This window comes from Megascapheus bottae, chromosome 5, assembly GCF_031878675.1.
Source record: "Megascapheus bottae isolate mThoBot1 chromosome 5, mThoBot2.hap1, whole genome shotgun sequence".
Classification (NCBI taxonomy): Eukaryota; Metazoa; Chordata; class Mammalia; order Rodentia; family Geomyidae; genus Megascapheus; species Megascapheus bottae.
The window spans coordinates 49,436,021-49,699,013 of NC_143513.1; the positions used below are offsets into that span (position 1 = coordinate 49,436,021).

Genomic DNA, 262,993 nt, shown 5'->3' on the forward strand with positions numbered 1-262,993 from the left:
CCCTAGAAAACGGGAAGTGGGGCTTGGCTCAGTGTAGGTGGTAGCCTTCAGCTGAAGAGCTTAGGGACAGTGCCCAGGCCAAGTTCAAGCCCCATGAATCCCCCCCCCCAAAAAAAAAGAGTCGCAGACTTTAGTGCCAGGGCTGGCTTTGAACCGCGATCCTGAGATCTCAGCCTTCTGAGTAGTTAGGATTACAGGCTTGAGCCAGCGCGCCCGGCAAAAAAAGAACATCTTGAAATGTTTAGAGTCGGTTTGAAGTGGCTAACACCTGTAATTCTGGATACTTGAGGGTTAGAAATGAGGGGAGATAGTATGATTTGAGAGCAGCCTAGTGGGCTGGTAAAGCTCCATCTCAACTAATGGCTGGGAGCCATGGCACAAGCCTGCATCTCTGGCACAAGAAGGTTGGTTAGACATCAAGTTGGTCTGAGCATAAAGTGAGACCCTGCTTTGAAAATAACACAAAAAGGGGCTGGAGATGTGGCTCAGGTCTAGTGAGATCAAGCCCCTGAATTCAAGCCCCAGTACACTTGCCACCACCCAAGGGTCAGTTTTACTAAGGTACACCTTATTAAAATGCATATACATAAAATAAAATTCGCCATTTACAATGATTTGTTTGATGAGCATGACAAATGTTATGGGACATTTCAGTCTCTAAAACATTCCTATAAGCCCTTTTGTAGTTCATCTACTTTCCTGTATCCTAGACCTAGAGACTAGAGATCTGTTTTCTGTCACTGAAGTTTTTTTCCTAGAATTTCGCCTAGGTGGATTTACATAGATACACAACACTTGGGCACCCATAGTTCTTCCTTTTTATTGTTGAGTAGTGAGTTCCATCATATTTCTATACAGGAGGTATTGTATCAATTTCATCTTTTTATTGACTTGAATTATTTCTAGTTTTACTTATTATGAAAAAAACTGCTGCAAACATTTACATATAAGTGTTAGTTGACACATAGTTCCCATTTCTTTTTAGTAAATACTTAGAAGTGAGATAATCAGGTTGAAATTATAAGTGTATTAGTTTTAATTTTGGTTGTGCTAGGGATTGAATCTAGGGTCTTGGGCAAAGTAGGCAAGATCTCTACCACTTTGGCTATGCCCCAGTTCTTCTGTTATTTTATGTCTCAATCATGGTAGCAGCTACCTTCGCCCAGGCTGGCGTGGCATAATGATGATCTTCCTGCTTCCCACCCCCTAAGAACACCTAGCTTCTAAGTTAGGCTTGATTCCTCAACTCTTGCTAAGGTGAGTCTCTCATTTTGCTTTCCTGCGGTCAATGGTGAGGGTTCTTTATTTTACATCTTTACCAACATTTCAAGTTGTCAATTAGACAATTTTAGTTAGCTTTTGTTCCATGTGGTTTTGATTTTCATGAAAATCTACTACTTAATTCACAGCCCCACTTCCAGTCTCATGGACTTTTCTGTCTCATTCCAGCTTCAAATCACCATCTTCAAATTTCAGCCTCCTGATAAGCTAGGTTTATAGGTGTGAGCTACCAGAGAGCCTGGCATCTAAGAAAGCTTCGCATAACCCAAAGTTACAGATGTTCTAGGCTTTCTTCTCCAAGTCTTATACCTGTAAGCTCTTTTGTTTACATTCTTGATCCATGAGGAGAAGAAATTAAGCAGAATGAAATCAAAACAACCCTAAGATTCCACCTCAGTCGAATGTTAGAATGGCCAGGATCAAGAAATCTAATAACAGATGCTGGAGGGGATGTGGCCAGGAGGGATCACTACTACACTGTTGGTGGGAGTGCAAACTTGTTCAACCACTCTGGAAAGCAGTATGGCAGTTCCTCAAAAGACTAAACATAGAGCTCCCCTTTGACCCAGCAATTCCACTACTTGGCATTTACCCAATCGTCCAGAAACAAGGACAGACTAAATCCACTAGCACAACAATGTTCATTGCAGCACTATTTACCATGGCAAAGATATGGAACCAACCCAGATGCCCTTCAGTTGATGAGTGGATCAACAAGATGTGGTATTTATATACAATGGAATTCTATGCTGCTGTCAGAAAGAATGACATTGCCCCATTTGTAAGGAAATGGACAGACTTAGAAAAAAATCTTATTAAGTGAAATAAGCCAGACTCAAAGGAACATAGGTTCAATGGTTTCCCTCATTTGTCATAATCAGTAGAAACCTTGGGCTCTCCTTGCAGAGATTTACAGTAGAACAAAACCTAGATACATAAGGCCTAGGTACATGATGCTAAATGAAAGGACCTCCAGAATATAGGAACAAAAAACATATATTATCTCTCATCTCTTTTGCTGTCCTTTGGTTATCTCATGTTGATACAGTATTTCACCTGGTTATCTGATATGTTGTATGTATGCATATTTGGTTATTTGAAGTTGGATGAAGAAGGGAGGAAAATAAGATGAGGGGTGGAGGTGAGGGGAGGAAAATGGGGATCAAGACATGAGAAAGGGTATCAATGTATATGAAGTAATGCACCCTCTATCTGGTGAATATAATGTAACCCTTCTACTAATTACAATAAAAATATATGATAAAAAGAAATTAAGCAGAAGGATCTGTATTGGCAGCATTTATTGATTAGTAACTTCTTTACTGAGCATACAGTATACATTAATTACTGATGTAGACACTGGGCCAGTAAACAAAATACACATTTCTTGTCCATATACAGCTTTCTAGTGAGAGACAAAAACTCACTATCATCAATTGCTTTCCTCTTTACTTTGAGTTAAAGAAGAATTAAACTGCTGCCTAGGGAAGATAGTATTGTTATCTGCAGCTCTGTGTTCCCCTCTTGTGTAACTTAGATTTCTGGGAGTCTCCATTTACAACATGTGAGCCCTATTACTTTAGTTTTTATACACTTAAATAAGGAGACCACACTTCAACTTAGCTTTTCAAGGGAATGAATTACAATATTAAGCAAGGACTCCAAACAGCCTAACTAATTTTATTTGTTTTTTTTGGTGGAATGAAATTCAGTTAAATTGCATTCATTAATCAAAATCATAATTCCCAAGTAATGTTCAATAGCCTGATAAAGATCAAGTTCTCAAATTTAGATTGTGTTGAATATTTCTTCTAGATTTTTAAATTTTCATTGTGATTTTGGGCTTATAAAAATGAAGGTGAGTTGGATGTTGGTGGTTTATGCCTGTAATCCTAGCTACAGAGAGAAGGCTGAGATCTAGGATCATGGTTCAAAACCAGCATGGGCAGAAAACTCCCCCAGCAACTCTTATCTCCAATTTACCATTCCAAAGCTGGAAGTGGTGCTGTGGTGCTAGTGATAAAGCACAGCGTACAACACAAAGAGGCTCAGGGAAGAGACAGGGCCCAAGCCCTGCGTTCAAGAGCAACAAAACAGAACAACAAAAAAGGTGAGTTTTTTTAGACTTTATGCTGTTTAGCCCACAGAAATGGAGATAAGAATTGAGTTGCAAGAAAAAAAAGGTCAATCTTTTTTTTTTCTTTTCCTTTTTTTTTTGAGTCATGGAGCTTGAACTCAGCCAGGGCACTGTCCTTGAGCTCTTCAGCTCAAGCATACCGCCCTACCCTTGAGCCAAGCCCCAATTCCCATTTTCTAGAGGTTCATTGGGGATAGGAGTCTCAGGTCCTTTTGTGCCTCAGCTGGCTTTGAACCTTGATCTTCAGATCTCAGCCTCCTGAGTAACTAGGATTACAGGCGTGAGCCACCGTGCCTGCAAAAAGGTGAATCTTATCAGGTGAATTCTTTGGAAGAATTCTGGGGGTCAGTTTAAACATATTTGGTATTTTATGCAGAGGGGACTACATCCATCAAACAGCAATGCAGAGCTATTTTGTAATCTCAGAAGCTTCTTTATTAGTTATACTGCCTCTTGTGCATATATGGCTGAGCAGAATAGGCTACCATGAGCAGAAATGATTTTCCTGTAAAATCTTTCAATGTTTCCTACGGTGTAAAATCCTTTACATGGTATACAATGTTATCTCCTAACTTTACTTATCAGAGCTATCTCCTTGTTAATTATTTTCAAACTACAAGCTATTAGTGAGGTTGTAAAATCAACTTTAGCTACCAATAGTCTTTTTTTTTTTTGCTAGTCTTGGGGCTTGAACTCAGGGCCTGGGCACTGTCCTTGGGCTTTCACAAGGCTAGAACTCTACTACTTGAGCCATAGCACCACTTCCAGTTTTTTCTGTGTATGTGATTCTGAGGAATTGAAACCAGGGCTTCCTGCATGATAGGCAAGCACTCTACCACTAGGCCACGGTCCCAGCCCAACTACCAATAATCTTAAGGAATGAATAAAAAATGTGTGATAAACATAGCATTATTTTGTTAGCATTTAAGTTTGTAATACATGGACTTGAGTCCCATCCAAATAGTGTTTCCTTAGAGAACAAGGAAGTTAAAACTGGGCTGAATTCCAGAGTAAAATTAATGACCAGTAGCTACCAAGTAGGCTTTTAATGGAATGTGACTTTGCATACAGTAGAGATTCCAAAGGATATGTTTGGACACAGCTTAGAGGAAAATGGCCCAGAATGTACACATGTACACACATGCATGTGCTGGATCATGAACTCTTTTTTGTAGGGTGTGACCTAAATGTTTGGAAGCCACTTTCAAATCAAGCCTATCTTCCTGCTCTCATCTGCCTACTCTTTCATAATCACGCCAGCAAAGTACTCCTCCTTTTGCCATTGATAAGCACTGACCTTTATTTCTGAGTTCCCTCAGTCCTTATTTCTGATGTGAAATCCTGGCTCTTCTCCAAGTTAGGAGCCATCAGCCCCTTTTCTCATTTGTAAGTTTTTTTCTATCTGGGGGCTTGAACTCAGGGCTTGTCTTTGGACTTTCTCAAAGCTAGAGCTCTACCACTTAAGCCACAGCACCACTTCTAGCTTTTTCTATGTATGTGGTACAGAGGTCTTTGTGCATGGTAGGCAAGCACTCTATCACCAGGCCAAATTCCTGGCCTCATCTGTAAGTTCTTGAAAGGACAGCCCACATTTTTGGCTCTTCAGGTTTTCCATCTAATAATAAGTAGCCCAGAAAGTATTTGTAGAATAAGCTGTAAGTTCAGGTTGCTCCTATGTATGCTTTTAGACACTGAAAACCAACAGGGAGTCTCTTAAAAGTGTAAAGTATCCTGCTAATACATACACAGATGCTAGAACTGGAGCTTGAACTCAGGGACGGGGTGCTATCCCTTAGCAATTTTCACTCAAGGCTGATGCTCAACCACATGAGTTACTTCACTTTTGGTCTTTTGAGGATTAATTGAAGATTAGAATCTCAGGGACTTTCTCCTCAGCTTCCTGAGTAGCTCGGATTATAGGCATAAGCCACTGGCCTTGGGAGTGGTAACTCATTCTGAAATGAGTATGTTAGTGCAATTTAATCCATTTCACATTAAAGTAAAAAAAAAAACCCAAATACCCAACCAGTAAAGCAATTCATCTCCAAGACAGCAGTTTAAAATTGCCATTTTATTTGCTACCAATGTTTTATTGTAAGAAATATAAAAGATATGACAAATGTACAAACCATTTTTGTTTTGCTTTCATCAATCTTGCTTGCACATAAGTGAACACAATGGACAGTGACATTTCAACATCAATTTTGAAAAAAAACAATTGCATTATCTGATAATAAATACCTAAATTTGCATTCTAGCACCCAGTAAGACATCCAGTTTTGAAAGGATGATTGCTCTATAACCCTCTGAATTTCCTGACCTGTCACCTTTGCCACTGCAACAGAATCACTGCTACAGTTCCTCCTCTTCAACTATTAAGAGGAAGATGCCTGAAGGGACAGCCATCTCTGACCTCAGAAGCTTGGGGTAAGATGATTTTGGATTTTTTTACTGCCCCCCAAATAATTTCTAGTGATGGGAAGTTTAATGGAAATTGTGGTGGTCCTTGAATAAGACGTATTTTTGCAAAATATGAATGCTTATGTTTCTATCCTTCTGTCCAAGTGCACAAAAATTGGGTACACTGACCAGTATTTTCATCTGACTCAAGGAAAGAAAGGGAGAGCATTCATTCAGCTCAGGGCTGGATGAGGGTAACCTTAGAGACAAGCTGTTTCCTTTTTCCTTGTCCCCTAGGAAGGCTGTGTGAAATGGGATATAGCCATTGAAATGGCATGACCTCTCAGCCCTTCTCATTCTCTTGCTGTCTGTACCCAAGGTCATTTTTTCATGGAGGGTTAATAATCTGGCCACATAGGAAAGTCCTTACTTTTCAAGGAATTTCCTATACCCGACCTTGAGCAGAGCACAGGCCAGTGTGAAAACTCTGTTTCATGTACAGAGAAAAGAGCAGGAGCAATATCCTTAACACCAAGTCATCTGCCAACATTTTTGTAAGACTGTGCTCCAGACAGTGATTTTCCACACTGCTTCTTTGACCTGCTGAACCCAAAGCACCAAAACAAGAACTCTGTAGCAATATGAGCAATTGGAATGAGAGGAATTATGCACCATGAAGGAACATGCACCCTGATGTCTGTACCCTGATATTAAAACAGCAGAATGAGGTTCAAGTATGAAGAAACACAAGTCTAAGTATAGTTGGTAGATGGATGGAAAACAGTCTGGAATGTGATGTTTATTCTTGGTTAGTTGTTGAATGCACTGTTTAAGAATGACTTGGTTTAAGCAGCATAAGATGCACATGAAGATGCTAGAGAGCCTGTCTGATTGGCTGACGTCATAAGCACATCCTGTGCCCACTATCAAGAACCACTTCTTGATGACGATGGCCATTTAAGGTCAGGTTGGGCCTAGGGTGGGACTCTGGTGTCTCAAATATTGCTTATCACATTCTTGATGCCCCAAAATCAGCAGAGAAAGAAGGAAGCACCAAGTGGACAGCTCAGGGTGGTGGCAGGGAGCCCCTGCAGCAGGAGGGAGAAAGAAATGCTAGGGACTGATGTGAGGGATGTGAGAGATACTGGCTATCCTGGGCTGATTCACACAGCCTACATTAGCATCTGAAGTGCACAGGCTACAGCTCTAGAACCATGATTTCCAACACAGAAACCAACAAGCCTAATGTTCCAATTGACATTTTTTTTAACTTTAAAAATATTTTCTACTATAAGTCAGACAAAAAGCTTACAGTGTATGATAGCCTAAAAGAAAACATGAAGTATGCCCTACAAAAATGCAGAAACACTAATACATTTCCTGGTGAAAATGCATTTCTATTCATCTCAGAAATGAGATTCTCACAATAAAACGCCCTCATCTGCACTCGCTGGGAACTGGTTATTGTGCTTTTCTTAACACATACTTTCTCTTCTATACAAAAACACATGCCCTTGAACCTTCAGATCAAACAAAAACTGCCAGAAATGCAACCAGCTTTTGAGGTATTGAAGGCTGTTGGTTAAAAATCCTTGCTTTTTTAAATTTTTTATTACCAGGCTGGATTGCTTCTGTACACAGCGAAGTTTCCTAAAGCCTGGAAACTTGGACTTCTCCATCTGACATGTTCTAGAAGCCTAGGCATATGCTGCCAGTTCTGCTTCTACAGAACTACTGTCTGCTTCTCTCTTAATAGTACACTTGTTCCCACCATGGCACAGCACACCTACCAGGGCAATAGACTGCACAGGGAAGCATTTTACTAGGCCAGACAAGTGGCGCCACCTAGAGGCCTGACTCCACCTGGCAGCTGCTTCACTGGCCACATGGTCCAGTTCCTTAATTAAAGCAGCCTCTAAAATGTTTTCTTACATTTAGCTTAAAAAACAAAAAAGAAAAACAAACTTTATTTTAATTCCATACTACATTCTATGCTTATTTGGCAAAATTACCAACTACAAGGTCCTTTGCTCTAATTCTTTTACATAGTAAGACACAGATTCTCCAAGCACTACACCTATAGACTTAAATCTGAGTCATGTTAAAAATGCATGCAGCTTATTTTGGGGTGTAGTCTAATTTTTATTTTCTTAGGTCCATCAAAACCATAATAATGTAGGTCAACATTTTCTACCTTCAGATCCACTTTCACAGGACTAGTGTGATTCAAGAAATAAATAACATACATGAATAATAATAGAAATAATTTATGCAAATGTAGAACAACTTGAAAAAAATTCTTCACCTGCTAAGTGCTGTTTCTAGGATGCTATTAAATCCATGTACTAATAATACATTTATTACTGGTCATAGGAAAATAAATCAATAAGAAGTAAGGAGTTATCTTTTACATGTGTATATTTGCAAACAGGACCAGAGTGAAAAGATGTATCACACCTGGGGGGTGCAAGAACTGTATTATACTGGAATCTACTTCAGTTAATTCAAAGGCTTCAAGGTCAAACTCAGAATTGCTGGTGACCACAGAAATATTGCTAGCTAATAAATGTCATTGCTTCATAAAGTTTAAGATTAGAAAACATCAAGTAACCAAAGCACATCAACGGATTTTGGCTAGAAACCACAAACGTTAGAAATTACATAATTATGTGGTTGTTTGCTGTTTAGTGCTAGTCACTGTTCTTGGCAAGCTATTTGTAGCCATGTTATTTTCTTTAAGAAAAACTAAGTTTGATAGTCCAAACTCCTGAAATAGAGAAGGGATCAAATATTTATGTGAGCAAACAATTCACACAAGAGTTTTCTAAACAGGAAAATTCCCTAATACAGGAGATAACAAACTTACATATAATTACTTGACAAAAAAAAGAAACTGGAAACTAACATATCAGTTTCTGTCAACTGAAGATGAAGCAGAAAATAAGCAATTTCTCAAAGCTAAATTTCCCAAGAATGTATTTCCTGCCATCATCTATCTAGAATGATAAAAAATAAAAAAATAAAAAAAATTCTTCCTTGTAATTACACGTCTTCCCTTTAAAAAAAAAAAAGCTGAGCTTAAGAGTTTGAGATGCCTGGCAGGGCTGGCAGAGCAGAGCCTACCACCATCTCTCTATACCCGGATGTGCGAACTGTGTTGTACTTATTGAGACGCAGAAGACACTGTTTGCTTCTAGGATGATCTACATCTCCAGTGCACAACAGATGCTTCTGAGAAGCAGCAGGGCCCAGGCCCACAGACTGCATCAGGCAGGACAGGGAAGCCACACTCCCTGTCACTCAGCTGCCAGGGGCGGGGCCTGGGAGGAAGGCTGTCAGGTGTGTGTGTTGGGGGGTGTCCAGTTTGGAAAGCAAGTGAGAAGTATTTCAGACCATCCAGGTAACTAACCAGAAGCTTGATTCACTCTTCCACTGAGGGACTTAACATGGAATGTTAAGTGGGATGAACGGGGTTGATATCTCAGAGCCTGCCTGACAGTTCCCAGTGTGTTGCATGGTTTGCTTCTAGGTCAAACACCCTGTCAACAACCTTTGTTGGGTTGTGTTAGGGAACGGTTGGTATTTTGGAGGGTCTCTTTCAAGACTGCAGTTCTTTAGGAAAAAAATGAAAAAGTTTTGTCTCTTTTGTTACTATTGTACCACTTCCTTTGCTCATCTGACTCTTAGCTAGGAATTTTAAAATGGAGTCTGTCAAAAAGTAGGAAAGGGATGTGAAAGCAGACAGAGTGGTTGTTTTAACTGCAGCCACTAGAGTTTTAAATATCTAACTACCTTGTTCACAGATGAAAGTTGCTTTTTCAGTACGCATCTTGCAAAAAATCAGAAAAGTGAGGTAACCTAGATACCTCCAAAATGGCTTTCTGTATAAATGAGGAAGCTTTTTTTATGCATGTAAATGATCAAAAGAGGCGTAAAAGCCACCCTCAAGCATACTTTATTTGCCGGCATTCAGAACCTAACTGAAAAGTAAAATATCGAAATTACAGAACATAATAAAGACTATAAACTACCATAAAAAATAAGCATTATGTAAGAGTTAAAAAAAGAAGTGCAGGAAAATAAAGGTGGAATGAAGTCTTTAGAAGTACCTCCTTAGCCTTGGTCATATTTTTTTTCTTTCAGAGCACCACCTTGTGGAATTTGCTAAAATAAAACAAGCAGACAACCCAGCTCTTAGGACTGTGGATTTTTAAAATAGAATTTTGCATGGAAACTTCCTTTCACTCCTACTCTATTAACTTTAAGTTTCTGTAACAGTATTTCAACAAAGGCTTGAGGAAAAGCCTGTATTTTTCAGGTGGTCCCCATTTTTCATCTTGAAGGTCAGAGCATCAGAATCAAGGAAATGTAAATATCCTAACTGCAGTCCATTCATCACTCTAAATGGACTCCCTGGAGAATGCTAACAGAAAATATTGGAAAGACATTTGGTGTTTCATTTAAAAAGCCCAGAAAAAGAGAAAAGAAACATTTAAAAAGGGATTCTGTTTCTACAGTTCTTTTGTTTACAGAGGTCAGAACATAAAGAAGGATGAAGATACTGTTTTGGCTTATGTCCTAAAAACGTACAAACAAGTTGAGATGCTTGAGACATAAAGTACGTATAACTGTATTTCAAAATTGGGTTGAAAAATATAATATGATATGAAAGGAAGCCTTAGGGTCTGAAGGAACACTACAAATGACCCCAGGATTTACAATGCTTGCCAGCCTTTGGTAAACTCAAGTTTTTCCACTGTGAAGGCAACATAGGATTTTTGGATAAGGCTTGTAATTTTTTCCAAAGTCCAACTGTCATAGGAAACACATGCCTTTTAAACACTAGTATTTTTTTTTTTGGAACAGCGAATAATCTTAGGCATATAGTTAAGTGTAGTTGTTTCTTTCTCTGAAAGGATGAATACAAATGTCTGAGTTTGTGCAACTCAATCTTGAAAATGATTATCTGTGCTTGGGATAACTTCTCTGTAAAATTTATTTTTTGGATAAATTTGTAGTTGTCAAATGACATTAATATATTTAAAGATGTATTTAAACAAAAATGTATCTTTCAAACTATATGCAACATTGAAATCATCCTCTGAACATCTCCATTGTCAAGATTTAACTCCATTCTCTGCTGTTTTATAAATAAAATTTTAAAGATCTAGAAGCCATTTATTTTTATGTGACAAAGTAAATAATGTATTCTTTTGGGTTCTACTAATACTACTAATAAAAGTAATTATTGTGGCATATTAACTTTTAAAATTATTCTCTCCTAGAATCAACTATGCAACAAAAACATGTGTTTGGAAAATAAAATGAAAGCCACTCTTACATGCTTATCATAAAAAGTCAAGTTGTCACTTAAAAGCAATTCTTTGGACAGAGGAATTTCAGTATGCGTTTATGATAGTAGGAAGTTTACATGACTTAATTTCCATATTGGAATGAGAGTGGTCATTACTGGCTTTAAAAGATATTTTTAAAAGAAGCAACTATGACTAAAAATCAACTCACATGAAATTTAAAGTTCAAAAATGTTTGAGTACTTTGGTTTTCTCAACAAGATGGATTGTACCACATTTTAGGCTCAAACTATATATTTATTAGGAGGAACATTTTAAAAGTTATCTATATCCTGTGCATTCTGAAATTTTCACTTGTATTTAGAATTAGCATGCTGAGATTCTATTCTTAGGTAAGTAATTTTAAACTATTTTTAGTAAGTCACCCAGGGCTAACTGAAAATTCTGCCATTCACAGTGTGTACTTCCTGAGAGAAAATCCGTGCGAATACAGGGGGGTGAAATGGCTCCAAGCTAATCCAAACAAGTTCTTTGCTCTTTGAGTTCTCATCCTCTTCTAAAAGGGACAAGTGGGAGGCTCTGACCCACTGGGTTTCTTACAAGCTCTCAGGAATTGTGTTCTAAAGGTTAGGCCTTTAGAAGGTTAGTTTACCATGCAAATAGCTTATGATAACTTAATGGATACATTTCCTTTTATACAATAGCTGTAACAACTTCACTTTTCACAATGCCTGCCTGTCTTGAGTAGAATCACTAAACTGGTATGCTATCAGGCACATTCCTGCACACTAGTCCTAAATTTTGGACTGGTTGCAATGATTTTACTTGCTTTTTGTTACTTCTGTAGAACCTGGGAGAGTGTGACTTTTTCAATGCCCCTATTGCCTAGCTAGTGACAAAGATGGTTGAAAAGTCCCAGAAAAGTAGTCCCATTCTCTAAGCTATGGTTATTCTAGGTGCTGTTACATTACAGGAGTCCTTAGAGCCATACTGCTTGCATGGGATGTGGCTTTCAGAAGTGGTAAGGCTATGTGGAAGGATGTATATCCAGAGAGTAACTGCTCAAGCACAACTGGGAAGAGAAGTTTGCATCAGAGAAGGTGCAATGTTCTTGCACTCTGGGCCGTCGAAGTATCTAATGCCAAAAGGTACTCTCATTTTTCTTTATACACACTACTTAGAAATAAGCCTGAAGCAGATGATAAGAGTAAAAATTGGACTACATCTTTAAAATGCTAAAGAATGCTGAAAAAAATTCCAGTTCAGAAAAGCTGTATTCTCCTGGAGCAAAGATATGAACATATTTTTGAAAAAGCAAAAAAGAACTCAAAAGTTATGGATTGCTAACCAAAAGATCATGATAAGTCAGTGCAGTGAGTTTTTAAGTGCAATTTCTAGGCCCCAGCAAAAATGTCTTTCTTTGTATTTTGAACCTGAATCAAATGAAAGGCTGAACTTTTTCCAGGTGAGACATGGAGCACCCCTTGTCTTGGAGGCTCCAGACTCATCATCTTAGTCATTTAGTGTTGACAGCACACCCAGTGCTGTCACAGTGAAAGAAGTATAAAATTCTGCTAAGGACTATCTGTTAAGTCTTTTAAAAAAATCCTGTTCTTTTACTGAATTAGAATAAGGTTAAAAAGCGTAAGTATTTAAAAAAATGGTTCCTAAAAACTCTCAAGGAAAGGCATTTCCTATTTTCTCCCTTTAAGATAGTCATATGCAATAAGAAGTTGTGAAAAGTTCAGTAAAGGCTTGTGAATGCATAAATATGATCTGAAATAGTTTCTTCTGGCTGAAGCAAAGGCCATTCTTTGAAAGGTCTAAACATGATCTACCTTTCTTCAGCATACATTTAAAATACTATTCAGAAAAGGCACAGGCAGCTTAAGTTGACAAAATACACTTTTTTGTGTCTTTTGCTTACTAGTGCCAGCTCAGCACTAAAGTCAGTATAAGGCAGAGGGGTGGTATGGAAGAGAAAAAGGCTGAAAAACAGCAAGAGAAGTAATCCAGCTGTTTACAATGCCCAGGCTGGCTCTGCAGAGAGCACGAGTGAGCACAAGGCACTAGAAACACACACAGCTTTAGAGTTGGAGGAAGGGAATGGAGAAAAGATCATTTTAGAGAGTAAATAGCTATTGCAAAAAAAAAAAAAGTTAAAGGTCATTCCCTCAGCAACTATGCTGACAATCTATACTATCACAATTTAAAACACTCAGTAACATTTTCTAGCAATCTAGGCTGCTGATAGAGCAGAACAAGTACCCTACCCATTGCCAAGGTAACGTAAGTGAATATCAGGTGGGAAGATTTTGTGACGAGTGAGAACCCTGTTAGGACTACAGAACTAGGGTTGCAAACCACAATGTGAAATTGCCTATTTATGAAAGGCTCACAGAAAGAAAGTGAACAAGCAAGTGGGTGCACAAACCAGCTCAGGCAATGTGTTATTACATATATAAAGGGTAGCAATATATATGACAGATGCTGAGGGATAAAGTGGACACTTCACCACAAGGCAGTGCGTGGTAGAAGGGTATAGATTTAAATGGCATTATTATCAAAGAACTAGCTTAGCAAATTGCTAAAACAAAAATAAAAACAACAACAACAACAAAGGATATAATGACATTTCAACCCCACAAAATAAAGGCTTTCCCTACTTTTTTTTTAAAACTTATTTGAGGTATATTTCCTAAATCTACAGCAAGTAATACAAAGCTTATAGGGTTTATAGGGTTATTTTCCAAAAGAATCAATAAAGTATGATACTATATAGAAGGACTTACAATGAGTGAACTTGGCTTTCAAAGAGTAAATAAGAATGCATGCTTAAAAAACAAAACAGGTGTCATAAAAGACATACAATTTTTTTTTCATTTCTTTTTTTTTCCTTTTGACTTGTGCCTAGAACATCATCAATTTTTTTTTTCTGCAAGCAAAAGCTTTTGGCCAGAAAAGAAATGCTGAGGACACAGGCTCAACTAATTTGAGAAGATTGCTCTGGCGAATCACCTTCTATGAAACAAGCACAAGTTACTAAACAGTCACCTGGAATCTTTGAAACACAATTATTTTTGTTGTTTACAAAAAGTAACACTTTAAGAGATTGCAGAATCTCCTTCTCCCTCCCTCTCTTTCTCTCTGTCATACACATACACACAAATAACACACACACACACACACACACACACACACACACACACACACACACACTTCAAAAGTACCAAATCAGGCCTGGCAGCTGCAGAGAGATTACATGAGTCAGCTGTGCCTGGATTCCCCACTCCACACTGGCAGCATTTAAAGTTAGAAAAAAAAATGAAATGGCAGCACAATTGGTCAGCAGCTTCTCTTCTGGAGTTTTTTTCCAGGTTTTTTGAAACAGACAGATAGACAGACAGACAGATAGACAGATAAACAAACATAAAGCTGCAATCACTCTTGCATTGATTTCAAAACAGTAAACTAGGTGGTTTCCTTGGAGAAAGAATTGCCTAGCCAGAAGACAGCATCTGGAAGGCCTCCAGACAGTGATCCTCAACCGCTCTGCAGGGCTTGCTCAGGGGGTCCCATCAGCCACTAAGGGTGATCTCCAGATGCTCAGCTTGAGGCAGCCAGGGGGCCTCAGGCTGTATTCAGCTCTGAGGTGTTCTGGCTAGGTGGCAGGTGGGAATCTGGGTTCTCCCTGCGCCTCTCCACATCTTGGAAGTATGGGTGAGACAAGGCACCATAGGCAGATATTCTTTTGGCTGGGTTGAACATCAAGCACTTCTGTAATAAAGGAATAAAGAAAACCACAACTGAGCCAAAGAACATGTCAATGTGCTTACACTGTTACTCACCTATTTACTACATGTGGCTGTAATGAGCATGAATGCATACTTTGAGTCATACTAAATCATATGTTGACAGTATTCATCTTGTACATGTCCCTGAGGTTTAAATGGTTCCTCAGAAAAAGGCCAAACAAAGATGCCCAGTGAGGTGAGAAAGTAACTGAAACCTAGGAGGGTAGGCAACAAGTCACTGAGGGCTGCAGTCCCCGCTCTAGAAGGGACAGTTCCTTCAAACTCTCAGGAAGGAGCCATGGGGGTGGGCTAGCAGCAGCCCTCCAATGAGTCCCTCAGGTTCACTTTAGTCACCAAAGTTTGTTAAAAGCTAACAGTTCAGCTGTTCTGGCTTCTGTCTGGTTCTCTATCAAGTGATCTGGTCATTCTGGCTAGGGCTATTGAGGTAGCAGGTTAAAGTAGGGAGAGGTGAGTTTATGGAGTAGCAGAAATCTCTGTGGCTCCCAACTGTCAACCACATCCCTTATGTCAAGTACATTTCGAATGCAACCTCTCCTTTTCTCCTATTCCTCCACCAAAACCTCCTGCTGGGAGCCCACCTGGAGAGAAGCACTCCTAGCCAATAAACACGATTTCCCATGGCCTCTAGAACTCCCAGGCAGCAGAAAATCTATTCAAGAAAAGGCGTCCAGTGACTAAACATCTTCTGAAGGGAGCATCTTTGTAATATCAAGGGCTCTTAATGAAGGAGGTAAAGGATATGCTCATTATTCAGTGGGTTCTAACAGCAAAAACAGCAGGAACACTCTTCTGTACCTATTGTTCTGGCCCAACAAGTATAGGAAATTATGTATAAGGGCAGGTATTATGAATGTGAGCCTCAGAGTTCAATAGGTCTATCTTTTGGGGTATTACTTTTTGTGCTGGTCCTGGGGATTGAACTCAGGATCTGGGTGCTGTCCTCAAGCTTTTGTGCTTAAAGCTAGCACCCTACTACCTAAGCCACACACAGCCTCACTTCCAGCTGTTTTGGTGGTTAACTGAAGCTAAGTGTCCCACAGGCTTTCATGCCTGGCCTGGTTGTGAACTGTGATCCTCAGATTATAGCTTCCTATATACATTAAACAGTTATTAAAATGATCAGTAACTAGGGTGTTGGTATTTGATTCCTTAGGGGGAAAAAATCTCATTGTAAAGAAGTAACTGTTAAACCCAGTATTTATTTCTACAAAGCTTATGTTCAAGCAAATCCAAAGTCCTCTAAGACAGCATTCAAACGCATATTCAAAGAGGGTGCATTTACAGTGGGGATCAGAAAGACATTTCAGAAGCAAATATCATCTGCTAGAAAGGAAACCACAGAGGCAGTGGCATGTGATGCATGGAGCTAAGACTGAACTTGGCATTTGTGCCCATCCTCCATCTTGCAGTGCAAGAACTTACCAGAAGTAGGTCTTTGCCTAGTTCATCAATATCTGTTACAAACTTCTCAATGGGCTGGGCAGACTTGGAATGAAAAGCCTGTCTGGGAAGGGCAACATCTCTAGGCCAGTCTTCTTCTCCTGGCAGTCCAATCACACTACAAAAGAACAACACAGGAATGAGACTTAGCTTTATGCAGTGTTTTCTCACTGTGTCCTAAAGAAAGCAAAGTTGCAAGAGGGGGAAGGGATGGAGGGAGGGGCAGACAGGAAACCCCAGGACAACTTCACTCTCCAGGGAAGAGTCCCATGTACTGAAAAAGGAAAACCTACCATATTGAAAGACATACATCTTTATTTTAATGCCCAACAATGTTTTGCTTTTTTGGGTTCTGACAGAACACTTCTGCAAGGCATGCAGAACCAGCATGGCTCATTAACACATCACTTTGGTTATATTTTTGGTTAAAGAGTAATGCCCCAGACAGCGATTACATACAAGTTATATACGCTAACATCAGACAAAAATAATACTAAAAAGCATGTTATTCTTTCCTATGCACGCTCTGTTCTGTAAAGGAGATCTACAGTATTGCAAGTAAACAATAGTTAAAAGAGTATGACTTACGTTTCCCCTGAAAAGCATTCTGGGAGCAGAAATGTGGAGAGAATAGCAAGGGATAAAAAGAGACAGTATAGACATTGAAAACAGGCAGATCTGAGTTCAAATTCAAGACCTGCTACTTATTGGAAGGCAAGGAAGAATTACTTCATACCTATAGGCCTTAGTGTCTTTATGTATATAAAATGACACTAATTTATAGTTGTAATGAGGATTAGTAATGATTTATATAAAAACATAGCATAGTATCTGAGATAACAGCATATACTGTCAATATCATTACTCACTTTATTATCTAATTTAAAATATCATTAATCCAAAATGCATAGAAAACTCATCACCACTACACTAAAAATATGAACTGCTTGATTCTGATATAGTGTAAGTCAAAGTTCTTTGGAAGTATCATTAAGTCGGTGGCCTGACATATTTTATACATTATACACAGTCTTTATAAAAGTGTTGTATACATGCTAAGTAGGCTAGAACAAGGGAAAATCAGAGGATTAATCTAAGGCCTGGGAAGAGATGACCTCATGAATCTATTTCAGAAAAGATGTGCTTCAGAAAAGATGTGGGGGTAAATGTCATGTGATCTATAGGGTTCTGTTCCCCTTTCTCTTTCCTAAACAGAGTCCAGGTTACAGACTTGCTGGAGAGGAGCAGATTCTTGTCATCATTGCACCTGTGGCTAGATATCTGGGTCATTACACTAATTCTGACCATTAGACATGTGGAGAGTGCTGTAGTACTGAGTTATACCAAGACATATTTATTGGCATCAAAAATCAAAATGGCAAGTTGGATAATATATAAATATGCTCAATAACAAGGTTTGTTTTTTTTCCCCCAATAACAAGGTTTTTATTAGGAGTAATCACAAGCTATCTTGAACTATGTACACCTAGCTGGTCTTGAACCCATGAATCTCTAACTTCTGCCTTCCAACTATTATTGGCAGCTTTGAGTATATATATACTATGAAGAAAGAAAATGGGGAATGATGAGAATGACTGCCAGAGTCACATACAGCGATGTGTCATGGAGCCCACAGTGAGTCTGTTTTCCATATTTTAAATCTAATATTTTATTTCCATTTAGCTGGGACGCTACTCTTAAAAATGCTCTAAAATGTCACAGGCTAAAAGCACTGTTCCATGTTCAAGGTACTTTCTGTTCTTTGAAAGTGCAAATCCTACTAAGGGTTTGCCTGAAGAGCTGTGGAATATAGCTTTCCTTTAAAGAAAACCAGTTTCATGTCCTGCATGAACTTTCATAACCCATATAAAAACATTGAGAAATTCTGACAAGCTCATTAAAAATGCTTATTATTTAGACAGCTGAAAACAAGCCTTAAAAGTTGACATTTAACTTGAAAGACTGACAGGGCACAAAATCCATCATGGCTGTAATGACGGGAACAGAAATCATTTTAAGCATCTCGGCAGTGACACTAGGGTGCAGCATTGTCCTTCTTCTCGGGTACTTAAGTAATGCACTCAGAGAAAATTAAACAAAAACAGAAACAAAAAAGTTCAGTGAAGCAATGCCCGAAACCAAGAACTAAAATCCAAAGGTACAAAACATAGAACTTAATAGCTTCTCCTCTGCTGACAACATAGGAATTCCAGGCCTCTGCCAAAGTGGAATTGATTTCCCTTGGAAGCCAGTCAGACATGCTGGTCCTCTGCCCTGGCTTCCTGTACCAAGGGGTGCTGACAATGCTACAGGGCCACAGGTGCTAGAGATATACAGAAGTTCCAGCAGGTGTAGGCGCAGTGGCTCATACCTGTAATCTTAGCTATTCAGGAGGCTGAGATCTGAGGATTGTGGTTCAAAGCTAGCCTGGGCACTAAAGAACATGAGACTCTTATCTTCAAATAATCACTAGAAAACAGGAAGTAGGGCTGTGGCTAAGGGGTAGGATGGTAGCTGAGGAGATCAGGGACAACACCCAGGCTTCAGAGGTAGGGCGGTAGACTTGAGCTAAAGCTCAGGGACAGCACTCAGGCCAAGAGTTCGAGCCCCAAGACCCACAAAAAAAAAAAAAGTTCCAGGAGGTATGAGCAAGGGAAAGCAGGTGATGGCTGTCAGTGCCTGGCAAGCAAGCTGCAGTGAAGATCATCCTTCTTTCCCAGAGGCTCATTAGAAGCCTAACTTGCATTCTGCAAGTTAAGATCACATGCACAGAAAATATATTCATGGATCATGAGGAAAAATAGGTGAGAGTTCAGCAGTGAATGATGGAAAGAAACACTTGACTTTCAGAAGCAGGGGTGACAGAAGGCTTTGTGTATAATTGACCCATCTTCCAGAATGCTCAGGAGAAACAGTATTACCAGCTTCTCTGGATCAGGGAGGCCCCCAGACTAATGGAGAAACAAAACAAAATAAACAAAAATGGTAAGGAGGGAGAATGGGAAGGAGGGAAAGAGAGAGGGAAAGAGAGAGGAAGGGAGGGATCAGTGGGAGGGAAGGAGCAGGAACCCAAACAACAAAATAAAACAAAAGCCAAAACAAAATTAGCAAATGTTCTTCAGGCCTTACCACCACTGGGTTCAGACCCAGTGACAGCGCTAGCATTGACCACAGCCTACAGAGCTGCTTCCAGTCACCAAAAGAACAAAGTCAGATTCCAGGGTTTGTTCTGCTTTAAGCAGCCATGCTCTGAATAGAGAGTCTAAGTTCAATTTCTGTTATGTGGGGATAATTCTGCTGTCTTGCAGACTTCAAATTTACTAATAGGCATAACTATTTTTTTTAAAGTCAATTCCCACTTTCTCACTCAGGCCCACAGTTCAAGCCCCATGACTGACAAAAAAAAAAATCCCACTATCTACTCCACTCCAGTTCTCATGGGGCCTGACAAAAGCACAAATCCAGAAAGGATGCCATACTGCATGCTTTATGAGAAGAAATGAAGCTACATTCTACAAGTATGAAAGCATACAATCTCACATGCAAAAACACATCAGCATGAATGGAACTCTGCAAACTATCAAGAAGCCAGGTAACAAATAAGTAGGACCAGAGAATTTGAGCCCCAAAAAAAGTTGCATGGAGAACGTAAGTCAGTTTCATTTCTCAGATCACACAGTTAATGAAAAAAAAAGGTTAAATAATTCATGGTGAATTATAATAATAACCACAACATCCGTTAACTTCTGAAAAATACCTGCTAGGTGTGAGGCATATGTAAGCTCTTTATAGGGTATCTTACATGCCTTTGTTGAGTTTGTAAAGTCATTTAGCCATAAGCTTAGAAAGACGGTCTATGATTCCAATTTCTTATTTTGGAGCAATAAAGAGAACTGAACTGTGCAACAGTCTCTCCTTGGTCCAGAAAAACAAACCGATATACACTATCTCTATATCAATATAAGACTAACCTGCTTAATCAAGGATATCTGATTAACCCACTGGACAAAGATGGGCTAGTCGTTAGTAGACCTAAGTGCCCAACTTCAGATTGGGGGAAAGGGGTGCATTTGAAATGACCATAAGCAGACAAAATATCTGCACTAAAGGCTGAAATTGAGATAAGCAAAAAAAAAAAAAAAAAAAAAAAGAACGGCAGGCAGCACACAGCTTCCACAGCACAGCACAATAGCCCACACATCATGATGAGGACAGCCCTTCTCCCCTGTCCCACTCACCACACACAGTAACAATGCGGCAGCAGCTTGGGTAGGAAAAGACGAGAGATAGATGTCATAAGAAGATCAGGGGAAAGTCATTGTGAATGTTTCGGTGCTATGGCCCATGACATGAAAGTATAGTCATTACTTACTCCAAGATTTTCCCTAGTTGATCCACATCAGAGCTTCCGCGAAAAAGAGGCCTAAAAAAAGAGATATATTTTAGACAAGGAATTTTATGCTATTATTTCAATCACATTATTGTGATAATTGTCATTATCTTTGGTTAATAAGAATCAAAACAATTCTCTGTGGATAGGAAAGGAAGAAGGAAATAATGGGAATTTTTCTGCTGGTCAATGAAGTCAGGCTCACACTCCCCCCCCTCCCCTACAGATTTCTCACAAGTAACTGGTGGGCCAGTGAAAACTCTGGATCTCTTTTCTTGGTTATTCTCCTTTTCTTTCTCTTGCTATATGATTACTAACCACTTTAAGCTTACAACCTTAACTATGAATTTCAGAGGCAACCATGTCCTCTTTCTGACCACATAGCCCTATTTGTCTATATTAAACACTTAACTAGAAATTCAATAAGCCCCCTTTGTGATCCCAAGTAGATCGGGTAGTTTTTTTGGGAGGACATTTCTCTAGATTTCGCCATAATCCTTGTCACTCATGCTTTACATAAATTGGTATACGGGGGACAGGAGCGTAGCCTAATGGTAGGGTGCTTGCCTAGCATGCATGAAGCCCTGGGTTCGATTCTTCAGTATCACATACTCAGAAAAAGCTGGAAGTGGTGCTGTGGTTCAAGTGGCAGAACACGGGCCTTGAGCAAAAAGTGTCCTGAATTCAAGCCCCAGGACTGGCAAAAAAAAACTTGATACACAGTTATAGTTTTTGTCTGATTTTGTATACATGTATAGTATACAAATAAGCATTTTCAACACTAATGTATCAAAATATTTATAGCTTATATTAAGAACATTTTTTCTCTCCTTTTACTCTAGCTATCAATTTATAAAGCCTCAAATCTGACCTATTAAATATTTTTTAATAACTTACATTAATGACTTTTTAATGATTTATTTAATAATAAAAAAATATGGTACTGAAGAATTGAACCCAGGGACTCATGCATGCTAGCCAAGCCACTAAGCCACATTCCAAGCCAACTCCTATTAAATATTCTTAGTAAACATAATTGTTATAGGTCAAATACAGAGCATTCTGCAAGATCATGGGTAAAATTTCAGTAGTTGGAAAATTAGAACTCCTCACTCATGCTTTTTTTTCTTGTCATTACCCTGAAAATGATTATTTCCATGCTTTGGAAAACCATATACTTAAAGCAATGATATGGACTGAACTGTGTCTCCTTCAAATTCATATGCTGAATGAAGCCCAACTTCTAGTATCTGGGAGACTGAGAATTGAGGATCCAGGTTCCAAGTTATAGCCCAAGCAAACAAATCAGAGAGACATTTTTCTCTAGTTGACAATCAAACACACAGGCAAAACAAAAAAACAAAACTGGAAGTGGAGGCATAGCTCAAGTGGTAGAGTGCTAGCCTTAAGCTGATAGAGGAAGCTAAAGCAGAATAGAAGGCTCTAAGTTCAATCCCCACCAGCATACACTCAAAAAAAGCTTCATGGATTCTAAAAGACATCTGTGTGCTGGTGACCACACCTGAGTCCCTCAATTGCTTGGGCAAGCAATCTACCATTGAGATATATCAGAGAGAGTTCTTACAAAATAGCAAAATAAGAACTGGAGTCTTTTTTAAAACTCCAAAAAATCAAAAAAATTATCCTTAAAAATTGTACAAGGAAGTTGTCATTCAACAAAGCAGTTGATAAACACAATGGGTCTTGATTAACTTCACTCCTTTCAGCATTTCTAAACATCCCACTTTTCTTAACTTTTACGGTACACATTCAAGTTTTCACTGCTTTCTCTTCTTTCTTCATTCATCTACCCCGCCCCTTTGACCCAATCCCACTTTCTTCAAATATCCATGACTCTCTCTCTCTCTCTCTCCTTCTTTTCTTCCCTTCCCTCCCTCCCCCACCTCTCTCTTTCTTTTGCTGGTCCTGGGGCTTGAATTTAGGGCCTGGGCACTGAGCCTCTTTGTGTTGAAGGCTCTACCAGTTGAACAACAATGTCACTTCTGGCTTTTTTGAGTAGCTTATTGGAGGTAAGAGTCTCACAGGTACTTTGAATCCTGATCCTCAGATCCCAGCCTCTTGAGTAGTTAGGATTACAGGTGTGAGCCAACCCTGGCTCTAATTTTGTCTTTCTAATGAGTTAGAATCTATTGTATTTCAGTTAACACATTAAAAAGGACAAAAATATGCAATATTTGAAAGCTATTTTTTATCCAGTGTGAGTTTTGTATATGGCATGGTATCATGTGCTTCCCAAACATGATCTCACTGAAGTTTTACAAAAATTCCAATAGGATATATTATTATTGTTGTTGTTATTTTCAGCTAAGAAGAGGGAATTGGCTTAACTTAGATAAAACAAATTGTAGACTTAAAATTAAATCCAGGTCTTCCTGGTCCCAAAGTGTATATACTTCAATTATTATGTTGTAATACTTTCATTTTGGTAACTAATTTTCTCTTAGCTCAAATCTCTGCAGCTTCAGCCTCTGGGGGAGAAACATCATGGGACTGTGAGGAGGAAAATTGTGTTTCACAAACAACTGCCAGTGGGACTAAGTACTCAGATTGATTTGCAAGTGTCTTTAAATTCTTGCTTGACTTTTAACAAGGAATGAAGCAATCTACCAGATTAATGAATGCTCTATTTTCACAGTAACTTTACTGACTGATTGCTGCTATGAACTGAATGTTGATGTCTTTCCTAAATTCACAAAATGAAACTTAATAGCAAAGTCAATAGTACTAAGAGATGGGACCTTTGGGGTCTCTGTTTTCACAAATGGGATTCTGCCATGTCTGGAAGCAGCAAGAAGCTGCCATTTTTGAAGAAGAGAATCCTGTTTCCAGACATTGAATCTGTTGGCATCTTCATTTGGGATGGCTCAGACTCTAAAACTGTGAGCAATTCATTTCCATTGCTTATATTATATATTACCCAGGTATTTTGTTACTACAGCTGAGCATACTTAAAGTAGTCCATCTAGATACATTTTTAACTCATTCATTACTAGTACTTATATATATATATTCTAATAGTTGTTTGCCTACCCTTAATACACACTTTTAATTCTTTCTAAAGTATTAAACTTGCATTTCATACAAACAATAGTTCTCTTTTCAGATTCATCTGTTTCCTTAATGTGAAAGAGCAAAAAACAAAAACAAAAACTAGGTATAATTGGCATTATAAGGTTTAGGAACAAACAAAATTGACTGCTCCTCGATAAGCATTGATTTTAAAATGGCTTGAGCACTGGGCAGCAGTGCCAGGTCAGTAAGTTTATATACTGAATGGAGCATGAGTTAACTTGTTGAGCGGATTCGGTGGCTATGTGAACATGACAACCCTATCCCTTATCACGAAGACACAGATAGATTTGGGTGTGAAACCACCTTTGAGTATCATGACATGACTTAGCATAAATTCGTTGGCCTTGGCTACAGGGAAACAAAGCAAGCAGATTATCTTGAATTATTCTTTTGGGGTGTGTGTCTTATGCTGTTTGGGCTATTAGACAGAGCACCATAAACTAGCGAGTTAAAATAAGAACATATATCATATTCCTCATGGTTTTGCAAGATGGGAGGTCCATGTGAGGGATCATAGAAGGCTGCCTTCGTGCTCCCTCACATGGAAGAAGATGAAGGACAAGAGACTTCTCTGACTCCTTTATATGAGGACTAAGCTCATTTGTGGGGGTTCCACCTCATTACCCTGTCACCTATCAACGCCCCCATCTCTTAATAACTTTAGGATAAGGATTCCTAAATAGAGGTTTTGGGGAAGCATGAATATTCAGTCTGTAGTAGTGGGTGATGAAACCCAGCCAAAAGCTTAGCTACAGCAGTGGCTCATGTCCTTACTGTTAGGGTTTTTAACTCCCTTGTCATTTCTACCTCCAAGTAGTATGCCTGCTTTCTTGCTTGACTACACCTTTAAGAAATGCTTGCTATACTTTACCTATAATTTGCTAAGTTTATTTTAGCTGGGGAAATTGGGATGATCTCTTCTCTTACATAACCAAGACCCGGAGTCTTCTCTCTACTTAATAGCTAGACTGGCCTACAGAATAAATGTGCTTGTGAAAGAGTTAGCTCTGGCCCACTCTTTTAGAGTCTGAATCATAACCACCATTTTGTGAACATTCAGCAAAATCTGCCATGGGGAATACTAGACTCTGTGGGGCAGAATTTGATGTAGATGTCAGAATGACTTTTGGCACCTGAGGGAGTGAAAACTTGTGTGATTGAGCTCTTTTACTTGGCTTTGTAGCAGATGTGGGTTGGCTGTGTTAAGCAAAACCACTGAGTCCTGATGGCATGCACTCAGATCCAATTAAAATGGATCTTTGGACACAAATGCAGTGGAAATGTTTCACATGAAAGAGGGGTGATGGTCAAAGAGGTAGATAACATGTATCAAACTTTGAGAACAGTCTGTTCACAGTTTTGGGCTGAAAATTCTCAGTTTGTATGAGCTGGTTTTATGATACAGGTGTTATCTATGTACATCAAGAGCAGGAGAAGATGAAACCTTAATATGCCATGGTAGACTATGCAGATGAAAGACTAATACCTCTAGCAGGGATCTCTTACGATATAATCTGTCTTTAAATAAAAGCTTTCTGGATTAAAAAAAAATCCTGAAAATACAGTCTGTGTTTTTGCACAAAAAAATCCACACCTGTGTCTTCACTAAGGTCAGTTTGAGTAACTATTCCCTCTTCAGGTTAGCAGAGCAAATATCCTTAAGTGTGTGTGACTTATAGTATATTTTAGGCAAATATAAACTAAAGCCTTTGATTATATTCTTTTGGTTTGTGGTGAGAAAAGAGTTTAATTCTATTGTCTTGGATGATTCAGCACACACACACACACACACACACACACACACACACACACACACACACACAGAGCTAGATTTGGCTAGATGTTTATCACCAGGACATAGAGCTGACCTGGAAGGAAACAGAGAAAACTTAAAAAGATAGCGATGTCAAGACTAAGAGAACCTGAATATGCCCGGTATAACTTGGACCTCTGTTTCATTTCACAATCTGAAGATAACTGTTCTAGGATTTTGAACTCAGGGCCTCATACATGCTAAGCACACATTCTTTTACTGAGCTGTACCCCTAGCCTTACTGCCATGATTTTTTATAAAAGAGGATTTTAGGTCATTTCCATTTTTTCCCTTCAAATATACTCCTTTGTCACGTTTCATAAGTTAATACTAAGATAAAAATTCCTTCTGAAAGAAATGTATTTTCATTTACATTGCTAAGCATTTTCCCTACTAATTGGAGAATATTGCAAAATACAGTGGCAAAATTGCGTTCCTTTCAAACCATAGCAAAGCCATTTATCTTCTCAGTATCACCTAAGGCGTTGTCATGCCAAAACAAGTATTCCTGTTGTCTTTTTTTTTCTCCTTTTGGCAAGGATCTTCCTGAAGGCTTTCTTGAATTTGTAAGAGGTTAAGTCTTCATTTCTCCCCTAATTTCTTACTTTTTCATTAATATTCTGTTTCCAAAGGTATTTGCTGTCTGAGAAAGACTCTAGAGATGGTCTATTCTGCAAATGAAGCACCCCCCCACACTATTTCTTCCAGAAGGACTTTAGGAAAGTCCCTTGATTTCCTTCATCTATAAAGTAGAGGTAACGATCTCTACCTTCAAGGATCCACTAATCCACTAACTCCAATAACGAATGTATACTGCCCATTAGAATGTCCAGCTTCAAAACAGACATATAAGAATTAACAAAATGCATGCACATTCTTACTTCTTCCCGGTTCAATATTATACACAGGTGATAGGATGTTTCAGATAGTAAACAAGAAAGAAAGCGGTGGTTTGTCATGGTGATATCTCCAAAGTAAGCCTAATAGAGTCCTTTTTCAGGGCTGTTACACGTCACAGCTGTTACAATTTTACCAAGGAGAGAATACGTTTTGTAAAAGGTGAATGTTAAATTTTCCAGTGAGGATGAAATCTGAATTGGTAATATCATTTGGTTGTGTGTGTAGTTTTGCAAAAACCCTCCATCACCATGCATTAAAAAGCTTGTTTTCAAGCCAGGTGGGCACTGGTGGCTGATGTCTACAATCCTTGCTACTTAAAAGGCTGAGATCTGAGGATTTCGGTTCAAAGCCAGCAAGGGCAGGGAAGTCCAAAAGACTCTTATCTCCATTAAACTACTCGGAAAAAGCCAGAAGTGGTGCGCTGGCTCCAGTGGTTGAGGGCTAGTCTTGACCATACAGATGCTTGGGAACAGTGCCTAGGCCCTGAGTTCACGCCCCAGAATTGGCAAAAACAAAACAAAACAAACAAAAGCCCTCCTGTTTTCAAGATTTTCTCAGATTAAATTTCAAAAAAGGATAAAGTTTCAGGTTATGTGTATTTTAAAGAAAATAACTAGGAGAACATATAAGTACTCATAATCTCAGTGAACAATGAACCACATTTAGAGGTGGGGTATGATGTGTTCTAGTAAATGAAAAGTGTATAGAGATACATCTGTTAGAGTAAACAAGTAATTCATACATAATGGAAGAAAAAAGACTTCATTAACAGATGCTCTCCTTGTATTAAAAAGACAAGGAAATTATGGGTCACCCTACAGAACACCTTTTGAACCTGTATTTGACCAGTGGTTATACTTCAGCTGCTATCTTTTTGGGTTAGTAGAAAACTTTTCCACGTACATATGACCTTTCAAAAAAAAGAAAAAACAAAACTCTAAAATGACTAACTTACTATTTACTTAGTTCTCTGTTCCATTCTATAGTTATTATCTGTTAAAAAGTCGACTTATCATCTTACAATGACCAGCTATTAAAATAACCAGATCAAGCAGAAAAGTCAATTAATTGATTTACTTAGTAAACACTAATCGAGTGATAATTAAAAAGTACATAAGGCATAAGTTGGAAGATAGATAACCAAAAATATGCATACAAAAGGTAAATTATATTATATGTTTAAATTTATACATACAAATGGATTGCCTAAGACCAGACTGCTCATAGTTTGGAGTTTCTTTTTAGGCTATGCAAACGTAAAATTCAATGCCTTGGTAGGTATACACCTCTGGATGTATTAAATTAAAAATTATTGACTTACAGTACTTAATACTGGGTCACTGTATGATATGTGAATCATATTTCAAAACAGCCAGTTAAAAAACAGTAGTTAAAAAGTTATATTCCAGTGGTGAGTATGTAACTTAGTGATAAAGTATGGCCTAGTTTGAGTAAAGTCCTTGGCTCAGTACACACACACACACACACACACACACACACACACACACACACACACTCATATTCTTAAGCAAACATTAGATCCAGGACACTTAAAACTGTTAAGAAAATTGCTTTAGGGCTAAATATATGAAAGGCTTAAGTACATGTGAGGCTCAGTGACAAACCTATTTCAGTCAACTCAGTACTCATCCGAAGATGTGTGTTCTACAAGTTCTGGAGAACCTATTAATCTGAGCTAAATCTCTCTTAACATCTGATTTTCTAAATTATGATTTAATAATAAAACCAACTGCCTATGTCTAAAAAAAAAGCACGATTTTGCTTATTTCTGGTATTGAGGTTGAGTGACTTACTGCTTTCTTCTATTTCCCTCTACTCAGTCTTTTATGATGCTAATTACCTTTTTTCACAATGTATATTTACATTTTAATAATAATAATCCCCTCTACTGCTCTGAGTCCAAATTACTCTTCAAATTAGAAAGGAAAAATCCAAATAAATTGCCACCTTGCCATAGATTGTATTTCTTACTTCTATACTATTTATTCATTGACTTCTGGTTTCTACAGAAATGGAATATTCTCTCTCTCTCTCTCTCTCTCTCTCTCTCTCTCTCTCTCTCTCTCTCTCTCTCTCTCTCTCTCTCCCCACTGGGCTTCAACTAGGGGCCTGGGCCTTGTCCCTGAGCCTCCTCTTTGTGCTCAAGACTAGTCTTCAACTTGAGCCACAACACTAGCACCACTCCTGGCTATTTCTGAGTAGTTTATCACAAACTTTCTTGCTCTGTGGTAGTGCTCTAGCCTAGAGAAAGCCCACGGTCAGTGCTCAGACCTTGAGTTCAAGCTACAGGACTAGCAAAAATATGTTATGTACAAAACACGAATAATTTAGAATAAAAGAATATGTATAATATTCTTTAATATGGATTATAAAGTTATATCTGCTTTTAATTGCTATAAAGTAAAACTATGATATTATTTTAGTTGAATGTTTACAAATTAAAATACTGACTCATGAAAAAAAAAACTTTCTTGCCTGGGCTGGCTTCAAACCATGATCCTCAGATCTCAGCCTCTAGAGTAGCTAGGATTAGAGGCATGAGCCACCATTTGAAAATGTGCTAAGGGCAAGGGCAACCTTTCCTCTCTCCTGTACTCAGAACACATGATTTACCCAGTCTGTCCAGGTCTGGTAATCAATGAATATATACTGAATAATTATTGCTTTCCTTCCCCTTTCCATAACCTTCAGTTCCTACTTTAAATTTAAATTTTTCTTTCATAGTCCATCTCTAGGTAATTCAAGTATGAGCATACGTATTCGTACAAATATGTACAATGAGTACAGTAGGTAAACCTCAGAGGCCAACTGGATTTGTTTTGTTGTATCTACGCTTTAGTCAGCTTACACTAGATACTAGATAAGATCTGACTAGGAATGGTGGGTATTAAAAACTGGGGTTCATGGACAATTACTCTTCTAAATCCCAAGTCTTGCCAAACCCATCAGAGAAGAAGCAAGAGGTGTTTCGGATGGGAATTTTGCCCCCAGGAGCTGACTTTGTCCAGGTATGCAGGCAGGGATGGGCTCCTTGGAAATCAAAGAAAGAAAAATGTAGCAATGGGAAAAATGAAGAGCAAAGGATTAGTGAGGGTGTGGAAGGGAGGTACTTGAAGCAAAACAGTCCCAAAAAGGAGAAAGACCAAAGAGAAACAGCATAGTAGGAAAGGACGAAAAGCTCAGCACTAAATTACAGCAAGGGCTGGGCAGAAAGAAGAATCTGACATGAAGTCTGTTACTAGGCAGATGAAAAGAAGAAAGTTCTCTACCAGGGAAGGGAAGTGCCCGTTACAAGAAAGACTGTCTCCAACAAGTTAGAATGCTGGCATCTCTTGAGATTTCTTACCAGACTAAGAGTCTAGTAATTTCCTTAAAAATAAATAGCTGAATTAATTTTCTCCTTGTTACCAGATGTGAATAATTTATTTCCCCACAGAGGGCTCACATTTACTAGACTCCTGAGTGAGGGATGGAAAGAAGAAAAGGGGAGAAGAGAGACAGAGCTGAAGGGGAGACCATCATTTTTTAATTCAAAATTTAAAATTAAAATTAAGCATACCTAGGCAAAGTCAGTCCCTGAAGGGGACTCTTGCTTCTCTTATAGTTCTGGCAAGACTTGGGGTTTAGGTGAGTAATTGTCCATGAGCCCCAGTTTTTTGCTTTGCTTCTGCTCCCCCTAATCCCCCCACCAGTCCTTGGGCTTGACCTCTGGGCCTGGGCACTGTCCTTGAGCTTTCTCAAGGTTAGCCCTCTACCACTTGAGCACCACTTCCAGCTTTTTCTATGTATATGGTACTGAGGGATCGAACAGACTTCATGCATGCTAGGCAAGCACTCTACCACCAGGCCACACTCCAGGCCCTTCTAATCTCTAGTGTGGATGTGATCATGTCTATGCTCATCGATGTGTGCTTTTGTCTGCAAAAACTCTAGTGCTGGCAACAGCGAGTTGTCATGGAAACAGTATCTTTCTTTTTTGCTGGTCCTGGGCTTGAGCTCCTGGGCGCTGTCCACGAGCCACTTTGTGCTCAAGGCTATCATTCTACTATCTGAGCCACAGTACCACTTCCGGATTTTTCTGAGTATTTTTTTGGTGACAAGAATCTCACAGACTTTCCTGCACATGCTGGCTTTGAACTGAGATCCTCAGACCTCAGCCTTCTGAGTAGCCAGAATTATAGGCCTGAACCACCATCACCCAGCTTTCTTAATTTTTTTTTTAACTGTTAGGTAAAAAAAGTCAGGTAAAACAATCTCTAATACAAAAGGTTTTAATATTGATTTGAGGGAAAATACAAATTTTTCTGAGTAAAGGCATCTGTTGACTGGAATAACATTAAAAAAGAAGCTATCAGGGGCCAGGAGTTTGGTTTAGTGGTTAAAGTGCTTGCCTAGCATGCATGAAAACCCGGGTTCAATTCCTTGGTACCACATACATAGAAAAAAGCCGGAAGTGGTGCTGAGGCTCAAGTGGTAAAGCTCTAGCCTTGAGAAAGTCAAAGGACAGTGCTCAGGCCCTGAGCTCAAGCCCAGGACTGGCAAAATAAAAAAAAAAAGAAGCTATCAGGGGCTGGGAGTTTGGCCTAGTGATAGAGTGCTTGCATAGCATGCACAAAGACCTGGGTTCAATTCCTCGGTACCACATACATAGAAAAAAGCTGGAAATGGTGTCGAGGCTCAAGTAGTAGAGCTTTAGCCTTGAAAAAGGCCAAGGACAGTGCTCAGGCCCTGAGTTCAAGCCCAGGACTGGCAAAAAAAAGAAGCAATTGCTGGGTGCAGTGGCTCATGCCTATAATCCTAGCTACTCAGGAGGCTGAGATCTGAGGATTGTAGTTCAAACCCAACCCAGGCACTAAAGACAGTGAGACTCTCATCTCCAGTTAACCACTAAAAAATAATTAGTGGCACTGTGGCTCAAGGCGTAGGGCAGTAGCCTTGAGCTGAAGAGCTCAGGGACAGCATCCAGGCCCAGAATTTAAGCAGCTATTCTGAAAAGGGAAGCAAAAGTATCAGAGTATTATAGATGATGTAAAAACATCCTGTTTGGTTATAAATATTATAAACAGCAGAAGCCTGATTTCGTTCTGCCAAGGAGGTAGAGATGGACTCTGGTCTTAGACAATCATTAGTGTGCTCTACTCGCCTCTAGCCTTGAGAGATTTGGGTGACGTTCAGTCAAAGAAGGTTACCATGAACAAAGAGCTGGTGGCACATGCCTGTAATCTTGGCTACTCAAGGGGCTGAGATTCGATGATCACAGCCTGGGCAGGAAAGTCTGTGGCTCAACTGTGGTAGAACACTAGCATGGAGCAAAAAAGCTCAGGGGCAGTGCCCAGGCTCTGAGTTCAAATCCCACAACTGACCAAAAAAAAAAAAAACCCAACAACTTACCATGAGTTTATTAGTATAAAATTTGCTGACTCAGGAGCCAGTTTAAGTTCTCCAAAACCTGATTTGCCCTATTTGTATTTTTAATTATGGGCTGGAACTTAATCTGACTGTAAATACTACATGGGTATATGACAGTGCAGAAACCCTGAGAGACCAAAGTATATGAAGAGAAGTCACAGCATCTTTCTCAAACAAGTGAAGCTTTAACCATATCCCTAGCAGAATGTGAATCCAGAGTATACAGTCCTTCATTTGAAAAGTACAAAAAGACAAGAAAGTGTTTACAGTCATAACAAAGCTGAAGAAAAAAATCAAGGACATATTGAAAAAAAACAAACCCAAGTTACACACATACTTTTTCCTGTTCTGTAAGACTAAATATCCCATGACAGGGAGCTCCTATGATATGAAGCATATTTTCTTTCTTTTTAACAATCATAAAGGTAACTAGTATCCTGTAGGAATAGAATATTCCTGAACATTTTAGGTGGAGTCCAATCATGGATGATAACTTAACAATGTAGTACAGGAAACTTACCCCATAACATTCCTCAGGAATTTCACCAACAATCTACATGGGACAGATTCAATTTGAATGGGATTTCTTTTTTTATTCAGTAGTATCTGAAGAATGCAGCTTTTCATGGAGGACACATTGGGTTTATGACAGATGCAAATTCAGATATGAATATAACACAATCAAATGATTCAGAATTTGTGCTGTGCTTCTACAGGACTGATTTCTGCCTAGGTCAAACAAAGGAAAGTTGGTGTTTGACAACTGTGTATGACTCATGAGAGGAAGTTCTAACATATGGATGTACTTGTTGGAGGAAAGCTGGTGAACAAAGCCAGCCTTTCTTCTCTCTGTGGGCCAAGTGAGGGTTTCATTTTAGGAAATGGAAGTGTCAATGTGGACAAACTGTCTTGAGGTATTTATAGCACCATGTGTAGTTCCCTTAAACTACCTCTTCACAAAGAAAATGTGAATGGCAAGTAAGAACTGAAATTTCTTCCAGTCTCCTGTATCACTGAGACTGCATTCTGTTTATAAAGCTTGGTTAGCCTTCTGACACTGACATAATGTGGCCATGACATCAGTGTCACACACTGCAGTGTGACAGTTGTTTCTCAATTAACTTGAAAAACTCTTTATATAGTAAGGATGGTATACTTTGTATTGTAAAGAGAGTATATACATATATAAAATTGTATTTTATTGTTGGGGTGATGTTACATTGGGCTTACAGTTACACTTGTCAGGTAGTGGGTACATTACTTCTTGGACACTGGTACCAGGAGGGATATTTTTTATTATATACATTGTGAACATATTCTCCAAGACATATAATTATTTTGCAGTGTGTGCATATTTATTCATCTATTTATTTTTTGCCTGTCCTGGGGCTTAAACTCAGGGCCTGACCACTGTCCTTGCACTTTCTCAAGGCTAGAGCTCTACCACTTGAGCCACAGCACCATTTCTGGCTCTTTTCTATGCATGTGGTACTGAGAAATTAAATCCAGGTTTTTGTGTAAGCACTCTATTACAAGACCAAACTCTGGGCCATAGTATTCTTTTGCATGAACAAAAACGTTGCATTTTTACATAATGAAATACATCAGTATTTTTGTTTGTAACTTGTTTTTCATTTCCTAGAACTCATTTTGATAAATATATTTCTATGGAGACACAAAGACATTTGTGTTCCTCTCTCAAGAGAAACCTACTTTGCTCTCATATTGTGTGAATGCCTGGAGTCCTGCATAATTTATGTCTTGGTGTTTTGTGCCTCTATAATATAGTCCATCCATGTTGGTTGTTTCTTAGTGTGGTTCTACATCATTTTGGTTATCACAGTTGCATAATAAATTTGGAGCTTGGTAATAGAAATGTCTCTTTATAACTTCTTGCTACTCAAAAAATTTTCTGGTTAATCCCACTAATTTCACACTTCCAAATATTTAAGAAAAATCCCACAGTGATTCTGATTGTAGTTGTGAAACAATTTAGAAAGATTTTTATAAAATCTTTTTATTCAGAAAATTTTTCCCTAATATTTAACTATTCTTTATGTCTATTTATATCTTTCATATTTCTCAAGAAGATTTTTGGTACAGGTCTCACACATTTATATACTGTCTGTATTTTATTATTATTATTATTTTGTAATGCAGGGAATGAGAAAGGCTGTTACCAATGCTAAAGAATATTAAATGCCGTTTTTTTGTTTGTATTTTTTTTAGGGGGGGGGGAGTCAGTTCTGGGCCTTAAACTAAGGGCCTAGGCACTGTCCTTGGGCTTTCTCAAGGCTAGACTTCTATCACTTGAGCCACAGCACCATTTCTGGCTTTTTTTCTATGTATGTGGTACTGAGGAATTGAACCCCGGTCTTCATGCATGCTAGGCAAGCACTCTACCACTAGGTTAAACTCCCGGCCCAGTAATGCTGTTTTTATATGAGGTCTCACTCATCCTGCTTTTCTCTCTATCTTTTTCTCCTTTTCCTTCTCCTTCTTCTTCGCCAGTCCTGGGGCTTGAACTCAGGGCCCGAGTTTCTGAGCTTCCTGAGTTCCCCTGTTCCTGGACTTTTTTTTTTTTTTTTTTTGCTAGTCCTGGGCTTGAGCTCTACCACTTGAGCCTCAGCACCACTTCCAGCTTTTTTTTTCTATGTATGTGGTACCGAGGAATTGAACCCGGGTCTTCATGCGTGCTAGGCAAGCACTCTACCATTAGGCCAAACTTCCGGCTCATTGGACTTTTTTTTGAGCAAGGCTACCATTCTACCACTTAAGCCATAGCACCATTTCTCCCTTTTTTCTGTTATGTGGTACTGAGGAATGGAACACAGGGCTTCATGCATGTTAACAAGCACTGTACCACTAAGCCACACTGCCAGCTCCTCTTGCTTTTCTCTTAAATTCATAGGATATTATAGATTTAGAAAGTGGAAGCAAAAGGAAAAAGGATATTTGAGGGACAATAGAGTCTGCTTTATATTCATTGTGAGAAGCCTCTGAACCTCCCAGGAGGGCTCAAAAGGTTAAACAAGCAACCAAAAGCACTAAGGGTAGTAAAAAAGAGAAAAAAAATGTACTAATAAGTACTTAGAGTGGTGACTCACTGCATTGGATCATCCTTGAGAAACCAGCTACTAAGCAAAATCTAGTGGCTAAAGCATTATTTTTGGTGCATGATTTATTGTACTTCCCTTTAAGAGGGAAAAGATTAATCCTAGCTTCCTAAAAACAAATGAAATTGATCATCCTGGCAGACCAGCCTGTCAGGTAGCAATGCTATTTCTAGAACAGGACAGGGTTGTGTCCACCAAAGAGACTTCTTTAGAACAAGACAGAAGCAGTCAGTCATGTGTAATGGAAAGGAGTACAAAATCAGGAGATGGAGACCAAACTCTTAATGCTGGTTCTGTCACTGATTAACAAATCACTGAATGCAGTGATGACCTCTGGTCATCTGTAAAAATCAGGTATCCAAGCTTCTGGCTGTATTACAGATGAAAATACTATAAAAATAGCATATCATGTGAATGAAGCACTCAGAACTACTGAGGAGTAAATTATCCTAGCTCAATAAAAAAACAAAAATAGAATGAGAATGTAAATATAATGGAAGGCTCACTCATCCCAAAGTTATTCATTTAGTTAATATTGTGTTGTCCTTTTTCTTGTTTTTTTTTTTTTTTTCTCTCTGTCATTTCTTTTCCTTGTCATGATAGTAGATGCAATGGAAATTCTATGCTGTTGTATTTTAGTCCTTTCATAAGACCAAGTATGTGGACTTAATTCAGCCAAGGTATTTTGCTGAGCTCATTACAAAGACCATTAGAAATCTTAGGAGATGATAAAGTTTAAGACAATGATAAATACCAAGTTTCCTTGTTCCTGAATGTGGTCTTTTCTTTATGCTGATAAAACCTCATAGGTTCAGATGGGTATAATGAATAACTGGAGGTTTGATCCTTTTCTTCCTGTATCCATTTCTTCAGAGAATTTTTGCTGCGTATTGGAGATTGGTCTGGGTACCAGAAATATATAAGTGTGTATACTACAGTATACTAATTTTTATTTTTTAATCTTCACAAACAACTATGAAATAAGGGCATTACAATTCTCTTGTGAAAAACACAGGGCTGGAAAGACAACTTAAGACATAGTGTGCTAGATCTGGGAGCTCAAAATAATATTACATATTATGATTTTCCAATTAACATTACTTTTCTGAAATGCTGAAATGTGACTTATGGAAGCACAGTAATATATGTTGCAAAATAAATGTTAAGGCCAATGTTTATACTATGTAGTTTATTTATGAAACAAATAATGTATGTGTGCGGGCACGCCAATCCTAGGGCTTAAACTTGGTCTAGGCACTGTCTCTGAGTATCTTTGCTCAAGGCTAGTACCACTTGCACCACAGCTCTACTTCTGGGTTTTTGGTGGTTAACTGGAGATAAGAGTCTCATGGACTTTCCTGCCTGGGTTGGCTTCAAACTACTATCTTTAGATCTCAGCTTCCTAAGTGGCTAGGATTAGAAGTATAAGCCACTGGTGCACAGTTAGAAATGATTTTTTTTTAAAAATCAAGAACCTGCCAGGTACAAAAAAAAAACCCAAACAAATCCCAAAATGAAGAGGCTGGGAGTTATTGCATATATGATCTTTGTGCATTACATTCACTAGGAGATGTGACTATTTGCTATATTTTCTTTTTGTTTTACAACAAAAGATTTCATGTCACATAAAATTAAGTATTATATATGTCGTGAAATACTGTAAATACATTAAAGCAATATAAAATGTATTATCTATTAGTATATTTTAACATTATATAATATATAACAAAATAGAATATCTATCTATCTATCTATCTATCTATCTATCTATCTATCTATCTATCTATTGACCAGAAAGGAAGATACAATGGGAATGTGAAGGTACATATTAATCTATGGATTACAGGTAATTTTCATCCTCCCTTATCCTTTCAAATCTCTTCCCCAAACTGCTGGAGACTTCACTTTTCAGTATGAGAAATGCAATAAAATTTATTAAAAATAAAAGAGAAAATGTAGTCCTGTGTACCTGTCTTTATCCCTTTGGTATTAGAAGAAGATAAATAAGCATCTATTTAAAGAAAAGCTTTGGGAGTAATTATCCAGACAGAGGGGGCTGTCAGGTGATGTGAGGTTTTGTAAGCTAATAACAAAACTGAAGATTTTAGTGGAGCAAATCTTACCAGAGTGAAAGAGGTATTGTATCCAAAACTGCTTTTGGATTTTGAAAATAATTTGGTTATATTTTAGATATTGAACAAGTAAAAACTTGCAGTGGAAAGTTTATTTATTGGACAGTTTGACTTCTTGATCATCCTTAGTAGTATTGAAATTGTAATGAAGGACCCACTGAAAACTACATTTAGATTCTTTTAACTTATAAAAGATCCCTTTGGCTAGCTTAAAATCCTGACAGGGCTTGTAAGTCTAGCTGCTACTACAGATGAGCTTAAGAACACTAGGCTTGGAAGCCCGGGCAGAAAATTCTGTGAAACTCTACCTCCAATTGACCAGAAAAATGGCACACTTGAGAAATAGCTCAGGTGGGAGTGCCAGTTGTAAGCAAGAGAGCTGAGTAAAAGTGCAAGGCCCTGAGTTCAAGAACAAGTACCAGCACATACAAGCTTAGAAGGAATTTTAAGGAAAGGTACTAGAATCTATAATCTCAAGGTCATTATTGTCAAGGAGTTATATAGATAAACACTTCAATCTAAAAAGAGAAGAGAAGATAACTTTTCTTCACTATCCACAACTAGAACTAAAGTGTAAGTTATCAAGTGCCTATTATAGGAAAGGACTGGCTTAGTCTATTTTACATTTAGTACCTAAATTAATTCTAACAACACTTTGCTAGGTAAAGAGTATTCTCGTTCTAAAGTGAATTTGAGCTGTAGGGAGGGCAAGTCAAGATTAAATATTAAACAGAAAAACTCTAACTTTGTAATGATAAGCCACAAGTAAATCCAAAGGCATACACACATATTTTGGGAAAGTAAATACTGAGGGTCAAGGTAAAATTAAAAAATTGAAAAGTTTATGATGCATTCATTTATCTCAGCTAATTAATTAGAGTGATATAAACTTACAAAGGCATTATGGGTAAATGAATTTAACACCTTATGGGTAACGTGGTATAATTTGATAATAAACCCTGTATTTACCATTCTTAAAATGCTCTTCAGGGCTGGGAATGCAGCCTACTGGTAGAGTGCTTACCTGGCATGCATGAAACCAGGGACTCCATTCCCCAGTACCATATAAACTGAAAAGGCCAGACAGAAGTGGTGCTGTGGCTCAAAAGCAGCCCAGTGACAGTGCTCATGCCTTGAGTTCAAGGTCCCAAGACTGGGAAAAAAATACCCCAATAAACAAAAACAAAAAAAAGCTCTTCAAAGTTGTATAATTCTGGCTTGCAGTAATTTTACTACACTGTTTTTGTTTTGAAATGTTCAAGATATCCAAACGACATTCTAATTTTCTTTGTATAGCAATCTCTCTAGTTATTCTTTATTAATTGACCAAAATATATCAAACCAAATTTTAGCATATCCTTGGCATTAATTACCACTTATACATTTCAAGTAAATTATTGCAAAAGATGAGTCTAACACCAGAAAGTAAGGAGGGAGCTGTAGCCTGAGCACAAAGCAGCTGAGTGACAGCACTACTGGATCCCATGTTCTACCACGGAACAAAGTTCCCCTGTCTCCCTTCTTACTGACCCACTTATTTGAGGTGAGCCTTCCTGGTACCTTTGCGTATTCATTTGGGAATTCTGCCTGTTTTCAGATAGAAGGATGCTTCATAGAAGATGTAGTGTCAGCGTCACTGAGTCCTGCTCTGTGTCTGTTCTGCCATCCTTAGGACAACACACTCTGTGTGACTCTCCAGGCTATACAGAAACCCCAGTTCTGCTCTGCCAATGACCAGATAGGACCTATGAGCTATAGTAACTCTGTAGGTCAGATTCTACAGCCTAACCATATTTAAGGTTCTTTGTATGCTTCAAAAAAAAAATCTGTGCGCCAGTATCGGAATTTGAACTCAATGCTAGTAAGCTCTCCCCTTAGGTTTTTTACTTGCGACTGGTATTCTTTTTTTTTTTTTTTTTTTTTGCCAGTCCTGGGCTTGAGCTCAGGGCCTGAGCACTGTCCTTGGGTTTTTCTCAAGGCTAGAGCTCTACCACTTGAGCCTCAGCACCACTTCCGGCTTTTTTTTTCTATGTATGTGGTACCGAGGAATCGAAACCGGGTCTTCATGCATGCTAGGCAAGCACTTTAACCACTAGGCCAAACTCCTGGCCCTTGAGACTGGTATTCTATCACTGAGCCTCACACCCCTACTTCCTTTTTTTTTTTTTTTTGCTTGTCTAATTGGAGATAAAGAGCTTTACAGACTTCTCTGCCTAGGCTGCCTTCAAATTTAAATTCTCAGATCTTAACCTCCTAAGTAACACATTTGCTGGGAGCATGGCTCTCATGGTAGAAAACCTGCAGAGCAAGCCTGAAGCCCTGAGTACAAACCCCAGTATGGCCAAATTAAATGTTTGTCCTTACCAATATTTGAAAATGGCTTTGGAACTCAAAGTTAGTTCCTGAAATCTAAGATGCCACCAACAGATTACAACTTAAATTTTATTTTAGAAATAATCAATTGGGAATAAACAGAACATCTTATAAATGCTGACAATGGGTAGAACAGCCTTTCTGTGTTGGGAAATATACTGCATTCAGATAGTCTTCCATTATTACTCTCATGTTTATATTCCTTTATAGAATCATTTAATCTTTCAGTTCACTAGATCACATTTAATAAAAGTTGTTTTTTTTTTTTTTCCTAAAGAACAGCTCAGAGCTTTGGTAAACACCTATGGACAGCTGCCAGCCTGAAGTTCTTGAAATAAAAGAAACAGGAGGTAGAGACTTTGCATACTTCTCTGTTACAGAATGTATTTCTTGATAACTGGTGAATGGTGGCAACATTACTGAACATTTGTTCTGGAAAATTCAGCAGAAAGTGCTACAGGCCCCCTCTAACATCTTCCTTGATGACCAAATCCCCTCAGATTCCTTTGTGTATTAGTAGTGTGAGGAGTAATGTCAGGAAATGGACAGAAATAGTCTCAATTAAAGGCCAGTCATTCACTTCCTTCAAGAAAAGCTTTCTTGCTCTGCAGCATTACTGGGGAGCGTGGTTTGGTGCTTACAGCCTTGCTGTTCTCACTGGAAAATTAGAGTCAGTGCCTCAGGCACCACAGCCATGTCAGCCTCTTGCCTCATGAGCACAACAGACTGTGCAGGCTTAGACCAAATTGTACAATTTCCTTTGTCATCTCCCTCCTTTTCTGTAATTTTTTTCTTTTGTTGTTGTGGGCAGTGACAGTTTCTGGTTTCTTTCGTTTATCAACGGTTTCCTCTACCACAGCCTCTATTCCTCCCACTGGAAGCCTGGCACAATTGGAAGCTGGAAGAAAAACCACAACTGAATAGCCTGGCACTTACTTTAACAGTCATTTCCAACCACAGATTAATACTGTTCTTGGATTTGACTAACGGCTCTCAATCAGCCCAACTGTCATCGCTTGAGAACATGCAAGCCAGGTTAAGACCAAAGGGTAAACATAAGCCAATACAAAGCATGGTACCAACTGCTCATCTTCTTAAACAACAGGCCTCCCTCCCTCCCTCCCTCCCCCCTCGCGCGCGCGCGCTCGCGCGCGCGCGCTCGCGCGCTCTCTCTCTCTCTCTCTCTCTCTCTCTCTCTCTCTCTCTCTCTCTCTCTCTCTCTCTCTCTCATCCTTTTCCTGATACACTTTTTTAATCTGCATAACTCATGGATAGGGAGATAATATGCCCCCTGCTCCCACTTGCTGGAGGCTTAAGTCAGCTGGTCAGGGTTGCTATGGGCACCAGCTTGTGCAAAAGGGCTTACTGCTCAGCTGCCCAAAGAAATGTGTATTCTGTACCTTGTCCTGCCCATCTTTGGAAACTGCTGGTGCTCATGTCTGTAAAGGAGCTGGCATTGAAGCCTGCATGCAACCTCAGGTGATAACAGTGCTACTCAAGCCTAGCCTACCACAAAGAAAAGGAGGTTCCATTAAAAGCTCCCAATTGGAGCAAAATATTACAATCTCTGGCTCCAATTAGATAGGAAAATGAAGGCTTTGGAAAACGTAGTGATCACTACATTTGGGTCCTGACAGAATCAAATCTATACAAGAAAGGAACCGTTTTTTTCTTTTATTCATTTTCATGTTTTTTTCTTTTAGGGTGGGAGGCATGTATATGCCAGTACTGTGCCTTAAAATCAAAGTCTCACTATCTGATTTAGCCTTTTAAACTCACAGCTGAGTCTCTATCACTTGAGTCACAAATTTAGTTCAGCTTTTTGCCGGTTAACTGTAAATATGAGCCTCATGGATTTGCCTAAGTCAGCCTGAGAAAGGCAAATAATCTCTCTAAGAAAGGCAAAATGTTTTCTCTGTGAAGTCAAACCTAAAAAACAAATGTGTATAACAGCATGGTTGTTTAGGGGTAAAAAGCAGTGAAGGGGTGAGGCAAAAGGAAAAGGCAATGGGATGGTTGAAGATGATAGAATATGAATATGATGGATCCATGCATGTTCAATGACACCCATTAAAATTGTCTTATGAGGGAGGGAAGGGGCTAAGAAAGATTAACAGGGGATGAATTTGGTCCAATTATTACATGAGACTCCTTTATATAATTCGTATATACTAATAAATTTTTTTCTAAAAGAAAAGAAAAAAAATCTTAGGCTTTTGAAAAGTTTAACCTCCATTTCAGAAACTAGTCCCAAGGCAGCAATTGAGAGAATGCAGGAATTTTTGGTTACAAACGTACATGCATCACAGCCTTACTTGATGAAGTGTTGTAAATTTCATTTCAGCACATATTTACTACATGTCTATCAAGTACTAGGGAATATTGAAATACAGTAAGAGCATGATTTATCTTTATGAAAAGAAAAGCAAATCACAGACATCATAATCTTATTTTAAAGTTAAAACATTACAAGGCATAGGAAAAGGTTGAGAAATACTCATCAAATCACTAATAATGATCATTTCTTGGTCACTGAGTTATCATTTATAATTCTTCATCCATCTTTAAAATAATCAGTTTCTGGGGCCGGGAGTTTGGCCTAGTGGTTAAAGTGCTTGCCTAGCATGCACGAAGGCCCGGGTTTGATTCCCTGGTACCACATACATAGAAAAAGGCCGGAAGTGGTGCTGAGGCTCAAGTGGTAGAGTTCTAACCTTGAGAAAGTCCAAGGACAGTGCTCAGGCCCTGAGCTCAAGCCCAGGACTGGCAAAAAAAAAAAAATCAGTTTCTGAAGAAATCTGCACTGTATCATCAAATTTCCACTTACAACCTAAGAAGGAGTATTATCAAAGTTCAAGAAGTAATGTATTCCCTAACTTGACAAACGCAACTGTAACCCCTCTATACGTTATCCTAACAATAAAATACAATAAAAAATTTTCTGCTTACTAGTTTTTAGCAACCTAACTCATCATTTCTCGTATGTATATTTATTAGCTGGCATTGTACTCTGAGAAAGAGCTTTCCTTTCTCTCCTATTTCTTTTCTTTTTTTTTTTGTCAGTCATAGGGCTTAAATTCTAGGCCTGGGTGCTGTCCCTGAGCTCTTCAGCTCAAAGCTAGTACTCGTCTTCAACTTTGAACTACAGTGCCACTTCTGGTTTTTGAGTGGCTAACTGGAAAGAGGAGTCTTCTGGACTTTAGTGCCTGGGCTGTTTAAACCACAATCCTCAGATCTCCTCAGTAGCTAGGATTACAGGTGTGAGCATCTTTCCTATTTCTTTACACATGACTCTGAATTTTATTTTGTTCAGTGGGTAATAATCTTGGTTATAATCTTTTAATATAACTAGATATTTTAATGTAAAATATCTCAGATATTGATTTTCTCAAGCTAAATCTTGTGACTTTTTTCACAAGATTTATTATTATTTAGCATTTTCTTACTTCCTAGTACAATGTTTCAAGTTTATCGTGTATTTTCAACCCATATTTCAAAAATATTCTCCAATGATCACATATTACCTTTGTCACATTAAGAGACACAATGCCTACAGTTAAAATGAATCTTATATAAGATGTAATGATTTAGATAATGCATGTCTTTTATGTATATTATATTTAACAGTTCAGACTGCCAACTCTGCATGATTTGGAATAGTATGGCAAATGGAACTCCTCTTTGAGTTCCACTTGAGATGGGAGAGGGAAGCATTTGCCTTATTAACTAGAGCAGCCATGTCTTGTGAAATCATTAAATGCACCAGTCACGACTCTTTCCTTGACCAAAAATAGCGTGCCAACCACACCAAGATATGGAAGGGGGACATTCTGTCTAATTAACTAATGTCTCCTTTTTCTCATCTTACAACTGCAGAGAAGAATGGCAAGAGAGTCATTTTCTTCCTGCCAACTGGGAGTTCCCCTAGGAGCTAGTGTGAAGTAACTTCTTCCTGTGGCTCATAACAAGATTTTCTATGAGGGCCATGTGGACTGCAGTCTAGATTCTGTGAGGTACTGTAGAAACAAAGGAGAGACAAGGTGGGAACCCTGGATCCCTCTGTCCAGGGTTCAGTATGAAGAGCATTTGACCAGGTGCTTTAATCTTCTCAGATGGGTTTCCCAAAGTTCATTTGCATATTCATACTCTTGATAGAGTCCGGGACCAGTTCTAGTCTTATAGTGATTGTGGTGGGGTGAGAGGAACGGATGTAAAGAGCCCAGGATGATGAGTCATGACTTCACTGTTGAGTCATTTGGCCATGCCACCAAGGCAGCTGTGACCCATGTTTAAGTTTTTGTACTTGAACTGTTGTCTATACCTGACAAGGAGGGCCTGAGCCTTTCTCGACACTGAATTCTTCTCATGATGGATGCTACATAAGAAACTACCCTTTATTCCAGTTCTGGAAAAGTACTTTAACAATATAATCAATAATAATCATGGCTAAGATCTACTCAGGACAGTAGAAAAGACAGTGCTTTACATGAAGCCATTCTTTAACTTCAGACTATTGCTATGTGGGAGCTGTACATTAATATCCTCATTCTACGCTTGAAACTGAGGTTGAGGGATGGATAATATCGAGTCATCATTGTCCAGCAAAGAAATGACAGAGAACAAACCAAATCAGACATTCCTAAGGTGGTTCTCATCACCATTTCACTGGCTTGGGCTCTTTACATGTGACTATGGAACTGAGAATGGACTTGAGACTGAACCGAAATTCCAAGTTTTTCTCAGAGAATAATCATTAAGTGGAAACAATACTGATTTGGTGATGGGTGAGACCATGTAGCTGATTGTAAAAAAAAAAATAAAGAAAACTTGAGAAGCATCCAAATCAGTGAACTCAGACCAAGTTCATCATAAAGCACTTCACTACTTCATTCATTCAGCACATTGGAGTCTATGATGTACTCTTCACTCTGTGAGTGCAGGGAACATGGAAAGGTAAGACTGGGTAGGTGATGAGGCACTTGTGTGGCAAGTAGGAGGCTGAGTTCAAGCCTCAGTAAACCAAAATGAGGAGGAAAAGGAAAAGAGGAGCATGGTGCTTGCCCTGTGGGATTTACGGATTAGGGTAAAAGAAATGTAATCACTAATAAGTGGATAGAAAGAAAATAAGCTGCTCTGTTAGGGAATAGTAGGGTGGTCAGGAAAGATTAAGGTGGGGACATTTAACCTAAAGGATGAGGGAGGCAGGGCTAATGAGGTTCCTTAAATTCCTTTTCGTGCATGGTGAACTGTTCAAGAGTACCACTTAGATTCTGACAAGCCGGATAACCACTATTTCCCAATCTACACACTTTATCACTGATGCTTTCCTTCAACCTGTTTAAAATATCACAAATGTGACATAAAATATGATATGAGTTTTTTTTTAATTTAGTTAGGGATTATCTCGTCTTCTCCACCCCCACCAATTGTACTGGTCCTGGAGCTGAACTCAGGGCTTTTCGGTAGCTAACTGAAGATAGTCTCATAGACTTTTTTTGCCCCGACTGGCTTTGAACTACAATCCTCAGATCTCAGTCTCCTGAGTAGCTAGAATTAAAGGCGTGAGCCACTGAACCCAGTTGACATCTTCCCCCACTTCCTTTTTTAAATATAGAAAAATCACTTCGCATCTGGGGTAAGAGGAAAGGTCTTTGTGTTTTGTAGAGTTCATCCAAGTGTACTATTTGTTTCTTCCCTATGGAATTGTCTTATCAGCTTCAGAAGAGATGATAAAAATAATAAGAAATAAGCCCAGAGGGTCCTCTGGAAACAAGGCCAAACTTAGTATCCATAAGGGCCCTGAAGGAAAGAATGGAAGGCAAAAGCAGAAAGTCAGGTCCAATTTTTCTTTTCTGTCTGTGATATTGTGCAGTGGCTAGATGTGGTATTCAATCTAAAACCCCAAGATTTTTCAACCAGCACTTGGTAGCCCTGACCTATCTTCCTCCTATTTCTTTTTTTTTTTTGCTTTATTTTTTTTTTATTGTAATTAGTAAAAGGGTTACATGATATTTGCCAGATAGAGGGTGCATTAATTCACATACATTGATACCCTTTCACATGTCTTGGTACCCGTTTCCCTCCCCCCCCACACCCCCTACCCGTCTTGGTTTTCCCCCCTTCCCTATCAAATTTCAAATATTCAAATACAAATAAATTCAATATATCAGATAACAAAGTGAGATACTATACCAATATGAGATAACCAAAGGACAGCAAAGGAGATGAGAGACAACATAGTACATTAAGGACAACAATCATTCATTATATGGCTTTTGTTTCACTATCCTGGTTTCCTCCTATTTCTTAAAATGGCAAAATTACTACCTCAATGCAGAGATACTGAGAGTGCCCTGAGCCAAGAACATGGAAGAACTGGGTCTTTCTTCGTTATTATCTGACTGCATTTCCTCGGGGAGAAGAGCTCTCAGAGAATGTGTGGGGTTGACACGAGGGGAAATTTATAGCTAAGAAGAGTTTGATGTGTAGACAGTTTAAATCACGATTATTTTCTCTGTTCAACAGACAACAACAGAATGACTGTTTATGAGCAATCTGATGTTCCAAGGTTCTCTCCTCTCAGGTTTCCAGAGATCTACGTTTCCCCATCATATTTCCTCTAACTACTGAATAATTACTCTAATGACTAACCTAGTCTCACAGGAGAAAGGCTTGTGAAATCTCCTGATTCGTGTAACAAATGCAGGACACATTAAGTAATATGCATAGTCTGGAAAGGCCAGAATTTTTTTTCCCTAGGCTTAAAGCCACCCTGAAAAGAAAAAGGAGAGCTTGTACCCTAATGAATGGAGGAAGAATTATATTTGTTTCACATACTCCCAGGACCTTAGAGGTTTCTCCTATGACACAGAAAGTGATAGAACAGCCTGGCTTTCCAACTTAAACTGCCAGTAAGAACTTCACACTAACTGACCAAAGCAGTTTCCCACCCAGGCTGCCAGATTGTTAGGCCACAGGGTCAGATCTGGGACTGGCTGCTGGGCTGCTGTAATGCTTAGTATCCAAAGATGCTGGCAGTCAGGCAGATCCCTTTCTACGTAATAGCCCAACCACCTGTCTTTTGGGGGAAGACAAATCCTATTTTGTGAAGGCTGGCATGGAAAACACATAGCCTGCCCTGCCCCCACCCCCGTTCCCCAAGCACTTGAGTGGCAGAAGGAAAAGGGTACAGACTCTAACTAGATATAGCAGTGATCGCTTTGGGGGATGGACTTGATGGTTAACTTGGTCTGGGTTCTTGGTTTGGTGTTTTCACACAGCTTTTCCTAATAATTTTAAGCCACCCTTACAGTTCCCAGACTCTTACGATAATTCCCTTGATGAAATCATGCCAAAGAAATGGCATCACAGGGCTTTGCCCTTTCCTGCTTTTTAAAAGGCCATCAAAACCATCATTCCTTAACATACCCACACAGGAAAAAAAGATGAAGCTTATCTTGTTTCTAAGCTATTGTGTTACCAGTGTTTCAATGGCACAAGAAAGATAAGTAAATGCTTGCAAACTATGGTCTGACCCAAGTTTCACCAGATACACAGCAGTTTCTATCTTGCTGAGTGCACGTGATAATAAGATTTCAACTCGGCATTAGAAATGAGTGTTTTGTCCAGGAGTGTGCTTCTCCAGAGTTGGGAGGGCTCTTGATGGCTTTGCAGTGAAGCCACCGTCACAAACAGGATTTCCTAACGAGGTCTTAGGGCAAGGAAACTTCATTCTAACTTTGGCTTTGCCATCTGGGCAGCCCTGCTGCTCCTCCTGTACTGTAAACAGGCAGTTACAGGGGCCTGGGGAAACACTTCTTCCTATTGTTCCTTGTGCCTCTGACTTCCCTTTCATCTTTAGTAATAGCTGGAATTTATGAGAACATTGAATGACCTTCCAAATCTTCAGGGTTTATTTATTTCATGGAGACTCCTTAGTAGGACTCTGTCTTTTACTCACCTCACCCTGGCTGTATTTGCCTGAAGGTGTGGCTTCCTTTCTGTAAGCTGTTTAACTGAATGGAAAAGCAGTCATAAAAGACTATGCAATTCTTAGAGCCTGACAGTGATTGTGCATACAAGCCATTATTTCCCAACCTATACCTTCCACTCTAGCCAACTCTTGCTTTCCCAAGAATCAATTATTGCTATGGCTTGCCTCATAAAATTCTTGTTAAATAGCCAATTAAATATCTCCAAGATCTACCTGAGGACTAACTTCACAGAGCCTGTATTATTCTAGTGCAGTTCAGGATAATATTTAACTTTTCTAAACTCTTGTAGCTATAAAAAATCTATACCAGGTAGCTTAGCACTTACATATGCATGCATGGTCTTATATTGCTTGTTGCTAATCAATTATGTAGGTTCTAATTAATTGAGTCTTCGTCTTTTGCTATCATCCATAGTGCCTAGACTAGTCTTAACTATCTAGTGTTTCTCAAAGAACTGAAAAATCATTCACTGAGAAAAGAATTCCAGTAGTCCTGGTTTAGTAAGTTTCATTTATGAGGAAAGATAGCTGAATAGATAAATGTAAATATCAGAATAAAGGAATAATACTAGAACCAGTACTGGTTTAATAAGCCCCATCATTTAGATTATTAATGTATGGTCTCTAAAATGCTTTCTAGGGATATAAAATTTTAAAAATGACAAATCTTACTCAAGAAGGGGGGAAAACAAGATGACTGGGAGAGGGTGGAGGGAGGGCAAATGGGGACAAAATGAGAAGGGGTATCAATGTGTGAGAATGCATCGACTACATGGAGACTGTAGCCCCAGTCTCCTCTGTAACTGTAACCCCTCTATACATTACCCTGACAATAAAAAAAGAAAATAAGAAAAATCTTGAGAGCGTATGACAGGAATGAAATATGGCAAACTCGTTTCAGAAAGACAAGAATGAAATAATGCACTTAGCCCATTGTATGGAAAAGCTACTTATGATAGGAGCTGAGCCTGTAAGATGTTCCTTCATGCATCATCTATTTACTGGTAGCTTTTATAGCATGCTCTGTTGCTCTGTTAGGTACTAGCTAAACTGGTGAGCTAGGGATGGTCCATATTTTCAGCTTTATAAGAGATGTAACAAACAGGGCTAAATCAGGAAACTTCAACACCAATTATTAGGTGCAGGGAGAGTGAGTCTCAAAGGGCACGGACTTCTATTCCTTTTTGAGTAACCAATGTTATGATGAGATGTGAAGGAGGAGATGGAGGAGCCAGAGGTGAGTTGGGGGTGGGAGTGTTCGGGGCCAATAGTCAGGAAGCTTCCTGAAGACTGTTGTCAGTGCTGCTTCTGCAGGACAATGCCAAAAAGCTCTCAAATTCCAGGAGAGAGTCAGGAAGTTCTTATGCTCACTTGAAAAAACTTTACTAAATGCCAGGCACAGTTCTACACTCTTGTGCTAGCCATTTCAACAAAGGTCCTTGCCCTCAAGGAATTTAAGTTGTGTGACAGGAAATAAAAACATTAACTTACATTGCTCTCAGAACTGTGGAGCTGGCCATAGAATTTGAATGTGGATAATTAAACTAAAATTGTTTCACAGGAAGGAATGGAAGTGATATGAAGACGGGAGATGATCCCTGTCTTTGTGTTCCTGTACATCTTGCAAGTAGAGGCACTGCACATGTTTGTATGCAGATCTGATCTGCAGGCACTTTTTCCTTCCTATAGCTTTGGAGAACAGAGGTAATGTGTCAGCTCTAGAACATAGAAGGGTTTACTTTTCAACATAATGTCTCCTGTTGGGATAGAGGTTAAGTTTTCCCTTTTCTTTTTTGCAGAATTGGCATCAGGACCTTGTTACTTATTAGGCAAGTGCTCTACCATTTGAGTCACACTTACAACCAGTTGCATGTGAAGGTGTTGCCTGGCCCTTTTCAATTCTGGAAATCTGACAAAAATGCCAATATTTTTGCTACTTCAGGTACTGTGAGTAATACATTGTCCTTTGTTTCTGTTCCAAAAGTCTGTGTCTTCTGCTGTACTTCTGGCACCTATAAATGGTGGCAGACCAGTTTTGTAACTTGTAAAGGAAAACATGGGGCTTGAACGCTGAGCCTGGGCACTGTCCCTGAGCTCTTCGGCTCAAGGCTACACCCTATCCCTTCAGCCACAGTGTTGCTTCCTGGTTTTCTAGGGGTTAACTGGAGATAAGTGTCTCACAGACTTTAGTTCCCAGGCTGGCTTTCAACCTGGATCCTGAGATCTCAGCCTCCTGAGTAGCTAGGATTAGAGGCGAGAGCCACTGTGCCCAGCTACCTCCATTAATCAACTGACAACCAAAGTGGAATTATTATCATTATTTAGGCAGGGCTGAACTTTATCAGTAATAGTAAATATGGCTGTGCTCACTAATCCTGGAGAAAGAGTCAATCCTTAACGCTTCAGAGATAAATTTAGGACAATAAAAAGGAATTTCTTCACACAGAAAATGCTAACTTTATAGAATTTACCATCTCCATAAAAATTTCTGGCAGAAAATACAAAATGTTTTATGAAAGGGTTCACTATATTTACAAGTGACAGACCCAGAAGACCCAGAGTAGTGTGTAATTGATGACAATCTTTGCCAACGGGAGTTTCAAGCCCTCCTAGGAGATGATTCTCATTTTTTTCTGTCAGAGAAAGCCTACCAAAGCAAAGCCATCAATGTAACCTAATAAGCACCATTTTAGTCTACAAAACAAGAGAAGACTTCACACTGCTTTATAGGCAGTATGTATGTACATAAATTAATAAATGTGACACCTGTAATGAGCAATCTTTACCACAAAGCTACCATTCCTAACAATCTTAACTCATAAGCATTAAATTTTGGTAAAAAATAGGCTTTTATGTTAGAGCAGTTGTTTCTTAAACCGGAGATGTGGAATACTTGCAGAAAAATTTGAAGCAGAGATTGAAAAGAATGTCTTATGCACTATTTATCTATTCATGGGATCTATTTTTAATGTAAAATTAATGATAAAACCTCTGATAAGTTCAGAGAACAGAAAACTTTGTTCAACTTAGCATTTTTCACATTAATTCAGAACTGAATGGATCAGTTCACCATAGTCTGTTGTTATTTAATGAAACTTCACACTCAGGAAACAGCAGAATGAGATATGTTCTCTAAAGTGCTTAAAAAGAAAGGTTTTTTATGCAAAGAACATACTACTATAACACCAATATGATCTATAAAGTCTTATTAATTTGAAGTGGGGAATAGTGTCATGTATCTGGTGATGGAAAGGGCTGAGAGGTGATTAGGTTGTCTTGGCTTGGCTCTATTAGTTATAAAGCATTGGCCATCTCCACTTGGGGCCAATTGTTTCGTGAGTTCAAGGAGCCAGAAACTCTCAATTTCAGGAGTTATTTCTATGTTTCAAGAAAAGACAGCAAGCTGGGTGCTGAGGGCTCATGCCTGTAATCCTAGTTACTCAGGAGGCTGAAATCTGAGGATTGAAGTTTCAAGCCAGCATCAGCAGAAAAGTCTGTGATGCTTTTATCCAATTAACTACCAGGAAGTTGGGAATAGTGCTGTAGCTCAACTCAAAGTGGTAGAGCACCTGTCTTGATCACAAAAGTTCAGGGACAGTGACCAGTCCCTGAGTTTAAACCCTAGGATATGCGTGTCCACTTGCACGCGCGCGTGTGCACGCACACACACACACACACACACGCATACAGATGTGTGTGTGTGTGTGACAGCAAATAATTATAATGACCAGCTATTGCATCCAGTATATGTGTTAGGTGCTACCTTGAGTGTTCAGACATTAAATTCTCATAACCAATCCATGAGAGAGGTAGTTATATCCATCTTCACAGAAAAAGATACTGAGGCAGAGAGCATTCAAGTAATGGCCCCATGGCTACAAAACCACTAAGTGGGAGAAAGGCTGGGATTTAAACCCAGGCAGTCCAATCCCTGTGCCTAGCTACTTATAGAACTACAACACATATAAGCAAACTTTTGTATTACCAGCGTAATTTATATTGCAATGCATTTTCTTGTACCTCTTGAAGTGAAGCTTTATGTAAAGTAGCATTCAGAGCTTAGGAACTATAAAGTAACACCCAGACCTTGTGATGACAGTTGTGTTCTGTTTTTACAATGGTACCAGAAGGAATAAAATACAAATGGAACAGTATGTACCTGCTGTCAAAACAATCTGCCTTTTGCATACTTTCTTTCTCTCACCAATTCAGTATTAGGTACGTCACTGGCTTTAAATAAACAAGTAGCTGTAAACACATCCATCCTTTTAATTACAGGTGCAAGGTCCCTTTGATAACCCTCTTTATCTGTAAAGTATTTTCCTTATAAAAATGATATACTGGCTGCACCATTTCTATAATCCTAGCTATAATCCTCCTATCATCAGGAAGTTGAGATTTGAGGATTGTGGTTCAAAGCCAGCCTGGGCAGGAAAGTTCCCGTGAGACACTTATCTCCAATTAACTACTCAAAAAACAGAAATGGAGCTGTGGTTCAAAGTGGTAGAGCTCTAGCCTTGAGAAAAAGAGCTCAAGGACAGCATGGAGACCATGAGTTCAAGTTCCACAACCCAAATCATTCAATCACACACATCCTGTTCTTCCTCTAAGTTCCCCAGTGAGTCAGGACATTTTGAACACCATGCTATTTTGAATTGTGTATCTTCCAATACCTACTATTTAGTCCTTTGAGACTCTTGGACTGTTTTTTCATCTTTAACTGAGAGCCTGTGGTGTTGTCCCTAAGCTTCTCTGTCAAGGCTAATGCTCTAACACTTTGTGCTATAACTCCACTTCTGGTTTTCTGGTGATTAAACTTTCCTGCCTGAGTTGGTTTCAAACTCTGATCCTCAGACCTCAGCCTTTTAAATAGCTAGGATTACAGGCATGAGCCACCAGTGCCTGGTGTTATTGAGTTTTAATTGTGGTTGCCATTGTTTTATATATTGGTTTATTAGTGTCCTATTGTGCTATAATTCGTTACCACAAATCAGACCTTAAACAACTTCCATGTATCATCTCAGAACTCTAAGTCAAAAATTTAGCTATGACTATTTACCATAGCAAAGATATGGAACCAACCCAGATGTCCCTCAGTTGATGAGTGGATCAAGAAGATGTGGTATTTATACACAATGGAATTCTATGCTGCTGTCAGAAAGACCAACATTGCCCCATTTGTAAGGAAATGGAAAGACTTAGAAAAAAATCATATTAAGTGAAGTAAGCCAGACTCAAAGGAACACAGGCTCAATGGTTTCCCTCATTTGTCATAATCAGTAGAAACCTTGGGCTCTCCTAGCAGAGATTTACGATAGAACAAAACCTAGATACATAAGGCCACATAGTATGAAGTTAAATGAAAGGACTTCCAGGACACAGAAACAAAAGCCATATAATGAGTGATTGTTGTCCTTAATGTACTATGTTATCTCTCATCTCTTTTGCTGTCCCTTGGTTATCTCATGTTGTTACAGTATTTCACCTCGTTATCTGATATATTGGGTATGTGAGTATTTGGTTATTTGAAATTGGATAGGGAAAGGGGGAAAACAAGATGAGGGGCACGTGGGGGGGGGGAAGGGAAATGGAGACAAGACATGAGAAAGGGTACCAATGTTTGTGAAGTAATGCACCTTCTATCTGGTGAATATAATGTAGCCCTTCTATTAATTACAATAAAAATATATGGAAAAAATTTAGTTATGGCAAAGCTGTTTAAAATTTTATAAATAAATCTGTTTACAATTCTATAAATCTGACATCAAGGTGCTGGCATTTTAGAAATTCTATGGATAGATCTGCTTCCAGTCGCATTTGGGGTTTTGGCCAAATTTAATTCAATGCATTTAAAAAGATGTGGTAATTAGCCAGGGCAGTTCTTGGCCCTTGGAAGGCCATTCTCCAGATGTGGTCCCACAAATATCTCAAAGCCAGCGATAGCAGACCTGCTCCCACAGTGGTGGTCACCTGTCTGACTTCCTGTTCTGTCACAACTCTTGCCTCCAGACTAAGAAAATTCTATGCTTTCAATGGGCTCAGGTGCTTAACCTCATAATCTGGAATAATTTCCCTACTTTGTAGTTTATAATTTTAATGACATCCGGCACTGGTGGCTCGTGCCTATAATCCTAGCTACTGGAGGATCCAAGTTCCAAACCAGCCTCAGCAGAAAATTTTGGCTGTCTTTAATTAATCAGCCAATAGAAGCATGACTCAAGTGGTAAGAGTGCCAGCCCAGAAAGTCTGAGGACTCATACTTCAAACTCAGCTACCAGCAAATATATGAGTACCTGATAGAGAAATTTAGTGGTAAAGAAATATGAGGGCTTGGCATGGTGGTTCATGTCTATTTGGGAGAGAGGTAGCAGGAGGACAGTCATTTCAGCTAATAAGAAGCTACTCAAGAGGCATGAACAAATGCTATCCAGGCCAACCTGAGCAAACAGCAAGACCTTATTAAAAGAAAATAACTACAACAAAAGTGGCTGACAGCATGGCTCAAGTGGTAGAAACCTTGCTAGCATGAGTGAAGCCCTGGGTTCAAGCTCCAATGCTGGGGGGGGGGGCACAGGGAAACACCAGAAATCATGTTGCTAGAGAGGAAAAATCATCCCCATGAAAGTTTAAGATAATCTGCTTTTTGCATCTCCAAAAGGAGATGTTTTTTGTTGCCTGACTCCCAAAGGGCCTTTAATTTGGCTACTACATATTTTCCTTCAATCTCATGCATCTCCTTTTCCCCTTTTTTTTTGCCAGTCGTGGGCTTGAGCTCAGGGCCTGAGCCCTGTCCTTGGACTTTCTCAAGGTTAGAGCTCTACCACTTGAGCCTCAGCATCACTTCCAGCTTTTTTCTATGCATGTGGTACCAAGGAATCGAACCCGGGTCTTCGTGCATGCTAGGCAAGCACTCTACTACTAGGCCAAACTCCTGGCCTCCCTTTCCATTTCATCTTTGGCCTTCTACTTTTGACCTACTCTTTCTGATTTTTTAAGAAAAGGTCTTTAAAAACTATTTCCTTTTAGTACTAGATGGGCTAAAAATGAAACGTACATTTAGTCATATTTAATTACACTTTTAAATCTGATGGTACATTCTTGCCTGAGGCATTTCAGAGGAATTTCTGAAGTCCAATTACAGGGCTATTCTCATAATAAGGACTAATAATTCATAATTAAATTATTTCCTTTTAAGTGTCATCCAGATGCTGTGGAAAAAAAAATAGCCCAACGCAACTACATTCCTATAGTGTCATTAGCATGGCCAGTACAAACAGGTGAGGGCTGCTGACATATCCCATCTCCGATGAGAGCCTTTGTTGGATTATGCGGACAGTCAACAGGGCCTTTCCTACCACAGCAGTCCATCCTTATCAATTGTGCCCAATGAATACTAAACCAACAAACACACATCAACAAACTTATTGCAGATTTGAAACTTCCTGTTGCCTTTACACATTTGGGACAACTCAGCTAAGTACAAAATTCTTAGTTGATAGATTCCTTCCTCTCTCTGTCCAGTTCTGCTTACATCATTTTTCTCTCTTCAGTTCTGCCTGATGGTAAAACACAAGGGAACTCTAAAGTAAGCCTTTCTTTTTGTGAAGCTTTAAAATGAATTTTCTTTCTCCACACAATTCACTTTCCTAAGACATATCTTGTGTTGGTCTTTGAAGTTTTTTTTTTCCCTTTCCGCTTATAAGAGAACACTAATGTTTTTCAAACTCCCCAACATATTCCATGTCTCTAGTATCAGTCATTAGGACAAATCTCAGGACTCTTGTTTGGAATCCTGAGCCACAATAATGAGTTTTCCATTTCGGCATCCCTGGAATTACTATAACCACTTTGCCATAAATGATGGAAGTCTGCAGATGCCAAGACAGAAACAAAGCTGCATCTTCTGGGGTAAGCAGGCCCTGGAGCTCATTTATGTCTGGAATCATATTTATGACAGCTAAAAAAATCTTGTTCCCTAGTTGATTCAAGTCACATTATCTGAACTCACCTATCCTCAACTAGTGTTTCAACTGGTGTTTGTTCTTAATGATTTTCCTCATAGTATTCTAAAACTTTTCTGCATACTCAAGTCTTTTCTCAGATTAGGAATTTGTTTTTTTTTTTTTCGAATGTAGCTTAGATTAAAATCGCATTTCAAGACCATCAATTTCTTAGCTGAGATTTTCATTTTCTACCTTTTATCCTCACCTTTTTCTATTTTCTTACCATTTGAAATCCCTTTTCACACTAGGCTTCTGTGAGAATTTCCAATATTGCTTGTGACATTAATGATTCTATTTCTACCACAATAATTCTAGTTGTCATTTCATGTCAGATTTTATTTACTTATTTTAATTAATAAGCTTTGATTTCCTGACAATTCCACATTATGTTCATCTTCCCTTTCCAGCTATTTGCTGTTTTTACATTTTAGAATGCACAATTACTGCAACTTTTTCTGTTTTAGAGCATATATCTTCTAGCACTTTTTTATTAGTTTATTGAGTTTTACTAGTTTGCATATGATTTGTCTAATTAATAATTTTTTAGAGCATTTAATCTCTCTTTTTTAAGTCTTCTGAATAATGTCACTTTCCTTTGATCAGTAGTATTTTTCTTAAAGTTACTAGGATTTCTTTTCTTTCATTTGTTTTCTCATTCTTCTAAGGGAAACAGTTTACTTAGATCATTTGTAGTCAGTAAAATGTGGATATTACTTTGAACTCATTATATAAACATTTAATGCTCTCTTAGATTTTTCACATTTAGCATTTCAGTTTCATCTAATACTGTTCTCATGATTTCTCTGTCCTCAACTACAGATATCCCACATTCACTTCTAGAATTCCGTCCTTTGTGCAGGCATGTTTTGTTTTGTTTTTTTTTTTTTCTGGTATTTTCAGTCTTCTCCATGTCACAGAGCAAAATGGAGTACTAATGGGAGAGGAAAGTCCACAGCACACGAAGCTCTCAGTAGAATGTTAGCTAAAACTCCTGTCCTTCCTTTAAACTGAACTCAACATGTGCTTTTAAGATAAAAGAAGGCGAAGAAAGGTCTATTTGTAGGTGCACATTACCATTGCCCTTCACTCCTATGGATATGTGTATCATGCTGCAGAGTTTCAATCCAGGGCCTTGCACACACCAAACAAAGCACTCAATCATGGAGATATATCCCTAGCACTCCCAAATCTAGTTCTAGCTAAATGAGAATTCTTCCAAATAATTCTGTTAATTATTTTTCTGTCAGTCTTTATAATGTTGGATGTTTCTGTATTTTTAAGTAAAATAATTGAGAAAATTGTACTAGGCATCATTTTAAACTAAATGTTCCTAATATAAGCCAGATGTTGGTGCCTTACACCTACAACTGCAGCTACTCAGGAGGCTGTGATGTAAATACTGTGGTTTGAAGACAGCCAGGGAAGGAAAGTCTGTGAGACTCTCCAATTAAATCACAGAAAAAGCTGGAAATGGGGCTGTTGCTCAAGTGGTAGAGCACTAGCCTTCAGCAAAAGGAGCTCAGGGACACAGTCCAGACTCAGAATTCAAGCCTTAGGACTGGGGAAAAAAAGCTTAGTATATTTTGATTTAGGGCTCATGGTAAGTATGAGACAAGAAGCTATTAATCTGCAATTTATAAAAAAAGAAAAAGAAATAAAAAATACTAGTTAAGATAAAATAGGAAATAAACCAAGAAACTAAGTACTACATGCAGCATCTATCTTTAATCAGGACTTCATACCATTTAACTGATTTTGAATTTGACTTTCTTGTATGCTGATACTTGGAGAATGCAATATATCTCTGATAAGCAAAAAGACACAGCAAATTGGCTTCCAAATTGCTTCTGAATATTGAACTATATTATCAAATTAAATTACTACCAATTAAATGAATGGCTAACATAGCACAACACATGCAGCAGTCACTTGTTTAAATTCAAACATTTTGCTACTGCTCCTGGATTATGAATAGGAAAAATTCGGCAAACTAACTGCCAATGATAAATCTGGTAACGTCCAAACTGGTTTGTAATAAAACCTAACCTTCAGTGGAAATTAACCAGTTTGAACTGTCCCCTTGTAATATTTCAAGTAAATGCAGTGCACATATCTTTAGCTTTTATTTCTTCACTATTTTATAGAAGTGCACACATACACACACACTTCTAAGCAATCAACCATTCTGAATACTATCCCAAAATAAATCCTAGTCTCTGTAAACTTAATTTAGTAAACAAAACTGGAGTAGGACATAAAACAACCCAACAATTTTATATATTAGCAGAGAAAGCTGGTATGGAAGAACATGTCGAATGCTCCGTATTTCCTAAAATGGGAAGAAGAGAGGGAACTGAGGGAAACGGGACAAACAGAGGGGAAGAGAAGGAGAAAGTGGAGGGAGGAAAGAGATTAGGAAATGAAAGGAGGAGGAAATAATGTTAAACTAATTAATATATTTTATTTCTATGAGAAAAATGCCCAGTGCTACTCAGGTAAGCTAAGTATAGTTGGTTATATCAAATACCAGCTGGTCCAGCTGCCATGTAAGAAACTCAACACAGAGGCAGAACCTCAGTGCAAACATAGAACCTGGGCATCATAATATAGTGCCTACAGCTGTGGGCCAAATGGGGTGTCCTATAGTGTCACTATACCTGTTACTTCAGTGTAAGATCTAGTTATCATCACATTCTTACCATTTGTTCTAACAGTGCTTTACTACCGTGTGGAGGAAAATTCCATAGGCACACAGTGATATCTCATAAACCATATTTATCTGTTATACCATCTATGTTTGCATGAATGGTATTAGACTGGTAAGAATTAAGCTTTTTGTGGATCAAGGTTTCCTTTCCTTGCCAATGTTTTATGATTAAATAGTGGATGATTTCATGTTGAAAAAGAAGTATTTTTATGTGACCCTGTGTTTGAAAGATGTGACGAGAAAAGTGAGAGATTTTATGATCAACTAGACCTAAACTTATTAGTCTGATTCTTTTTCTATTTAGAGGAAATGGATGACAGAAGAGGTTCTAGAATTATTCCACAGTGTAGACCCTCAAGGCAAAATATCAAGTCATGATACATGAGTTCTGGCAACTAACAAGGGAGAATGGGGTGAAGAGAGAGGCCCAGATCTTAGGTCCTGTCTGGAAGGAAGATCAGGACTCCATATGCAATATCCCCTAGCCAGAGACACTACAGAACTTTAAAGAATGATTCTTGGACTGCTATGCAGACTTGAAAAAAAAATGACTCTGATGTGAAAGGGTATCAATGTATGTGAATTAATGCACCTTCTATCTAGCAAATATCATGTAACCCTTTTACTAATTACAATAAAAAAAAAGAAAAAAATGACTCTGACAAATTGCTTGGAACTTTATCTAAGATAATTTTTTTTAATTAAAGAATTTGTTAACGTTGATTTTTACATCATATGTCAAATGACATATTTAATAAACAAGTATTCATCGGCCGGGAGTTTGGCCTAGTGGTAGAGTGCTTGCCTAGCATGCACGAAGACCTGGGTTTGATTCCTCGGTACCACATATGTAGCAAAAAGCCAGAAGTGGTGCTGTGGCTCAAGTGGTAGAGCCCTAGCCTTATGAAAACCCAGGGACAGTACTCAAACCCTGAGCCTAAGCCCAGGACTGGAAAAAAAAAAAGAAAACAAACAAGTATTCAAGAAGGGAATCTCTAAATACAATCACTGGCACTTAGATTTTAGAACAAAATTAAAATTAGAGTCATAGATTTTTATATCTATGTAGTTGTGTTTATATTTCCAATACCATGTCCATAGCATTTGGTATGCAAATATTGAGGCCTTGCTCTTGTACTGTTTGGATAGAATAGCCATATATTCAGGATACCATGCACCTTTTGTTCCTCTGGTCTTCACTTGTCTCACTCAACATGATAAGTTTTTTAACTGACAAAAAAGGGTCAATTCCTTCCCTATCTTGACCCAACAGATAAAAAGGAAACCCACAGTGAAATTTACAGTTGAAAGAAGCATCTTAAGCATTATAATACATATATTTTAAAGTTGGTATTTTTTTCTTTGCTAGTAGTGGGCTTGAGCACTGTCTTTGAACTTTCTCAAGGCTAGAGCCCAACTACTTGAGACTCAGCACCACTTTTGACTTTTTTCTATGCATGTGGTACCGAGGTATCAAACCCAGGTCTTTGTGCATGCTAGGTAAGCACTCTACCACTAAGCCAAATTCCTGGCCCTCCAGTTGGTATTGTTTTTAAGTAGAAATAAGTCTTACATGAGAGTTTGTCATGCTTTATTCTCAACAATCTTTCTTAATCTTAAAAAAAAAAATCTTACTCTCATCTTCTACCTTCAACTACAAACAGACTGTATTTTAGGATTTGGGGAGGGTAATTTAGTTGAGCTAGCAGAATTTTAAAAATTTCATCTGACCTCATAATTTTGCCTCTGGAATTTATCATATAGAAATACTTGGACAAATGTTCAAAAAATACAAGCCAACTATCCTAGTATTAAGTTCCCACGAAGGAACAAATTTTAATTTTTAACAAAAATTAAACTGGAAAATAGATGAATAGACAATATTCATCAGCTTAAATATGAGTAGTACAAGTCCATTTCTGGGTTTATGGAAGAGCATATGTGCATGCGTGTGTGTTTACATTTTTTTTCATATATTTTTTATTGTAATTAATAGAAGGGCTACATTATATTCACCAGATAGAAGGTGCATTACTTCACAAACATTGATACCCTTTCTCATGTCTTGGTCCCCATTTCCCTCCCCCTACCCACGCCCCTCATCTTGTTTTTCCCCCTTCCCTATCCAATTTCAAATAACCAAATACTTACATACACAATATATCAGATAACGAGGTGAAATATTGTAACAACATGAGATAACCAAGGGACAGCAAAAGAGATGAGAGATAACATAGTACATTAAGGACAAAAATCACTCATTATATGGCTTTTGTTTCTATGTCCTGGAAGTCCCTTCATTTAGCTTCATACTATATGGCCTTATGTATCTAGGTTTTGTTCTATCGTAAATCTCTGCTAGGATAGCCCAAGGTTTCTACTGATTATGACAAATGAGGGAAACCATTGAGCCTATGTTCCTTTGAGTCTGGCTTACTTCACTTAATATGATTTTTTCTAAGTCTTTCCGTTTCCTAACAAATGGGGCGATGTCATTCTTCCTGACAGCACCATAGAATTCCATTGTGTACAAATACTACATCTTGTTGATCCACTCATCAACTGAGGGACATCTGGGTTGGTTCCATATCTTTGCTATGGTAAATAGTGCTGCAATGAACATCGTTGTGCTAGTGGATTTAGTATATCCTTGTTTCTGGACAATTGGGTAAATGTCTAGTAGTGGAATTGCTGGGTCATAGGGGAGCTCTATGTTTAGTCTTTTGAGGAACTGCCATACTGCTTTCCATAGTGATTGAACGAGTTTGCACTCCTAACAGTGTAGCAGTGTTCCCTCCTGGCCACATCCCTTCCAGCATCTGTCGTTATTAGATTTCTTAATCATGGCCATTCTAACTGGAGTGAGGTGGAATCTTAAGACTTGTTTTTATTTGCATTTCTTTTATGGCCAGAAATGTCGAGCATTTCTTCATGTGTCCATAGTGTGTTCACATTCTATATATATATATACATATATATATATGTATATATATATATATATTTTTTGTTTGTTTGTTTTTGTCGGTCCGAGAGCTTGAACTCAGGGCCTGGCGCTGTCCCTAAGCCTCTTTGTACTCAAGGCTAATGCTCTACCATTTGAGTCACAGCACCACGTCTGGCTTTTTCTGAGTAGTTTATTGGAGATAAGAGTCTCACTGGGGCCTTTTCTGGCCCTGCTGGCTTTGAACCATGTCCCCAGATCTCAGGCCCCCAGAGTAGTAGGAATGAGTTACTAGTGCCCAGCTTGTGTTATATTCTTACCAGTGCACACACAAATTTGCAATCAAGAAGATTGGTAAGTATATTCTAGGGGTTCTCTTTCAGGGTTTTGGATGAGAATACAGGAGAGACAAGTTCACATTTTATACTTCTGTAACATTTGGTGTTTTTACAGCTAGACTTCCAGCATTTAAAAAATACCGCTCCATAGCACCTAGATTTACTGTTATTCATGCTTCAGCAATTCTTGTTTTGGAAAATAGCATTTGGTCTGTGGACCAACAGGCATCTTAGGTGCACACAAGTTTTACAGGAGACATACTGAGGAAGACCTGTGATTCTGATAAACACTGGACTTGTAAACTGCTGCTCAAGCACTCTTATTCAGGGGAAGAAGTCCAGGTGGCTGCATCAACTCAGCTTTGCTGGTTTTATACATTAAGAACCCCAACTTCTATCTACAGCCTCCACCCAAACTAGAAAAAATGACAGCATAGGAGATAGAAGAATGAGAAACAGAATTGGCCAGGAAAATTGACACTCACTGGTCCTCTCTCCTCTTCCTAATAAATAGTGGGTAGTTAGTTTCACCTTCAATATATTATTTTATTTGATGGCTTAGACTTATATTGTCCCATACAGTATGCATAGTTTAGTATGAAAAGGAAAAAAAGGGGGGACTGGAGTGTAATTCAAGTGATAAGAGTGCCTGTCTACTAAGTATGAGACTGTTGAGTTTAATCTCCAGTTGCTAACTAAATAAAATCCCTGCTTTATTCATATTTTTAATCTTCTTACTTCCTGAAATGATAGTATTTTAGATCCCATTATTATTCCTAAATTTTTAGAGTGGTTCATCTATAGTTGAGTATGGCTGTTAATCTGGGTTCCAGGATCGTCAATGACTAGTACCAAGACACTTGGGAGGATTAAATTGAATAATGTAGTTCAAGTGCTGAGGATAGTAAGTAATGACGTGAAATAACCCTTGTCAACAATTCTGAGCTGTGTGAGACATGCTGAAGAGTCAAAGAAATGACAAAGGTCTACCCAGAATAACAGCATTGGAGTGAATCCTGTAAATTATCTACTCTAAGAGATTGAATATCATAAGCCCAACACAGAAAGAAAAGGAAACAATAGAAAAGATGCAACCAAAGGGCTGGGCACTTCTAGCAGGAGGAGGCCTGAGAGCTCTGAAGCAAAGTAAATGCTAATGGAAAGATATCAGGCTCTTAGAAGTTGCTGATTTGCCCTCAGTCATGAAACTGGAAGGGTTGGAACACAGATACATATGTCTGGTCCCTAATAAAGAATACTGCTTTGCATTTTATCATTGCTGCAGCTGTGGTGGACAGAAACTTGTCTGCATAGTTTCTGAAAGAATATGGTTGAGAAAAGTGCCCTGAGAAAGGTTCAGATAGGCAGCAGTGGAGCCAATCAGGGGCAACACACAGCAGGACTCTTCTTAAAAGAGGCAGCTCTAGGCTCTGCTCTCAAAGAGAAGAGAAGGCAAGAGAGCAATGGGTTTCTAAGGAGCAAAACCTTGAGACAAGCTTTGAAAAAGCACAGGTAGAACATTTACACAAACAATGGCATCTTGGGGGAAAAGTCTATGCGAAGGGAATAATAAAGTAGGAGCATTCTATAGGAAGGCCTTAGGGCTAATGACCTATGCTAGTTTTGTTAAATTGTGACAATGATGATAAAGAATTAACTTGTCAGAAATATACAAATAAGCAAGGAACAGACTGGTAGGTTTTTGCTTCAGGCTGGGTGACTGGTACAGTTACGATGACAGAAGGCAGGAAGGAAAAGGGGAAGATTTGAGAGAGCCCGAGGAACAGAATCTGCAGGACGTGGAGCATGAAGATTCCAAGGTGACTCTGACTTTGAGTTCCCAACTGAGTAGTTGTGGGGATATTCTTCCATCAGCAGAACAAATGGCCTTCAACTGGTAGGGCACGTGCCTATCCGAGTTCAATCCCCATTGCCATAAAAAATATTAATTACAGAAGGAATAAAGCTCTTAGGTAGAAACTAGCTTGAATTAATTATTCAACCACGATGAATCTCTTTTTCTATGTACCACCTTGGGTCTTTCTTCATTCAAGAAAATGCTCCTTTGTAGTTTTTCTTTAGACAACTATCTGATAGATAAGAAATCTACAAGTTTAGCCAAATGCCCTGAGTTGCACACTTGTGTTCTGACCTGAGTTGATGAGGTTTCTTTCAGTCTTGGGCTTATTATCCTTAGAACCTCAGTCTCAGGAACAGTCAGCTAAGGACTTTATTTCCTTGATGTCACTAGAAGAGCACTCGAATATGGAGAAGCACCAACACAGTAACTGATAAAAAAAACTGGCAAGGCATCCAGTGACATTTTAGACATTTGCTCACTGGCCACCAAATCACAAAGGGCAGTTTCACTGTTAGCTTCTCAGCTACTTAGTATTTAATTCATAGAAATCAATGACAACAACCCCAGAGAGGCCACCAGACAAGAGGCAATATAACCATGAAGTCTTGCTTGTTTCCTTCTAACAGTGAATGTGTTTGTTATGTCCTTCCTGCTGGCATTTGGCATTTCTTAGCTAGGGATCAGCAGAGCTGGTAACCCAGAACTTCTAAGAATTACTGTTTGTCACAATCTCCGTATTCAAAGAACTAGTAGCATGTTTTATTTTTTAAATGTGCATTTTTATGACTTTGCTGTAACCTGGAAAACCCCATAACTTTCAAACCACAGACAACAGACAACAGTTATGACAGGATCAAAAGGCAACACAGAAGATACACATAGAACTGACACTAAATTTATTTTACCATGTAGTTAACAATAAATCTATCCTATCCTACTATCCATCCTGTTATCTATTATCGGTCTGTCAGTCTGTCTGTCCATCCAACCACCTCTCCCAATTCTTTAAGAAGACTGGTCATCAGACAATTCATACAATGTCTTTAGTATTAAAATATAACTCAAAGTGAAGCAAAGATGGCCTGCCCAAGGACAAAGAGTTAAAGGAAGAAGATTAAAAAAATCTCTAATCCACTTTGTAGAATGCTTCTGCATGTCAGTGTGGACAATTATTAAACCCGGATAACTGTGACAGATGGTATTGAAATTCTCTGGCTCTTTGACAACCATCTGCATCAAGACTCCCTTTACTGAGTTCATATTTCTTCAGTATTCAGCTTTAGAAGAGAAGGCATGTACCTCTTAACTGTATGCCAGAATTAATCAAACTTTCCAATACTGGGGAGACTGCTAAGCAAAGCCACTAAATCTGTGACTTGCTCCTTGGTCTCTCTCAAACATCATTCCTGCTATATTATAATATGACATAAAACATTCTAGAATGAAAATATGGTCTTGAAGGTCAAGTAACACCAACAGCAGAAATATGAGAGAGAGAGAAGGGACTACAATTGTTTTACAGATGGGACATACCTACATTAAAAACACAGTAAATTCTTTTTTTTTTTTTTTTTTTTTTTTGCCAGTCCTGGGCTTGAGCTCAGGGCCTGAGCACTGTCCTTGGACTTTCTCAAGGCTAGAGCTCTACCACTTGAGCCTCAGCACCATTTCCGGCTTTTTTTCTATATATGGTACTGAGGAATCGAACCCGGGTCTTCATGCATGCTAGGCAAGCACTTTAACCACTAGGCCAAACTCCCGGCCCGACAGTAAATTCTTTAGCAGTGAATGTTTAATTCTATGCATCTTAAATCTCATCTTCATTATAACAATTTTAAAAAATTCTTTTTAAAAAAAAATCATCAGTTATGGTTGATATATTCAATTTGTATTTTTGAAAAAGAACTGACTTCCAACACTTTTCCTATCCCACCTACACTAAAAAAAAAAAAAGGATTCCATCTTTACACTGTGGGAAATTGTAGACATACAATTGAAATTAAAATAATCATTTCTTTGATCAACTCTTAGCTGCATCAAGTCATTCTGTAGATGACCTGGAATGACTAAATTCTTTTCCCTCCTCTGCTGAGTCACTTATTCTTGTTCTGACCACATGACTTTAACCCAAGAAGTTCTACACTGAATAAAAGCCATCACCTAAGACATTTTTTTTGTTTGTTTTTGTTTTTTGTGGGTCATGGGGCTTGAACTCTGGGCTTGGGGGCTGTCCCTGGGCTCTTCAGCTCAAGGCTAGTGCTCTACCATTTGTGCCACAGTGCCTCTTCTAGTTTTCTGGTGGTTAATTGGAGATGAGAGTCTCACAGACTTTGGGCTGTGAGACTGGGCTGGCTTTGAACCGTGATCCTCAGATTTCAGCATCCTGAGTAGCTAGGATTACAGGCACGAGCCGCTAGTACCTGGAAAACATACTGGTCCTTGGTTTTGACCTCAGGGCCTGGGAGTCCTGATCTTTTATGTTCAAGGCTGGCAGTTTACCAGTTGAACCACAGCTTCCCTTCTAGCTTCTTTGGTGGCTTATTGGCGATAAGAGTGTCACTGACTTTCCTACCTCAGCTGACTTTGAACTGCCATCCTCAGATCTCAGCTTCCTGAGTAGCTAGGATTATAGGCATAGGCCACTGGCACTCAGCCTGAGATATTTAAACACACAACACACACACACACACACACACACACACAGGAATTCTTAACTCTCCTTCTTGGTGAGTGTGTTATCCAGTCTAGTGATTCCTATCCTAAAGGGTATTTTATGATCAAGTGGAGGGCTGGGAGTTTGGCCTAGTGGTAGAGTGCTTGCCTAGCATGCACAAAGACCAGGGTTCGACTCCTCAGCACCACCTACATAGAAAAAAGCCAGAAGTGGTGTGGCAGCTCAAGTGGTAGAGCTCTAGCTTCGAGAAAGGCCAATGGCAATGCTTGGGCCTTAGTTCAAGGCCCAGGACTGGCAAAAGGAAAAAAAAAAAAAAGATCAAGTGGAGGGCTTGCTGAAGCACAGGTTACTGGGCTTTAGTCCAAGAGCTTGCAATTCATTAGGTATAGAATGGGGCTTGAGAATCTGCATTTCTAATAAGGTCTAAAGAGGCTGGTACTAACCTAGACACCAAACTTTCAAAGCCACTTATTTAGCTTGCATAGAAGACACTACAGTTGAATTCAATGCTACTTTTTTCTTTTTATGATTTAACAATATCCTTTATTTAATACTATTTTTTTCCTTCTTATTTCCCTTGTAGAAGAACAATACTGGATCACAAGTCTCAAGACTTCCTTTTGATTCATACCCCTGCTATTTCTTAGCTGCCTAATGTTAGACAAATAAATTAACCACTCCATCTTAGCTTCCTCTTATTGTAAAGATGAAAAGAGGCAACACAAAGGAAGAACTTTGGGCACTGTACTGGGCACACACTAGGCTGTGGGATGTCAAATATCTTTGTATTCCCTTTCTATGAGATAAAGATAAACTTGTTGAGTTCTAGAGAGAAAAGAGCTCTCACCTTCATTACATAAAGCTTCTTTTGGTTTAAATAAGCAAGTAAACAAATAAACAAGCACCAGCTAAGCACTTCTTTTCCTTATGAGGTATCCTGAAGCTACATTTTGGACATACCAGGTCCAATGGGAATATACTCAGCTTCCCAACTCACACTTTTTTCCCATGGATACAAAAATAGAAAAGAAAACGATAAGATTAAGACTTGGTTCGGTTCTATTTAACTTTGATCAAGCTGAATTTAGTACCCAGGTATGGATTATTTTCCTGGCAGATCCTTATTACATTGTTTGGCTTTTTTTTGGGGGGGGGGTCATGGGGCTTGAACTCAGTCTGGCATTGTCCTTGAGCTCTTCCGCTCAAGGCTACCACCATACCCTTCAGCCAAACCCCACTTCCCGTTTTCTAGGGGTTAATTGGAGATAAAGAGTATTAGGTCCTTTTGGGCCTGAACTGGCTTTGAACCTTGATCCTCAGATCTCAGCCTCCTGAGTAGCTATGATTACAGGTGTGAGTCACCACACCAGCTTTGTTTGGCTATTTTTGTGACCTGAATGTTAAATAAATGAACTATATAGACTCTCTTAAGCAGGGTGGCCCTGGAAACCATGAATCTTACCCATCAGCCCTATGGATGCTGTTAAAAGTCATCTCTAATGTGAGGAGGGCTAGACTCTTCTTAGATTTCACTGTGATAATTTACAAATCCCAGTATATATTTCAGATAGTTGTCTAATTATTAAACTATCTCCCCTCCCCAAGAGATTATCTTTATTTCTTTAATTTCTATATCATTGGTCATATTTCTTCCTTCAATAGCAGCCTAAACATGCCCAGTTACTCTTCCACATGAGTGCTTAACGTATTTTGAAACAATACTGATAGCCTCCTTGCCTATACCCTTTCAGCCTTATTTTTACCTTACAGTTTCTATCATCAGAATTGCTATTATAAAATTCCCATGTTCTTAAGGGTCCTGGTTGTTCTATGGAAAAGGTCTTACCTTGAAGGTATTTCTTTCCTAAGAAAACACAACAATATGCTTACTATTCATTATTACCAACAAAAACAATATATATAGTTAAAATAATGGGGTGCTCCTTCTCAGAGTTTTCTACGAGCTAGAAGGAATAGACAAAACTCTATTGTAAAGGACTAAGAAAGTAGTTTCAGGGCAGGCCTGAAGCAGTAGTCAGGCAGACATGGATTCAGACCATTAATCCATTGAGACAGGAATGCCATGGGGCCACTTAGAATTACTAAAGATTCAAAAAGGAAATATATCTCTTACTTTCTACGAAACATTTCTGCAAATATACAGCCAACACTCCAGAGGTCCACAGGGGTGGCGTAGCTGGACTGGAGCAAGACTTCGGGAGCCCGGTACCACAGGGTGACGACCTACAATGGAAAACAGATCTGAGTGTTTCTGAGGAAGCTGGCTGTTGGCTTAAAATCTTTCCATCTTGAGTGATTTCATGACAAGCTCTGGTTTGGAAAGAACTCCTACAAATCACACGGTGATTTATCACCATGGTGATATGGTAATAAATGTAATAGGAAAGTACATCATCCCCATTCCCTGGGCTCCCACCTCAGAGTGTCTCAACAAGACAACAAAGTAACACAAACTTCAGACAGCAAAGACCAGATTCCACCCTTTACCCCAAATCCTCTTATCCTAGAGTGATTTTTTTCTTATGGAAATTAAGAATTATACATGAAAAATAAGTGACAGCAAAAATTTTAGTTCAATTTCTACCCAGGTCTAGGATTACTGGCAAAGTAGAAGAGTTCAGTGGCTGCTGGATGAAACAAAGTACTCTGGTAAACTCGGAAGTGCTCTTATCCTGACATTGTGAGGGATCAACACAAAATCACCTTCCATGCTGCTCTTTTCAGAAAACAAATAAAAGCTGGGGAAGAATTTAAGAGAGAGAATGTATAACCTAGTTATTCATGCCATGTGTAAAAAGTTATCCATAGGAAGAGATTCCCAAATAGAAGAACATAAACAAACACAACTATATTTGTTTCTGTAGGCTGAGTAAAGCATATCATGCTAGGGCTTTCCTGTGAGTAGCAGGGATCAAGTGCTTCCCTTGTTGGGAGGGGAGAAGCAGACACTCTATGGATACTTAAAATTAGTCTTGATTGCCAGATAAAGAATAAAAGATATAAATGGATTACACAAGTATTTTATATCATTCTGATTCCATTGTTTTTATCATTTGGTCTAAGTGAATGATTATTATACATGTATTTTATTTATTCTGATATCATTATCCTTTTCATTCTAATGACATTATTATGAACATTTGTATAACTTCTAAAATTTGGCTTTCTGGACACATTTTGATGCTATCAGTATTACTTCATGTGTTAAGATTGGGGTAGCAAGGCTTTAAAATGAGCTTCCATTGATTTTCTTTCTTTGTATGCCACACTGCTCTCATCAAGAAGCAGAGTTTATTCACTCTTCATGGAAGCTGACTTGGTCTTATCGACTTGCTTGACTATAGATGATGGTAGGAGGCAACCAAAGCTAGGTCTTGAGGAGCCTTGTAGCTTTGGGCCTTTCCAAACTATGCCTTTGGGATGCTTTCTCTTGGGAAGCAGCTGCTATGCTGTGAGAAGACAAAGGAGATGCTCTGTGGAGACCCCTGCTGAGCTCTCAGCTGAAAGCCTGTGGGTGAGCCATAGGCTTAATTGATCCCCCAGGTAAGTATAGCACCAGTAGAGCAGTGCTCAGATGAATTCAGTCAACCAAGAAGATTATGAGCGACAATTAAATGTCTCCTTTAAATTTGGGGGTGACTATATAGCAACACTGACAGGTCCTTACACATCATTTCACTTCACATGTTATGCTTTGAATTCATTCAGGGGAAGAGCTCTGTTTAATGGCTACCCAGATGTATCTAATGTAAACAGAAATAAAACACAATACAAACTGTCAATTGCCAAACAATATGAGTCCAGTTATAATTTGGCTCCAATACATCTTTCCAGCATCATCTCCCACAGTACTTCCACATCTTGTACACCCTAGCACACACTGGTTGTGATCCTTGATGTGAACAAGCATGATCCATACAACTTTTGGAAAACTTGGTGTCTAGACTTTAGTTTGTTTCATATTGAATTAGATTCCCTTGGTTGGGCCCTTGTATTTTTAAAAAGATATTTTAAAGATAACCATTTTTACTAGAGAGAGTGTACAAGGCTGAACTCTCTATCTAAAGGAACAATCCTTGCTTCTCTGACACACTGTAAACAAAAACACACAACCAAGCTCTTCATGAAGTTCCACTTGAGTGACTGATGCCACTCACAGACATTGTGAGAACACACCTATCTTTTCACCTTCATCCAAAATAGTGTGGCCTGATAAAAATGAAGTTTCCTTGGGATATGGTATGATTTTAAGATGTCTCAAGGAAGTAATTACTTAAGTTCTTTTTAAAATTATTCTATAAGCATAAATAGATATGCAAGAGGATATTCACTGGACATTTCCAGATATGTAAAAATGTATCCCACTCAAATGCATCCCCCCTTCTATACTCTCTCACCTGCTCCCCTCCTTCTTACAACAACTTCAACGGGTTTTACAATCCTATTTTCATACATGGAAACTGATTTCTCAAGGATTATTCATTCTTAAAAACCTTTAACAGGATTAAGTACCTCATTTTCAATATTTCAGTCTGTCAAACTATTATGGTCATCAAATAAAGCTGAAATGGTCAAAATAACAAAACATTGTTATGTTTAAGAAGTTTCCTTTTATTCCTTCTAAAACTTAGTTGTGTCTCAAGATAAAGAATGAATCTTTATTAATAATTTGAAATGTCTATTAATAATGAGCATATGATCACTCTGTTGAATTAATGACATAGATTTCCTAATATTGGGCCACTTGCCTTTTTGGGAAGAAACCAATTCTAATTATTGTATATAATTCTTCTAAGACAAGAAGAATTCTACTTACTAGTATTTGTATAGTTGATAATGGGTAATGGTCATAAAAACATGGCAGTGTTGGGGTAGAAAGTGGAAAGGACAAGTAAGGTTAATGACAGTTTCAAGGGCATAAATTCAGCCAGCTGAGTTCAGGAAGCACTTGAGGTGGTGTCCTGGAGCTTGAATTTAGGGGTCTGGTACTGTCCTCAGGATTTTTGGCTCAAAGTTAGCACTCTACCACTTGAGCAACAGCTCTACTTCTGGCCTTCTGGTGGTTAACTGGATATAAGGCATACAGACTTTCCTGCATAGCCTGGTTTTGAACTACTGATCCTCAGATCTCAGCCTGTTGAGTGGTTAAGAATGCAAGCATGAATCAGCAAGTGCATTTCATGGATGTGAAAATTCAATCTTCAAACTCTGAGTAACCTGTCCAGAGACAAAGAGCTGAGATACAGAACTGGGATTCTGACCAGGACTATGTAATTCCACCCTGTAATCCCTTCTCCACATCCAGCACATCTGCAAGTCAGCAGGCAAAGATAAAGGCTATAAGTAAACACCCAACAGGCATTGATTTTAAACTTACTTTGAAATATTTTAATATGACATTCTAAAAGAATTTGTAAATATCAAAAACTCAAGTGTGTTTGGAACTGATTTTCTTGAGAAATGTCTTGAAAGAAAGGTTGTTGCTTTCTAGTTGTGAATAACGACAATGTTCTGCATGCTGACATCTGCTACTTACTTCTACCTAACAACTCAGAGAGAGGTAAGATTTAAAAATCTCATTTATGCATCTTTCATGAGCACAAAAATGGAGAATACAGGTTCTGAATTCAAGTCATAGTACTACCACACAGATACACACATATTTATTTGTATTTGCTTGTTGCTTTACATCTGTGTAAATCAGTTGGAGAGGAAAAGTGAGAGAAAAATAAATGAAAGAAATTAGGTTACATTTGTTTTTACACTGTAGTTTTAACTATTAATGTTTGCCTAAAGAGATGTCTTTTTGGCTTAATCTTCATAGATTTAACCAAAAGAAACTCTGAATAGTACAAGACTTATATTACTATTTACTTCTTAAGTAGACTAATTTAAACATAAATTTAAAAATAAGTTATTACATTTTCAGTATATATATATATCTGTGTATATATATAAATAAAATGTCTGAGTAGGTTTTCCCCTATTTTATGAATTATTATTCTATATATCAAAGAATTTCCCCATTAGTTCTCCAATAATGTTTTCTTAATTTCTATAATCTCAGGCCTTTAATTTTTTTTTTGCCAGTCTTGGGCCTTGAGCTCAGGGTCTGAGCCCTGTCCTTGAGCTTTCTCAAGGCTAGAATTCTACCACTTGAGCCACAGCACACTTCTGGCTTTTTTCTAGGTATGTAATATCAAGGAATCGAACCCGGGTCTTTGTGTATGCTAGGTAAGCACTCTACCTCTAGGCCAAACTCCTGGGCCAGGCCTTTAATTTTTATAGCTGTTTAATCTCAAAAATCCCAAATTTTGCACAACTTAAAATATTCAGTTCAGTGCAATTTAGTGATAAACTCTTAAGAATGAACTGTGACAATTTTTCTGATGGTAAAACATAAATTCTTCTTTCTTAGTAATTATACTTTGATGGTTCCAAAAACTCTGCTGGAAGACTATCTATCTGAAGACCAGTGTCAGCCATATGTAAGCAGAAACACATCAACTTTATTTGAGACGTTTCTATAGCAAGTATTGATAAAAATGCTTCATTTTGAGGAAGCAAATTCTATAGTCATACAATCAGAATTTACTAAAAATTCTCCAAGGTAAAATAATCCTAAGTTTCCTTACAGTCAAGGTATCAGAAATTAAAATGATTATGGAGACAGGCATGCAATCCATAAACATCAACACTCAGGAATCTGTGACAAAGGTTGCTGCTAATGGGAACAATGCAGTTGTCTAGTGTGCAGAGATAACAATAGGAACTATGGAGAGAGTTTTGTGGTTGGAGCCAGCTGGAACTAAAGCAAATATGATGTTTATTACAATCATTACATGTATTAACAGCCTCTAGAGGTGCTGAATGGATCTGGCAACAGGAAGGGGAACGGAAGGGGGAGGGAGGAGTTCAAGGATATTTATACAAGTGAATGTATCTGTTTAAACTGCTTTGATCTCTATTCACAATTTTTTGAGCCAGTTCAATAACAGTATAAGATAAGCACAGCCAAGGCCAACTCTGACTTAAAAAAATACATGTCAGAGTAAACACTCTCGATAGTCTACTTAACATTCTTTTATTCACATATACTTTCACCAAGACCTGGAGAAAAACTGTTGATGCTATTGATTCATGCTTATTAGAAGGCTCCAACAACAGAATGCCTGGTATGAACATCATCCTGGTTATCTTCCTTTTTTGCTTTTCCGGATGTTTTCTGCCCTAGAGGTGGACCTCTATCTGCCATCTGCTCCATTTCTTACTGGGTTTGTCTAAGGGGAAGCCTTGGCAGGAGTTCAGAGAGGGAGAAGACTCCGAAGATCAGGACCTTAACTCCTTGATTTCCTTCCAGTGAGGTTTCTAGAGCTTGTTGTGTTGCTGTCATGAAGTCAATAACTACCTGCACTAGTTTGTTCTACTTGAGTTTGGATTCCAGTAATTGTTCCCCATTGAACCTGGGAATGTTACCTGCTTAGCTACCACTGAGAATCAAGGTATGGCATCCCTAAATCCACATATTTACAAATTATGTCTCAATTTACAAATCCTCCCAGAATTAATTTTATTTTGTAAAGTGTCATTATTTCCTATTGGGATCATGCCTGATATACAGTTTACAGATAAAGAAACCAACACTGACTAAACTTTTCCAAGCCTCACTCAGTTTCTCTCATTTGTCAAGAAGACACAGGACTGGAAGACTTTCAGGTACGCTCTGTTACCATACCAAGGGTCCCTAAGTGGTAAGGGATGGTAATGAAGACCTTAGTTTTTTCAGATATCCTTGCTGTGCATTGGTGTGGTTCTTTATGAAGTGTACAAGCTGGGTGATGTTCTACTTTCGGAGAGCACTTTTCATGTGTGTCTCACATGCAAATGCACTTGTCAGTTTATGAGGAATATAAATGGACAATGCTCCTTGACATGTTTCCAAGTCTTTATCTTGTCAAAAGTGAAGGGATTTCTCAGAGCTCATCTATCTCCATAGAAATACAAAAACTGTCTAGTGTGCTCTTGTCTTTCAGAAACCTAGTATGGTTAGGTTTAATTTTCTACTTTTAAAATTAGTTTTAAGTTTCACCTTGCAATAATTTTTACTTTTGAAAATAGTATTGCCTTTCCACAAAGGATCTTAAAAATCCAGTTCTTTAAAATTATGGATTTAAACTAAGGCTATTAGAATCAGAACTCAAAGTCTTCCAAGCAGTCTTTACCCATTATAATGCTAGTTAAGAGGAAACGATTAAGGAGTTAATACCAATAAATTGAATCCACAAACTATTTTGCAACCGATAATAAGGGAATCATCTCAAACTCACTTATTTGTAACTGAATTACTCATTTGACCTACAACAGAAAAGTGGCCAATCTCTAAAGATGGGGTTCAGAATACAGAGTACTGTGTGTTTAAACTGATGCCTTCTCCACTTGGATACAACCACTGCCAGCAAGACTGACTGTCTTTCCTTGGCCTCAGCGCTCTCTTCTTGGTATTATGCAGCCAGTAGCTCAAATTGATCTTCTGACTTCTCATCATCTGGTCATTATTTCTGAGGATCTGGTCTATAGGACACTCTTTCCTTGAAACTATAACGGGTCCATATCCAAGGTATTCTTCAAGGTCTTGCTCCTATTGCCTCTTCCACTTTGCCTTTCTGGATCTCCCTGGTAGAAATGACAGCTCTCCTCAGCTTCCCCTGAACTGCCACAGACTCATCCTTTTCTATTTTTCATTATCATTTGATTCACTGATCACAAATGCATATACTAATACCAAGAATGGAAGATGTTCAGTAGTTATCTGATGTCCAGGTACTGAAATGAGTTACAGGAAATTCCCGATGGCAGTACTGAAGATGGATGGAGGAAATCCCCTAGATTGGAGATTAGAGGGATGATACTGTCCAACAATAATGGCACTCTGAATAATCAGGTATCTTTAATAAAGTAGCTGGCCTGTGTAGAGCACTGTGCTAATTTGACTCAGAACACCTATGGGGCAGTGAACACCACAGGGAATGAGTGAGGATGAGGGTTTCCTTCAAAGGGTGACTTGGGGTAAGAGAGCCACTCAGGGAGGAAAACTGTGACTCAGTAATGGAGATGAAGTTCGGGAGCCCAGACTTCTGACCTTTTATGGAACCTGTGATATTTTTTCTCTTTCTGAGCTTTTTTTATTTCTCATATTATTAGTATCTAAGTAGATCTCTCCTGGAAGAGTTTTAACCCAGACAGTAAGTGTTATTTAAAAGGTCAAAGTGAGTTTCAATTAAGCTCATCATGTGCGTACCCACTCAGTGCAGGCACCATGCTAGCACTGGACAGTGTGGTCATAAATTAAGAAAATAAGTTGGTTGAAGGACAACTCTGTGTGTGTGTGTGTGTGTGTGTGTGTGTGTGTGTGTGTGTTTATAGGAGGGGTCCAGGTAGTGATTAAAGTACACAATACTAAGCGTCTGGTCTAGTGATCTTCCTGGCTTTCTCTTCCTGCAATAATTGCTTTTGCCAAGGCTATATCCGTAGGAAATCTTCCTTCTTATCTTCCTTCCTTCCTTCCTTCCTTCCTTCCTTCCTTCCTTCCTTCCTTCCTTCCTTCCTTCCTTCTTTCCTTTCGGGCCCCAGTCCTGGGGCTTGAACTCAGGCCCTGGGTACTGTCCCTGAGCATTTCTGTGCAAGGCTAGTACTCTACACTGGAGTCCTCAGTTCCACTTATATCTTGTTAACTGAATAGAAGAGTCTCATTTATTCTCCATAGTCTCATGTTCCCCATTTAGTCCAACTCATCCACAATACCCACAAGATCTAGCTTCCACTCTCACTGGCTTCCCCTTCACTGCGGAAAGATTTTCCTCAACCCACTCAGAGGCTGAAGTTCTTTAGTTATATGTGCAGTCTTATCTTGTATCATTCCCATATGCAGAGACCTTCCTCTGGAAGATCCTCTAACAAGTTTATTCTTTTCCTGCCTCATTTTCCCCAGACACAATTACAGCACTTAACAAACTGCATCTCTTCATTGTGTTCTTACAGTCTAATATGCCCACAATCAGTCTTTTGTGTGTACAGATTGTGGGTGGACTTTTCAACCCCAGCACCTTGATAGTATTTGTATAGCTAGGTGAAACATAAATGCACGTCCCAAGAAATGTTGCTCTGTAGTCAGAAAACAGCAGAATGGAAAGTTCCAGGATGAGGGGAAGGGAAGAGAAGGGGAGAAGCTAGCACAAAATACCGATTAAATTTACAGAACGTGGTTACATTCCTACACTTAAGCCTGGCATCTGGGAGTCCACCAACACTACTTTTAATCAACAGATAATTTCTTAATAAAATGCCAGGGCCAATTTACTTTTGTAGAATGGATGTTTTTTAAATGCCTAAAGGGGGGGCCGGGAGTTTGGCCTAGTGGTAGTGTGCTTGCCTAGCATGCACGAAGGCCCGGGTTCGATTCCTTGGTACCACATGCACAGAAAAAAGCTGGAAGTGGTGCTGAGGTTAAAGTGGTAGAGCTCTAGCCTTGAGAAAGTCCAACGACAGCACTCAGGCCCTGAGCTTAAAGCCCAGGACTGGTAAAAAAAAAATGCCTAAAGGGCCCATGTTTTCCTTCAGGCTACATTGCTTAAATTTTATCTTGAACTTGTGAAACTTAAAATAGTTACCACTACATTTCAAGCAACAAATGTTTTTCCTTTGTAGAGGTACAGTACAGCACAGTTTTGATTTTGTCACTAAACAATCACCCACTTGATCTCTCTCTGCCTTCACCATAGAAACCAAGCAAATATTTGCAGACATTCCTTCAACCTTCACAGATAAGTAGAAATGAAAATTGTTCTGCACACAGGATATGGCAGGCTGCATAGCTCATCGTTTCCTCTTAAAAGTTATTTTAACTCTTGAGGAAATATATATGCTTTGGGAGGCCACATAATGACTCAGATTTGTAAGAGAATTTGCAATTCTTTGTTTGTTATGGAAACACTGAATGCCTCTGATGTCTATGGTTTCTTTTTCCTTGGTCAGTATGTTCATTTTTTGCACAGGCAGCATGAAACTAAGCTACATGAGCCCCTCTCAGAGTTTATGGCAAGTACAAGGACAAGAGGCATGGAATCATAGTTTTAACTTTAAATCTCAGGTATACACATAGGGGAGAACATACTGAAATGCAAGGCTAGAAAATCCACCGTGGTATAGTTCATTTTATAGCCTGTCTCCCTCCACATTTTCCTGTCTATGTCTCCATCCTAAAAAAGGTGCACACCATGCCATTCCCAAAAACTTGAATCCCAGAAATGAAATTTCCAGTACAGAGGACTCTGAAGCTGTTACTATACTTTGTGTGTTCAAATATTAAAGACAAGAAAGAAAGTATGCTTCTGAAGAATAGGATGTGTCAGACTGTTCATTTAGCAAGATGGAAACAGTAAATAAAAAAGGAGAAGGTCACAAGTGAAAGGACTTTGATTGCAACATTAGGAATCTGGGTTAGGCAGAAGGAAGTACTTTTGAACAAGAACTGCTAAATATCAGAATGGGTTACTCTAATGTGATTTTTGTGTTCTTTTTTCTAAAGCCTTTCATTCTTATCTTTTGAGAGTAGTGAAGGGGGTTAGGGAATAAGGAGGAAGCAAACTTTTGTATGGAAAGCGCTGTGCCTGACTGACCATCTACTACTTTTTATTTTCTTTAGTGGTTGTGGGGTGAGTAATGGTGACTATTTTTATAGTTAAGAAAAGGAGGCAGACAAAGGGAAGCCCTAACCTAATCAGATGGCAAATGGCAGAATCAGGAACAGAAACAGGGCTTATTTGACTCAGGCTGATTTTCCTCATTGTGGGGTCTCAGTGATATCAGGACTTTCCTTTTTGGTCTTTTGCTTAATTATTACCATATTTTTTGTTATTTGCAATCCAATCAAAATTCCCAGAGCAATGCAGGTTTACCAAAGAGCTGACAAGAACAAAAGATGCTTTTCTACGGTAATAAGTATCCCAAAGGACTGGAATCAGGGTCATTGGATATATAATTGGCTGGATCCTCCACAGAAAGTAGGGAACGTCTATCTGCCTATCTACAGTACTTGGCTCAGGACTGAAATCTTGGCACTGTGGATCATCATCCTTCCTCCAAAGCTTGTTCTCCTTTTCTAATTTTCTGTCTCTGCAAATGAAATCATCCTCTAACCAGTTCCTTCAAGTCAGGCTCTTCCTCAGCCTCACCCCTCACTGTTTTAGACAGACTCAGTGTGGCATATCAAACAGCAACAGTGCACTAGAGTTGTGGAAACGGAAAAACAAGTTGGAGAACCTCAATACTATCATCTAACACTTTATAACATACTTCCATACCCCTCACCACTCACAATCACATTATTAGGCACAAATGCTATTCAGGATTGAACATAGTACAGATGCATGATTGCAGTGATAGCATCTTGGATTTATCTACCTGATTGCAAATCTGTTAAAAATCCTTCCCAAAATGTAATACTTGCCTTAATTTTTTTCTTGAATTTTCTCCTTCATTTTATAAAACACATTTCTTTTTTTTTTGTCAGTCCTGGGCTTAGGCTCAGGGCCTGAGCACTGTCCTTGGACTTTCTCAAGGCCAGAGCTCTACCACTTGAGCCTCAGCACCAGTTCTAGCTTTTTTCTATGTATGTGATACCGAGGAATCGAACCCAGGTCTTCGTGCATGCTAGGCAGGCACTCTACCACTAGGCCAAACTCCTGGCCCCTATAAAACACATTTCTGTACTTAACAAATTCTAAGTATTTTTTTTAAACCTCACACATCTTCTATAAGGAGAGATGAAGTGTCACTGAAAAAATAGGTTTAGTAACTGAATAATTAGAGAACATATAAATTGATTTGTTCATAATAAACAACAATACTTTCAAAAAGATGTCTCAGTTTCTAGGAAGAACCACATTCATACCAAGGACTTAGCAGTGTATTTCTAGGTATATCCGCTATTAGGAGAGAGACACGTGTGAACATAAAAACCAACAGAAGGCTTCTCACTTAAGACTCCTGGCTCACTGCATGTTTAGAGCGGTGTGGTTGCTGCCTGCAAACTATACTTGAAAGGAAGACTAGCCCTTCATGTTCAACTTGGCTTTTACCTCAGAGTTAATTCAAGGAAAATGACCTTTCCAATTATAAGCATTTCAAAGAATATTGCTACTTTCTAGAGATCTTTGTCAGGTAATTTCTTTTATTCTTGAAGCTGGTGGTCTTCAAACTGTTCTAAAAACAGCAACCAGACTCAAAAAGGAACAAGTAACAGATCAAACCCAGGAAGAAAGAAAAGTATTCTGAAGGCATAAAAACTGTTCCAGATTTACTAACAGGGACATAAAATCCATTTCAGACATTTGATTTGAGGAGATTATCTTATTAAATGCAAAGTAAGTTTTAGGCACAATTACTTAGCCTAGGTATTCATTTACTTACCTACATTTAGGTACACATAGTCTTTAACATATACAATGTAAGTTTACACAGGAGCACACATCTACATAACCACATCTTGGACTACAACTTAAACACAGGCACTCATTTCTCTTGGGAACATAATATATAGAAAAAGCAATATGTTGAGTGTATAATATTTAACAGTTTCTAAGTAAATGAACCAATTTGTACTCTACACAGGGACATATGAGAGTTCTACTGTCTCCATATCTTGGCCACCACTCAATATATCCAGTCATTCAAGTTAGTGTGTACTAGAACTTCAAATGACAGTGTGCTTGCTTGCTTGCCTGCCTATCATCTATCTATCTATCTATCTGTCTATCTATCTATCTAGTATCACACTATGTAACCTATTCTTTCTATCGATCACCTTTTTTTCCCCCCCCCAGAGATTGTACTCAGGGCTGAGCACTGTCCTTGGGCTTTCTCTAGACTAGAGCTCTACCACTTAATCCACAACACCACTTCTGGCTTTTTTTATGTACCTGGTACTGAGGAATCAAGCCCAGGACTTCCTGCTAGGCAAGCACTCTACCACTAGGCCAAACTCCTGGCTATCTAATCTATCTATCTATCTATCTATCTATCTATCTATCTATCTATCTATCTATCTTTTAGATAGTATCACACTGTGTAATCTATTCTATCTATCACCTTTTTTTTTTTTCCTGCCAGGGCTTGTACTCAGGGCTGAGCACTGTCCTTGGGCTTCCTCTAGACTAGAGCTCTACCACTTAATCCACAGCACCACTTCTGGCTTTTTCTATGTATGTGGTACCCAGGAATCAAGCCCCGGTCTTTGTGCTAGGCAAGCACTCTACCACTAGGCCAAACTCCCAGCTGTCTGTCTGTCTGTCTGTCTGTCTGTCTGTCTGTCTTTGAGATAGTATCATAGTATGTTATCTAGCCTGGTCTCAAAAGTTCATGAGCTGTAATGACTACTCAGTCTTCTGAGTATGTGTAACTACAAGCATGTGAATAAATAATATCTACCTCTTGGACACAGATCAGTTGATAACTGAAAAATGTAAGCTTTTTCTTCTCACTTTTATCCATTCCATATCTAACTTTTTAGAAAATTCTTAGCCTTTCTATTAAGTGTCTGGTTCACATTCTTTTTAATATAAAAAGAGTTCTTAGACAATTTGAGTATTAAATAGAGAATTAAACTGAAAAGTATTAGATTTGTTTGATTATGCATAACTTAAAAGATTTTCGATGTTTTTAGATAGAGGTACCAAAACAAAACTGTATCTACCAGTATAGGAATAGCTCAGTCGCTTAGTTAAGGAGTAAAGCTTAGGGTCACTCTTTGTTGTTGGATGTCCCTGTGATGAGTTCATGTTGCTTCATTTCTACCTGTAACACGCCTATGCTCACATTCACGTGAGGACCAGCAGAAGGCTTCTCACCTAGACTCAGGGACTTCTGCTCTACATGTATCTGGGACAGTTTGGTTACCAACTGCAAACAACACTTGAAAGGTATGGAATTTACAGTAACTACTGGGGCTGCACAGGGGCCCTTTCTCTTGCAGTCTGCAAACTGACAACAGAAATTATTTTCTCACTTAGTCAGCAAGCAAATGCAGGATGCCACTTGGTGGCCGCTATGAGTGCTTAGTGAATGCTGGAGCATGGCTCTTGCCATTACAGGGCTGATAGTGTGATTCCCAAAACACAGTGAGGATACCGGGAAGGAATACTATGATCTAGTTCTGGATGTTATGTATTTTAAGGTAATCAATCCGTGAGGTTGTTGTTGTTCTTCTTCTTTGGATTTAGGAAGGAAAGGAATTCAAAGTGATTCCATAATTTTTTTTCACTAGAGATACTTCCAATCAAATTGATACTTTGGTACTGGATAGAATCTGAAATATCAAAGGATATCTCCAGATTTGTTAGCCAAATTGCTACACTGTTCAGACATGTTGTGTAGTCCTGTTTCCTGAAGGAAGTTTAGGTAATGGGAAAAAATTCTACAAAAAGCAGGTCTAAATCAACAAACTTAAGATGCCAGGACTACGCTCTTCAAAATTCACATTGCATATTGACATGTTAAAAGCTTTGAGAAATCCTGCAGTTGAAAAGAAACTTATAGAGAGACGGGGTCAGCAGCATATGTCTCCAGAGTTAGGGAGGCTAGTGGAGACTGTGGCCTCCTCACTTAGCACTGCCGGCCTCTCCAAAAAACTTCACCAGTGGGGCACCTAGCAGGAGCGCTGGTGGGGCTTTGTGGTAGCAGCTGTCCGTGTTGTGAGTGTGCTGTGAGGGGCAGGAAGGTTTCTTCTCTCGGTCATGGAGGTAGACCGAGGGCAGAAGGAGAGGCCTGAGGTGTCCACTGATGGTGCCTACAACAGTTCCAGCCATGTTGCAGAGAAGTGCACATTGGGCTGCTACTCTACCTGCCGTGATATTCAGCCTTACTACAAGCCCAAAGTGATGGGTCAACTGACCATGGGTTAAAATCTCTGAAAATGTGAGCCAAAGTAAGTCTTTGCTTCTTTTAAGCTGATTCATCTCAGCAATGGGAAGTTTAACATATGTTACATGGTAAAAGCTTGTAAGAAAGATGAAAAAATAAACTTACTTAGTTCAGTATTTATCAAGTCCAATGATAACATGTATTACTATAGAGTTAGTGTTTCTTGAAATATGCTTTGCAAAACATGAATCTATGACAAGATATGGAGCTGAATGTCTAGCCCCAGATAATTACTTATGTGGTTTAATATTAATTAATAATTATTTTGGATTAAGGTCAATTAACAACCCAAAATAATTTTTAGAGTGTATCTATGCACATTATTCAACATTTTCAACTAATGTAATACTGAAAAGAGCAGATGTACTTGCGTTTTAAAAATCAACATTCATAAAAATCTAGTTCTGTATTGAAAATGAAAGTCCAAAGTGAAAATAGAAGTTATAAAGTACCATTAAAAACTTTATCATAACCATTATTATCACTGTATTTTATTTCAGATGTACGTGGTGAACACATAGCTTGCTATGTCTATTAACTATGCAATTTATGTCAGCTTGGATTATATGTATTAGCTTTGATTATTTGTATTTTTAAACCATTTGATTATCTTTTGATGCTAAAAGTAGAATGCAGAAAGATTCTGTATGTAAACTTTCCTGGCTATTTGTGTACCATTTATGAAGGATTTTATTACATAATGTTGAAATTTGTTAACTGGGCATCCAATCCACTGTGATATCAATTTAGACTATAAACATAAAATACTAGACTAGGCATGTCTGGAAGGGTTCAGGGCCTAGGGAAGCAAATACAAAAAGAACATTAGTACAGTATGACTAGAACTATAAGGTATTCAGAAAGTGCTATGGAAACATAGCTCATTTCATTAAATAGAATGGGTGATTTACTGCCCCGATGATAAAGTACACATAATCTGCCTGTGTATAACCAATATATGATTATAATCAAGAAATGAATATTTATTATGTGCCTACTATATACTTTAAATATGCATGCCAGAATTTATTAATTATCAAATCATTATTAGTTTCAGAATTTTTTTTTGGCCGGTTGTGGGGCTTGAACTCTGGGCCTGAGCATTGTCCTTGAGCTCTTCAGCTCAAGGGTATCGTCCTATCTCTTGAGCCACAGCACCACTTCCAGTTTTCTGGTGGTTAATTGGAGATAAGAATCTCACGGACTTAGTGGTGAGCTGGCTTTGAATTGCAATCCTCAGATTTCAGCCTCCTGAGTAGCTAGGACTACAGGTGTGAGCCACTGTGCCTGGCTTAGCCTCAGAATTTTTTTTATTGTCTCCAAATATATAGTATCTCCTGGAATCATCGATAACTTCATATCCTGAATTAGAGGAAGTCACACCAGAGTTTAATTGTACACTTTGGGAACAGTCTAAGGCAAACAACAACATATGCAGGCACTCCCTAGGATGCTGAATTCATTTCACAGCCAGAACCAGCAGAGGGAGTAAACTTCAAATGTCAAGAAGGCTCTTGGCGTGCAAGAAAACTCAAGTGAAGAGACACATATTTCAAATACAGGCAAGCAATTTAGATATACTGTAAAAATTCACCGAACAAATGCAAAAGAGTAGTAAAGAAGCTAAGCACACAGATGCTACTTGTAAGACTGAAAGTATAAACTCTCATCTAAGTACCATAGCAATAACAAATCTTGGAACAAAATTTAACTGATTTTTGGGCTAAACAGAGGAAAACGTCAGTAGTTTATTCGCTAATTATTCAGAGATTCTATAAACGGAGTGGCTGTTTCACTCCAAAAATAAGTCCGAATACATCAGTCATAGTACATTGCTATGAACTAGGGGCTGCTACCTCCAAAGAGAATGGAAACACCTTCCTTGGAATCCCAAATTTTTTGTGCATGTTATAATACATTTTTTTTTTTTGCCAGGCCAGGGGCTTGAATTCAGGGCCTGAGTACAGGATTTTTCCTAAGGCTAGAGCTCTACCACTTGACCACAACACTACTTCTAGCTTTTTCTATGTATGTTGTGGTACCGAGGGATCAAACCTGAGTCTTTGTGCATGTTAAACAAGTACTCTACCACTAGACCAAACTCCCGGCCCATAATACATTTTTAACACAGTAAAACAGGACTAAGCCTCTGTGATTTTCTTCATGAAGAGTAGTGTGATAGAAAAATTTCATGAATGAAAACCAAGCGTTTTTAATCACTTCATCTCCAGTTCCTCGGTAGTATTTCATTATCATTGCTCTTTTTGCTAGGTACTTCTTGTATCATCATTGCTCTTTTTGCTAGGCATTTCTTGTACCCTTCTCAACTGGTATTTCTGGCCACATTTAATTCACTTTCCAAATTACAAACCTTTTCAGTAACTTCTGAACATTATATACTCCTAGCTTAATGCTTACCACCAGCCAGATGATTTTAATGAGTTTGAAAATATTAACAAGATTATCTGTTACCTGTAGTTCCAAATTCTTTTATTCCCTGTTTTTTATGCCTGTATATATACACAAAATATATATTCATATATACACATACAAGATATAGTAATTTTTCTTGCCCAGACACAGGAGAAATAAAGTTCTCAAGATTGAAACTGGAAATTGGCTGGGATCATGGAACCCTGCTAGGTACTATCTCCAGCCCTATCTGATCCTGTCTCAAAAAGTCACAAGGTCTTCCAAAAGTTCTTCTATCCAGTGGCAAAGTAGACCAACCAATATACTTTGTTACATGTCTTTTTTTTTTTTTTTTACTGGTCAGTTTTGCCAAGATTGTCTTTGTTGCTTACTTTTTACCAAAGACCAATTGTCAGTTTTGTTTTTCCATGTTATTATTCCCTTTAAAAAATTCTTTCACAATGTTTTCAACTTTTCCTGTCTTGTAGTTTATGAGTATTTTTCTAATTAATTTATCATCATGTATTAATGCTCTCATTTTTCATATCAAGTATGCATTACATTGATCTTTAAACTTTATGCACAAAAGAGGTGTTTGTTGAAAAGAATGATTTTCTTTTGGGATTCTTTGTGGTCTTTTATTCTTTTTTCTTTCTTTCTTTTTGCCAATCCTAGGGCTTGAGCTCAGGGCCAGGGCATTGGCCCTGAGCTTCTTTTGCTCAAGGCTAGCACTCTACCCCTTGAGCCACAGCACCACTTCTGGCTTTTTCTATGTATGTGGTATTGAGGAATGGAACCCAAGGCTTCATGTATGTATCCTAGTTGAGCATTTTACCACTAAGCCACATTCCCAGCCCTGCAGTCTTTTATTCTTATAGTCAATCTTACTTATCGAGTCTTAAAAGCAGCTAGTACTATGAATTAGCCTCTCTGGGTAGCTTTGCTTATATTATTAGCTTTGATGTGGAGTTCACTGTGGTAATATAGAGTCAGTCTCACATGTTCAATGGGTCAGAGAGGAAGTGGCAAATTGATAAATGAATGATTGACATGTTAGTCACTAGAGCTTGGGAACACGCATCAACCAAGATCTCATGTTACCACTTGCCTAGGATAAAAACTTTGCTTGCTTAGGATAAAAACTTTACTCATAATCCACGTAGTCCGCTACCTGCAGAGGCACACCCGTGATACAGTCATTTATTAACTGTACCTTTGCTCACCAGGGCCATCACACTGTATAGATGGTACTAGGCAAGGTGACTTCAGGGAAAGAGCTTTGGACTGAGACTTAGAGAACTGTTTTTGTTGTTGTTCTAGATATAACAATGTCTATTTATTATAAACAATCTCATTTATGAGGTCTCAGTTTCCTCAACTCTAAAATGAAGAAGTCACATGGGACTATTTATAAAATTCTCCCAATCCCAGAATCATAGAATTTGAGAATAAATTCTACATGCTCAGTGACACCACTTGGACATTGTACTGTGTACCAATACATCAGGCTAGTTGACGTTCATGCTCACAAAACTTGACATTTAAAGAAGAGGAACTTTGATCAACAGGGAAACTGAAAGGACATCAAGAATTATCTAACAATTGGTGATTCCATAAAGCAAAAACTTTAATCCCAGAAGACACTGTGGAAAGACCTCTAGGGGTCATTTACCCTGAGAGGCAAAAGTCAAAACCACATATCTCTTACTGACTGTAGCTACAGGCTAGAGAAGAATCAGTCATACAACCTGCATGCTTGTGCAACAAGGCAGAGGCTTCAGCACTCGCCTATGCTTTTCGGAATCATTGCCACTTAAATGGGAATGTCTAGTGACTAACTCCACTTTCTGTAGGCAATCATCCAGCTTTATTACAAAATCTACTCATATAGCCATTTCAGAAGTATATGATGTTATTTGCCCCTAAAAAGCAAAAAAGAATAATGGGTGTAGTTTTTCTCACCTTGTCTAGTACATGTTAATATGTGAATCTGTTCAAATGATTTCTCTGCTACTATCTTCAAAAGTCAACATGTTACACTGAAATTGCACAAAATTACTTATAGATAGAAGGATATTTGCACACTACACCAAGCTAAAGGGTTCATGAGGGAGAAACTTAAAAGACTATCTCTGGAAATTCCATTCTGTTCTATGCTAGGCAATCAGCGACATTCATTGTGATAGGAAGTTGTATTGGAAATAGACTTTTGAGGAATAAGTCGTAAGCAGCAGCACACATATCCGAATCATCCTGGTTTCTTTTAAACCTCTCCAAATAACTATGGTCCAGGGACTAAGATAACTTAAACTACAAAATAATTTTTTTTAAAAAATTACCCAGTTTCTCTGTTGTTGATTAAGGAAGCCTGAGTTTAAAAAAAAAAAGGAAAATCAGAAGCAATCCTCAAAGTAATAAATGCTTTCATGTAACCCGTTCTCATATCTGAGGGCAGTGGATCCAGCTAAAGGACAAAGAGATAAGGGCAATATTGCTAGTTACTAACAAATGGCAGATAAAAGAGCTCTTCTGGGTTCTGATTAAGTGACAGCATTCTACACATTCTTTTGACTTGAGAAAGTCAGACTAAGAACAGCAGCTAAGTTCTATGTGAGGCACCGCTAAATAAGCGTATCTGCATGCTTTCACATTCTGGCAGGATAGGATTCCTCCCCTTTCATTGAACAGAGACTTGTTCTCTGGGCTCAGCAATAACTCGCCTCTGCTTCAGCTTCCATTTAAAAAAAAAAAGGCATAAATGTATATATGCTGAAAGCACAGAGAAGTTTTGTGCAGTGGGACTTGATGGCTGGGAGCCAATGTTTACAATCCCCTGGGTGGGGAAGGCAGGCTGAAAGGCTCAGGAAGGCAGGCTTTAAAGTCTTTGCTCTTGCCGACACTGACCTTCGCCTCTGTTTTCAAAGCAGCTCTCAGGTTAACCCCTTGGATTCTGTGTGCTCTGGAGCCACACAAAGGAAATACCTTTCTGTGAAGGATACCTCTCTCACGCACATCAGTTTCTGATTTCAGCTACAGCCGCTCAGAAACACTAAGTTACTGGGGTGTCGGGGTAGGGGGGCGGGAAGGGAGGGAAGCATGTATTCAATCTGCTGTCAGAGCCATGGTCTTGTCAGGGGCGTTGGATCTGGATTTCGATGTGTGTGCTGTGTTCTACAAAGTGAAAGTTTCCAGCTTCAGGCAATGGACTCAAGCTTACAAACCAGGAGATTGTGAAACATGAGCATATTTGGTCTCCAGGGGAGAAGGAAGCATCCAATTTATGCAGAAATGCTCTTTTCCCAGCTAGCCAATGGGAAGCGAAACTACAGAAATGGGGATTGGGAAGAATGGTGCTTAAAATTAAAGACAGGCTAAATTGCTAACAGCCCAACTTAAAATGCACCCGAAGAGAAAATGTCAGTTGTAAAAATGAAAAGGGAGTTTTCTAGTTTTTAAGTTAAAGCTGACCACATTTTAGCCTGTTGCTGTTATGTTGGTGGGGAAGAATTAATAACTTTAATTCTTGATGCTAATTAAAACCACATAAGAACTTACTACATGTGTATGTTTTATTATAGTCATTACTAAATTACTCAAAGAGCTTATTCAATAGCAATATTATTGAACAAAACCTCAAAATGTTTCCAAGACTTAAGATTTACTTAGAAAAAAAAAAAGCTGGCCTGGTTTTTCAAGCACTCATGCCTGTTTTAATACATGTTTTGGGCTTTGGGACATTTTATGGATCTAACGATATTTGGGAACTACTTATTAGAAATGCTGACACTCCTTGATTGACTGGACAGTGTGTTGAATTCTGGGGGTGTTGCACTGTACAATTCTAGTATTTGAGCCTTTGTTTCTTTTTGTGAAGAAAATGAAAAACAACATAAGCTACCAATGGCAACTGATGTGTACAAAAGTCCCTAAAACAGAACACATGAAAATCAGTCAATGACACACAGAAACTAAGTAAGGAGAAAGGATTTTCTCTTCAGATCTGGAGACGAAGTCCTGGCCTTTGTTACCAGGCAGTGTCTATGACATCATGAAGACTAGGTACCCTGCAGCTGGACGCCTATCCTGGGGAAGAGTGTTGTGATTTAAGAGTACTGTTTCTCGATCATCCTCAACTAATAATGGGCTCTTAAGAGCTCTCAAAGAGATACCACAGATCTAGTTTCTCTAAAAATGCTTACAAGTAAAAGACAATAACAAAACCTTGAAAGCTGTGGCTTTCAGAACAACCAACCTGTCCCTTGCTATTAATTGTATTTCTATATCCAACTCTAATGTAGATTCTGACAAGAACAAGTGTTGTTGAGAAGCTCAACAAAAATCCAGAGAGCTTTATAAGAGAGGAGAGTTTTTTTTTTTTAATATGCCTGGTATTTCACTAAGGATTGGGCATATTTCATGTCCTTTAAATATAAACAATTATGAGACAGGCTCTGCGTTTTTGTCTATATTTTATTATTTTGGAACATGCTAGTGAGTATAGAAAAGGCCGACAGCTAACATGTGTATGTGTCATAGCTAGAATTTAAGCCTAAGCATGTAATCACAAAAAGCACATACATGTGTGATGCGTGTGCGCATGCACACACACACACACACACACTATTATAACAGTAGCCACGGAAAGCCTATTTCATGGTTCTTACCTTTTGCTACACATTACTATTACTACTATTAATGGAGACCCCAGGCTTATCTATGTTGAGTTGGAATTTTTTTTAATTATCGAATTAAAACAAAGTAAAAATACTAGAATACTTTGCCTCTGCCATCAAGTAATATTTACTCACTTTAGGATGGAATCTAAAAGTAGCAAATAGGAATATCACGATCACAAATTTTCCCTATTTTGAGCCAGGAGCGTAGCCTAGTGGTAGAGTGCTCGCCTAGCATGCATGAAGCCCTGGGTTGGATTCCCCAGAACCACATACACAGAAAAAGCCAGAAGTGGCACTGTGGCTCAAGTGGCAGAGCGCTGGTCTTGAGCAAAATGTGTTCAAGGACAGTGCCCAGTCCCTGAGTTCAGTCCCTAGGACTAGCCAAAAAACAAAATTTCACCCCACCTACTTTACAAACTTACAGCAGACTATTTTTATTTACAGGCTAAGGAGCTCTCTTCTCATTATAGTTCGTCCAAAGTCCCCTCCCACTAAGATTTCAGGATGCTGTTATTTTTCTCCAAAAATCAATATTGTCTTAAAAATGGTTGTGAAATTAAATAACAATGATTGCCATCTTCTACAGTAATGACATACCATTTAGAAAACTTGTCAGTTTATATGAAAAAGTTTGGCTTTTGAAGCAGCTTCTAAGTAACTAATAGCTTCACAGCTATCCATGAACTTTAATGATTGCAGTAGAATTATTAGGCACAGCCAGTTAAAACTGAGCTTCTCCACACACAGTATAAAGTTAAAACTGTACAAATGAAGCCAAAATATGCACAGCTAAAAGGAATGTTACAGGGGGGCCTCTCTTAGTGAACAAAGCAAGCTCAGTTTGGCTCTTTTTCCCTCGTGCTACCACATCCGCACATCGTTAGTTGGAAAATTCCTGATATATGCTGTAATTTTTTGTGTGTGCTTTTTTTCCCCCCAGTACACTTGGAGCTTTAATGTCCAGATGCCATTTTCCTTCTTATCTGTCCCTGTTTGGGGCTCTGCCAGCTATGGTCAACAATTAATACAGCTGAAGAAGAAAAAAAATACAGTACTCTCCCTGGCAACTGGTATAGCTTCGCAGGAAATACCAAATAAAAACTTGATTATGTATTGTTTAACCATTTTGTTTGCCTGTAGGCCACCCTGCCGTCGGTGTAATTCAGACGAGCATGCTTCATCTGGACAGTCTGTGCTCCACACCATTGTTCCTGGAATCTGTCACGCACAATCAATGGCTTCAGCCTGTGGCCCTCTAAATGAAAGGAGCAGATTTGTGGCAGCTTTCCAACCTGCATTCCTTTTAATTAGTCAACTTGTGGCCCAATGTTATAATAGATAAGTAACCTCTTAATATTCATGTAATTAATTAATTTTTTTCCTCCTTCACTTATAAGCCTTTGCACAGGGGAAGAAAGCTTTTTCCTATATAGGCTTTGGCTTATGAAGTAAGCAGGCTCTACTATGGCAAATATCACAGACCAGGTTTTATCCATTCTCCACAAGGACTGTTCCAGAAATGACAGTATGGTCCAATCTATAGCTTAAGAATAGTATTTCTGCATCTATTGCAGGAACTGAAATTTTTCTTTTGCATACATTTGATATATGTAAGATCAATTATCAGTTGCAATCATTAATTGCAAATACTCTAGCCAACTTCAACTGGACTGGAAAGTCTCATCCAACTGAACTGATAAACTTGTTCACTGCTACAGGCAGAAAACCTGGCCTCCTTAAGAATTCTTTGCAAAGCAAGATTGTCCTCAAGGTGGGACTCAATTAAACCAATAATTAAATGAATGATGATGCTATTAGCTATTAGCACATATGACTATTAAAAAGATAAATAACTTCAGAAATTAGTATTGTCCACTGGTATTAAGAGGATTAAACCAATCCTCTTCCAAGGGAGTCATAGATGTTTTACTTCTATATCTTTTATAGACAATACACATGGTAGGTTACATGAAGATACATCTGTGTTGCTGCACTTATTCCTAATATCACTTCATACACAATTTATGAGATATTCACAATGTTATTTCAACAATCAATCCATGTACATTAATATACACACATTAATGTGTGTCCACTATGTGATAAGCATTGGATCCAAGCTGCAAGGATGACTCAAGACTTATCTGCTCTCAAAAGCTCAGCTGAATTTTGTTGTTGCTGTTGTTTTGTGCCAGTACTAGGGCTTGAACTAATAGCCGTGTGCTCTTACTTAGCTTTTTTTTCCACTCAACGGTGGTATTCTACCACTTGAGCCACACTTCCGACTCGAGCTGGTTCATTGGAGATAAGACTCTCATGGACTTTTCTGCTTAAGATGGCTTTGAAGATCAACTTTCATCTTCAGACATCAACCTTCTGGATAGCTAGGATTATGGGTATCAGACACTAGCACTCAGCTAACATGTAACCATCCACTGCATATGCTTTGTGCCATATAGAGGAGTGTGATTTAAGGGCCTGGGTTCAAATCTGGGTTCGTGTATGAGTGTGTGTGCATGTGCGTGTCCATGTCCTGGGACTTGAACTCAGGGCCTTGTTGTTATACCTGAGCTTTGTGCACTATTACTTGAGCCACAGCTCTATTTCTGGTGGTAATTGGAAATAAGAAGCTGAGGCTCATAGACTGTTCTACCTGGTCCAGCTTGGAACTGCAATCCTTACTCAGCCTCTTGAAAGCTAAGATTACAGGTGTTAGCCGCTGCACCTGGCCAAAAGCTTAGTTGAAAGAGGAGGTATACATGTAACCAGCAATTGTATACACTCTGTGCCACATACATTACTATGATTAAGATTCTGGTTCATTTTTTGAAATATATTACCCTCTCTGCTCCTTCCCTTGGAAATTGGAGAATTATAGTGGCCATTTCATAAAGCAACTGGGACTTTAAATTTCATGAAAGTTATTTTGTATGTTCTTGGTCTCATAAATTGTAGCTATCCACAAATGTTATACATGTATCAACTCTATAAAGGTGGGCAGAGTGCAGGATGGAGTAGAGGTACCATATAGTATTAGAGGTTTCAGAGAGAGGGAGAGGGAGAGGGAGAGAAGGAGAGGGAGAGAGGGAGAGAGGGAGAGGGAGAGGGAGAAGGTGAGGGAGAGGGAGGGAGGGAGAGGGAGAGGGAGGGAGGGAGAGACAGAGAGAGAGAGGGAGAGAAAGGGAGAGAGAGGGAGAGAGCATGCTAAAACAGTACAACTGGCAGAAGAAGCAACTCAAACAGAAGCAAAAAATTGTGAAACTGTGTGGACCAGATTCCAAAGAACCTCCAGTGCCAGGTGGGGAAAAGGGCTACACTGAAGGGCTTTTAATCTGCGAGTGAATAGTTGACACACATATTCTGTATTTGAAGTCTGGCAATTATGAAGGAAGAAAATGAAGATGATCCTGTAGGCAGCAACCCAACGACTTTGGTGAATCAAGGGCACTTCAGTGGAGATGGGAGGTTGTAGAGAGGAAAAGAAGGGGATCAGGGAAGAGGCGGGGGGAATATTTACATGAGTCAAATGAAGAGACAAGGAATCTCGAATGAGTCCCATGATTCTGTCCTGGGTGGATACTGGGCAAGCTTGCTGCTTAGGATGAAGGTATTTGGGACTGACACTCATGAGAAGGCCTGGGTTGGACACAGCATAGCTCCCTGACTACAGGATCACCTCCAGCAAACAGGAGACTAATGAAGAGTATGTGGAAATAGGCTGCTGCACTGGACAGAACCCACAGGAAGATAGAGAAGGGGATTCAAACAGAGAAGTGGGACAAATAAAATGGATGAAAACCAGGACACTGAAATTATGATGCCACAGAAGTAAAGGTGGATATTTAAAAGAAATAAAGAATGAACCATCCATGTACTATAAGATGACAATTAAGTTGAAGAAGGTTGCCTATATGAACCTAATGATACCTACCCAGAGTGGAACTAGCTGATCTTCTTTCTTATAAATTAACAATTTATTTAGACGTATTTACCAAGTTACATACTTGTCATTCCTTTCCTGCAGCTCAGTTATTCCTATTGGAATTCTTTTGTTGTTATTGTTGTTGTTGCCTTTTGAAACATATCCTTTAGTGAGAAGTCTTACTGGTTTGCACTTATGTGAAATTATCACTGTTTCATGAGTATATGCTACATTAGAATTCCAAACGCACACAAAAATAGTGGAAGACTATCTGTTCTATTACCGTGTCACTTCTATTATAATGTTCATTTTGGCAGAGAGAGGACAGTGTAACAAGTAGTTAATCATCAAGTAACCAACCATCTTCTAGATTTTTGGTTCACAATAATGGAGCTCAGGCATGCTTTGAAAACACATCTCTAAGAGCCATGGGCAGCCAAAGGAGTGGGGAGGAAGTAACATGAAACATAAGTAGAGTAAAAGGTTTCATACAAAGATTGAATTGAGTGGCTTAAGGAGTGCTGTGAGAGTGCAGAGCAGGAAGTGTTCAAAGAAAGCTGGATCCCAGTCAGATCCCAGTCAGGTCATGTTGCAGAAGCTCCTGAATTACATTTCCACACAGCACTGCTTATGTGGCCAAACCACACCTTTACCTTGCATCGAAGAAAAGCCAAAGCATGCTTGCTTTCTTCAGACTACTGCGGTTTAGTTGGAACATCGGATATTAAGCAGGTGAGAGCAATCCCAAGATAAATGTTCATAAGGACTTAATAAAAGTTAGCAATTGTGTGAATGCCATACAAAAAATGTTCAGAATAGCAGGTACCAACTTCTCGTGAATGGGAGCATTCCCGAATGACGTTGTAAAACAAAACAAGACAGTGCACGTTATACAAGGGCTGGGTTGAATGCCTCAAGAATTTCTTTTAACTATTTTTTTCCAAGACTAATAACTGGAAGAGTTCTTATATGACATTTCTTAAGTAGCTGATGGGAATGAAGTGCGTGTTATTTGTGACATGAATTCCTAATCCATGGTGAAATAAGTCACTTATTTACCAGAGGAAAAAAATCTATCCTATTTGGGAAATGAAACTTTCTAAATTAAATACCATTTAAAGAGAAAGTGATAATAGGAATGCACAATGATTGAGTACAAAAACATGACTAAAATGCTAATGTGGACTATACAGACAAACCCCAATTCTCCCAATATTCCTACCCACTTGCCTAGAGGATGAAAGGAAGGAAGAAGGACAGAAGAACAGTGAAGGATTACTGTCACTCCAAGCCCTGAGTGAAAGATGGTGTCTGAAAGCTAGATATGTGCTTTACAGTTCATTCACGATAATACATGCACCCATTTTATAGTCAGGCTATAACTGAAAATACTACAACTGTCTGGAATTGCATATTCAATTTCCTATATTCAAAATACAGATATGTGTTTAGAATCTATTCTATTCTTTCCCAAGTCTGATAAAAGAAAGACTTCCTTAACATATTCATTTTAGGGTAGTCTACATTTTGAGAACAAATAACAAAAGAAGAACGGTCTTTCTAAGATGTTAATAACCAAACCTCTAATGAATGGTTTTTAAGTAACAGGCTGTTATTAAGGAGAGGGAGAGAGAGAGACAGGGAGGAAGAGAAGGAGTAGAGGGAGAAGGGAGAAGGGCAGAGAGAGGGACTTATTGTTGTACTCATTTTTCTTATCTTGTTCACATTCAGGTATAAAAAGGAATATTATTGCCAGCCACTCCTTTGCTCAGGAGGCTGAGGTCTCTAAGGACTGCAGTTCAAAAACCAGTCTGGGCAGAAAAGTCCATGAGACTCTTATCTCCAATGAACCATCAGAAAACCAGAAGTGGCATTGTGGCTCAAAGTGGATGAACTGTAACCTTGGGCTGAAGAGCTTAGGGACAGTGCTCAGGCCCAGAGTTCAAGGCTCAAGACAGACAGGAAGGAAGGAAGGAAGGAAGGAAGGAAAGAAGGAAGAAAGGAAGGAAGGAACGAAGGAAGGAAGGAAAGACGAGGGAGAGAAGGAAGGAAGGAATATTACTTCAGATTTGAATGATAAACTTGATGGAGTACTTCCCCTTTTTGTGAACTTGTTTAATGCCTGCCACAATCCTATAAAGTAGGTCCTTTTATTTCTCTACTTTAGTAGAGAATAAACATTCAACATAGAGAAGCTAAGGAATTTCTTGTAGGTTACTTAACTTGTTGTAGCAAGATAAAATTCAAACCAAAGATCTCAGTCCAAAATCTGTTGTTCCCTTAACCACCATGCTGTGTTCCACTGTCTAAAATTTTTCCAAGGTTCCTCTCTGTCTATAGTTGAAAATGGTAGGAGAGAAAAAGAATATTCCAGGAACACTTGAATTCATTTAAGGCTTCAAAAACAAGACAGACAAGAAGGAAGGGAGAAACATGGGAAGAAATTCTAAAACAGGATCAATGGAGCCACTGTTCAATGAAAAGAAAGGACTATTCTCTTGGGAGGGTGTGAACTATTTATTCACGAGTACCTGATGAGATATAGAACACACATGCTCATACAATCACAAGGAAAGCAAATGCAATATTAGAAAGCACATTACATACTGTCTTAAATTCCACCAACTTCCCAGACAGTTCCAAGTAAATATCTGCTCTCAGAACGGGTCTTTCTTCCTGAAGGGACTTGATCATCACCAAGTCTATGTAAGAAGTAGTGCGGGAGAGGATACTGGGAGTGATGATGATATTTTTAGACTTTTAAGAAATTTCAAACAGAAGAGATTCTTACTCGAATGCGTAACCAAGGCTTATTTCTTCCCTATGCTGAGAATTCAGCAAGGGATAAGTGCTTTATGGGATGACCCACAATCACAGCCCCAATATCCAATTTTTAAACGTGATATTCCTATCATTAAGAAGAAAAATAAAAAGGTAATGGACCTCCAAGAAGAAAAAAATCTAATAAAGGGTTTTAAAATATCTGGTATCTTAATAAGCCATTTATGGTCTTTCTTCCAAAGACTGTAAGTTAAAAATTATAAAAACAAATCCATGTTATCATTAAAAAAAAGATAATGAATGAATTGGACTAAGAAAGGGAACAGGGATAAACTCAGACCTCACAAAGTTGTCCTATAATGAATAAACATTGCTTTTATAATAGGCACAAACTTTTGAAAAATACATTCTTATTATCAATTACTACTTGGTAAACCTAATATGCATGATGTCCCATTTTTTCCCTCAAGGTGCTTGCTGTCTAATGAAAAGAATCATGTGTAGTATTTTGTGGCTGTGTACATTACATAGTCCTCATTAGGGTTTAGTCATATAATGACCACATGTGAGGTATATAATTTCCCAACTTCAGCAAAAGCTGGATTATGGGGATAAAAAAGAAGGAAGAGAAAGACAGGTGGTCTAATTAAGCAGAACATAACCATATTACTTTCGACCCAAAAAGGAAATGCATTTGTCATTTAAGTCTTGAAGAAAAGGAAGAGTTTTCAAAAGGAAAAGACCATACGTGTAAATAGGAAAAAGTTATGATAGACATAATAATTACCTAAGAACAATGTTTTAAAACAAAAAAATTATAAATTACACAACTACTAAGCTATCTTACACAGATTCAGCAGCTACTATGACCTGAGCATCCATCTTCTTCATCTCCCCAACAGTATAATATGTAGATTTGTGACACAGATAATGATTTGACTAAAGGGATATTATTTGTTATTTTTTTCCCCACAGGGACGTTTCTTATCAAATTTTGACATGGTGTTTCCCCCCCTACTTTGCTCTGAATCTACATGTAACACTTTCTAGATTCTGTTCCTTCTTTTCACCTTGGGCTCTACTTTATCATGTGTATGTCTTTAGGAGCTTCATGCAAGACTCTCTGCTAGTCTATTTGTAACTCATGCCAAAATCGCCAAATCAATCTTCTTGTCCATTTGCATTAGATCTTTTGAAAAAAAGAAAAATCTGATCATGTTATCCTAAGACACTTTCCATTTTTAACTCACATTTCTTGTTGTTTCTTGACCATGTCCTGCTTCCTCTCAGCTCTGAACCTAGAAGGCATCTTCCATCTTTGTGGAAACTCTTCATTCTTAAGAACTGGCTCAAAAGGTATCTTCCTGGACTCCATCATATACAACAACGCTTGTCTAGACACAGTACAATTTACATGGCTAGAAAGATGCACTACAATTTACACAGCCACATATATTTACATGTATTTCAAATAAGAATATAAAAATAACTAGTATTGTGTTAGAGATCATATATAGGTAATCATTTTAAAATAATCTAAATTATATGACTATTAATGGAATTAATATCTTTTAAAAAGTAACTCATCTAACCACATTTCTTTTGTGTATTTGTGTTGTGTGTGTGTGTGTGTGTGTGTGTGTGTGTGTGTGCGTGCGTGCGCGCGTGCGCTAGAGTTTAAACTCAGCCTGGGTCTTGCCCCTTAGCTTTTTCTCTCAAGGGCAATGTTTACTACTTGGGCCACAACCCACTTTGACAGTGTTGGAGATAAGAGTCTCTTGGACTTCCCTGTCTGGACAAGCTTTAATCTGTGATCCTTAGATCTCAGCCTCCTGAGTAGCTAGCATTATGGGCATGAGCCTAGTATACAGCTTGTCTCATAAATGTTTCTGATATACCTAGATTAATGTGCATCTGATGATGTTACCTATATGTTACTCATAGATTGTGCCTCCAAATGTCTCATATTTATATAAAATTGGAGGGTCACTAAATACATATACCTCTAGAAAAGAAACCAGTGTAAGTTTCTCTCCATATAGTGGCCTTGTCTTTTGGGGGTTCCAAACTGGTTACCTACTTAAGAACCACTTCCCTTTTCCTAGTTAATTAATCTGATTTTATTTGGGCAGCAATGTGTACAATGTGACTGACCTGTGGACAGTTATGCTATCTAGTGGTGGGTTATGAAACTTAAGTAGATATCTAAAGAGAGCTTTTACAAAAGATTGTTTTCCCTGATCAAAGAGGCCACAAAACCTTTTACAGCCCCTATTCTTTTTTTCATATATTTTTATTGCAATTAATAGAAGTGTTACATTATATTCGCCAAATAGAAGGTGCATTACTTCACATACATTGATACCCTTTCACATGTCTTGGTCCCTATTTCCCTCCCTCCCACTCCCAACCCTCATCTTGTTTTCCCCCCTTCCCTATCCTATTTCAAATAACCAAATACAAATATATCCAATATATCAGATAACAAAGTGAGATACTGTAATAATATGAGATAACCAAGGGACAGCAAAAGAGTTGAGAGATAATATAGTACATTAAGGACAACAATCACTCATTATATGGCTTTTGTTTCTATATCCTAGAGGTCCTTTCATTTAGCGTCATACTATATGGCCTTATGTATCTGGGTTTTGCTCTATCGTAAATCTCTGCTAGGAGAGCCCAAGGTTTCTACTGATTATGACAAATGAGGAAAACCATTGAGCCTCTGTTCCTTTGAGTCTGGCTTACTTCACTTAATATGATTTTTTTCTAAGTCTTTCCGTTTCCTAACAAATGGGGCGATGTCATTCTTCCTGACAGCAGCATAGAATTCCATTGCGTATAAATACCACATCTTGTTGATCCACTCATCAACTGAGGGACATCTGGGTTGGTTCCATATCTTTGCTATGGTAAATAGTGCTGCAATGAACATCGTTGTGCTAGTGGATTTAGTATATCCTTGTTTCTGGACAATTGGGTAAATGTCTAGTAGTGGAATTGTTGGGTCATAAGACAGACCCTATTCTTTATGGCAGTGCTTAAAAAAAACCACTAGTACAGAAGATATATGATGCTTGAAGCTGAAGCAGCTACTGTGAGACAATGATGAAAGATCCGATCAATTCACTAAAGGAAGAATGGAATTGTACCAGTATTCAGTTGCTGGAACCATAATGACAACAGAATCAATTATACAATTACAAATTCTTACTATCCAAGACATTCTGTACAATTTGGGGGAATCTACATTTTTGGAGAACCCTATTTACACCTGAATATATGTTGATAAAAACAGATCCAAGAAAAAAAAAGTCCAAGGATCCCAGCTTTGATGATTATAGCCATAAAGTGTAAAGGAAGGATGAAACAGAATTGCCCAGGAAAGGAAAAGTCATGAATGGTTTGTGTCATAATATTTCTGTACCGTAGGGATATCAGAAAGAGATGTGAGGAAAGAGACAGAGATAAAGAGACAAATAAGAGACCATTCACAAGTTCACCAGAGGAGACTGTGTATATACCCAAATAGTAAAGATAAGAAAGGCAACAAGCAAGCTACATGTTAGAGACGGAAAATATCTAGAAGAAATTAAACAGAAAAAAAAAAAGTAATCAAGAAACCACAAGCAAGCAAAGTGCCTGTATGTATACTATAAACATGCTCCTCTACCCACTCACACTCAGATTTGTACATAAATCCTTTAAAACAAGGAGCCCATAAAAGGAATACCGAATAATAAGGATAAAGAAAAACAGACTACTTGGATAAAATTATTCAAAGAAACTTTTTTTTTAAAGTATTGGAGTTTGAATTCTGGGTCGCCTGTGTGCTGAACAGGCACTCTACTGCTTGGACCACTCTGACAGCCCAAGAAACATCTCTCCCCTGAAGAGGCCTTTTCTTACTTTAAACTGACTGTGCATTTTATCTTTTTTTTGTTTGTTTGATTTTACTTTTAAAATGGCCAGGAACATGGCCTCATGGAAGAGTGCTTGCTTAGCATGCATGAAGTCCTGGGTTTGATTCCTTGATACCACATAAACAGAAAAGCCAGAAGTGGTGCTGTGGTGAAATGGTAGACTCTCAGCCTTGAGAAAGCACAAGGACAGTGCCCAGGCCCTGAGTTCAAGCCCCAGGACTGGGGACAAAACAAAACAAAACAACAAAAAGAAACCCTTTATAATTATCTTTAAGTAACTGTACAAAGAAGGTGCCATTTAACAAAGCCTATGAATATAATGTTATCACACCTTCAACATTCTCAGCCTCCTTTGTCCTGCCTTTTCCCTTATGTTCCTTAGTTTTGTGGTATATTCAATAAAGTCTTGACTGCATTCTCCCCACAAATTGCCGACATCTTAACTATGGTGGGGAATTTTTAACTCCTTTCCAGGAAGAAGAACCACAACAGGCAATCTGTGTTTCAGTGTAAGAACTTGTGAGTCTATTTTTTCCCTGGACTTTTTCCTAAGATTTAAACATTTTGCCTTCTACTACAATGTCTTTGTTCATACGGACATTAAGAACCAAAGTGGGCAGGTATTATGTAAAGTTAACTTATATACCTGTATACATACATAACTACCTACCCTACATTCATGTATATATGTGTGTGTATGTGTATATTCCTAGTAAGGCTTACAATACTATGAAATTACATTTTACACACATTAGCTGGGTTTTGAAAAAGTTTGCCCACTGATTAAAAGTACATCATTTGTTATTTTATCTATTTTAAAAAATGAATGCAATTTTTGTAGAGGATGTCAGTATACCTCAGTGGAAGAACACTTGTCTAGAATGTGTGAGGACTGGGTTTGCTCTGTAGTACATAAACACACAAAATATTAGCTTTTTAAAAAGCTGTCTTGTTTCTTAGAACTCAATATTTGGTTTCTACTATATCTCCACTAAAAATGTCTCCTAAATATTGATAAGTTAGTTATCTGACATTTAAGATGGTTGTTTATAAATTGGTATTGTTCACTGTTGGTGGGAGTGCAAACTCGTTCAACCACTATGGAAAGCAGTGTGGCAGTGCCTCAAAAGGCTAAACATAGAACTCCCTTATGACCCGGCAATTCCACTACTTGGCATTTACCCAACCATCCAGAAACAAGAGCATACTAAATCCACTAGCACAACAATGTTCATTGCAGCACTATTCACCATAGCAAAGATATGGAACCAACCTAGATGTCCCTCAGTTGATGAGTGGATCAACAAGATGTGGTATTTGTACACAATGCTGCTGTCAGAAAGAATGACATCGCCCCATTTGTTAGGAAATGGAAAGACTTAGAAAAAATCATACTAAGTGAAGTAAGCCAGACTCAAAGGAACTTAGGCTCAATGGTTTCCCTCATTCGTCATAATCAGTAGAAACCTTGGGCTCTACTAGCAGAGATCTGCAATAGAGCAAAATCTTGATACATAAGGACATATAATATGAAGCTAATTGAAAGGACCTCCAGGATATTGAAACAAAAGCCATATAACAAATGATTGCTGTCCTTAATGTACTATGTTGTCTCTCATCTCCTTTGCTGTCCCTTGGTTATCTCATATTGTTATAGTATCTCACTTTGTTATCTGATATATTGAATTTATTTGTATTTGGTTATTTGAAATTTGATAGGGAAGGGGGGAAAACCAAGATGGGTGGGGGGTGTGGGGGGTAGGGTAATGGGTACCAAGACATGTGAAAGGGTATCAATGTATGTGAATTAATGCACCTTCTATCTGGCAAATATCATGTAACCCTTTTACTAATTACAATAAAAAAAAGAAAAAGAAATTGGTATTGTTGAGAAGTAATCCACTCTATTGACAATACTCAACCAACCAACTGGTCATATATGTCTGAAAAAAGCAATTAAGTTTTGTTTTTCCCAGAATATGATCTAAATATGAATACCAGAAAGAAAAGCAACACAAAAAATGAGATGTCAGGTACTGAAATTTCATGCACCTTTCAAGAAAATCACTCCAAAACTAATCTCCAAAGAAACAACCATCCCATTAAAAGATGGGTCAAAGACTTAGAGTCTTCTCTGAAGAAGAAACAAAAATGGCCTATAGGCACATGAAGAAATGCACAACATCTCTGGTCATAAAAGAAATGCAAATCAAAACAACTTTAAGATTCTACCTCACTCCAGTTAGAATGGCCAGGATCAAGAAATTTAATAACAACAGATGCTGGAGGCGATGAGGCCAGGAGGGATCACTACTACATTGTTGGTGGGAGTGCAAAGTCATTCAACCACTATGGAATGCAGTATGGCAGTTCCTCAAAAGACTAAATACAGAACTCCCCTATGACCCAGAAATTCCACTGTTTGGCATTTACCCATTCGTCCAGAAAGAGGGACATACTAAATCCACTAGCACAATGATGTTCAATGCAGCACTATTTACCATAGCAAAGATATGGAACCAACCCTGATGTCCCTCAGTTGATGAGTGGATCAACAAGATGTAGTATTTATACACAATGGAATTCTATGCTGCTGTCAGAAAGAATGATATCGCCCCATCTGTTAGGAAATGGAAAGACTTAGAAAAAAATCATATTAAGTGAAGTAAGCCAGACTCAAATGAACATAGGCCCAATGGTTTCCCTCATTTGTCGTAATCCGTAGAAACCTTGGGCTCTCCTAGCAAAGATTTACAATAGAACAAAATCTAGATACATATGGCCATATAGTATGACGCTAAATGAAAGGACTTCCAGGACATAGAAAAAAAAAGCCATAAAACAAGTGATTGTTTTCCTTAATGTACTGTGTTATTTCTCATCTCTTTTGTTGTCCCTTGGTTATCTCATATTGTTACAGTATCTCACTTTGTTATCTGATATACTGGATATATTTGTATTTGGTTATTTGAAATTGGATAGGGAAGGGGGAAATCAAGATGGGGGGAGAGAGAGGGAAAAGGGAAATGGGGACCATGACATGAGAAAGGGTATCAGTGTATGTGAAGTAATGCACCTTCTATCTGGTGAATATAATGTAACCCTTTTATTAATTACAATAAAAATATATGGGAAAAATAAGATGTCAGGTGCTAAAATTTCATGCACCTTTCAAGAAAATCAGTGTTTAGGGAAAGATATCTTTCAGATCTCAGCTCTCCTCTCTCCTCCCTCCCCTCTCTCTCCTCTGTCTGTTCCCCTCTCTCCTTCCCTCCCTCTCTGAGTATGTTCTCCCCCTTTGTTTCTCTCTATATCTTTGCTTCCTGACCAACTACCAAGGATGATATGAGTATTTTACAATGTTCACCTTGTTAAAATGGATGATAGAAAGAGAACAAAGGGAGATGTCATCAGAAGTGATAGTCTGTGAAGGGCAAATCATCACAAGTACCCAGAAAGAAACCTGCTGGGCAATTGGGGAGTCAGGCAGCTTTTGAAGAGGGGTGCTTAGTCTTAAACAGCAAACTTGTTAGGCTAAGGAGGGGAAAGGCAATCTGAGCACAGGGGAACCATGTGCCATGGCATGGAGGAACAAGCTCTTATATGTGTTACTGCTAGCAGGATAAAAGTCTAGATAGGCAGATCATCAGGTAAATGGCTGACCTGGGGGCAGGTGGGAAAGTGGGGATGGAGAGAAATGTTAGGACAACTGTTGCATTCCAGAGCTTAGAGTACACAGACTTGTGGGTGAGTAACTGGCAAGCAGTACTCCTTAGTCCCCGAGACTGCTGGTGTCCTGTGGTGGTCCAAGATGCATGGCTGCTTCCAGTACTCTGTTCTGTAAGCCAGTCCTGCCTTTCCAGGAAAAAGAAAACATCTGCTTTTCTGATTAACTGTAGTCTTGGTCTTTCATTTATTCTGCAAAAATGGAGTTTCAGAGTAAGGTAAAGAAATGTTCATAAATATAAGGGAAGACTATCAGTTTAGGAGTTTGTTTTACATTCTTGATAGTAACCTTTTTTCAAATATTTCGTGTTTTGTTTTTTTTCCTCTCCTAATCTGCCTTTTTCTAAACTAGTAAAAGCTAGTTTTCTGGAACTAGGTTACAGACAGACTTTGGCCCATTTAACAAGGTCAGACTGTTTATTCTTGACAGAATTCTTTCCCACTGTAAAAAGGTACATTTAAATGCCACATTCCAAAACCAGTGCCAGTAAGCCACTGAAGCATATTTTCCCACAAGAACTGATACCATGTGCAGTCCCTACCTCACAGAAACCACTCAGCGTTACATAAGGTGCAGACAGTATTTAACCCTACCGTGAAATCTGTCAACTGAAGTAGATCAGAAAAGTACTCACAAAATGCTTCTACACATTTCAAAGCATCGGTAATCTTTAAGAAATAATTAATCAAAATAAAAATGGGAAAGACAGGGAAGGATGGTTTTAGACATTAAGACAGCAAAAGAAAATAAAAGTTTGTAACTTTATATGTTAGTATCTAAACCTAGAAGTAATAGAGCTTTTTATCCCTTATTTTGGGGTTTTTATGGTTGAGCTGTTAAATTTACAACCCCATTTTTAGATTTTGCCAAGCCTTCAAAATAAATATATGAGCAGCACTAAAGTAAATTCTCCTACGCTTTCCCCTTCCTTAGCTTGGATGTTTGCTTGAGACTCGAAGGTAGATTATTTCACCGCAGCCCAATGTCAAGCTTCATATTCACATTTATGAGGATTTAAAAACCATTACTAACCTTACATATGCTCACTGCAACAATATCACCCACCTTGTGTTTCAATCCCTAAAGTAAAGGAAATTTGGAAGCAGGGGCAATAAAAGGAAGGGCTCAGCAAGATCATCACTTAAAGTCAAATTTGGCAAAGTAACAAAAAGTCAATAAAATTGAGATGGAAAATCCAGCACTAGAAAATAATCATTTACAAGTGTGACCTTAGCTTCTGGAGAGAATTGTACAGATGATCAGAAACACATACCTAATTTCAAGGACGCAAGTGGGCTAAATAAAAGACTCTACAACAGGGCATTTCCTTTAACTATCCCAAGAAGTCCTTGTCCTAAAGTACAAGCATATTATATGGGAACCAAGAGTACACATTTTAGAGAAATAAGGAAGGTATATGATCTTTGAACTAGAAGGGATGACATACAAAACTGATCATCTGAAGACTAGGAATGGCTGCTCAGATAGACATGCAAAGTGTAAATGTTACTCCCTTGGAACTGAAGTTATTATCAGGGAGTGACATAGGCAAATGGAAAGATCATCTGGAAATGGAAAGTTGCTTCTAAAACACATACAAAAAAAATCTTTAGGTGTTTATAATTGATGATGCAATGACACAAGGAAAACGGAAAACACAAGAGTTGAAAATGTGTTCATCGATTCATTGGAGAAAGGAGTTGTGAAACAATTAAGTTCTAAGAATAGAAACATTTCACGATGAAAGGTGGAAAGAAATATGTGTTTATGTGCATGGAGGTCGTCCTCAAATGGCAAGACAGAGAAGAAGACGGAGCAAAACTATAAAACAACTATATGACATAGAGTTCAGAACTCATTCTATTCTTTTCCCCCCAGAACCTGGGTTTGAACACAGGGCTTTGACTTGCTAGACAGGTACTCTTCTAACTCCCCCTTCCTCTGCTCATGTGTGTGTGTGTGTGTGCGCGCACACACATACACACACACATACACACATTTTAGTTTTCAGATAGACTCTTAAATCTTGCCCTGGTCCAGCTTCAGGCTTTAGTTTTCCTGTGTACGGCCTCCTGTGAAGCTGGAGGTCAGACCCATGTTATCATTGGGTTCAGCTTATTAATGGAGTCTTGCTAAACTTTCTGCCTGGGATGGCCTTAAACTTCAATTTTTCCAATCCCTGTCTCTAGAGTAGCTGGGATTACAGGTGTGAGCCATTGCACTTGGGTTTGGAATTCACTTATTAAGCACTGGAAAATAAGGAGGACAGATCCTTCCTTTCTCCCTTCCTCCCTTCCTTCCTCCCTCCCTCCCTCCCTCCCTTTCATCCAAGGAAGGCACTATGAAGAACACTGAATTATTCTAAAACCTGATTTAAAAAGAGTCGAATTGAAATTCTGTAACAATTTCAATTTCAATTTCATACCACAAGATTATAGAAGACAAGGCAAAAAGAGCATGACTACCTTTCCCTTCCTTGCCAAGCATATTGACAGTTGTAAAGCTCACATATCTCAAGTAGTGAAGAGGACACAAAAATCCAAGTTATAGATACATTGTCTTTTATTCAATTGCAAAGACCTTGCCTCATAGTCTAGGTATGAAAATGAATACAATGTTTGAGTTAAGTAAATTATCTCATTAAAGTTTTTCAGACAAGCCCCTGATTCAGGCAGATTCTTGCAAGAATGTTAAAGAGACCACACGCTAGTGAGCCATGCCTACAATCCAAGATATTCAGGAGGCTGAGATCTGAGAATTGTGCAACAGCCTGGGCAGGAAAGCCTATAAGATTTTTTTTTTGGAGGGGGATGGGGTTGGTTGTGGGACTTAAACTCTGGGCTTGGGTGCAGACTCTGAGCTCTTCAGTTCAAGGCTATCACTCTACAACTTGAGCCACAGCATCACTCCCTGTTTTCTGGTGGTTAATTGGAGATATGAGTCTGATCTCAGCCTCTTGAATAGCTAGGATTACAGGCATGAGCCCTAATGCTGGAAAAGGCTATGAGATTCTTATCTCCAATTAACCTCCTAAAGAAATGAAAGTGGAGCTGTGGCTCAAAGTGATAGAGTGAGTAAAACAAAAACCACAGGGACATCACCCAAATCTTGAATTCAAGCCCCACAACTGATTAAAAAAAAAAAAAGAATGTCAAAGAGGTGTTAGGCACTGGTATCTTATGCCTGTAATCTCAGGTACTTGGGATGTTGAGATAGGGAGAACCATGGTTCCAAGTCAGCCTGATATTTACACAAGACCCCGTACCTCAGCCAGCAGCTAGGTGCAGCGATCCACACCTATCATACTCACAATATGGGAAACTGAGATAAGGAAGATCATGGTTTTTCAGCCAGGGTAGGTAGCAACATCTGTGACACTTCAAATTAACTGAAGAAGCTGAGTGTGGTAGCAGCTGCTTGTCATACCAGTAACCAATGGAAGAGAAGAACATGAGGATCACACATAGTCCAGATAAGTACCTGGGCAGGAAGTAAGAGCTATCTCAAAAATAACTACTGTGAACAAAGGAATGGACTGTGGCTCAGCAGTAGGCTGGCTTAGCAGTTTATGAGGCCTTGAGTTCAAAACCCCAGAATCATCACTCAACAACAACAACAAAGAATTCTCAAATAGCAACAACATTTTATCACTTTTTTGAACCTTTGCCTATAACTTCTCCAACACACTTAGTCTTATCAACCTTAAGACAGTGTTTGATCTTCTGAGTTTAGAACGGCAATATATGGAGTGTTTATAACGGGTTCTAGAAAAAGCCAGATGACAAGCCGACCCTATCTGTTCCACACCTTGGTAGGACATGCTGCCTGGAAGTGTACAGAGGGAGTGAGGAACACACAGTGCTCCCTCAGAGAAAACATCCTCAGGCAGAAGAATTACAGTTCAAGTGTTTGCATCCAGAACTAATTGGCAACAGTGACCATTTATGAAGGAGCTAGAATTAGGTGAGTCAAATGAATGGCTATCTTTTAGAAACAAGGAGAGCAGTCATTTGATTCAGTTCACCAATATAGTTGGTGTAATTAGATACCCACTTCCATGCATGTGTACGTGCGTCCATGAGCGCACCTACACACACACACATACCCCTAGCAGCAGCTTTCTATACAGTACAGGATTCATTGTCTTTCCACATGGAAGACATTTCCCTTAATCGTCATCAATGTTTGCCTTTCTTGGGAGGCAGAGTTAACCTATCAGATGCTAATTCAGAATGTTTTATGACCATTGAGAGAATGCCACACTGGAGAATCTGGAAGGGTTTTTCATGTTTGTATTGGCTCTGGCATTTTCCATGTAGCCAGCCCTGGGAATCCTAAAGAAAACGTGTCCTGTTCCCAGCTTTATGCACTGCCCCATTGTGTTCCACTTCCCTCACTGGTGAAAGTGAAAACGAAACCGACACAAACACTCCATTGTTAGCTATGAAATATGTACTGGCAACTGCAAGTTTGAACAAAACAGACCTGGTTGTGTCATGACAAGAGGCTGGAGCTGGGAGGGAGTTACAGGAGCTTTTCCTGCTTCAGAGGTGTGTCTTGCACTTTCGGCTGAGGTGCTGGGTCGACAGGGCTTGGGTTTTTTCCATTATACTCATGTAATGCTCTTGGTTGGATTTACTCAGTATGCACTGGCAACCCTTGGAGGCTTCTGTGGGAGCAACTCGGCTGCCCAAGCTGAGGCACAAACTTTGCCAGGTCTCCATAGTAAATAAAACATGCACGAAGAGGAAACAAGCATAAACAATTTATTTTTCTCCTGTAAAAGATGACATTGTTCTCCAATCTCTGGTCCTACTTCACTTTGTCACTTGCCTGTGCCAACTGGGTCCTGTACAATGAGCTATTCCAAACACATGCACAGCAAACAGGCACAGAGCGCTCTGTGCACACATCCACAGAGCCTGCATCTGACAGGTTCTGGAAAGGAGGATGCTGGGGACTCAGGGAGCAGTAAGGATTTCCTGACCCTTCCTCCCTTCGGCCCACCCCAGCTTAGCAGGTTCCCGGGTCACATGGCCTCACACAGCATATCCTTTTCCTTTATTGCATGTGCCTCTGTTTCTAAGTGTACATTTCACTGTGTGATTATTTTACTCAGATCTTGAGCCCCTCTTCCCTACTTTTAGTCTTCCCTCCTCCCCTTTTTTTTAATGTCAGTAGTGGGGCTTGAACTCGGAACCTCACACTCTAATTTGACTTTTTAAAAATTTTGTTCAAGGCTGGTGCCTATTACATGAGTCATTTCTGTTAACTGGAGATAATTGTCTACCAGATTTGTCTGCCTGTGCTGGCTTTGAAATGGGATCCTCAGATCTCAGCCTGCTGAATAGCTGAGTGGCATGACAGGGCCTGACTTTACAAACTCTGACAGCAAAGACTTGCCCAGTTTGTTCACCATCATCTCCTACTCTCATGGATAGTGCCTGGCACACGGAAACTGATCAATCATTATCTGTTGACTGAAAGCCACAAATCCATTTTGTTAGTTTTCTTCCCTAAACATAACAAAAAAGTTTTGCTTGGATTCAAAAAGTTCTTTTAGTGTTTACCAACACAGAGGTAAACCAACAAAACAACACATAGTGTTAGAGGCACAAGAAGGATATATATTCAATCAAATGTTACAATACTTGTGGAAAATGGAATTTTATCAGTCCCATTTTAGATGAAGATCAATTCCTCTGTGAGCTGCTGGTCCCAGGTCTTTCTGTCAATCAGAATCACGGACTGCTGGGATTAAAACTCCATTTCCCTTACTTGGAAGACAAGAATGAACTGTATCGCATGCTACAATGTACTTGAAAAGTACTCAGAAATGACTTCAGAATGACTCTGAATATAATTTTAGGTAGTCCTCAGTTACTGGATTGAATGTCTTGAAACACTGTCACAGAGATTATAGAAGCCAATGAATCATGATTCCAACATATCACTTACATATACAATCGAAAGACTTTCCTCTAACTTGTAATCCACAGGCCTTACAGCTTAATAAAGGTCACAGAAGTTGATTTTACACATTCTCAGGGAAACTTTTCTGATAAAAATAATCAATGTCAGGTGCTAGGTATAGAGTGGGATCCTCACTATTCTGGATTCTAACTGCTTCTTGAACCATGAGGGAGCTGCCATGCATTCTCTGGAACAGTCCATGTATATACCTAGACTCTGCACTGAAGTCAAGAGGGGCATACAGGGAAAAATCTGCTTCAGGAGGAAGGATAAGCCCGTGCCACTTGGATTCAGTCATGTAATTTTAATATCTTGGCTTGGGATAGAGATCTCATCTCCCTCTTCCCTAGGTCTAAAGAATCCTAGTACTTAGGAGTAGAGGCAAAAAGAAGCATGAGTTCCAGGCCTGCCTGATCTAGTCATGGAGTTCTAGGCAAGCCTAGGATGTATAACAAGATCTTGCCTCAAGAAAACAATAAATAAACTAAATAAACATAATCCTTTCCTTTGTATGGGTACATGTACATACACAACTATATATGTGACAGCAAGTCAAGACATACAATGGATACTTTAACCTTGAAATCAGTCCCAACTTATCAAATAGGGACAAACTAACCACTTGTCCTTAAGCTATATAGCACCTCTAGCTACAACTGTAGTCCACATTCACGATGACTATCCCAAAAAGGCCAACAAATAAAATATTTTTTATTTATGACAATGAGAGTAAAGGGCTGGGTGAGGTGCTATACACGTAGAACCCTAGCTATGTGGAAGACAGAGGTAGAAGGGTCAATGTCTGAGATCAGACCTGAGCAAAAGGTGTAAAATTCAATCTGAAAAATAAAGAAAAAGGACTAAAGGCATGGCTCAAGAGGTGGGCTTGCCTAACAAGTATCAGGGTCCCAGGTTCAAAGTACAGCATAGCCAAAAAAAAAAGTTATTTTTGCCCACTGAAATGTAAAAGAGCCAAGTGCTACTTTATATTTTTAATGACTACTCAGGAAGCTGAAATCCAAGGATCACAGTTCTGAGTCACATTTCACTTCACATAGTTCATGCATTCATGAGACAGTAGAGAAGACTAAGATAAGACACAGAACTGCGTTCACAGTCTCACATGAGACCTAGCTATAGCATGTAGCCTGAAATTCAGGACTTTGAACATGGATACCTCCAGCATGATGGTACTTAATGGGCTGACAGCTGAAGGGATGTTTTAGTAAGTCTTCAGCTTAGTACTACCAGGTAGCAATGGAGGAATATGAAACAGTTGAATATGTATGTGACTCTCTCTATTTTTATTATTGCTCAATGACTTGTCCCTACATTATCAATTTATTGATTAAAGTATTTCCTAAAGGCCTATCAAAATAAACAAGGCTGAATAAGACACCAGCAAATGGCTTCCAGTGACTTACAGCTTAACAAACACAGTCCCCAAATAACTACAGGCAAAACAGAAAGCAATGTTATCAAAGACAACACTCCAGAAACTCTTGAGGCAGGAAAGAGGAATCAATTCCTGCATGAGGTACTAGAAAGGGAGCTTTGAATCAAAGCTTTGAGAGCAAGTAATGTATTGACATTTCTCAGGGTAGTTACGATGTCAGTTAACTTGTGATTTGTTTGCCACTCCACAGATGAAGTTAATTCCCAGTTCCTGGATGACATAAGCTACTGAAAAATGTGTATTTTCAGGAAGTGGAGTGTAGTCTCTTCAAGAGACACTAAAAATACATTCTAGTTCAGTCCAAACAACTGGTGTTCTAAGTTTTTGCATGTGTGTAAGTCAAAGCATTGCTATATTAAGTGGATTTTTCCTTTCAAGAGAAAAAAAATATAAAATTTAAAACATACATTACTCCATAGGAGGCATATTTATTTATTGCTATCATGAAATTCTGACTATCACGCAATCAAATAAAGTGTTTCCCATCTGTGAACATCTTTTACTTAACGTCATCATAGGCAATATAGAACACACAGTACAAACTGGATCCTGAAAAATCACGTATTGGTGTTTGCCTTTCCTTTTTCTCTGAAGCTTAAATAACTGGTCTATATTTTCCTGTTAGAACATCCTGACCTTTGGCAAGGATGGGAATGCTAACTGGTGTTGCTCACAGACTATCATTTTTAAGTTTAATCAGCAAAATAATAACACTACTACTAAACAATAATAAGAACAACAACTTGGGGGTGAGGATTAAAACAAGGTATCCAGCTTAGTGATAAGCTTATCGTCTTGCAATTCATATATTCCAAGAGACCAGTTCCTTCAGCCCCTCCCCCACTATGCTCTTAGATCACAAAGCCTATTTCTCCCTAGGGCCCCAAAACAACTTGCAGCAGTAACTTCCTAGGGAAGCCCAAAGCCTACCTCACCCTTCCCACTGGGGAAACACACAGACTCAGCCCTTTCTCCTGTGATTATGTAAGAACACAAGGGTTTGCTTCACTCCACCCAAAGCTCAGGCCTATCCTTAGAACTTACTGGTGCATGCTGGGCAAAAAGGAAGAGAGTTATGGCCTCATCTTTCAACAATAGCAGCACAAATCCTCTGGAGATATTCTGATGCCTCGGGTAAAGTCTATGACGTTGAGACTATGAAGAACATTTTTTGTGCAGGTGTGGCATTAATACTTCGGTTAGCGATATGGAGAAAGAAAGGAGGACAGAGTATAACAGAACATATTGAAAAATTAGATCCTGGAGCCCCCACCCCCAAGGCAAGTAAGTTGCTTATCTCATAAAAATTTCTAACTTTTCTGCTGAATCTCTACTTCTCAGCTGAAGTATGACTGGAATTTGGGTACCTTTTTTTTTTTCTGTTCTAGTGTTAGAATTTGCATTCAGGACCTTTAGTTCCCTTGCCTACAGCTGGTGTTCTATCATTTGAACTCTGCTTTCATTTCACAACTAAAATGTGAGGAGACAATTTTTTGTTGTGCGGACTGTTATCCTCCTTGAAGCATAGATACTAAATGCCTGAAGTAGTCACTGCATTGTTGTCATTGTGATGTTACCATGTACTTCTCAACCATGCCCCCTACCCAGGTCAGTGCTGCCTCTGACTTGATCATCTCTTCAAGGCTCAATGGGAATCACCAGTCAATGGGAATCAATGCATCAACCTGCTATTTCCAAAAAAGTATGGTAACTCCATATTCCAAACATTCCCCCGAAAAAGTAGCATACCAAAAATGACTCTGGTTGCCTTTTTGTATCAGGGTATGAAATCACTGTAAATAAAAGAACTTAAAAAAAAAAGAGTAATTAAGACCTACTCTCAGACAGTTCTCACAAATATTCCTCTCAGATACAATGAACTATAAGGAGAAATAGAAGCTAACCAAAGGCATTAGCTACTATGGTTTGGAATGAGACAATAAACAGGTTGTTATAGTAATTCTTTGTTAAATAAAACATGGCCACAGTGTTCAGTCTAAAACCCAAAGGGAGTGCTAACCATTTAAGGGTTATCCAAGTTCACTGTCAATTTAATTCCTCATTTGCACTGGGGCCACAGCTTCACCTGGGTGAGTACTCTGCTTCTCAAGCCAGAATGCTACACATACATCAATGTTCCTAGCCCTACCCTGACCTTGAGGCTGTGCATTTTCACCTATCGTATGTATTCAACTCTGACAACAGCAGTTATGGCAAAAAGCATTTGGAAACTTGTAACTGATTCCTCTTTAGTGGCTAAGATGCAATAGACTATTTCTGCAATGAGCCCTGTTGACAAAAATATCAGCCCGATTCTATTTGCTTCATTTCTGTACCTCTATCTTTTACATATAATTACCAAAATGTTATTATTTGATTCTTATCCTAGACTTTTTCCCCCAAGTACATCTATTTTGTTTGGTGTAGATGGAAAAATGCTTTAGAATAAAATAAACCTTACAGAAAAAAAAAATCAGCCCGATGTGTCTGTAGTTGGAAGCAGCATGCTTTCCTCTTACCCACTGCTTTATAAAAATATGCAAAGACATTCAGACCATGATTATCTGAGGCCAGAATATCGGTAGGAGCCTGAAAAGGGGCAGTTTGTCATCCCAAAACAGAAAAAGCGAATTTAACAAAAGGACAATATTGTCTTACTCACCACTGAGGTAAGAGCCATCTGAAAACTATAGATTCGGGCAAGGCCAAAGTCGGCTAGTTTTATTTGTCCATTGCTGGTCACCAGAATGTTCTGAGGCTTTAGATCACGATGCACAACTCGGTGAGAATGGAGAAAGTCCAGACCTCGGAGAAGCTGAAACATCATATCCTAAATAAAACAATAAAATTAGTAAATACTTGAAACTGAATTACAACTGCATTCAAGTTCGTATTTGTTGCTGAATCCTCAATACTCTGCAGGGTTAGTAAGTACTAATTAAATACAATTCTCCCATTCTCAACAGCATTATAAGTTTTCACTGTCAACCTGATTTTATTAATGAAGGGTCAATTTAAGATTCTTTTTAGTGGCATGATATCTACCAAGAAATAAAACAACATCAGAGGGAGATACATTTCTTCATATATTTTTATATTGTTTAATGTGTAATTTCAAAAAATTAAAATCAGGCTAATATGATTATTATTAATGGTGATTATTGTTTTTATACTGCCTAATACTATGAGTCAGACACCACAAGCAGCTTTTGCTTAGTGATTCATTTAATCTACCACAGTAGGAGTGTAAGAAATTAATAAATATGTATGTAGAAGTAGGTTCAAGAATGGGCCCCAAATAACAAGAAACAAATGATTTATTAATTTTGAATAGCAGTGGGGGGATGGCCTCAATCTTGGGAGCTTTGCTCTTGGCTCCACTGGTCCTCTCCCTTGGGTTCAGTTAAGAGACACATTAGTGACCCAAAGTAGAATTTAGAAAACTGAATTCAGATCATGAACACATTTCTTTAGTAGATCAGTGAAGTATGTAAAACAAGGCAAGACACTTTTCCCTTCTCTAAGCCTTCATATTTTCTCCTGTAAAACTTACTCCATAAACTTTATTTACAAAACGAGAGCTGTCAGCATGTAATAAATGAGAGCTACTGTTGGTAGCTATCACTAACTAGCGTGGAACAGGAGGGTGCCCGGAAAATAAACTACTATCAGGTACTTTTCTAGTTTTAGGTCTCAAAAATTAAGAGACAAACATAAAACTCAGAAATAATCTCTGAAAATAGGAACTTAGGAGTGAATTCCTTCCCTCCCAATATTCCAAGAATGGTATGTAATGGGGGAGGGGAAATAAACTTGTTTTCTTCACAAAAGAGTTGAAAAAATAATTGGAGGGCCCGGGAGTTTGGCCTAGTGGTAGAGTGCTTGCCTAGCATGCATAAAGACCTGGGTTCAATTCCTCGGTACCACATACATAGAGAAAAAGCCAGAAATGGTGCTGAGGCTCAAGGGGTAGAGCTCTAGCCTTGAGAAAGTCCAAGGATAGTGCTCAGGCCTTGAGCTCAAGCCCAGGACTGGCAAAAAAAAAAAAAAAGGCAAAAAAGTAATTGGATATCCACAGCAGAAGAGTCTGAGACAAAAAAAAAAAAGCTATGTTCATGAGACGTACCATTAAACCAGTTTACCAAGACCAACATAGGGGTCACCCTTTGGTTTTTTCTCCAGAGTTTGGAGCTCTGCTTCAAGTTCTAGCTTGTTTAAAACTGAAGCATTTGTTTTCCCCATCAATCACTTGGAGAAGACAGCACTGACTTTTTCCTACTGACCAGAGGTTTACATGAAGCAATCAATGTATGTGGAGTAGAATCGCAGTGTCTAGTGAACACTGAACAGATGGTAATTATTAGGGCGAGCACTCCATGATAGGCGTCCTGCTTCCAGGGGGAGACAGATTCACAAACAACTGGAAGAAAATGCAGCCACTGCTCTAGAGCCTATGTGAACCAAGAGGCAAGACAGACCATGCAGTGATCATGAGACCTGCTCCATGGGCATCCTGTGCTGGCAGGGGTTTCCTTCTAAGATGCCAGACATGAAGACCCTGAAGGAGAACTACACTGACAGAGAACCACTGCAGGTCCAACAACTGGAAATGAGCAAACACGAATGTGAAAATAAAGCACAGAATGGTAAGAGAAAAAAATCTGTTGCTGCTATGGCAAATATGTCTTTATTGAAAACATAAGCACACATCTTGTAAGCACTGGATTTTTTAAAAAAGCATGACTAACTTAAAGTAGTGCCATACTGGCTCATCATCTTTAGCTTCCTATACACTAAGCACCTCCTATTCAGAGCAGCATAGATAATAATCTGCTCACTTCATGCCACAATGCTCAATTTAAGCTGCCAATTAGCAATATAAAAACTTAAATCTGAATTACTAAAAGTCCTATCTGAATTTATTAAAAACTTGAATAGAGTTTAAAAAAGTGTGTGTTGTTTTTGTTCATTTATTCAGATAGCAAATACTGCACAATTCTTAATTATAAAATTGAAAACATGGGCCGGGAGTTTGGCCTAATGGTAGATGCTTGCCTAGCATGCACGAAGACCTGTGTTCGACTCATCGGTACCACACACTTAGAAAAAAGCTGTGCTGTGACTCATGTGGTAGAGCTCTAGCCTTGAGAAAGCCCAAAGACAGTGCTCAGACCCTGAACTCAAGGCCCAGGACTAGCAAAACAAAACAAAACACCCTAAAAAATGAATGCATACATGCCTAAAGCAAAAACCTATAAATCAAGAGTAAAAGAAAATCATTTAAAAGTGCATAAGAGAACAGAGAAAACTTCACTGATAAGTAATGGTTTTGTAGGTCTTCTTCATCTTAAGAAATTATATACATTTGCCAGGCCCAGTGGCCTATAATCCTACCTACTCAGGAGGCTGACATCTGAGGATCAAGGTTCAAAGCCTGGCCTGGCACAAAAGGATCTGAGACTCTTATCTCCAGTTGGCCTCTAGAAAACGGGAAGTAGGATTTGGCTCAAGAGTAGGGTGGTAGCCTTGAGCTGAAGAGCTCAGGGACAGCACCCAGGCCGAGTTCAAGCCCCATAACCCACAAAAAAAAAAAAAAGAAATCATATACATATTTAGGTAAAAATGACAATTCTGTACATTTTTATTGTGTTTTTTCTTTAAAGTTTTCCAACAGTTTGTTGTGAATATTTTGTCATCTAAATAAATGTCTTCAATGGGTAACTTTTTCATCCAAGGTGATTTTTAACAGTTGCATAGTTTTCTTCCTTGGGCTATGTTATGATCATTATTATTGTGTTATTTTGGTACTTTGATTATGGGTCTAGTTGTCTTTTGCTTAAAGGCTATAATAAAGAGAGTGTTAACATCACTCCAAGCACAGGTTAAGCAGTCAGTATGAATCCACATGATTGCACTAACAGTGATGTCAAGTTTCAAGTAAGAACTATCAGTCTAAATTTTAGTCACACTTAAGAACAGGCCCAGGTTCCAATTCCAGAGAACATTATGAATGAATACTAAGGAAGAACAACAACAAAAAACACCTTTGCTTCTTAGAAATGTTTCAATCAAAGACATTTCAAAGGATTCTCTAACCTAAGCATATTATCTGTTCTATCTCAGTTTATAGTATCATGAGACATACCTTTACATCAGTTTCTCAAGATTTTAATCTAAATTAATCTTTCCTATAAAAGACTTAAAATATTTCCCTGTAACTCAAGTGAAGCAATGCAATGAAACTAGGGATACTGCCAAGTAAAGGTCTTTAAGTTAAACATAGGTTTAAAAGTTTCCCCTATTACGTTACAAAGCATAGTTCTGGTACAAAAGGTTTCAGCATCGAGTCATACTTGTGGTACTTTGGGACTTTTACTTATCTTTCCAAAACTCATGACCTTGGAGGCAGGGTTCAACAGGGCAGTAAGATGGACAGAAATCTGTTCCAGGGTGATTGTAGGTGGGATAGACCTTCGCAACTTCCTGCTGAAGATTTTGGACCTTTGTGTCTGCATACTAGAAATGTTTAACTTTTTATCATTATTCTTACGTGTTCCACAACACTCATCCTCTTATTTCTCTAAAGCTAAAATACACAAACTAAAAATTGACCTGAGGCTTTTTTTTTGGTACTTGTAACTAGGGCTTGAACTCAAGGGGTCAGGTGTTTGGTGTTTGACACTTAGCTTGTGTTTTTGTTTTTGCTTTTCCCTCAAAGTTGTACCACTTGAGCCACAGCTCCATTTGGGCTTTCTGCTAGTTAATTAGAGATAAAAATCTCTTGGACTTTTCCTGCCTGGGCTAGATTCAAACTATGATCCTCAGATCTCAGCCTCCAGAGGAGACAGGTTCTAAGTTTGATCCTCTTAGTTTTCTGGATGGGGAAAAGAGTCTATATCTAGCCACAAACACATAAACACCCAAACATCATTCAGAAAACCTCAGAAACGACAGCTTAAAAGTAACAATTATGGGTACTTCGATATGTCTAGCTAATCTAATCACATCCTCCAAGTTTTAATCTCAAAAATATTTAATAGTTGATTTAAAACTTTCAGAGACATAACACAATTTGTAGGATTTTCTCCTTATAATCTGTAAGCTGCAATCTTTTCAAGTCTGTTATCAAAACTTTTACAGAGCTGTTTATGGTGGTACACATCTACAATTACAATCCCAGCATTCCAGTGGCTAATCACAAGATTAAAGGCTAATTTGGGTATATAACAAGTTCTTATGTCAAAAAAACCAAAAGAAAAGAATTCCTTTTTCACAGCAATACCTCCATACTGTTTTTGTTTTTGTTTCCCAAAGAAAGAGGCTAAAGGAGTTAAAAGAGTCTGTCTATAGAGTCTATAGAAGAGGCTTTGTTTTGTTTTACACTGAATTGATAACATATTGAATTAAGTTAGGTGTTACAATTAAAGAAAAAGAGATAAAAGTCACCTGAGCCAACAAATAAATGATGATGGTAAAATCATAAAGCAAGCAGAGGCTATTGAGAGTAACAAGAGCCAGTCCCAGAATTTTTTCCCTTGCTATTAATATATTAAAATTTTTAATTGTGGTGTGGTAAATATACATATAATTTACCACCTCAGACAATATCAAGTGTATGCTCAGTACTAAGTATATCCATATTATTGCAGAACACATCTCCAGGACTTTCTCATGTTGCAAAACTGGATCTCTATGTCCATTAAACCATGATCCCTGATTTCCCCTTCTTCTCTGCCCCTGGAAACCTCCACTGTACTTGTTTTTCCTTGAATGTCACTACTCTGGATACCTCATATATGTAGAGTCAGACCATGTTTGTATTTCTGGTGGACTTTTTTCATTTAGTGTAGCATTCCAATATCTTATCCATATGCTAGCATTTCCTTCTTAGGGCTAAATAACATCCCATTGTATGTCTCATGATATTTTGTTTAGCCATTCATCCACTGATGGATATGGTTGTTTCTATATGTGGGATATTGTTAGAGAGAGAATGGACAAGGAGGTAGTATAAGAATTTTCTTTTCTTTTTTTTTTTTGCCAGTCCTGGGCTTGAGCTCAGGGCCTGTGCACTGTCCTTGGAATTTCTCAAGGCTAGAGCTCTACCACTTGAGCCTCAGCACCACTTCCGGCTTTTTTTCTATGTATGTGGTACCGAGGAATCGAACCTGGGTCTTCATGCATGCTAGGCAAGCACTTTAACCACTAGGCCAAACTCCCGGCCCCAGTATAAGAATTTTCTAAGAATATTAATTGACTCTGGGCTGAATGAAAAGTAAAAAACGAAACACAACAAAACAAAAACAGCAGTGGGGAAAGGTAATTGTGGAGATAAATGAAATAGGTTAATTTGGTTCCACAAGTCAACTATGGAGCTCTGCTCCATCTCCCTACCACACACCAGGTGTGACGTTGGCTTGTAGCTTAACCTCCCCTTCCTCAGCCTTTCTGGTAACTGTGATCACCAAACAATCGTGTGAACCTTCCAGTGTGGGTAATGGCTTAGAACTGGTACCGACCTTTAGCAATGACCTCTAGACACATTTACCTAGTTTTCTCCATTTAGCACACAAAAGCCTCCTATCATTCTGACATTCATTAGTAAGATCAATAAACACAACTATATGCACACTATAGGACATGATCTTTAAAATGCTTAATATTACTTTAATTAAATCAAGTGTTATGTTGCATGATTTCCACTGGGAAGTGTAAAGATTTTAGGTCTGGAAAGATGCCAAGAAATCAACTGCTATTATTCATGGAATACATTATAGTTCTTTTTGAAATCAACCCAAGGTTGGTTTCTAAGGTGGCTTTCTAAGATGGTTCTAAGTCATTTTTTTTTTTTACCAGACTAGAAGAACTTTTCTTTGGGGTCTTCTAATTTCAAACTATCCTTTAGGGATTTTCATAGGCTAATAACCATATACTATAAGAATATAGCAGCAAATTCTCTGTAATTGACATATATATTCAGAATCAACTACGGAGTAGAGACAAAATCACTGTGAATTTTCTTTACATAATTACCTATAGTTGCTTTCCCAGCTTAACAAAAAAGAACTAGAGTTTGTGACATTATTTCCTTATGTTATTTATTAATGCTGAAGTGTCTGCATTCCACTGCAAGGGGTGGGATGGGGAAGAGGAGCAAATGAGAACTTTGTAAAGAACACTTAGCTTCATTTGGTCAAAAAATGGTCTTTACAAGGGGTTTTTATTATGGGTCATAAAACACTGCTTACCACAGTGTACCTCTTCCTTGAAAAAGCAAAGACACCCTTGCAGCAATGAGAAGCTAAAAACAACACCCAGAGAGCACTCGTACTTTCCTCCCAGAAACACATCTGCGCGTGTCATCCATCTGGGGTGGAGTTGCCTGCACAGCTGTTTATGGGAATTCTTGAAGAGGCAGCAATTCAGCATTTTTTTATTTTGTGTTACTGCAAAGACTGAATTTTTAAGCTGAAGCTTGCTAGGATAGAGGCAGCAAATGTATCTCCAGGGGAAGGAGGGCCATATGTTTCTCACTAATAATTTCTTCAACCTACAGGAAGAGGCTCTGGGTGGTCACATCTACTCAGGAACAGCATGAAGGCCAAGAGCCAAATGGAACAGAAAAGCAACAAATTACCCAGGAATCCAGTTTGTGAACTTAGAATTTTCTTAAAAAGAATGTAGCAGGTTAATAGTAAAATCAGCATCACAATAGGAACAGAATAAGCATCACCACAGCCAGAAAAACAGTCTAGATGGTGAGGCTCAGGCTCATTTGTATAGCAAGAGCTACTTAGGTTTAAGGTCATTGCTCTTTAAAATGCAGGTTTCTGGAACTTGAGCTGGTTGTTCTCTTAAGTAGGACTTCAGGTCTTTTCTTGGCCTACCTAAACTCTCAGACAGCTTTTTGAAGTTATCTCTTTTGGAGTACCACTAAACCATCCTCCATTTCTTCTTTTATGTGTCCTCCAAGGCCTCATCTTGGTACTTACCTGCCCATTCTTAATCCTACAGCCAAGACTGCTACTGACATAAAACCCCTGCATGAACATTGGGTGTTCAACAACGTATGGCCTCCAGTTTTATCAGACTTTCTATGTTGTCCACAGTGGTCACTGACTCCAAGTACTGAATCTGTATTTCCAGTCGATACTCATCTATTTTCTTGTGGCGTGCTTCACAAACTCTACAGTTCTCTTCACCTTCAATTCACCTTTTTTCCTTCTTCATTTTCCTCTTCAACTATTAAATCACTGATATTTTGAGATATCCTAAGTCATAAGAGCAACTGGGACTGCTCTCAGTTTCTAGAAATGCAAATTTCAGTACTTCTTGCTATGTTTTCTACACTATTCCGCAGTAGCCATAATCTCAGTTGTCAATAAACAACATAGATTTTTTTTAAACAAGAACATCCCTAGTGTCTTGAAATTTTTTTATTTCAATGTATAAAGGGGTTATAGTTATATTCGCCAAATAGAGGGTGCATTACTTCTCACACATTGATATCGCTTCTTATGTTTTTTTCCCCATTTCCCTCTCCACACTCCTCCTCTCATTTTTCCCCCTCCTATTTCAAGCAAACAGGTAAACATCTATATAATATACCAGGTAACAAAGTGGGATACAGTAACAATATGAGATTAACCAAAGTGCAACACAAGAGTAGAGAGAAAAACATACGTAAAGAGTCACTTATAATTAAGCCCTTGTTTCCATGTCCTGGAGGTCCATTAATTTGTTCTCATCATATATGGCCTTATGTATCTAGGGTTTAGCTATTGTAATCCTCTGCTAGGAGAGTTTTGGAAGTATACAACATAGATTTTTTTTTACCCCTTTAGCCTGGATTTTTCAATGTAGTAGAATAGCATCATCATTCATACTTCAGAACAAAGTCATTTGCTTTTTATTCCTTTTCCTCTTGCTTGGATTATTGCAGTACTGTCTCCATGTAGCCAGCTTATGCATCTTTCATCTTTTCTTCACAATGCTAAGTGATATTTCTAAAACATAAGACCTATGAGTCCTCTGTGGTGCACTCTTTAACACAAAAGTAAAACTTAAAAAGAGTGCTAGATAAGGCACTTTACTGTCTGATTATACTCTGAAGGTGATATAGTTTTATTCCATCTTTTGTTAGAATGCTTCCTCCAATACTTTGTCCCCAACATACAGACATCTTTCAGTATATATCTCCAACCTCTCTCTAAAATTTACTTACAAAAAAAAAAATATGACCTAAGGCTAGGTTTTGGTGGCTCAGGGCTGCAATCATAGGTACACAAGAAGCTGAGATGTAAGGATCATAGTTAGAAGCCAATCCTGGGCAAGAAGTCTGTGAGATTCTCATCTCCAATTAATCAGCAAAAATAGCAGAAAAGCTGGAAGCAAAGCTGTGGCTCAAGTGGTAGAATTCTCTAGTCTTGAGCATGAAAGCTCAGGGATATAGCACTCAGGCCCTGAGTTGCACCCCCAGAACCAGACCACTCGAAAAAAAGACCTCTAATTCGACTCAACATTCACACCATAGAACCAGCAGCACTCGCTTATTCTCAGTCAATTCAAAGCAGTTGGGTGCTAATTATCTGAAAGTGCAAAAAATATAAACATAAAATTATCCAAGATAGAAATAGTCAAATAAATGATGCAATGGACCTTGGAGGGTTTTGGTTACTGGGATCATGCATTCAAAAGGAGATAGTGCTCAGTGTGCCTCCCCCACCCACACCAAGGCCCAGATCTTGGGCCCTGTTCCAGAGCTTCTTTTGCTCTAGGCTAGCCTCTACTACTTGAATCACAGTGCTACTTTTGGCTTTTTTTCTGTGATTAATTGGAGATAAGAGTTTCTCAGGGACTTTTCTGCCCAGGCTGGCTTCAAACCATAATCTTCAGATATCAGCCTCCTGAGTAGCTACGATTACAGATATGAGTCACTAGCTCCCAGCCTTTCTCCTCTCTTTTTGCTTCTCAGCTACCAGGAAGTAAACGTTCTATGCACTGTGAGGGGTTGCACTGCCACTGCCCAGAGCAACAGTGCCAACCAACCAAGGACTTGAAACTTCAAAACTATCTGTCAAAACCTTTCCTCTTTAAAAAGTGACTGTATCTCTGGCATTTTGTTATAGCATCAGAAAGCTTAATGTACCCACAATATGATATCAAGCAGACATTAGAAATATTGATAATTCTACCATGCAAACAAACTAAATTGATAGTGAAAGGAAAAACTCTTAGGGGAATTTCAAAAAGTTATGATTCTGTTTTGAAAAAAAGAAAGTATATGTGTTTACAAATGTGTAATTATATCTACACTGTGTAGTCAGATAAAACAAAGAATATGTAATCAAATTTAAATTTCAGAAAAGTACTTTTTAAGCTTAAGGGTATACCAATATGCAGGGCATTTGTATGAAAATATGATATATTTTCAATTTCAATTTAATTGAATACCCTGAATATAAATAAAAATGTCTGAAAGGAAATCAGCTTATTCTGGGTGTGGGAGGTTAGATGAAGAAATAGAAGGAAAAAAATTCTACTTTTTCATGTCCAGTATCAAATGTAGTAGGAATATTAAAAGGTTGGTTTTCTTTTATGGGGGAGGGGCTTTTGTGTTTTTGCCCATTACAATTACATATTTTCTAACATTCCTTTTATAAACTTTTTTAAACCATAAAGTTTAGTAAGTCCCTGATAAAGAATGTGAAATTTAAAAAAAAGTCCTACAAAGACAAAGTTTCTAGGAAATGATGTGTTTTTTCTAAGTTTTGTTAAACAATTCTGCATTAAGTCCTTGACAAGCGAAACCTAGTGAAAGATGCTAATTACAAAATTTGATTTTTTTTTTTTGCCAGTCCTGTGCCTTGAACTCAGGGCTAGAACTCTACCACTTGAGCCACAGCACATTTCCAGCTTTTTTCTATGTATATGGTACTGAGGAATTGAACCCTAGTGTTCATGCAAGCTAGGCAAGCACTCTACCACCGGACCAAACTCCCAGCCCCAAATTTGATTTTTTAAAATCATCAGTTGTTGGTGTGCAACCTAGAGAATATGCACTCAATAAATTTATTTTTCCTGTTTAAGTTTTTTAAGTGATGAGTAAAATTTAATCTATATTTATTATGCACAATGTGCTATTTCAAATATTTACACATTGGGGAATGCTAAATTTTCCTAGCAAGTATAACCTAATTTGTCCTTCTGTGATAGGAATATTTCAAATCTAATCTCAGAGATTTTCAATAATGAAATGCAATAAGTACTATGAAAATGAAAGTAAATTTTAAAGGCTATTTCTCAAAGCAAGGTTGTGGGGTAGCTCTTGGAACCCTGCTGTTTGCCATCTGCGCTTCAGCACATACACACTCAGTGATGCAAGCAGTCAGGAGCCAGAGGGCACCCGGCCCCACCCGCCTGGAACAAGTGGGGCGTATCTCAGAACACCATTGGCTCACGGTCGTCCCTATTTGATGACGTGGCTGCGACCGCTGGATCTGAAGCGACAGTCGGGTCTCTGGAGTCTGTGTTACTCGTGGGCTCCGCCGCCATTTTACCCCCCTCGTAGAAGTCCGAGAAGGAAGCCCATACAAGGTAACTTCTAATGTTTATTACATCCTTTACATATACACCTGAATCTTTTTTTTAATCACACAAAGTATATACGTGGATACATGAAAAACTCCGAGTTGAAGTTATACTTGCTACCATTCACCAGTATATCCAGATAAAACACGAACTTTTCAAATTTAAATTTTGAATAAACAACGAATTATTTTTAGTTTAAGCTTGTTAAAATATTGCACACATACACAAAAGTTGTTTATTTGAAAATCAAATGGACCAGTCCATTTAGCAATTTTTTGCTAAATTTGACAATTTACTTCCTACCCACTTCACTTTCACCTAGAAGCCTCTAGAAGAAGCCGTTTGCATTATCCTGATAATAAAAAACAAAAAAAAATGAAAGAAGCAGTTTTTTGTATATTCTTTTTTCCTCCCCAAGAGTATCCTCCCTCAGTCTCACTGTATGCGAATTCCTAGAGTCCTGTATAATTTATCATCTCCTGGCATAGTTTAGATCTAGATTTCCCATATGAGAGAAAACATGCACCATTTGTCTTTCTAAGCTTGGCTTATGTATATTCTTCTTGAGTCTATAAATTCTGAGACTGACAGACATACTCTTCAGATAGTTCTAAAACTGGCTCGTCTCTGCTCACCATGAGACCTTGCAAATAAGTTTTCACTGATCTGCACCATTCTTTTTAGCTGTGACATAGTAGTCCATATAGGGCCATGATCTATTCAGCCACCTAATACACATTTAGCTTAATTCCAATGGTTTTCCATTACAATGAATGCTCCAAGTTTGGAATGCAGCTCAGTGGTACGCTGCTTTTTCTTAGTATATGTGAAACTCTAGGTCCAATCTCTAGCACCACAAAACAAAATAAGGAGTAAGGGAGGAATTAGTGCCATAGCAGACTTTTCATGCCTCCTTTTGTATTTGTGCCAGATTTTCTCTGAAATGTGAAAATGCCACTGGAAGTCTGAATTTTAATCAGTACTTCCAGATTGTCTCCACCACGCTATATCAATTTATAATCCCAGTAATATATAAAATCATTCATTTTTTATAGCTGGCTTTCACAATATCTTCAAAGTCCCATAAAATTGCCACATTTTTCAGGAAGCCAGTCCTTATCTTTCCATCTTCTGAATTTGTACAGTACCTGTCATCTGCAACACCCGTCACTAATACACTTGTCATATACAGTGTTTTTTTGGTGCATCTTATTTTCTGTCCCAAATTTTTAAACAATCTTTAAGTTTGGCTTATGTGACATGTTCCTATTTACTAATAAGCAAGTAGCTCAAACATTCTTCATAAAGATTTATAGAACAACTCAGGTATGAACTGGAAGTTCTGTGTTGCTCAAGTTCTTTTTTTTGTTTCTATCTGAGACATGCTGATAAAAGTTAATGCTTCATCCATATATCATATATTAAAGTACTTTTAAGAATTAGTCTTTTGCATACTAAGAGCAATTTGAGATGAAAGATAAGTATTTTAAAGATGTGATTCCTCAAATGCCTTTCTGCTGAAAAAACTCTGCATATATAGGAACATGAGAGTTTTACATTTTCATAGGCCCATACTTGAAAAAATATGATCACATGCTCATAATTAAATCATTTGCAAATTATTCTTTTACTACTCTAGAATCTGAATATTTTGTTCTGGTCACTTTTAGACATCCTTTAACCTTCAAAAGTGTAATTGAAAGAAACAAAGGAGAATTAGTAAACTAGCAAGGAGTCTGTGTGTATCAGTTATTCCTGAGTGAGCCAACCATATTAGTAGTTAGTTAAGAATCTAACTGGGACCACAGAATATTACACTCATTTCCTGGCCATTTTCAGCAGTCCTGTGCATTGAGCCAAAATATATAATTTTGTAGCATTAGTTAGTATGGAAACTTTTAACAATCATGTTTGTTATTATTGCCCACTTGCATTACCCTCCCATCCTTTTTCCATTTCCAACATATACTCACTTCAATTCTGACTTTATTTTGATGCCCTTTATTCATTATCATCTAAAAGTACCTAAAGATTATATTGAAAGTGGAAATCGCAGCATAAATAATTTTAATGGAACTTACAATGGGTGCTTCAAAGTATGTTTTATGCCATTTTACAAACTTAAAAGCTTGATAAAGGCCACATAAGTTTTCTAAGGCCACCTAAATTTTCCTCTCTTTGAAATCTAATTTCTTGACTTATCCAGTGTTTATAAAGTATAACCCCAGTGAAAGTCCCAAATATTATCCCTGCTATTCTTCAGTGTGAATAGTGGTGTTGCTCACTTTAGAAAGATCAAGAAGGCATTGATGTTGATTTTATTTGGTTTTTGTTCTTTAAATGCCCCCCCCTTTTTTTGCCAGTCCTGGGCTTGGGCTCAGGGCTTGAGCACTGTCCTTGGACTTTCTCAAGGCTAGAGCTCTACCACTTGAGCCTCAGCACCACTTCCAGCTTTTTTCTATGTATATGGTACGAGGAATCGAACCCAGGTCTTCGCGCATGCTAGGCAAGCAGTCTACCACTAGGCCAAACTCCCGGCCCCTTTAAATGCCTTTTTAAAGTTTAATTTAGGATACATACATACAGATGTGTTCTAGACAGTGTATTTTGCTAAATGTTCTTATTTGTAGATTGTCTGTTGATTTTGAGTAATGCTCAACCGATGTGACAAAACTTTTATTGTCGTATCATAAGGGCCTTGATGATCAGCAGAGGAAAAACAGATATTGTAAAGCTTTTTGTGAACTTAAAAAAAATACAAAATAAAGCAACCAAGTTTAAATTAAAAAAAAAAGAATTAGTGTTTCAATATGTCAACTGCAATCCGGAAAACATAATGACTGAGATCTGAAGGAAATACACTGATGTTAAATATACTACATTTTCTCAGGGCTTTCACTTTTTAAGTGTTCCGATACAGAATGGAAAATTCTTAAAATGAATTCCCTAAATGTACAATGGCATATAATGTATTCTATGTTTAGAAATTTTACAAACAAAAGTTAACCTGCCAAAGAATCTAAAGGTTTTTAATAGCAGTCCAGGCAATTTAACATTATCATCAAGTAAGTTATGGAAGGAAACACAAAATGGATTTTTGTCATTAATGATAATACGGAAAGTCAATAAAAACCCAAACCAGAAGGAAAAAAGATATCAGGGACACCGAACACATCAAGTAACACTGGTGTCATTAAGAGTGGCTATGAAATCAATTTAATAACAGTTTTATACAATGTAAATAAGCCTCTGTCTTCACCTGGGGCTTCTGGGTACAGCACTGTTTATCAGGTCTTTCCTTTGAAATTACACGAGGATACTGGACTGTATACAAAGTAGTTAAATTCATTCGACTTGCATATTTTTATCCTTATCTGTAAAAAACAGGAAGACTAAAACTTAGAGAAGTTAAGCTTAGACTAGTAACCATGTTGGTCCTGTTGCCAGGGACTCTCCTTTATATATCCAATAAGTAAATGAGTTAAGTAGACATGGGTCTTTGGGCCTTTAATGTACTATCCTCAAATCTAGTTGATACATTCTTTCTGGGATCCACAGAGGGCACTATATCCTACCATCCATTCCTACCTGTACTTTTGGAATTAATGATTCAAGCTGAGTTTGTAGTTTTTAGATGAAATGAGAAAATAAACCAAACTTAAAATTCTTTAGTGTAGGCATGTCAGATTTTCATGGCTCTAATCCATTCACACTTTTGATCCTTGTACCTTCTTTCGAATCTCACAGGGAGTAGCTACTTATTCTGCAGCTTTAGCTGCGTGTTCTACTTGTTTATGAAGGTACCTCAGTCTCTTCCAAAGAGGTAGATCCCCATTACCAGTTTGTTAGCTACCTCTTGGCCTTGCCTTTGTAAATTGTGGAAGACACTGCTTATTTGCAATGTTTGCTTATTTTTGGACATCTCTAGTGATTTGATGGCACAGTACAATAAATGTTTAAATAAGAACCATGTGTTTACATGAGATAGAACTTTACCCGACAAAAATATAGGCAATTAGCTAGAAACTACCAGGCAGTATAAGGAATAGAAACTCTGATAGTAACTGAACATTGCTGAAATGAAAGAGGTAGACAGAAGGCATTAAAACTTCAGGGGGAAAAAAAAAGAATATACTAGGAATGAGACTGAGGAGAATAAAATGTTAAGAATGAAGGCTCTAGCTAGCAAGAAACATTACTGATTCTGGGCTTAGGTCAGGTAAAAATGAGGGCAAAGTTTAATACTGTTTCTTGAGGAATGTGCAAACAAGGACAGTAATACATTCAAATCACTAAGAAAATGTAAGATTGGGTCTTTATTAAAGGAAATAATTATATATGAGTTATGACAAAGCCACGTTTCCACAGTTCTTGGGAAGTTCACTGGACAGCAATAGATGAACTGGTTACAATCCTACTAACTGCTTAACTTGTAGTAATTCACCCAAATAGGAATTTTAAGGTATTTTCCAATTCTGAAAATTTTACAATTTCTCTGATTTGTGTATATGATGCCTTCAAGTCTTTTAAAAATGGCCTCCATGGCAACACTGACTTACATAACTGTAACTAATCTCTCTGTACATCAGCTTTAGAATTAAAATTTTTTAAAGAGTTCTGAAGGAGTTTAAAAATGTGACATGTGAAAGGGTATCAATGTATGTGAATTAATGCACCTTCTATCTGGCAAATATCATGTAACCCTTTTACTAATTACAATTAAAAAATAAATAAATAAATAAATAAAAAAGAAAAAAAAAGCAGCCACTAAACAAAATTGAGATTGTTGGTAAGATTAATAAAAATATTTAAAAGTAAAAAAAATAAATAAATAAAAATAAAAATGTTCCCTCCATTTTTAGATCTTACTAGATAAATCCTGTCAACTTTTCAAATTTCAGTTGGGTTGGAACTATACTATGTTTAGAAAAATGCAAGACAGAGTAAAATGAGAACGGCTGGACCAACACAATCTTTAAGAATCTGGAGTTAAGTGAGATAGAAACCTTAGGTCAACAGCCCCTTTCTGAACAGCAGGAAAACCAAGAAAAGTATGAATATCACACAGTGGGGAAAGCAAATATTTTTTCAGCCTCCCAGTAGCTTTGAGGAACCTGGGGGATATCCTAGATGGGATGGTTAGTTTGGAAAACCTGTCCTGTAACATTTGCGATGTGAATTTCAAGTGTGTTCTAATTGCTTTTTACAAGCTCTTCTTCTCATAATGTAAAAACTTACCTGGTATAAATGAAGTAAGAGAAAAAAGGATTTAATGATACTTAATGATAGAGTGTATAATGGTTTTTTAAAACCACTCCTAAGCTTTGAGGTAGAATGTACATGATAGCTAAACTACCACAAGATATACTTCTTACTAGGGCATTATATTTGATCATTACAGAAGCTGATAGGGGACCTTCCTTTTTAAAATCAAAATCAAAAGACAAAAGGATCTATGAGACCTTATTTGGAAAACAGCAATAGCAAAAAAGACTAGAAAAATGGCTGAAGTGGTAGAGTGTCTAACCTTGTAAGTGAAAGGCCCCGGGTTCAAACTCTAGTCCTGCCCTTCCTAACAAACAAAGAAGAAAATATCTTTCCCAGCTAAATATAATTTCACACGTGCTAAGCAATAAGCAACATATGTAATACTCTGTATCTAATGAACAGCTCTCATTTTTGAATCCTATCACTGACACTAGGGGCTTTAATAACAATAAAATGTAATGTATTTGCCTTCATTTCATTTCTGAATAATTTTATACAGTCTTATAATAATTAAAATTATAAAATAAATTACTTTAATGCCCAAGGACATGGAAATGCTAAAACATTTATGCAAATAGGAACCACTCATTAAAGAACACTGACAAAGATATATAAATTATATTTAATTCTACTATAGTGGCTGACATGAAAACATTCTTATGGATTGTGCAAGAGTCACAAATTTACCTTCTGGCTTTTTATCTGTGTGAACTTGGGCAAGTCATTAATTAGCTATTTATGGCAGCTGCTTCCATTTGTAAAATGAGGACACTGTTACTTCCTGACCATATGAGAATGGCTCAACTCAGCTCATAGAAGATTCTCTTAGAAATTAATATTTTTAAGAAGCCAGATTCAATAAAGATATAAACATATAAGAAATGTTAATTTGTTTTCAACTTGCAAGCTAAACTGTATCTTCCAATAGTATTACAGAAGTTGAACTGTTTCACTGTTCATGAAAATAGTCATGCTCATTGATTCAGTAGACTTGTGGCTACATGAGAGAAAACTCTGAGGGTAAACAGGGGATAAGTCCTGGGGAAAAGAATGTAGTGAGTCATTAGGATTTGAAGTGAAATGAAATGCTACACCAAATCTTGTTGAAACTTCAGGACTTAAAATGAGAAACTACTTTTTCCCATGAGAACTCAGCAATTATCATTTTAATGAATGCTAGAGAAGTTTCAAGTTCTTAGCTGACACATTTAAATGATGCAAGGGTTTTCAAGAAAGTTTGCCAATTTATAAACTGTAGTTGTTATTAATAATGCCAAAATTAGAGAATTCCCTAAGTGGTTCACAATGATTGATGGTATTTATTCTGAATGTCACAGGAATTGGTAGTGATTCGGTGCCTTCCCATGAACTTGAGGCCAATGTTTTCTTTTGTCTAATTGGTTCATCGTTATTCAATAAATTGGCATTTTCTCTGTTATCCTAGTTCTAATCCCCTGGTATTCCTCTGAAGTATACACTGTCTTCAAATGAAGTGCTTCAAACAAAGCCTGACATTAGACAGTAGATCCTAAACTCAGGCTTCAGAAACAAGTCTGAGAAAACAATGCTATTTAAACAGAGAATATTATTTATTTTGCATGTTTCACTGAAATAAGAACCTATTTTCCAGTGAATAAATCTACTTCTAAACACCAAATTAAGACATTAATATGTTAAAAATATGCTTAATTAGTCATGTAAAGCTCCAACCATTTGAGGTCAATTACTGATTGTCCTCCTAAAGCCAGATTAATGACACAAGTCATAGAAAAGGTATATACTGCACGTCCATCCACAAGACAGGATGCCACAATTAGGAATTAATTAAGTACACAATTAAGTCACAATTAAGTACACTTCAAATCTTTTTCAAAGATTGAAAATGAAATTTTCTCCCATATCTTATTTTGACATAAAAATTAAGAAATACTTGTATATGTTTCTAGATGTACTTAAAGCTAAATAGGAATGTTACCGTTTGAAATTGGCCTATCTCATTCTCCTAGGGCCAACTAAACCTGGTGCCTCAAGCTGACAGTCTGACTTCACAGCAGTTGACTTGGGCCCTCAATGAAGAAAGCTGCCTTTGAGTCTATGTTTGAAGCTCCTTCCTTCGGGCTGCAATGAGACAGAGAGACCTCTTTGTTGTTGCTTGGGTTGACCACAAGTCCTGTACTAACTCCTCTGCTCATGGGATGTTGAAAACAGAGTCTTGAGTTCTGTCTCTGCTTTGCATAAAAATCTTAGAAAAGCCCCTAGTCTCCAGGTTTTGTTTTCTAATCTATATGGTAAGGGTCTCAGGCTAGATGATGTCACTGGATTGGTACATTCCCAACATTCATCACTAACCATATCCAAGCTCTCCTTGGTGAGTATATTATCAGTTCTTTCACACAGGGAAGAATGAAATCTAAATAAGATTCAATGGTCCAGAGGTGACTTCCATCCCTCACTTTAAATGATTGCAGAATCTTCTTCAGTGATATAAGAATGCATTACATAATTTAAATTAAAAAAGAATGTAATGCATGCATGGTTATTCCCAATAGTTCATTTGGCAATCATTCAAAATGTGTATCCTACACTTGCTATTACTGTCCACTGACAGGACTCCTGTTATTTCACAGTATCTTTTCAGAAGAAAAAGCTGTAATTTCACAAAATTATGATATCCCCTGCCTCCTCAATGGTTTTAATTATTAAGGGAAACATGTAGATTTCAAAAAACAATTCACATGGATTCATTTTCCTCACATGTCCCTCTGCACTGGCTATCAGACTGTGATGGCACAAAGCCCATTCCAATGCTCAGCATGTACATACAAAGAGGTTGGTCAAAACTTTGTACAATAGTAGCTAAATAATTTCCATCTTTAAGAAATATAGGAATTGTCTCCATGATAATGGCTCCCACTTATAATTCCAACTACTCAGAAGGCTGAGATCTGAAGACTGAGGTTCTAAACCAACCAGAGGGAGACAAACCCAAGGAAAAAACTGGAAGTAGAAACGTGGCTCAATTGGTAGGGTGTCAGCAGTGAATGGAAAAAGTCAAGTGAGAGCTATAGACTCTGAGTTCAAGCCCCAATACTGGCACAAAGGAAGAAAAATACAGGAACTTTTTTGTGGTTTGTTTTGGGAAGGTCCTATTTATCCTAAGAGTTTTTTTTTCTCATCTTGGAGAGTCTTCTCCTCTGAAACTGGTTCTCCTTTCCCAAAGGTCTTCCTTGAATTTGCTGAAAGTCATCACAGCTCTGGTGAAGGCAGAGACCAGGTAGGTTATCAGGAAGGACCTATGTGGAGATAGATGGAAGCTGCCTGCTTCAGATGTCTGAACCAAAGAGGAGCTTATGACCGCTCTAGTCCCTTCCCTGTGGCAGTAAATTATCCACGATTAAAGAGCCTGTTTCCCCTTGCCCTCTGCTCTACCACTTTTCTTTGCTCCCAGCAAAAACATTAAAAAAAAAAATCCCAAAGGACAAAACCTGCCACCAAGGCAGCAGCACTCTGGTAATTTCCCAGGGCATTATGATTGATAAAGATCAGCAGAGCGTGGGATAATAGCTCCCCTTAATTCACCGGTCCCTTTGAAGGGTTAAAATATGGCAGATGTTGATAGCTGACACTCCTGGCTGACAGGAAAGACCCATTGCTGCGAGGCCCACATCTAGGTTTCTCCCTTCCCTGCAGCTGTCTGTGTAGAGCTAATTGTATCCACTTGTTTAACCTCGGAACGTCTGGAGGCGACCCAGTGCCACAAGGGTACCTCTTTTTTTTTTTTTAACGGTCATTTCCTCTCTGGTGTAACTTGCATGACAGTATGTGACAAGCAGAAATTAATGGGGACACTGCTGTGCCAATTCCTCCTGAATTGCTGACACTGGCTACAGGCTGCCTGTTTGCCACCCAGCCAAGACCTCACATGAAACATGGCGAGGGGCCCATAGCTCTATTCACCAACAAGCCAGCTGGTCAGTGATGAGAAGAGCTAAAACAATGTGGTGTGCACAAATCAGGAAGAAAATGCTTTACAAACTCATTCGGACCAAGGAGGTGGCATTTGCTACGAGTTAATATGCCTGTTTATTTTCCTGAGTGGCAAATTGCAGGATTGTAATCTGCAAAGTACTTTGGATATAAGTATATCTCTCCCCAGGCCTCCTAAGGTGTTAGGAAGGACGGGACCAGCATTCGAGCAAAAGGAAGCCATCCATGCAGGATTCATCTCCAAGGAAGCCTGTCCAACAGGCTGCATCCAGGAAGGTCCGAGAGCCAACCCGGGTACCTCTTGCCTCTTACTAACTACCACAGTGTTGCCCAGTTTACAAATTCTGTGCATGGGTGTCCCTTTCACTCCTCCTCGCACGTACAAGTGCACATACAAGTATACACACAAAAGAACTCTCAGTTCAAGCCCATTAATCGCCTGCAATGTTTTACAGAGTTGGGGAATATGTCCAACCTTGGCAAGATCTATTTTCTCCTCTTAATATAATCAAGAATCAACCTTAGTTAGTGGTCACTTAAAACAGTGGCTCTGCTATAGATCAGCTCCTACTCATTTTAACACAGAGGAATACACAAATGTAAAAGTTTTTTTAAGGGCACAGTAGAAAAGTTACTTATAATATTGTATATAACTCAACAGTCAGGTTCAAGGAGAAAAGATGGCGAGCAGTTAGTGGGAAAATCCCACTGGGGAGAATTTTGTTAACAAATATAGGAAACTCTAACCTCATGGTCTCTAAACTCTAAAGACATAACCAAAAAACTCCTCGGTTTCATAGCTGAGCATGGCATATAGTGAAATTTTGGTATTCTATAAAAGCACTATTTAATTTACCTTTTCCCCTAAAGCTTTAAGGCATACCAAAGTTGGTATGAGTGACACATAGTTTTTGAGAAAAGAGAAAAAGAGGATACACAGCCTGTCTGGAATCCAATGAAAGGATAATGCCCAGATTTTGCAGAGCTTCCAGGTGGGTATGAGGAGAAAGAAGACATGTTTCCAGTTCTAAGAGGACATTTCTAAGCCTACATATGAATTGATTCCCTTCCAATAGTGTTCTCTGGCTGTAAAGCATTAGCTACAGGTACAGGCAGTCTATCCAGCAGCAAATGGAATTAACAAAAATCTCTACTCACTTGGGCAAGAAGCACAAGATCAGAGAGGTAATGCAGTACGTGGTGCCAGCCACTTCAACTGGACAAAGGCCCTCATATTTTTATAAATATAAGCTGTAAGAGCCACTGTATTTTTAGGAAAGGTGTAAAACATTTCTAAATCAACTAAAACACAGGCCCTGAAAAAACACAACAAACACATTTCTAAACTATACTAAATGTTGACTGCCAATACAATCTTGAAGGAGCCCTGCTTGCTTTATGACATCAAGGTAATATTTTAATGAAAATTCAAGTATTACAATGCCAAGAATATGCAGTATGTTACTGGCTAAATACAAAGTCTTTTTGCTTGCTATGTGGAAAATTTAACAGAAAACGTATTCCATGTAAGACATTCCTTCTGTGAACACTTGATGACCTGAACATGAATCTCAGATGCAAATGTCAATGAAGACTTTTGTGTAGAACCTCTCCTAGCTCCACATGTGATGCCCACAGCTTTTGTAGTGGCTTCACAGTCTGGCTTTGCTACTGCAGTGAGTGATCAGTGAGAGATCCACTATGCGGTGCTGGTGAGGACTGAGTCCATGTCAGCAGGCAAATCAGCTCACTGCAGGAAAGACTGGACGATCCGGTCCACATATGTCACCCACATGCACAGTTCTAACACAGTTTCTTATTAGTTATTATTTGTAACTCAAGGATATGGATGGCATTGGGAAAGATGGGAGAGAATGATGGAAGGGATGATGTGGATCAAGATGCATTGTACTTATAAACTGGTTCACTGAATTGAAACCCTTCTCCTACTACTTAAAGATGATGAAAAATGTTTTTGGAAAATATATTTTTTGCATTTAAAAATTTTTCTGTGTCTTCCATTTATAAGCTCCTAAGTTTCTCTAGGCTCCAAATCTGCAACTTAAGGGTTAGGAAGGCCAGAATCTGATACATGGAATGTCACCATAGAAATACTTTCTAGAAACACATGTTTTATACTAAACATGGGATACCTATACTTATTTAAAAGTCTTTTCTCAGTTCAAACAGGTCTGTCAAAGGCTATACAAACATCCACATGCTGTATTTGTGAGATAGGAAAACATGGATCGGATTTATAGTCTTTCTTGATGTTGTATCAGGCCTCTGATCAGAAGAACTGAGATCTCTGTCAAGACATTTCGGTGGCAAGTACATACAAGGCAAGGATTTTCCAGTTCATTTCCCCTGGCAACTTGCTCATCAATCACCAGGGTTCAGGACTTTTTTATTTTGGCTGGAAGAAAGAAACCCAGTGGTTTCTGTCCTGGTGTCCCTTCACTCATGATTTGGGCTATTATCAGTCTTGCTGTGTCTATCATAAAGAGTAGCTAAGCTGTCCAAGTTCACAGGCCTAACCTGAAGCATACCAACTTTCAGCATGGCGGACATGATTCAGAGGGATACATGCTATTTTTAAAAAGCATGTTTTTGGTGGTGTCATTTAAAAAAATGAAACAGGAACTGTAAAAGCTCATATAGTATGTGAGGAAAGGGGAGACGTGCTTCAAAAACAATTGTACTCATTACCTGACTCATGTAACTGTAACCCCTCTGTATATAACCTCTACAATAACAATAAATTCTGTTAAAATATATTAAAAATTCAAGTTACCTTTGGCATCATTTTTTCTTCCCTTTCAATTTTGAAGAAATGTCAGATGTCTTTGAGTAACTAGTGAATTTATATACAGATACATTTTTGTATGGACATCCTCATTACCACTGAATCTCAAGTATTTCTCTTCAAAAAGAGTTGAAAAGGCATCTTCATACTTCTTTATTAAATCAATTCTACATGCAGAACATCTTAATTATCCACATGCAATCTCTCTCTGTACCAACCAACTCAGGGTTTGAAAAGAAATGTTATTTTTCTTTAAAGCAGGCACCTCTTAAAAAGTATCTGCTGGCTAGTAGTTTAGCCTAGTGGTAGACTGCTTGCCTAGCATGCACGAAGACCCGAGTTTGATTCCTTGGTACCACATACATAGAAAAAAGCTGGAAGTGGTGCTGAGGCTCAAGTGGTAGAGCTCTAGCCTTGAGAAAGCCCAAGGGTAGTACTCAGGCCATGAGCTCAGGACTGGCCAAAAAAAAAGAGAAAGCATCTGCTAACAGGTATAATCTAACAGTTATGAGTTCATGTCAACAAGAACATGGAAAGTTGATTTCAAGTGAAAAATATTGAAAACTCAGAGAACATCAGAGAAATTGGTACAGGTGTTTGCAATGATAGTTAAAATAGGCTTGAAACTTTATTCTATATGCAGGTATTAATTTAAAAGTTTATTTCCCAGCAGCAACTCTTTCCAATAACAAGTGAAATGTCTCTAGAACCGATTCCACTAGTTTTATGGCAGTAAGATCAACAGTAAAAATAAATAACAATTGTGTCAGCAAGTTTTATTAAAGAGAGCTTGTCATATCATTTTTTTCTAGTTAGTCCTTGCTATATTATCAATATCATCATCATTAACCTCCCTATCATTCACACTGGATATTTTACAAGCTCTTGTCACTGTACTGATAATGAAGGAAGTACACTATGTGGCTAATTTGTATACTGGACTACAAAGATGATTCAAAGGTAGAGATGTCAATTTTGTGGTAATTTGCATCTCTCATTAATATGAACATGCAAAATCTTTTCCTTGGACTGAAAACATATTAGGCTGAATCACTGAAATAGCTACTTTTGTAAAGGCAAAACAATAACTACTAGGAATTTCATACAGTGTAATAAAATAGTAATACACACCTATTTTGGGCCATAAACAATCCAATATGCTTTAAGTGAGATAGACTGTTAGTATGGTAGCACATTTTGTACAAGCTTTTTTTTTTTCTGATCTTGGGTTTGAACTCGGGGCATTGTAAAGCTTTATCTGCTTATGGCTAGTGCTCTACCACTTGAGCTACAGTTCTATCTCAGGTTTTTGGTGGTTAATTGGTGATAACAGTCTTCCTGCCTGGGCTGGCTTTGAACTGCAATCCTCAGATCTCAGACTTCTGGGTAGCTAGAATGAGTAAGCCTGGGCTGGCTTCAAACCACAATCCTCAGATCTCAGCTTTCTGAGTAGCTAGCCAATGGCATGAACCACTGGTGCCCAGCCTCATACTAGTTTTTAAAAACAAGTAGTGGAAAAATATTTACATATGGGTAACACATTACATACTGTAGAATTTAGATCTTGTATCTCTTTAGGCAATTATTAGCTTGGAGTGAAGTGTTTTGAAAAAAATTATTCTATGAATATGTAATCATTCTGCTATTTATTCATCTCTGGTATATTCTGACTTCAACATTCATTTCTAATTATTTGTTAGGCTGAACTCCCCCCTTTGTACATCTTCCACATATTCTGTGTACTTGTAAATTTGTCCCTAATGTTCCTCATCCATATCTGAATTGAGTCATCTTTTTAACTGGTTTGTAAGTTACGTGTGTGTGTGTGTGTGTGTGTGTGTGTGTGTGTGTGTGTGTGTGTGTGTGTTAAAGTTTACCTTTCCTTTTTGTAACCATTTGCCTTTTAGTTATAGTTATAATACTAGAAATTTACTTTCTAGTAAACTGTGAATCATTTTTTGCTGATGTCTTCTTTTCATATGTAGCAAACTCTACTCATGGATATGATAAAATATTTATTTGTTATTTTAACCCTTAAAACAAACTAATAGTACCCCTCCTATACCCATTCATCTTTTCAAACTATCAAGTGCTTGGGCTTTCTACAAAACATATATGAGGATACTTGCTTGGTATCCAACTTGGAATTGTGTCTTTAGCCTCCTAACCAGCACTAAATGTTGCTAAATCAGGCCTGTTTCTAGCAAAATTTACAAGCAAACTCAGCTGTCTCTTTTATAAGGAAAATTTCCTGCTGTACAAAGGGTTACCTTTGAACAGTATCACCATTATTTCACCCATGACTACATCCCTAATTTTCTGTTTTCTGGCAGCTGCTCTGCAACTTACAAATAATGTGTGTCTTTGTTTAGAGTGCCTTAGAAAAACTGTATATTCTAAATGTGGCAGAAAGCTCGATTTATTTTACTTTGAAACCTGAGAAATCAATAACATGAACCATATGTTAATTATGAAACTTGGTGATAAATAAAGTAAGAAGTCCGGTGAAAGTGAGGTAGTAAGAGTGACCGTGAAACTGAAGCAGGAAGGGAAAAAAAGTCCTTTCTCTTGATGAGGTGCTTTCACCAAGAGGAAACCAAACTGCAACTCTTTTTTAATTCATTCTAATGTAATTTGTATTTTACTTTCCTAAGTGTGTGTAGTTTGTTTTTGTTTTTTTTTTTAAATCATGGTCTCACAGCAGAGATGCCTACCAAGGACTGTTACTGGCAACATTCAAAACCAATCATGTCAAAAAGACAAAACAAGCATACTTTTGTCTCTGGTGTATTGTTTATTTGGATTCAAAGAGAGTTGTGCACCAAAGAAGTATGTCGACCCATCATTAATATGGGATTGAAATATTAAAGGACTTGATTGAGGTTGCAATCAAAACCAGAAGAACAAGCCGAATGAGGTGGCTCATGCCTGTAATCCTAGCCTCTAGGAGGCTGAGATCTGAGGTTCTCAATTCAAAGCCAGGCCGGGCACTAAAGTCTGTGAGACTCTTATCACCAATTAAATCAGAGAAAACCAGAAGTAACAAGGGATAGGGCAGTAGCCTTGAGTTGAAGAGCTCAGGGACAATGCCCAGGTCCAGAGTTCAAGGCCCATGACCACCACCACCAACAACAAAAACAGCAGAAGAACAGAGTTATTAATGCAATATAGGAGTTTTTCACATTCGACATACTTAAAAGCTTTTTGAAAAGTGATTTTTGCCAAAAATGGTGATGTACTCCTATAGTCCCAGCAGTTGGAAGGCAGAGGCAGGAAAATGAAGAGTTGAAAGCCTACCTGATTTGGCAAGACTCTGTTTCAAAATAAAACAACACAACACAGCACAACATTTTACAAAGCTACATTTAGGGAAAGGTCTACTTACAGTACACAAATCTCTCTTTTATGCATAGGACCCAGTCAATCGATTCTCCTATGATAGGCAATTTATTTCTTTCCCTCTTCTTGTACCTCATCCTTTGAGGAGGAATGCATTTCGGTAGTGGAAGAGGAAGAATGAAGCTAGCTGGTGCTCACCTGTAACTTTTACACTATTTTAGTTTCAAAACAGTCTTTCAGCTATGGATAATGGTGAATTTCCCTGTTCCAGGTTTTAATTTTAACATTTGATATACTAGTGAGACTAAAATGTCAACAAGGAGTACTTAGGTCCTTATTCCGTACTTACCATAACTACAGAATATCTTCAATGGAGGATAACTATTTCTGGACTAATCTGTATCACACTCCTAACACAGACTGAGCTTCTAACATACATTACAGCCCTATACTTCATTCCCAGTGAAACATCTCATGATTTCCACTCCCAAACTTCTGATGTTCTATTTTAGCATTCTAATCCCAAAGTGGTGTGACTGTACTTCAGGAGAATGATAAATATTTTCCTTGGTTTTGTCCAAGAAAGGAAAAATTAACAAGTATGGTCAGCAATGGTAGTGAACAATGGTAAATATAAAAGCGAATACAGCTATGAACTCATACTTGTTAAAGGCTTAGAATCACAATTGGGAGAGAAAATTAAATTCTAAGCACTCTTACTCAGCTTCTAATATATGAGCTTCAAACACAGTACTTTATCTGGCCACCCTGATACCAGTGTTAAAACCTGTGACAGTGATTCACTTAAATTTCAAATGCTTTGTTTTCTCACCTAGTTTTTTTTTTTTTAAGGGCTAAGAATTCAGATAAGTAATTCTCACAATTCTGGTAAGGGATTACTAATTTAAGACCACAGGAAATTGAAAACATTAGTATGTGTGAAACAAAACATCATCTTTGAAAGGACAAATCACATTGTATCATAAATACTTTTTTTTTTTTCTCCAGTCCTGGGCTTGAGCTCAGGGCCTGAGCACTGTCCTTGGACTTTCTCAAGGCTAGAGCTCTACCACTTGAACCTCAGCACCACTTCCGGCTTTTTTCTATGTATGTGGTACCCAGGAATCGAACCCGGGGCTTCATGCATGCTAGGCAAGCACTTTAACCACTAGGCCAAACTCCCGGCCCCATAAATACTTTTTTTGAAAGGGTAGTTTTCTGGATGGTTTAAGAATATTTAGTTAGCACTTCCCTATTTCTAAGCATTTTCTCTTTTATTTACTATCTCCTATTAACAAGTTAATGTTTTTCCATCAGAGATCTTAAGGAATGCTTATATTTTATTATTTTCTTAAGTTATTATTTGTAATTAACTATGGGCTGAACTTCAGGCCTCAAGCTTACTATTTAGGCCATGATCCCATCTAGTCCCCTCACTCTTTTATTTTTTTCCAGAAGGGGTCTTATGATTTTGCCCTGAGTTGGAAGAACTAGCTTCAGACCATCATCCTTCCATCTCTACCACCCAAGACACTGAGATTACAAATCTACACTACTACACCCATCTATGGCCCCAAGTTCAGTGCTATCAAACAAATTTTATGTTATGGATATGTTTTAATTAAATGTCACACCTGAATTTGTCTTAGAGACTCCCAAATTTTCCTTTTTTAAAAATAAGGTCTCATTGTGTGGCCCAGATCTTCCAACATCAGCCTGCTAAATGGTAAGATGACAAATTTGAATCAATGTGCCCAGCAATTTTCAAAACTCTATTCATCTATGTACTGGCAAGCAAGTATTACAGGCTCTAGTCAACTTAGAACAAAAGGGAGACATTTTTAAAATTTTCCATTTGTATCATATGTATCACACTAGGAAAGTCTTTCAGTGACTTTAATATTACCAGAGGACAATTCTTAGAAATTCACTCTTCGGACTCATACTTTGGAATGGAAAGTCAATTAGCATTTTACTCTAGTACCACAAATGCTTAACATGTATTGATGTGACTGGCTAACCATACTTGGAGAAACAGTGCATAGTGAAGAGAGAAACAGAACACGATCTTTACCTAAGCCTTTGTCAACCTTTTATTAGATGGTAACTCATTTTTGCAAGATCTGTGGCTTGGAATATTTTTATAGGCATCATAAACGAGCTGACCATTTTATGATACTTGCTAGGGTTTTGTAATATTAGAGTTCTGACCAGTTGTTTCTAATATTAAAGAAATCAAGACTCCAAATGTCACAGTGCCCAGAGACTTGGCATGGAGTTTCACGTTTAAATATATAATTAAACAAATGAAATATATTTAAATATATTTAATGAACTATATTAATATGCTACTAGTATACCAATAAACCATAAATTTAAATATTTTATATTAGAAGTATTTCTATTTAAAAATATACAAATTTTGGCTAAGTTCTTCACATTTGAGTGTTCCCCAGAGTCAATCATTTTGGAGAATTTTGTTTTTATAGAATGAGTGACCAAAAAATCCAGAATAACAGGAACTATAACAATTATATGCTAGAGACATCTGACTTTCATAACAGGCTCCATGGATTTGCAAAGCTCTATTATATAGCCTTCTGTGAAAGAACTTATTCATTCAACAAATATTTGCCAGAACTTACTTTTTCTCAACTGCAATAAAAAAGATTGACTAATGTTTTCTACCTTGCTTAGGAATGAGGAAGAGATCCTATCTTAGATAAGTTGACAGATTGGTTGTTACAAGTCTATCAGTACTGATGACAATAGTGAAAATAGCAACTACAAAGTGAAGCTCTGCTTTTTAATTCCCACATTCCACAAACATATCTGAACTTTCTGGGTAAGACTAAATATCCAATGTAAGTAATACAGAGGGCAGTATTTTTAAATTACTTCAACAATAACTTCATACTCTGATGCTTCTTATGGTGAACGTGGGAAGACTTTTGTATTCAATGGTGAGTATATATATGAGAAACAATGTTTAAATTTAAAGAATTTCATAAATACTGGGTTATGTTTTAGGTATTAGTTGCATCATTAAACTCAATTTTCTGTGTTTAAGAACATGTTTAACACAATCCAACCAGAAATCTAAAAAAAACTTTTGGAATTTAGTTAAGTCAGTTCTATACTAAAGGAGAAGTTCTAGAGATCAGATGCGGATTTCAGATTACACAGATGTGATAAGATGACAATTTTGAGGCTTATTCTTCCATAATTAGTAGAATTAGGAAAGCATTCTATATTCTAGGCAGTAAGATGGTCCTGGGATACTGCAATAGACTAAAATTCTGACTTCAAGTTCTCTACTTTCTAGTTGGAAACAACAAACATAAAAAAGATAGGTTTAGCTAAGTATTATGAAGAAGCTAACATGATGTGGTATTACCTGATCTTTAGGTGAGGATATGTGGCTGACATCGTCAGAGCAAAGCCTCTGGTGCTGTGACACTGGGGGTGAGGGGTTGGGGGAGAGGAGGAAGATAAGGAGACTGTCATCAGGGAGCTTAAGCACATGTTAAATTTAGATGAGGAATATCCCTCTTTGGAAGAGAACATCATTCTGCTATTTGTCACTATGGTGATGTAGACAGAGCCTATAGCTTTTTAATGAGCTCTATAAACAGACTGAATGCCTAACTTGAGGAAGCGTTTTCTAAAGAGAGCCCAAACTTATTTGTTATTAGCTTAAGTTAGTGCCATGTATCTACTTAGTGAGTCAGTATTTGGGTGAGTCAGTCTTGGTTACCATTAGAAAGACCTGTGCTTTCTTTTTCTTGTAACCCCTATTTCCTGTTGGGGTGTGAGGGGATGACAAACCACTCAATACATCTGTTGTAGTTTGTAATTAGAATATCAGGTGCTCGAATATTTTATCCTCTTTCCCTATAGAAGTTTTCTGCTACTAACAAGAACTCAAAATTTATGGGACAGTTGTTAAAATCTACATTACCTGAAAATGACTACCATGAATAATCTCTTAGGTTATTTAAAAAATATCACTTGGAGTAAAAGATACAGGAGAGCCTAATATATGTGTTTCTGATAGAGGAGAGGTAACAAAAATTACCAAAAATTATTTCCTAACATGTGAATGAAGGACTACAGTAAACAACTCATGAATTTAAAAGTTTGGGAATATGAATTACTCCAGTGGTAAACACTCATTCACTCAGCATTTCCTCCTCAGCATTTCCTTCATAGTTTGGAGTGTATTAATCTTCCAATCATCTCTTCCACTGCAGTCAATGGCCAAATGCTGGCACTACCCTGTCTACTCACTGACTAGCTTGCTGACATTCTGCTTAGTATATATCTGATGTTCCTCTTTGAAAAGTCCCCTAAAGTATACATGTGCAAAGGGTAGTGGTAGGGGTGTAAGACTGTGGTTTATGTAGAGAGAACATTTCTTTTGAGTCAAAGGACTATTTCAGAAGCTGACTTTCCATATAACACAGGTCCTGTTCCTGGAGAAAATTGGAAAATTAGTAAAACAGAGTATCTCAGTCACAACAGCTAATAAACTATACGGGAGTATTTACTATAAAACATTCTATGGATTTAAATGTACAGGAATAAATTAGGTAAGACATTATTATCACCAATTCTATTAAATGCCTCATTAATGTAGCAGGCTACCGTAAGAACTAGGCCAATGACTTGGATCAGTAGCCCTAAAGCTAGGTAGGGAAGAGGAAGCTAGAACCAAACAGGCAAAGCCAAAGTTGATGAGGCAGTGGGTTGGGAAGAAGGGCTGGGGAGAAACTGTGAAGGAAAGAATATAGGGAACATGTGTGCTTGAGTACTAAGAAAAAATGAATTGAAAAGCCATAGTGTCAAGACAAAGCCTTGGAATTCCATCTGTATAGTAGGAATGAACGATTTTAAGTGAAACTACTCTAAGTCAAGGACCCCATCTCACAGTAAAATCAGTATGACTGGCCTATGAAGTCCTTTATACCAGAACAAATAATATCACAACAATCCGCTTGGCTTAGTATAAGAAATATTAAAGGGCTGGAGACACGTGAAATAGTATTTGCCTTGCACAGCCAAGACCCTGAGTTCAATACCCAGGAACCCTCGCCACCCCCCACCCCAAATTACTGAACATTCTTACCATGCATTTTTCATATGTGCACTTTCTTTTCATTTTTTCTGTTACTACACAAAGAGACTACACTAATGAAAGAAAGGTGTATTTTTTTTTAAAGTAGTCAGTTTAATTCATCGTGCCACAATATCTGACTGAAAAAATTTTCTCTTCATCGTTATTGTGTAGTATTTTCCTTTGAATTTCTTGCCTTGTTTTTGGGATCACCTTATTATGCAACATCTGCTCTGAATTTCAAATGTGATAAACAGAGTATGAGTGTTGGTGGCAGATGGCTAATGACCAGTAGTGACAGGGCATTCAAGCCTGCCTTGTTTTCTGAGAAGTGATATTTTCATGTTAATTTGCTCTGTCCCCCGCAAAGATGAGACAAATCACCTGCTCCTAATTCAGGGAAAGTGGAGACCACCAGGAGCCAGACAGGCCATGAATCCTTTAGAAGTAAGGAGGAAGGAGGATCCATAGTACATCCCCAGGACAGAGGACCAGTTAGCCACTTTGCATTATGTCAAATGGAGAAAGATGAATCAGCCCTGGGCATCCCATAGTGACATCAGAGCCACTGTTTATTGCAAGAAGATATTAGTCATGAAAACAGATATTTCCCAGACGCAGAAAACAGGTGCTATTAAGAGTGTGTGTCAGTCTCTGAACTCTGGGCTTTGTAAAATAAGCCTAATTAGTACATTTTATCTCTTACTGAAAATATTAAACCAGAAATCTCTAAGAAACATTCAATTGAAGATAAAAGTGAAATTTAATCCTCTCAGAAAATAAGCCACAGACACATAGACCTTGAGCTTTCCTGCCCCTCAAACTGTATAGAATTCATTTATCATAGAAATACATAAACATAATTTTAATCTCATGACTGAATCACCAAAAGAGGCCATATGGTCTTGAGCTAAGTGCCTTGTTCTACTTTAGAAAGGCTATTGATATGTGTGGTCTTTTAATGCTTAAAACTTGTAAAATTCTGTCACCAGTTTTATTGTGTGTATTATAGACACTCAGTATCTAAGGAACAATTGGGTAGGCTCTCAAAGAGTGTGTAAGCTATTGAGAAAGCAGATTATAGCCATGGAAAGATAATTCATTTGCTGTACAGACAACCTAAATATCTAAGGAATGGTTCATTAAAAGAAAGCGCAGATATATGTTGTCCATTCCTAAGTCTTCCCAGATATAGTTCCCTTTTCTGGGGAAAATGTAGAATTTACAATTCTTTCTCTCTCACAGACAAAACCATGGGTGAAAACTAAAATCCTAAAGCCTCTCTTTGATTAAAAAAAATACAAATCCTCCATCAAGTATAGGTGCTATATATGCACACTGATTATGAACCTAAAGAAAAAATAACAATCAATGCAAAGTCAATTATTACCTCATAAACTTAAGAATGGAAGTCCTAGATGATATAGAATTAAATCTCACAGTTAAAAAATTAAGTAAATGCAGCAATAAATCGTATCACAATCAAATAGAACCAAAGACAGTATTCTGAATTGGAAAGATGAAAGCAAGATAATGTCAGTGATAAGACTAGAGGCAACCTTATAATATTTGTAGCCATCAATTGGCTTCTTTATGCAAATATCAACAGAGTATATATGCATTTAACAACATTAAGAAAGATGAAAGAATGTGATGAAAACTTCAAGATGAAATATTACTAAGATAAATATCCTTTTTTTTGTGGGTCATGGGGCTTGAACTTGACCTGGGTACTATCCCTGAGCTCTTCAGCTCATGGCTACCATCTTACCCTTGAGCCAAGCCCAACTTTCAGTTTTCTAGAGGTTAACTGGAGATAAGAGTCTCAGGTTCTTTTATGCCCAGGCTGGCTTTGAATCTTGATTCCCAGATCTCAGCCTCCTGAGTAGCTAGGATTACAGGCATGGGCCACTGCACGCCAGCAGACTTATTTTATTTGTTTAGAATAAAGTGTATTTATAATGCTGGAAAGATCCACCTCTGGTTTTATTTTTATGACATTTTTTTTTACCAATGCTTAATTCACACCTATATCTTTAACTTAATTATCAAAATCTGACAAAAAATACTCCTTAATAACAAGACTTCCTCTAAAAATTCAGCAAACTATCAGCTTTCAAAGCTACTTAAATCTTTAGGTGTAGTTTTTTGCATTCCTCCCCGCAAAAATAAAAGTGTTACCTTCATATTTTATATCACAAGATATTTTTAAGTTCATCATGAGTTCTTTTCTAACACATTTGATAATGAAACTATGCTAAACCACAGTTCATCCCAACATTAATATTATAGCTACTAAGGAACATTGTAATTTTGAACAAGTCCTCCGTATTAATACAATTAATATGCTCTGGATATACATGAGAACATCCTGAATTTTAGTGGCTGAATAACAGGGAAACAGTGCCACAGAAAACACAGTGGAGGACAGCTGGTGAAGGAAACTTTCCTTAGCCTACATGATTTTATGTAAGGCTTTATCTTTATTTTATATTTTATATCTATTTTGTGTGAAAGTTTTATATTTGGTATGTTCCAAAGTCAATATTATATCTATGACAATGTCAGCAACTGTATCTATGATTTTCAGTATTTGAAAAATGTTTTAGAAAATATTTTCATATCATAATGCAAAGAAAATCAGATATATAGGTATACTTAGTTATAAATAAGTAGTCTATTTGCACTTGAAAATGCTCCCAAAATAATTTAAATAATCATAAACATGCTTTTTTGTGTGTCATATTTCTTCTTTTGTACTGAAAGTAGATTCATCTCTAATTCAGCTTGGTGTCCATAAAGTGCCTAGCATAGACTTCTCCTGAACAGAATAATATTCAAAATATCATAGTCAGAAAAACTTCTTCTGAAAAGCATTCTATATAAAGAATGGTAAAAAAAAAAAGAGCCCTTTTGGTTAATCTCATGTATCTGACTTTTTACCTGGTATACTGTATATACGCTTACTTGTTTATGTGAAATAGGGAAGGGAAAGGGGAAAAAACAAGATGATTGGGAAGGGGTGGGGTGAGAGAGATGGGACAAAAACATGAGAAGGGGTATCAATGTGTGAGAAGTAATGCACCTACTATTTCGCGAATGTAACTGTAACCCTGACAAAAACAACTAAATAAATTTTTAAAAAAGATACACACACACACACAAACAGGTATGAACTATCATGCCTGGCTTCAGTTTCCAAATTCTGAGCTTGCATAAACCAGAGAGTTTGGTGTGATTGCAAATTTTCCTTCTGCCAGGTGTTCACTGAATTTGAATTTGTGGGCTTGTATTTTCATTAAATTTGATGCCATTTCAGTCATTATTTCTTCAACTAACCCCCCCCCCCATCTCCTCTTATACAGAGAGATTCTTTCTCAGTACTAGGATAAAACTCTACTGAGGACTAAGACCTAAAGTATTAAAAGATCTTTCCATTGAGCTGGTAGAAACAAGCTCATTCCATGCAGGCAGGAGCTTTGGGAATTTTTTTTATTTTTTTTTAATTCATTTACTTTATTGTTATTATAGAAATGATGGACAGAGGGATTACAATTACAATCAAGTTTTGGTTTCTGCCCTTTATCATAATAATATTCATTTGAAGTTACTGAAACATCCTATAAATACTGGATAACAAAATATTTCTGTTCTCTAGTTGTCTGCTGGAAAACTTCAATTAACCTGAACTGAAACAGCTAGTATTCCATTTTCTAAAAACAAACAACAAAACAAGATACAATTGGTAACAATTTTAATCAATTACACAATTAGCCAAAACCATTCTGATGATTTTCATGCCTCTAAATGATTGTTCATGTTTTCAACAATAACTTCAAAGTTATTAGAAAAAAACTCTTGAATTTAATTTTAAAAAAGGCAAACATATTAGAAAATTTTTAGATGGAGATAATAATGACTTATTAGCAAAAATTCAATTAACATAATTAACATAAGCCACTTTAAATATTTCATTTGGACATATCTTACCAAAAAGCATCAATATGCTAAGCATAAACCAGAGCCATCTATCTTACCATCACTCCTACAAGAAAAAGTGGTCTCTATAGGATACTGAACTAGGTGGCTGAAGAAATTTAACAACCTCCAAGAGAATGTCCAGATTACATTAAATGAAGTGACACTCCCTTTCCCTAGTGATAGACCGGAAAAGTCATAAAATCTTTAGCAAGTTCAAATGCTTCTAGTAACACTCACCACCAATCCTGGCTCAACCACTCCCTAGCTCCTTCCATCTGTGGCAGTATGGTGATTAACCTCCTCTCTGTCTCCTCCTTTTACCCTGCTCGTGCCTCCTTACTAATGTTTGAGACTCTCCCCAGACCATGTCATTTCCACTAGTCTCTAATCCAGCTTTTGTCTAATGCACTATACTGGCTTAACAGTTGTTTCAATTATACATATGCTAATTAGAAGCCTTTAATAGCATATGAGAATATAATATAAAGCTCAAAAGAAAAAGAAACCTATGGACATGACAATATATGCTATGAGTATATGGCTACTTTGACTTTTTAAAAATGATGCCCCACACAATAACTTGAAATTTAAAAATGCATCAAAAAAAGTGTGTGTGTGCCTGAGTGCATTGTGTGCATGTGCACATTTCCTGAGCCTTGACCTCAGGACCTAGGTACTGTCTTTGAACACCGTTTTGTTTAAAGCTAGCATTCTACCACTTAAGTCACAGATCTACTTCTGGCTTTTGAGTAGTTGGAGATAAAAGTCCCACAGACTTTTCTTTGGGAAAAGTCTTCAAACTCCAATCCTTGGATCTTAGGATTATAACCAGTACCCAGTATAAATGATTATTTTAGTAGGAATCTCTTTAAGGTATTAGAAGTAATTATTAAAATAAATTTAAAAACAAAATGTCCATGCTCACTGATCGGAGAAATTATTATCTACAAATGGCCATACTGCCAAAGGCAATCTATACAAATTCAGTGCAATACTTATCAAAATCCAAATGACTCTCTTTACAGAGACAGATAAAGTTGAAATTTTATATGGAAATATAAAAGCAATCCTGAGCAAAAACGGCAATGCTGGACTTTAAACTATACTACAGAGCAACAAAGACAGTTTGGTACTGGCACAAAAACAGGTCTGAAAGCCAATGGAACCAACCAGAAATAAACCCACACACCAACAGTCATCTAATTTTTGACAAATGAACAAAGTACATATGCTGAAAAAAAGACAGCCACTTCAGCTAGGAAAACTGGATATCCACATGTATAAAACTGAAACAACGTTCCTATCTCTCACTTTGTACTAATTAATTGCAAGTGGATCCAAGATTTCTTCAGTAAAGAGTAGGGAAAAATACTAGAGCTAGGCAAGAATTTCCTGAATAGAATTTCAGGAGCTCAGCAATTGACAGATGGGATATCAAACTAAAAAGGTACAAAGTTGCTAAGCTAAAAAGCCAGTCTACAGAAAGGAAGACATATCTGACAAGGGTCTAATTACCAAAACATAGAAGAAGCTCAAAAAATTAAGAGCAACAAAGAATCAATAACCAATTAATAAATGGGAAAAGGAGCTAAATAGATACTTTTCAAAAGATGGAAGTACAGATGGTCAATAAATACAAGAAGAAATGCTCAACATCCCTGGTCATAAAGGAAATGCAAATGAAAACAACAATGAGATTCCATTTCATCTCAGTCAGAATGGCCTTCATCAAGAATACAAACAATGAGGATGTGGGAAAGAGGACAAATGGCTAGTGCTTTTTCTCATATGTGCAAGTTGGACCTAAAATAAACACATTATGAAATAAGTCATACAAATAAATGCATTATTAAACTGACTAAAGTATGGCATGCCACTAAAAGTGGTAAACTACCTTTGAACAATTAATAGTTTAACCATGCCAGGAAGATGCAATATGCCTTGTCTAAGAAGAGTGGGAGTTACAGGGAGGGAGGTAGAGGACTGGAGAGGAATGGTAGAAGAATACAGTCATAATTTGCAATGTACATAAGTAAAATGGGACTAGAAAACCTGAGAAGATGGGTGAGAATAAGACAGAGATAGGGGGAGAATGGTGGATGATCGAGATGCATTATACACATGAATAAACATGTTAAAGGTAATAAAAAATGTTAGAAATAATATCTAAAGAAAACTTGGGGGACACGAGTTTGGCCTAATAGTAGAGTGCTTGCCAAGCATGCATGAAGACCTGGGCTTGACTCCTTAGTACCACATACGTAGAAAAAGGCGAAAGTGATGCTGTGGCTCAAGTGGTAGAGCTCTAGCCTTGAGAAAGCCCATGGACAGTGCCCAGGCACGGAGTTCAAGCCCAAGGACTGGCCAACAAAAAGAAAAGAAAAGAAAGAAAATTTGGCAATGTGTCTTATTTATTGAATACCTATTTATTTACATGTACAGATTTATTGTGTGCGGCATAGTCAGGATATAAAGATGAATGAACAGGTAAGTGCAGAAGTAATCATAATTAAAGGTAGAAGATAAGATGAAGTAGAAATGTACAGAACAAGTATTATAAGGCAACTGAGACAACCTGTTGTAAGAATTGATGAAGCTAGGAGTGGAGACTCCAGTCTGTAAATGTCTATTTATTTGAGAGTGGAGATCAGGGGATCACAGTTTGAAACCAAGATAGGCTGAGAGTTAAACTGAACATTGGTTGAAACTCCATCTTAACCAATGGTCAGTCACAGCTGCACTTACAAATATGAGGGCTACAGTCAGAATGGCTTGGGTATAAAGAAGAACCTTGCCTTGAACAAAACAGTACAAGTGTCTGGTGGGGTGATTCGTGAGTACAGTGTTCCTGCAGCAAGCCGGAGGACCCAAGTTCAAGCTCTTCTACCAGTAAAAAACCAAACAAAAGCTGATCACATTATGTCTTTTGTGGTCCTAGAAAAATGTACAGTTACTGGTGGAGAGTATGAAGGAAATTTCAATGAGGGGATTTGAGGATGAGGGAGAATGATGGGGTAACTTTGATCAGGGCACACAGTATGCATGTATGGAAAAAACATAATGTAACTCCCTGAACAGCTAACAAACAATACTTTTTAAATGAAGAAAAAAAAGAAAAACACGGAGTGAGAAATCGGATCAACTAAGGTAGGAAATCAAGAAAATACTAAGAGAATTGTGATAAGTCCAATATGGTATGAAAATTGGGTAAGTTAAAAAAAAATCTCCATGTTGACCATATGGTTTTTTTAAACAAATTCATAAAAGAAAAACATGGAATAAATGAGGGAGGAAAAGAGTAGTAGTGAGAGTAGGGCCAAGAACAAGTGACCAAAAAATATATCTTCTATTATTTAATGCCATTTCTTACTCTGTTGAGAAGATAACTCCTATATAAAATGATACTACATTCTGCAACTCTTCCCTTAACAATAGTGTAAGAGGTCATCTGGCAAAAAGATGGTCATGAAGACCTGTACATTATCTGCACAAATCCAACAGATTTTCTGGGCAGGTCACTATGCAGAATTCAAGTAATATAAAAAAATACCTTTATAAGCAGCTTTTCTTAGTAAGACATAAATGAAGAAGAAAAAAAAAAAAACAGTAGTCAATTCAATGCATCTAGCTTGCCGACCTTGAAAGACAAGAAAGCACTTTATTTCTTCTTCTCTGTCATCTGAGAATGGGTCCCTTGAACTCAATTACCAAGCACTATCTATCACTCATGGCTGGCATTCTACTAACTAAAGCATACATCCAAGCCCAAGAGTCTGGCGCATACTATGTGACATTTAGGTTTCTGGTGAACATTATGTGAATGAGGAAAAAAAATAAGAGAAGTGGCCAAATAATGGGTAATTCAGAATTACATGTAAAAGGTATGTTCTAGAGATAACATGCAATTATCATACCAACATGCTCATGAATGATGTTTCAAAATATGTCTCTCAGAGACCATGAGCCACCAATGTCCAAAAACCACGAGACTAAACTATATTTATTACTCTATACTTTCTAAGGTTAAATGGTAAACCAACAGGTATTATTAACTAATTTTTAATTAGCATTAAAACTAAAGGATGACTTCACTGCACTCTAATGAATAAAAAGGCATCCAATTCTCTGAATATTTTAATAAGTTTATATTTTAAATACATACAAATTCAAAAACTCTGATTCAAGCAATTTTTATAGAGAAAGAATGCTACTGTTTAACAGCCTATAACTGTGAACTGTCCAACAAAGTGAAAAAAAAAAGTTTCATGGTACCTTTATGGTTTCAGTGGGCACTCCAGGCTCTGGAACTTTATCCAAGTAAGTGGTCAAGTCTTGATCAACATGTTCAAACACTAGTGTTAGTTTGGTTTCTCTGTCTGTTCGTGACACAGTGCATACATCAAACAACCTAGGGAAAAAAACCCCAAGAGATTAGGTAAGCGGAAAAAAAAAACAAAAAACAGAAAAGTAACCTGAATGTCTTATGGATCTATCTCTCAATTACATAATGGGAGAGGAGTCACTCCCATCTGTGATCATATATAAAGGTACTTAATCAGACCTGATACTTTAATACGAATGTGAAAGTTAAGACAAAGAACATTCTTTGTAGCCAGGCCAGAGTGAAATGATTAGGGAGCAAGAACCTCTGATTAGTCTCCTTTAAGGTAAGATGTAAGGTAGAATGTTGATGGACACAATTTTAACTTGCTGTTGAGACAAAAAAGGCTTCTTTTTATAAAACACACAGTTTAAGAATGACACTAGACAGATTAACCATTCTTTATAGAGATTCTGAAATTTGTAATGAAGAGTTTCCTAGAGTTAAAGGGTCATAACCAGGCCTGTGAACAGAACTATAATGGAGTAGGGAGAATATGAGGGAGAATATGAGTTTATTTCTAGGACATCTGACATATTCTGGTGAATCAAATTAATTCTGTAAAGAGAAAAAAAACCTTAATTTATGTTAACTTTACATATATCATATTAACACTGTTCATTTTTAAATTAATAGATAATTATGTATACTTGAGATGTTGCTGAACTACTATATAGATGGTGACTGAAATAACCAAGGCATTATATATTTCACACTGTTGAACATGTACACTTTAAATATGTTTAAATGAAATCATAAAAACTATTAAATTTAGCTGAGTGTGGTGGCTCACGCCTATAATCCTAGCTATTCAGGAGGCTGAGATGGATCTGAGGATCATGGTTCAAACCCAGCCCAGGCATTAAAGGCCAACAGAGTCTTATCTGCAATTAATCACAAGAAAATCAGAAGTGGCACTGTGGCTCATAGGGTAGGGTGTTAGCTGTGGCTCAGGGATAGGCCTGAAGAGCTGAGGGATGATGCTCAGGCCCACAGCTAAGTTTGTGACATTATGGATTTATCACTAGTGAGGTTAAATCATACTGCAATGTGAAATTCATAAATTTCTTTCTTTGGAGGGAGAGGACAAAAAATCTGCACTGGTAAATTCACCATTCAATGATTAAAAACACAGATTAACAGAAACTATACTTAAGTCTGGATCTGTGATTTCAGTTTTCCCGTAAAATTAAGATTTAGGATTTAGGTTTTAAAAACAAAAAACAAAAGCCTTCAGTAGTCAAAATAATCTTCAAGCTTAAAGACAAAACATACTTTATGTCTAACCACAACACAGTATCTGACATAGAGATGATAACTGAATGTTTGAAGAATTAAACAAATCAGCCATAAGCAATCTATAGTAAACTTCTTGACAAGAAGGTAATATATTAAAAGAAAGTTAATAAAATGCTGCTCCTGTCATTTTTTTCACTAAATATTGGATAAACAGCCTCTTCAAAGAAAATAACTGTATAGCTGTACACAGCCAAACTACTAAAACAAAGGGTTCATTCTTACTGTTTGGTTTGTGTATTACTTTTATTAATATCTCACCGTGCCTACTCTACTATATTTCTGGGCTAGATGGGCTTCTAGACATTTGGTACTTCCTGGTGAATCTAAATTTTAACAGAATTTAAGGAATAGTAATCTAAATTTAGTGGGACAGAGAACAAAACACTTATATATACACTTCCAGCCACATCCAGTTGCTGGTCAATCTGGATGAGTACATTAACAAAATCAACTTAATTTTTATTTTATGCTTATCTACTTCCAAATACTCTATATTTCACATTTTTTGACAGTTCTGGGGCTCGAACTCAGGGCCTGAGCATTGTCCTTGGGCTTTCCTCAAGGCTAGAGCTCTACCACTTGAGCCATCGCATCACCTCCAGCATTTTCTATGTATGTGGTACCAAGGAATTGAATCAGGTTCTTCTTGCGTGCTAGGCAAGTATTCCCCCACTAGGTCAAACTCCTGGCCTCTATATTTTGCATTTTAATATATATTTCTAAGTAATAATTTTCCCTACTATGACTTATTTGGAACCTTATTCTGCTTAGGTTAAAAATACCCATTTAATAGAGTCATTAAAGATAGCACCATAAAAACCACACAAACCTACAGTACAAAAAGCATTTGGGAAATTTATAAGCACATATTTGAGGTAATTTGGAAATTTATAATTAGCACAAAGGGAAATAAAAGTTCCAAGAGTATCTACATAAGGTTCTCTCTTCTTTTTGGTTAAAATTTTAGCCATCATCCGGATGTAGTGACTCACACCTGTCATCCTAGCTACTCAGGAGCTGAGATCTAAGGATCTCAGTTCAAAGCCAGCCCGGGAACTAAAGTCTGTGAGACTCTTATCTCCAATTAATCACTAGAAAGCAGGAAGTGGGGCTGTGGCTCCAGGGGTAGAGTGGTAGCCTTGAGCTGAAGAGTGCCCAGGCCCAGATTCAAGCCCCCATGACAAAAAAAAAAAAAGTTAGCTATCAATATCCTATAGACTACTTCAAAGAAAGCATGTAATAAAATACTATGTAGATTAAAATATGAATTTTTGTGTGACTTAGTTGCTTGATAAATATTACTGTAGCAAAAGCTAATAGTTACATTAATCTTAATAGGCAGAAAATACATTTTAGGTAATTAGTTGTAAATATTAATCTTACCCATTATAAAACATAATTATTTGTGATAACTTTTCATTTGACTGCTTTTAGAAGATCCCAAATCAAAGAATAGTCATTTGGATGATAAAATATAGTTATTTCAATACACAGCAAATGACTTTCACAAACACCAACTGAGCTAAACAAGAAATGAAATGCCTGGTATTTGGAAAGAGGTTAACAATCTATAATGTATTTATATAAATCAATGAGGAATGTGGCTAGGCTGCCTATAACCCCTACAGTTGCAAAACACATGAGCCAGACAGGTCTGAACACTTGAACATAAACACTGGAAAGAAGTAACTACCACCATATGATTTCCTCTTGTTGATCAATGCTTTGTAAGTTTCTAAAGCTCCTCGCTTTTAATCTTTTTTTTTTTTTGGCTATTCAGTAAACCAACAAAAATTCCATTCAATAATTACACTTTGAGTGTAATTCCACAAGAAAATGTAATAACACTATACTGAATACGAATAAAATACCTTCATATAACATGATCCAAATGAAGGTTCCAAAATGGTTTTCAGTATTTGCTAAAGTTGTGCATCTAGTTTAGTTGTAGGCTGATAGGCTATTATCAGTTCAAAACCGAGTTAGCCAAGCCCCTAAGTATCCCATAAAGAAAGTTCTCTTGAAGTCTCTATTGTCCTGACCCTCCAGCTGCAGGGCAGAGAACAAGTACTGCAGTCCAGCACAGTGCTCAGTTTTCCAGCTGTCCCAGTGATGTAATTGCCTCATAACAAAACATCTCCCTGAATTAACTCTGCATCCTACCCATTGTAATTCTTAATGACTGCTTCCTGTTCGTGTTCTCAATTTAACTTGTTGTTTGGGATCTATTCCATCGGTCAGTTGACTTCATCTAATGGATGGGATTACATCCAACTGGTTTGGGATTTCCAAAGATTACAAATTACCGAATTCTCCCAATCAGCATGCTTTGTAAACACAACCCCTGCCTTTCTATTGTGGCTACAATAAAAGAGAAATCTGTATTATTTATTATGATTATATTTGGATCTGTGACAGGAAGTTCTATGAGACCTTTTTTCCGGTCAGTTTTTTCTTTTCTTTCCTTTTTTTTTTTTCTTTGAAAAAAAAAAGAGCTATCTGGCACAGTTGCCTAAGTGTCACAACAAAATTTTATTTGAACTAGAACCAGTATTTGGAATTGGGAAGATTTTTTTCTCTCCCCTTCTATCTAATCTCGAAAGTCCATAGCAATTTTATGGATATGGTTTCTAAGCACCAAGCTGATGATTACACATTTCATGAGACCCACACTACTGGACACTCGCCAAGGTGTTCTCTTTTTGTACAAGTAGGGACTGTGTGTGCACAGTTTCTGCACCAACACTGAATGACATAGCTCCAGAAATATTTGCCACCAACAATGAGCATGTTGCTATACAGTAATTGCTATTTCAACAGCCAAAAAAAAGAAGACAGAAGACTTACATGTAAAAATACAAGTAACTATACATATCTATGAACCTAGTAGTGAATAAATTAAAAACTGTAGGTGCCACTGATGTATTAAAGTAAATTCATTTTACTATCAATCACAGCTGATTATAGGTCGTCTCTGCTCCAGCAACCTATTCTGGAAACCATCCTTTGATCTTGTTCTGAATCTCTCATGCCCTACACCTGAGAAATGTGACTGAGGCATGAGATTCTAGATGACCTTGGTTAATCACTTGATTCTCTTTGTGCCTGAGCTGCCCACTGGATTAATTACTTGAAACAGGGATGTAACATTTTTGCTTTTCCAATTTGCATAGCATTTTCATTGTTTACACCAAAAATATTCTCTAAGATATCTATAAATATTTCGAAATAATTAAAATGACTTCAAAGCATCAACATCTGCCCTCAAATAACATTTTATTTGATTGACAAAATGAAATAAGTTCAAGTACACAGTTAAATAGTTGTGTCTTCAATATGAATGAATTCGCCCAAGACTATTCAATGTAAATGGCCATCTGCATGTCCATTGCATAAAAGCACTTGGCAGCAATACAGAACATAAATCCCTCTTTTCTAAGAAGCCATACAGCTTTCTCCTAGGATTCGGACTTGAAATTCTTGGTCTGAAGAGAGGTATTTTACGAAGCAAAAGCAGACTAAGGAAGATAACAAAGGGATTAATTCATCATATAGGAATACAGAACCTAGAACAGGAAAAGACTCAATGGCTAAACAGAAATAAGGAAGACGTTCTTAAAAATAATATAACAATGAGTTTGATTTTCTTTTGTGTGATGGCACTGGAGCCAGAATTTAAGGTCTACATGCTATCCCTTAGCAAGGTCAAGGATGATACTCTACCACTTGAGCCATAGTTCCACTTCTGGCTTTTTGATTTTTACTTGGAGGTAAGAGTCTCATGGACTCTTTCCAGACTAGGCTGGCTTCCGATGATGATCTTCAGATCATGATCTTCTTAGTAGTTCGGATTATAAATATGAGCCATGAGTGCCCTGGCTGAGTTCAACTAATTGAAAGACTGAGTCACTGTACAGAGGAGTGTTCTTCTAAAACCTTCAAAAACCACCTTTTCACTAGCTACTGCTCTAAAGTAGTTAACAGTAATGCTAAAGCAGGAAAGTCCTGTACTCCTAATCTGACAAGGGAATACAATGCCAACATTTTTTGTTTACCAAATCACTTTATTCCCACAGCCTCAAAGGGAGTGTCCATAAGAAAGTTCCATAGTTCATCTTCTTACAGTTCATTTTTAGAGTTGCTATTAATCTCCTTTCAGCTTCTATTTACATCCACCTGGCAACTGTGGCTGGGTGAGTTAATATCTTTTAGATCTGTTAACCAAAGAATGTTTTATAGATGAAATGGGAATCCCCTAAAGTGAGCAAGTTTACAATATGTGATTTGCTCTACAGTAAATATTGAAAATAGAGCGAACAGTAAGATGTGTGTATAGGATAACACACTCCTAGCACATGCTCAGCAACAAAAATGGTGTGCTACTAGCCAGGCCTCAAATAAACTACTTAAGAGTGGCTTAATTGGTACACGGGATACAGATGTATCTCATGGCTCATATTTATGATGAATTCTTGAAATGTATATTAAATGAAAGAATTCAGATTTCTTCCATAGTCCTATCTATCAGGAAGCATCAGTGGCACTCTCCAGTTACCAAACATTTTTTCAGACTGCTAATGCATTTAGTCAGAGAGGCTGTAGTCTCTTGTGATCACTACATAACACTATAAGAAAATGGAAAATACTACTTTAGAGTTGAAAAAAATATGAAACTATCCTATTTGGTGACGTGTAGGGAAGAAAATGGTTGCAGGAGAAAAATATTTGAACTTCACATCCCCAAAAGACAAGAAGGAAACATAGGTGAACTGGTACTTTTGCTAAAATTCAAATTCCAATATAAAATATTTTTACAAGTTCAAAAGATCATAAAGGCAGTTCTACCCAAAGGAAGAACCAACCAACAGAGAAAAATATTGACTATTCAATCTAGAATAAAAACCAACTCACCAATCCCAGCTAGATGTCAGAAATGGGACATTACCTTCTTGCCATCTAACTGTTTTCTTTTACAATAGTTAAGTTCAACCAACGACTTTACCTAAACAAAGGTCCCAAAAAGAGTGAATAGAGGAAGAGATTCCAAAATCTATGGAATCTGGTGGGAAGGTGAGAAGGGGATTACCAATGAAAAACACCAGATTAGCCAAATAAAGGTAACCTGGACTGAAAACACTTCTGGTACTTAACTTTTTCTGAAATCCAGTGCATTTGACTTGATAGATGTTACAGGAAGGAAGGAAGGAAGGAAGGGAGGGAGGGAGGGAGGAAGGGAGAAGATTTCAAAATTGTAGCATACAGGAAAGCCAGGACCAATGCATAAGCAAGGGTCCTTAAAGATATTAGAAAAATATGGTACTCTGAGAAAGCCAACTTTTGTGATTGATAGTGAATGGTAACTCAGATGTTAATACACTATTGCATTTATTAGTTACTACTTGTTAATTGGCTCCATATCATTAGCTATTTCTACATGTTTTGATTGTGTGTGTGTGTGTGTGTGTGTGTGTGTGTGTGTGTGTGTGTGTGTTTGTGTGTGTGTGTTGCTCTTGGGGCTTGAATTCAGGGGCCTTGGCACTGTTCCTGAACTTTCTGGCTCAAGTACCCCTCTATTACTTGAGCCACAGTTACACTTCTGGCTCTTTGGTGGTTAACTGAAGAGTCTCATGAACGTTCCTACCTGGGCTGGCTTCAAATCATATTCCTCAGATCTTATAGCCCGAGTATCTAGGATTACAGGTGTGTCTCACTTTTTTTGTTGTTGTTGTTTTAGTCTCTACAGTAATTCTAAGAGATGATACTCATTTTTGAGATAAAGAAATACAGATATGTAAGTATATGTTCACTATAAAATTATTCATAATAGCAAATAATTGAAAACAACCCAAATGTTTACCAACTGATGACTGGAGAAACGATAAATACAACCACACAATGTAATCACATAACAATAAAAATTAAATTAGTATCATTACATATTACAACATGGATAAACTTCGAAAAGATTATGATAAGCAGAAGAAGTTAATCACAAAAGGCTGCATGATTACACTAATATGATGCATGCAGAAATAGATTCATAGCAATAAAAAGCAGAATAGTGGGCTGGGAGTTTGGCCTAGTAGTAGAGTGCTTGCCTAGCATGCATGAAGACCCAGGTTTGTTTCCTCAGTGCCATACACATAGAAAAAGCCAGAAGTGGTGCTATGGCTCAGGGGAAAAAAAAAAAAGCAGATTAGTGATGGCCTAGGTAGAAGTCAAGGTGGGTGATGGGTGGAGGAATGGAGAATAAATGAAGTGAGAATGGGGCCTCTTTCTTTTTCTTTCTTTCTTTTGTGGGTCATGGGACTTGAACTGAGCGCTGTCCCTGAGCTCTTCAGCTCAAGGCTACCACCCTACCCTTGAGCCAAGACCCACTTTCCATTTTCTAGAGGTTAACTGGAGATAAGAGTGTCTGGTCCTTTTGTGCCTGGGTTGGCTTTGAACCTTGACCCTCAGATCTCAGCCTCCTGAGTAGCTACGATTACAGGCATGAGCCACCACACCCAGCTTGTATGGGGCCTCTTTCTAGGATGATGAAATGGTCTAACTTCAGATTGTGGTGATCACATAGTTGTATACCTGTGAATTTTGTAGTATGCAGATTTTCATCTCAACAAAGCTGTCTAAATACAAGTAAACAAGGCCCTGGTGAGGTGGCACACACCAGTAATCCCTCCTTGCTCCAGTGGTTGAGGTAAGAAGATTGTGGTCTCAAGGCCAATCTGGTAAAAGCTAGGATTCTATTCAAAACAAACTAAGCCAAAAGGAATGACAGTACGGTTCAAATGACAGAGTACTTTGTTTAAGTGCAAGGCTCTGAGTTCAATCTCTAGTACCAGGCAACTAAAGAACAAAAAAACAAGCAAACAAAAGATACAGCAGCAGAGAGGTTCAAAACTTTGCCTGAGTAACAGAGATATAAGTGGTAGAATTGGGACTGTGAGTCAGATGCTCTGGCCCCAGAATCTGATTTTCTAACCTCTCTGTATACAGCAGAGCATCAGGGCTTCAAAGAATAGGGCATCAATGATACAGAGACCTCTCTGTAGCAAAGAATAAACTCTACAGTAACTAGCAAATTTGGAGATCTCAATATATACTCTATATGCAAGGCTGAAACATCCAGAAAGCTCACAGGAAAAGAAATTAAAGCTGGACTGTTCATTTCCAACCTTCTTATAGTACCTTGACTAGTTAGAAAAATGACCCATTCCAACAGAAAAATGACCCCTTGCAACTCATCCAACAGAGCTTTAAAAAAAAAGATACTCTGATCTCAAGAATATATGAGTTCAGTGATATTTTTAAAAGCGAAGTGAACAGTTTTGGCTTGAGTCTGATAGAGTGCGGAACATCCTGGACAACTTTCAACAACATTTAGTTCTTTCCACTTCTGACCTATGAAAGCCCTGCTCTCCAGCTTGGGCCTCTCTTGAGGAAAAACGATGAAGCAGCCAAAACTAGGCAGCTGTCTGCAATGAAGACTGTCTGTACCATCTTAGAACAAACCCAACCTGGCTTTACCTACATCTTAAGCAAAAAATTTTCGGTTACATCCTTACTAGGTAAGTACATTTATCCCATGCTAATTCACTCAGGTACTTATGAATAGCTTCTTAACTAATGAGACAGCTATTAAGTTAGTTGCTTTTAAGGAATCACAGATAACCATGACTAAATCAGAAAAAGTCAGACTTCAGCGGTAATTTAAAGAAAAGTGAAAACATCAGTGACAACACTAAAGCCCTTCAAGTCTAGCATAACTACAATTTTTTTAAATGATAAAACCACACAGGACAGGTGAAAATGAGTGTATATCACTAATACAAAGGAATAAAAACCTTTCTTCTTTTGGTGTGTGGGTCACAGGGTTTGAACTCTGGGCCTGAATGCTGTCCAGAGTGGGTGGCCTCGGTGCTCTTCAGCTCAAGGCTACCACCCCACCATTTGAGCCCTTCTTCCCCTTTTCTGGTGATTAATTGGAGATAAGAGTCTCATATTCTTTTTTTTTCTTTTTTTCCCCAGTCCTGGGGTTTGAACTCAGGGCCTGAGCACACTGTCCTTGGGCTTTTTTTCTCCTCAAGGCTAGAGCTCTGCTACTTGAGCCACAGCACCACTTCTGGCTTTTTTTTTCTATGTATGTGGTGCCGAGGAACCGAATCCAGGTCTTCGTGCATTCTAAGCAAGCACCCTACCACTAGGCCAAATTATCTGCCGAGGAATAAAAACCTTTCTGGACACACAGACAGAGGGAAGAGACACACAGAGATAGACCATGTGGTTCTCAAAATAATAAAGTTCCATACTTATTGAGCATGGAAAGTCTTTAGTGCCAGGGCTGGCTTTAAACCTTGATAATCAGATCTCAGCCTCCTGAGTAGCTAGGATTACAACAGGTATGAGCCCCCAGGTCCAGTTCAAAATGATTTTTTTTTGTGTGGGTTTTGGGGCTTGAACTTGGCCTGAGCACTGTCCCTGAGCATTTCAGCTCAAGGCTACCACGCTACCCCTGGGCCTGGATGTTGTCTATGAATTCTTCAGCTCAAGGCCTACCCTAGAGCCAAGTCCCATTTCTAGTTTTCTAGAGGTTAACTGGATATTAGAATCTCAGGTCCTTTTGTAGCCAGGCTGGCTTTGAATCTTGATCCTCAGATCTCAGCCTCCTGAGTAGCTAAGATTACAGGCACCCCGCCAGCTCAAAATGAATTTTTTAAAGTTTGTTTTTTTCCTGGTGATAGTACTAGAGGGCTTGAATTTGGGGCTTGGACTGTGTCTCTTAGCTTCTGCTCAAGGTAGGAGTTCTACAACTTGAGCCACAGCTCTACCTCTGGCTTTTTGGTGGTTAATTAGAATAAGAGACTCGTAGACTTTCTTGTTCCTACTAGCTTTATACTTTATCTTTCATCTCAGCCTTCTGGGTAGCTAAGATTACAGGTATAAGCCACAGGTACCTGACTAAAATAGCTATTGTTAAAAAACAAAAAGGTTGTTTATTCATGCAAATCTCTTCCTCCTACCATTCTTAATTTTTTTCAATCTCATTCTCCTAGTTAATGAGAAAACTCTAATGATCAAATCTGACAATGTAATTTTAAAAATTATGCAAACAGTAAAAATTCTTAATTTTGATGTAGGAAAAAGAAATGATACACATGCCATTACTCTGTCTATGGAAGTCATATAACTTCTGGTCCTTTCTCAGTATTAACTATAAAAAGATGAATACAGGAAGAATTAAGTTAAAAGTTAAAAAGATACCAGAACTACCACGAAACTAAAGAGAAAAGGACCCTTGACAAAGTGTTTAAATTACTCTATCATTATACAAGCCAGAGAAGAATTCTATAAGAAAACTTATGGATTATTGTAAGCAGAGGGAGATTTACAGATTGCCTAGTTCTGTAAAAATTGTTTTCCAGATGAGAAAACACAGGGAAAAGAACAGACATGGAAAAACAAAACTTTTTTCTAATATAATAAGCTATAAGCAGTCAATTAACCAAAACATGGATTTTTTTAAGAGTCCTTACAAACACCAGTATCTAATACTGAATAAAATATAGTGTATCCCTGGCAAATGTAACTGTGACCCCTCTATACATTACCCTGACAATAAAAAATAAAATAAAAAATATATAGTGTAAACGTGTGGGCACGTAACAATGAAATCCCTATTCTAAAATAAATGGTGGTTCACGTCTGTAATCCTAACTACTCAGGACACTGAGGTCCAGAGGATCAAGATTTGAAGTCATTCTAGACAGATGGCCTAGACTCCATCTCCAAAATAACCAGTTAAAAAAAGCTGGAATAGAGGCTGAGCCAGCAAACTGAGCAAACTTAAGATCCTGAATTTAAAACTTGGTACTGGGGAAAAAAAATAAAAACCCAGAAACCCACAATAGAATTTGTAAATGTGGCTACAACTATATCTCCTATAATGCAGTCTTCTTTGGCAAAGAACCATAACACATTTTATACCAGAAAATCCATTAGACAAATTATGTATTACATATAAGTACAAATTTTCAATAATTGATTTCTTATTTTAGGTCTCTAAAGTATTATTAAAAATTAACATTTTATTGGAATTCCTGATAGCATACATTGAATATAATCTTGACTTTTGAAGCATTATATACTGATTATACTATACTGGTAGATGATTAATCATTAATACTGTTACTACATCATAATAGCTAAACACTATTATTATGATCATTTATTTGCAGGCTCATTAATTACATGCAGATGAAACAAAAAGATCCACACTCCTCCATATACACTAACATCAAGCTATCAAAGACAATAACAGAGAAATCTTGAAAGCAAAAGCTAAACCACACATTATATATAACAGAGCCTTGGTAAGATGAACAGCCAACTCATTCTCAGAAACAACACAGGAAAGCAGGCAATGGATGGCACTTTAAAGTGCTCAAAGGAAAAACAGCTGACCAAGCAACACATCCGGAAAAACCATGCTACAAAAAAGTGTACGTGCTGGGCGCCGTGGCTCACACCTGTAATCCTAGCTACTCAGGAGGCTGAGATCTGAGGATCTCAGTTCAAAACCAGCCCAGGCACAAAAGTCTATGAGACTCTTATCTCCATTTAATCTCTAGAAAATTGGAAGCAGGGCTTGGCTCAAGGATAGGGTGGTAGCCTTGAGCTGAAGAGCTCAGGGACAGTGCCCAGGCAGAGTTCAAGCTCCATGACCCACCCCCCCAAAAAAAAAGTGAAGGCGCAATATAAAGAAAATTGCTAAATGTGTCTGCTTGAAATGAGAGGACTAAAGACAATGCCTGAAAAGAATTTGAAAGAAAAAAAATCAAAGGTAAGTATGTAATATAAACTGATACCCTTGTAGTTTAGTTTTCTAATTCAATTTTTCTACATGACCTAGACAAATGAAGTACGATGATAATTACAATTTTATGTTAGTGACTATGAAATGCATAAAGATGTAATTTATGACAATAACAGTATAAAGGGGAGGAAAAACTATATACTATTAAAGCAAAGTGTTAATTCAAACCAAATTATTGTAAGTTTAATATTTTAATTATAATCTCCTGAGTAATCACTAAGAAACTGTTTTGAAGCCATCATAAAGGGAAGCATACACATCATCATCATCTCTCCAATTTATCACTTGGGTTCATGAGACTGTAGCAGAGACTTTATATATGGGCAAATTCACTTGAATTCTTTCAGTATCGTAATAAAATGTATATTCTGATATTATACTCGGCTTCACAGGAAAGATAAGGCCTAAGTCTATAACTGAACTTAGAAACCTTCACAGGCCTCTCTCTTCCTTCTTGATCTGTACCTTTAATTCCTAAGGGTTTCTTGTACCTCCTTATCTGATACACTAACTTATAGTCAGTAACAGAAAACTGTTGTTGGTCATAGACAATCCTCTACAGTCACAGCTTCATGGAGCAGCTAGTGGGGGAAGGGGAAATGAGGCGGAGGGACATTTTCTCGGCAAGGGCCACTTGGCCTATGATGTTTATGTTGCTGTGGAAAGTTCCTATGTTTATTGAATTCCGAGTGCCACTTGCAGTTTTCTTGGTAGGGTGAGACCACATGGATGCCACAGGCCTTATATGACCTATGCTGTATAGCCCCTGATCTTGATAATGGTTGGTGACTCTATAATCTGTTGCTCTCATACAGTTGTCTCTTCAAACTCCAATTCAAGTTGTAACTTAGACAACTTCAACCAATATTTTGAAAACTTCAGTGTGCTTAGACTAGAGATTACCCCCTTGGTGAATGATATCACAACTTTTTTAGCCCAGCAATCATTGTGCAATCCTAGATTCCAACATTTTCCCTTACATCCAAACTAATTTCACCACCTGAATATTTCATCATTGCCACTTTCAGAGTTCAGATACTCACCTCTCTTGGCTAGTCTTTCACAGAAGGACTTTTTCCCGTTTCCCTGTCTTGTGAAACTGTACTGGTCTGTACTATGGTCACTAAAGTCCTTACACTGCACATCTGATAATAACCCTAAACAAATTCACATAAGCAACAACTATTAAACATGTTTATGCATTGTACTGTATATTAAGAGATAGAAAAAATGAAAAAAAAATGATCTTAAGCTGGTCAGAGTCTACCAGGAAAGGCAAGCATATGACAAAAATCAACTATTCATCTGGCTACTTGCTTAGAAGGAAACAACAAATAGAAGTTTTATTAAGGAAAAATTTAAAAAACCCTACATTGTATAACAATTTTTATCCTCTGAAAGATGGACATCTACACTTTAATTTTCAAATAGCTCAATCTAATGACATGGGTAAAAGGCGAACAGTGGTGAGAAGACCAAATAGAGACTGTGGCTGCAAGAGTGCAAGAAAAATAAAGAATGCCTATCCTGAGGAACTGGCAGTGTAAGGATAGAGAGGACAGTACAGATTCCAGAAATATTTAGGAGGTTGACTTGGCAGGACTTGTTAAGTATCTGAATGTAGCAGGGGCGGAGGGATGGGAAAGGAGGAGAAGCCAAGGATGACTCACAGGCTTTTGACTTTGGGGACTTGGTGCCACCTCATGAGATACTGCAGTGTTCCCAGACCTTTGGTTTTCAGGGGACTGTAAACTTTCCAATAACTTTAGAGTTCCAAGAGAAAGTTGCCAACTAAAGACATAAATATACGCTACCATCTACTATCATCATCATTTCTTAAAGAGAGCACATTTCTAACACCCAAAATGGGAATAGATGGAGCTGTCGGAAAAGTTTACCACAGGGCTTTTATTTTATTTTTTTAACTACATCACAGATGATGGGCACCAGACTTCTGACAACTGCTATGAAGCTGAAATAAGAGATACAAGAGAAGTTGATTTGGCAATAATATAATATGTAGAAATTAAAAGAATATATAGTTCTTGCCCCTACTAAGTCTCAGAACTATAGGGCAAGCTATCCTGTACATTTTAGAGGTGTAAAAAAAATTTCAAGAGTTACTGGAGGTCCTGAAAAAGCCATTGACTGTGCCTACAGCAAAAGTGGATAGTGAACTGAGTCTCAAAATATGGTCTAGGAGTTGCCAGGTAAACAAAAAAGGTTAATATGGACCTTGAAGAAGGACTCGCATGTCCAAAGGTATGTAGATATACAGGAAAATTCATATTTGAGAAATTATGGATAATTTGGAATAACTTCATGATTATCTTGGAAGATGGCAAGAGAAGATCTGAAAAAATACACAGAAACAGGAAAGTTTGGTAATCTACATTAATAAGTCTAGAAGCTATCTATGGGTATTAGGGAAAAAAGAAAATATAGCAGGCAATGCTACATTTGACACTGGAAAATATCATCGTGGCTGCAGAATGGAATAAAACTGAAGGTGAGAAAAACAAGTAGAACATGGTTACGAAAGTTCGGGTAAGAATTATAAGTAAAGATCACTGCAAACAAGAAATATTTACTCTACTCTCTAGTGGTATATTAAGACCACTAAAGTAAGGTTCCTATCTCTTGAGGCTAATTATCTACTATTGTTGAACAAAAATAAAATCAGCTTTCACATATTTTGCAATTTAAAAAATCTGACAATGTACTAATCACTTCTACAAATCACTAAAATTTTAAAATATACAAAGTTACATTCCATATATATTAAATAATTTTCCTATTCTTGTAGCAGTGAATCACTATTACCTCATTAATAGCTCCTACTTCCTAGAAGTAGCACTGCAAAAATAGAAGACATATACTTTCTCTGAATAAAAAACATATATCACTTTTTTTTTAACTTTGGTACAAACTAATTGAAGATGGTACCAATTTGTGCTCTCCTAGTGATATCTTAGAAGGAAGTGGAATCTATAGGATTTGGCAAAACTTAAAGAGGAAAGTTTAGAATGATTTTTAGACTTTTGGTTTAGGCAACAAAACAAAAGATTGTATTACTCCTAAAGACCACAAAAAAAGAATAGAATATGATTTGGGGAATAACTAATGAGTTTACTCTGAAGGAAAGTATTTTGTGATATCTAACACTGAGATAAAGTTAGAAGGTAGTGTTATTTCTAAAGCCTCAGAGAAGAGAAAATGAGAAATGCAGGATCCCAGTGGCTCACACCTCTAATCCTAGCTTCTCAGAAAGCTGAGATCTAAGGATCAACGTTGGAGCCAACCTGGGAAGGAATGTCTATGAGGCTCTTCTCCAATTAAGCAAGCACTAATAAAAGTCAAAAGTGGAGCTGTGTCTCAAGTGGCAAAGCACTAGACTTGAGCAACGAAGCTCAGGGATAGCACCCAAGCACTGAGTTCAATCCCCAGAACCAGAACCAGCACAAAGAAGAGAGGGAGAAAGGGAGGGAGGGAGGGAAGGAGGGAAGGAAGGAAGGAAAGAAAGGTAGGAAAGAAACCAGGGAGGGAAGAAGGGAGGGAGGGAAAGGATTGAGGAGTAATTTGTGAGTTTAATTTGTGATGTCTATAACATTCAAAAGGAAATATCCAGTGAACATGTAAATCCATACTTAGAACTTTAAACACAGATTAGTTAACAGTTTGGGAACACATAGCATACAGAAGTTTGGCGGTCACAATAATATATGCAAAAGGTAAAACTGCATCTTGGAATGAATCAAAAGACATGGACAAGAAAAAACAAAACAAAACAGGTATGGTGGTACATGCGAGGGAGACAGGAAAACTGAGTTCATAAACAACTAAAAAAAGTTAGGCAGCTGCAACCTTGAATCCTGAAGTAGAGACGGTAGTCCTGGGCTCGCTAAATAAATTCCTAGCCTAATTTTAAAAAGAGGGAGGGGTTGCGAGTTTGGCTTACTAGTAGAGTGCTTGCCTAGCATGCACAAAGACCTGGGTTCAATTCCTCCGTACCACATACCTAGAATAAAGCCGGAAGTGGTGCTGTGGCTCAAGTGGTACAATACTAGCCTTGAGGAAAAAGCCCACGGACAGTGCTCAGGCCCTGAGTTCAAGGCCCAGGACTGGCAAAAAGAAAAGAATGAAAAAGGCAGACACTATCTCTAAAATAAAAAATATAAACAAAAATGGGTGGAGGCATGAATCAAATGGTAGAGTGTTTGTACAGCATGTTTGTACTTGGCTAGTGTGCATAAAATTCAGTCCTCAAGACTACAAAAAGAAAGAAGACAGTTTAAGAAAATGGTACCAAAAGTCAAAGAAATTAAGAAAATGATTCCATTTTGGAAAGATAAAAATCAGCATATAAATAATTAAGGCAACATTTAATGAGGGTTCATTATACAATAAAAAATACAAAAATAACATCTAAACAAAATAAATAAATTGTAAATAAATGGAAAGGTATCCATATTCATAGATTTGGAAGACTTTATTTTTCAAGAGCCAGTCTTCTCCAATAGTTGCAATGTAATTCACACCAGAACTCAAGATGACTGTTTAGTGGAAATGGACAAGCTGATCTTAAAAAATTCATATGGAAAATACAAGAGACTTTGAATAACAAAAACAATCTCAATAAAAGAAAAAGGAAATGAAAAGTCAGTGAATGTATTTCTCAGTTTTAAACCTTTTTTAAAAGCTGAAATACTGAGGACAGTGTTAGCAAAAGGAGAGAAAATACATAGACAGGTGCATGGAACAGAATTGAGAGAAAATATGTGGTACTGTGGCTTACGTGGTAGAGCTCTAGCCTTAAGCTGAAGAACTCAGGGACAGCACCCAGGCCCAGTGTTCATGCCCTACCACCCACCAGAAAAATAAAAATTGCCACTGTACTTAAGCTACACTGATTTGAAACAAGGTTTCGAAGACCATCTGCTGGAGAAAAAAAGGAAGGTCTTTTCAACAAATAATGCTATGATAATGCTATGGATACCCCCATACAAGTCTGGATCCCAACCTTACACCATACACAGAAACTAAAATCAATACAGAATATGAACATAAACGTAAAGTCTAAAAAGGAAAAAACAAGTATAAATATCTTGTTCTTGAGTTAGGCAACAGGATCTTCAAAATGACACAAAAATTATAAGAAAATGACATATTTCACTGGTTAATAACTTAAAATGTTCACTTATTTTTTATGAAATGGCAAGAAGAGAAAGGAGGATATAGAAAAAAAAGGTGAACCTTCTCTCCATGCTCCTTACTTGCCTTCCTTCCATCCTCTCATTTCCAAAGCCAAGACTTCACAGTATACCTGACTCATTGAATGCACTCAGCCATGATTGCTAAATGAATGAATGAATGAATGAATGAATAAAAACATTCAATTGCCTTATAAGAGAGTGCACTGTATTTTTGGAAATAAGCTAAGCCAAGTCTGATAAATTAAGGGGGAGATCAAGCTGAGTAATATTCTTCTGGGTCCAAAAAGAGGTGTGATAATGAAGTAAAGATGTTGATTTTCTTTGGTTGGATTGTGAAACAGTTCTGAAGACAATTCCAAAAGAATCTGAGAATGTTTTGCTCAATTAGCGTGGAGCTACAAAAACTGGACTGTCTCCCATGGGACATGATTTATTTGGTCATATAAGTTCTGGTAAAGCACTTTTCATCTTTTCCTTTGTCTCATTATTTTCAAGTCAAATGGTATAAGGCAATTGTCCTTTTATTAAATACACTCCATTTCCTAAAGAGCATGTCTTTGAATGAGTTATCCCTATTTTTCCCTCATACATTTGCCCTCAATAACTGTCTTGACATGTTAAACGAATATTTTATTATCAGAAGAGTGAGTTAACTTATTTCCAAAGAAGGAAGCAATTTGCTACTCTTTAATTTAAACCTACCCTTAAATCCAAGGAATGTCTGGGTCATGAAAGGAAAAACAAGATCCAAAATCTATTAACTTGTGATCCACAGCCTTCAAAGCAATTTACATTCAGTATACATTTGAGTCCAGTTAGCTGTCAGAATAAAGGCTAAATCCCCAGTGTAATCTGCCAGTATAAAAGTATACTGAGACCAAAAGTAGGTCACACAATGTTTTAGAGAGACTACGTGCTCTTCCAACGTGTTGAGAAACGTTTGAGCAACTACAGAAAACTTCCTGAAAGATAGAACTTCAATACCATAAATCACATCCTACCTAGGCCTCACCCAGGTTTGGATTTAGGGTACAATCAAAACAAGAGAACTGTTTTGTATTTTAACACATGTTCAATCATGTTGTTTTTCCCGTGTGTGTGTGTGTGTGTGTGTGTGTGTGTGTGTGTGTGTGTGTGTGTGTGTGTGTATAATCGGGATTAAACTCAGGACCTACTGTTTCCTAAACATATTCTAGCAATTGAACATGTTCCCCAAGTCTAAATCTTGATATATGGATAAACCGACTTATATTCAAATGCTTTTCAAAGATTTTGTCCTACAGTTTAAAAACAAGTATCCAGGTATTTTAATTTTTCCTATGTCAGAACTTTAGACTTTTTACATTATGTATGTAGAATTAGTGTATATAAAAGTTAGAGCCAAACATCAGCCTAATAAGCTTATTTCGGCTATTAACTACTTGTGTTCCTTAGCTGTTCACAAAGTGTCACTCTACTAACCAATACCCTTTCTTGTCTGACACACAGGAATTATGTGATAGTAAGATCACTGCAAAATACCCACTTGAACTAAGTTAGGAAATCACATATACACAGCAATACTTTCCAAGAGAACAAAACATCGCTAGCAGGTAAAATTAATTTGAAAAAAAAAATGCCATACCCAAATCTCTTCCTCAAAAACAGAATTTCATTTGAAATTTTCATTTTTTGGTAATAATAGATGTTTGAAAAACATGAATTTAGAAGTATATTTATACATTTTTTCCTTTTAAATCTATAAGACTTGAATATTTAGGTATTCCTGAACTAAACTGAGAGACAAAAATTGAAAACTGAAGTAAATGAATTACCAGTAGAGAAAGTTTAAGAAATTACAGTACTCTAAATCTAACCTAGGAAGGTGTGATGTCAACTAACAGAGCCCAATGCAAGCAATTAAACCCTACTTTTACAAAAAGCCTACATTTTATCTATATACAAGTAAATTCTAGGACAAAATGTGGCCATGTGGCTTGGCCGAGGGAGTTTGTATGACAAATGGAATTTTTTTTCTCCTATAGTCAAAAGCTGCATTGAGCACAGGAGCCTGAGGCCAATAGACATGAAGATTATCTCTTAACATTCCAGGAGCTTTCCACATTCAACAAGTATCTGTCCTACTGTCGTCTGACTTTTCCTTTGGTAAGTATGTAAAGAAGATAATGCGTTGGCTGGCAGATCAGTACATTTGAGAAGCATGGCTTTTTAAAAAAAAAAAAACTGAAAAAGAGTACTTTAACATTTTGGTTCAAACCTCAGTTTCTTGTGAGGTTGGCAAGAGTGTGTCATCCTGGTCTCTCAATCCCTCTAGGGATCCTAATAAATTTGAGCTTCCAGCATTTAATGCCAGGCAGATCCTGGAATGTGGCACCACAGAATTGGCTCTCTGTAGCCAGTCATAATTCTGACTGGCTCCTGAAAGGAAACAGGGATTACCTTGACCTTCAGACGTATCTTTTCTTCACATTAATACAGAGTGTTTCTGCATTTTGGTTTTGTAAACTGTAAGAATAAAGATGATGCTTTAGGAACCTATTTACCCATGATTGTTGGAAGAACATCTAAAGATATTATCTCTTTGGGCAACACAGATGAACACTTTAGGAAAAAAGTTAATTTCTTAAGACTTGTTTTAGTTATGAACTGCATCATTAGATAGAACTGCTAAAAGGTAAAGACCAGATATTGTAATAGCAAAATACCCTGTAGGGACTTGCCATATACCAAGTTATCCTCCATTGCCAATCGGTCAGGCTACCATGGGTCCCTGGCTATCTTCAGTGTGCTAACAGTGGAGATGTTCCTGTAAGCAAAACTGTTTCCTCTGGAAGCTCCTGGAATCACTGTTCTTGGGAAACCACTTTAAGTGGTGAGTCGGTTTCCTTTCTCAAGTTTTCTGAGGTGGGAGTAAGACAGAAAAACTTGACTTGAATGATGACTTAAATTTTCAAGTGAATTCTGTCAACATAGTTATAGAGAATTCTGTATTTAGTTTTAGTTGTTTAAAACCCAAATTTATTCTATTTATGTGATGTAAAACTAAACAAAAGCATTCATTAGTAAAAAGCAGAGAAAACACAGTGTCAAAATCACTGTATTTTACCACATCATACATTCACCTTCTTCCAAGAGGATCACATATAACATGTTTCTAATTCAAAGAAAAATAATGGAAAAATTGTTTACAATACAATAATCTCCAATAATTCATAGCTGGATGATCTAACAAAATTACTTTAAAATATCAAAATTCTGTATCAAATTTCTTCCTTTGTATTTCAACTCTAAGTTAACACTTTGATGCAAAAGGAATTAACAAACTGAAGTTGTGTCTCTGGAAAAGTTTCCCCAACTTTTACTAGCCAACTTAGGAACAATGAGTTGTTTTCAATTTTTATAAAATGTTACTAATGTTACTTCTAACAACTTCTAAATGTCTACATTTAAATCTACATTTAACCTACTGTTGTTATGTGTGTTTGGTGTGTACATTCTAAACAATAAACAAGACACATAGAAAAAGTTACTGATATTTACATAAATTTTCCTAATGATTTGCACACTATATCTTGAGACATGTTAAATCATGTTCAATTAAAGAATAGTTGAGCCAAATGCTGCTGGCTCAAGCCTGTAATCTTAGCTATTCAGGAGGCTGAGATCTGAGAATCATGGTTCAAAGCCAGCTCCATCAGGAAAGTCGATGAGATTCTTATCTCCAGTTAAGGACCAGAAAACTAGAAGTGGAGCTGTGGCTCAAAATACTAGAGAGCTAGCCTTGAGCAAAAGAGCTCAGGGACAGTATCCAGGCCCTGAGTTCAAGCCCCACAAAAGACAAAAAAAAATTTTTGAGATAATACTTATAAACTGTTCATAAGAATTTTAGTTTTTATGTGACATTTTTTAAGTATGAAATTTTCTTGCATGTCTATTTATTTTTCCCTCTATAAAATCTCCATTTATTGATGAATGAAGGTTAGGATCTTTGGAGCTAAGGAATTCCTTCCTATTGAACACTTAATAGATCCTACTCCATGTTCAAGTCTCCTTTAGGGCAGCTTCTACCTCCTTTTCCTTCAAGTCAGTATCTCTTTTCCTCTTACCCGCTCTCTCAAATACCTCTAAAAGCTACATGTACTTAACATTAAAAGAATTCTCCCTAGTTATCACCAGAGGCCATGAAAATTTATAAAACACCTGTTTATTACATAAACAACTATCATATGTCTGTGTAACTGTTAAGACTACCCTGGTTTGTGTACATAGCTGCAGCTCCCACTGTTTAGGAGTTTTTAACATGTGATCATTTCCTCTATATAAAAAATTGCACTGTGTTTTTGCATGTTCTCATTCCATTGGGTGGTAAGGAATGCTAATGATGGGGCTGACACACACGGCTATTAAGTTTGCTTTCCCAATCTACACACTCGCAAGGCTGAGTGACTCTGTTGTGGGGTATTTTCTCTGCAGTGTGGCATGTTTCAGTGTCCATAAATGTTGCCAAATGACCCCTGGAGGCAAAATTACTCTGTTGAATATTACCAATATGGAACGCTTATATACTAACATATCTGTTTAGATGATTATTAACTGAAAAAAATCTTCCCTTCTAATCCCATGCGACTGGCAGTAATTTATCTTAGTTTTCTTGAACATTACAGTTATTGCTCTGTGTATGATTACCTCATTGTAATTTTTAAAGACAGACTACCTCTCACAATCTTTCCATACAGCAAGCATATATTAAATATATGCAATTTAGTTAGCAGCAAACTACTCAACAACAACAACAACAAAGATGAAAGTGTAGATTCTGCTTCCAAGGATATTTTATTAATATTGAAGTAGGGAAATATGGAACAACCAAGGCACTGGAGGACAAGGTACAACACAAAGGTGACACAAACTTCTCAAGGGAAAAATGAGCAAGCACATCAGTAACTGAAATTCCCAGAAATGCTCTTAGGGAGATGAGGAAAGCCAGTATATATGGACAAGTTGCATATCAATTAGGCAAGAAGAATAGTTGGTTAATCAAATCCATCAGAGCATGTCAAATAGAAAGGAAGGAAAACAGGTGAAGCTCTAGAATGTATAGTGCGTGCTCTCTCTCTCTCTCTCTCTATATATATATGTTTATATATATCAGCATTCATAGATCACTTGCTACTCACCTTAATTAATCCTTACTCATTTCTTCAGTGACTGTTTTATTACTTCATAGGGATTAATGACATCTAAGCACTACAATACATGCAGATAATAAAAAGGGATGAGGCAATGAACCTATGACTTGAAAGAAGCTCTACTTCAAGGTGTCCACTGCCTAAAACACACAAAGACCCTTTCACATAGTCTTCTCTTATAAGCGCTGTTCACTGAGTCAACATATTCTGACTAGCCTCCTTTAATATATATATGTATATGTATATATTATTCTTATATATAACTAATTAAAATAATCAACAAAAGATAAAAAAATCAACAAGCTTTTTTTTGTAAATCAACCTTCTGACTTTGTGTGTGTGTGTGTGTGTGTGTGTGTGTGTGTGTGTGTGTGTGTGTATTTGTGATGGGGCTTGAACTTAGCTTGGGCGTGGTCCCGGAGCTCTTCAAGCTCAAGGCTACCAACCCTACCCCTGAGCCTGGGTGTTGTCCCTGAGCTCTTCAGCTCAAGGCTACCACCCTACCCTTGAGCCTTCAAGCCCCACTTCCTGTTTTCTAGAGGTTAACTGGACATAGGAGTCTCAGGTCCTTCTGTGCCAAGGCAGCTTTGAACCTTGATCCTCAGCCTCCTGAGTAACTCCGATTACAGGCGTGAGCCATTTTTGACTTCTAAACATCATGTGAGTTCTAGTTCTGAATCATATAAGCAAATTCCAATTTTACAATTGTCTTTATCCATCTCAGCAATCTCATTTCACTATCAAACAACTAAGGAAAAAAGTTATCTCTTCTTTGGAATTTCCTCATTTTTACTCACTATGAAAACGGAAAGTATAATAACACTGGGGGGTTGTTTATTATTAGTAAACCTATCAGCTGATTAATGCTAGATTGGTTTTCACCTCTAAATATTCAGTGTTTTCTAGCAATTAATGTGAAACCTACCCTTTGTGATGCACCTTCCAACATTTTGAATTTTGTTTGTCCCAATGAATTGTTAAGGATATTAAATGGCTTCCATAATCTATTACATGCTAGAAGAAACATACTTTACCAGTTGTGACAAGCAAAATTTTTCCAAAGAGTCTCAACATCCTTTCGGGGGAGGGAGGGGGAAGGAGGGGCAAAATCACTCACAGTTCAAGACGATTGCAGTAATGTGACAATCTTAGAGAATAAGGATCATAGAGTACTGTGTAATTCCAAGTTTAAAGATTATACAAATAAATAGAAGAAATAAAACAAAGTAGCCTTTGTGCTCAATGATATGAAAGAGAAACCTGGGGCCGGGAGTTTGGCCTAGTGGTAGAGTGCTTGCCTAGCATGCACGAATATCCGGGTTCGATTCCTTGGTACCACATACATAGAAAAAAGCTAAAAGTGGTGCTGAGGCTCAAGTAGTAGAGCTCTAGCCTTGAGAAAGCCCAAGGACAGTGCTCAGGCCCTGAGCCCGAGCTCAAGACTGGCAAAAAAAAAAAAAAAAAGAGAAACCCATCTTGTATGTTACAACTTTTCACTCTGACAAGCATGACTTTCCCCCACCAAAATGAATGAGTTCAAGATATCACCAAAGTAACTCTTCAGAACTCATTCAGTGATCTAAATATGTGCTAGAGGTAAAATCGGACAGGGGTTTATACCTATTTTTAACTCTACTGTTATGTCTTCAAATGTCTGGTAGTTACATACATGGCTTTGGAATGCACAAACTTCAGGATTTAAAAAATTATCACAAAGCTGTGTTTGCATGATACATGTGGTATTTTACTTATTGAAAACTCAGACCTTAACAATAAAGAATCAAAAGTCAACCTATTTTCTTAAACATATGAATCCAGGCTCTGAGGCCATTTTTTCCAAGCAGAGGCTGTGTTCCCTACACCATACCTCAGATTCTGGAATAAGAACTAAGAGGGAGAGAAATGGTACTTTTGTGTGGGACAGGGCACCAGTAGTATGAGGCAATTAGTGCTATGAAGACCAAGATGGCTCTAGGGAAGTGGAAGACATAAAGGAGGCAGTTAGAGAGAATAAAGACAGATGGTAAGGAAGTTCCAAGCAATTTTTTTAGTGCAAGGCAGATAACAGACTTCCTTAGAGACCCTTAAAGTCCAGAATCCCTGCCCTAGGAGGCCAAATACAGTTAAGTTCTCAGGGGATCACGACTTCTCTACCATAGGCTCTTTCTTGAGCTAGCTTTAGTGGGTCTTCACTACTGTCAGTCCTAAGACCCAATCTTCAACTAACCGCTGGTTTCCTTCTTCAGGTTTTAAAATGTCCCTTTAAAGTCTACTTTCTTGGCCAAATAGAGAGGTGCGCAATTATAATCCCAGTCACTTAGGAGACAAGAGACAGGAGGATCTTAAATTAGAGGCCAGCTAAGGCAAAGGTAGCATGACCCTGCTCCAAAAACAAAAATAAAAACTGAAGGACTAGGGGCACAGTTCAAATTGTAAAGTACCTGCTTATCATGTAAAAAGCTCTGAGTAAAATCCTTAGCATGAAAAAAAATCTACCATCATGTGGGAAAGGAAGGCTAGAGAATCATTATATAGTGGGTACAAATTTTCAGTTTGAGATGATGGGAAAATTCTGGAGAGGGTTAGTGGTGAAAGTTGCACAACAGTGTGAATGTACTTAATATCACTGAATTGTACACTTGAAAATGGTTAAAATAGCAAATCTATGCTATGTCTATATTCCAAAAATAAAACAAAGAGGAAACCCAAATCTATCTTGAAAAAAAGACTAAAAAATATTCTATCTATGGAAGTTCGTAATTCTCAATGCAAAACAATTCAAGAAAGCTGAGGATTTCGCCCCTACACTAAATAGTATAGTACATTCTAAGTACTCCCAAATTTCAGCAATGTCTTTTACTACCACTCTGTTAAAGGTGAACAATCGCAGGCTATGAAGTGACCTTCGAATGCTTTTTCCAATACTTACCATTATATGTGCATGTTTACAGCATATAGCATTATAAATAAATTAAGTGCAAAAATAGGCATACATGTGTCTCCATCTGAAGAACTTTTTGTGGGGTGAATTCTGATGGATATGAGGGAGAAACGGTGAACTCAACTTCCTAAACTGATAGCCAATTTGCTACATGTTTAAAGTAGTCAGTTTATATCTTAGTATAATGTGACAAAATGTCTGTGTAACCAGATAATGAACAGTCTACTTCATATAATAATGTCAACACTAAAAAACAAACAAAAGCTATCTAGATTTGAAAGCATGTGGGACAGATCAAAAACTCCTGTTGGCATGTCAAGTACAAGTCTTTTAATTTTAACCATGTTTTTCCACATTAAGACCAAAGACTGGATGAATGCAAGAGGAATTTATCTTACATTTCCCACAAGAGACATAATATGAAAAGAACAAACAAATTCTTATTTTGAGCAGTAGGTCAACCATTTAAGATGAACCACACTGAAGTTGGTATTATACTACTTTTGGAGCCAAGCTAACTTTACTTAATGCCAAGTATTCCCTTGAATTTTTTATTCCCCCAGCCCACGATTTTAATCTCATTTTTTTCTGTTGTCTAGAAATATGTATTCTATAGGAATCAGAATCTTTTGCCATACTAATTTTTACCTTCTAGTATTTTAAGACTTGAAAAATTATATTTAAAAATTTGATCTCTTTTCATCTTTTTGGCTATTCTTCCTCTTTTCATCTACTTTCTGAATTTCCTTTTTTCTATTTTATTTTTCTTCTCATTAAAATATAATTTTGTTGTTATTATTAAGGTCTTGTACAGAGGAGTTACCATTTCATAAGTCAAGTAATAAATTCTTTTGTTTTGTTTTTGGATGTCACCCTTCCTTCGTTTTCCTCCTAGTTTCTTCCCTTTTCTTTTATGATTTTATTCTTCATCTAAACTCCCTGAGTACTGTTCATTGCTACCTCAACCTCTATTTTTTCCCTCAAAAGATTAAAGAATGAAATTTTGTAATTAATCACTTACCCAAACATAATACAACAGATTCTATCTTTCCAACAGCGCTTTTCTTATCTATCAAGAATAGCCAAATTCTATAACCAAGTGAAAATGCTACTCTCAATGAAACTCTTGTAGCAAACCAGGCATTGTTCAACATAAACGTCAATTTATTAGGATTCCTATAAAGTATAAATCTTAGAAGTATCTTCTCAATACTCAAAAATTATGACTTTTAGATATATTTTATCATATTCTTATTCTCTGATGATGTAACCACCACTAAAGATAATAAGAATGGTTGTTATATTATACCTATTGTAGTATAGTGATCACGAAGTGTAATATTCTACTAAAGCTCAATACACAGAATGCCCATTAGACCAGCACAAGATGAATAAAATACCAAATAAATGAAAATGTTCATTTTTATATTGTGAGGGAGCCTCAGAAGCTTTCCATCTTAAACATGTACTTTTAATTCTCAGATTCAGGCAGTTACATCTTAGAGAACACACAAGGGAAAAAAAAAAGGCTAAATTTGCTTTTGCCTATACTGGCTAGTATACTCCTAGTTCTCTGTAAGTGATCTGGGATGCCCAAGCATCCCAGTTGGCCACAGTTTAGTAGAAATGCTACAAGCATGTCTGAAACAAATGACTAATTTTAAGTACCTTCTAGAAAGTACTCTTTTTCAAAAAAAAAAAAAGGACAGATGCTGTAAAAACTGAGTCTGTAGTTTCAGTTTATCTTCATTCATTATTATGATTATTTTATTTAATCACTAATGAAATTGCATGTTTAACTTTTTAGTGACCTCAAACTCTTCTGAAAAATGTTATGCTTTGAAACAAACCTCTTCATGTAATTTTGCAAGTATTCTGAGGTTGAGTGGTTAGATGAACAACCAGAACATAATCCATTTTAACCTGATAGGATAGTCAAATAAACAAAAATATGTTTCTGAATGAAAGACATTCAAAGGAATACATATTACTGCATATTTTCAGCATGATTATGTAACACGACTCCACTTCAAAGCAAATTTTTCATTTGGATAACATGTGCAAAAAAGGTCAAGGCTATGTTTTCTGTAGGGATTTTTACTTTTGCCTATTTGGAAGTAGCTTTAGGGTAAGGACTTCTTGCTATTTACAGACCCCTGTAAAGATGAAAGAACACAGATTGACTAATAAATACCTTCACCAAGTTTAGCCATATCCTTGCTATAACTTCTTTACTACAAACCATTAGCTTAAGATTTTCCTTGTTCATAACAAAAATTAAATTTCTAAAGAGACAGTATGTCAAAGTAATCTAGAAATTCGTTTTAAAACTACTTTGTAGGGTTTTTTGTTTTTGGGTTTTTTTTTGGTTTTCCTAAACAGGTCAGTTGTCAATACTAAGCAATTCTCAACCCTGCCCTGACACGTCATGATGGCGTAGGATTAGGGTCATGTAAAAAAATTTCAAAGTGTTCTGAAATTTTCAAATCTTCCTGAAAAATTTCATCTCCATCTCTGCTCAATACTAATCATTTGGGAGTCCATAGTATTTTTGCTACTTTGCAAAAGGAATTCATAAAACAATAAGATTTCATAAGAAACGTGGTGAACCAATTCTGAGAGTAATGAGGGACTGGAATGGACCCAATGAACGGATCCATGACTTCCCTTGCTTACTGGGCCTCACTGGCCTCTATTAAATATGAAGTAGTAAATTCTGCATCTATACACTGTAGTTCCAACTGCACTTCCCTTCTAGTTTTGCCTCAACTATTCACTTGTAGAGAAACAATTAAAAAAAAACTCAAAATACATTATAGCAAGATGGCTTTAACTTGAAAGACCTATGTATTTATTGATAGTCCCATACCAAAGCTTCTTCCTTAGTCTATCATCACCTTAAGAACAAACAATATATGGAACACTGCGAAATATAATGGCTTTTCTTAGTAACACTAATTAATTTTTAAAATATTGCAAATTTTTGATGATTAAAAAAAATGTCCTTAAACTATGAGCATAGAACAAGGTCATTTGATACTATTAGCCATTAGAGCGAAACAGAGAAACCGGGAAGTGCTGAGTAATCAGGAGCATGTGTTGCATCCGAGTCAGCACTTTCTGTGCCAGATTCCAAGGTGAATCTACTACAGCTTTGGATCTGTTCCTCTTCCTTGCTTTTCTCCCTGGCCTGAGGAGTTTATGAAAAGTTGAGTGCCACAAGCAGGACAACAAAATATACTATTACTTAATCTCAATTTCATGTGCATGTCTCCAGACATGCATGATCAAATTGCTTAAATATATATGTATATATTCACACATGTGTGCACATATATAATGGGCTAATGGTGTAGCTCAGTGAGAAGTGTATTTACACATGTACATACACATGTATACACATTAAAAAATAGATGAGGACATACATATAACACATACATATATATATACTGATATACAAATATATAATGTGCCAGAACTAAGCAACCACACCTGTTTTTCACATATACAAGGCAAGACAGCTTCTTCTTCCAGCAACAGTGTGCCTTTTTGTCAGCATGCTATTTAAATGCATTTAATTTGCGACAAAAAAATAGTCAAATCTCAATGACCACTGCAAAACTATAACATTTGTAATATTACAAAAACTGTAAAGCAAGAGAAATTCCACCCTAAAGTCGAGACTTGCGATCTAGTCTTGAACTCTGCCACCCAATAGACAACCTTGAACAAGTAACTTAAATTCTCTGTGTAGAAGTAACTACTTTCCCTAACCTTCCCTTTTTCTTGCTATGAGATTATCACTTAAGTAGCCAACTCTCGTGAACATTTATTATATAATAGGTATCTCTTTCTATATATAGAGAGAGAATATATGTGTGAACATTCACATATCGTCCTTCTTGTGCTTTGAGACAGGGTCTTGCTTGAATTTTTTTTAACATCCATCCTACAGACATTAATGCTCTGCTCTTACATATTGCATACCTATATGTGAAGTTGATGCCAATCCACAATCAATAGAGTGTATTCTTGTTAAACTGGTGTCACATTTTCTAGTTCGGAGACAGTCTACATGGAGGGGATACAGACCTGGTACTAGAACTACAATCAAATTCTCAACCTTTGTATACTCATGATCAAAAGTCCTCCTTAACTTCTCCCAATAGTTACCAAAAAAGGACATGTAATTTATAGTAATTTATGATTCTAAATTTTCATTTTTATGTAAAAACAGGATAAATTTTAAGGATCTCAAAGTCTTTGACAAGCCATACCTGCCAGAATCCATTCATTGGAAACACTAAGTAAATAATAATCATGAAAAAGAGATAAAGGAGAAAAACAAGGTTAAAGAAAATTTAGAAGGGAAAGAAAATGAGAATCAATCTCATATAATATTGCTTGTCTCAAAAAAAAAAAAAAAGCAAATTACACCAAGGCTTTCTTCATTCAAGCAGTTGGTTTTGTTCCCTAACTGGTCCCCCTACATATCTAAGTGCAATGAGTACATTCCCAACTCCTACTGCCAAGTTAAAATGAAAACGTTCTCAGTCTAGAAATGATTGAGGTGGTTTTCTTTAATCAAATTAGGGCGGCCAAGTGTTCCTTTCAAAGGTAACTGTCTACTCTGCAGCTGTATGCAAACTACCACATCAAATGTGAGGGGAAAAAATAGCGATAGAATTGTGTCCTTACAGTACAGGGCTAGCTGCAGAGATGGAGAAACAAAAGCATCAGTACAGCTAAGAATTACATTCACAGTACGCTTCCAGAAATATGCTAACTTCACAAACTCTGAACAATGTACTGAAACTTCCAGTATATAATTAGCTATTTTGGGGAGGGGAGAACATGGGGGGAAATTCCCTCTTAAAAACAACTAGGCAGCAACAGATACCTTGAGTCATTTACCCTAGCGACCAAAGACCCAATGAGAAACATTAAAAGACTGGCTTAGACTTCACAGAAAAAAAAAAAAAGATCTTATGGACCTTGCTTTTTTCACTTCCTGTCTCCATCAAAAACATACCATAGTGAGTAAATCTGAGTATCCAACAAGCTTCAATTAAGTTTGTAATGATTACATTTGCATGAAGAATTTATTCTTTTAAATCATCAGACATGAGAAATTCCAGCAAAGAATAATTTATAGTGGGTTTGTTTTTCTAGTTTCCCTTACAAAAAAATTGGCCAACATTCCCAATGTGATGTCAGATTATCTTTTTCTTGTTACACTTTATACCAGCTGTTGGTTTAGAGATGGTATATTAGCGGAATGAAAACCTAGAATATGACAATGAATTCAGACAGCCAGGTGCAACAAGAATTGAAAGAATGAGATAACGTTCTTTCTACATTCATGGCTCTTTCCAGATTATATTGTCTTCAAAATTGAAGAATGCAGAATAAATAGGACAGAACATGATCCCTCATTCTTCCAGAGCAGCTGTTTGGTGTTAAATTATTTTGCTTCTGGTGAAATTTTCAAGTATCATCCTTGATGCACACTTTTTTTAAAAAAAGAATTTTTTCATAAAGAAAACTTCCTTTGGTAATAAGCAATTCTCAGTCTACAAAAATTCTGCTCCCATCAAGAAATGACCAAGTATAGACCCATCAAAATTTACTTGAGAACTGTCACCAAAATTAACACAAAGCAAGAAGGCAAGAACAACAGAAAGAGTTAAGCAAATGTTCTGGATGAATGAAAATAAATCTCAGGAAAGATTAAAGGAAAACAATTAGTCAAAAAGAAAAAAAGGTGTACACTGGCTTTTGGATCCATGAGCCAATAGGTAAATGCAATTGCTTTGAATCTTTAGTGATGAAAGGAAGTTCAGGGCCAGGTATACCTGCTCTGCTCAACAGCTTGGGCTTAGGTCTTAATGTACATCTACTAGCCCACTAGAAACACTTGAGAATGGAGAAACTTCTGAATGAATCAAACTCCCACCTGTTGCATCATTTCCTGTCTCTTTCTAAACCAGAATCTAATTTACTACCATGATTAGACTATACCACTACATGAATAATTAAGAAGATAGATAAAAGATCTGCTAAATGTTGGTGCTGATTTACAGTTATATTGTTAACAGTTACAGTAGAAAGTAACCTTCAGTCACAGTTTATCCATTCATTCATTGACTAAACAGGCATTTACTAAACTGAAAATAAAGCAATCAACAAAACTATCTTTCCTCATGGAGTTTCTAATCTAATAGGAAACAGACATTCCCTATCAATTTGTGCAAACACTCAAATATTTTGAGTGCTAGACACAGTGGGCAATCTAGAGATGGTTAAAATAAGATCTACCAGCCAAAACAGATATTAAAAGGAATAAATATTTTGAATCCATTCAGCAAGCGTTGGCTTGAGGGCTTTCTACACATACTAGAATTTTCATCTCATGCAGATGTTGAAGTCTACCAAGAAACTTCAAATCTACTTGCTAGCCCAGATTTTCATCTCTATCTCAACTTAGATTATCTTCTTCACTCCTTTTAATGAGTGTGCAAGTCCTTTCAGACACATGGCTACATGTTACCCATTCTCTTTGCCTAACTGAATTCACCTATTTTTATAAAATCAGCCATAAGGAAAAACATTATTAGCCACCATTCATAAACAAAGGTTCTTCTCTGGGCTTGTCTCAAAAGACTGTGTTTCTAGGACTGAAACTGGTACTGCAGGTTCAACTATAGTTACAGAGTTCTTGAGATCAAGCCCATCACTCAGAGTCTGCCATATTTGAGTTTAAAGTGATGTGCTTTAAAGACTACTGCAAACTGGTATATCCTAGAGATCATTTAACATCAGTGTTGGCATAGTAATCTAATAAATTAAATAACCACTGATAAGTCCCACAGGCTTATAATTATTAATACAACTCTTGCTTTTAATGTGTAAGAAAGGGGAATTTATGCTGTCCCACTTCCTTAACACAACTTATATAAGTGGCATGCCCTTCATTCGTAATTAGCTCTGGGGGTCCTCTCTGGTCCAATCTTGGAATCTATCTCTTGGTTTCTCATGGCTCAACAAGAAAATATCTCCTTACCTTAATAACTTCTCTAAGTTATTTTATATGATTAAGGATATATATTATATCATTAGAAATTTCAAACTTAAAACTACTCAGTCTCTCTGTTTTCACTAAATATTTTCATATGAATTGATCATATCCAATTACCCTAACGCCTGCCTTTGAAATGCAGTCTTTTGTTTTTCTTGTTCTGTTGCTGAACAGTATTGATGTTTCTAATATTATATTTTGATGTATTCTAGAAAGAAAAGCATTCTAAGAAAAGTAAATGTTTTATACCAACTATAAGTAATACAAAACACAGAAATTATGAGATTACTTGGTAGTAAAAGCAAGCAAAGAAAAAGAAGGGATTCCCTGGAGCTCCTGAAAGAGTCTGGCTTCCTAGCTGCAGATAGAATTTCTTAAAGACTTAAACACCGAATACATGAAACAAAATTTTAATGATACAAAGCAATTTTGCACTAGGAATATCCTCAGATGGCAAGGGGAAATTCCAATGAGAGTCAAAGATTAATAGTTCCATGTGAAACTTTCAAACTTAGAAAAGAACAGTAAAGATGCTCCCTTGTTTTTGAGTTGTTTTGAAAAGTAAAATACAAAAGCAAACAAACAAAAAAAACAACATCAAGCTCCCATGTATTGTCAGAAGTACGTGGTCCACAGCCTTCCCTACAAAGACACATACAAAAATCCATTAATATGCAAAATGCAACATGGGATAAATCTAACACCAATTTCCGATACCCTGGTATTTTATTATATAATTGCTATAAATCTAATTCACATCTGTTCGGAGATACTAGCTCCATTCCTTTGGGGTGGGAAAAAAAATCACATTAACCTCACCAATAAATAATATGGATATATCTATGCACATTCCAGTTTCTTCCATAAATTCTGTAAGTTACTTGAGGGAAGGAGCTTGTTTTGTTCAATAATACCCTTCATATATAAAATATTTGATCTTTGTATTAATAATTCCACTGATCACAACAATCCAACTAAGGTTCAAAGTGTAGAAATAATTTCTTTCTTTACTGTGGAAAAATGGCAGCCAAGAGATATTGGGAATTTACCTCCACCACAAAGCTAATAAGTAGATGGGATGGAATCAAACTCCCGTGGATCCTAGTTTACTAGTTGTACATTCCTTAAATTTACTATTACAAAAATTCTGGAACCCATACAAAAGGAGACAGAGTAGTACAATGAACCTCCATAACTTCAACAGTGATCAACTCATAATCCAGTCTAGCTGGATTATTTCAAAACAAATTCCAGGCCTCCTTTTAGGTGAAGAAATGAATGAATATTTCAATGTTTTTGGTTTTTTTTTTGCCAGTCCTTTGTCTTGAACTCAAGGCCTTGGCACTGTCTTTGGGCTTTCTCAAGGGTGTGGTACCTGCGATTGAACCCCAGGGCTTTGTGCATGGTAGGCAAGCACTCTTATCACTAGGCCACACTCCCGGGCCCTGTTAAATACTTTTTGACCTCCCTGAATCACTTAGTAAAAGAATTAAATATACATAATGCTCAATAAATACTTACTAAATACTAGAAACTCTACATATGTAATAACATCATTATCCATTCCTGATTCTCACAAAAATTAAACTTAAATTATTCCTAAATGGAACATACTCATTCATTCACTAACATTCATTCTGGGCTACAAAATGCTGAGAACCATGCCAAGTGTTTAAGTTACATGAAGGAACAAGACAACAGTTGGAGACAAACTAAACAGAACTTTAGATTCCCATACTCAATGAAACCAAAAGAAGAGTAAACAATCGATACTCTAGCAAAGGGAAGAAAGATACATAACACCAGATTTGGAAGAAATGGTTTTATTGTCAATGTTCTTTAGGGAGCTTTACATTCAACTGTTGTGCTTGTCCATGAACTAATGTGTCCACATATAACATGTGTAATGTCTTGAGGAACTGAAATTAGTCTCATTGGTGATGTACTTCTTAACTCAATGTATCAGTATATGAAGAAGAAATCCAAATTCTTTGTATGCAAATCATGCAGAAGAAGAAGACAACCCCTGGATGATTCCATCCAGAACCATCACCTTTTGGAAATTATTAGGAAGGTTTTACTTAATTCTGCTCTAACAGTTTTTCCACTATAGAAAGCCAAAGAAATTAATTTATAATGGGGAAAAAACAAATGTCAAAAAATTCAATCAACTGAGTAAAATGTATTCACGAGACTTCACATTCTTCCATTTCAAAATGTTCAAATCATTTTCCAGTTTTACTGAATATTTGCTCATTTCCTAACATTAATATCTTCTCCACAGTATATAAATCAGGTCTGGCGGTACAGTTAACTATGGGAATGACTTTCTTGAACTTTAAAACTCAGTTTAATATAAACTATAGAGACTGCAGTAAAACAAAAAGAAACTTTTTCAGCATTTTTCAAGTCATTTCCCAGGAAACCTAGTAAGTGTAATCCAATATACAAATCTGTTCTCCCTTTTTATTTGACATTTCCTAATATGAACATTCTCTCATGTAATGGAAATAACCCATATGGTCCCCTCCTTAATAACTAGACTCTTACTATTTTATCCATTTGTTATTCATTTTATTGTCACTGGATATTAGGGAATAAATAGACGTGATCCCAAGACATTCTGCCTTAGGAGCTTTATAATGGGAAATATAAAGTTGTACATAGGAGGAAGTTAATATTACATTTTATACAAGCGAATTAATATAAAGGAACAGAAATATACTAAGTACCCACATAAGAGGTCTGCAGTTGTCAGGGTACCAAGAAAGCAGAAATGTACCTCAAAGAGGAATTAAAGATCTTATCAAGAAGGTGCAACAAAATGCAGACCCTAGCATTTCAACATTTATAAAGAATGGTCACAGGGAGGGGACCAAGTGCATCTTATGAGGTAAGTCCAATTTAAAGTCAGAGGTAGATGTCAAGAAGGCCATTTAGGGGAAGTGGAGGAGTCTGTCTGCCTGTAGCATGTATAGCATACATACAACAAACACATGCAAAGCTGGGTGCAGTGGCTCACGCCTATAATCCTAGCTACTCAGGAGGCTGAGATTTGAGGATCGAGTTTCAAGGCCACCCCAGGCATGAGACTCTTATCTCTAACCACCAGAAAACCGAAATGGTGCTGTGGTAGGGTGGTCACCTTGAGCTGAAGAGCTCAGGAACAATGCCCAAGCCCAGAATTCAAGTCCCAATGAAGAAAAATTTTGAAGAGGAATGTGTACTTGAACATTCTGTGTGTGTGTGTGTGTGTGTGTGTGTGCGTGTGTGTGTGTGTGTGTGCTGGTCCTGGGATTTGAACTCAGGGTCTGGGCTCTATCCCTGAGCATCTTCCCTCAAGACTAGTGCTCTACAACTTGAGCCACAGCTCTGCTTCCTGCATTTTGGTGGTTAACTGGATATGTCTCATGGACTTTGCTGCCTGGGCTGGCTTCAGACCAAAATCCTCATATCTCAGTATCCTGGGTAGCTAGAATTTACAGGGGAGAGCTACCACTGCTTGGCTAAACAACAGTGTTTGGCTAAACATTTTAATAAAAAGTTTTATATATCTACATTAGTTATCACCAAACTCTCCCGACATCAATGTTAACCTAATCTAGTCTACTCAGGAACTCAGGACACGTTTACTGGCCATGTTAATATTCATGGATATAAAAAACATAGTCCTTTTCACAGGTCAGCAAACATTGCCATTTAAACTGAAAATATGTTTACATCTTAAGGGAGGTTTTGGTATGCGATGACCATTAGTCATCCTGTTTTGCTTAATGTGGCTCATAAACCTGCCTGAACTTCAACTTTCTTCAATCTTTAATTCGTATCTATGATGCATGTAACCTGGGAATAAAACAGATAAGTAAAGGAACTTTATTTTCATCTCATGACCCATAAATGAACCATAGCTACTTAAGACTAGATCAAATCTAGGACCCCATCTAATTATAAAATTCTCCATACTGTGATTCTAGGATGGCTACAAAGTCAGCTGTCGCGAACAACTTTAGGCAAACTATTACAGGCATAGGATGGGTTGGGGATGGTGAGTTATCTTATCTCAAATGTTTTTATGATCTCAGGTGGACCTCTAGGTAACAAGTTTGCACTCGCAAGGATTCTTGCCTCAGAGTGTCCTCCCTCACTTGTCAGGTGAAGAGACCCAGGTGCAGCTGGTCAAACAAAAAGTCAGTGATGGAAGCAAACTGGTGATAATTCAAAGCAACTTCCCAATGGCTCTTACAAAAACCTTTGCTGGTTGCTCTGCTGGCCAATCTGACCCATCATGGATTGCTACTCAAATGCTAACCTTTAGTAGAAAGCTCATTATCAAGCCATAGGTGTCCATGTGCAATACTGCCTCCTAGATGGTGGACAACGCCCAAGATCATACATGAACACTAGTTCCTTTTGTTATCTGGGACCCACATTTCATCTCTGCCATGTTTTCTGCAACATCAGGAAGTTCAAAATTGATCACGTCCTATGAAGACAGAGAAGCATATCTGAAACAGCAATAGCTCCTCAGAAACCCAGGGCAACATGTATTGACTTATGTGTTATACTGTCTAATTTAAGTATTACTGTATTCATTTCATTAAGTACTAAAGAGGCTTTACGTAATACTTAATTCACCAAACATTTCAATTTTTTCTACTGTTATCTAAAATGAATGTTGAATTGCTTACTTATATCTACTACATTACTACTTAGCTTAAATGAGTGTGATTATAACCTAAGTTCTTTAAAAGCACAATTCATAGTATAAACGTATTTTTTAAATAGATATGCTTCAGTAGAATATCCGACACAATTCAGAAATTTTCTGAATTGATATCACTTATTCTCAGCAAACCTTCCACTTTTTCACATAGGAAAGTAACTCCAAAAGACATTTACATTTATATATTACCCTCTTGAGAGTCTGTTTTTTTTTTCCTGACTCTGACAAATCTAAAACTCCCATGGTGATAAGTTACATTAGAAGGATATAGCCATAGATTCAGAATTATAAAGTCCTTCTATGCAGGAACAAGGCAGAAGTAGAATAACAGTAGAAAAGTATTTGTTTACCAATAAACCTTGACAAATTGGAGACTTTTCAAGAAACTCTTCAGAATAAAGGAACAAACATGATATTTAACGTATTGACTTGTGAACAAGTCATTCCTGTCTTCACTGAAACAGGTCCTACTCAGTGTTACTAATCCAAAAAATAACCTTTATTTGTAAAGATTTCCATGAGCTACCTACCTGAAGGCCTGGCTTCATACAGAGCCAAATAAGATGCCACAATTTGTCTATCTTGGAAGTTTTTCTAGAGAAATCATAACTGTACTACTTTCCTTTTTATGCTGCATATTCGTGAGATGTTTAAAGAGAAAAATTACAAGGCCCTAAATAATCTCTGTGCCATCTAACTTTTCTTTGTTTCTTTGTTTTTTAAAACACTAACTGCATATTCTAGTAAAAAGTTAACATATTTAGACATTTAGAGCAGAAATTACTCTGAATTACTTTCATCAATTAATATTCTAATAAAGTTAATCCCCAAGGCAATAATATTGACAACATTTACCTACATTTCACTTAGGTATATGATACTACCATATCAAGGTTATGTTGAAATATTACTCCTTCAAACATTGGGAAACCACTTGAGGGAGTTGCCAAGAGAGAGTGATTTACCTAGGTATCTTTCCAGCACTCACAACCCTGTGTTATTTTTTTTTCTAAATATCTGTTGAATAAATGGAGCAGATGCTCTATTTTTTTAAACTTTTAAATTACCTTTAAGTAATTGTACAAAGGGGTCTGGATTCAAAATGTCAGTACAATGCATCTTGATCAATGTCATCCCTCAGATCATTTTCCCTCATCAAATATTCTTTTTTTATTAAAAAATTTATTAACATTGATTTTTACATCATATTTCAAATGACGTGTTTAACAAACAAGTATTCAAGAAGGGAATCTCTATATACAATCACTGGCACTTAGATTTTAGAACATAATCAAAATTAGGCTGAGGGATTGTATGTCATAGAAATATATTAATCTATGTAATAAAACATTATGTCTATAGAGTCATAAGTTTTTATGTCTATGTAGTTGTGTTTATATTTCCAGTACCATGTCAAAAGCATTGGATACACAAATATTGAGTCCTCGCTCTTGTACTGTTTGGATCTAATAGCCACATATTAAGGATACCATGTGCCTTTCAAATATTCTTATATATTAGTTCCATGTTAATACCTTCCTATATAGGTCAACATGTATGTCTTAAAGATGAAATTTAATCTTCAAAAAACATGTGATTCTGATTACCATTTAGTTATCTTGCCTATCCAACCATCAAATTCCTGGTAACTAAACTATGAGAAACATAAACTGCTCTATAAAACTGATTTGGCTGAACTAAAGAGAAATGAATTGCTAAGAAAAGCAACTCATTCCATAGCAAGGTATAACCTACAAGCGGAACTACTACTTCTGATATGCTCAGTCCTCTATCCCAGATTGTCATCTTCAGGTTGTCTGACAGCACAGTAGGCCCCTACAAACAGATGGTGAATAAGTGCACTGCTGACAAAACTTGTTTTTATGTTTTATCTCTTTCGATGTGTTTTAGTTCAGGATGAAAAACAGAACTCATTCATGGAGTGCAGAAACTCCAATTCTGGTTCATATTGAAGACTGATTCTGGCAAAGCCTCCTGAATTCAAGATTAACAACTGTAAAATGAAAGTAAATTTACATTTCAGACAGTATTTGGATGATCAGGCCTGGGTCTGGGAGATATCATATGCAGGTAAGCAGGAATTGAGCCATCATCTCTGCATGCACACAGTGCCTGGGCCAACAACATCAAGTCAGCCTTTTCTGACAAATCTTTCAAAATTAAGTCTTAAAACGTAAAAAAAAAATCTAATATGTTTATTGTGTTCTTTCAAGCTTAGGAGGTTAACTATCTGTGGGCAAAGCCTATAATTATCATCAATTACTTATGACTTGAAGGCACTTAAAAAGGCATCTGCCTTTCCAAACAACTTTGAATAAGCCAGGCACAAAACTGCAAAGCTAATACTATGGACAACAACAATTATAGGTTTGGGGGCTCAATTTTGACACTTTTGGAAGAATTGTTGTCACTTGTCATTTATTTCCTGACCCTGAAAAAAAGAAAGTCTTAGTAAAATTTCTGTAAAATCAGAAATTCCTAATATAACCCAAGCAGGTAAAGGGGCAGTGGTTGTCCAAGGCAGAGGAAGAAGAAACAGGAAGGAAATCAATAGAGAATGGAGATGTTCAGCTCTCAAGGGAGACCTCATGAATAACTTCAAATGTCACTAATTTCACAGCTTCTGACTGATTTTTTTTTTCTTTTCTTTTCTTTTTTTTTTTTTTGGACAAACCTCAGACTAATTACTCTCAAGTAGCTTTATCATTTCTAAAACCTGAAGTGTCTGAGTTCCAATATCATATATTCTATAAAAATAGATAAACTAATGCCCTCTTGAGAACCTATTCTAAGGCAAGAGTCCCACAAATCTGCTAAAATACAAATACTCAAGATACTTGATGTAAATTTAAGCTTACAAACTCTACAAGGTAGGTTTTGTCAATACCTCAGTACAGGTAACAGCAATTATAGAGAACGATGCCTTTTTTCTTCAATTCACGCTACAGTCTTGTATAATTCACACTTGAGAAGCCACGTCAATTTCAACATTTCTAAAGATAGACCCATCCAAGAGGACAAAGCAACCAAATAGCATGGATCAGTCAAAATGTACCCAGCACAACTTTCCTATTTGGGCTTTGTGAACAGTGTTATACAGTCTATGAACGCTCCATTAGTAAGACATTATTTTATTTGTATACTTGATAATCACACTCTATAGAACAAGTAACAAAAATATAACAAAAGCTTTGTTCTTAAAATTCTAGGGCTGAAAGTCATTCTTTGGGAAGAGCTTCAGTGATTCCTCTGAGAAAAGAATGAAGTCTGGTGAGTTGAATGACCTCCTTCCCCAAAAAGTTTTTGTTGTTTTTCAACATGCACACACAGAGAGACACAAAAGGCAATCTAATTCTTTTATATAAATCCCTATCTTCCAGAAACTTATTCCCCCAATTTCATTATCTTTCTGCCTCCCAGTATTGACTAAAGCATAGGCTAATGTGGTCCTATCTTTACAACCCTTTACTGCTTTATTTATGTATTTATGATTCTTTGCTGCCTTCTAGCCTCAGTGCTGGTAACAAAGCATCTCACAAATCACGGAGTCCAGGATAAGAGGAGACAATTTAGAACCTCCCAGGAAGATTTTGGAGATATCTGTCTCTCTTGGGGGCTTGGTATTTCAAAGGTCAGTCCTGGGTCTCTCCATTTTGATGACTAATGTTAAATTGTTTTGACTTTTTACAAAAATATTTAGCTATGCTTATTTACATAGTTTCATCCACAGAGCACACAGTAGGAACATATTTGTCGAACAGAATCCTTAGATGGATAAGAAAAAGGGAGACAACCCTCCAAATCTCCTTTCTCCCACACATTAAGAGCCCAATAAGGTTAAAAACTACAACTCAATTTATACAAGCCTCTCTGCATTCCTTTTTTACTTCAAGCTATGTAGCTATGCATTGATTTCAGAAAGAAAAGGATGACACAACCACACACAATGGGGAAATTCCAGGATCACTAAGAAAACATCATTATCCTAAATCACAAACACTTTCTTTTAATACTGGTTACTACATGGGAGACTGCTAAGAGTGCTGTTGTCTACCCACTTGCACAATTAGTCCCGGAAAGCCATTGCAGAACATGTAGAATCTAAAGATGCCACATCCTGGATTCACAGCTAACCCCTAACAGAAGTCTAAGGACTATGTCAGCACAGAGGCATTAAGTAGTACAAACGTGAGACAAGCATGCAAGACATATCCCCCCCCACCTGATGGTCCTGGGGGTTGGAACCCAAAGAGGCTTATGCTTGCTAAACTGGCCCACTACCACTCACCAGCCCAATTTTATTTTATTTTATTATTTTTCTTTTAAGATAGGGTCTCCCAATGTGTGTAGCCTGGGCTAGCCTTTACCTCTGAATCTTCCTACTTAAGCCTCCAAAGTGCTGGGATTGTATCACCATACCTGTCTTTGGAAGACATTTTTTTTCTTTGTATTTTGTTGATTTTGGGGTTTCTTTTTCCCATCTTGGGGCTTGAACTCAGGACCTGAGCACTGTCCTTGGAGTTTCTCAAGACTAGAGCCCTACCACTTGAGCCACAGCACCACTTCCAGCTTTTCTGTTTTGTATGTGGTACCCAGGAATCCAATCCGGGTCTTCCTTCATGCTAGGCAAACACTCTACCACTAGGCCCAAACGGGCCCTGGAAGATATTTTTTAAAATAACATTTGACATCATGCATCACGACTGAAACTTCCTAGACCATCAGCAATCATTTGGCAACGGTGATAAAAAGAAACTATGAGTGGGGTTGACAAGTTCTGCGTTCTGCATTTCTTTAACTTGATTTATACTAGGCCCCACCCTTAAAGTTCTCTTCTAATTATCACACAACCCGTTACCTCTCCATTCATTCTGAGTCTCATAAAGTCTTCCTACGGCAGAAAAACAAATACACGTATGTATATACATGGGGCTAGCAGAACCTGTTTCAGGATGGCTGGGTTTTGTCCCCAATAGGACCCAACTCCCCCAGGACCCCCAAAAGGCAGCAAAGAGAATGCACTTGGGAGTGGCCCAGAGGCAAAGAAGTAGGTCTTTTTTTGTTTGTTTGTTCATTCTGGCGGCAAGGTCACTCGGGCTCTGTGGATAAAACCCACTCTCACCTTGTCTGGCTAATAGATCGCGCAGGGCCTCCCAGGCGACCCCGGCCTAGCACCTTCCCGGACCCAAGGATCTCCCCCTACCCCTGGGCTCGGGGCCCCAGATGGCGCGGTCCCTCCCCCCTTCCACTCCTCACCTGACCACGTTGGGGTGTTCGAAGGTCTCCAGGTGCCTCAGCACCGCCACCTCGCGGATGGTGGAGAGCGGCATGCCCTCCTCGCCCGTCTGCACCCGCACGCGCTTCAGTGCCACGAACCGACCCCCGTTCTTCAGGTCGCGGGCCTTGAACACCTTGCCATAGGCGCCCTCCCCGATCTCCGCCACGCACTCGTACTGCTGGTCCGCTCGGCTCAGCCCTTCCTTCTCCATGACGCCCGGCGCTGCGTCGCTGGGGCCGGTGGGGGTGCGCTCGCCGGCTGGAGCCTTCGCTCCCTCGGTTCCGCTGGCCTTCGCCCTGCCCGCTCCGGCGCTCCGGTGCCTCGGCTGCCCGGATTCTCGTGGCCGCCGAGACTGGATGGAGCGACCTCCCCGCCGGCTCGCCTGGCTCGACTGTGAAGCGGCGGCCGCGAAACTCCGCCTGCCGAGTCGCCGCGCCGCTGCCGCCGGAGAGGAGCGAACCGCCGATCCCTCCTCTTCCCTCCCCGAAGCGAAGTGTCTACCCCGACACCGAGGCGATCACATACTCTGCCGGGGCGCGCCTCCGTCCGCAGTCTGAGCACCTAAAAGACGAGAGGGGAAGGCGAGAAGAGAGTGCCGTCAGTCATCCCAGGAGCCAACTATCCACGGGGTTCCTCCAGACTTCCCTCCTCCAACTCCCCCTTCCCGAGCCCCCATCGCTACCCTCCGCGCGCGCGCCCCGGCCCTCTTCCCCCGACGCCGAATCCTTCCTGGTTCCTCCAGAAAGGCCAAGTTACTTGGCGTTGCCTGGCCGGGGCTGGAGCCGGTCTTCGCGCGGAGGCTGCAGGGGCCCCTCGGGGATGAGCGCCGCGCGGGACGCAGTGGAACGGGAGGGGGCGTGCCGAGCGGCCCAGAGTGTGCCGGGAGCGCGGGGGAGGGGAGGCGCCGGGCGCGTCAATGTCACGGCTTCATATTTATACCTATATCATCGCGGCTCCGCGGCCCCCCTCGCTTCCCAGGGGCCCGGACCGGCGGGCAGAAGGAGGGTCGAGGGGGTGGAGATGGGCCTTCAAAGGTCGTGCGCAATCTGGTGGGAAGAGACTTGGGAGGTTCACCCATGTGGGGCCCGCAGAATGTGGGTGGGGGCTCCTGGGACCTTGTAACCCGATGCTGGGAGTGTGCGAGAAGGGGTGGTCAGACATCTGCTCGGAAATTGTTGCCTTTCTTTCTACTTTCAGTTTTTCTATGAGCAGACATTTAAAAAGGGCTCCGCACATACAAACGGTCTTTTTTTTGCGGGGGGGCGGAGAGGAGTCCATGGTGGGAATTCTCCCTCCGAGCCGGAGGACCTCCCTGGTGGAAACCCGGGCAAGACAGCCATCTGGTAGAGGAGGGCTGCGGGCTACTGAGGGTGGGCGACCGAGGGTCCGAGGAGGGGCGGGTGGGTTCCCCGCCCCCCGGATCCCACAAGGGGGAAAGAAGTGTCTGACACATTTTGGCTAGCGGTGTCATTAAAGAATAACTTCAGGGGCAAGATAGCATAACCGTGACTCATCTCGTAAGTTTTCAATTGACTTCAACCATGTCAAAGCGCAACCTCCCTTCAAAGGGGGAGGGGTGAGTAAAGGCGATAAGAGAGGGGCTATGATGGGGGGGGGAAGGACTGGAGAACCTCTATCCAGTGCCAGTGGCGCCCCGACCTCGGGAGCGGAGGTGGTACGGTCAGTCTCCCCTTGGGTTAGAGGGCCTGGTCAGCACCCCCTCACCTCTTCAGCACAACAAAGCGCCCGGAGCGGGTGGGGGGGTACCCTCACTTACCCGACCCACTCAGCAGCTCCCCAGAACCTAACCATCTCCCACCCACCCCCACCGCCGCCGCACACCCAGGGCCCGACATTTGCCACGCCACAGCCGCGTGTCCCGAATTCTCGGGAAACCTCAAAATTACCTGCCCCGCAACCGCTGGCCCGCTGGTCTTCTGGCAGGAAGGAAAAGGAAAGAACGAACACACACACACACGCACGCACGCGCGCGGGGCGCGACCCCCTCCGGGTGCGGGCGGAACGGACCGCCGCGTGGGCAGAGCCTCCCACACTCGCTCCTTTCAGAACTTCCCTTAAAAGCCGAGAAAAGAGCCCCCCGGAGCTGGCCCCGGGGTCTGCGCCTGCTCGAGGGCCACACAGGTAGCGGGGAACCGCCGGCGGTCGCCCAGCCCGCCCCTCTCGACGCCGCCCTCCCCCCGCTCCCGCTCCAGTCCAGCCCACCCCCCCTCCCCGCCCCACTCCCAAGCGAAGGAAGCGTCAGGGACGTCCCACCCCCGCAGGGAACAGCGCCCGCGGCCCCCGCCCGGCCCCGCAGCGCCCGCGCCCGCCCCCTCCCCCCTCCCGCGCGCCCCCGGGAAGGTCCGCTCCGGCGGCGCAGGGAAATCGGAGCAGCGGTGCCTTCCCCCCCCCTCCACTTTTTTTTGTTGTTGTTGTTGCTTTCCCACGCTGGCTGAATGTGACTTGACCCCATTTCAAAAAAGTTTGACATAGTGCTTCAACATTTCCGCATTCCTCTGCGACTACAAAGGCTGCAGCCGCCTCCTTCTGCTTTCTGTCTCTGCTCTCTGTCTTCACACTCAATGAAATCCTTCTTGTGCCTCTCCCCAAGCCTTGCCCAGCCCCGCAAGGGTCGCCACCGGCGCTGCCAGGAGAGGCCGCTCCAGGGGAGACCGCGATTCCCGCGTGTGCGCACACGCACATGTGTCCACGTGCACATGGACGGGCGCGCCACGGGGCCGGGAACCGATCGCTGCGGGGCGTGCATTTGAACTGTGGATATTTGAAACAATGAAAATAAACTTGCAAACCCAGGCAAACGTGCGTCGTCGTGGCGGGGCTTCGAGCCTGGGGACGGGCGGGCGGCGAGCTCTCCGCGGGGCAAAACTCGCCCGCAGGGGTTGCCAGCAGGAAGCCTGCGTTAACTTTTATTTCACAGTGGGGAAGATGGAGCCCACACCTCTGAGAGCTGCAGAGCGAGTTTGCGGGGGCGGGGGCGGGGGGGGGGGGGGGGATGAACAAGAGGCCGCACGGAAACGCATTTTCAAGCCAGGGGTCTCCAGAGACAGTGTGATTTCCACCTCCGTGTGAAGGATTACGTGAATGTCCAAGTGGAGTCCAAGTTCCGTTTGGAGGAGCTAGATGAGAACTGGGGGGAGGGGGGCTGTGCGTGCGGACATGTGGGAGCTGGCACAGGATCTGGGTGTTGGGCGAAGTGGGGGGGGGATGTCCCTGATGTGGATGTCCCTCTCTCCCCGGATTAGAAAAGGTTCAGCTCCCCCAACCTGCCCCCCACCCGTTGTGTCCCGGCTCGTAAGGGGTTAACCAGAGCCGACTCTGAGGACACACAGCCCCCCCACCCCCGTACTCACCCCCTCCAGCCTCGTCTCCAGTCCTGGCAATCCTCCAAGACGTCCCCCCCCCCGCCCCCTGCCCCGAAGCCCACCCACCCGAGTCGAACCCATGGCTTCTTACCTGCGGGGCCCAGCGGCTCTGGGCCTCCTGAGGACGGCAGCGAGTGTCAGTCCGGGTCCGCACGTGTCCTGGGCGCGCGGAGCAGGTAAGGAGACTGGGGAGCCGGCGTCCGCGCTCCCTCCCCCGAGGGGGTGGGCACAGCGGCGGAGGGCGGAGGGACGGCGGAGGGCGCCGCCCGAGCTGCACTGGGGGAGGTCGGGGGCCTCGGGGCTCCGGCCGGGGCTTGGGGGCCCGAAGTGGGGAGGCTGCCGGGGCGGTCGCCCGGTGCACCGGGGGAGGGGACCCGAAAGCCGACTTCGCTCAGACTTACCCGGCCGCCGGGCCCGGGGGGCTCTGGGCCGGCGGGGTGGCCAGCAAGTGTGCAAATTAAAGTCTTCCGGAGAGCGGGGAGAGGCGGCCGAGCCCGGGCTGTGCTCGGAGCCTCCCAGCTCCCAGAGAGTCCGCACTGACTGGGGGGCTGAGAAGGGCGGGGGTGGGGGGCGGTGTAAGAGAAAATTTCCGGTTTCCACTGCAAGTGGGGTGGGGGATCCCACGACTCCACTGAGCGGCGTGGAGAGGAGAGAGTGGCATGTGTGGTTCCAAACCCGCCGAGGTCCAACACCCAGGGTCGCCCAGGGTTGGGGTTTTGACAGGATGAGGTGGAGGGTATCAGCAGTCTGTGATGTGGACAGATGAGGGGAAAAAAATAATAATAAAGAAATAAATAATTTTGAAGAACCCGTGGGAGTGACAAATACCAGCACTTTCCAAGAAACTGGAAAATAAAATCGGACAAAAAAAAATAACTCCTCTCTATTAAAGAGGGAGGGGAGAGCGGGCGGGGCGGGGGGGGGGGAGAGGCTTGGCAGGATGCCTTGCAGAAAAGAAAATACTAATCTGTCCAAGCACTTTTCACTTTCAGCTTGAGCTACGTTTGTTTTGTTTTCCTTCGCTTCCTTTCGGCCTCACAAAGCCCTATCTTTTCCTCTTTGGACAGAGGATATGGTTTGGAAACTGTCAGGCACTCTTGTGGTTAACGATCTACTTGAAGGGGCTTGGCGGGGTCACAGTTATTAAGTGGTTAGTAACTGCTGAGAGTTCACTAAGGTATTTCTGAGGAGCTAAAGAAAACTAAAATTTAGTGTAAATAGCAGAACTGCAAGCTGATAGACACACGCACGCGCGCACGCTTACACACACACACACACACACACACACACACAAAGAGGGGGGCTTACTTTGAATGTGTCATTGAAATTTTGAAATTTGAAACCTATGCTTTACCTGCTGACATCAACTGAATACATTTATTTCAGGTGAAAATGAGATTTTGGAAGAGGGAAAAGTTTTGAAGACTTTTTATTTCTACCATGGAGTAAAAGAAAAGCCTAAATAACTGTCCTTTGTAAAGAATTCAAGGTTTTCCTATATTTGTAGACTACTTGAATATATTTGTAGAATACTTGAAATGCTTTTAGACATCTTAAAGCAAAATCTTAAAAAAAAAGATTTCAGTAGTTTGCACAAAAAAATAAAACCCAACAGAGTTCTGCTTGAATTGGAAATATTTCTATAAATTATTGCTTTTTTTAATTAAAACATATTGCTGATTCATAGTACATCAAAATTTGCCTTTATAAAGTTTACTCTATATCATAATGTGAAGTAAAGTTAGGAAAATAAAAATGGATGCATTTCTACTAGCAAACATTTTTCCAAAAGGCATTATAATTACTTTTCTTAAGCAATAAAAATGAATAATATGATTCTGCAAGCTTAAAATAATTTTGAAAATACATTTTTGTTTAAGAGTATCTTCTAAAATAAAAACTCAGTTTCTAAATAAAATTTGTAGTTGTAGTTGTTTATAATTCCATACATACTAAACTCTTAAGTAGGCTATTAAGATTTTATATTTACATAAAATGGTGAATTACTACAAATTAATTGTACTTTAAGCTGTAGGCACAAATTAGAATCCTTCATTTTGATAATTGTTCATTACTTACTAATGCTTAGTAAAAATATTTTTTATTAAGTAGTTGTAGAAAGGAGTTCCAATACCAGGAGTTAGATTTTGAGGACAATGCATCTTGATCAATTATCTTTCTCCCCCATCCTTCCCCATCCTTATCAATGGTTTTAAAACAAGATTTACTTGCTAGTAATTATCATGTATATATAATGTAGAAATAGTGGTCTGTAAATGCTTGTAGGAGCCAGCACTTGGAGGTAATCAGTTATTTGAGTAAATAATTCAAAAAACAGTAAACTGCAGTGTCTTTTAAGAATGACAGAAGAGTGTCTTTTCTACAGGAGGTAGTATTTTTTAATTACCGAATTTGACAACAACCATTGCTAGATTTAAAATTCCATGTTTTAGGTTAGTAGATCACTTGAACATTATAAAGAAAAAAAGCAATAAATTTTCATTGCATTTTCTGTGTCAATACCAGGTGTTAGTTTATTGTGTCTTCTTTTTCTGACACTAGTTACATTTTATGCAAATTCTTCACTTTTCCTAGTGATGGTCCATGCTGAATCCCAGTTGGCTAAACAAATTCAGATCTCAGGAAGTTTTACAGTCAATCGTGTAAAATTAGTAAATATCACATTGTTTTTGTTTATGGTTTACTTCCCCTGTGGGTAACAGGTTATCATAACAAAATTTGTGCACAGTTTATAAACTAAAGTCTGATTCCTTTGTTTAGGAGTTTTCTGTGAATGAAATCACAGCATTTAAGAATAAGAACAGGACTCAGAATTTTTGTATCATATAACAGGTATTCTGTAGGATTTGAAAAAATTAGAATTCATAGTTTTAATTCTCAATATTGTAGTTTAAGCTAAAAATTTTCTTAATAAGAGATAATCATTTATGTATGAGAAATTTCAGGTCAAATATATGTAAATTTTTGTTTTCCTTTAAAATAAAAGTTAAATTTAAATTTCTAGTTTATAATCAAGTTACAGAAATTAGTAGCTTATTTTAAATAGTTACTACATAATGAAAAACCAATTGTATATTATTTTCGATTCATATTGCCATTCAAATTTACAAAAATACATTTTTCAAAAATTTGGAAATTAAATTTTGTTTAAATTTGCTATATAGTTATTTAATTGGAGCTCCCTGTAGGTGTATATTTTTGCCTATAAAATTTTCTTTTTCATTATTTTGATAAAAGCATTTCTGGTTTAGTAACTTTTGAATTACCTTACTTTTTAACCTGATTTATATATGTTTATAAAGTTATCTTTGTTGATAATTACCATGAAAAACTATAATTTAAATATAAATAATATAATATAGAACAATACTTCTCTCCTTCTCAGGCATTTCCAAGGTATTTGCGGGGAGGGTTTCCTTTAATTATAATATTGAAAGGTTTCTAAGCATTCCAGGAAAACAATCAATTATATTAGCGACTTTTCAACTGTGAAATTTTGGACCTTAAATGAGTTTTAAAGTTTTGTTTCTAAACAAATTATAGTTGATTTGGAAATGACCTGGATTTTTCTCTTTTAAATTGGTTTGCATAAGATCCTAGTACATTACATTTGAGCAGTGAAACTTGGAAAGATTTTGATAAACACCATGAGGGGGAAAACTTATTAAATAGTAGCTTATACAAATTTTTAGAAAAAGCCAACCATTATTATCTTTTGGAACCTTCTGTTTCCATGGTTTCTACTACTGTATAATTATCTCTGTGTAACATGTCGGTACTATGTTCATATTTGTATAATTGTCATCATCTTTTCTAATTTTTCCCTTTTGATAAACACCTGTATCTTATTTTCCCTTTGTGTATGTGTTTGTGTGAGAGAACGTGAGTGTTCTTGGCATATTGTTATGACATGTTCAAGACATGCTCTTAAGATCCTTTCTTAAGATCTGTATTAGAATTCTGAATAATCAGAAAAGTAACTATGGAAATAAACTTTGAAGAGATGGTGATAGCCACACCGAAATACCTACATTTCTTTCCAATTTATGATGACATCACTTTTTGCTGGCACCTCTCATTTTGTTCCAGAAACAACATCCACATCTTGACTGTACTGATGGCCTAAGGACTGTGCAGCTGCTTTAGGTTGAACTAAAAGGTGTGTACAAGTCTTGGACCCTTCAGATGAACAGGGAGGGTACAACATGGTGAGGATGAATGATGATGAAGTGGGATCTGGGACAGAAGAGTAGAAACAAAGAAGCCACCCAGAGAAACTTCTACAAGGGAAGCAGGCACATGCTAAGGTCAAGGGGCCAAAGGATACCGCCTTGTGCCCCCTAGGTATGGCACGTACAGGCAACCTGATTCTTTCAGAGTGAATGGCATTCTGTGTGTCTTCTATTATGCAATTAAATCTGTCTTATTAAATGAGATGCTTCCAAGGGTAGGTCCACATTCATGCAACTGTATCTGGTGATGTCTCATTCTGCATTTTTCTTGAAAATAATATAGTATGGGGAGGACTTTTGTCATTTGTTTGAATGCATGGAAATAAAATATATAATTGCATAGTTTTTAAAGAGCTTTTACAACAGATCAAAGAGAGGGTCGGATTTTTTTTAATGTATTAAAAATTTGTTCTAAGTTACTCATATGTTTGTATTCCCAGGATTTAGCACGGCGACTAGGGAATATTTTATATGCAATACAATGAAAACTTGTCTTTGTCTTTTTAGTCCCTCTTCTGTTGACCTGAAGAGGGTAGTCCATGGTTGACAGAACAAAGACTAAAAAAGATGATTTCTGTTTCCTTCAGAGTATAATCCAACAGAGATGTTTAATGACGTTTAAGGACTCAGTAAGTTGCTAATGGCAAGAGCTCAGAAGCATGTATTCTCTGTCTACCATGTCTCTCTGTTTTAATCCTCTTCTAAATCTTATCATCCTATCAAAGGTTAGCAGCTCCTGAAAAGAATTCCCTCTGTTGGTAGGTAGATATATCTTTCTCCAGTACCTTAAAGTCATTCACCTTCTGCCTCATTAAGACCTTGATGCCCCACTACTAACCACCCTTAGTCTCCCTAACCCCTTACCCCCATCCAGTATACACCATGCCTTATGTGACAAGAATGTCCTGGCGGTGTCTCCTGGCAATGAATGCAGCAATAGTTCTTGTCAACATCCAAGGCTGTTGCTGAATCAAGCAGACATAGGATAGACTGAGTAGTCCTGATATGACTAGAATAATGTTTAAAACATGAGAAATGAAGTTGCAAGTTACTTAAATAGGAAAAGAAAATGCTTCCTGCTTTTTTGGAAGAATTTAATAATGATTTTTTTTTGGTTGTACAGTAATCACCTAGAACATTTTTGTCTGAAAGAAAATGCTTTTAGATAAATTTCTCCATTCTCTACCTTCAAAATTCCAAAAAGATTCTTTTGTTTTAACATTAATTCTTTTTTTGTAATATTAAACTCTAAAGTTAAATTAGATACTGTGTAGATCAGAGCTTAAAAAAATTACTGATTTTATTTGCCAGTGTCCTAAACATCTATGTGACTCTATCTTCAAAGATAAAGCCTTTGATTTCTAAGGTTGAAAATTTGTTATTTTTATTCCTAGTTCTTCCTCTGTCAGTGATATTTACTGTATCCTCAAAGACCAGCCCTTTAACCTCTCTGACCTTCAGTGTCAGTGCCTATTGAATGGGTTTGCTAATTACTCAGGAAGATTTGGAGATAGGCAACAAAGAACTTCATCTTTACAAGAAAAGGTATGGAGATATAATGCAGGTTGCTAATCTGCCTGTCAGAAGATCTGAAATTTAATCTTGAATTGGCTACAAAGGACAAGTGTGAGTTTGGATAACAAACTTTTAAGCTCCTGAGCTTTGAAGTTCCTATCAATAAAAAAAAATAAAGATGATTAGACAGAATGATGTTTATAGCTACTGCAGCTTGTTTAAGGCTATGATCTTGTCCAGCATGTTAATTCCTGGTACCAGCATTACACATCTGTTTCTACTAGTTCCCTAAATAAGTAATGCCAGAAGATGAGACTCTGAGTCTCATCACTCAGAGAGGTGTCTAGATTTCAGATGTAAATTATGTTTGCTTTTCTCTAACTCAGCTCTCTAGAATTCAAAGACAATTGAACACATCCTGGAAAACATCAAGGCACTAGTGCTTTTTTTAGAGATACAGAGGAGGAGTCAAGCTTTATTTATTTGGCTAAAATGAAAACGTGATAACCAAATCAACCAACCATCCTTAATAAAATGTGATAAATAAATTACTATATGATATGTAGAACTAGGATATCCAAATCAGAGATCTTGAGTGATTTTTCAAAGATATGACATTACTTTGGGGAATATGTCTATAAACCAATAAAGGTGTCCATGGAAGACAGTCTTCTGTGAGAGGGTATGTAAGAAGGAGGACCAAAGGCAATGTGCTGTGAATTTGAGGAGTTCCAGAAATATCGGATATTCTAGAGTTGCTGATCAAAAGCCATTTTTAAAGCATACATACAGGAAGAGATTCTGAGTCATTTTCACAATATCAGGCTATCTGCATGGTTTTAGGGTCTTTAAATGAGAGAGAACCATAGAGTCATGGATTAGAAGACAGGCTGCATTGCATGTGACTCCCAATTACCAGTTTCTTTTATTTCATTTAGCATTCCTACTTCAAAGTTGAAGGTCCTATAACCTGCCAAAGTAGGTTGGCTTTAGAGTCAAATAAATGCTTGCAGTATGCAATTTAAAAAAAAAAATTGCAGGCACTTAAAAAGTACTACCATACAACCAGTATGCCTATCGCAAAATCACATTTCTTTCATTTCTAAAGGACAGCTAACCCTTTCATGGACATGTCTTTCTTTTTAGCTGAGTTGGAACATGTACTCATTATAGGAGGAGCAATACTAGAACAGAACATATCCAAATTATCTTGATTCCTAAAAAAACCACCAATGTCCTTGGGTGTGTGAGGAATGTTGTAGAGGGTGGATTGTCTCATCTGAGACTTTTGTGTCAGATCTTCTATTCAGATCTTACCCCAGTATAACTCAATCTCTTTACTTTCTTCCTCACCATTTCCTCCCTCTCCTCTTAGTCTTTCTCTCTTTGCCTTTTTCTTCTGCTTTGATGTGATCCAAGGACTGAACCATTGTATCTGTACCCTAAATATTTCCTGGTATTTGTCTTGAAAACCCTATGCTTTCCTTATACCTAAAGGCTCATCTTAGCCACCAAATCCTCTCCCAGTTCTCTTGCTTAAAGTGCTGTTGCTCCCTATTTGTCACCATACCAAACTTTTTCCCATTTTCTTGATTTAGGTTAACATTCTGTTCCCTATGCTATACTCTCTCCTAGAAACAGTAAGAGAGTGTTAACTCAATCCCCCTCCTTTTCAATTTCCTTCTATACTTCCATGCTTCCTTAGCTTCTTGCTGTTTTGAGCCATAGCGCCACTTCTGGTTTTCTTGTGGTTAACTGGAGATAAAAGTCTCACAGACTTTTGTACCCCAGCTGACTTTGAACCTCGTTCTCAGATTTCAGCCTCCTGCATAGCTAGGATTACAGGTATGAGTTACTGGTGCCTGGCTCTTGTCCTTTTATACTCTGATATTTCATCAATCTTTTTCCTCCAACTTTTCCTATCCCTACACCATTCTGTCTTTTGTGCTCCACTGATTCCTACTGGGAGGTGCTATAAAAAGACATAGAACTATATCTATTAGAATATTAAAAAAAGTAACAATCAAGGTGTAACAACACCTTTTTTTGTGTGTAGGGGGTCATGGGGCTTGAACTCTGGGCCTGGGCACTGTCCCTGAGCTCTTTAGAACAAGGCTATCACCTTATCCCTTGAGCTACAGCCCCACTTCCTGTTTTCTAGTGATTAAGTGGAGATAAGAGTCTCTCATTCTTCAGTGCCCAGGCTGGCTTTGAACTGCATGCTCCTGAAACCGAGTTAATCTGATCTGCCTGGTTTGCACAGGCTTGGAGGAACCACTTTAAATCCAAGACAGGAAAGTTTAACCATGATTATTAAGCAAAATCTAAAACTGGTTTAGTATTTGGAAACAAAAAGGATAGACCTTAAAGCAGTGAGCTGTGGTAAGATTTTCACATGTCTTCACTGAACACATGAATTTCCTTTTATTGTTAGGTTCTGTCCTTCTAAGGTTGATTTTCAGTCCTTCCCCAAATCCTTCCTCTCTTGCTGTCAGGACGTGACTTCTGCCACTTCTTGGTGTGCTGTTCTTTTGTGTTTCATTACCTGATTTTCCTCCTGGTCCTGCCTAACATATAAAACTTTGTCTGCAACCTAGTCTATTGCTATAGACTCCCAAATGGTATCGGTTACTATCTTTGCTCTTGTATCCTCTCTACACAGCAATTGCATCTTTTTGAAAAGGAGGACAGTCCATCTTGTTTCTTTTTGCTGTCACTATTTCTTGCAGAGTGAAATCTAAGTTCTTTCCATGGCTTTTAAGACCCTCTGTATTCTGCCCCTGGTCCATCAGTGACCTGACCCTTATCTTTGCAGCTTCCTCTGTTCTTGCTGTTGACTCTCTTGATGACTCCTCAAGTTCACCAAGCACATCATTACTGAGCTTTTGCATTTGCTGTTTCCACACATCTGCATGGCTGACTTTCTTGCTCCCTTGGTTCTCAGGTTCGCAGTGAAACATTATCCAAAGAGGCTGAGGATGTGGCTCGGGAAGAGCTCTTGACCAGCATAGCACATGCAAGACCCTGGGTTCCATTTTCAGCAACACACACACACACACACACACACACACACACACACCATTATCATCATCAGGGGAATATTCTTTTTGACCTTACTAAATATATTTCATCCACTTCGTCCCACTTTATTTTACTTTTTCTGTCTTCTCTCTTATCAATGTCTAACACATTATTGACTTAATTTGTTTATTCTAGTATCAGCCTTTACCCACCTCCTTAGAATAATCTACAAGAGAGCAGGAACTTTGTTTTGCATACTCTTTTAATTTAAAATTTTCTGTTTTAAATATCCTATCACTAAAACAAATGTGCAGTTTTTCTTACTTCTATTTTATTTTTTATTAGTATATATTACTTGTACAAAATAGAGCAAACATATTGTCACTGAATAAATATTGGTTGGATAAATGAACTCTCCTATTACCAATTAACCTTTCCTTGACTGGGTGACAGTTTATACATCAAGACTGTCTGTAATAGATACTTTACTATGATAACCCTGAAGTTAGTGTTTTATATCCAACCAATGTCTTTCTCATGGCCTTCATCTGGGATTGTTACTACACAAGTAAAATTAGACCAATGACTAAGATGACAATACATAGTATTTGCTTAACTGAAATTAGCTTTACACTGGAATGTGTATGCAACGGATGTCAGTTTTATTTACAAGTTTGCTTTTTTTTTTTTTTCAAATGAAGAACGGAGAGCAGTAGGGAAGTTAGAAGTGGCAGATTCAGGTCTCTGTTACTCCAGGATCTCACTTAAGTGGGAAGAGCCAATGAGGAGTAGAGGCACAATGCCTAAGGATAGGGTAACCAGGGCCAGGCTATGCTGGTTCAAAGCCAGCCTTTGTCATTTCTTAGCTTTGTGTCATTGGTTGCTTAATTTCTTTGAGTCTCCGTTTCTTTGTCTGGATTGGTAATTAATAAGCTTTCCTGCATCGTAGATTTTCCCTGAGGACCCAATGTAAGACTTGTATAAGACTGGTGCATGGTAAGTACATGGTAACTAATACTTCTCTTGACAAAACAGCTGTCACTCCTTAGCATTTTACTGTCCTTGTGCTTCGGCATCTAGCCCCAGAATTTATGACTCAGTACTTTCTATCCAACTGGTACAGCCACCGTACCTATCAAGCACTTACTGTGTTTCTTTTTCTCTCCTTTCCTTTTTTCTTTTCTTGAATAAATGTGTGTTTCCTCTTTTTCCTTCCTTCCCTCTCTTCCTCACTCCTTCTTTCCATAAGTTCTGACTTTCTTTCTTCTCTTTCATACTTTTCTCTCACCCACAGTCTCTTGTGCATTAGCTTCTGTCTGCTACTCCTAGAGTCATTCCTACTATCATTTACAGAGTTAAGAAGGAAAAGGCTTATTATGTCACCCTGTCTTCTGTGCATGGTGGATAAGCACTCTACGAGAGGATGCTCGGCTAGGTGGTATGTGATTTTGGTATGTGGAAGAATCATGAGTTCTAGGCTGACAGGGCTACATTATTGAGACTCCTTATCAAGCAAAGAAATTGTTTCCTGAATTACATGGTAAAAAATTTTGAAAGTACAAAGCATTAAAATGAAAATGAGAGCAGTGGTATATGTGATCATCACACAGGAGCTTCATAAAATATAATTCTAATTGTTGAATTCCCACACTCGTAGAACAGTGATCATGGATCTCTTATTAGCTGCATTTTATAATATCTTTTATGACACTACTGTCAATCATAGTGTTATGGAGACATACATGTGTGTATTTTATTACTTGTAAAAAGCTATAGGAGAGCTAGCTCTTACTGTTGTACTATACATATCCTGTTCTTTTAGTATCCATTTGCTGAATTAATTATTAAGTGATTAAATGGATTATACGCACATTATTTCAGAATGTTTGTAGAGACTATGAATTGAAAGGTTTTATTAAGTTGTAATATGTATGAATTATATTAAAACATGCAAAATTATGTTAAATGTTACTTTATGATATAAGATGTATTTCAACTTACTAAAGTTACAAAATTAAAAGATAAGAACAGTTTCCCTAGAAGTAAACTTGTTTCTTCTTCTCTTCCTCCTCTCCTCCTCCTCCTTCTCCTCCTTGGTCTCCTCCTCTTCCTCCTTCCTCCTCCTTCTTCTTCTCCTTCTCCCTCTCTTTCTCCTTCTTCTCTCCTTCTCCTCCCCTCCTCCTCCTCCTTCTTCTTGGTTTGGTCTAACCAGTGTTTTGCTATGCCTTTGAAATAAATCTTTTTTCATATCCAGCTATATGGATTCAGAGTAGAAAACAATTTTATAGTGTTGTTGGAAAGTTTTCAGAAGGCTAAATTACCCCACGAAACACTAACCCAAAGTGATGAAAAATGTTTATGTTTTCATTTTTCTTTAATATATTTGTATCTCTACATATTACATTTCTAGACAAAACTGGTTTGTACATCTCTGTTGCTGAGCAGGAGGAAATCATTATAATGAAAGGAGTTATTGAAAATGGTCCATGTTGTGTAATTCCCAGGATAAATGGGCCGAGTAGCAAGTATTTCTGTCGTGCACTGTTTTATACCGAAATGTACCATTTGTTGAACACATTGGAAGATCGAATATCTTTCTAAAGCGACTCTGGAAAATGTTTATTTGCCATTCCTCTCCTTCCTCTGCTCAGATCTTGTTAGATATTGTTTCTGGGTTCCTGGAATTCATCCACATTAGAGGTTTGAAAGGTTGAGGAACAGATCATAGATGAACAAACCAGAAAAACAGAGTCTATACTTTATAAACACGTATTTTAAACAAGATCGCAAGTTTAAAATTGTATACATGATAGAAACCGCATGTCGGAAAGCATCTAGAACAATGTGGTAGGTGACTGTTCTCTACACTGTCATAAAGGTTCTCTGTAGCTAAAGAACACAAAAACAGTATTCATCAGGATATGAGAATCTGAATGCAGTTAAAAAAATGCTAGGAATATTTGTGATCAGAATGGTTGGGTGTGCTGTTATACCCCTTCTAAATCACAAATATATAATATTCGCTATTAATATGGCAGCAGTTTAATAGTTAATATATTTAACACGTGTGTACTACATATCTTAAGCACTGTGTATTTAGTCAAGTTTTAGTTCAGTTAAAGTAATCTTATGTGAACCTAATGTGGTATTATAAATACCTTCAAAGCAAGAAAAGGAAAAATTTTTGTTGTAAAGAAATCAACAAAGTAGCAAAAGTGGAAAAAATAGAAAACACTTTTTTACTTCAAAAGAAAAGTCTTCATTAGTGGTCTTTTTTTCTTTCTCCTCTAGTAACCCCACTTACCTGAAATTGGAAGAAGTATACAGGTATACATTTGCTTATTTATTCATTTACTCAGTGAATACCTATGGAAGACCAAATATATTTCGGTTCTGGACTAAGCACTGGGTCATGTTAAGTTGTTAAGGTGGTACTGGCCTTCTGGGGAGACTTCAAAATTTTAAATACAGAATTAAAAGTGAGATAATTGGTGGTAGTACTTCGTTTGAGATAGGCGGAAATTGAGAGAATGTAAGTGAATACATAAATGTATATTGTGGAGGAGTAATAATATATATTATATTATGCATGTATATATGCAGATATGCATATATATGACACACAACATGAAATTTTTGCCATGAATAGTACAAGAAAAAATAGAAGAAACTTTGAAGTAGATGAATGAGAATTATGTATGTAGAGCTGTTTAGAGGATATCTCCAGCAATCACTAAGTCAGAGAATTATTGTCAATATTCTTAGCACTGTAGAAGCTATTGTGAATGTGCTAGGTCATGAGCTATAATAGTCCAAAGTTTTCTTCTCAAGGGTTACTCTTAGATATAAACACACAGTGAGCATGACCTATGTCACAAGCATAGGATTGGCAGGTCTGTGTCAGAAAGTGAAATAGAAAGGGCTGATCAAGTTCATTGAACTTGATAAGCAGAAAACAGAGAGGGAGGTAATACTGTGGAGGTTTACAGTAGTAGAGATAAGAGAAGTGCATGGGAAACAAATACTCCCAGGGCTTTCAATAGTATTGTTCAGGAAGAAGTCATAAAGGTATATGGCTACAAAAGGGTGGGGTTGGAGGCTTTACATGTATCAGGGTTAGGGCTATACAGCTGGAATCTGATGGATACCCAGCATGAAAGTTCAAGTTAACATAAGTGATCCTAAAAAATGAAAACACAAATCAAATGTTATATTTATTCTAGTGAACAATAGGCAGCTATTGTGCCTCTAAGAGGACAGTCTAAATTTCAAATGAGATGGGAAAAAAAATGAGTGATTGAGTAGTCCAAAAGTTTAAAGTTAGCCTTTTAAATCCTAGGAAGAAAAATCTCAAAAGGACCAGAATTTATATTTCAAGACATTCAAATAGTCCGACAGCCTTAGGGTTTCTTCCCTCCACTCATTTCAGTCAGTGTTAATTTGCTGTTATGGATGTGATTATTTTTCATAGGAAAAAATATCATTTCATATTCTGCTTCCATTTATTCTTAAAATAATTCTTCCTAGTTGCCCAAAGTGTGTGTGTGTGTGTGTGTGTGTGTGTGTGTGTGTGTGTGTGTGTGTGTGTGTACATGCTCAGGCTGATGCTAGAACTTTAACTTAGGGCCTGGGTGCTGCCCTGAGCTTTTTTTTTTTTTTTTTTTTTTTTTTTTTGCCAGTCCTGGACTTGAGCTCAGGACCTGAGCACTATCCTTGGACTTTCTCAAGGCTCGAGCTCTACCACTTGAGCCTCAGCACCACTTCTGGCTTTTTTCTATGTATGTGGTACTGAGGAATCGAACCCAGGTTTTCGTGCGTCAAGCACTCTACCACTAGGCTAATCTCCCATGCCCGTCCTGAGCTTTTTTGCTCAAGGCTACACTGTACCATTTGAGCCGAAACTTTACTTTTGACTTTTTGGAGGTTAATTGGAGGTAAAGAGTCTTACAGACTTAAGTGTGTTGGGTGGCTCTGAACCTTGATCTGCATTTCTTAGTCTCCTGAGTAGCAAGGCTGAGCCCTTGTCACCCTGCTCATAGTTCCCTTAACATTAATCAAAAGTGAGATCTAGTGGGCTCTGGTGCCTCACTCCTGTAATCCTAGCTACTTGGGAAGCTGAGATCTGAGAACCACAGTTTGAAGCCAGACTGGGCAGGAAAGTCCATAAGGCTCTTATCTCCAATAAACTTCTCCCACCACCAAAAAAGCCAGAAATGAAGTGGGGCTGTGGTTCAAATGATAGAGTGCTAGCCTTGAGAAAAAAAAAAAAAACAACTCAGAGACAGTGCCCAGGCCCTGAGTTCAAGCACTTAGACCAGCACAATAGGGAGGGAGAGAGACACACACACACACATACACACATACAGAGAGGGGTGGGGAGAAAGGGAGGGAGGGAGAGAGAGAGACAGACAGACAGACAGAGAGACAGAGAGAGAGAGAGACAGACAGAGAGAGAGAGAGACAGGGAGAGAGACAGGGAGACAGAGAGAGAGGTCTGTCAAAACCGCTGGAGAGTATGCTATTTTCCAAAGTAATGTTCTATATCTAAAAGGGAAGTATTAAAAATAATATTTGATCCCTTAAGACCATGCTTTATTTAATTTATTTAATCTTACTCATGTAATTACAGTCTTGGACTAGTTTTTGAAACCACACTATATTAAGGTACACTGGAGTTGATACAATTATTAAATTGACTTTTTCATTAAAGTAGAGAACATATATTTCTATGATTTTCTAAACATGTTTAATAGTCAAATAACTTTACAGTCACAGATATTGCATTCTGATTATGGCAAAGACAGTTTCTTGTACTTGCTATTACATAATTAAAGCACAAAGAATGCTATTCAGCTCACAGTATATCCCAAGTCTTTTCAGGAAAATTCTTTCTTGAGGCAACATATGGTGGCAGTAAAGTGACCAAACACCTGTCCTTTACAGTTAAGTGTTACAAGACAGGTGTGCTTACATTTATGATGCTTCTGTTATGCCTTCTATCACTACTATAACTCTTATCTGAAAATTGATCATTTGAAAGATTTCCTAGCTGTAATTCTGTTTCTACTTTATCACTAAGGGTAAACAGACTCTAATCATTCAATCCTTGTTTAAACAATTGAAATTTATGAAATTCAAAAATAAAGCAGTACAGCTTTCCCACTTTCCTTCCCACAGAGTAAATTCACTTTTTCTCTTTTGCTAGATAGTTTTCTTGCATGTGGATCCTTTTTTTTTTTTTTTGTATAGCCTGACTCTGCTTGATAGAAGATCAAAGAGCTTTCCTTTTCTGTTTTCTGTATCAATTAAGCTGGCTGTCTTATCTCAATGAGATTAAATAGCCTCTGGAGAGAGGAGACAACCTGGAGGAGGTAGATGAGCTGATGGTTAGCACACAATATGGCTGTCTTAATTCTTTCTACGTGATCGTTTGTCTACTCTGATGTCTTCCTTTTATGACTGTGTCTGATTGGTCCAGTGGAACCATGCAGGACACCATACCTGATAATCAGAGGTTTGGGTTTCTAGTAAAGCTAGGAAGTCACATCAATTTTCCTTTAGGTTTAACAGAGAAAAAGAGAAAAGTCCTAGTAGTTTTCTGTTTAATTATTTTTATTTTGTAGGATATGCACAAAGTATCAACTTATAGTATTCCAAAAAAAATCTAACCTATATTTGATATTTTACTTTAAATTTACTTAAGGAAAATGTTATCAACAGTAGTTGCTGAGCCCCAACAAGTATGCAGAGCTATGTAAGCCTTTGTTAGTCAGCTATACATAGACTCTATATCTCTAAGTCTGTAGCTTGACTTTTCCACAGTCATATTGAACCACCTTCCTGGAGATAAGACCTTGGTTATCTTGTTAGAGAGAATGAGGCCATGTATTTAAAGGAACCAACAAGACATTGGTATTTATTAACAACATTCTGTCCTAAATACTTTCTCCCTATTACCTTTCAGAGCTTTCTTAACAATTGCTTCTCCAAGAAAAAAAAATAAAAGTCACCCAAATAAACCCCTTAGTCAGTCTTCCTCATCATCTGTGCCTCTGGCTCCCTCAGCTATCTCTTCTACATTCACAGTTGTGTCTCATCTTTTCTCTTTTGGCTATGCATGTGCTCCACACAAATTCCCACTCCCATTCTCTAGCATTCTCCCAAATATCAAAAAGAGTGAGCTCTCTATCTCTTGTCTCCCTTTTGTTCTTTCTCCTAAGGAGCCGTTTTCTGTCCTTGCATCCTTATTCCTTTATTTCTGTCTATATCCACCACTTCAAAATTGTATCCAGACCTTCCCTTAGTCATCTTTCTGCAACGACGTTGACATGCTTTCTTCCAGAATTAAAAGCCTTCTATCCCCAGCTGCCTGCAAGACATGTAGGCCCTTAAGTACAAATTCCTTGGTTTAGTGTATGATTTCTTTCATAATAGGCCAAACCTAGTTTTCAAGTTTCTCCCTACTCTCTTACCCTCTATACAGTTACACCTTTCCAGAACATTCCCCTTTCAGACTACAAAGCTAGCCCCAGACTTTTCCTTTTCCCTGGAGTACTTCTTTTTCCTCTCCTCTATTTCTTTGCTCATCATATCTCTATTTCCTCTTTAACTTGAGCTAAGGTCACATGCTTTTTCTTTGTTTGCACTCACCACAGCCCCCACTTCATACCTCCCACTACATTGTTTTCCTGTTGATGCTCCCATAGATTTTATGCATACTTTGACTTAAAGTTCTCTCATTTTATTATGGCTATCAGTTTGCAGAAATGCCTCCCTTATGCCAGTAGTTTCTTCATAGCCTCTATACCTTTTCCACTGTAAAATATGCCCTTCTAAGTTTCAACTCTATTTTTTGCCAGCCCTGGGCTTGAGCTCGGGGCCTGAGCACTGTCCTTGGACTTTCTCAAGGCTAGAGCTCTACCACTTGAGCCTCAGCACCACTTCCGGCTTTTTTCTATGTAGGCGGTACTGAGGAATCGAACTGGGTCTTTGTGCATGCTAGGCAAGCACTCTACCACTAGGCCAAACTCCGGACTCAACTCTATTTTTAAGGTAAAATAGAAAGCCTTGGGTAACTGCCTCATATAGAACTAGTAGTGTCCTACAATCTTTCACGCATGTTACTAGTCTGGCACTTAATGTGCCCACCTGAATCAGAGTACCTCAAATATAAGCCCCAATACTGGCAGAAAGCAAGCAAGCAAGCAAGCAAGCAAGGAAGGAAGGAAGGAAGAAAGGAAGGAATGAAGGAAGGGAAGAAGAAAGGAAGGAAGGTAGGAAGGAAGGAAGGAGCTTATCTTATTCATCACTTCCACACAGTGGTTAGCCCAGCACATGTAGGTAGTTAATAAATATTAATTACACTCTCAATCCTGAAGTTTTTATTGTTTATGGCTTTAGCTATTTTTAGTATTTGAGTTGTTTTTAGATAACAAATAGTGCTTTTGTTTTGAGTAGTTAAGTATACACACATTATTATTTATTTCGTCAGTTGTGCGACTTGAACTCTGGGCCTGGGCTCTACCCCTGAGCTCTTCAGCACAAGGCTACCACCCTCCTGGAGCCTTAGGGCCACTTCCAGTTTTCTGGTTGGAGATAAGAGTCGCTCGGGCTTTGTAGTGCCCTGGCTGGCTTTAAACCTTGACCCTCATATCTCAGCCTCCTGAGTAACTAGGATTACAGGCCTGAGCCACCTTGCCCAGCTTATCACATACATTATTAAGCACCATTACCTGAGTATAAACGTCCCACCCACAGTAACGACCACCTACATAGATAATGGAAAAATTGCAGTTACTAAAGGAAAATTGTATTAGGTTGGTAGAAAACAATCTTGATTTGTGAGAAAGTGAGCCTCAGACAGCAATAAATTGAAAGAACTGAACACAGTGAGTGATACATGGTACTCACTCATGGCATTGGAATGCCAATAAATGTGTAACATCCCACATCCTGGAGTGTGTTATAATTATGAATCCCATTTATTAGAAAACAGAGAACCAAAAAAAGAAAGTAACTGATACTAGAAATCCCCTTAGTTCCAAGAACCACAGTGCCTCTGTAAGAATAACTTCTACAAGTATTTTCTTTGTCATTATTAAATTATGGAACAGAAGAAAACATTGCCCATTTTGGATCAGCTGAGATCAGCTGTAGGGTGAGCTGGGGAAAGTGATGGGAGGAGAGAAGACCAGGAAACATAGCTGATCACTCTTCCTCTAGCTTTCCCTAATCCTTGTTGGTTTTCACCGATAATGGGTGTTCAATATAGAAAAGTCCATCAACACAGAAAAGCAATCATTGGAATAATGAGCTAATGAATTTGGTCATAGAATTCCCACATTCTGCATGCTAACAAGGTGAATTATTTTATGAACTCTCCATTACCTATTTGCATTATGTTATTTAAATCATTAGGAAGTCTAATTAGTAAGTATGTTAAGTATATTTTCTTTTAGGTAAGAGGGCTCTCTCAAAATCAGATTGTTTCAGCAAACCAAATACAGATACTATTACTTTATTTTTCTCTTCATTTTTTTCTCTTTTCCTTCCTCTTTCTTTCCTTTTTTAAAAAATACTTTTAGTTGTACTATGCTGTGCTGTAGGTATTTCCCAATCTTACCAACCCATATGCATATATCTCCACTTAGCCCATATCCTGCTTTCTACACCCTTCTAAGTTTCATTTATTAATCACTCAAGATTTTGCATATTTCAGAAATTACACATTTTCTTTTTGGCATATAGTGACAACTCTACTTCCCTTTCTTGAAATGCTTTTAACCTCCCTGCTAAATGAACACACCATTGCTCATCTCAATATGCATAATTATAGTTGAGCTTTCTCATTAATTCTTTCTCTCTCTTGCTCACTTCCTCTCTTCCTTCTCTCCACTTCCCCACCTCCACCCTTCCTTCCCTCTACACCTTGTTCAGTTCTTTTTTTTTTTTTGGCGGGGTCGGGGTAATACATAGAGGGATTACAGTTACATTCATTAGGTAGTGAGTACATTACTTCTTGAGCACCGGTATCCCTTCCCATGTTTTTCTCCTACTCAGCTCTTTATGTTTTCCAAAGCATGGGAAGTTGGGAGGAGTTCTTTGGCTGAGAGGGCACTACACCACTAATTATTTATTGGACAACTGGCCATTTCAAAAATATTAAGTAGGTGAGGATTCAAGATTTAAGGAAGCAGAGTAGAGAGGAAGCAGTTGGTTCGCATTTTAGATGGAGAGCCCTAAGCTCTAATAGCTGAGCAGCCTGCTAGAAGGTTTTTGAAAAGGAGAGGAGGATGAGGGAGGAAGAAAACAGGAAAAGAGAAAGAAAGAGAGAAAAGAGAGAGAGAAGAGAGAACTAGGTTTTGTTAAGCTAATAAGTAATCTATGGATAGTATTCATTCTGTAAAATCATGAAAAGTAGATCTTGGAACAACTTCCTGTCTTCCTGGTGTATTGGAATTAAGAAGTATTGTTTCAAGGTAAAAAGAATAAATTCAGCTCCAACCAATGAGATGAAATTTGAAACTTTACATTGAGGAAGAGTGAACTAAAATTATAAGACACCTCTTAGAAGTGAGTCTATAAGTGATTATTTAGGGAAGATGAAATATTTGAGAGTTCATAATTACCTAACATATAACAATTTCAAATAGATATGCAAAATGAAGATATATTTTGGCTGCAAATTTTGATTAATCATTATTTTCTTCTGATGGGCATTTAGGTTGTTTGCATTGTTCTGGCATATGGCATCATGATTAGGCAGAAAGAATGATGTGTATATCTTTTTTTTTTTTTTTGAGTCATTTGTGGGGCTTGAACTCTGGGCCCGAGTGCTATCCCTGAGCTCTCCAGCTCATGACTAGTGCTCTACCACTTGTAGCCACAGCATCACTTCTGATGCGCCTATCTCTTGGTAGAGGGGTTAGAAGCAGAATTGGGCCAAATGAACCCCTAGTCTCACATGAACTGAACACTTTCACATTTCCATTCATACTGAACCTAATTACCATGGATGAATAGAAGGTGAACATGAGGGAGATATGGCCATTTGCTGCTGTTTCCTAAGTCAGGTGCATTTCCAACATGCGGTGCTAGGATGTCAAGTATTTCAAATCTTATCCTGGGTTGGAGGTACACATTAGGACTGCATCAGAGTTAACTGAAAAGATCATTTTATTTATTTATTTTTTGCTAGAAAGAACATTGGGTTTGGGTCATAAGAAATTAGTTCAAGTCTCCATTCAACCCTATACTGGCATGATTAAAGTCATTTTAGTTTCTGAGTCTTGTTTCCTTCTTCTGTAAAATGGTGAAAGTAGCAACAAGTTCATGCTTTGAAGAGTGTGATCTTGAAGTAATTGTGTCAGCCAGTGGTTCTCAATTTCTGCCATGCATCTGAATCACCCGAGAGCTTGTTAAAATATAGATTGCTGGCTTCTAAACACTAGAGTTTCTGGTTGAATGTCCTTGAGTAGCTTTTGAGACCTCTTCATTTCAAATGAATTTCCATTTGATGCTAACACTGCTGCTCTGGGAAGAATTTGAGAATCACTGTGCCATATAGTCACTATGGCACCTATTGTGTTAGTATATATAGTTCTCCAAGAATGAAGAGCATCTTTACATATAACCTTAAAGAAATAGAAGCAGTTTTAATCAACTTGGTGTTAAAGTGAAAATTCTGACCGTGGATTTAAATACACAGAAAGCCACAGGAATTTGTGAAGAAATTGAACTCTTTGGGCATTAAGCATGTAATTATGCATACTTTGAGTTTATTTGCATATTTATATGCCTCTAAATTTGCTGGTTTGCAGCACTTGACAGGAAGTGGAAGTACGAAAATAAACAAGAAAGGCTCATCTCGTGGCATTTCTGGGTTAACTGAACACAGGAAGTTCTGGAAATCTTGCAAGAATGTCTGTTCTTTCAAGATGTCTAGCCTGATTTTAAGACCCCAAAGTAGTTTATGTTGATGAATATCTGAAATCGCTATCTTCAATTTGCTTATCTCTGGCTTTCTAAGCCACAATGCTGCTTTTTAAAACATCTGAAGTTTCAAGGAACACAAATCTCAACCATGGTTGTGTGTAGTCAGTTTCCTTTTTGAGTTGTCACACATTGTGTAGCAACACTCACTTATAGTGAAGACTCAAAACATTTTTGAAAAATACGGAACAATCTTAAGTGATGATAGTGAGTTGTCATCATTTTTTATTACCAGAGATGATGCCAAATATTGTTCAGTCTTTAAATATGCATTAAGAATAATTTTAAATCATCGGTTTATTGTTGTCACAAATGTGTGGTAATGTAGACATGCAATTTTATGCATTGGAGAATTGTCTTCCTGTCCCCATCCCAATGAAATAAATGTATTATATAGAACCACACACATGGTATGACATATTTATGGAATTCCGAGGAATATTTTTAAAAGGCAATTAGCAACATTAATGAAATTGAACCACAAAAGTTATGTGGTAGGTTCCTAATAGACATGAAACAAACATTTCAAGCCACAACACAGCACAATGTCAAGTTTCTATGTGACCACTGCTTTTGCAATTATGACATCTCCTTGTGGTGGGTTTCCTCGGTTCCCATCTCACCAAGTCCTTTCTTGACATTGTGCAGTTATTTCCTTTGAATTACAGAAACTCTCCCTTACAGAATCTTTTTCCACAGCTGGCTTTCATCACTTCTTAATAAATATTTCAAACTTTTGCTACTTTATTTTCCTTTAACAATAACTGCTGCCCAATCAACTCATTCATCTTCTCCATGTAAGGATTTGTGGTATTGAATGAGTGTACATCAAACATCACTTGGAATTCCCTATTTTTTTTCTTTTTTCTTGGCACATTCAAAACTTTTCATCTCAATTATGCTTGGCAGTTTGAATTAAGTTTATTTAACCATTTTAAAATTTAACATTCAAAATTCATTGTGAAGATTTTTTTCCTTGCCTGTTGGAGAGTTGTGTTTAAATGAAAAGCTAAACTTTTAAAACCTAAGACTTCTTTTTTTATTAGCTAGTATCATAGAGTGTGAACATTTGCAAGTAACATTCAAATACATGGCACAAGAAAGTAAATATGCTTCAGAATGCCCACCGATAACATTAATAACAAAAATTTCTATCAGGAGACAGGGTTATTACTAAGTTCTTTATGTATATTTTTAGTCTTTCTGTCAACCATAGAACGTTACAGAACTCTACAGTCAACTCATGTGGTAAGCTGGATGGGTCTCTTGTGTGTCATATGCCATTGTACTTGTCTAAGAATGTCTATGTGTCAGTGAGTTAGATAAACAAATACAACCATGCTTCTTGATTCAAAGAAATGACCAAGGGTATTTATTTAATATCTTTTCAGGAGAAAATGAATTGCTATCAGTGAAGTGTATATGATAATTATAAACAACATATGATAATTATAAACAAACACATACATCCATAAATATATTTATACTACACAGTTCATTGGCCTCAATTTGGAATATATTATATAGAATATTAAGAAGTATATGCTTATGGTATTATGTGCATAATATATTAAGAGATGCTATATTTAAGCAACTGTTTCTTTAAGCATATTATGCATATTTATATATATCAATATAAAATGGGGTAGCCTCTTTTAACCTCATTTTAATACTTTTTTAAACCCTTATTCTTGGCATTCCTTAAACAAGTTCTGACAACTATATATACAACATTTACACTGCATTTACATACAAGTAATCTAGAGATGACAACTACATGGGGGGATGTGCATAGATAATACATACCTACTATACAATTTTATATAAGACACTTGGCTGTCTATGTTTTTCTTGGTATTCATAGGTAACACATTGTTTGCATTTTTAATTTTTTTTGTCACTCAGGGCCTGGGTACTGTCCCTGAGGTGTTCTCCTCAAGGCTAGTGCTTTACCACTTTGAGTCACAGCTCAACTTCTGATTTTCTGGTGGTTAATTGGAGTTGAAAGTTTCATGACTTTTCCTCCTTGGATTGGCTTCTCAGCCTCCTGAGTAGCTAGGATTACTGGGGCGAGCCACCAGTGCCTGGCTCTTTTTTAATTTTTAAAAATTATTTTTATGGGGCCAGAGTTTAGCCTAGCCCCTTGAGCAGAATACTTGCCTAGCATGCACAAAGACCCAGGTTCGATTCCTCGGTACCACTTACATAGAAAAAAGCCAGAAATAGTGCTGTGGCTCGAGTGGTAGAGCTCTAGCCTTGAGAAAGCCCAAGAGCCCAAGGACAGTGCCCAAGCCCTGAGTTCAAGGCCCAGGACTGGCAAAAAAATTTAAAAAATATATTTTAAGTAGTTGTACAAGGGAGGTGTCATATAGAACAAGTCAGTTTACAAATACAATGCAGCGTGACCAGTGTCACTCCTTCAACAATCTCATCCTCCTTGGATCCACTCTTTCCATCAGTGATTCTTAAAACAATTCCTCATGGATCACACTGCAGAGTATTTGTAGTAAAGAGTCCTGATAGATTATTAAGATGTTGAGCTTCTATTAGAAGAAACAATCAACTATCCTTTGCTATTATAAAAGTGACCTTCAGGGTCAATAATCTTTAGACAGCGGATCCAGAATCTTTCCATAATTTAACTCAGATGTGGTTTTGTTATTTGTCCTGTCAAGATAATGAAAATTTCTGATCATCGTAACACTGAAGTGACACCTATAATCGGTGATTAGACCATAAAGAAGGATGAGATTGGTCCTTTTGCCTTTTGGATCTATTCTTCTGCCATGTAAGGAGAGCCTTCTTTGTTTCCAAAGAATGCAGTGTTCAAGACTGCATCATATTAGTGGAGATAAGTCCTTTTCCAGACACGGTACTTGCCAGTGATCATGGACTCTCAGACTCCAGGAATGTGAGAAATAATTTCTCCTCCTTCCAAGTCTCACAGTTTTTGTATTCTGCAGTACAAAAGGACTCAGCTATTTAGCTATAGCCCAAAAGGACAAGAACACAATATAATCAAGTTACACTGAACTAAATATTTATGGGACATGTACTACATGTAAAATTCTGAAAAAAATGTAAAGAATTCACTGAAGATGATTGGATCAAGAAGATGTGGTCCTTATACACAACGGAACTCTATACTGCTATCAAAAAGAATGATATCGCCCCATTTGGAAGGAAATGGAAAGACTTGGAAAAATCATATTAAGTGAAGCAAGCTAGACCCAAAGAAACATAGGCTTAATGGTTTCCCTCATCTGTACAAGGAGAAAGACACTAGGCTTTCTTTACACCAAGAAAGTAAGCACCAAAAACTACTGTCTAATTCTTTACTACCAATGCACCAGAGAAGTACAGAAAGGTATATATACACATTCCTACATACTTACATATACCTACATTTATACATAGATAAAATATATATGGAGCACATATATACTAATGCATACATGAATACATAAATATGTTTGTATAAATGCTATATATGTATATATGACTAAGAAACTTGAGATAGGTGGGGTTAGATTAGATAAGATTGGTGGAGAATGATGTAGAAAGTGACACTGATCAAGATATACATTTATTTGTTTATTTGAAATAGGAAAGGGAAGGGGGAAAAACAAGATCATTGGGAGGGGATGGGGGAGGAAAATGGGGACAAAAACATGAGAAGGGGTATCAATGTGTGAGAAGTAATGCACCTACTACCTGGTGAATATAACTCTAACCCCTCTATACATTACCTCAACAATTTTTAAAAAAGATACATTGTATATATGCATTATATACATAAATTGACATAGTGAATTGAAACCACTTTGTACAACTATTTAAGGATAATATTATCTGAGCACTGGTGACCTCCTCCCATAATTCTAGTTACTGAGATCTGAGGATTTCAGTTGAAAGACAGCCTGAGCAAAAACATCTGTGAGAGTCATATCTCTGATTAACCAGCTAAGCGCTGAAAGTGGGGACTGAGAGTTTGGCCTGGTGGTGGAGTGCTTGCCTAGCATGCATGAAGACCTGGATTCGATTCCTTGGCACCACATCCATTGAAAAAGCCGGAAGTGCTGTGGCTCAAGTGGTAGAGCTCTAGCCTTAAGAAAGCCTAAGGAAAGTGCTCAGGCCCTGAGTTCGAGTCCCAAGACTGGCAAGAAAAAAAAGCTGAAAGTGGAAGTATGGTCAAGTGATTGAATATCACTCGTGAGCAAACAAGCCACACAATAGCAGAACGCCTTGAGTTCAAGATCCAGTACCAGTTCAAATAGATAAATAAATAAAATAAACAGTGTTTTCCTAAAAATTAAAGCTATTGAAGAAACTGGGTGCTGGTGGCTCACATCTGTAATCTTAGTTACATAGCAGACTATTTGAGGATCACAGTTCAAAGCCAACTGGGGCAGCAAAGTCCCTGTGAGACTGTGATCTCCAATTAACCACCAGAAAACCCAAAGTGGTGCTGTGGCTCAAAGTGGTAGGGCATTCACCTTGAGCTAAAGAGCTCAGTGACAGTGCCTGGGCCCTGGGTTCAAGCCCCATGATTCACACACACACACACACACACACACACACACACACACACACACACTTGAAGAAAATAACATTAAAAATAAATCTTGGTATATTGTATATATGCTTGATGGGTTATTTGAAATTGGATAGGGAAGGGGGAAAAACAACATGAGCGGGGGAGGGGGAGGGAGGAAAATGGGGACCATGACATGAGAAAGGGTATCAATGTATGTGAAGTAATGAACCTTCTATTTGGTGAATATAATGTAACCCTTCTATTAATTACAATAAAAATATATGAAAAAAATCTTGGTAAGCTTAAACTATCAAGGTTTATACTGGTAACTACCCTTTTTTAAAATTTTTAAATGTGTGCATTCTGATACCAGGGCTTGAACTCAGAGTCTTCCATTATTGCCCAATTTCTTCTGCTCATGGATAGTGCTCTACCACTTGAGACACACTTTCAGTCCAGCATTTTGTTGTTATGGTTAAATGGAAATAGAGTCTCGCAGACTTTCCTAGCTAAGCTGGCTTTGAACTTAATCCTCAGAACTTTACCTCTTGAGTAGCTAGGATTATAGGTATGAGCTTTGATATCCAAATAAATTAGGCCTTATGTTATTAAGTTCAGTTCCATTGAAAACAAGTGAATGTATACAGTGAGCTAATATATCAAATATTATAGAAAACTATGTGAAGTGTAAATGTTCTTCTGAACCCGATTTGGAATCTGCTTACAGATTTGATAAATTCAATAAGACAAAGCGGAAAAACATACATCACCATTGGTTTTATCTAGTTACTGTAATTGTTAAATCTTTTTCTCTCATGGAACTTCAAAATTGGCAAAAGAACAAAGTTAGAACTTATAGTGCTGCTATTTTTAATCAGTCATGTATTCCAACTAATCTAAATACATATCAGCTTTTAAAAATAAGCGTGCTTGGAAGTGACGCTGTGGCTCAGGTGGTAGCAGTAGCCTTGAGCTGAAGAACTCAGTGATAGAACCCTGGCTCAGAGTTCAAAGCTCACAACTGACTCAATAAATAAATAAATAAATACATAGACAAATAAGTAAATGTGCTTGGCTAAGAAACAGGATATGGTATTTTTGAAACACAACACTTATCCAAATGTCTATTTTCCATAAAGGCAAATAATATAATAATTTTTATTGCAGATTGTAGATGCTATACTTAATATACCTTTTCCACATTTGGTCATTTTTGTACCATAGGCAAAAAGCTTTAACTAACAAGGCAATCAATAACTAAATTAAGAAAATTAAGGGAACTAAAAGGATATAAAAGAAAGTGATTCATATGGACTCATTGGCGTCAAGATTTTTTTTATTTTTTATTTTTTGATGGTAGCACTGGGATTTATTAAAAGTCTTAGTGCAGGGCTGGGGTTCACCTGGTGCTCTTGATGTACCATGGGGGACCTTCTGCCAATTCTTCCTGAGCAATGATACCATGAAGTTGACAGCCAAGGGAATGTTGTACACAAGCTCATCATCTGTCATTTTCACATGACCAGCAGCAACAGCCAGATACAGCATCTTCTTCATCTGGAACTTAACAGTGGACTTCACTTCATCCACTTCGGCCACCATGTTTTCATGGTGTGTGAGCAGACTTATTCAGGCCTGGCCCAGGATTCGTGGAATCTGTTTGATCAGAGACTCTGCTACAAAGGCATCGTAATTCTTGGCCAGCTTCTTGGCCAGCTTCTTGTGTTTGTTGAGCTTCTTCAGCCACTCGATGTCCTTGTGGGGATATCCACAGCTTTGGCCTCATCACCGTGTTGCCGGTCCTCCAGGACGCACACAGAGAACTTGAAGATACCTAGAAATGCTTGTCCTTCTGGGGAGTTACAGTTCTTCAGGCCGATCTGCAGCTCCATCTTCTCCAGGAACTTCCATGTGGGATTTTGCTGCTCATGGCTACTCCTGCCACCCAGGCAGACAATCAGGACAGAGGAGGTGTCAAGATTCTTTAGAAAATCTGGGTGCCAGTGGCTGAAATCTGTAATCCTAGCTACCGAAGGAGTCAGAAATCTGAGGACCTTTTTAGAAAAATCAGCTTTTCTGCATTGTCAGGGCATTTGCTGTTATAAAAAAATCTTTCCATTGATTCAAATGATCACTTTTGGTTTCTAAAGCAGGAATTAGTTCACTCTATCTATAAAGAGTACTATATTTTTTATTTATTTTTTGGTCATATCATCCCTCTGGCCATGATTCATCTCTATAGAGTGAAATATCCATATGTCGGGTTCTCTTTCAACAAAACTTTATCATCCAGGCAATTGATTTGGCCTTGTTTTTTTGTTTGATATATTTAGGAAATTTAAAACATTAATTACTTTTGATGATAACAGCAGTTGACATTGACTTTACGTGATATATGTATGTATATATATGTATGTGCTGGCTACTCTTGTGAAATCTTTCTTAATTCACTAATACTCATACTAACTTTACTTCTGATTTGGTTGATTAGGCAACTTGCCTAAATATTACACAGCCAATACTGTTTTTGAGACTGTGATCTAGAGTTTGATTCTAGCCCCTTTCCTCATTCTCCAAGCAATTTGAACAAAGTCCAGTAACCTGAAAAACTTCATCAAAGGTTTCCCTTCCTCTGACCATACTGGTTGGACTCAGCTAATGGACAGCCCCTAAAGTACGTAAGATAAAGAGAGAAGAATGAGGTCAGGATGTGTATTCCCTGGCTTACTTCCTTCAAGGTAGCAGAATCAGTGTTTATGTATAAGCATAATTAAACTATATAGTTCCCAGTTACTGAATCAAACATTATTCTAGGTGTTTCTGTGAAGATATTTAGTAGATATGGGTAAAGCCCATTCTCAATTTTCTGTAAGTTAAGGAACAGTATTTTAGTTAATCTGACTGAGCAGATCTGATTCAGTCTTTTGAAAAACTTCAGGAGAATAACTAAAAACAAATTCTACTCTGGACAATTGCTTCTGGCCTAAAGATGGTAACAAAATAAGTTACTATCTCAGTACTAGTGGTCCCCTTAAACTTCATATTTGAACATCCCTTTGTAAGTTAATTATCTCTGAATTATCCTATTTCCAGTGTACTATTTGCTCTTTGTACCCATCATATACATCCACTAGTTAATACTTGAAATGTAAAACAATTATCAAGTACATTCATTTAAAATATTTTTAAAATAATTTTGAATGTCTATGAACTAGTCAAGTGCTGGACTCAAGTGATGCGTTGTTGAATCAAACATCATCCATGTCTTCATGACCTAACAGTTTTATGTATAGTAGAGTAAATAATTACTTGTAAATTCTCATAATAGGAAAAGGATAGCATGCTATAAGTCACAGACACAATCCTCTTAATGTAATATTGACTTGAAGCATTTAGGAAAACCTATGTTCTTAGAGGAAGAGGAACATAGTTGAGGCCTAGGGTCGGTGAAAGAATAAGGCAAGAAAAGGTAGATGTGGGGTAGGTGATATGTATACACATCAGCATGGGGAGTGAGGAGTGTTTTAAACAAGGGAGTAGCATGTATAAGAGGCCCAAGAGAGCCTGGGTTCTTTCCTCCTCCTCCTCCTCCTCCTTCTCCTCCTCCTCCTCTTTCTCCTTTTCCTCCTTCTCCTCCTCCTTCTCCTCTTTCTCCTTTTCCTCCTTCTCCTCCTCCTCCTTCTCCTCCTCCTCTTTCTCCTTTTTCTTCTCCTTCTCCTCCTTCTCCCCCCTCCCTACTAATTATTCATTTTTATTATCGTTAAGTTATTGTATAAAGGAGTTGTCATTCAAGAAAGAAGTCTATGAATATATTTGTCTTGATCAATGTCATTCCTTTCAACATTCTCACATTCTCACCCATCTCTTCCAACCCATCCCTTCCCTCACTTTTCTTAATTTAATACATTGAATTCCTTTTGGGGGGGGCGGGGGGTCAGTAGTGGGGCTTGAACTCAGGGTATGGGTGCTGTCCCTGAGTTCTTCTGCCACTTTGAGCCACAGCTCCCCTTCAGGCTTTTTGAGTGGCTAATTGGAGATTAGAATCCAATGGGAACTTTTCAGTAGCTAGGATACTCAGCCTTCTGAGTATCTAGGATAACAGGTATGAGCCACCAGCACCTGGCTACATTGAATTCTTGCCTGTATTTCCTTTGAGTATGGATTTCTTAAGATCTCAAGAGCCTTAAGGTAAATGGAGGAAGTAACATGGGCTGATGAACCTCAGTACCAGGTACTGAAGGGCCTTACCTTATTGTCATGATTAAGAGTTGGTGTAGGGGAAGCTATGGGATGAGACTATTGTTAATCAGCTTTGAGTTGAGTAAGATCATTTTTTTGCCAGTCCTGGGCTTGAGCTCAGGCCTGAGCACTGTCCTTGGGCTTTCTCAAGGCTAGAGAGGCTAAAGCTCTACCACTTGAGCCTCAGCACCACTTCCGGCTTTTTTCTATGTATGTGGTACTGAGGAATTTAACCCCAGTCTAAGCACTCTACCAGTAGGCCAAACTCCTGGCCCGAGTAAGATCATTCTACAGAGAAGAAGGAGGAAAAAAATCCCCCAAAGAGGTAAACCGTAAATGGTAAGCTTCATGTATTCAGGAAATGATGGTGAGTTGCATAGAAGCATTGAGTAAGTTGAGGCAGAGGGAGAGGAGGGAAAGACCGATTTTTAGAGATGTTTAGAAAGCAAATTGATCTCCAAGAAAAAAATGAGATTTATGGATCTGGGGAAGAGGGGAGACAAAAGAAACAAAAGAGTTTAAGTGTCCCTTAGGTTTTAGAATTGAATGATATTCCATTTTCTGAAACAGAATCCCATGTTTGGGGATGAAAATAAGTTTGGGTTCAGTGACAATCTAACAGATTGACCTGTAGACTACTTGCGGAGGAGGAAGAGTTTGGAAGCACTGAATCCAGCCTGAATCTTAGCAGAGATTTTTTTTAATAGCAAAGATGAAAATCAGATTTATCAGCAAACAGATGCACAAATGACACTGCAATTAGAGAATTGTGAAGAGAATTAATATGATCTGAGACCAAACCAAAGAATGCTGTATTTGGAAGGATAATGACGGAAGGATCCTATGAGAATTTAAAAGAAAGATGAAGAGCAAGCGAAGAAGGATGTTCCTGCAGTCTGCGAAGGTAGATTTCAATCCATTTTAATGTGAAAGTAGAGCAGAGACTGGCAATTGTATTGGGATGAGGAAGACATTGACCTCTCCTTTTAAGGTGGCCAGGTGGAGGGAATGCATTATCACTACCTGAGAGACTGTAGAAAAGTTGGAGCTTCCTCAAGAAAAATTTGCATTTTCTTTTCTTTTTATTTTTTCCTTTTTGTTGAAAAGCTGATGTACAGAGGAGAGCTGCATTTTGATCAAAGCAAAGCAGTGTACATTAGAGAACAGCCTGAGGAGAGATGTATTCACTTAGTACAGAAGGGATTGCCAGAGGATAGGGAGGAAAAGCTTGAAGAAGAGTCATAACATGGCATACCTGTGTCTTTATAGAGGAATGTATGTTTTGGGAGTGTACCTCCCCTACCATTGCTATGCCCTTGCTAACATCTGAGCAAGATAAAATCCCCATCGCTCTTACATAATACTCCAGACCCTTAGGATTCCATGAAACTGTGACCAGTGGAGCCAGCATATAAGAAACAAACTTTTTCAAATGAACTCAAATCTGAAACACTGGATTCATTTGACAAGCTCCATGTGCTGTTGTATAGGTTAATGATTCCCCAGTGACACACAAAAAAGTTCCCCTAATTTAAGGCGAAATGACAAAAGGGCAAATAATGTAGTGTATTTTTTTAACTGAAGGCATACAACATGATGTTTCAATATACATAGTGAAATGATTACCATAGTCAAGTAAATTAACATATTCATCATTTCCTGTAGTTACCTTTCTTTTCTTTTCTTTTGTGAGAAGAATTCCTAAAATCTACTCTTTGAATCTAATGGAGTACGTTTTTACATGGCTACATCTGTTCAACTTTATAATTAATTGCTGTTTGTTTTTAAATTATATTATTTCTTCACTGGCATGGTTGTTAAAAATGATTTTGTTTTGTGAAATGATGATAACCAGACGTGGCGGCTTATTTGAATGACATTTCTTGACAAGATAAATTAGTGGCAGCCTGTTGATCTTAAATCTCTAGATCTAAAATTATAATAAATAAATAAATAAATAAATAAAAATAAAGGAGGGGGGAGGGAAATGGGAACCATGACATGAGAAAGGGTATCAATGTATGTGAAGTAAGGCACCTTCTATCTGGTGAATATAATGTAACCCTTCCATTAATTACAATAAAAATATATGGAAAAAAATCTCTAGATCTGGAAAACACTCCTACTTTTCCACCTTCATGAATATTTTCTTTAAGGTGATACATTTTTTTCTCATGCACCAAAAGAATTAGGAAGTTAGTACAGGAATGTTACTTGTGATCATTTGTTAGTTGCAGCTCTAACAATGCAGTGACAGAACTTCAGGGTGAGTTTGAAGAACTTTATTCAGAAGAGAAGTTATCAGTCACTGCCTTCTCCTTCATTCATCTTCTCCTCTTCCCCAGGTGACTCTATCTGTTTCTGTTTCTCTGTTTCTGTCTATCTTTCTGTCTCTGCCTCTTTCTCTGTTTAGGGTTCTTACACCATGGCTATACTTTCATTTGTTGCTTGTGTTATAATTAAAATGTTTTAGATGGTGATGCTTTACTAGTGGGGTCTCAGAATGTGTTGGTTAATTACTGATCCATTCCTTCCTGCAAATTGTCAAGGAGGGTCAAAGAAGGTTATAAAAAGCAGAGGGGCTAGGCAAAGGCAGAGAGACTAGTTGGTCTGAAACAATGTCTCTCTTGCATATGGTTTCAGTTTGTTGGGCCAAGATGTTATCCAGGAGCCCTGGATTCTAACTGATTGACTCTTTCAACCATACTTCAAAGGAAAGGAGAAGGAAGATTTGATAAAATGGATTCATTCTGGGAGATTTTCTGGTGTCAAGGAGAAGCTCTGGTTTCAGGGCTCCCAGCATATAGGTCGGCTAGGAATGACTAAAGATTGAGGGATCTTGGACTGGTGGTGGAGATCTGAGGCTCCTAAAGTCAGTTACATCAGCCCATCAGCCCAATCTTAGGCCCATTTTTTTTTTTTTGCCAGTCCCAACACTTGAAATCAGGGCCTAGACATGTCCTTGAACTTGCTCAAGGCTAGCATTCTAACCTCTTGAGCCACAGCACCACTTGTGTTTTGTTTTGTTTTGTGTTTATGTGGTATTGAAGAATTGAACACAGGGCTTCATACATGCTAGGCAAGCATTCCACCACGAAGCCACATTCCTAGCCCTCTTAAACTCAATTCTTACACTGTCACTTACAACTAACCTTTCATTTGAGAAAAAATCAATTCTCTCTTTATGCTGAAATGGCTCCAGTAAAGCAATTACATCACGTCCAAGATTTGGTGAACTGGTAAGTTAAAAAAAATTAGAAATACTGGAAAGTTTCAGTACTAATTTAAATTCAAGATGGATCTGCATTCCTTTTGTGGCCAGATCACTCAAACAACACTGCAAAGTACCTTGCATACCTTCAAAATTCATCCTGCATTTTAATGATGAAATTTAACATACCAAAGCCAATCCTCAGACACGTGTGTGTGTGTGTGTGTGTGTGTGTGTGTGTGTAGGAATAAAACCTTTAATTTAAAGAAATTAAAGCAAGAACACAATCTTAAGTGATTTAGAGTGAGCTTGAAATTAAAGCCATATTTATTGAACAGCAACCCTACTTTTAGCAAAACCATACAACTCTATTAGTTATACAAATGTAAGTAGTAAATCCACTTGTCTAATTTGAAGTGTATGAACACATCAAAGAGGGGAAATGTGTTTATTCCTGAAACCTTAGTAAAATGGATGGACAGAAAACTTTCTTTTTCTCTGAGTTTCTCACTTCCCTCTTCTTTTCCTTTTTTTATTTTTAAATACAAAAGTTTTCTTCCTGTTATCTTGGGTCTTTGTCTTCTGCACCAAACTGGCAGAAGAAATTTCAATGTATTCCAGTAATAAATAGATAATCAACCTAGCAGTCAAATGGTAGAGTAGTCTTTGCAATAGCTTGATAATTCCTATTGAGATAAAAAGCACTTTGCTTAATCAAAAGTGACCTAAAATATTTGGGGGCCAAAGCTGCTCTACAGACTATGTGCTAATAAGCTCCTGTGTCAGGGAAATGGAAGCTTTTGAAAAATCCTATTCTAGCCTTTTGTGTTTCCAGTTTGTTATTACTAGTAATTGCACATTAAAACACAACTTTGTTTTACTTTAACAGATGATATTTTAGAGAATGGATGACAAAAGACAGATTACGAAAGGAAGTGGTAGAAAATCTTCCCAAACTATTTTAAGAAAAGGAAAAAAATGTTAAACCAATAGTAATTAAGACCAGCCCGCCTTCAAGCCAAGACACAGACTGCATATTAGGGTCATTTCTATCCCTATAATCAAGCACTTTTGTGGTCCAGCCCAATCTTTTGTGCAAAATTGACCCTTGTTTGATAGAGCAAAGTAAAACCAAAAAACATAGCAATGACTATGGAAGCTAGAGTCAATGGTAGATTATTTTCTTACTTATTTGTGTTCTTGTGAAAAATTTCAGATAAAGATTACCCATAAATGTCTCAAACTTCATGTTTACATTTGTTATTCTTAGGCTAGCTTTCTAATGTGTTTAATGCCTTTTTTGGAATTTATCTGATGTTGCTTTGCTTTTAGATTAGGTTACATATAAACACTGGAGAAAGAGCATAATAATTTTATACAAATAGAAGAAACAAACAAAAATGATTTTGTCATGAGTAGGAAAAATGCCTAGAGGGTATACAGGCACTTTCTGCTTGTTTTCCAAGGTCCAACTGAAATGTCATATTCTGGGGGTCCTCCATGAAACTCAGTGGCAGAGTGTTAACCTAGTATTCAGAGCCCTTGGATACAAGCCTGAGCATGGAAATAGGGAAAACTCTCTTTGTGCAGAATCACTTGTTTGAGAACTTAGTCTGAACCTCTGTTATAACATTTATCTACTACTTTTATGTACTGGGGCTTGAACTCAGTGCCTCAATGCTCTCAATCTTATTTGAACCACACCTCCAGTTGTCCTTTTTTGCTGGTTAATTAGAGATAAGGGATGGTGGACTCTGCTATCAGAGCTAACTTTGAATTGTGATCTCCAGATTTCAGCTTTAGATAAGCTAGGATTACAGGCATAAGCTACCAGTACATGCAAAAAAAAAACCAAAACACAAATTAAAGAAATCACAAAATCCTAAAACTACTTTGTGATGATGGCTTGTATTCCTGAATTGAAATTTTTATATTATTAAATATGCATATTGCCCTACAGATTCAATGAAAGTCCCATCAAAATAGCGATGATAGTTTTTACAGAAGGAAAAAAAATCACAAAAATGAGAAAGAAAGCATGAGAGACTAAATAGCCAAAGCAATTCTGAACAACAACAACAACATAAAAGAACAAGGAATCATCACCTTATCTGACCAGAAATTATATTAGAAAAGTATAGTAATAAAAAGGTGTAACCAGTAAAAGTGGACATATGAGTCAGTTGCACAAGATGGAGAGTCCAGATATAAACACATGCCCTTATGGATTTACTATTTTTTTTGATAATTTGGTCAAGAACACAGACTGGGAAAAGGGTAGTCTCTTTAACGTCATGTTGGGAAAATCGGATATGAAAGAATAACATAGGACCCTTTTGCACGATACAATCACTTCCAAATGGATTAGACTTAAATGTAAGTTCTCAAACTAAACCTGCCAGAAGAATAGAAAAAAGCTCTATGACATTGGTCTGGGCTATATGTTTTGGATATGAATCTGAAAACACAAGAACAAAATCCAAAATAGAAAAATCAAACCAAACAAGTTCCTCATAGTAAGTGTGTGTGGGAGGGTGCAGGGGGTATGAAAAAGCCAGATTCTGATAGCTCATGCCTTCAATCTTGGATAGTCAGCAGGCTGAGATCTGAGGATGGAGGTTCAAAGCCAGCCCCAGAAGAATAGCTATGAGACTCTTATTTCCAATTAACATCTCAAAAACTGCAAGTGGGGCCAGGAGTTTGGCCTAATGGTAAAGTGCTTGCCTAGCATGCATGAAGACCCAAATGCAATTCCTTGGTACCACATACATAGCAAAAAGCTGGAAGTGGTGCCGAGACTCAAGTGGTAGAGCTCTAGTTCTGAGAAAGTCCAATGACAGTGCTCAGGTCCTGAGCTCAAGCCCAGGACTAGCAAAAAAAAAAAAAAAAAAAAAAAAAAAGCTTCAAGTGGAGCTGTGGCTCAAAATGGTAGCGTGCTAACTTTGAACAAAAACAACCTCAGGGACAGTGCCCAGGCTCCGAGTACAAGTCCCAAGACAGTCAAAAAGAAGACATTAAAGAGACAACCAAGAGAATGAAAGAAGATATTTACAAATCATATATCTGATAACTACTTTACTTTCAAAATATATAAGGACTCCAAATAACTTTCAATACAACCAACCAACAAGCCTTATTAAAAATAGGCAAAGAAAGATAACCTCTATATTCAAAATAGCAATATTTCTTTAACACAACATGGAAATATGTTGTGAATAGTATAGATATACTATTCACAAAGAAAATGTCACAACCAAGGTATGTTTGTGTTTTTCTTAGAATGTTAGCTTTATTGATTAGTGATCGCTCTAAGGCTCAAATTCTGTCATTCTTGGTATCGTATGTTATACATACGATAAAGGTAATATCCTTATGCTCCATAAACCCTATTTGTTCTATGCATATGTTTTACTTGGCTTAGCTTTTGAAATATATATATATATATATGATGTACTCAAGTGATTATTGAGACTAATTAAGAAATTCTGAAGTTTGTAGAGCAGACCTTCAGAAAGGGAATATGCAGGCAGGATGAAATTTTGTATTCTTTTGGGAGAAGTTTACATCTCGCTCGTAAGGCTTTCTATCAAGATTTTCTATGATAATCTCTTACACAAAAGGCTTAATTATATCTGGAAATATCCTCCTAAAAGGGACTAAGATTGTTCTTGACTAAATAATTAGTTATTGTAGCCTACTTCATCAGACACACCAAAAAATAAGCCATTCATATGAATTAAAATTTTATGTAGAGCAAAAGGCAAAAACAAGCTACAGACAGATAAATTCAATTTATAGTACAAAAGAATTAGTATTCAATGTTATTAGATTCCCTCAAACAAGAAAGGTAAGATAGAAAAATGGGCAAAATATATGAATGGGAAAGTCATACATGTGATATAATAGTGTGATGAGAAAGTAAGAGATTCTCAAAATTTATTTATTTATTTATTTATGCCAGTTCTGGGTCTTGAGCTCAGGGTCTGAGCACTGTCCTTGGGCTTTCTCAAGGCTAGGGCTCTACCACTTGAGCCACAGCACCACTTCCGGTTTTTTCTATGTATGTGGTACCAAGGAATTGATCCCAGATCTTCATGCATGCTAGGCAAGCACTCTACCACTAGGAGAAACTCCCGGTCCCCCAAAATTCATTACTAAGTAGAAAAATGAAATCTAGCACAATAGCTCTTTTTTTCAATCATTTTAGCATGTTTTAAAGAAAGGGCTAATATCAAAAGTTGACAAAAGGATGTATGTATATAAGTGAAAATACCTATTCCTCTGCATTTTTAATGACTGTGAAAGGTAGCTTCTTATCTGCAGAGTTGCTCAATGATATACTGGAAGCCTTAAGTATGTTCATACATGCAAGTACACAGTATGATAACTGGTATCTAGTCAGTATCTGTAAATATTAGTGGCTATTATTATTAATTTAAGAATGCCATAGTAATCTGAATTTGCTTTTTGCTCTGTCTGTAGTTATAATTATTTTTTGAACCAGTCCTGGGGCTTGAACTCAGGACCTGGGCACTGCCCTTGGACACTATTTTTTTTATTAAAGAATTTATTAGCGTTGATTTTTACATCATTTTTTATTTTTTTTATTTTTTATTTTTTTTGCCAGTCGTGGGCTTGAGCTCAGGGCCTGAGCACTGTCCTTGGACTTTCTCAAGGCTAGAGGTCTACCACTTGAGCCTCAGCACCACTTCCGGCTTTTTTCTATGTATGTGGTACCGAGGAATCGAACACGGGTCTTCATGCATGCTAGGCAAGCACTTTAACCACTAGGCCAAACTCCCGGCCCTACATCATTTTTTAAATAACGAGTTTAACAAACAAGTGTTCAAGAAGGGAATCTCTACAATCACTGGGACTTAGTATTTAGAACTTAATCAAAATTAGGCTAAAGGTTTGTATGTCAAAGAAACATATTAATTTATGAAATAAAACATGTCTATAGAGTCATAGGTTTTTATGTCTATATAGTTATGTTTATATTTCCATTACCATGTCCATAGCATTGGGTATACAAATATTGAGTCCTCTCTTTTGTACTGTTTGGATCTAATAGCCACATATTTAGGATACCATGTGCCTTTTGTTCCTCTGGTCTTGACTTGTCTCACGCAACATGATTCGCTCTAGATTCATCCACTTCCCTGCGAATGCCATTATTTTATCTTGTCTGTTGGCTATGTAGAATTCCATTGTGTATATATACCACATTTTCTGTATCCATTCATCTGCAATAGGGCATCTGGATTGTTTCCATCGCCTGGCTATTGTGAATAGTGCAGAGATGAACATAGCTGAGCAGGTGTCCTTATCATATCTTGGGTCATGATGTTCAGGGTAGGTGCCCAGAAGTGGTATGGAGGGATCGTAGGGAAGGTCTATTCTCAGTTCTTTAAGAAACTTTCCAGAGTGGCTGAACTAGTTTACATTCCCACCAGCAGTGCAGTAGGGTTCCTTTTTCTCCACAACCCCTCCAGCAACTGTCTTTGTCTGAGTTCAAAATCTTGGCCATTCTTGTTGGGGTAAGGTGGTATCTTAGGGTTGTTTTTATTTGCATTTCCCTTATGACCATAGATGATGAACATTTTCTCATATGCTTTTCTGCCAACTTTTTATTTTTTGCTCAAGGCTAGCACTGTCACATGAGCCACAGCACCACTTACAGCTTTGTGAATGCTAGGCAAGCACTCTAGCACTGAACTATGCTCCTGGCCACACACACACACACACACACACACACACACACACACAAGAGTGTGTGTGTGGTATATATAATATATATTAATTAAAATATCACCAAGCAACTTTCTGAAATTCTGGTAGTCCTGGGTTTCTTGACATGAATGGTAGCTACATAATGTTTTGCTTTATAATTTTTCTGCTAAGTTTTCATCCTTGAATTTGCTGTATTTAACTACAAAAATTAAGTAGATCAAAAGCCTTTAATGAATTATTAGTTGCCTGGGAAACAAAAGTTCAAACTCTAGTCTGAATTTCACATTTCTCCCCATTATGTGCTGACTACCACAGACTTCTTCCCCACAAAAGTCCCAGCATGTACTAATTTCACGAAATTGCCTTGAACCCAAAATTTTTGACCTTTCCTTTTATTCCTGATTTGAATTTAATTGGGGAGGACTCTGAACTGCCGATCACATGCTTTTCTAAGATGAGTCAGAGAATGATAATCTTGCTTATTCTTTGACAATGATGAATATGTGTGCATAACACAATACTCAGAAGGTACACATTTCTCCAACTAGTTACCGAGCTGGTGTTTGCACGAATTTCTTTTCCTATTTAAATCAGCTAACGTCAGTTCTGACAGGCATGTGTAAGTGATGTTAGATATTAGTTGGTGCCCACAATGAAAAATAAGTAACTCAAATCCAGCTCTAGGTCTGCCCAGCAAGGACCATTAGTTTCACACTTAGTCATAGTCAACCTCACACCTAGATGCTACTGAAAGAAACAGGGCCGAATGTTCCTGGGGAAAAAATGGACTTCTTCAGAAAATATGTTGCAATTACTTGAGCTCTATGCTTCAAGGTAGAGAGTCATGGAGGGGTTTGATGGGCAACTTCCCCGGTAAAAGGACAGGGAGGGGCAGGATGTGGTCGTGGTGATTCAGAGGTGCTCCTTCCCCCCCCCCCCCCTGCTCTTCTGAGTCAGCATGCAGCCACATGGCTCCTTGTGGTGCAGTTCAGGGCTCTGGGATGAGCTGTCATGTCAGGCGCTCAGCCTGCTTTCATTATAGCAGTTGCTGATTTTCAGAAGCCCCGTCTGTCCTATAAGTTTTCTATGTCATTCAATTAATATACCTTTGAAGTTTTCTGATAAATGACTTGTGGCATGAATTGCTGTTGGACTTCTTATTTTATCGGTTCTTAGAGCAGTAAGGTGGAATGCATGAGTTTGGGGTGGGCTAGCAAGGCTGCTCGAATCCCTTGTGTTGAATCATGATTGTTGGACTTAACTTACATGCCATTCTTTTTTTTTTGCTCCAAGGCACGGATCCTATGCCTTCACATAGCTGGTGTAATGGAAACTGCATGACATCCTTGAATGTTAACCAGCAGTACTCATCCAGAAGTGACTTCCAGTAGAGTAGGGGTGGTTCTGTGGTCATGTCTGGGTTTCAGGCTCCAGTGGCAGGGTGGGTCACAAAGTCCCTTGCTGGACAATGAAACAGCATTTCCCCTGACCAGTTCTATGACTTGATTGAAGGAAGTATCTATTACACAGCCTCCCTAGCAATCTGCTCCAACCCAAATGTGGGTTTCTTTTAAATGTAGCCAGATTATTTGCTACAATTGGATATGAGGTCCCTTAAAGGATGGCAGAACCCTTGCCATGTTAGGTAGAACAGGAGGTCTTAAGATAACTGGAAGAATGGCTTTGAGAGAGATTGTGGGAAACCAGTTACTTTCTCCTCCTCTGTTTTTCTACCAGGCTGAGAGTGCCTGGTTTTGTGCCTCTGTATTCTTCTGTCCTCATATGCTGCTCTCTCCCCATTAGGCTAAAGCAGAAGATCAAATCAGTCTTCAAAACCCTGAACCAAAAGAGAAAATCCAATTTTATAATTGTTCTCACATTTTGTTATGGTCAGGGAGAGATAACTAATACAGATGTTGGCTGATAGAGTACGTTGGAAAACTTACTTTCTTACATGCAAAGTAGCTTAGTAGTATCTATTTCTTAAAGTTATTGGAAGCCTTTAATATGTTAATACATTCAAGTACATAGTATGATAACTGGCATTAAGTATCTCCATAACAACTATTATTAATAATAACTTGTTAGGCACAGGAAGAACATTGGACCTTGTGGTAAAGTGAATGTTGGTTATCACATGCTTTCTATCTTGTGCTTTAAAGTTAGGAATGATAGCTTATAAAATAGCAACCATTGCATATTAGCTTCAAGATTCAAATGTATTCCAGTGTTACCCTATCCTATGATTAGAAGAAATGTAGAGATTTTTATAGTCCAATTATTCTGGTTGTTTGGCTCAGGCAACCATCTATCTCTTATCTCATTTGGCCTATGGAGTATAAGGGGTACAAATCTTAAATTGACAGGTTATCATCAAAAGCAACATATTGAACATCAAAGACAAAAATCTCATGCACCTGACCTTGTGATTACTTGCTCCAAAGGTAAGCATTTTCCAGTTTTTCGTAGAGGAATTCAAATCTGGTTGATATCTTTTCTATAGGCCTATCAAATCCAGAGACAAATTTCAAAGATACAACAGTTAATATGACAAACACAAGTAAGCTAAAAATAAGATATTGGTGGGAAGACCTTCACTTCATTGGAAGTCACCTCCAGATGAAGAAAGGGTTACTCCTGTGTCTAAACCCTCTCTATAAGAGATAAAGCTTATGTGAGGGTTTGTGGGTGTGCAGGTCACTGGTAGGTGTCTACAGTTACCCAAAAGGCTGCAGGAGGCATATCCTATCCTGGTTACTTAGTTTTAAAGGTGTTTTTCAGTTTCTCCAAGTCTCAGAAACAAAGATCTTTATTTCTTTGGAGTGTATCTGTTACTAATTAGCTACATATTATACAATGGACAGACAAATGCTGCTCCAGGATCTCTTACTGATTGCCAGACTTCCACCAACAAGGAAAACATCCTTCCTCAGTTTGTTACATACTACAGACCCCAGGGCAATTTACTTTATGTCTATTTTATTCCTTACACTCTATTTTTGTTTATAGTGTCATGAATTAGCACTGTCGACATTTCAACTTTATATTAATGAGATTATATGGTACACACTATTTTTTTCAATAAATGTTCTTTGAAATTCACCTGTGTTTATCTAGGTAGAAACAGTTTTCTTCTTTGGTGCATAATATTTCATTATGTATGTGTTTCCGTATGTCTGTATTCCATTATGTCTGCATGTAATTATGCATACATTCCCACATTCCATTCTAACTTTTGGGTTGCTTCTAGTTTGTGCTATATGTTAGTATGCTAAAAAATATTCTCCTAACTATTGTATATATATGTATGCATTTCTGTTCTGTTTCCACTGGTGGAACTGCTGAGTCACAGGGTAGGTTTATGCTCAGCTCTGGTGGCAACAAAGTTTCTAAAGTAGTTTGACCAGTTTTCATTACTAGAAGCATCCTGTGTATTTCTGTTGCTCTGCTAAGCTGGTCAACACTGGATACCAACTATCTTTCCAATGGTAACCATTCTAGGGTGTAGAAACCTGCAGATGATTTATTTTCAGTCTGTTTTCTTGGTAACTTACAATGTTGACTATTTTTTCATGTCCATTAGCCATTTGGATATTCTCTTTTGTAAAAAGCCTCAAATCTTTTGCTCTTTAACCTCCCCCGAAATGAGTTTACCTTTCCTTATTAGTTTAAAAGATATTGATACTGTCTAAATAGGAATTGTGTGGTTTAAATATGTCAGATATCTTCTCTCACTTTGAATGGCACCTTTCTTTTGAATCTTTCCTTCCTAGCCAACCTACCTGTCTTCCTTCCTTCCTTCCTTCCTTTAAGTAGTTATACAAAAGGATCTTAAATTTTTTGGCAGGTCTGGACTCAGACTGACATCTTTTCTATAACTCTTAGATAGCTGAGGTTACAGGCATTTGCCAACAAACTCAGCCTCAATGTTTAGTTTTGTAATAAAATTCCATCTGTTTTCCCACCCAGCGCCATTTTGCATTCCTACCAGAACTGAATGAGAGTTCTAAGTAGAGAAATGTATGTGTATATGAAACTTGACCTAATTCATGCCATATATAAAAATCAGTTCCAGATGGACTGAAAGGTAAATCAATAAAGCTTCAGGAAAATCATAAAGAATGGCTGATTCAAGATTTTTAAGAAAACATCACCTGGAAGTAGAGCTGTAGCTCAAGTGGTAGAGGAGTAGCCTTGGGGTGGGGGGAAGCTTAGGGATAGTGCCTAGTCCCTGAGTTCAAGCCCCAAGACCAGCACCAAAAAAAGCATTTTATTTTATTTAGTTTATTGTAAACGTAAAGTACAGAGGGGTTACAGTTAGTTATATAAGTCAGTTAATGGGTACATTTCCTTTTGAACAGTGCCACCACTCCCTTGTTCTGTCAGTTTTTTTCTCCTCCCATATCCCCTCACCTCCCAAAAAGCATTTCTTTAAGAGAGTAAAAAGACAATTCAGAATAGGAGAAAATATTGGCAAAACACCTGTCTGATAAATGGTTTTAATCTAAAACATAAACAAGAAATATATTAAAAACTTTTAAAACTTAATAAGAAAGCTCAGTTATAAAGAGGGCAAAAGTTCTGAACAAACACTTCAATAATAAAGATATACCGATGGCAAATAAAATGTGAAAAGATGTCCAATGTTGTATGTCATGAAAGATGTTCAAATTAGAGCAAGCTGTCACAGCATCTGGAATGGTTAAAATAGAAATTACTGATGATAATAAATGCTGGCAGGGATGTGTAATAATCAATTTAGTATAATTTATTCACAAAGCTATACTACCTGTCCTCTGCATCATTGAAAGTCTAACAGTATACTTACGGCCTATTTCCGAACTTTATTTTTCTTCTTGATCTTTTTACTTGTGCCAGTATCTTATTCTTCTGGTTACTATGGTTTTAAAATAAACCTTGACATTTGTTAGCTAATCTTCACAGTTCTCTTGGCTATTCTTAATCCTATGCATTTATGAATAAAGTTTAAAAACAGCTTGCCAAAACAAACCAAAAACCTGCTGAGAATCTGGCTGTCAATGTTTAGACTCTCAATGGTTTGCTCAATGGTACAAACCTTTTTAAGTCTCAAGAGCCCTTCAAAATTCTTAAAAAATTAAGAGTTTTCTGCTTGACAATTTTTCCACTTACAACTTGCTCATTTATGTGAACACAAGGGTAGAGAGCTAGAGCTCTGTTCAGTGAGATACTTCAAGTATGAAGAAGAGAAGCTACACGCTGGAAGTATGGCCTAGTGGTAGAGTGCTTGCCTAGCATGCATGAAGCCCTGGGTTCAATTCCTTGGCCACAAACACTGAAAAAGCTGAAAAGCTGGAAGTGGCACTGTAGCTCAAGTGGTAAAGTGCTGCCTTGAGAAAACCCAAAGACCAGGCCTTGAGTTCAATCCCAAGGACTGGCAAAAAAAAAAAAAAGAATAGAGGCTAGGTCATATAAAGATGTTCAGTAACTATGATTGAATATTTTCATACCCAAAGAAATTCTGAACTCAGGATTGTTGGTTCTGGGTCATAAAGAAAAAATGAAAAGCTATGTTCTTCCCACTTTCCCTGTCCATCATTCTCAGCACTTGAGCTTTCGCCTCTTAGTCTAGCTCTCTTCATGGTTGAAAGATAGTTGCTGAAGTTCCAGATATCACATGTGCACAAGACATTGCTGCTGCAGCAGCACAGAATGGCTGCTGGCCGCTTCTCATCCACCTGCATTTTATTTACTTGTTTATCTTTATTCATTTATTTATTTGCAGCAAGGAGCAATACATTATTTTTAATACTGCACATGAAATGAAAATAATTCATAAAATTAATTTCTGAGCTAACTTTTAACAAATAAAATATATTGCTATTGCAAATTACTGAACTCTACTGATGTGCTAGTTTCAATAGAAACATGTCAATGAAAATTCCTGGAATGTTTCAATAGAAACATGTCAATGAAAATTCCTGGAATGTAGATTTACAATAGTGCAAAATCTAGATACATATGAGCTAAATAAAAGGACATCCAGGATATAGAAACAAAAGTCATATCACGAGTGATTGTTGTTCTTAATGTACTATGTTATCTCTCATCTCTTTTGTTGTCCCTTGGTTGTCTCATATTGTTACAGTATTTAACCTTGTTATCTGATATATTGGATATATGTGTATTTGGTTATTTGAAATCAGATAGGGAAGGGGGGAAAACAAGATGAGGGGCAAGGGTGGGGGGAGGGAAATGGAGACCAAGACATGAGAAAGGGTATCAATGTATGTGAAGTAATGCACCTTCTATCTGGTGAATATAATGTAAGCCTTCTATTAATTAAAATAGAAAAAATATATATATAAAAAGAAAATTTCTGGAATGTTAAAAAGGCATTTCTGGGTATAACGAATTTGGATTTAGATATTGCTCTTGAAAGTTTAGTAGATGAAAAAGTTATTTAAATAAAACAGTATATTAATTTTTTTTCACAAAGTTCTTAAGGGAAAAACAGCATGAGGAAATCTGCCATGAAGATAACTACAGGAAAGAATATATCAATCTTCTCTAAGTCATGGCATAGGTAAAATGCATGGGAGACAATTTATAGTTTTTAGGGATCTAATCACTGGAACTCATAGTTTAACTTAGGGTATAGGTAAAACTGATTAAGAAAATTTACTTCTAAGAACATGAGATAATAAGTCTTATGTCACTTAATATCAATTGAGTACTAATTTTAAAAAGTGTAAGATGCGTGCTTATAAAATCTGAAGTAAAAATAATCTATATATTACTCTGTCAATTCCCTGGCCATTCCTAGCTGAATTAAGTTTGTTCTTGTTAAAAGAAATGATTCTTTTTTTTTTCCTGCCTCAGGCATGCATGTAAAACAGTTCTTGTCTCAATTTATGCCTTGGGCAAAAAGTTCAGTGCTCAATTACCTGCTGACTGCAGTCTCATATTTTGCAGTAAGTAACTCAAAAAAGCATTTTAATCAAAAGTCTTGACCCCTGCACTTCTTTTCCCTTCACAGCCCTGAAAGCTATTTGGCATCTGAAGGTCTTGACCTGAGAAAAACCATCCTGGATAACTATGGCCAGGAAAGAGAAAATGCAACACCTAGGAGATTTCAGTAAACAGTAGAATCATGCCAACCTAATCTGTGTTAAAATGCTTGGAATGTGGGAGCCGCTGATGATGCCTGTTGTCTGTGTGTCTGACTGAATCCTTTCTTTTCTTGGTGCAGCAAAGCAAAGCCTGGGAACCAGGCCAAATGCCTGCCACTTACCTTAAATTGATCAGCCACTTTGAGATTAAAACCCCTGAAAGCTGCCACACCGTGAAAACAAGGCCTCCTTCACATTAAAGGCAAATTGCGACTTTGGGTTTTGCTGTGATCTTTTTTCCCATTTTAATGCAGTTTTTCACAGTGCATACTCCCCCCACCCCCTTTCCATTTATGCTCCCATGTAGAAGCCAATAGTTACAGCATCTTGGCCAAGCATTCATTAAGGTTTATAAGAACAAAATTTATGGTTATTTAGGAGTTGGCACAAAGGCAGACTGTTGCTGGAAAAAAGTAGGAGAAATACAGGTGGGAAATATAAGCCTTGACAAAGCCTCACACTATGGCAGTGTGCTAGGATTCCCAGAGTGGTCTGGGAGAAAAATGAAATAGTGCTGGAAACCAGCTAGTTCTTTATTATGCATCATTCTCATTTTATGGATTTGTAGACTAGTGAAACAAATACTATGATCATTCCAAGAAGTTTGTCTGTTTATGTAAATGCTACCCAGTTTATAGGAGCTGCTTCTGGTAGCTGTACAGATAAATAGAAGTGTGGTGATTTGGGTGCTAATTTCTCAGTTTGGCTGGTGGACTAGCTGTACTGATGTACACACACACACACACACATACACACACACACGTATAATGCATCTATTATAGATATTATTCAATTTTTATTACATATAAATTACATTTGTTATATGCATATAACAATATCATATATTGTTATGTAAAACAGTCATGCACTATCATATATATGATAATCTATAACACAATACATATACCACATAAAATATGCATTATAATATATGTACATATATGTATGCATCAGAATTAAGGTTCACCCATGAAAAGGGAAATCATATTATCCTCTGCCATAGAACTTACATAATGTCAGAACCAGTACTCTCAAAAATTCAGGATGTAGGCAAGACACACCCTTAATCTTTGAATTCAGATAGCAATGTGGAATTCGGGTGCAAGCTGAAAGTCTATATTCTCCCTCAGGAAATTCTCTAGATGGCTATTCTTTTTCTTTTTTTAAAAAGTAATTTCTTTTTTTGTCAAGGTGATGTATAGAGGGGTTACAGTCAGGTAGTGGGTACATTACTTGTCGCACCTTGTTCCTTTTTCTTTTTAAAATTTAAATTCATTTTCTTCGATTTTCTTTACTAAGAAATAACAAGTCTCCTTGATCTGCTTTTGGCAATATTTGCGAAGCAAGCATTTTAAGAATACATTTTAATTTTTAATGAATATTGTTTAAGAAGTATCTAGGTACATATAACTTTATAGAAAAACTATACAGCTTTAGTGCTTCACATTTATGGAGTGGGTGTGTGCACATGTAAGAACATGAGATTGACTCACAGTAAATTTCAAGTGTATAATACATTATCCTTAACACCGACCACATCGTACATTAGGTCTCCAGAACTTAATCATCATAGAACTAGAGCACACCATCCCTATATCATCTCCCCACCATCGATCACCTTCCATCCCTGGGTGACTACCATTCCACTCTCTACTTCTTCAAGTCCAACTTTCTTTTTATTTCCATATATTTTATTGTAATTAATAGTTGGGTTACATTATATTCACCAGATAGAAGGTGCATTACTTCACAAACTTTGATACCCTTTCTCATGTCATGGTCCCCATTTCCCTTCCCCCCTTCGCCCCCCCGCCCCCACCAAGTCCAACTTTCTTAAAGCAGAATAGTACTCTTCCACATGCTTTCTTCATCCACTTCCCAGTAGCTAGACACTTGGGTGGTTCTCATATTTGGCTATTGTGCATAACACTGCAGGAGACATAGGAGTGCGCATGTTTCTTCAACATACTGATCTGTTTCCATTGGGTATAAACCTAATAGTAATCTTTCTGCATGTGTAATAGCTGTATTTTAAATTTAACAGCCTCCATTTTACTTTCTATAATGGTTCCCCTAACTTACATTCCCAGAAACAGCAGGGAAAGACTACCTCTGCCTTCCATTTTTTTTCTTTTTTGAAATGATTATAACAATGAATTTAAAAAGAATCTTCTTTGGATACTTTGTTACTGAAACACTTTTTGTATGTTGATTTTCTGTTTTGCAAATTTCATTGAACTTGTGTTATCAGCTCTAACAGTTTTTTCAGGGATGAGTGTAGGGTTTTCTGTGATATATAACTGTATCCCATTTCTTTGTTCATGTATTGTACAATTGACTTTGCAATTGTTGTGGAGTTGTTGTCTATGTTCAAGAGACACAAACATACTTAAGTTTGCTTAAAATAATTATTTTGAATTTGTTAGCAGATAACTCGTAGGCTTTTATGGTTTTTTTTACAGACAGTTGCAATATATATATATATATATATATATTTTTTTTTTTGCCAGTCCTGGGCTTGAGCTCAGGGCCTGAGCACTGTCCTTGGACTTTCTCAAGCCTAGAGCTCTATCACTTGAGCCTCAGCACCACTTCCAGCTTTTTTCTATGTACGTGGTACCGAAGAATCGAACCCGGGTCGAACCTGGGTCTTCGTGCATGCTAGGCAAGCACTCTACCACTAGGCCAAACTCCAGGTCCCAGTTGCAATATATTTTGAAATAATTCATGCTCCATTTTTTTCCTAAACATTATCTCTCTAAACAATCCATAGTTACACTCATGTTTCAGGTATGTGTATGCATGTAGTATATAAATGTATATACAAAAAGTCTATCTAAAAAAAAATCAGATGGAAGATTTCCAAAACAAAATCAGTAAAAGAGATAAACTGAACTTCATGAGGAAGAGAAGAGGCAAATATTCTAGAATATGCAATAGAATAGAAGAACATACCTTCTTATGGTAAGCCAAATAGAGAATATATTGGTATGATAATTGGTTATCAATTGATAGTTATAAATATTTTATAATGTTCATCATACAAAAATCACAATGCACACCCTAAATATATACAATTTTAATTTGTCAACCTTACCTCAGAAATAGCTGGATTAAAAAAAAAAGGATCTTCTTTTCTTCACATTCCCAGATCTCCCATTTCTTCCGTTTGTCACCTGATCTGATTACTCATTATGAAACATACTTCTTTTTCCTCCTATTCCCTCATCATTTTCTTTCTTTTCTTTCTTTTTTTTTTTTTGCAAGTGCCCTTGAGCTTGAAAAAGCTGCAAATCATGGGCTGGAAGATGAGAGGTGCAGGTTATGTTGTTGGTTTCTTTTCTGCGGGAAGCAGACCTACTGGACTTAGTGCCTCTGAAGACTGCAGCAATCTTCAATAATGAGGATTCTAGATGTTGTAGGACTAGAATCCCTTTTTGTTCTGAGCTGGCCCCACATGGAGAGTAGAGTGACAGAGGAAAGAAGTTTGTGTTTTCTACATGATCATCCTAGGGTTTTTGTTTTGTTTTGTTTTGTTTTGCCCTAGGATTTCTTCCATTCCATTAAGATCCCTTAGTACTCACCATAGTTATTTTCATCAAATTTAGTAGCTTGTCCATTGTTGTTGAGGTAGTGCTGGCACTGGGCCTACAATTTCCCATTTTTCTGATGTATTCTCCTACATCACATTGGCTATTAGATTTTTAGCCTAGAAATTTTAGGGAAATATTCACACTTTTCTTGGGGGTGGGGGAGACCATCCTCTTTGCATCTTTTCTTGTGAAAGCCTGAGGTCAGATGAAGTGTTCAGTATTATAGAATTAAAAAAGAAGAAGGCATTTTGTAAGGGTGTAGAGTTTAGTTAAGGTACTACAACCGGGAATATGCATAGATAGGTAACACCACACAGGAAATGTAAAAGAAGGATTTGTGGAGTGCAATCCACACCTGCTGGAGGAATTCTACCTGAGAGGTTTCAGTGGCTTGGCTGTGATTGCAGGGAAGAGGTGAACATTTTGGGATAGCCTCCACAAAATCTGGCTTTTGGAAGATGATCATTGGAGTGAGAAATAGCCAGGAACTTAGCTCTCAAGGGATCAAGGACAGGGAATAATGTGACTACCCAGCCTGTTTCTAAAAAGAGAAGCCAAACACATAATTTGATTATTTTGTAAGTCCATTTGGTGTTTACATCTCATGTCTGTAAATTTGTTATAATTACAGAGCTTAGAGATAATACATAAGGTATTTATTGAACAAGTTCATTCTGACTGAGTATTTGCTATTTATTTAGCTCTCTAAATGTACACGGTACTTGACAAATATGTAGAAAGACGAGTTTCCTGCCCTAGGGAGCTTATGTTCCAATACTGACAAAAAGAAGAGAAGCTGAGGGATCTTGACTTGGGGAAGACTTGGCAGATAGGGAGAGGCTGTCTAAGTCAGAGAGATGGAATTTGAAACCTCTGAAGAAGTGGGGATGGGAAAATAGAAAATGGAAGACTTTCAAAGAAAGAAATACTGTACAGTAAAAACAACGAGCCAGGTGCAGGTGGCTCATGTTTGCAATCCTAGCTACTTAGGAGGCTGCAATCTGAGGATCATGGTTTACACCCAGCCCATACAGGAATTCCATGAGACTTTTGTCTACAACCAACAAGCAAAAATCTGGAAGTGGAACTGTAGCTCAAGTGGTAGAGCACTTGCCTGGAGCCAAAAAGCTCAGGGACAATGCAGGCCCTGAGTTCAAGCCCCATGACTGGCACACATATAATTGCACACATACCAAAAAATGTAAATATAATATTCAGTCAGGATAATGTTCTACAAAGACCATTTTAAGAGGAGAGCAAAAGGCTGAGGAAAGCAATAAGGTGAGTAGGCCCCTTTGTGCTAAGTGAGCTACAGTGTATTGGAACCACTATCCACCAGAATAGTGCGATGACTCTGTGCCAGACTCCTCGAACTCTTTGTTCCACCAATTCTGAAAGTCTGGGTTTAGTGTCATTACTTCTCACATGTGGAAACTGAGGTTCTGTGAAGTTAGATAACTTGCCCCAAGTGGCAAAGCTTGTACTTGGATAAGCATGATTTCCAAGTGAGATTTGACTCCAAAGTTCATTCATCTTCTTTCAGTTCCCCTCCCATCTTCCAATGCGAAGATAACTGCTAAGAAATGAGGAGCAAACCAGACGGGAAAGTTAGATAAGAGCTAATTGTATACCCTCAGCAACTATAAATACAACTAATCCAGCATGTAATTGAAGAACTTTTCTTTTTTTTTTTTTTTTTTTGCCAGTCCTGGGCTTGAGCTCAGGGCCTGAGCACTGTCCTTGGACTTTCTCAAGGGTAGAGCTCTACCACTTGAGCCTCAGCACCACTTCCAGCTTTTTTCTATGTATGTGGTACCCAGGAATCGAATCCGGGTATTCGTGCATGCTAGGCAAGCACTCTACCACTAGGCCGAACTCCCGGCCCCTGAAGAACTTTTCATATAGGAGGAAAAGTTGAGTCAAGAAGGGAGCATTTAAGAGCTCTGAATTTGTAGGTAAATGAACCTCTCATTCTTGAATCCATGACTAGGCTGTGTTTCTATTGTCTTACTTGTTTTACCCCAAAGTGGCTAAATTTCTATGGAAATCAGTCGATCTATATCATTCATCCATTATATATCTATATGTTTGGTCTATCTATCTATCTATCTATCTATCTATCAATCAATCTATCATTTGTCTGTCTATTCTAAAAGAATTTTAAGCCGTTTTAACAAGGTATCTTTACTCAATAAGGTTAACAAAAGTAAATTGTTTATAAATCTACCTGAAATATTCATTCCCCAGTTTCATTCCCACTGAACCACTCTTCCATCAAACCAATATTTTTTTCATGAAAATGAAATATTTGATATGTTATAAGTAATATAAGTAATCCAAGCATGAGGTCTCTTATCTGTAATCCTAGCTATGTAGGAAACTGAGATCAGGAAGATCACAATTCAAGACTAATTAGGAAAAATGTTTTTTTCATATATTTTTATTATAATTAATAGAAGGGTTACATTATATTCACCAGATAGAAGGTGCATTACTTCACATACATTGATACCCTTTCTCATGTCTTGGTCCCCATTTCCCTTCCCCCTTTCCTCCTCCCCCCTCATTTTGTTTTCCTCCCTTCCCTATCTGACTTCAAATTACCAAGTATGCATATATACAATATATCAGATAACCAGGTGAAATACTGTAAGGATATGAGATAATGAAGGACAGCAAAAGAGATGAGAGATAAGATAGTACATTAAGGACAACAAACACATCCAGGAATTTGGCCTAGTGGTAGAGTGCTTGCCTATCATGCACAAAGACATGGGTTCGATTCCTCGATACCACATATATAGAAAAAAGCTGGAAGTGGTGCTGTGGCTCAAGTGGTAGAGCTCTAGCCTTGAGAAAGCCCAAAGACTGAGCTCAAGCCCAGGACTAGCAAAAGAAAAGTGCATTGTAATCTATCATGGCTAATATTTTTAGAGACTCAACCAAATATTCTTCTTCTATCCAATTCTTCTTCTGTCTTCTTTTATTCTACCACTGTCTGTGCGCATAACTTTCTGATAGCATTTCTTATTCTATCATAACAATGCAACATAAGAATAATACATGAGGATGGTACGAATGATACCTAAAATGGTAATGGTAATGATATGATAGAATACAAAATGCTATCAGAATGTTTTATATGTTTTCTGTTCAGAATATAAAGTGGGAAATAAAGTTGTGTTCAAAATATCTAGCATGTTCAAATATTCAAATAGTTACTGCACAAGTGAATGTAGGTAAAATCAGAATCAAGGAAGTATTCTAAATATTACATAGAATTGATATGTATTAATATGTATGTCATTGCACATCATTTTGGAAACTGTCAAAAAAAGTAGATAAAGAAAGTCACATTCTGGGCCGGGAGTTTGGCCTAGGGGTTAAAGTGCTTGTCTAGCATGCATGAAGACCCGGGTTCGAATCCTCAGTACCACATATAGAAAAACCGGAAGTGGTGCTGAGGCTCAAGTGGTAGAGCTCTAGCCTTGAGAAAGTCCAAGGACAGTGCTCAGGCGATGAGCTCAAGCCCAGGACTGGCAAAAAAAAAAAAAAAAGTCACATTCTGTGTTTCATAGTCAAAAAGAAAAGGCAAACACTTTATTATGGAGATAATGTTTATAGTTGATGATGCTCAATTAATCTTTCTGGAAGGTACTTAAAAAACTCAGTATGTTATCAGTAAACTGAACATGGTAGCTTATACTTGTAATTCTAGCTAAGGAGCCTGAGATCAGGAGGGTTACAGGTCAAGATTAGACAGACAAAAAGTTTGTGAGACCACATTTCAGCCAATGAAAATCTGGACATAGTGGTATATACTTGTCATTTTAGTTGTGGGAAGAATACAGAGTATGGAGTATTATGATCCAGGCTGGTCTGGGCAAAAAAAGTGAAACTCTATTTGAAAAACTGAAAAAAGAAAAAAAGACTAGAGTATGACTCAAGTGGTGCAGTACCAGTCTAGCAACTTCAGGCTCTCAGTTCAAACCTCTGAACTGTCACATTGTCAAAAAGTGTTGTAGGGAGCTAGGAGGTTGGCCTGGTGGTAGAATGCCTGCCTAGCATGCGTGAAGACCTGGGTTTGATTCCTCAGTACCACATACACATAAAAAGCTTGAAATGGTGCTGTGGCTCAAATGGTAGAGTGTTAACCTTGAGAAAGTCGAAGGACAGTGCCTAGGCCGTGAGTTCAAGCCCCAGGACTAGAAAAAAAAAAGTGTTGTAGTGACAAAGTGTGTAATACAAACTGAATTTCTCAAGCTGAAACTTTGTAACTAAGGAATGTATCTTTATTTGTAAAATGATGGTCAGGTTGTCCAAGACCTAAAACTGGAATTTTTCAGGACCCTTGACAAAATATTTTTATTTAAAAAATGGCAATACTACCATGAAAATGGTTTTTGCTTTGTTGTTGGTATTAAGCTTAATACTAGCAACAGCTGGTATTAAAAGGACAACCAATCTAGTTATCTTATCAGTGTAACTCACAACATTATTTTAAAAAATTACATGTCACAGCTATGTGTCAGTGGCACATACCTTAATCTGAGCTTTTCAGGGGGCTGAAATATGGGAGAATCTTGGTTCAAAGTCAGCTAAGGCAGATGAATTCTCAAGACATATATCCAACTAACTAGAAAAAAGCCAAAACTTGATGTGTGGCTCAGGTAGTAGAGTACTTGCTATGAGCAAAGAAGCTGAGTGAGAGCTTAAAGTCCTGAGTTTAATCTCTAGTATAAAAATGGCTCTTCGGGTGCTTTTCCTTTCAGTATATCTTTTAAATTGTGATATGTCATTTTTAACTGGCAACAATTCTGTATATTTATGGGGTACAGTGTGATATTTTGAGATAGAGATGTATATGTATATATATACATAATGAAATGATTATATCAAGCAAATTGACCTATCCATTTCACATATATCCATTCTTTTTTTTTTTTTTTTTTTTGCCAGTCCTGGGCTTGAGCTCAGGGCCTGAGCACTGTCCTTGGACTTTTTCAAGGCCAGAGCTCTACCACTTGAGCCTCAGCACCACTTCCGGCTTTTTTCTATGTATGTGGTACCGAGGAATCGAACCCGAGTCTTCATGCATGCTAGGCAAGCACTTTAACCACTAGGCCAAACTCCCGGCCCCTATATCCATTCTTTTTTTGTGCTGAAAACATTTAAAATCTCTTCTTTCATCAGTTTTGAAAATACAACACATTATCCCATTATTATTAACTTAGTCACCTTGTTGTACATCAGATCTTGAAAGCTTATTTCTCCTGATCTAAATTTTTGTCTTCTCCTTTTCTAGTTTTGCTTTCTTGTTTGCCTTCTTCTTGTCTGTTTTACTTCTGTGTGTTCCAATTTTAAGATTCCATTTATAAGTTAAGTCATTTGGTAATTGTATTTCTGTACCTGTTGTCCTTCACTTAATAGATGCCTTTCAAGTTCACCCCTGTTGTTGCTAATTTTCTTCCTTTAAGAGGTTGAATAGTAATCCATTGTTATGTACACTCTGTTGGTTTTTTGTTGTTCTTGCTTGTTTGTTTTGTCCATTGTGGAACTTGAACTTCAGGCCTGGGTATTGTCCGCTCAAGGCTACCACTCGACCCCTTGAGCCACAGTGCCATTTCCTATTTCTGGTGATTAATTGAAAATAAGAGTCTCGGACTTTTTAGTGCCTGGGTTGGCTTTGAATTGCGATCCTCAGATCTCAACCTCTTGAGTGGCCTGAATTACAGGTGTCAGCCACCACACCCAGCATACACTCTGTTTTTGTATCATGATCTATCTGTTTCTTCCATTGATGGATACTTAGACCGATTTCATATTGTGTTTATTGTAAATAATAGCATATTGGTTTTGAGGCACTGTCCTCCAGTACATAGCAGATGTATCTTAGAACCAAGTGTCCTTAGATTCACTTTCCAAATCTGCCATTTATTTGCTATGTGACTAGAGAAATTAACGACACCTTCTGAACTTCAGTTCTTCATAGGTAAAGCTTTTATAAACAGCATGTGAAATGTGTATGTCAAACACCTAATGATTCTCATGCAGTGACTACTCAGTGATGGCATTACAAAAGTAAAAAACCCAACCCTTCCCTGATTACCTTTAATTACAGAAAACATTCTGTAAGTTTAAGTAAAGTAAGCTGGGTGCTGGTGGCTCATGCCTGTAATCCTAGTTAACTCGGGACTGAGATGCAAAGATCATGGTTCAAAGCTAGTCCAAATAGGAAAGTCTGTGAGATTCTTATTTCCAATTAACCATCTAAAAGCCAAAAGTAAAGTTCAAGCCACAGGTCTGGCACTAAACAAATAAACAAATAAAATAAAAATAAAATGAACCTCTCTAGTGTTGTATTTCCTCTGGTGCATATTATTATTGACTGTCGTCCTGCTATCTATGGGCAAAGCAATCATTGTCTCAGCTGAGACGGATGTTGCATCATATGTTGCAACAGAGAAGCAGGACATTTTGTTTATCGGAAGCCATCTTGCTTCAGGTGGTACTATTTGCTGCTGGTATTATTATAGAATTCCCATGGAAGCAGACATTGGAATTTTTTAGATTTATACTTTCCCTTTTAAGTTCTCACAACCTGTATCCTTGACTTTCCCATTTATATCCACCTCACCTCACCTCACGAATGACCAGAAGCAGCATTCCTCAAATTCTGAGTTCAGGACTTAATTACCCCCTTTGAGAATTGAAGACATAAGACACACTCACCAGATTGCGCGTCTGTGCAAGAAGAATCTTGAAAGGTTGTGGAACACCCCAGTTAAGTCTAGCATCTTCCTAACAATCTATTATCTTTAAATCTAGTATTTCTTTGTTTCTTGAAGATGGAATTTTGAGATAGGTAATAATATCTTGTAAAGTAGAGAGCCCAAAAGGACAAAAGAATATGGATCTCTTCCTCTCTCCACCCAGTTTAATCTCAAGCATTTTGAAGAGACACTATCAGTCACCCAAGGACTATAATCTAGAGATGTTTGGGCTAAGCATTGTGATTGGGATCTTCTGTCTATTTCAACATAGAATGTGAGAGAGAGAGAGAGAGAGAGAGAGAGAGAGAGAGAGAGAGAGAGAGACAGAAAGAGAGAGAGACAGAAAGAGAGACAGAGAGAGACAGAAAGAGAGAGAGACAGAAAGAGAGAGAGAGGGAGAAAGAGAGAGAGAGAGACAGAAAGAGAGAGACAGAAAGAGAGAGACAGAAAGAGAGACAGAGAGAGACAGAAAGAGAGAGAGACAGAAAGAGAGAGAGACAGAAAGAGAGAGAGAGACAGAAAGAGAGAGAGACAGAAAGAGAGAGAGACAGAAAGAGAGAGAGAGAGAGAGAGAGAGAGAGAGAGAGAGAGAGAGAGAGAGAGAGAGAGGTGAGCTAGTTATTTCTGTGTGCCTTGAAAGTGGAACTTCAGAAGGAGAAAGCCAGGAGATATCCAGATACACCTAGAAAAAGAAATCATAAAGCTCTACCTAACGGAAAGGCTAGTATAGCAATGTAATGGGCATTATTGACACAGAACTTTTGGTTCTTGATTTCCATCAGGAGCAAAAACAAACCAAACCAAAACAGCAAAGCAAAACCAGAAATCCTTCGATATTGAAACGTGGAAGTCAGTAGATTTCTATTTATGCCCTTCAAAGTTATATCTAAATTACCTAGTTGTTCATCACAAATATCCATTCATTGATTATGCAAGAAAAGAAACCAGTCAGTGGCTTAGCACAGGTCAAGACCACTGTGGACATTGGCAGGAGTTTTGGATTTTTTTTCTATGCTTAATGTTCAAGCTCTTTGCTATTTGGGGACATACTTGAGTGTGTTTCTGTGAAGTGAAAGCAGAAGGGGACAGATGGCTTTCCTTACTCTTCTGGTAGCTAAGGTACAGATGTATGACGTAGAGGTCATTTCTACCCTCAGAGAGAGGAATTTTTTTCCCCTGAATACAGTGACCCAAAGAAACAAGGAGCACATAGAAACTATTCACAGTGCTAAACAGAGCCCTGCAGTAGTGATGTACACTGGCAGGGGTGATGTGGCCAATAGCCATGTCTGAGCCTGCTCATTCCGACAGCTTGATTCTGGATCCTGATTTTGTGGTTGACTCTGAACATGCTTCTCCAGAGGCATTTTAACTGATTCCTGTTGGTAGTCAGGTAGATCAAATCCCCAAGGATTCTGTCTTGCTCTCTGCTAAAATACACTGGCCTGCAATATACATCATATCTCTCTCACGACTTGCCCAGAGCCAATCAGTTGAGCCCACCTGACTACAGGGGCAGGAAATCACACACCTTGGTGGGTCAAGGAGGGAGAGTAGATTTCACAGACAGCTGGACACCAGAAATCTGAGCCACAAAAAGTATAGGTGAAATCCTAAAGAGTTCACTAAACGCAGAAAGTGGTAGGGATTTAGAAAGTGAGAGTAGCTGAGCACGGTGATGGGTGGTTGTAATTCTAGCCACTCTGGAGGCTTAAGTAGAAAGATCATTTAGATTCAGGAGTTCAAAACCAATCTAGCAATATATTGAGATCCTAGATTAACCAGAAAGAAGTCAGAAACAACTTTAGTGATTTCTTTTTTTTTTTTTTTTTGCCAGTCCGGGCTTGAGCTCAGGGCCTGAGCACTGTCCTTGGACTTTCTCAAGGCTAGAGCTCTACCACTTGAGCCTCAGCACCACTTCTGGCTTTTTTCTATGTATGTGGTACCGAGGACTCAAACCCGGGTCTTCGTGCATGCTAGGCAAGCACTCAACCACTAGGCCAAACTCCCGGCCCCAACTTTAGTGACTTCTTATTGCTTCTCTATATCCAGGTCTTCTGAATTAGTCATCTCAGCCTCAGAACCCAGGAACTGGAAGGACTCAACTGTGTAGCTTGTCCTGCTTCTTCTGGGTTTAAATAAAACACTGCATAGTTGTATGTAGAATCTAGCTTTCCAGATCAATGTCAAAGGTCTTGAATGAGGCTAGCTGGAAAGGCTTAGGTAACACATTGTTTGTGAGCCAAACTTGACAATGGAAACTAGGAGGCTACTAGGTAGATACATTTCCTCTTCTTCATTTCTTTTTGGCTCACTGTATGTATAGAGTCAGTCAGGATTCTGCTCTATCTATATAGTGCTCATTGTATTTCATGGCCAGTGTGGAAATCTTTCACTTTGTGTGGCTTCCTATCTTTTTCTGTTTCATTTTCTTTTTTCTTCACACTTGGGAATCTGGTATTATCTTTCCAAGTAACATATTGACACTTAATCCCTGCCTCAGGCCCTGCTTTCTAGGAACCCAGACTAAAAGCTTTATGCAAAATAATATTCTACAGGTTTATTTGAGATTTCAAAAATGCTAACTATACTAAGATGTTCTAAAGAGCACTCAAAGACCAGAAGTTTAATTGCTTATACACTAAGATAATTGTGCACTTTCAGAAAGAATTCCTTACCAGAATTCCACTGTCAAGGATTGGGGAGGAAGAGTTTTAAGGACTTGGAGCCCATACTAAGAGTTTATAGCTCTGTGAAACTAGAACTGTATTGCAGTGATGATCCTAGCCTCATAGAGACCAGTTAGTAATCAAACTGGGATCCATAATTTAGAATATTAATATCTAAATTAGAGACAGTTATTAAGAAGTCAGATGAAACATATAGGCCTGAATCAATTATTCAAGTTCAAAATCATTAAATTGAGGGCCAAACAATGAAGATTCATAAACTTTGGTATTTTGAGAAGTTCTGAATAGGATGTTCAGAGAATAAAGCAACTTCCACTGGATATGTATTACCCAGCTTCAGATCTGTAGAGATGAAAGAGATAATACTACTGCAGTTATTGTCATCTTAAACTTCTAATCTTTATGTATGGCTTTCCAGCTTTATCTTGAGGGATTCTAATCTTGGAGATTAGATCACTGAGAGATGAATTAACAACATTCATTATGTGAGTGTTAATCATTCCCCTTTCCTGGGATAGTCGTAAAATACTTGGAAACAGTTTGCCTTAGATCTCTTCTTGTTCAATAGGTTAAATAAAGGTCCACTACTTCATGAGTCACTCCTCCCACAATTTTGTGTTTTTGTTTTGGCACAATCCACATCACGTTTCTAAGTTAAGAAGAGCCTTAGTCACTTCTGGTTGAGGCATTTGTGTTCTTCAAAAAAAATGTCATGTCTACATTATGTTAAGTGACATCAGCCAGGCCCAGAAAGATAAATACCAGGTTCTTGCTCACATGCGGAAGCTAAAATAATATAATGTTATGTAGACATGGAGAGTAGTATTTATGAGAATTTGGGAAGAATATCAGCCATAAGTAGGGAGGTAAGCAGATTCTCAAATTCAGTTATACAGAGAAGTAAAGTTCTAATGTTCTATATCACAGCAGGGAAAATTTATTTTTATTTTGCAATGCACATGTTTGTAATTCTAGCACTAGGGTGGCTGAGGCAGGAGAACTGAGTTCACTACTAGCTTGACACACCTAGCAAAAGTATGTCTCAAAAAAGAAAGAATGATATTGATGAAGATGTCTTAAATTCATAATCTTACCTATGGAATTGAAACCTCTTTGTACAACTACTTAATTTTAACAAAAGATCTAAAAAAGGGGAGTTTTAAGGTTCCCAACCCAAAGACAATTGTCTAAAAGGCTGGAAATGCTAATTACTCTGATTCAATCACTATAGTCATTATATTTTAAATTATACATACATATTATTTTCATATCTTGAGCATCACATTATAATATATGATATATATGACATATATAATGATATATATATTTATATCATTAAAATATTTCTTATGAAATGTGCTGTCCAGACCCTAGCACAGGATTTCAAGTTATTGTAAGACCACTGAAAAATAAATAGGATTGTTAATTTCCTTAGCAGGGATTCCATATTTCCCTTAGTATGACCTAACTTTTTTTGAGAAAAAAGGTCCTGTTAACCACATTTAAACTCACACACAACTAAACTAATAAGTTACTTTCAAGCTTCTGTTGCTTCTCAGCTAGAATTTCCCACCTTCACCTCATGTATTAAGATTTAAACAGACAAACAAAGCTTAATTTGGTGCATTATATGAATTGTTAATGAAGTTCATCTTATTTGAGTCAGGATATCATTAATGCCTGTGAGAAATTTTTGTTTGTTTGTAGTTGTTTGCTTTTTTTTTTCAGTACTAGGGTATGAAATCATGACTTAATGCTTGCTAGAAAAGTCATACCCTTGGCTCTTTAAGATCCAGTTAATTTAGAGATAAGATCCCATTTTTTGCCTGAACCCCAATCCTCCCGTTTAAGTTTCCTACACTAGCTGGGATGCCAGGCACATTCTACCTGCCTTTTATGTGGAAATGAGATTTTGTCAACTTTTTGTCATGGAAAGCCTCGAACTGCAAACTTCCTGACCTCTCCCTCTTGAATAGCTACAATTATAGGTGAGACCCAGAAAATTTGTTTTTAATTCAGAATGTACCATCTAAGACATTGTATGTAGGATTTTGATCATGTACCCTTTTTTTGGTTTTGTTTTGTTTTGTTTTGCCAGTCCTGGGTTTGAGCTCAGGTCTGAGCACTGTCCTTGGACTTTCTCAAGAGCTCTGCCATTTTTTCTACGTATGTGGTACCAAGGAATTGAACCCAGGCCTTCGTGCATGCTAGGCAAGCACTCTACCACTAGGCCAAACTCCCAGCCCCTCATGTACCCTTAATAATAAAACAACTGACAAAACAAAAACTGAGATAGTATAGATTGGCATCAACCTGACACCTAATTAGTATTCATGGGGTACCATCATCAACAGGTTCAAATGACATGTGGTTGACATTGTCGGGAGACTTGAAATACGTTTCCCAGCTCCTGGCCTACCATTTGTCTATTTTCTTCATAAGACTCAAGAAGGAGAAAAATAGATGAGTACATTCTACTTCATGTCAGGCCCAATTAGTAAGGCTTTGGTGTTTCTAGTTAGTCTAATGCTCTCAACTTGGTCTTGGTGTTGTACTGTTGGATATGAACAGTCTCACAACACTGACAGGCCTGTCTGTGTCCACAATACAGAAAGGCTGCCTAATTATGTTTGAGCCCAGACAAATCATGAATATAATACAAACTACAGATTCCCAAATGTTCCTTCTTCCTGGCTAGTGTAATAGATGGAAAATTCTTTGACAAAGCTTTATTCTTGTTTTCATCTGACACCACTCTTCCAGACTGTCTAAATCACCCAGCCAAGTCCCAAACCCTGTGTTAGGTTCCTTCTACCCTGCTCCATGGTATGCCCATTATCATCATTATCCTTCATTGTAGTACCTCTAATTGCAGGCATTCTTAGTGGGAGGGACCATTACCTTTTATTGGAAAAGAATGAGAAAGAAAGAGGAATCAACAAATCTCTCCTTTTCCTCTTCCTTCTTCACACACATTCAGATCATAATGGTCGAACCCAGAGCAGAGGCTGTACAATCCTGATTTTGTGTCCCTCAGTACACCAGAGCCAATGGTGAATTCTATACATCCTGAAGTCTGGAGAGGCATGAGGAAGTGACTTTGCTGTGGTGACTGTGGTGTCTGGCTTTGGGTTTATGATTCTTCTTCAGTGTCCTAGGCAATCTTGATTCCTGGGCTAGAGCCAAGGGAGGGATAGAGATAAAAAGCCTTTCTCTCTCTGTACTATCCAGTGAGAACCAGACTTGCTGAACTAGACCCAGCACTACAAGTATCATATTCATTTGTAGCCTGATATATTCATTTCATTTCAGGGAACATCAGTGTTTTCTTGGCATTGGATATTATTTGCACTTGAATCCTGTGATTTTTTTCCCCTACCAGTTTGCATCCTGTTGCCTCTTACATTAATAATGTACTGTCTCTTTTCAATTAATTCCATAAATATTTACTCAGCATCTACATGCACTGTGGAGAACACCCAAAGATGAATCAACTATAGCTCTGATCTTAACTATTTAATCTAGAACAGAGCATCAAAGTATTTCTTAGGCCACTACTCATTCAAAGAAGTTTTGAGAATAGCAATCTATTGATTGAACATAGTCTGTGTGTGAATATTCAACTACAGCTTTAACCTGAACATTTCCCTTCAGTCCCAGAACAATCCTGTAAAATGGAGAATGTTATTCTCCATGTTGCCAATGAGACAGCTGTGTTCGTGGTGTAACTTGCTATGATCCTGGAGTTAGTTAAACATTAGAGCTCAGATTCAAACCCAGACAGTCTGGATTTGGATTAGTGCCCTTAACAAATACTTTTAATTTGTATTTTATTACTCTGTCGGGTAATAGTTGTTTTCTTTTTAAGATGTTGTTGATCTCTAAGAACTTCTGCTTTGGAGAAACTCTAAAAAATGTACAGTACATCTGGATGTCTTAGTGGGCATTAGAGGTTTCTTTCTTCCTCCTTGCAGCTGCTTCATCCAAGAGAACATGTGAACACACAGGCCCAGAGCAGAGCTTGGAGTCTGAGGCTATGACTGTCCTCTTGTTGGTCTATGCATTCTGTACAGTCTTGGGAGGTTATTTTTAATGCAACATGCCAGAGTGGCATGTGGAAAGATCCATAGTAACCAGCTAACAGTAACAGCAGTGCCTGCCAAGTAAAAGTTCTGTAAATCAGTCATAAACAGTTACAAAATCAGGGCCAGAGTCCTGTGCATGAGGGAGTGCCTCTAGAGAAGGCACAGTTTAGATACAGTTTCATGGGATCTCCTCAAAATTCCATGGGAGTTAAAAAGTTCCTGTGGCAAGTTTATTTTTTTTTTAAGAGGGGGGAAAAGAGGAGTGGAAATGAGGCTTGCTTTTACTTTATTCTGGTGGGGAACATTCTCTCAGGCCATGAGACCACCAGGTAATTCAAGGAAGCCAAGGAAAAGACTTGGAATAATAAATGCTTTCGATACCAAGTATCCTCCTGCCTCTTTTTTTAAAAAATATTTTTGGAAGCATTCCTTTTCCACTGCCACAGCCCATGTTCAAGACTTAATAACTTGGTGTAGTAAAAAGCCTCTTTGCTTGGATCTGTCCTCCTTCAAATCTATGGAATCCCCATCAGTAAAAACACCCAGTGGATACGGAACATCGTATCCTTGGAGTGAGAATTTTACAAGAAACTCTTGAGTGCTACTAACAAACGACATAAAAGTTCACAGTTGGAAGTTCTAGGGGCCTTCTATTATAAATGTATAGCATATTTTCTAATGGAGCAAGATGCTTTATTTGGGGTTTGAGAAATGTGA

General features: G+C 38.0%; 1 protein-coding gene and 1 long non-coding RNA gene across 2 annotated transcripts; one reads left to right on the forward strand and one right to left on the reverse strand.

Moving 5' to 3' along the window:
* Positions 1-14,471: 14,471 nt before the first annotated feature.
* Cdk6 (cyclin dependent kinase 6) lies at positions 14,472-196,397 on the reverse strand. Its single transcript, XM_090333119.1, has 7 exons — positions 196,080-196,397; positions 153,378-153,513; positions 113,681-113,848; positions 68,284-68,393; positions 20,758-20,808; positions 16,368-16,503; positions 14,472-14,907 (listed from the first exon to the last, which is right to left on the reverse strand). The coding sequence occupies exons 1-7, from the start codon at positions 196,310-196,312 to the stop codon at positions 14,761-14,763; spliced, it is 981 nt and encodes a 326-aa protein (XP_090189245.1). The 5' UTR covers positions 196,313-196,397; the 3' UTR covers positions 14,472-14,760.
* Positions 124,529-132,103, forward strand: LOC150063366 (uncharacterized). The gene is made up of 3 exons (XR_016535415.1): positions 124,529-124,614; positions 128,356-128,431; positions 131,883-132,103. It is a non-coding gene; the product is annotated as an uncharacterized LOC150063366 (long non-coding RNA).
* Positions 196,398-262,993: the final 66,596 nt, after the last annotated feature.

Coding starts and splice junctions, on each gene's coding strand:
- Cdk6 (XM_090333119.1), bottom strand. CDS start 196,312: ATGGAGAAGGAAGGGCTGAGCCGAGCGGACCAGCAGTACGAGTGCGTG. Junction 153,514..196,079: donor GAACACCCCAACGTGGTCAG/GTGAGGAGTGGA, acceptor TTTTTTCCCTAG/GTTGTTTGATGTATGCACTG. Junction 16,504..20,757: donor CAACTAGGGAAAATCTTGGA/GTAAGTAATGAC, acceptor GTTCTTTTGTAG/TGTGATTGGACTGCCAGGAG.